The sequence below is a fragment of the Lasiodiplodia theobromae genome (assembly GCF_012971845.1).
Source record: "Lasiodiplodia theobromae strain AM2As chromosome Unknown scaffold_49, whole genome shotgun sequence".
NCBI lineage: Eukaryota > Fungi > Ascomycota > Dothideomycetes > Botryosphaeriales > Botryosphaeriaceae > Lasiodiplodia > Lasiodiplodia theobromae.
Window position 1 is genome coordinate 1 of NW_023336529.1, and position 272,693 is coordinate 272,693.

A 272,693-nucleotide genomic window follows, 5' to 3' on the forward strand; every position below is an offset into this window, starting at 1 on the left:
AAAAAGGGGGGGGGGGGGGGGAAGACGCGGTCAGCGGGCTCTTGGGAGCACGTAAGCGTGGTAGCCAACACTTGGATAATTTGAAGCCGGAATGAGCAGATATCATTAGCTCAAAACATTCCAAATCAGCAGGAATCCCACTCAGATGAAATCCAATCATCGGCCAAAATTCTTGATCTATCAGAATGATCGGCCTGTAACAGTCTTCTATGCCAACATCATCCAAGACGGATCTCTCTCCTCGTTACCAGTAACAGGTTCAAGTCGAAGACCAGGTCCCCATCCTTGTTACGCACCAGATTCTTCGTCGAATCTCCGCCGCTGCCGTGCATGAACCGGCGAGCGTTAATTCTCCCAATGCGCTCAGCCCAAGTTGGTCTTTCTTCAACCAGCATGACGAATTGCCACTCCGGCTGTTGCAAGGGGCATAGAAGAATGCCAGTGACGGATTTGCCTCGAAGCGGTGCAAAGTTCTCGCCATCAGCCATCCTGTGCGCGATAGTCAAGATTTCCGCTCTCAAAAAAGCCCTCGTGCCGTCCTTCAATTCTACCTGCGCCCAGACCGTCCCGCTCCCCCACTGAGAGCCCAACTCCTCGCCCAAGCACAGCTCCACGGCGACTGTCCACGCATCGAGATGGATAAAAGGAGAGATCAACTCGGGTTCTTCTCTCAGGTGAGGGTGTGTTGCGAGATCAGACAGAGCCAAGACCGTGCCATCTTGCAGCTCTACTGAGGCAGCAACGCCGGTGTCGAATCCCTGTTCTTCCGGGTTCCATCCTGGCGCCACAGATGCTGAATAGTACACGATTGGGCCAATCCATCCCGACCATGACCAGCTCGGAAAACGTGGCCGTCTCCGGAACCGCGGTGCGAAGGTGGACTGCGGCATCCAACAGAGTCCGTACACGAAGGCGTCCGATGGAGAAGTTTTGATAATCTTTTCGTTCCATATTAAAACGGGCAGTACTCCCCATACATGGTATGTTGGATGTGTCGCTTCCTCAAAAACTTTCAAGATGCCGGAAAATGCACTGATGACGTCGGAAGGCTCGGTGAGAGTTCTTTCCGAATACTCAAAGATGAGGTGTGTGAGATCCCATGCGCCCACTCTCGTTGTGAACGGTAGCGATCCGTCAGGCAAGTTGAGTCTTGTGCCTCCCAATTGATACTGCAGCTTCAAGTGGCGGACTTGAGTGGGCACTGTTTCGGACCCCTCGTCGGCTTGGATGCGGGAGCAGGTGAACCATGCCTCCTGGTCTGTGAATACAAGGCATCGCCGCGAGAGTAACTTCTCCTGGTATGTCCACCCTCTCGTGTTCCACGTTGTTCCGTCAAGGATTTGGAAACGATGCTGCTTTTTCTCTAAAAGCAAGTGGCGGCCTGTGTTAACATAACGTTGTGCTTGCCGAGAGATACTCCCGGCCCCAGGGATGCCGTAATCGGCATTTTCTCCAGCAGCTGCGATGATCGTAACGTCTGCGTTGTAGTATATACGGTCCATCTGCCGTATATACACAATTTTATTTGGGTCGTTTTGATCAATACATAGCTGGTCGACCCAGAGGTAGTTATAGCCGAGTTTCCGAGTAATAGTCGTTGCATCTTCGATCGTTTTAGGCAGTTTCTTCCCGGTACCGGTTACTCCTCCCCAGACGTAACTTAATGCAACGTATTTTGCTCCAGTGGGAGCAGCTTCTACTCGACGAGAGGTGCAGTTCAGGACTAGAAGCTTGTCAACAGGTGTCTCCTGACCTACTCCACAAACATTGCCATGTTCACGTATGCAATGAGTAAGGTATTCCTTGAGCACTTCGAAGTCGATGACAGCCGGTGTTTCAGGCCACCGTATCGACGAGAAGTGGGTTTCCATGGAAGGGTTCAAAAATCTGAAAGTCTCTGAACCAGTTCCACGCGGCCCTTGTAGATGCATTTTTTTAAATGATCCTGTGGCAGGGTTCACCACCCAGAAATCGCCATCGGAATAACGTGAGAGCGACGTTAGAAATGAGCAGAAACCGCAATTTGCATCCATTCGAGATATGTCGGGAACGATCTCAAGGCTGGTTTGCGTTCCGTCCCCTTGGTCGAAATGAGTGCCCAGATCAAAGGTTCTGCACCTAGGGCATATGCTGGAGTTGTTTAAATTGGGAACCACATAGGGCGCCACGAGAGCTCTCCAATCCTTCTGCTCAAGCAAGGGGAAGTAGCTCTTCGGGAAGACTGAAGAAGGATGGGAGCTGTCATCGAGGTCCGAAGCTTTGCGCGAGCCCAGGTACACTAGAGCCATTTGATCCTCAAGGCTGGAAGTCAGCCTAGCGTAAAGTGCCGTAGAAGTCAATCCTCCCTTACAGATGACAGAGTTGCAAGGTTGAGAAGCCCGTACAGAATCGGTAAGAAGGCAGCAGTCGAATCGCGATAAGAGTCTGGTGTATGAGAAGGCTGTGAAATGCACAGAAGTCAGAATCTCCGCGGTGAAAAATGGAGGGTAGGAGGGAGCTAAAGATAACGCGAAGATCAGACCTTTCAGCTTTCAGCTAAGGCAAGAGCGCCACTAATCGGGCAGTGCAAGAGACGTGACCAATCATAGACCTCTATGTAGCGCCACAGCCTTGCATGTTCCACTCCGGGGTATTTCCGCATTTTGTTACACAAGTCACCTGGCTTGTACGCACGGACGTTCTTTATCAACACCAAAGCTCCTCGATTCTTAGACTTGGTTTTACGAAGCGGAGAGGGGAAGTTTTTGAATAAAATGTACATAGAATTATAGAGAAGAGCTGACTTCATAGTATGAGGCTTTTGCAGGAGTTCAAGAGGCCCGTACTAGAATCAGTTCCATACAGGGTTTCGTACAACAATACGAATTCTCCGGTTAATCCCAGTTCTCGTAGGTTTCGTCTCTTCTTATGGTGGCACACCGGATTCGTCCATGAACCGAAAATGCGAAGCGCTATAGTTTATAGGTGAGGTAGATAAGTAGATATGCGCCTTTCAGAACATTGCTGGCCAGTAGGACAGCTATGATACGCTTTGACAGCGTTGCTTGAAAGCTTTTCGTAAAATATCTGTCATAGCCTTCACCCATTATGTAATAATATGCTAACTTCCAGCAGTATCAGGTATCATATCTTACTAAAAAGACGTAATCTGGGAGATGTGCTCGTAGCTTTCCCAGTGGACGCAGCAATGTGCCTTCATGGCCAAGAAAATGCTGATGGTTGAGAGATAGGCGTACTCGGCAAGATATTGAAGAGACATACCCACACAGATATGTTCCCCGGATGGCCATGTTGTTAGAACGTCGATGGGAGGTTCGTGTATTGTCTAGTCTCGCGGGCGAACCAGAAGTTGCCTCGGCCTTAGTTCCGTTGGGTATTCGACACCGCAAGGGGTATTCTTATGGCACAGACAAAGCCCAGGAAGAATATGACCTATACAATGTTAGAATATTATCCCAGCTTATTTCTTTAGGAAAAGAAAACTCGCGAAACGAACAGAGAAATAGCAGAACTTACCGCGGCAGCATAAAACGGCAACCCCATCCAGCCCTTCACCCACCACGACCCGGATCCGCCTCCTCCTTCTCCACCCCCCGACGACAGCCTCGTCCCCAGCCCAAACAGCGCTGCAAACGCCATCTCCCCCGTCAACACCGCGATCAGCTCCAACAACGCAATTCCCGCATAAAGCTGTCCCATCCTACTCCCAGTCCCCTCGCCTTCTCTCGTTGTCCTACTCTCCCTTTCCCCCTCACCATCACCACCATCACCCCCCGCCGCCGACCGCGGCCGCTGCGCAAAATGCGCCACCAACCCCCTCATCGTCTGCGTAATCCCATTCCCCACACTCGCCAGCACCAACCCGACCACCACCAGCGCGACCGCCATACCCTGTTCCCCTCCTCCTCTTCTTCCCCCACTCCCCCCACCACCACCAAACACACTCGCCCACCCCACCATCGCACTCCCCGCCGCCAAGCACGCCAGGCTCCCGCGCGCCACCCACGTATCCACCGCCACGGCGGGCACGCGTCGCCTAGCCGCCGCCGCGCCGGCGAGCGGCAGGACGAGGAGGACGAGCAGCGACATGAAGGCCTTGACGGAGAGGAGGTAGCCGGCCGAGGCGATGGGCCAGCGCAGCGTGCGGGAGGCATATTGCAGGTAGAGGTGGTAGGACATCAGGGCGAAGGTTTTGAGGAAGATGGTTAGGAAGCAGAGGAGGAGGGGGGTGGGGGCCGGGGCGTGCGTGGGGATGATGTGGAGGAGGGTGAGGAGGGTTGTCTTTAGCGGTTAGTCAGTGAGGGAAGGTAGGAGGAGGGGGGGCGCACCTTGGATTTGGTGGCGAGGCTGGTGGAGGTGGTGGAAGGAGTTTCGCTGATGACGCTGTCGTGGCGGTCGCGAGGGGCGGCGCGCGGAGGAGCGGTTTCGGGGAGGCAGAGGATGATGGGGAGGGAGGTGAGGAGGATGGGGGTACTGATTTTGAAGGGGAGCCAGAGGTCTCGTGAGAGGAGCCATGAGCCTCCGGCGGCGGAGACCATATCGGTTACTCTGATCAAGGCGCCAACAAGGTAGAAGGTTGAGGTCCTGGTAGATGTATATATCAGTATGAGTGCTAAGTTAATTGAAAGTAAGGAACCTAAGTTGCGAGACGTCTCTTGCAACTTCAGAGAACAGTCTTTGGTCTTGGGCGATCAAGGACGTTGTGAAAGCTTCTGAAAGGCATCGACGAATGAAACAAAATGAAAAGACTGCAGTGGTACCTGGCATATTCCGGAGCAACATCAACAATCACGGTATTCATGAGTGCTGAGATGTTACGATGGCCACCTCCCATGAGTTGGAAGATGGCTGATGCCCAAACAAGTCTGGTTGGGAAGACCTCGTGAAAGTAGCCTGTCATCGAAATCTTTCAGCAATGCCTCAGTCCTAGGGTGGAAATTCTCACAGATCAGAATGACCCAGAGGTAAGTCAGAATCTGGCCTGTCATGCCCAGCAACAGAATCGGCTTACGGCCCCACAGATCTGCAAGTCTTCCGAAAAGGACGGTACAAAAGAGACCTGCAGGCACGAGTCAGTTGTACTCCACAAACCTCGAGTCCCATATGCCCGCTGGCACAGGTACGCACAGACAAACTGCCGAAATAGGTATGAAAAAGACAGCAGCCAAGCTTTCCACAACTCAGAATACAGAACATACCAGGAATAGCAGCAAACAAGCTCTTGAGCGCACGCAGATACGCCAACTCAACCTGTATTTCGTCGCGCTTGCATAGTTCCTCGCGCACATAGTTCAGCGGTGGAGGGCCGATGACGCTCGGATCGCGCGTGCGGTAGTAGTCTCTGCAAACCGCCATCTCCAGCAATCGCACTTCGGGTGCCGCAGTCAACCCGTCTCCAAGGTCCGCGACCAGCGAGAGCGCACCACATAGCACTGCGGCGTACGGCCAGAAGCGGTGGCGGCCGTGGTGGTGGTGTCTCTTCGCAGAGACTTCGCCGGGCGGTGATGGCCCGGAGGTCCGGGGAGAAAACTGCTCTTCCTCACTCCGTTGCGACGACGCTTCAGATGGCGATTCTGAACTACTTGCGTCTGAGTAGCGATGCTCTTGCCTTCGGGCCAGCGCCTCGGCAAGAAGTGGCGTCGTCTCCCCGGCTTCGTCTTCGAGGACGGCTGCGGATGATGCGAAAGGCTTCATTTTTCCGACATGCGAACGCCGCGAGTGTGTCAGAATAATTGCATGGAGAGAGATGGCAGAGGTTTCTTATCTGCAAGGTGAGTTTTACCCCTCATTCCTGCAGCTGCTTAACTTCGATCTTCTGCTTTGGGATATCGCACGCTAAACCGTTGTAGCACTAGCAGTATGTATACTTCCGTCGAATGAAGCCTCCCGGCGGCCCCTCACCCTGACTAATAAGCTTGAAGGCCGGTTTGTGCGACCGCATCCCCCGTGTGAGCCATATTTACCAAGTAGTTCGAGCAGTGACAAATTGGTACGTACAGAACATGGTGACGATAAGTTCGATATGTGCCTCTCCCTCGTGGTGTTGCTGGACTAGAAGAAACGCCATAGCGGGGACGCGACCGTTGGAAATGACGCCCCCGCTTACCAATTTTAGTGTGCCGTTTTGTGTCTCGCTGTCTTGGAATCGCCACCAATTTGTTCCCCGCACTGAATGCACCCGCATCTATCATACTGAACCATTCCCACAATCTGGAACACCTTCTAAACATCGCGTTTTAAGGTTTGCCTGCCTCGATAAACATTAGAGTACCACCCAAGCCAAAAACAATACCAGCGACCTTCTCGTCGGGATCAGGTTTGGCGCGTTCCGCAAGATGACACATGTGATCGCTCTCGGGCGGCCCCGCTTTAGCTACTCACTAGCAACGCATGGAAGAAACCTTGCTCCAACCTCACGCATGCACCAGCCATGTCCGAGCACTCTGCTGCGACCTCAGGCAGCAAAGCAGTAGCGGCGAATAATAACCATCCACGGTGAAGGTCGTTTTTCTTTTCCCCTGTTAGTGCCTATTAACCTCCCGTGACAGCTTTAACCAGCATTGCAATAGACCAGCCCGCCATCTTCAATCCACAGATAAGGCATTGCTAGTGCGGAGACTATGTCTTCGCAATCGAATTGGCTGCTCAAAGAGGTAAGTATATTTGCAGATGAGAAAACCCAATAAGCACAGGGAAAGCGATGTGAGCTGGCGCATACCGTCGATAAGCAATGACAATCCGGTTGTAGGGTGAGGTCTTTTCTCAAGCACACTACAAGTCCCGAAGAGATTTGTGGATGCCAGACTAAATGAATCCCGTTGGGTGAAATAGATAGACAATTCAACGTGATTGGTACCACGCTCACGCCCTCCCGGAAAACAACGCAAACGCAACGACGCCCGGCTTTAGAGCTCCAAGCCATGAACCAGCCTAACGGCGAACCAACAACGTGTCAGCACGTAAGGCGTCATCCGCGCGGCAAATTTTGTACGATGGAAATCAAAGGCCGCAGTCTAGATAAGTCAGAGGGCCGTGCCTAGCTGAACACACATCACTGCTTCACCTCCTCCATCCTCTGCAATCTATCACCCCTCCAGCTAGCATTAAGAACATACTTCTTCAAATAGCCGTATCGCAACCACGATGGCTCTTATCAGGGGACCACACGAACAACAAATGGCTGTGACTAGATCATCGAACCAGCCACTCGACCCAGCCGCAGCAGCGATTGTGCAGCAAGCTTGCTCGACAAACCAAGTTTCGTCAATAAGGGCCCATTACACCTATCCCCAGGGATCAGCTGAGTATGAAATCAAATTTGTTGATTCTCATTCCAGGCCCACGCACTCGGTGAGAAGCCCGGTCAAGCTGTTTACAGTCGACGAACGTTGACAAATCGGTGTAGACCACGAAATACGAGGATGGGTGGGCATGGGAGTGGGACGGCGGGAGGAACATGTGGCGTAGGTGGAGCAAGTATCGAGGATGCTGAAAGTACAAGGACGGCTCGCGTCTCTTCCCTTGAGAATAGCCGAAGCGATGAACTATGAGATGTAGCTAGTGTCACCCAGAATGAGATATTCACACTTACTAAGCAACGAATTTCCTTCGAGTCTTGCCCAAGTCGGAGATACGCTTGCTATGACGGCAATAACCAACTCTGAAGCTGCATAAGCGCCTCAGAGGTCCACGCTTTCTCAGGCTCGTAGCATCCCACCTACCACAGCAGCGCCTATTTTTCCCGCACAGGTCGCTCGGATTTCTCATCCGCATCAGCCCCCGACCCTTTGTCCATGGCCTGTGCCGTCCGCATGATAGGCAGCCGCGCGGTCAACATCTACGTCTGGAGTAGTTGCTCAATAACGCAAAGAAGACTCTGGCTGATAGAGACTTCGATGCATCCAATTGATCGAGCAAGACAAAGTAGCTGTGCTGCTACTCCTCGCTCACGCTCACAGTCAGCCTTTTCAGGCAGCAATGCAAATCTACTTCCGTAAGCCGCCACCCAGTCAACAGTAGACCAATAGCAGGCAAGCATGTGAAACATCAGTCGTAATTTGCATGCTGAATGCTAATAACTATAGGCCAGATAACTATGACAAATGAGTCCTCTTGAACCCTCGCTTTGAATTTCATCACCATGCTGTTGCGTGGTCTCGGGTTCAAAGTGCGGCGATGAGAGTTGTGCTACCTTTGTGGTGAATGGAGTGGTTCATATCGGTAAGAATTGGTCAGGGAATGAAGGATTCTCCATCAAGATGGAGGTCCTTCCCAAGGTGCCCTCGTCCAGTCTTCAAAATCGTTGTCGTCATCCTGGTAGTCGGACCAGCCATCGTCAAACCGATCTCCGTTGAGCCAGTCTTCATCGAAGTAGTCGCGAGGAGGAGGAACGTAATTCCACTGATCCAAAGTCCGATTCTGATCGTCACTCCATGGAGCTTTTGCCCTATCTGGGCCTTTGGGCTGATAGTCTGGTTCCCGAGATGCCGCGACGCGCTTCTTGGTTTCTTCAGTGACCAGGTCTTGCCACCTGAAAGTGGTGTTGGACCAGAACCTATCCCGCAGCTCAGGGAGGTAGCAGACATCACCAGCGCAGTAAGAAATGATTTCTTTGGGGATGGGGCGCTGGTTGAAAACCTCATATGAACCACCATGTTCTGCTTTGAACAACTTCTTCCCTTTCTCCTTTGCCAACTTCCAGTTTTCTAGGTCGGGGAGCCCGTAATTTTCCTGAACACACTTGGCTAGCCCTTTCAAAAACTTCCTGGATGCCGTAGTCCTCCTCTTAGCACTCTCCATAAGTTGAACATCCTCCACTCCCCGCAACCTCACACCGAAATGCGCAAATAAGGCATCCGAATCGTTGCGAGCGTCGAAGAAGACCTTTGAGATTTTGTCGTCTTCAAGAATATCCTTCAGCGTCTTCATACGTACGCCGGCGGTGTTAAACACCAGGGCGCCCAGTGAGTGCACATCAAAGAGGTAGACGCATCTGGTCGGGGTTCCCACATCAACCATGAGGGTAAAGATGGAGATAGAGCCCTCACGGCAGAGGTTTATGCCTTCGAGATCGATGTACATGCTTGGCGAGTATGAAAACGGCTTTTCATGAACCAAGACGAGCCGGTCGACCACCTCACCGATTTGCTCCACCGTGTTGATAATCTCCGTCTCGATGCGCATCATACTCAGATACTTTCGAGGAACGGTGCGCTCTAGCAAATAAGGGCGGCGGCCGGTTTGAAGATGGATTGGTTGCGGTCAGTTGTACGGAAGTGACACCAAAGCGACCTATCGCTTGCTGTTCGTCGCACGCGTTCAGAAGTCGCCAGCGGGACCCAGGTGGCGTTTATGTGTTTTTGCAGATGCTCTTCGGCGGTGGGGATGGTGACTGTCGACGCTCTGTTGCGTGCCAATTCGATTGAAGGCCAGTAGTGGCACAAATAATGCTAATCAGACACAATGGTAGCGGGAACTAACAGCTTAAGCCCTGACCTCTAAACGCTCCATGTTATACTTATATGTCTATTGGTCTATGAAACGTGGCCTGTTTTCCACTTTGTTTGCTTTTCACGCATTTCCCCAAGCCCGCCCTGCAGATCAACACCTTCTCGCGGATAGACCCAAATGTTTCTGACTTGCACACATTTCGGTAGATGCAGAGCTATGTGTATTAAATTGGATCAGATTCACTTTAGGGAAAAGAACGCAAATCCCTATAAGTTAGATAGAATTGTAGACGTATTGCAGACCTAAAACTGTACTAGTCTTCGTTCCCTCCCCCATAACGCCTTTGAGAACTCAGGGCCCCAAAGGAATGATCTTTGAGTGCGTTACACATCATGCCTCATAATAACAGGGGACTGTTGCATTCCTGGATTATGTTGAAACGCCAAAAAAGCTCAAAATCGAACACATGCTCGTTGGAGTGTGTCTTTAAGCCGAATTTTGCTCATCATTAGCAAATTGCGGTAGTCAATTACACATTTATCCTATGTTGTGGTTTTTTTTTCCGCGACCCAACGTTTAATGATTGAGCTTGCTATCTCAAAACGGGTCTTAGTCTCAAGAAAGACTCGGAGGGTTAAAACATCTGTGTGGGTAAACGGGACGACATTCCTTGTCGTAGACGTTTTTATTTGGACTAGTTGCTCCAATGTTGCCAATCGTACACAGCGCTACCAGCGTCTGGAGTATGCGGCGGCGGGCGTCAACAGTAGTGAGTAGCCAGCGTCAGGGACGAGTTCCACCCTCAAGATGCTGACTGCCATCGCGCGGACGTCGCGGGCGTTGCGCCGCAAGGGGACCTGGGCCATATGGGCGGAAAGGGCAGCGGGGCGGGCATAATTGCCTACAAACTGTGCAGAGCGGGAGACGCGCAGGGGGCACAGGGAGTGAGGGTTGGCAACGCCAGGGTGGGGCTGCTGGTGGAATGGAGAAGTGCGGGGTCCCTGTGTCCTCGCCTTCTTGGCACACAACAGTTCTGCAGGACGAGGTTCTGGATAATTGGTAAGGGGGAGGCTGGGCCTGATTCAGGGAGTTTGAGCTGTTTTAGCGCCGGATTAGAGGACAAATCAAAAGGCAAAGGGGCTTCGGGCGGAAGAATGAGGACAATCCAGGCTTAGACGCTCCGAGCAAGATGCTCAAGATTTCATATGGCGGAGATCTGGGGCTAAGACGATTTGTTGGATAGATTACAGTGGATCGGATGCGCTATGAATGCGGGCAGAACCAGACGGGTGGGTCTTGTCGGACTGTGTCTACAGCTTGATGGTACTTAGCGAGCCGGACGACGGGCATCACCGTAAAGCCTAGCTCATCGGATATTAACGGAATATGCAGAGTGGTGGTGGGGCCGATGGCTAGCGTAAGGGTACCTCGTTTCTCTCATTTCTTTTTTTTTTTTGCTCTTTTATTGAATGAAAAAGGACACATACGGGCAGTTGAGGCTCTCATCTAGATTTAGATGTGGAATTTAGAATTATATATTCATGTCCAGACGCGGGCTCCAACTGCCCATGGCATGAGCGAAAATAAATCCAGGCTATCGTTGACTGCAATATTCCCTGTAAAGTTCCATTTGCCGACTCGGGCGGTAAGAGTTTAGGGCATACCTGCAGCATTGATACGAGATTGGCGCTGATTTGCTGAGAAAGGATGCTTAGGTGGCTGCCTGGGCTTCCTGTGGCTGATAAGGAAGATCGCGGGGCAGCGTGAACGTGAAGTGCGCCAATAATAAGGGTTGTACCGCAGCTGGATGCTGTTGGAGTCTCCGAGCCGTCCAAAAGTTACGAAACATTAAGATGCACCATCAAAATACAGCTGAAGCAACGAAAACAACGACCAGAGTTCGTGTGGCGAGGCGATACGCTGCGCAACGCCTTTCTCGCTTCCGCATATCCTGTTCACCAATAGCGATGGGCTTACCAACGGAAAAGCAGGCAGACGCTCACTCAGCCCCCAACCCCACTTTTACTGAACACGTCTCGTGGTTCATAGGTAAGGTCGTTGCAGCCTTACCCTCATTTACTTCATCTTCGTTCTCCCACTGAACTTCATTTCTTTGGTCTCTGGATTAGCGCTGCTTTGGTCTCGAAATGGCGAGCGATGGATATCGGAATTTCAGGCTCCGAGGAATACCAGAAAGCTTTCAGAATCGCAAACAGGTGTGCGAGCTTGTTAGAACTGCGCTCCGGCTCGAAGAAGACGCGGAAATCGCGGTACACTCGCTTGCAAGAAACCCTCTCGAACGTTGCAGCAGGATTGCAACCTTAACATTTGAGAACAATATACCAAATGTTCTCGAAGGACCTCAAACGGAATGGATATTTACCGTACCGGGCTCCGATGAAGACGAGGCTGAGAAGTGGGGGCCACAAAGACTCGTATTCGACACGCATTTCCGAGGTTTTACACCACTTCACCGTGCTGACGATAGCGAGTGCTCGACTGAGTAAGTTAAAACTTTGCTGTATGCGCCTTCTGTCCTACTTACTTTGCTATCAAGTCTCATAGCCATCTCCGGTCTCGCTGGCCATGCATTCGGCTCATTCAAAGCAAGGGGAAGCAGCTTCATGTGGCTTCGCGATGATTTGCCTGTTCGGCTACGACGAACAAGGATTCTGGTCTATGGTTATGACACGAAGGTTGTTGCCAGCAGCTCTTTCCAGAACTTGAATGATCTGGGAAACATGTTTCGGTACAGCGTCAAAAGATTACAGCTTGGCTCATCAGTACGCGAAGCCCTGCATGCGAATTTATTCCAAGCTTACTCATTCACAGGCGTGCTGTCAAATACGTCCTACCATCTTTCTTGGACACAGTCTTGGCGGCCTGGTTGTAAAAGAGGTCAGAGCTGATTCTTTAATGGAAGAAATATGCTGATGAAAGTTAAAATGTAGGCCATAATGAGGATGAAAGGGTCTAAGAAGGTAGAAGACAGGGAGTTTTTGGATAATATCATCGCCTTCATGTTCTTTGGGGTCCCTCACCAAGGAATGGCAACCGAGCATCTTTTTCCAATTGTCGGCGAGCAACCTAACCGAAGCTTGATCCAGTCTCTCGGGAAGCATTCTGCTATCCTCCAGCGCTATGAAGAAGAATTTTCCGAAGCCTTGGACACGAAAGAACCACGACCTGAGATTCTCTCATTCTACGAGACAGAAATGTCTCCGACGGCCAAATTTGTAAGCTTGCAACACGGATTTTTTTTTCAGCATGTACTATACAGCTAATTAGAAATAGAATGAGGAGAAACGTGTCTGGGAGTTTGATGAATCCAGACTCGCTGTACTAGTCGACAGATCGTCTGCAACAAATGGTTGTACACCTGGTTGTGCGATAGCCCGGAACCACTCAGAAATGGTCAAATTCACCAGCGAGATGGACGAGATGTATGATATCGTTCTCGCTTCGTTGCTTCCATTATTGGATGGACATAGCAGTTAGTCATCAAAATTAGAATCCTTGTTGAACATCTTTAACGGTCGATAGTTACGTCGAAGCCTTTGTCGGAAAGCCAAAAAGGTATGAATACGAGTAGCACAAGTTATGAAGCCTAACTGGAAACAGGATGTCTCAAATCTCTGTTTTTCAATGAACAGAACTTCAGGCAAGCTGAAATCCATGATGCCGATAACACCTGCGCATGGCTCCTCGATGACCCTCATTATCGGAATTGGATACGCCAGCCACGTGGACTTCTTTGGATTAAGGGAAAGCCCGGAGCGGGAAAATCTGTACTCATGAAGTACGCCTGCGAAAAATTGAGAGATCAATCCTCCGGTTCAAGAGAACTAGTGTCATCGTTCCATATCCACGGACGAGGCGTCGACCTCCAGAAGAAGATCGCTGGAGTGTATCGCGCACTTCTGCACGGCCTCATTCCACATTTCGACAATGTTCTCTCTCAAGCTACTCTCTCTTTCGTTGAAAGGGAGTCACGTTACGGGTCCTACAGTGAGGGCAGGTGGGAATGGGCGGAAAAAGAACTCGAAAATTTTCTCCTCCAAGTTCTTACGCACACATCGGCAAAGCAACGCATCGTAATCTTCATCGACGCTTTAGACGAATGTGAAAACGACGCCCCCATCAAACTATTGACTTGCCTTAAGCGATTCGGAGAAAGTATTGAGCAACAGAGCTCTTATGCCAAAATCTGCTTCTCTTCCAGACACTATCCTATACTTGGGCAGTCACACGTTCCAACCATTGTAGTCGAGAACGAAAACCGAGAGGATATCCGTCGAGTTATGGAAGAGACACTCAAAGTCATCGAGTCCGACGAGGAACGTCAGCGGGTAGTGGATGTGATACTTTCGAAAGACGACGGGGTATTCCAATGGGCTGTCCTTGTTGCTGATAAGGCTGTCAAAAAATACCTAAAAGGCTTCGGTGTGCGGGGAATCGAACGAGAAATCGAAAAACTTCCCACGGAGCTGGACAGCCTCTATGCAGGGCTATTGGACGAAGTCAGTGAAGACGAAAGTGAAAAGATCCAGACAATAAAGCTCTTTCGATGGGTCTTATTCGCTTGTCGGCCCCTTTCTGTTCTGGAACTTCGCGAGGCGCTTGCAACAGATCCACACGTCTCGTACGCCACGATATCAGAACTCCGCGAGCATGACAACTATGCAAAACCAGCTGAAAGATTCGAGAGAAGAGTCATCGACATGTCCAAAGGCCTCATTCAATTCAACACAAGAGACGTATATGAATCTATTGGACCAGATGATGAAGGTTCTGGTCGGCAGGCCGAGTTCATTCACCAGTCCGTGCCCGACTATTTACTGGAATACTTCCTCAAGCCAGTCGAATCAGCCGATGGCAATTCGCACTCTTCAGCCGGCTGTGGACACTTGGAATTAAGCCGGTCTTGTTTAAGGTACTTGACCATCCACGAGATCCGTGATGCATCTGATCTCCTACGTGACAATATCTCCGTCAGATATCCACTCGTGGCATACGCAATACGGTATTTCTTCACCCATATTCAGCGAGTTGAAGGCGAGCAAATCGATCAATCAGATCTTGTTCATCTTCTTCACTGGGATGACGAGACCACAAAAGGTATGGCTCAGCTTTGGGAAACTTTCGATCCTCAAGGAGCCTACAGCCCTGTAGACTGGCCTTTCCCAGGAGGGAATCTGGCTCACATATTGGCGGCATTGGGCTCAATAAGTGCATTTAAAACAATGCTTTGCGAAGACGATATTCAGATCGATGATAAGGATGCTTCCAACAGCACACCACTTTTGATCGCCATAAGGGAAGGCCATCACGACATAGCCCAAGAGATTTTGCATCGTTCCTCCAAATGGTTTTATCGACAGGGCAAGGCTAAGAAAACCAGAGCATTCGGTAAATCCGATGTTAACTCTTTGCCAACCTCCGCCAAAATCTATTTCGTGGATGTCAATGCAGAGAACGAGCATTTCGAAACGCCAATGACAGTGGCAGTGTCCAGCGAGAGACCAGAAGTTATATTCACATTGATTGAAGCCGGCGCCTCTCTCGAAAGCTTCGAACCAGCCTTCTCGCCACTTCTTTATAGTATCCAGACGAACAACAAAGCTTTACTCATCGAACTCATCAAAAATGGAGCCAAACTGGATGGTGCTGTATGCTACGCTGTGATGCGGATGGCTCACGGGAGTGATGAAAACTTGGAGGAGGTTATTCGAATTATGCTCGCTGCCGGAGCAAGTACTCAGTCAACCCCCGATCTGGTTTACTATGCCACTGAGGAATTTTACCACGACGACGATGAGGGCCCCGTGGAGATTTCTTCTGGGTCAGCATTACAGATAGCTGTAGACATGGAGAACTTGTCCATCCTGCAGCTTCTGCTGACTCATGGGTCAAACCCACCGGAAGACATGCGCAATGCGCTCCTGCGCGCCGTGGCGGGGCACAACTTGCCTATGGTCGAGGTTCTCTTGGTTCATGGATCATTTTCGGAGGAACAAGAGCGTGATGCCTTCGACATGGCTGTGGACTGCTCCAACCTACCTGCGGTTGAATTTCTCTTGGAGTTTAGGTCACATACCCCAGAAAAGATCTGTGGTGTTTTCAAGCGTGCCCTCGATGAGAACAATGTGGCTACAGTCTATATGCTCTTTAGATGTAGTCTACACATACCGGAGGAAGAAGTTCGTCGCGCCTTCAAACGTGTCGCGAATAGCGGACACCTGCTTATGGTTGAACCTTTCCTCGTCCACAAAGCCAAGATGGGCAGTCCGGAACCAACGATACACGCTGCCTTAATGAATGCAGTAGTATCAGGTAACGAGACTATGGCTAAAGAAATCCTATACCACACAACCGAGATGGACAGGTCGGATGTAGAAGTATATGATACGCTCGAAGCCGCGGTTAGGTCGGGCAAACTCTCCATGGTAGACTTGCTTCTAAACCACAGAGCCATCACAGCCAATCGAGAACCAAAATATCTATATGGAGCTCTCCTTGTTGTTGCGATGATGGAGGACGCGTCCGTGACCAGTTTTCTTCTACCCCACTATGGTATGGGTAGCAGTTCGGAACCAGGAAAGTGGGATTACATAGCACAAGTTGCTGTGCGATTGGACAAGCCAGAAACATTGCGAAGCACACTGACGGTTGCTATAGAGTCGGGGAAACCATATTTAGCTAACCTGCTCTTAAGATGGGGCGCTAAATTCGGTAGCCTGCAAGCTCGAGAGCTCCGGAAACATCTAGTGTTTGCTGTGGAGTTGGGGAATGTATGTATTGTTGAGTTTCTCTTACGACATGGAGTCGAAATTGACTCCATAGACGAGGAAGATTTCATTCCAACTACTCCAGGTCTCGCTTCCCTGTTACCACTTACTGTGCCAACAATCGTATCGCAATTCTATCGATGGACAAATCAGACGACGGGAGAGTTGTTGTCCGGGGCTCTTCTCTACTACGCTCTCGAAAGGCACTACTACCGGATTTTTGGACTTCTACTATCTCGAAAGGCCTCCCTGGATCCAAAGCAAGGTTTTCTATCGGATTGTACAGCGAATACACTAAACCCGATCCTCATAGAGCTTCTGACGGCAAACCATGCATCACCAAATGGGATATACGAAAACCTTCGGGGTGCACTTAAAGAATCTTCTCTGCACGGGGACACCAGCGAGGTCACGGATTTGATTCGATTGATTGCAAAAGTCCACTATGGCGAGGTCCTCACACTACCTCCTGAGTACCCAACGGAAAAGGAAATTGCCGAGGTTCTGGTTATGGCTGAAGGTGCATACTACCAGGCTTTTCTCGACGACATGATTGGAATGGCTACTAGGCGTGGCCAGATGAAACTTGTACATTTTTTGTCGGAGTATGTTTGGGTTGATTATACTCTCTAGCCGGAGAACCCGACTGGCGCTTAGTTGACAACGCCGATGTACGCTGGATTTAGCTGTACATAAGATTCTTAGACGCAATAATGTCTGGAAATTGTAAATATCAACATCTGTTAGAAACAAAAATTTTAGTGTCAAGTCTCTGTCTCTGCGAATCGTTCGAATATTTTGCGAAGCTTACCGACCTATTTATAGGACATTTCTTACTTTCCCGACTATAGTAGTATCGCAAGTTTACGTATTGTTTCTCGCTCAACTGGAACTTTTTTTTCTTCACCCTTCATTATGTTATAGTGGTGTTTTTTTTTACCTTTTAAAAGACAACTTCTCTTATAATAAGTATTGAATAAACGAGGTTTATTGTATACATATATATAAAACATAGCCTAGGAGATTCTATCTAGGTCATAGAGATTGTAGATACGATGTCTAAAGGGATCGGAATATATATTCATTTGTTTAAAAATTGTAGCATGATCCTACATACTTTCCGAGCCGTGAACGCTTATAGACCTCACCTCACAGAATCGTCGTCTTTATGCAGTTGCAAGTGTACAGGATACATGGCGGGGGTCGAACTCAGAGCGAAAAAAGTCATGCCTTTTACCTAGTCGAACAGACTTTACTTATATAGTAGTTCTGAACTACGATAGGAAGCCGCTTCGGCTGATGCCGGTGCGGCGAAGTTTTACGATCTAGCGATTCAGCGGAGGTGGGGCTTTAGGTCGATTATTAACGGAATACGACGTTGGATCAAACAAGACTAACCAGAGTGGTATAGCGTTCTAAAATGCTTTGATCGCATGTCACCGCGCACCTCAGCCTGTGCCTCCTTATCTACGCAGTCCGTTTATATAAAAGAGAGAGCTGCGGGTTCAAATGGTGAAGACCGCAGTCGCCGATTCATAATACTCAACCCCAATCCAATCCATCGATCTCGAAAGTCAAGACAAATACCAACAGTTCGTCTATCGGAGCTGAAAGTCAATATTAAGCTTTGCATAACCTTAAGTGTAGTCATGGCCCGCTTTGTCACCGTCTTCCTTGCAGCGGTTGCGTCCCTGACGCCCCTCGTCAGCGCCGGCTGCTCCATCGACATCATCAACTTCAACCAGGTCTCCGTCGGAAATGGATGCATCCCTGAGGGTGGACAGGCTGCCATCTGGGTTGAACAGAGGAAGGCAAACTACTTCGTTGACGCCTCAGACACGTGTGGCGTCAGCCTCAAAACGCAAGTTTTGCCAGCTGATTGGTCCCTTCAGTATAAGGGCAGATGCTAGTAGGGAAGCTGCGGGTATTACTTTCATAGACGGTTATCAGCCTTATAAAATTTAGAGTTCATGGATCCAAGTCTCAAACCTCTGTTGGAAGATGGGCGGGCGGGAGCGACAACGCGCCGCAATTGCCCCGGGCCTCGGGTGATCATCGTAGCAAAACCTCCGAATCATTTTGGATGCCTTTGATGTGCCCCTTTTCACTCGCTTGCTAACCGGCTCTTTCGTCATGAATGACCAAGCTTGTCTCGGAAACGGCATGGCCGTTAGGCGTACGGTGTTGACTCAGTTCAGTTGACTCGTAGGCATCGTATTTCTTCCTCTACTCGGCCCGAGTGTCCCGGACCGGAACGGCATTACTCGTCCAATAGACAGTCAATACTAAATCGCAAGCCTAGCTTTCCCGGGTATCCCGCTTCCTCCTGGACCATCCGCGGAATCAACTAAACACGATTCTAATTCCAACCAGCAGCCCAATACGAACACTACAATTAAGTAGTTTGGATGAGCTCTATCTAAGTAGACCTAGTAGCGCACATGTTCTGCATGTAGTCTGAGCCTCTAAAATTTCTGGAAACGCCACTGCCTTCTCATAACGGCAACGCTTCTGAGCGATTAATTCCTCTTGCTACGTCATCGCCGACGACGCCGCTCTTGATCTTGTGACTATGGACAAACAGCACTGGCCTGCAAACAGGGAAATTTCTTGGACTAGCTAACAGCTCAATGGCATCACCCACTTGAGCTGGAGGGAGAAGGCGGTTTTGACAGATGCGTAGGTGCCGAAAGGGAGCGGTGGCTTGAAGAGAATCCCTGTAAAAAAAACATAAAAAGAGCATATATGGGTACTTGAAGCTATTATCCGGATATAAATGCGGAATTAATAATTATATTCACGTCCGGACGATAGCTTCAACTACCCATGCATGCATGGTATGAGCGATAACTAAATTCACGCTAGCTGTCGGCTGCAATACCGCCCTGTACAGAGAGGTGCTGCAGCCCAGATCTGCCTAAGTAACATATACGGGTAGCTGAAGCTATAGTCCGCACGTAAATGTCGAATTGATAATTATACATATACGTCCGGACGATAGCTTCAGCTACCCATGACATGAGCAAAAATAAAAATAAAAAATCCACGCTAGCCACGGCTGCGAGAGAGGACTGTACAGACGGAAGAATATCAAGCGGCCATGGGTGATCGGAGTTGGGCAAGATGTGTCTAGCCTCTCACTTCCCCGCCTGCAGAGGTGGCTGCCTTGAAGGCTCAGCAAATGAACATTTATGTTACAAAGGTCTGCATGGGGGCGCAGCAAGCGAACCTAGTCTGACCGAACTCTGCCTCGGGCGCACAGCCCCCAGCGCCCCCAGAACCAGTAATAAGCTTTGCCATTGCACATATCATGCCATCACCTTTCAGTTTTCGGTCATCAGCTTTTGCGGCACGGAGAGCCATCGATACGTTTGCATGGTTTCTGTGTACTATCACGCTGAATGACGTAGCATCTGCATGATTAGCCCGAATGCCGAGGGAGCACATGTGTGGTTGGTAGCGCTTACCTTCGCATCGCCTCAGTCTAGACGGGAGCCTTGGGCTGATGTGTCGAAACGTGACTGCTGCCTCGCGTCAGCCCGCCTTACCATGTTTCTGATAAAGGCACGCTTCCCTAAACAATATTTCTACACCACATCCGCCATGGCTTTCCAACAGCAGAACGGAGTGGGGCCGCCACCTTGGCCACCACAGAAACACGCACAAGCATACCCACCAAACGCCTTCCAGAAGCAACACGGCCAAGCGTACGCTCAAGGCGTTCCTCAGAAGCCACCCGGCCAGGTGTACCCTCATGGGGCTCCCCAGAAGCTACATGGGCAGGCATATCCTCCAGTCCCTCTTCAGAAGCCACACGGTCATGCATACGCTCCAGCGGCGCCCCCGAAAGCACATGGCCAAGCGTACACCCCGGGCGCTCCTCCGAAACCACAAGGCCAGGCATACGCCCCTACCACTCTACAGAAGAAACACGGCCAAGCATTCCCCCCAGGCGCTCTTCAGAAGCAACGTGGTGTTGCGACGGCACCAAAGGGGCCAACGGCGCTTACTGTGCTGACGCAGCTTGGCGCCGCAATCCCGCAGAACTCCACATTCAACTTTCACTTTGATCCCCGCACAAATGGTCTGGTCAGGGTTGAAGTAAACCCTCCCAACCAACCGGTAAGCAAATATTCTTTAGAATCTTCACAATGACTGGCCTGTTAACAAGACAATGCAGATTCAGAACGCCAAACAGGTGTTCAAGTGGGAGAGGGACGAGAGAATGAACATGAACCGCAGGTGGAACCCGAACATGAGATGCTGGATTTACCAGGACGGCTCTTGCTTCTATCCGGCATAAATTAGTGGAGACGCAAGGACCCGCGAATTCACATCTCTTAAAAAGCACTTATGAATTATGTAGCATGTTGAAGAATGGCTAAATGTCTTCTTGTCAAGAGCAGCCTCCCCCAGACCGGGTCTCATCCCAACCTAACCTCTCAAACCGCCGGCACAACCTCACTCCCATCATACCTCCTCGCCCCCGCCAACTTCAACAACCGATCACTCAACACCGGCTTCTCCCTCGGCTCGCTCCTGTTCCTCGGATCCTCACTCCCATCCTCCAACCTTGCGATCCCCTCCCTAAACACGATATTATCATGCGGCCAATGCGTCGTGCCCGCCCACTTCCCGAAAATCTTCGCCTTCTCCGCCAACTGCTGCTCGGTCGCCCACGCCGCGGGGGCGTAACTCGCATAAACAACCGTCCTAATCCTCTCACTCCTCTCATTCGGCTCCGCACCCCAATGCACCGTCCGGCTATCCCAAACCAACAAATCGCCCGGTTCCGCCTCCACCTTCTTCGGCTCAATGCCCCTCGCCTTAAACCACTCGAGCTGGCTCTCCTCAAACATAAAAATATCCCTCTTCTCCCACCTCCCCCTCTCCGTCTGCGTATCGAAAAACTCCTCCATAAGCGCATGACTCCCGGGGAAAACAACCAACCCGCCATCATCCGGGCCCGACGGACTCAAATTCACGACCCCCTGCACGCAGCACAGTCCGCGCCTGAACGGGCTCTGATCGACGTGCGGCCACGCGCCCTTGGCCGGCTTCTCGTCGCGGCGCAGGTGCGGCGGCAGCGTGACGTTGAGCGCGTCGAAGCTGACGAGCAATTCATCCGTGCCCCACAGCTTCTCGAACGCGCCGACGACGCCCGGCTCGAGCCGCACGTCCCACATGAAGGCCTCGTGCGGGACGCCGTACGCGTTGAAGGTGTTGATCTTGGACTGCACGGGCAGGTTGGCCGCGGTCCAGGTGGAGGGGTCGGCGAGGTCGAGCGGCGTGCCGAAGGAAGTCAGCCAGGCGTGGGCGCGGGCGCGGTAGGCGTCGGCGCGGGAGGACGGGATGGCGGCCTTGATGACGGCGTAGCCGTCGCGGAGGAGGTCGTCGCGCCAGTCGTTGTAGGTGGCTGTGACGGGTCTGGTGGGAGATGCAGGTGGTTAGTGTTGGGGAGAGGGGATTGTGGGGGCGGCGGGATACGGACCTCAGAATTTTGGCCTCATTGTCGACCGTCGTGGTCTGCGTAGTCGTCGAAGACATGGTCGTGTATCAGGAAGTGGGGTACTCCGGCCAGCGGTTATGAGGAACTGGAGGGTGGAAAGTGAAGAGAAGGAGATGAGGAATTTAGCATCAGCCATTGCGAAAGTCAGAAATATAAAGAAATTACTCAAGTGGAGCACATGAGTTTCTGTCGAGCTGGGGGCGGCAGGTTGTGCATTAGAGCGACACGATGCAATGCCTGTTTGGTTGGTGGGGTTGCAACAAGCACGCAAGATAGCCCATCTCCCACCCAATCGACGTGACCGGTCGGCTTATCTCTGGCTCATCCTCGGGATGATGATGCAATTCTCCGCGTTTGCCAATGTTCTGCCGTCCACGTCGAAGGTTGAGGCGAACATGCAAGCCTATCTCCGTCATCCGACCGGTCAGGTGGTGTGCCTGGAGGCGTCGCCGGCCACCCTGGTAGATTAATCGTCCAATACCAACGGAGCTTCAAATCTTCGGATTGACCGTCTGCTGTCGGGCCTTCCGATCAAGTATCGCGTAGCGACCCGACGTTGTCGATCCCGGATCGAGGGAACACCTGCGTCAGCGAACCGCAAATCATCTGTGAGCCGTCTGTAGAGAAAGTCAAAAAGCAAACTGTTGATTGAACCTGCAACTCGTGGCTTGCGTGGCGAAGGCTTAGCAAATATTACAGCAGAACTCCGTCTGGAAAATCGCGCCCTGGGTATTCCAATGCCTCCCGGTAAAAGAACCAAAATGTGCCGCTTAAACTCCAAAAGCAATTCGTAGCCAAACAAACTGATGCCCCGTAAATACGCTTAGCAATCTGAGCTTCCCGCACTGAGAAAAGTTGCGGAATACAACCCGAAGAGTACCTTACGGAAATGCTACATGCCTTGAGACACGCCCTAACGACGTTTACCATTATCCACTGGATTGCCGCTTACGTCGACATGAAGGACATTCCTACACTGAGGACAGTACCACGCGTCGCGGCGTCGCGGTTGCTCGCGCTCTGTCAAACCAACGCAGCCGAGGTGGAACCATTCTTTCTCACACTTTGCACAAAGTCAGCCATCTAGGCCCAAAGACAAACTATCATTGTAGAGGACTTACATTCTCATAATCACAGGCAATCATGGGCCCGTAGCTGACATCCCCACAGAGGCAGTATCTCGGCTCGTTTGGGTCAATGTCTTCAATCGCCTCATACTGCATCACATCTGCCTTGTCCTCCATCTTCCTGCTCTTCTTCTTGGGTGCAGTCGACCGTCTGCCGATGACGACTTTTTTGTCCTCGGTCATGGCCCCAGGCGCCGGTCGCTTGCTGCGCCGAGATGGGAGACGCATTCCCGATCCGGGTGTTCCCGCAGACGCATTGCCAGAGCTTGGCTGGTCTGCAGCGGGGAGAATGCTGACGTTGCTTCCACGGCGCAGTTCACGCAATTCGCGAGGCTCGCGCTTGATGGGCGGTTCAGCAGAAGCGGCCTTCGTTGATGAACCGGCACGCGATCGTGGACGAGCATGATCGTCGACAGCATTGCCGGCTTCGAGAGGCGTCGAAGCTTTAGGTACCACAGAAGTGCGACGGGAGCGGGTTCCAGCGGCAGTGGAGGGAGCAGGAGGGTTGGGGGCCTCAGTCGGAGACGCAAGAGCCGGAGTCTGATGTCGAGTTGAGGGCCGGCTTGGAGCGTGAGGAGAGCTCGGCCCTTCGGGTGCAAGAGGAACTTGAGTGGTCGAGATCTGAGCGGGTGGAGAGGGCTGAGGCTTCGCAGCTGTCGGAGAGGGCGGTTCGGCACTCTCAGTCTTGGGCGGTGCCGGAGGGCCCAACTTCAGCTTCTTCGGGCCAGAGGGACGACGAGTTGCCGTGTCTGGGGGCTGAGAAGAGCCCGATTGCTGCTCGGTCTTGGAGGCGTCGGGAGTCGAGTCGCGCTTCCGCTTCTTGGCGGACTTGGACTTGTTGTCCTTGACGACGGGAATGGGGGTCGGAACAGGCCCATCAAAGACGTTTTTGATGACGGCACTTGCCTCGGCCATTCGGCGGCTGGCGTCTTCGATTTCCTGGGCGTCGCGGGCTGCTTGCTCACGTGCCGTGGCCTCCCTCTTGAGCTTTTTCATCTCATTGAGCTTCATGCCCCGGTTGATCAGATTGTTGTCTTCCTTGCCGAGGGGTTTGAAACTCGTCTCACCCGGGTCGAGGACCTCCTTGTTTGGGTCCATGGGCGACTCGTCAAGAAACGCTTCGCCTGTCTCCTCGGCCCGCTCGCGGGCCTTCTTGTAGTTCTCCCAACCCCGTCCCTTGCTGGACAATTCGCGTCGGATCATAGTGTCGCTGGGCTGCCAGATGGCATTCTTCTTCATCGTCTTGCGGAGCACAGCCATCTCGTACTCGGTGAGCTTGTGCCACGGGGCGTACTTGCTGCCGGGTTGAGCGTCGGGAGGCGGCGGCGTCAATTGAGCCAGGGCGTTGCTGGTGGAGATGCCAGCAACAGAGCTGTGGACATTTGTGCCCATGCCAGGTTGGCGCGGGGCACGTCCTGACTTGGGCGTCTTTTGCTTGGAGCCCTTGAGCTTTGGTATCTTGACGCCCGACACTGTGTCGATGTCAATATCGCCATCAATATCAGAAGCACCATCATCCCACTCAGAACTTGGTTGGGGAGAGTCAGGGTTCCGATCAAGGCCTTGGCCAGGCGCAATGCCGCGAGCAGCTTCCTGTGCGCGCTTGCGCTTCCGTTCGCGGTGCTTCTGCACGCGGGCGGTCGATGTAGGCCGGGGACGTGGAGTGGTCTCGCCGAAATGCAATGTTATGCGCGGTGTCCTGTCCAGGTCGACCTTGCGGCTGCGGGTTTGCTGTGGCGATGGAGCGGGGGCGGGTGTGGGGTCGCGCGAAGGCGGCTCGGGCAAAGCCTGTAGCTTCTTCTTGATTGTGACCAGACGGGTGGCATGGCGTTCGGTGTTCTCGTGCAGGCGGGCAGCTTCGGCATAGGCGGACTCGCGAAAGCGCTCAGCGTCGATGAGGGCTTTGGAGATGTCCTTGCGCAGCTGCTGGGGATCGGGTCGTTCGGCCTGGGGAAGCTTGGGGAGATGGCCGTAGAGGAGGGTGAGCTTGTGGACGCGGTCGGCTGCCTCGGCATACAGCTTGTCGAGCTTCGCGATCAAGGTCAGGGAGCGAGCCAGGTCGGATGGGTAGAACTCGGTGTAGTCGAGGAAGTCGGTGACGGTGGCCTGGGCGTCGGGATGGGCGTGCGCCTGGGTGGAGGGCATGTCGGGCGGCGCGTCGTCCATGGCAGACGCGTCACATGCCACGGGGCGCGGATCGGCGGGTGAAGAGCGTGCGCAGCAGATCGCGGAGGTGAGCGGAGCGCAATGAAGGGGGTGAGGAGGGGCGCAGAGGCGGGTGCAGGGCGTTTGGGGAGGTGAGGTGTTGTTGGCGAAGCTCCAGGGCGAGGAACGTCCTTCCCGATACGTTGGTGGCCCGTGCGCCGCCGCGCCGGGTATCGCGGGGCGGAAAATCAGCGCCCGAGACACGTGCCCACGCGTCGCCCGCTGATTTTCACTCAACCGCGTCTCCCCGCATCCGGTCATTTTCGGCTACTTGGTGTTTGGCCTGCTGTCCTCTCGCTTTCTCACCGCCATGATCTAGAGGTGGTTGTGTGCATCGGGGCTGCCTATCGTTTTGGTACCACCATGGCTTGAACGCCATCTGTATCTTTCCGTTTTCTCTTTACTTGATCTGGCTGCAAAAATCAATCTACGGGCCATCCTCTGGTGATTCCCCAGATCCGTTTGCACTCGCTTAGTCTTGCCGCGCTGTGGGAGGAGCGGTTCTTCTGCCATTCTCTGGCTGATCGTGATTCTTACATTCAGGTTGACGCTGCAGCTGCCCTTGTAGACCTTGAATTGATTGGTTACCAAATGTTTCCACCGCCTACTGTGAGTTGCGTCCGCCTTCCCCATCTGCCCCAGCTTTGCTGCTTCCTCGTTCGGCACCGCAGCATCAAATGCCTTCTTCGTGCGGTGAGCCCCGACACAACCTCATCGCTCAACGTCACGTCCTCCCGCTCGGTCCGTGCATCGTCAACGTCCGTTCGCAATGCATTCGTCACGCGCAGAGAGGCTGTTGGACCTGCTCAACGATGATATTCTCGCCTTGCCCATAGCTTCCTCGCCTCGCGTCGATCCTGAACCTCACCATAACGGCCAAAAAGAACTGACGCCCAGCGAGTGCGAAGGCTCACCAGAGCCCAACTCCAACGACAAGGCCCCCGTTTCCGTCGCGGAACAGAAAATCGAAGCTCTTGCAGAAGCCCTTTCTCTCCGAGACCGCTCGCCCTCGCCCGACGGCTCCACAGTCTCTCACGAGCCCGACCGCTCCGAAAGCTCCCACGAACCCGACCCTCACGAGGACTCGCCGGCTGTCGATTTGTGCCGTGGTGATCTTGCTCCCTGGGGCGAAGCCTACGTCTCCATCAAGGCCGCCAGCCAATTTCCCTACAAGTTCTTGAATCGTGCCTACTCCGACCAAGTTGCCAAGAAGTTCTTTGACCGCAATCAGTTTTGGAGCAGAGACTGGGACCTGTAAGTCACTTCGTTCGTCAATTGTGGTGTTGAAGCTTTGACCACACGCGTGTTCCTGCCGCATGTGTCTCGACTCCCCGACCTTCTGACAACTCGACCGTTCCAGAAACAAAACATCGGACACGTGCATTGCTGACCCAAACCTGCTGACAGGTACTACGTCTGGCCTCCTGCCGACCTCGCAAGCAAGCCACTCGTCCTCATAACCCTCACGCAGTTCCAGCTCCTCGTTCATGAAATCAACCAATACAAGCGCCACATCGACTTCCAGCTGACCGACCACCACCGTGACTGCGGCCTAATTCTCGATATTCCCCATCGTGCCTTTACTCCACGCTATCTCGGCTTCTCTTCATCGCGTGACGAGTACAACGACATGGAGCAGCACAGGGTGCCTCCGCCGAGCTACAAGGCTCCTGGTGAGCCTGCCCTCCCTTCTGCCGACAAGCCCACCATCGAGGCCTACAAGGCTATGATCGAAGAGACCCTTCAGCTCAACAAGGCGAAAAGCAAAGCTGCCAAGGCGAAGCGCAAGGAACAGCGCATCACTCATCAGCAGAATTGGGGTCGCCTGCTCAAGAGGACCCAACGCTACCTGGGCCTCCGCCCTGACAAGGGCGACGGCTATAGTAAGTCTCGATCATGTCTCAGCCAGATACGAATTGCTGACTTTTGTACAACCAGACCCGCTGGAGGACGCCACTCTCAACTGGGCCGACCTCCAAGCTGCCCAGGCCGCCCGCAAGCTACCTCCCGTCGACGCTGAGAAGCCGGCTCCCTTCCTCTTCGACAAGAATGTAATCTTCATCAGCGTTGACATTGAGGCCTTCGAGCTGGATACCAGCAAGATCACCGAGGTCGGAGTTGCTACCCTTGATGTGCTGGACATCATCGACGTACCTCCCGGCAAGGACGCCAAAAACTGGTTCGACAAGATACGGGCCCGCCACTTCCGTATCCACGAACACGCTCACCTGGAGAACTACCGCCACGTCGCCGGCTGCGCTGGCAGCTTCGAGTTCGGCACGAGCGAATTCGTGCGTCTCGCCGAAGCCCCGTCCATCGTCGCCTCGTGCTTCCGGCCGCCCTTCTCCGCCGAGCTGACCCCCGCCGAATCCCAGCGCCTCTGGTCCGCCAACGGCGACGAAAGCTCCTCCGCTGCCCAGCATGACGACCCCTCCGTCGTCAACGCCGACGGCAAGCGCAATCTCATCTTCGTCGGCCACGATCCCAACCAGGACGTTAAGTTCCTGCAGAAGCTAGGCTACAACCCGCTCAACCTGTCCAACCTGCTCGAAATCATCGACACCAAGCTCCTCCACCAGCACTGGAAGCGCGACCCGCAGGGCACATCCCTCGGCAAGATCCTGGCGGACCTCGACATCGTCGGCTGGAAGCTGCACAACGGCGGCAACGACGCCGTCTACACGCTGCAAGCACTCCTCGCGCTCGCCGTCCGCGAATCCACCGTCCGCGGCACCAAGGAGGTCGAGGAGCAGCGCAAGCAAGACCAGCAGAAGCGCATGGCCGACGCCATCGCCGACGCCGTCACGCGCATCACCGACGACGCCGACGGTTGGAGCAGCGCCGGCGAGGGCGACGACGGCGGGAATCCCAAACCCGTCAATGGCACCACCACCGCAGAGAACCACAACATCAATGGCAGCGGTGGCGGTGGCGGTGTTCCGTACGTCCCGCCCCCCGGCCTCGATAACCCCGCCGAGAGCGACTGCATCTTCGTCGGCAACCTGCCTTACCGCGCTACGCCCGAGGACGTCGTGGCCTTCTTCGCCAAGTACGGCACCATCACGGACGTACATCTTCCCATCAACCACGCCACCGGCCACACCAAGGGCGTCGCCTACGTCAGCTTCGGCTCTCCGGTCGAGGCGAAGAACGCGTTTGAGAAGAGTAAGGGCGCGGAGTTCTGGAGTCGTCCGATCCGCGTGGATATGGCGCCGCCGAGGGAGAAGAAGGGTGGGAGGAGTGGCGGGAGCAACACTAATGGCGGTGGTCCAAGGAGCCAGAGGTCGAGCAGGAGTGGTACGCCGGTTCCCAGGACGGGAAACGGTGCGGCGGTGAGGATCACAGATCCGGCGGCTCGTTCGGCGCTGCAGGGTAAGCGGCAGCAGAATGGTGGGATGGTTGAGGCTGAGAATGGTGACCGTGGTGCTGGTGGAGGAAGTGCTGCTGATGCGGACTTGCTCACTGGCCCGACGAAGCAGTACTCCAAGCAGGAGTTGCCGCACGATTGGTGGTGAGGGGATGCGGGCGTGGGTGATGCTTTCCCCCCTTTTTTTTTTCCTTTTGCTCTTCGGCATGACTGATACAGACATGGGTTTTCTGAAGGCGGTTCTTCTCAAGCGATGGTCGGCTTTGAGGTCTTGCTGCATGGATGGAAGTGCGGTAGTAGGCTGGGTCCGTGGACCATGCGGGTTACGAGCAGTTCGGTGCAGATAGAGTTTGCATATTTTCATCAGTTGCTACAACAGCCAGGTCTCATGCATGGATGGTTTATCATACTACTATTGATGCGCTAGAACTGAATGGGTTGAGTCCACAAAAAAGTCAGAGAAGACTGAGCATACAGAGTCTATGACCCTTGAAGTTTCCTTTTTCTTTCGTTCGTCCCGGTTGTCCTACGGGGTCAGGCAGAAGTAGGCTCGTGCTGCTGTACGGATCGGTGACGACATGGAGCCATGGCTGAGATCATTGCATTGACTAAGGAACGCAAATTTCTGGGAGGCACGTGTTACCTAGAAGCTCGGAAATAATCCAGACTTGATACCAGTGACTTGTTTCTCCAATCGCCCATCAACCCGTAGCTGAGAAGCTGACCATCGATTTTCCATCTCTAACTATCGCCAGCCACCATGCCGACCGAGACACTGGCCCGCACCTGGGATCAGCGACGCGGAACACACCAAGCGCCGCAACCAACAAGCCCGGACATTCGTGAACCAAGTTGATAATGGAGAGGAGGTTTCGTCGTCGTAATACATAAGTACGTTGTTGTCTTCCTCGAGGTGAAATTTGTTAAGACAGCAGCAAGGGAAGTGCGCAGAATACCATGGGTCATTAGACTGCTCAGTGAACAAGACGCTGTTGGCTGACAGAAACATTAAAATCAAATCCGCATCTGTCCTTTCGAGTTCGCCGATTGGCGAAAGCACCGAGTTCCGGGGGTCCAAGGTGCCATTGTCACAAGTCCCGCGAGCCGCTATCTATTCTGTTTACTCGATCGAGCTTGTAAGCAGCCTTAACTCTTATTTTCATAGGGCGCGAGTGCGATCGTACCGTTAGCCGAGCGTGACGTGTCTAGAACTCTAGATTAATAATGGATGTCGCTATCTGCCAACACATTAGAAGATTGCGGCAAGTTAACCGAACACACCGTGATGTGATAAGGGACGGTGTTGTAGGCGGTCGCGAGTTAGCGGTAACCGTCTTCGCGCTGACATGGAGAAGCTGGGATAGTGCTCGTGCGTTGTGGGGTAAGTTTTGTGCGGCATGGGTCATCAGTACAGCGGACGAGACGGTGGGCGAGGTGAGGTAGCACGGCAGTGGCGTCAGAATGGCGATCGAAGGAATTACCCGCACAGGTGACAGCCGCCGCGCCGTCACCACCCCTGTGCCTTCATCACCCATATAGTGCGCGCTCTCCAGCTGTTCGCCTGCCCACCTCCCCACCAGTACTCCGGCACGTGCATCGTGCACTGAGGTTGTCTGTAGGGGCCCGTTGCTTTCCGGGATAGGTCGCCGTTGGGCGTTTCACCGTCGTTCGTGCATGTGGCCAGGGGAAAGGGAGCAGGCCGGTCACATCCTGCACCTGTGGAGGCCGGAAGCGGCCGTCGTTCCCGGATCACCACATCTCGACGTGCGGCTAAAGTTCGTTAGCAGGCCATGATTCGTGCACCTTGTATGAGCTTCTGTCGTTGCGAGTGTGCGGAGCCAAGATTGCTCGGGATTTCAACAATCTAAGAAGCCTGGGCGGGAGGGACTTTATGGCGCTGAGTATGGCATCTGGGGGACTTACTTTTCTCGTTTTCAACTAGTCACAACCGCGAATAGCAAGTGCTTAGAAAAGCCAGCTCCGCCTCCGCAACACGGCCTGGCAGCACCGCATCGAGCAGCAGCTCCCTGGCTTCGGCCAGCGCCTCAAACTCCTCCAAAACGTATGCTTCTCACAACGAAGCATAGAGTTCTCTAGGTGCCTACCCACTAAGGGTTCGCAACGTGGGCGGTGTGGATTTCCCCTTTGATAGACTCTGGAATCTGTTTTGTTGCGCAGTGCTGCGGTATCGCCCCAGGCTGAGCCCAACAGACTCGGTGACTGTGCCGACAGCGAGAATGCTTCTGCTTCTTAAGATATATTCACTCTACTGTCGCCCTTGGCGCACCGCTACTACTTTCCCTAGCGCCACGTGCTTTGATTCGCATAGCAATTGGAGGCTCGGCTTCGCTCCGCACGAGTCATGGTTGATGTTGGTATGAGTAGTCTGCATTTCACCATGGTTGCGGGAAGATGGTGAAATAAGTGTTCTCATAGTACATCTCGAAAAGTCCCTCAAAATATCATAAAGTTTGTGCAAGCAGAACCGCTGCACAGGCCGCTTGACACGTCCCGAACGCTGTGTTACACGCGATTATCGAAGCTGGTGCTGTCGCCCCTGACGTCGCTCCCCCACGTGAACCCTGCCGCTGCGTAGCAGGCCATTACAATGGCCGAACATCCAGCTTGACAGATGCCGTACGCACATGGACCCGCGCTTGCGACGCTTTGGAATATGAGAACTCCGCAGACACTGCTGCTTCGTAGTATTCGCGTCTTGGTTTGCAGGGCAAGTTAGATCGTGTAATTAATGTTCTGTTCGTTCATTGAATGAACTCACGGTGTCTCCGATTTCCATAGTAGCTCAGCTCGAAAATTATGTCGATTTCTGTAGCGAAGTACTGATGCGTCGAATCAAAGGTCGAAGGTTTCACTGAGGGAGCGAGGGTCTTTTAAGTCTTTCATCTAGTATTCTAACATAGTCTAAAGTGACATCGTCGATCCGTGAGCAGCCAATTAGCCATAGAACCTATCGAGTGGTGATGCCGCGCGCCGCTACTCTAGAAATCTGCTAGTCTTAATGCGGCTGCTAGGGATGCGCAAAGTGCCCTTGAGACTAGCACCATCCACGAGCACGTCCGGTCCGTTCATTCCCCACGCGCAAAACCCAGTTGCCGCCGTCATCGTTTTTAATTTGAGTCATTTCCATGATGTACGGGGGGCTACCTTGCTTACGTGACACGCACCGGCAAGGTTTTCGTGCTCTACATAGCCACGTATGGTTTAAGCAATGATTGATGTGGCCACGCTAGAACCGGTGGGGCGACACAACCGCCGCGTAATCATTGAGCGTAATTAGGCTGAAAAGTGAGTTATGCCAGTATCGGGTAAAAGACACATTAATGTACGAAGGGCTTATACGTCTTCACGAAAGATATCAAAACCTAAGTAGATTAATCCCCATCTAATCCACTCTTATACAGACCGCAGTTACGTTCGAGTTCTCAGTCATGGGGCAGAGGTAGTCCGGCTATATGCCGTACTGGTTACTTGCAAGGTGGTGGTTGGAAAAATGTCTCTTTCCGAAACAGTGGTTCCTCTCTAGCAGGATGAAGCACCGACCTTGTCTTCTGGAATGGGAGCTTCCTGCGTATGCCCCTTGCTGAAATGCCCTCTTCTGCCAAACTTTGCATTACTACCTCCAGATACCTAATCCTGGAATGCATGTACACTAGTCGCACCGTGTAACCCTATGATTAGGTTGGTGAGGATGCTACACCTCATTCGATGCATCCACCACAACCTCGAATCAGCCAAGCGGAGCGGATATCAACCGTTCCATCCATCTAGCTTGAACCAATGAGCCTTTGCTATGCTGAAGATCTACACTACATTCGCCCTCGAGGCATGCATCGGGTGGCAAGCCATGCGAGGAGCTTACTGAGACTTGGTCCCTTGCACATACCGGGTCAAATACTCTACTCCTAGCCCAACTGTTAGGTTTCTCTGCTCCATGGCAACGCAAATTCAAGCCTCAACCACTCACAGCCATTATAAGGTCACGAAGGGCTGTTATTTGTCTCTTCTCTTCGATAAATCCACAAAAGATCTCTTTTTTCATCTGAACACCCAAAAATGCCGGGCTCAGCCGAATGGATGTGTGATTTGTGCGGATCTACGCTTGGCAAGAAAAGGCGCGCGGCTCACAGGAAATTATTCCACCCAAAATGCACGCTGTGTCATGAACGCTTTGAGAGACAAGAAGGATTACGACGCCACCAGACTGAAGCAGTCCATTGCTTCTGTCTAGAGTGCAACATCTTCTTTTCTAACCCCAAGGAGCACAACCTCCATGCCCGCACCGCCAAACATGGCGCCCAGTACTCCTGCTGTGACTGTGGACACGACTACCCGACCGCGGGCTATCTCAACAAGCACTGCTGTAAGTGTGACACGGTGTATGGATCTACCGAACGGCTCAAACGGCACTTCAGATCGTGCCCCTCACACAGACCACGACTGCACGCCACTCGAGTCGAACCACAGGCTAGCCTCCAGCATAAGTGCGGGAAATGTAATGACAGGTTTGCGACCAAAAAGGCTTTGAAAATGCACAAACGTACACACAAGGCTCCTAGGATCATTCCGTGCCCGACAGGGGCATTGTGCAGCAAGAAGTTCCCGACGCCATCCGCTCTACTCAACCACCTCGAAAGTGGGCGGTGCCCTTCTGGGATGACACGTGCGAGGTTGAACGGGATGGTCATTGCACATGATCATCAGGGACAGATCGTTGACCATACTGCGATTGAAAACATAGACTCAATGAGGTAAGTCCTTGAGCTCCTCTCAAGCTTTCATCGCTGACCTTGACAGCCCGGATCGGGCAGCAATCGCAGGCCCAGAACAGCTAGCAGAGACAAGACTTGAATCATGCGAAAGCGAAGATTCATTTGATCGCCCTGCCATGCTCACCCCTTCAGTAAGCGAGGCCTCTGACGACTGGATGCAAGCTCACATGGACCGCGTTCCGGAGACACGGGTAGTGAGATCTACTCAGGATATCTCAAGCATCATCAACAGCAGCAACGGAGGCAACAACAGCAACCGCGAAAGCAACAAGGTCGAATACCGCCCTCGTGCGTGCCCGCTCTGCCCCCATCGCCCTGCCTTCCGCAGCGCGGCTGCATTCCAGGCGCATGTTAACTCGGCCGCACATGCCCCGCATCTCTTCCATTGCCCGTTACTGCTCGCTCAAGAGCTGGCTTCCGACAAAAAGCCCGTCAGGATCAAGTCGTTTTCTACGCTGAGCGGCCTTGCGCAGCACTTGGAGGCCGGGGCGTGTCGTGGAGGACTTATTTCATTTCGGCAAACGATCAAGTACGTCGAATCTCAGCTATCATTGCTGGGATTTGGCCATATTAGACTGTTGGTCGACTAGATTCTTAAAGTTGGTAGCAAAATCATATTCTGGATTGGAAGGAACCAATTACAAGCGTATAAGCTGCACCATACTACTCGCGCTCATGGCTAGAGAGTCTAGCATTGAGACTATGTCTGCAGGTGCTATATAGTCAGACCTACAATGCGCATTATCACGCAGTTGAGTAGATAATGGTCGGCCAATAAGCATATCCCCGAGACGTAGTTTACAAGCGATCGCGCGTTTCAGCCGGAATAATGGCTTTAGAAACTACTACTCAATTTGTAGCCTTCGACTAAAGAAAGACGTAGGATACGAATCTGAATCTGACATACATGAGCACAGAGTTTAAAAGAAAGGACAGCATCATCTAAATATCGCGCTACTCCGGTTGAGAGGGGCTTGATTGGAAAATTACCTTTCCCGATTCAAGCTGACACTCCAGAGCCGGATGTTCTTTCCAAGTCTGCTATTTCTGTAGCAGAATAACTCTCTTCTTATCGTGGGCCTGCTGGAGCTTCCCCAGATCGAAGGTGCAGTACGTCACAGTCGCATCCTGACTGACTAAGAGCTAGCGGAAATTGGAACGGGGGACCTAAAAGGTTATTATCGCGTACAAATTCTCAATTATTCCCTACTATACAAACTAAACAAACAAAACATATACTACAGACGCCGACTAAACCCCAACTTAACACAACCCCGCCAACGCATCCGCCGTCGGCGAATCAAAAATATCTCTCAACCCCAACCGCAAACCCTTCTTCTCACACTTATCCATCAACCTAACCGCATCCATACTCTCCGCCCCCAACTCCCAAAACGACCGCATGCAGCCCACATCCTTCCTCTCCAACCCCAAACACTCCGCCATCGCCTCCCTGATCCTCACCACCCTCTCCGCCCTCTCGCTATCCTCCCCCGTTCCAAGCTGCAACCGCACCGCAATCTCCTCCTCCTCCCCCGGCGTCGGCAACCCCCCATCATCACTCTCCACATCCCCTTCGCGGCGGCCACCAGCGTGGCTCCGCCTCAACGCCTCCGTCATCGCCCTCACTCCACCACCCTGAGATGAACACGAGCCCAAAATCTCCAACGCCCCCGCAAGCGCCTCCTCCAGCCTCTCCGCGACATTCGGCTCGACGACGCCGGTGTCCCACTCCAGCTCGACGTGCAATCCAGCGTCTTCGCCGTCGTCGGTGAACTCGACCATGACGGGGAACTTCGCCACGCCGCGCGGCCGGCCACCGCCTTGCTCGACGGGGATCTCGACGACTTCTGCCGCGTTGGTTGATGAGAGGGACAAGCCCTTCCGCCGCTCGGCCGACTCGGTCGCCGTGTGGAAGGCGACGACGACGTCGACGATGGGGTTGGCGAGGCTGGGGGGTGCGGGGAGCTCGCCTCCCGCATTGCTGCACGCGTCGCTGTCTGCTTCGTCAACCTGGCGGAAAGCGGAGGCAGAAGCGTCGGCGCCAGCTTGGTTAAGCACCCGCCTCAGCACGCGATGCGGCACGAAGCGCGCAAGGGCGGCACTGCTGCGGGCGCGGACGGTGGCGAGGAAGGACGCCAGATCATCATCACCATCTTGTCCTGATCCCTCTCCCTCTGCGCCGCCAGTGACGCTCTCGTCATCGACGCCATCCCACGGCAGCGGCACGACCAGCCGATCCAAAAACAAGCCCGCCATGCGCTCCGTCCCCGCCTCCGTCCGCAGCGTCATCGGCGCGCCGAGCGCCATTACTCCGTTCCCACTACCACCATCAGCTGGGTGAAGTGATCGTAGTGCCAGGAACGTCGCGGCGAGGGCTAGCTGGTGCATGGACAAGCCGTGCTCCATGGCGCGGCGGGCGAGGCGGTGGCGCAGCGAGGGGCGCAGCGTCCAGGTTGTCAGGCCGCCGCGGAAAGTAGCGGCCGGAGCGGGCTTAGCGAAGGGGTGGTGGTTGTGCCGGGGTAGGGCGGGGCGACGGGCGGAGAGGGCGGTGTGCCAGAAGGTGGAGGTTTCGTTGTCGATGGTGGTGGTGGGGGAGGAGTCGGGGTGGGCCCAGTGGGACCAGTCGAGGTAGGAGAGGTTGGAGGACGGGGAGGGGGAGGAGGAAGAGGGGGAGGGAGAAGAGGAGGAGGAAGAGGTGATGCGGGCGTAGGCAGCAGACGTCTCCTGCAGGACTCTGTACAGCGTCGGCCCGTCGCCGACGATGTGCGACATGACGAAGACGAGGACCGTCTTCCAGGGCGTCACGGCCGCGGTGTGCAGCTGGATCAGGGCGTCGGCGAAGGGGTCGAGCGGCCGCTGGATCTTCTGGGCGAGGAAGTCGGCGACGGCGTCTTCGCTGCATGTAGCATGGCTGGCGGCGAACGAGGACGGCTCGGATAGAGAGCGCATGATGACGCCGTCGTCGAGATGGTAGCGCGAGCGCAGGACCTCGTGCGTAGCCACCGTCTCCCGGAACGCGCGGTCGAGCGCGTCCAGGTCGACGGCGCCGTAGGCCTTGCAGGCGTAGACGATGTTCCACACGGGCGAGCCGTCTGCCAGCATCTGGTTCAGCACCATCTCCTGCTCCAGATACGACGCCGGCGTCTTCTCCTCCCCCCTCGGCACCTTCGCCGTCTCAGCGAACGGCTTGCGTGCCTCGACGGCAGGCTTTTGCGCCAGATGCTCGTCCAGCGCCGCGGCGAGGTCCCGCAGCACCTGGTGCCGGATGATGGTCCGCAGCGGCACGCTCGCGCCCCACAGCTTCGACAGCTTCTGCGCCAGGCGGATCTGCAGCAGCGAGTGGCCGCCGAGGTCGAAGAAGCGGTCGAGCGCGCCGATGGGCGACTGGTTCTGGTCGCGGCCCAGCAGCTCCGCCCAGGCATCCGCCACAGCGCGCTCGGTATCCGTCTTCAGCGGCTCCAGCGCGTCGTCGCGCTGCATGTGCATGGCGGCCAGCTCCTTGCGGTTGACCTTGCCGTTCGGCGACAGCGGCAGGGCGTCCAGCGCCGTGACGTTGCTGGGCGTGCTGTACTCGGGCAAGTGATCCCGCAGCGTCTGCATCAGCGCGCGCGTATCGACCGACGCAGGCGTGACGAACGCCCGCAGCGCGCCGCCCGTGACGACGACAGCGACGTTATCGACGCCCAGTCCGGGTGCACCCAGCCTCGCCACCGTCGCCTCGATGTCGCCGAGGTCGATGCGGAAGCCGCGCAGCTTGACCTGGCTGTCGGTGCGGCCGATGATCTCGGTGTCGCCGTCCTCGTTCCAGCGGCCCATGTCGCCCGACCTGAACATCTTCCACCCGGGCCGGAACGGGTCCTGCAGGAAGCGGTACGTGGTTTCCTCGGGGTTGTTGCGGTACCCGCGCGAGACCTGCAAGCCAGACGCGACGAAGATCTCGCCCGCGACGCCCGTCGGCACGGGGCGCCCCATGGCGTCGAGGATGTAGAACGCCACGCGCGGGATTGGCTTGCCGACGGAAATCGGGCCGTCGGCGCGCAGCTGGTGCGCGTTGGTCATGAGCGTCGTTTCGGCCGGGCCGTAGCTGTTTTGCAGGATGCGGCCCGGCAGCCAGCGCCGCGCGAGGGCGACGGGGAGCGGCTCGCCCATCAAGGTGACGACTTTGAGGTTGGGGTAGTCGGCCGGGTCGAGGTTGGTGACGAGCGAGGGCGTGGCGACGATGGCGTCGACCTTGGTGAGGTGCGCGAGCGGGTCGCCCGGGTCCTTGAGGACCAGCGTTGCGCCGTAGAGGAGGCTGGAGAAGACTTCGGTGACGCAGCAGTCGAAGCCGAGTGAGAGCAGCTGCGCGTTGCGTTGGCCTGGCTTGGAGCGGAGGCGGGTGGGCGCAAAGGAGAGGACCGAGAGGATGGGCTTGTGTTCGAGTTGGACTGCCTTGGGGAAGCCCGTGGTGCCGCTGGTGAAGAGGATCACGGCGAGGTCGTGCGGTGCCGCTTGGCTCTTGGGGACGAAGGTCGAATCTGACTCCGAGGCCAGAATCGTCTCTACGTCCAGCTGCACGGCGCCTGCATGGCCAGAGTGGTTCTGTCTGATGGAAGCGCTCGGGTACAGAACGACCGGAGGGTGGCAGAGAGACAACATGTAGCTTTGTCTCTCGGCAGGGAACTTGTTGTCCACAGGGCAATACGCAGCTCCCGTCCGTACCACTGACATAATCGCCAAGAGCCAGTTGATTGAACCATCGGCAATGATGCAGACAATATCCCCAGCCTTGACGCCGTGCTGAACGAGGACCTTTGCAACCCGCCGCGTCTCCGTGTCCAGTTCGCTGTACGTAAGACTCCGATCCAAGCCTTCGACTGCAAGCTGGTCTGGGTACTGAGACAGCGAGAGCTCGAACGCCTCGGCAAGAGTCTCGGGCCCCACGTATGGCTCGTCGATGTAGTCGGAGCAGTTGAGACTGGCATGCTGTTCTTCCTTGCTGAGCATGTTCTTGGCCACTTCGCCAACAGGACCAGCCGCGCCAGACCTATCACCGAGTAACGCGAGGACGTTCTCAAAGTGGTTGATCATACGCTCGATCATGGGTGCGCCGAAGTTCGAGGGACGGAACAAGAACCTCGCATCCAGGCAACCCTCAATAGCATCTACCATGATAGTGAGCGGCGTCTCGGTAGTTTCGGCAATTGAGATATCGTATGGTGTTGCAAACCGCGCGTTCGGCCATTGGTGTCCTGGGAAGTCGTACTGGATGGCCAGTATGGTGTCGAAGTAGTCAGTGCCCTTCCTCCCCGTCGCCTCTTGCACAAGGGAGTTCGGAGTCCACTGGTAGTCGAGGAGCTGACACATGGACCTGAAGACCTGCCTGACGAACTCCGAAACAGTTGCGTCCTCCTGAAGCGCAACAGGCATCGGGAGCGAGTTAATCAGCGGGCCGACGATCTTCTCCACGCCTTCCAGCGGCAGACTTCTGCCCGAGAGCACCGTTCCCAAAACCACCTTCTGCGAGTCGCAGTACCGAGAGAGAACCACAGCCCATGCAGCGTACACGAGAGCAGCCGTCGTGACGCCGTACTCATTCGCAGCCACTTCAAGATCCGAGATCTTGACTTTCGAAAGCTTGCGGCGTCTCTCTGACAAGAACTTGGAGGTTGCGTCTTCCGGCGGAGGAACACGGAGGCGCGGGATGTCTTGAACGTCTCCAAGCTGTGCTTTCCAGAAGTCCTTGGCCGCTGAGGATTCGCGCTGGAGCAGGCGGCGCATGCACCAAGCAGCGTCGGAAAACTGGGGAGTGGGAGGAAGCTCTCTGCCGTGTAGAAGCTCCCAAAGGTCGTTGAGGATGACACTTGCCGACCAGCCATCTATGAGTGAGTGATGGACTGTCCAGATGAGACGGCATCGGACACCAGGCAAGACTATCACCCGTACGCTCGAAAGAGCCTTGAGGTCCTGCTCTTCGAACGAAGTGAAGTCTTCCGGATCAATGGCCCCTGAGACATCATACTCCCTTTTCCACTCATCTTCCGACGAGACGACGTCTTCCTGCCAGGGGATGTCAACGTCCTTCTGCAGCAACTGAAGCGGCTCAGCTGCATCCAGCTTGAAAGATGACTGCAGTATCGAATGTCTCCGGGAAAGCTGCTTCCACGCCGACCGTAGCGCGCCCAAGAAAGTCTCGTCCGCCCCATGATCGAACGACACCCCAATCTTGATGAAGTTCAGCGACGGATCGTCGACCGTCCCCCGCACCATCCGGACCTGCATATCCGTCGCCGGCGCCGCGCTTTCCTCACCCACCACCTCCGCCCACCTCCTTCTCTCTTCCTCATCACCTCCCCTCGCCTCCTCCTCCTTACCACCACCACCACCCCCCTCCACCCCCACCCTCTTCACCGCCCCCGCAATCCCCCTCACTGTGTCATGCACAAACACCCCCACAACATCAATCACAAACCCCAACCTCCTAAGCGTCGAAACCAGCATCACAGCCGCCAGCGAGTGGCCCCCCAACGCACGAAAACTCGCACCATCATCCACCCTCGCCTGCACGACCCTTAGCACCATGCAGACCGCATGCCTGACCGCCTCGAGCGCCGTCAGTTCTTTGCCCGCGTCCCGCACGCCCTGCAGAAATACTTCGGGCGTGATGAACGCCGGCAAAACCGTCGCCTCGTGCAGCGCCGCCAGCGCCTTGCGGTCGACCTTGCCGTTGCCGGTCGAGGGGAAGGCGTCCAGCCCGTGGATGTGGTCCGGGACGAGGAAGGCGGAGGTGGTGTGGTTGGACAGCATGAGCTCGCGGAGGCCCTGGGCGGCGGAGGCGGGGGTGACGAAGCCGATCAGCGTGCCGTGGTGGGAGATGGCGGCGGCGGCGAGCGCGGGCGAGGAGGACGGGGAAGAGGTGGAGGCAGCAAGCATGGCCGGCTCGACCTCGCTCTCCAGGTTCACCAGGAAGCCGCGGTTCTTGACCACCGCGTCCTTGCGCCCGCAGAACGCGAAGCCGTGCTGCGTACGCCGCGCGTAGTCCTTGGTCCGGTAGAACCGCTGGCCGTCCCTCTCGACGAACACCGCCCGCGTCAGCTCCTCATCCCCATAATACCCGACCGCCACGCCCGTCCCGCCGAGCAGCATCTCTCCCTCGGCCTCGTCGCCGACGACTTCGTTGCCCGCGTCGTCGACCAGCAGCACGCTGCAGAACGAGATGGGCGCGCCCATGACGACGGGCTTGCCGGGCGCCATCTCGGACATGAGCACCGTGCACGTCGCCTCGGTGGGGCCGTAGATGTTGATCAGGCGGCGCCTGGGCGCAGTCCAGGTGGGGACGATGAAAGGTGGCGGGTTCTCGCCGCCCATCATGATGAGCGTGGCGCGCGAGTAGTCGTGCGAGGACGGGTCCATGGCGGAGAGGATGCTGGGGGTTACGATCCAGATGTGGCAGGTGGACGCGACGGATTCGAGGGTGGATGGGCTGGCGAGGACGAGGGTCGCGCCGTTGCAGAGGGTGCTGCTGATGACGTAGGTGCAGGCTGTGGGTGGGTGGTTAGTAGGGGGGGGTTGGGGAGAGGGGGGAAGGGGGGGGAAGGGGGAAGGGGGTGGCGCACCGTCGAAGGCGAAGGAGAAGATGAGTAGGACTCTGCTGTCTACGCTGGCGTGCAGATTGAAGGGGAGCTCATTCTGCTCGGTTACGAGGGCGGATATTGATCGTTGGTTGACGATGACGCCCTTTGGCTTTCCTGTCGACCCGCTGGTGAAGATCAGGTACGCCCAGTCGTCAGGAACCTGTCCGGCTGGATCCTCGTCGTGTGGGGAGTCGGGTGGTGTTGCTGGGTTGCTTGCCACACTGCCATCGTGTGGAATGTAGATGACCTGTTTCTTTTTGGAGCCGGTGAATGCGGTTTGGTTGGTCGTGACGACAAGCTTCGCCTCGACCCGGCTCAGTGTGTTCTCAATCCGGTCGTTGCCCCAGGTATCCAGGTCGATTGGGACGTAACAAGCCCGCAGCTTGTGGATGGCCAGAATCGAAACAATGGCGCCAATGCAGCGTGTTGAGAGAACGGGAACAATGTCCCCTGGCCGAACGCCATGTTGCCGTAGTTGGAGGCTGAAGTTGTCCGAGAGTTCGTCTAGCTCTTGGTAAGTCACTTGCTTGGAAACACCACTTACGTTGCCGTCCTCAACAGCAATCGATGAAGGGTGTGCCGCGACCTGCTCGCGGAAGAGTTGAATGAGGCACTTCATTGTGACGAATGTTGAATGGCTGCAGGTAATTGGAAGGTGGGCCCAGAAAGCGGGTGGTGTGAAACCGGAGATGCGAGATTCTCACCCACATCCTTTGGACCTGATCATCACCTTATCATCACTGCATCTTCGAGGCCAAGAGAATGTCGGTGCTCGAGAACTGAGGTCCGGCGCCATATTCTCCGGCTGCCGAACAACCACCGCTCCACTTCCCCATCGGGCGTACAAAGACCGATCGTCTCGCTTGGCCTTACGGAAAAATCCGCCCCGTTAATGATCGGTCGCGCAGAATTCCAGACACCTGGATGTCTCGAATCTCGAAGTTCCCCGCCTGCCGCGTGGGTTCTCCACAAGTCTCCACGCGGAAGATATTCACGGCGAATATCCACGGATGCCTGTGCTTGGCAGCCAACCAGATGATATGAGACTCACCCTACCAATTTTTGATCGGCATCTCAAGGGTGTTGTCGGCAAGTCACCGTTTACCTTGCATTAACTACCGCGTGGGAACCCGGTAGGATGGGTAATCCCTCGTGGCCTTCTCCATCCCGTTCCCCAGTGAGTGGTTAGAAGCTCGGCGCATTCTCGGGATGGCTACAGTAATTGCAGGTAGCATGCACATCGGTGCCATCGTTGCGGCTCTGGCAGCTGCCGTGGTCCTGATCGTGAAATCACCTGCCGCTCGCAGAATTCTGGATGTCTTACTAAACGTAAGTGTATGAAACGACAAGCAGCACAATGCTTACTCACAAATCCACAGGCGATAGTGTCAAGACTCCACTTCATCCCTAGCATTGAGGATGGAAAGAACATCAGGGGCCCTGCCTACAAATTCCCAAATGGCAACACGAAGGACAAGTTTCTTCGTGGAAGGGAGAATTCGTATGCGTGGAACGAAAAGTACGGCAGCATCTACCGAATCTGGGCCGGATCAACCCCAGAAGTGTAAGTCCAGCTCCTACAATTGCTCTTCTCAACTACTAACCCAAAACAGGGTGCTCACCGACCCCAAAGACGTGCAGGCTCTATACAGCCATGCCTCCAACCACACCAAAGACAAGACCGCAAACATCGGCTGGCTCTTCAGCCAGCTCCTCGGCGAAGCCATCGGCCTCATCAACGGCAACCGCTGGACCAAGCTCCGCAAAACCCTGGACCCCATGTTCTCGCACAAGCAATCCCTGCAATACCTCGACTCCTTCAACGACTCCGCCACCACCTACTGCAAGAACCTGGACCAGTACGCCGTCGATCGCAGCAGCAGCGACAAACAGCACTTCACCGTCAACGCCTCGCACGCGCTGATGCGCTTCCCCTACTACGAGGTCGCCAAGCTCTTCTTCACCGACCTCAACCAGCACGAGGTCGACCGCCTGTGGGACCTCGGCCAGCTCTTCACCGCCGTCTTCGCCGGCGCCATCGACGGCGGCATCAACCGCTCGCCCCTCGCCAAGTGGCTGAACCTGCCGTCGTGGCAGCGCGCAAGGGACTACATCGAGCAGTGGGAGGCCTTTACGCGCGAGGCCGTCCAGCGCCGCGTCGAGGCTGGGATTCAGGACCCGCTGGTGTCGCTGTGGCAGAGCGCCGAGGCGGGCGAGATTGATAAGCAGGAGGTGCTGCATACGCTGGCCGAGTCGCTGTTTGCGAATCTGGACGTGACGACGCACGTCATTTCGTCCTGTGTCATCTTGGTAAGTACCCCCAACAGCCCAAGAGAATAACGAAACTTACATGCTCCCAGCTCGCCGACAACGCCAATGTCCAAGCAGACCTCCGCGCCGAGTTCGCCGCCCACGCCTACGACGTCAACGGCTACCTCGGCAAGCGCGACACTCTGCTGCACTACTGCCTGCTCGAGTCGCTGCGCCTGCAGCCCGTCCCGGCCTTCACCCTGCCTGACAAGCCGCCGCGCGAGCGCATCGTTGCTGGCTACCGCATTCCGAAAGATGTCAGTCAAGTCGTCCAGATGAAGATAGGAGCAGAACAAGCTCAGCTGACGAAATGCCCTGTGCCAGACCACTATCCTGATTGACTCGTACGCCATCAATATCCGCAATCCCTTCTGGGGCCCCGACAGCCGCGTGTACCGCCCGAGCCGCTTCGCGAAGATTCCACCGCAGCAGGTATGTCTCTTTGGTTTTTTGTCGTGTAGGGTTCGATCTAGTTTGCTAACACTAAGGTTTGCGGTAGCTGAGGTATAATTTGACCACGTTTGGGTACGGGTCGCGGAAGTGTCTAGGCTACAATGTCGGTGATAAGATGGTGCATGCACTAGTGTACCAGCTGTTCAGCCAATACGAAGTCTCAGTGAGGCCGAATATGAAGCAGAAGAACGACGAGCAGTTCAACAGAGACAAGAGTAACTGGCTGGCGTTGTATGATGTTGAGCTGGATATGAAGAGACGAGTTTAGTTTATGGTAGTTACGAACAACATAGTGAATAAAGAGAGTTGGCAAAACATATGCGTAAGACCATGCCACTTCTACTACTACCTCTTCAAATATGGCTGCGAAATCACCGCAAAAAGCCACTTCACGGCATCAGTTTATTGCACACCGTCTATCATGTTTAATCTTTGATGATTTAGCGGTTCACTCCACACTGAATGCATGAATGCTACCTTACCGATTTTATCACGAAATTGCTTACAGATTCCCGTTCATTCTCTTTCCCGAGTAGTAAGTGATGCTGGCCATGCATCTGCGTAACTCAATATCGAGAATAAAAGGAAGTTTGAACAATTTCGGGCAAATCAGGCATAGGCCAGCTAATCATTAGGCTTATATTGTCTCATTCAAAAGCATTCCTTAAATAGACTAAAGTGAAATAATGTATAGATAGAACATAGCGCGTGTATGGTACAGTGTGAATAGCATCTCTCTCAGCTGTCCCCTCGAGGCACAATCCATAAATTTAAACATCAGAACCGGTAAATCGAGTCTATCTAGATTTAGTTAATGATTTAAATGCTGCATTTTACACAGCCTTAGCAACATACCTTGAAAGTGCATCCCACTAGAGGTTACGGCAATTCTCCTCAGTCCATTCCATGAATCCTATCGCGGTGTCACGTCAGTTAAGTAGCCAAAACACGTCGTGACAGTTTAACCTACCTGCGCCTAAACAATGCAGCACTTGGGCTCTGCGGAGATAGTGGGGCAGTTTTCGACACCACGGTCGCCGGTGGAACAGTACTTGAGGTACGAAAACGTATAAGGAGAAGGGCAGACGCCGGCAGGGTAGCCGGGCTGCACATCGATGCACGCGTTAGGGTTGATGTTCTCCGGCATGGGAGCAGGAGCTGCCAAGGAGGCAATGGCGAAAAAGACAGTGGTAAGGACTGCGGAAGTCTTCATTTTTGTAGCGAGAGGCTGTAGTTGGAACGAGTGGGGTGCTGAGGTAAAAAGGCTGGGGGTCGATGAATGCCTTGTTGAGGGTCAGACTCCTTTAAATACATCCGTACTGCGATCAAAAGCGTGTGCGCTTCATTCCAAGGGCTCAAGCCAGCGTTTGTCAAAGCTCTAGCCAATAGGACATTACGTAGTACGAATGCTCTCGGAACCATGACTTATGTTGAATCGTGAAAGCTATGTCTTCATCACTAGTAAATGGATCCGTTCTTAAGAAACCTACGCTATACCCCGGGAGGCGACGCTCGTGCCACTGGGATGCGTGCGATGGTTGCCTTAACAAATTGTCGAAAAGAGTGTCACAGTCACACATCAATAGAAATTGCGAGAGTATCTCACAAATATTTGTACAATAGCACATTCGCTGTATTTTACTTATACACACAAATGATACATTAACTCAAACCTACAACCTTTTACTTCTACATTAAATGCTTATAGAGATCGTGCATGAGTCAGTTTCACACTCCATTCGTCACCTTCTCGTATTATTCTATGAGATGAAGCTTACTAGCCTACCTTCGGGGTTTTCGGAAAATTTACCATGACTAGATTCTGGGATGAAACGAGGCGACTGTATTACACGGGCTCACGTGAAGGCTTTTAGCAGCGACACGTAGCGTGATCCAAGTTCTTGGCCGGTCGGAATGCTACGCTGAGCTTCTGGCGGGGAGATTCCCACTGTATAAACTAAGGTGAAGGGGTGGTTGCATACATTCAAGTCTGTTGTAAGCTCGGAGCAATTTTTCTATTGAAAGCGAGTATTAGGTTCAAGAGTCACTTGTGTATGGTGCAAGCCACACCACTTACTTCAATAAAACCATTAGTATAGAATCGGAAACGGGCTCTATACTATATACCGCTAGATATGTATTACAGTTGCAGGCTTGGGAGTCGGGTTTTGACAGGAATGAATCTATGTTTGGCTACGATCTACTCATACCTCTCCATGCGTGTAGTAATCTACCTGTCGCTTACAGGTGAATGAACCTAAATTACGATCCGGCTAAAACATCAGTGGTACATCCAAGGCACAGATTGGCATTGCAGCTGGAGGCGAGCGTGAACTTTCTCTTCTTCTGCCCATGGCATGGACAACTGAATTTTCCGGACGTTAATACAGGATGAGCATATATCCATTCATTCCTGAATGATAGCCACTACTCTCAGACGTTGCTCATCGATGTAGGTAGTTGAAGCTGTCGTCCGGACAAGACTGTCGAATTAAAAATTCTACATATACAAAGATTACTGAGGGAGAGTTACTTGCTGTTCTACGGCTCTCTTATTCTTCGCGCTAGCCTTTGGCTACGATAGCTTCTCTGTAAGCGCCCTTCGCTCTCATGGGTGGGGCTGCTTCTGCAAGCTGATTCGGTGAAGAACACACTCCCGCGCTTAATTTTCGCTACCCCACTTCTCATGAGGCGCAGCATTTTCTCCATAAAGCAGCTTTCGTCGAACGATTGTATTCCATCCAAATTGACTTTCCTGCATCTGCAGACCAATTGTCCTAAAAATTCGGCCCCATTACTCTCACTTCTTCCAATTCGATATGGCTCTCGACCATGATGCTTCAGCTGCCAGCGAACCACCCAATTGTCAATACTGCAATATGATCAAGATCACGCTCACACCGGAAGATGATGACGAGAAGCCAATAACCCACGCCTCATTGTTTCACGATGAATGCGTCGATTGCCAACAGGACGTTTCTTCGAACAACGATCTTTGCCCGTTCTGCAAGCACCTACGGCCTCGGCACTTTTTCTGTTACTGGAAGGATGATAGATGCTCATATCTCTCCCTCGACATATCGCTTGAGGGCCAACAGTACCCTCCCTTAGTTGGATATGAGTCCAGTGAGAGCGCGGATGATCTTACGAGAGACTGCCGTCTGTGCCGTATGGTGCGGAATGACACCGTCATGCAGCAAAAATATCTAACATGGGTTACGGAGAAAGGAAGAAATATTCCAAAACCTGAGCTGTTCGAAATCTCGTGTGTCCTAAATGAATATTATAGCGGAGAGAGCTATTTGAGGATAATGCGTGACAGACCCCTCAAGCCTTGCGATCTGCATGCATACGCTCCCCAGGATGCACCGTCGATTCTCCCAAGGACAGTTTCATGGGACCGAATCACTGGTTGGCTGGATGACTGCGTGTCAACCCATCCGAAATGCGAGTCCTATTCAACGACCGCTCCCACTTACTTTCGGCTTATCGATATCCAAAGGAAGCGGCTCATCGTCGGCAACATGCGCTACCGCTTTGCGGCACTCAGCTATGTGTGGGGCCAAAATCCAAACCCTTCAAAGCTAAAGGCTGAGCTATCCAACATCGAGCGGCTGGGATACGACGGTGGAGTTGACACTTCCATGCTTCCAGCTACCATTGCAGATGCGATTGAGGTCTGCCGCCAACTTCACATCGACTATTTCTGGGTTGATAGGCTTTGCATTGTTCAAGACGACAACGAGAAAAAGCAGCAACAATATGACGAAATGGCCAGGATCTATGCCGCAGCTCATCTAGTCATCGTAGTCACGGAAGGCGATATGGATGCAGGAATCCCAGGCGTAAGCCCGAGGTTCCCTGGAGTCCAAAGGCAAGTTACAATAGATGGACTTGTTTTCATTAATAGGGTCCTCGAATTACACGGACTTAGCTACGAATCTGATTGGAACTTGCGCGCCTGGACATACCAAGAGTCCGTTTTTGCCAGACGAAAGCTTTACTTCACTCCAGTCCAGGCCGTCTTCATATGCGACAAGGAAACATATTATGAAGACCCCACCCAGGCAGACCACGGTCACGGTGGGGCTATGTACCGTGTCAACCGGGATGATGGCATGCGGAGCTTCGACATTTGGGCCGAACACGTCTTCAGCTACACAGGTCGTCTTCTCAGCCACTCTTCCGACATTTATAATGCATTCGCTGGAATACAGCATGCATTCATCGGAGAGAAGAATGCATTCTTTTGCGGCCTTCCAAGAGGAAACTTCAACGAGGCACTACTCTGGCGTCTCTGGAGAAGCGATGCGACAGAGAAGAGAGTGGATCGTGGCTATGTGCCATCACCCAGCTGGTCTTGGTCGTCCTGGGTAGGACCTGCACGATACACTCTGAGCGACTATTTCGTTGGTACATTGGTGGCCTGGGAGCATCAGAAAGGGTCTATATTTTGCCCCGTGCAAGACCATAAAGCTCTGGATCAGAGGCTACGTAAAGGAGCTGGTTATGAACCCACAGGTCCTTGGGAGAGTCCAGATGCAGAATCGCAGAGCACCATCTGCATGTTCCCGTCTACCAAAACTCGGCAGAGACTTTACAAGGTGAAAGATAGCAGCAATGCGTTGATTATACTTGCCATCGCCTGGAGTCACGGGTGCCTTGAGACCCCATGGCCATTTTCTGATTTCAAGGACTACACTTTCCTCGACCTAGTAACGGAGTTGGAACTTCATTGGGACAGCTATCAAGAGTTGGAACGAGAGGTTGTCCATGGCAGGCCTTGTGGTGTCTTCAGCGATCAACAAGAAAATTTCGATCTCTGGCCAGGGACGAAAGCTAAGTTAGGTCTGACTGAAAGCACGCTAAGGGGACGGGTCCAGTCTTCTTTCTTTCACTTCAAGTGCAATGACGACTGGGACATGAATGTATTCATTTTGGACGCAGACGGAAAACCTGCTGGTTCTTTATATATCAGTCTAGATGCGGCAACAGCACTGAACTTGCTTTCATCTGAACATCCAAAGGAAGAGCTTATAGCACTTTCACTTGGCTGCTTCCCGGTTCCATACTCCGTGGGAGGGGACTACCTCGAACACTACATTCAAAATGAGGATATGTGGGAAAAGGTATTGCAGTTTCTGCGCGACTCATTCGAAGATAATGAGCCATCCCTGGAAGAGGTGGCACAGGTCTGCGCCGGGCTTGGTCCAGACGGACTTGATTTTTCATTTGTTGATGCGGACGGTAGTGCAATGGCGTCTATTCCGGTCGTCTACGTTATGCTGATTCGATGGAACGGGCCTGTTGCACATCGGGTTTGCGTTGGTTGGATGCTGCTCACCAGGTGGCTAAAATCAAACCCACAGTTTAAAACCGTATATTTAGATTGATGGTTCTTTTATTTGCTTTCTTTTGTTTTACAATGTTTCTGGGTTTTGTTTTGGGCAGCATTGAAATTTATCTGACGCACTAATCCTCGCTTTGCCTTTCGGGCGGCACAAGGCAGAAGTGGCTCGGAAATCTAAGAATATGTTGAAAAGTTGCAATTCCATGGTGCCGTGCTCTTTGTACGCCTGACATGGAGAGTATGTAAGCTCCGCCCTTTCGGTTAGCTTCTAAAGATGGCATGGAAGAAAAATGATTCTGCCCTCAAAACCGGACGTTCTTCCCCAACTCTCCATCCTGTGCAAGAATGACAATAAATTCCGGCGGAGAATCGTCGCTTGACTAATTGAAGTGCGGAAGTAGTACCTCCAAAGAGGTTGCGTGGGGTTTGGTGCCACTTGGCGCCAAGTTCCTGTACTTACGCTTCGAGAACGAGGTTGGCATTACATCTCAACCTCTTCCTGTTTCTCCGCGGAGTTCTTTGAATATTCTATACAGTTCCCTCTTGCAGCCGATTGCTAGCGTAGATTTGTTTTTTGCTCATGTCATGGGTATTTGAAGCTATCGTCCGGACGGGAATGTCGAATTTTTAATTCCACATACACATCCGGATGATAGCTTCAGCTACCCACATATGTTATTTTTCTAAGGCAGAGCTGGGGCACAGTTACACTATGTTCCAAAGCTCTGCTATTCTTCGCGCTAGCCATCGGCTGCGAGAGGGGGCTGTAGTGGGTACCAAGTAGATGGTGCGACGGAGGCTCTGATGCAACGCCTTGGCGGCAGTGGTGAGAAAGTATACAGGAGTTCTCCCCGGTGCCAAGCCGGCCCACGGTCGAACGTTGCCGGCCATTGGTCATGTCATCCTTTTCAATCGAGTAATTATATTTAAGCTACTAAGTCATCCAGTCTTAGTCTCCAGATCCGGAGCGGGTCGGAGCTTGTTTATGCAGAAGATCAACGCAATGTGTGCCCGGTGCCAAGGCGGACCACGGTGAAGGATGGCCAGCTGTTCGTCAGGTTCCCCATCGCCAAGCCGCCTAAGCTCATCAGATCTGGGGTTTCTATCGAGTAATACAGCTCCACCGCAATTAACATCGCAGTGCTACTTCGTAGCTGGTAGCTTCGGAGTCCGCGGCGCGGATGGCCATCGGCGCCGACCCTTTTTGGTTTCATCTGTGCATTTTGTTTGCATACAGAGTCAGTTTGCAGCGCAATGGCTGATTTAAACCGAAGCCATCTCTCATTTGTGTTCGATATGTTTAAAATATTCTTTGGTTTTGCCTACAGATTGGGGCCTCAACAGTCTTGTGTTTGATTTGCTACAACTCGAACCAGCCATCAGCAATACAGCGCTGTGATCATGGTTGGTACCTATCGCTATGGCCTGGCTCTCTTCAGCGCCCTGAGCCTCTGCCCTCGATCTTCTGTTGGACTTCCTCCAAGCCCGCACACATATTCGTATCACAATGGCACTTCTGAAGGCTCCGCCCTGACCGTCCTTGCCTCATCTCGCGCCGTCGTCGGAGGCCACCTGACTGAGGCAACGCTGGTGGTAAACACAACCACGGGCAAGATCACATCGGTTTTCGATTCCGTTCTCTCTGCCTCGGACTTCCCACCCGGCACTTTGTTCCTCGATCATTCGCCAAAGCTTCTCCTTCCGGGCTTGGTGGATACGCATGTGCATCTCAATGAGCCTGGTCGAACAGAATGGGAGGGATTCTACACCGGTACTCGTGCTGCGGCGTCTGGCGGTGTTACCACTCTCATCGACATGCCATTGAATGCCCTTCCGCCCACGACCACCGTTGAGAATCTCGAAATCAAGACTCAAGCTGCCCAGGGTAAGTGCTGGGTGGACGTCGGTTTCCATGGAGGTATCATCCCTGGCAACGAGAACGACCTGGTGCCTTTGGTCGAGGCTGGGGTCAGAGGCTTCAAGGGATTCCTCATAGACAGCGGGGTAAGTTAAACGCTCTCTTCCTCAGCACGTCGGCCTTCCCCTATTGATGACATCTACTACCATCAACTACACGAACCCCCAAACCGAGCCCACTGACCACCACCCCCCAGATCGACGAATTCCCCGCCATCAACGCCACCGACATCGAAAAGGCCCTCCTCGCCCTCGCCGACGCCCCCACAACCGTCATGTTCCACGCCGAAATGGTTCCGCCCAACATCACGCTCGCCGGCTCCTCCGACGGCGTCCCCATCCCCGGCCCACGCACGAACTACCAATCCTACCTCTCCACGCGACCCCCCACACTCGAGACCTATGCCATCAACCAGATCCTCTCCCTCGCACACGTCGCGCCGGACCTCGACCTGCACATCGTGCACCTCTCCGCGCAAGAAGGCATCCCGCTGCTGCAAGAGGCCCGCAAGCGCGGCGTGCGCATCACGGCCGAGACGTGCTTCCACTACCTCAGCCTGGCGGCCGAGCAGGTCGGCGAGGGCGACACGCGGTACAAGTGCTCGCCGCCGACGCGCGAGCAGGCGAACCAGGACGGGCTGTGGGCCGAGCTGCTGCGGGGCCGCAGGGACGGCGTGATTCAGCAGGTCGTGTCGGACCATTCGCCGTGTACGCCGGATCTGAAGCTGTTGCCGGAGAGACATCCGGTCGAGCCGCATAGTGTGGAAGGTCAGGCGGGGGATTTTTACTCGGCTTGGGGCGGTATTAGTGGGTTGGGGCTGGGGCTGAGTGTGCTGTGGACGGAGGGGGAGAAGAGGGGGTTGGGGATTCAGGATGTGGTGAGGTTGGCGTCGACGAACACGGCGGAGATGGTGGGCTTGGACGGGAGGAAGGGTGACCTGGGGGTGGGGTATGATGCGGATGTTGTTGTGTTTGATGATGAGGCGTCGTTTGTTGTCGGGCCCAGCACCATGCAGTTCCGCCATAAAGTGTCGCCGTACGAGACTAGGAAGTTGAAGGGCGTTGTCGAGGAGACTTGGCTTAGGGGACAGAAGGTCTATGCAAGAGGCCAGGGGCTTGTGCCGGATGCCCCATCGGGAAAGCTTCTGTTGGAGCCGAGGAAGCTGAAGTAATCTATCAGTATATAAATAGTTTCTAGCTGTAAATTGAAAAGACCCGGACTTTAAACAGAGCTCAGAGAAAGTGATACTGGATATATACTAGAGTTCATATGGAAAACCCCTTCTACTTCCATCATAGCTACGAAGACATGATACGCCCACTACAAAACCTGGTACTGCGTCTCTCGGAACCGAAAGTTCATTGCAGCTTCTGTTTACGCAACGGTGCCTTGACGTACAAAGAGCTCAAAAATAAAAATAAGAACTACCGTAAGGGAAATTATGCCCATCGTACAATTAAGACGCTCGTCATACTAGGATAAAGTTTTAATTGAGAACGAACTCTTCTGCTTCCGATTCTTTCCAGCGCACGGCCTCTCCATGCATGATTCGATTAATAAAACAGTCACCAATAATGGTGGTTGTGCCATTTTTATGCTGTCGTATGATTATCGACACATTGCACTCATGGAAAATCGCAATGCGATCCCCCTTCTCGCATTAAGTCGGAGCAAGTCCGATCTCACCATTGTCCGTTACAGTGACCTTCCTTCCAATGCCACTATTGAGGTAATAAATCCAATCTCATTCTTTCAGCTTTGCTAAGCTCTATTCCGGTGTGTGGACTGGGTGCCAACCTCCTGCTTCGGAGTTGGTTAGTTCCTTCAGGAGGTCAGGAGTGGCCCAACGGCTCAGTGGCGGAATTGCTTTAGCGAGCTCACTGACAAAGCGTTCCATGTATGGAATAATTGGTTTTTTGTCTCTATCCGGCGGTATGTCGAAGTCTTTGTCGAATACTTGGTCAACCAAATCAACGATTCTCCCTCGGACGACAGGTTGTTCTTTTCGGGAAACGATAGCATTTCTGGGATTCGAGAGTATGTGCTTTCTTCCCTGGGAGGCGTCCCATGCTCTCTTGTCAAACAAAATGCCCACGAGGGAAATGCTTTCAGGATATTGATGGGCAGTGGTAGTCCAGGCTGGCACCCCGGAAGGAAGCCCGTCCGTATTGGAAAGCGAAAGCTGGCTGTTTCTTACAAGAGAGAGAAACTCTAGACAGCCCGTCTCATCTGCGATGCACTTGGTAAAATTGGTGAAGATTTCCGCATGCTTAGCGGTGTATCTTGGTGTGGAGTTGACGGGTTTCCAAAGGCCCAAAGGCCCAAAGGCCCAAGAGGGGAAATAGTTTATCGATGGGTTCTGTCGTTTCAAACCGTCCGCAAGGTTTGCGAAGCAGGCGCATCATGTCAATGTGTCCAAGAAACTTCTGTTAAACAAAAAAATCCACTCATATATCGTTAAGCAGGCTGAAGTTTCCCCGCCCGCCGGACATCGAAGTCATATCCTCCAGATTATGCTCTGTGAAGACCATGGAACTAAAAATGAATGAAACTGATTTCGATCAGAGGTACTCTTGGACTATCCAACCACGAGTAAACAAGGGCGTTCGAGCAACGCGCAAATAGCGTCGCGATAGGCGTTATTCGAAAACCTCAATTGAAGATCGGTAATGACTTTCCTCCGCTGGTCACTTTGCATAGCCCAATCTTCGTTGTTAACACAGTCAATGACTTTGAGCCCATCGATCCACGCCCCGGCTTTGGCAGTATGCTCATCCTCTGGGCCGAGCCAAATCATGGTAGCCACCGAGGACTTTAAGATATCGCCCATAATAGCGATTTGTTCTGCACGTTCCTCGAAGTTCTCTTGATTGATGCAGAGCTGATCTATCCAGAGGAGTCCAGGGGTTGACCTGGAGAAAAGATGTGGTAGCGCATCTACAAGGCTTTGTGTGAGGCTGATTGATTGATTGATTCATACTCCGTCCCAGCCGGCTCCATGGCCTGTGCTATGCGGGCTAGTCTCGTTGAGGGAGCGACCCGCGTCCTCCTGAAGCGAAAGTGTGTGTGCGCCTTCGCTTATCCTCGGGGCGTCCCCGCCGTGCCAGCTGCGGGGCCCGAGTGTTCGCTTAGGCGCTTATATAAGGGAAAGTATCTAATGAGTGGATGCCGTTTTTCTTACGCGTTGGCCACGCGCCACGATCCCGTTTGTAACCTGCCCCTGTGGCGGCTTCAGAGGGGGTTCTTCATTCCTCCATCTTCACGTCTTCCAGTTTCACCTCATCCTCCTCTTCTGAGTCCTCTTCCTCTTCTTCTTCTTCTTCTTCTTCTTCTTCTTCTTCTTCCTCTTCCTCCTCCTCGTCTTCGTCCTCATCTTCGCCGTACGCGTGTTCTCCCACTGGCACTTGGTTGTCATATGCCCTTCTAAATTGGTGTTCTGGTTCGAAGTCGTACAGTGTCCAGTGTGGTTTGCCGTGCTTTCTAAGGCATTCGTTGGTCAAAAAAGAGAATAAGCTTTGTGTGAGGCTGAGGTACTGTTGCCAAGGACAACATGGAGCTTTCCCATGCAAACATCAGGCCCCAAGTGTAGAATATCGTCTCGAATGTAGGCGCTTCGTCCAGTGAGGCATGCACTATCGTAGCGATAGATGGACGCCCGCACCCGACTTTGCCAAGCTGCTTCTGGAGGGCATCATCCCGAAAGAAGCTAGGACATATGTCCAGCAAGAGGATGTGCCTGGTGCTTTCGAGCGGCTTGTATTAGAACGGTTAGAGTTGCTGCATTGCGCGATTGTTGAGGGCTTGGTGGAAGAATGGCTGAGCCGCTTATGGTGGGGTTATGTACGGCCACACCAATGAGGGGGACGGAGTACTTATCCGTCATGCACGTGCTCGCTCGCGCCGGTCTCTTGCAGCCTAAGCAGCGTCACATCAAACACGTGGACTAGGAAAAATCAGTGTACGGCTAGATCATATACGCTCCATCGTTGACCTATGTTTTGCTCGTAAAATTGGAGGGTGGGGCCTTACGCCGCATTCTCCGTCGGGAAAGATACTGGGCGGTGGTGGCCAGAGAAAAACGCCATGTGATTTCGATTTTCTCAGCCTTGTGTTTCTGCGAGCAGATCTTTTTCAATTGCGGAAACATTTGCATTTTGCGAACGTTCTGGCCAAGACGTCGGAACCCGGCAGGGAGGAGCAGGAGAAGAATATAGCAGAGCTGTTCGGGCAGCCCGTGGCGTGTCGCGCGCGAGAGATAAGCGCCTTCTGGCTGTACGATTTGAGGGCGGGCGTTGTTACGAGAGGCAAAGGGTGGAGCGGTATAAGAAGAAAGGGGTGTCACAACAAGATATCACTAGTCAAAATCCCTGTCGAGTGCATCCGTTTATCTTGGCTGTACATTCATCTAGGCGGAGGCTCCAGCGGCCTCCTCTTTGAGGCAATATTTAAAAAGGGCTCACCTCGGGAGCCTTCATTGAATGATCTGGGAGTCAGAACATTGAATCTGGCCATGGAATTGCATCAACGCAGCGCTTTCCATTATGTATTGCTTCTTTCAGCCGTGCTTTCAGCTGAGGTGGAGCCGCTGGAACACCAGCATGAAGAGATCGGAACAGGCTGCATGCCAAGGAGTTGGGGGCGAACAATCACTTCCATTTACAGAAATGACTGGCGAACACCAAACCAATTGAGAAACATGCAGCCAGCTACACTTTTCCTGTGGCGACCTGTGACCCGCACCTCGGCTACATAAGCCATTCGGTTGCAGGAAAAAGCAATTAATGCTGAGATTTGGAATGGTAACGCGTGTTTCGTTCTGGTTTGTCGACAGATTTTTCTTCGTTTTCCACTGTGTGCATATGGAATCCACGGGGGAAAATGTGAGCCCATATAAGGCTGCCACACGTCCCAGATCCAATCCATCATGTTGAATATGGCAACCTCAAGGTTTCCGCTCCTGCGTCGCATTCAAAGGCGTATGCACATCCGAACCTTTTCTCGAAAGAAAGAGAAGCCCGCGCGAGAAAATGAGGGAAATCCTTCCTCTTCCAGCCCACCGACCGTACCTCCAGCACCTCTGAGCCCCGTTCCTCCATCCTCCAATAAACCGAGTGCAAACCAAGATAGCGACGTTCTGAACAGCACTGCCCTCGGCTCTGGCGTTCGTCAAGGCTCCGGAAATGCTGCTCATAGTAACGCTTCACCGGCATCGAACTTGACTTCGAGTCCTCCACAAAACCCAGATACCGCTCAAACCCCTCCAAAGGCAGACACAGCTGTAGACCGAGAGCCTGTTTCTGTAGAAGAGGAGAATCTGGGGCAGGAAGCTGATGCCTCAAGCCGAGAAGCCCCGTTCACCTCTGAAGACGATGAAGGTGGACTTTGGACGGATGCTCTCAATGCCTACTTGGACAACGGTGGCGACTGGCCCAAGGTAAAAGAGTTCCTGGTAAAGATTGGCCCCGACTCTAAGAATGCCACCATCATGATTTCTTCCCAACGATTCGATGAACATCGCTCCAAACACGAGGAGATCTGGGGCATTCTCAGCAAGACCATGGGCGTTACTAGGACCATCGTCAAAGTTTTTGGTGATCCAATCAAAGATGTAAGTTATTATGCACTCCACTCAGTATACTGCTAATGAGGAATAGGTATTCTCTCCGGCAAGCATCATTTTTAGCATTGTCAACGTCTTCTTCGACGCTTGCGAAAGGGTCTCAAGTGCCTACGAAATTGTACAGGAGCTTTTCGATGAGCTTGGCCATTTTTTGAACCGCCTGCAGCATTACAAGTCAGACCTGACATCCTCTCTGCGAGGAACTGTGGTGAAAATTCTACGGATCTTGTTTGAGGTCATTGGGTTTACCACGTCGGCTACACTCAATGGTCAGATGGACCGCTTGAAACGGTTCCTCAAGAATATTCCGAGTGAGGATATAACTTGGAAAGACAAAAAGGCGGAACTCGATCGATTGACAGATTGGGAGCTTAAGCAGCTTGTTGCAGAGTCCCACCAGGATGGGAAACAAACTCTGAAGAATACAAATTCTATCCTTGACTCTATTCGAAAGGCAGAAGGAAGTGAGTACTATCCACATCCTCTTGGATAACTGCGATGATGTAGCTAATTCCATCAAGGCTTCGTGGATGCAGATCGCGATGAGAAGCTCAAGCCTTCATCGACTTGCAGGTTGAAGTTCTCACAGGAAATCATAAAAAGTCTAGTCCCCCGCACGGGAAAATGGGTCCACGAGAAGCCTCCCTTCCAAGCCTGGAAAACCGGCAAACATCCGATCTTACTTATAAGTGGCCCTGCAGGTGTAGGCAAAACATATCTCTGTGGAAGAATCATCAAAGAGCTATCGACAACATCAAGCGGGAACGACCATATCCTTGTGACGTCGTACTTGGGAGGCCAGAAGCTAGACTTCAAAGAGGTGCTCCGTACATGGGCCTTTGACCTCACGCTTAAGAACAAGTCTTACCGTCAGCACGTCAATAAAATTATCGAGCAGGAGGATGACCTCTCAAAATCACGCTCCATCGAAGATCTTTGGGAAAAGCTATTCATCGAATTTCTGCCCAAAACTACGAAAGAGGAGCGAAGGAACCACACCCACATGTACCTTGTACTGGACGGTTTGGAAGCTACCAGTGCCTCTCTGAAGGAAATCGACACCTTTTTGACGCTGATGAGCAATCTTCAACACAACCCCCGGAACAACTGCAATCACAAAGACACGCCCTCAGAGACGGGGTTCCATTTTCATGTATTGATCTCAGCTCGTCTCGATCGCATCGATCCGGAAAGCTATACCAGCTTGAACCATTTCCCAGTGAAAAAAGATGACTTCAGAGACGACATCCGACAGTACATCAAAACAAAACTGGAGGCCAATACGCTTTTGGACAAAACGAAGCGCGAAGAGTACATCAAAGAATTGAATAAAAAGGCAGACACCTTTGCATACGCCATTGGAATGGATAAATGGATTAGAACTGCGAAAACGCCTGATGAAATCTCTCAACAGATGGAAAATCGACCAACGGATAGCGATGGAATGATTCATCTCACTTTGAATCAAGTCGAAAACGAAACAAACGAGGTGTGCGATGCTTTGAATACATTGCTTACATGGATCATATATTCGCGCACCGATGTCACCCTGGGAGACCTGGATGTGATTTTCAAGATCAAAAGCCGTTATGGACGAGGGATATCCAATTTGAAAAATATGGTCAAATCCCACCCTTCGCTGTTCGGAATAACAACAAGGACGCCCCAAACACCGATGATTTCCAACTCCACCAAAATCAAGGAGGCAGACGAGGCAAAAGAAGAGACGACTGCCACATATGCAGAGATCGTTTCGGAAAATCTCAAATTAGAACGGAAGAGAGTTGCCCGTTTGAACGACACATTAGTTTCCATTGCTCAACCCGCAATTGAGGAGTTTTTCAACACGAAAGGAAAAGGGAACCGAAAAGTTGGCGTGGACCCTCAAAGCGCTAATTTGGACCTTGCTCGCTTCTGCATGTCTTTTTTCTGCAACGAAAAGATATATAAATCGTGGAGATCAAGTAAGATTGCGGAATATGCCGAGAACTACTTCCACTACCATGTTAGGGATATCGACCTGAACCGAACATCCGACCATGATAAAGCGGAAATCTCGGCTCTCATCATCAAAATGTTCTTCGATCAAGACGTTTTGAGGAGATGGACTACTGGATCAGAGGCCATTCACATCTCCAGCGAGTTTCTCGATCCTGGGAATTTCACAGTTGTGATGCTGAGATGGTTGAGGACCACCTCCCTGGACGGATCCTCTATAGAGCCACTATCACAATGGTTGATGGATGTGAAGGAGTCCTCCACACCTACAATCCCTCTTCTGAGACCAATGGCCGAGCTATTCGCCTCGCGATGGCTCAATGAACTGTCGAAACCTGTCTCTCCCTACGAATTCGCCTTCCTAAAAAGCTATGTGGATATGGTAAGCACTTCCAATAGTAAAAACATCAAAAGAGAAAGTAATTTGACTCCATTCAGCTTCCGCCGAAAGCTCATTCTGCAAAGGTTGAGCCTCCATCAAATCAACATGAAACGCGAATGGCCGGTAGCTTCTTCGAGGAAAGAGATGCTACTCCAAACGATAACACCACTGTTATGAAAAGTCACCCAGAAAGTTGTTCGGAGGAGATTAACCGGATTGCATGCCATTTCCGGCTTGAACAAGACTTAACGTGGCACCTTCGCGTAGCTCAAACACTCAAGTTGAAGAACGACTTGCAGATATGCGAAGACAAGCTGATGGAGGTCTTGCAATCGTCCCCGGAGTGTAGCACTGCGAACTACGAACTAGCTGAAGTCCATCTTCGAAAGGACAACAAGTCAGCTGCGCGGGAGTGCTATCTCAAAAGCTATCATGGATTCGACGCTACCGATGATATCTCAAATCAAGTTTTAGCTGCTTTGAAAATCCTTGGCTTGCACGGGAACCGCGATGAAGCCCTGGACATATTGGAAAACGTCTGGGAGAAAGCAACTTCAATTCAGTTGACGGAAGAGGAATTACATTATGCTTACGTCAAATCACTTTTCAATGAGTTGAAGAAGAGGTCGGAGTTTGGAAAGATTTGTCAATATTTCAACAGACTCGCCACGGACACGACGCCAACCGGGGAATCAAGGCTGACCAGGTACTGTTTGAAGGAAACATCTCCTCCACTCATTGCGGTTCTCTTCCCGATACATAACGTACACAAATTCAGATCTCAGTCAGTTCAGATTATTGAGATTTTGGAAGAATGTTTGAAGGAGGCACGGCTGACTGGCCACATCCTGATCCCAATCCTCCAGGACTATCTCGCGCGGTATCTGTTCCAAACTACGTCTGAGGATGAAAGAGCCTTCGAGTTATGGACAGAAGTTCTGCAACATCCAAGTACGTCGTACAGTGAATTATCTCATCGCTGTAATGCCAACGCTACGAGGTATCTTTCATCCAGGGCCTTCACGAAAGCATTGATTGCGAAAACTCTACATCAAGGGAAAACCGCTGAGAGTCATCTTGAGGAGCTTCGAAGCCTTTATTTCAGAGGAAGTGATCCAACACAAAGCATGTGGTGGTCTGCTCACTGCACATCCCTAATGCGCTCGGCCCTGCTTCTGATGACGAACTCGGTCAAGGAGGCTCACCAAAACTTTCGACGAGATGTTAAGCTCGCGATAGATATTTTGGAGGATTGGGACGAATCTAACGACGTTAGCGGCTTCCTCATGCTGGTTGAAGTCTTCATAACGACCGGAGTTGATGACGAGGATGCAAACTCAGCAATGTCCCTCTTTCTGCAGTACCTTTTTTACGACGGCACCTGGAAGATTCCTTCCACACCTTGGATTCAATGTGATGGATGTGGAGAAGACTTTACCTGGGGATTCTTCCAAGTTTGTCGGTACTGTAAAGCGGACTTCTGTGACAAATGCCTTCAGTCGATGAAGGATGAAGAGCTTGGATTTCGATTATGTCATCCACTCCACGAGTTCTTCAAGCCGTGGGGGCCCAGTCCAGCTGAACGTCAGAAAGGATATGTTGAGGTGGATGGAAAAGAGGTCGAGTTTGTGGAGTGGGTTGACGGGCTGAAGAAAAAGTGGGAAGTCTGAGATTAGTAGTAGGCTGTGCATCATTTGCAGGCCAGAAGAAACTGGAGTCTATAATATCATCCATAGTTGGTTCCCTCGGTGGGAGTCATGGTAGGTAGTCGGGCCGTTCCTGAAGACGATCTACCTAATTAATACCCGCCCCAACCATCTTCATCCGCAGAGATTGCAAAGCTAAGGCAGTCGAAGTCGCGTTCGAGGAGTCCTTATAATAATGCCAAAGTCTCGCTCCAGGTGTGTCATCGTAGATGCATTATTTCTTAACTCGAGGGCGTCGTGGTTCGTTGATGCGGTGGTGGGATAGGTTGACTTAGTTGCCCCCAAACACTAAGTATGTACTAGCGCCTTCGCCTACCCTTGCATCGCCTCCGGCTCACGCCCTTCCGTGTACATACCGCCGCTCTCGGTCTGCTCCTTACAAATCTGTAAGCCCTGCTTCTACCTTCAACTGCCTCTGCTCGATAGCTATTTGCATTGAGATTTATCAAAACTTTCATTCGCAATAACCATACCACATTACCTCTACATCGAAAGGTACATACACCGTTATCGACCATAGGACCAGGTCCGCTGCAATCATGTCTCAATCTATATCTTTCCTTCCGCCTCCCAGATCGTTGGCTACGTCGTACGACCGTACTAAGCTGGCTGCCAACCAACCAGCTCGCGAAATCCCTAGAACATTCAAGGACGCCATGACCATTCGCGAGCGTGTCTACGTCGAGGAGCAAAAAGTGCCTCTCGAAAACGAATTCGACGACGACGATCCACGCAGCTTTCACTGGGTCGTATATGTCTCCCACGGCGCCTCGCCTGGATCCGAGGGTACCCCTGCTACCGGTTCCAAGTCCGCGCCGCCCCAAAGCGAGCACCGCCAGAGCGACCCGACCGCCAACCGCGTCGCCGTTGGCACCATTCGCCTTGTCCCACCACCCCATCCGCCGCATCCTGCGTCCGCCGACGCGCACAAGCCTGGCAGCTCTCCACCCACCGAGAATACGCATGCCATTGGACCGTACATCAAGCTCGGTCGTCTGGCCGTGCTCCCAGCGTACCGCAAGCTGAAGCTAGCTGCGCTGCTGGTGCGCACAGCGCTGGACTGGGCTGCCCAGAATGGCTACCAGGTCTTAAGTCCGCCACGCGTCAAAGAGATCGGGCTGGTCGACGTTGAGAGCCCCGCAGCTGATCTTGAGTCTTGGGATGGTCTGGCTCTCGTGCATGCCCAGAGTTGGCTTGAAGGGTTCTGGGGCAAATTTGGGTTTGTTAAAGACGAGGAGATGGGAGAATGGGATGAGGAAGGCATTGTTCATTGTGGCATGTGGTTGAAGTTGAAGCTGCATTGATGACAATGGGAACCTGCTCTGGAACGGCACGCTAGATCTTGACTCACAAATGGGGAGTTTGCTCGGGGTGCAGTCGTAGCAAGGGAGGCTGTGGGACAGGACGAGGAGTGTGAAGGAAGTGCTTTGGAACCGTGAAGGTGTGGTAGAAGGTTGAATCTAATGTGGGCTCCCAACACTGCTGATCCAGTTCCCAACGGGCTCTCTCTTCACGACAGTAGACTTCTTGCACAACACATTTCAGAGTCGGGAAACATGGTCGCTCTTGACATGGTGGAGATTAATTCTAGGGCAGGAAGCTCGGTATGTCATATTCTCAGACGACAAACTAGCTTTAACTCACAATATTGTTAAAAAGGTCCTAGCCATATTATTCATTCCGCTCAATCTATCATACGATGCGCCCTTGGAGAAAAGGCCTCATAGATGATCTCGCGAGAGTATTCACACGTCTATCCCTTTCGTGCTCAAGTATCCATTAATTCGGCAAGATACATTCGACATAGATCATTCTACGAACAGAGACACCATTCCGACACATGTATTCTTTTGAAACCGTCTTCTCCAACCCGTCAATCAAGGGCACGCAATGCCGATCTTCTTGCTCACTGAACAGCAGTCCGCGTCCTGATTTCGTGTCAGCAATCAAAGGTGATGCGAGACGGATTTCAGCCAACTTACGCATTGCTCGGGGGTGACGTTGTTCCTATCGCACATCTGCGCCTTGTATTTGTTCGAATCACACTTGGAGCGGTTGAACACAGAGTGCTGCCGGTAGCAGGCAAACACATCCTTCCAGCAGCAGTCTTGCTCAGGCGAACACTACCATATATCAGCAAACACGATCCTGCGGACGATGATGTCAAGGACTTACAGCCATGCCAGTGGCAGCGAGGGAAAAGATCAGAGCGAGGGAGATGAGCTTCATTGTGTTCAAGATTCGTGTAGGCACAGGTGCGTCTTCCTCCAGCTTACCAGCTCCTTTGTTTATATATCTCTGGGAGATGCAATAGCTCTTTCTTCGGCAGTTTCTCGTGAAGTGGTCATTCTCATGCATGACTAGTTTGGGCCGAGTCACGGCAGCCAGACGCCACATGAAACGCCGTTACTCCTTCTGTTAGTACCAGAGTCATTCTCAATCGCATGAGCGGAAAATCGCTTTCCGAGGGAACTGCTCACTCGGGGAGTGATAGTGAGGCTCTTCCGGAAGCAAGCCAGTGCATGATTCATGAAGGACCCACAACACGATCACTCGGAAAAACTACTCGTAACTCGGGTAGAACCTTCCATAACCAACTTGTGGCGAGCCACTCTTTCTTCAGTGGACCAGAATATGTTTGTGGTCTTGTGTGAAGTACTGGTTTGATTTACTTTGCTTCACCAACTACTTGGTTTGTCAACCATCGCGTTTTCTACTCTGCACCCGTTGTCTTCTCCATACTTGCCTTTTCTTTTTCTCATTAGCTTCATTTAGATCTTCTTCCATTCAGTATCTGTCGAAACAAGGCTTGTGAGAATACAGTGACTGACTCGGCATGGAACTGACTTTAGCGAGAGGGCGGCATATCACCCAGTCTGATGGCCCGCAACGCCTTGCCTCACCACACCCGCAAGGCAATTCGCAGCTGGTGTGCTGTCAGGTGGATCGATTCTACACCGTAGTCAATGACCCCTTATTCTCACTCCCACTCTCCGTCTTCCTTTCTCGGTGACGTAGGTCAGTGCTTTTGGCGTTGGTGTTATCGATGCGGAGCTTCCCCACTTTTATACCGCCGATCCCATTACTTGCGCCGGCATTGATGCAGCCCTTCCCGAGATCAATAAGCTTACTTGTGAGCGTGTGAAGTATGCCTTGCGAAGTACTGAGTCAATCACATCTCCACACATGATTAAAATGCGGTAGAGCGGCTTCTCTCAGTCGAGAACGCGAAACCGATCTCGTGTCTCTCCAGCGGCTCCGCCGTGTAGACGCTATAATGACTCAGTCGTGGGCGGACGCCGCCGGCCTGCGCATGATCCCACGTGGCAACACTATTGGCTTTCACCTGCATGTTCTTGGCAGACGGATTGTGATTTTGAGCACACAATTTTTGGGACTCACTCACTGCTCAATTTGCAGACATCAGCTCTTTGTTGACGCTTGCAATCAGAAAAATAGAATAATAGAATGACCTGCGTCCATGGAACTCTTTGTACTATTTTTACAATGCTTAACAAACCGCTGGACCCGCAGTTGACAAGTCACCGCCACATGACCGGAAGCGTTAGTCATTGACGGTTCGTTGAAACAGCGGGAGATGAGCAACGTACAGTACCTGCCCGTTGCTTGGGACGCCTTAGCTATGCAAAAGAGTACATGATTTGTGGGTATGAGGTGGAGACAAGCGGCTCAAGCTCCTCGCCACGAAGCTTGGCGCTTCTCTTACACCAGCACCGTATTGGCTACTCAGCCGAAATGGCCCGAATGGCGAACCGTGCCTTCGGATTCGTAAACTCTATCTCTCGTGACGATGACCACCATGGTGCCAAAAGAAATGATTCTCCGCAGTTATCCTCGCGAGCAAAACCATCCGAGTTACGTAGGTAGCTGAAGCTACCATCCGGGTATGGATGTATGTACATTTAATAATTCTCAATCTACGCCCAGATGATAGCTTCGTCTATCTCCGTAACAAGCTTAGGTGCTGATAGTAATTAGTTTCGATGGCTCAGATCATTCGGCACCTACCGTGACGATTATCGATTCGGATCACCGGCCCATCCCGCATTCCCGATCTGGACACTCCGCAACTCCGCATCACAGGGACAAAGCTTGTAGTGGATGATTCAAGTCTTGATTCATGTTGTGCCTAGACTATGTATTGCCGCCCACCTTCCTCCTCCGCATTACTGTGCTTGTGGGTCTTTCTTACGGGCAAGCAATTCCAATCTTCTTGCTGATGGAACAGCAATCCGCGTCCTGTCATTGGTTTAGCAGACAATAACCCTAAGATTATTGGGGCTTGCAACTTACACAGTCAACAAGGTAGACACCGTGGTTGTAGCAGAGGTCGTCCTCGTAGCTGGCCTTCTCGCATCTGGACGAAGTGGTGATGCCGTGCTGGCGGTAACAAGCCTCCTTGGTGCTCCAGCAGCAGTCTTGCTCCGACGAGCACTTCTAAACGTTAGTAGATAGCTAAGGATACTGAGGTGGGTAGCTTACAGCAAGACCCATGGCTGCCATGGAGAGCATGATCAGAGCCGAAACGAACTTCATTTTGTCTTGGAGTGGAGGATTTTGCTATTGTAGAAACTGTCTTTGAATGTGGTGGCTGCAGGTGCGCTCGCGAGGACCTTAAGAAGTACACTGCTGGCTGGGACACATTCATGACAGCAAACCTGACTAGAGGCCCAGAACCCCATGGAATAATGCTCACCGACTTAGCCGAACGTGTAAGGTGTTCAGGCTGGGATACGAGCCAGTCAGATGCTGCTTGACTCGGTACCTGCCCAACACCCATCTCGTATCCCTTTCCCCACAAAACACCACGGACATTTCGGCACCCCGGCCAAGAGAGTTTCCACCACTCCGTTTCAAACACCAGGGAAGCCGAACCCATCCGCTGGCGCCACAATGGGTCCACTGGAGCCACAATCAGGGCAACTGAAGCACAATAGGAAGTCTTGCGCGAGGACACTGTCATTGCCATGATGATCCCTTCCCTGTATTGTTGTGAACTATTGATATCCAATTTCAGTAGTCATGAGGCGGAACGGAAGTCTTGGATCCAGAACGAGACCCCGACATAGGACACGGTCATCTTTGGCTCAAGAACCTGTCCAGTGCATGTGGCTGGATTACAGTAGCTGGCATAAATAGACCCCGGAAGCTACCATTTCAAAGCCATCAACCACCGTCTCCATCTCCAACTCAACACCTCTTCATCCTTTATCAAACATCACACAAAATGAAGGTTGCCTCCGTCATTCTCGCTGTTCTCTTCGCTGTCGGCAGCAATGCCTGCGCCCTGTACCAGGATTGCAAGTGCCACGACAAGACGACTGGTGTAAGTTACACGCGCATTGTCCCACGATCTGGCAACGACTGACGTTTGCAGCAACAAAACGATGCCGCCACCAAGGCTGCCTGCAACTACTACCGTGAGACACAGTCTGACGCCTACACCTACTCCGACGAGCCGCACCACCAGGTATGTATCTCTCCTGCGTCAAAATTCCAGGGTTTCGATGCTGATCCCTTCACCAGTGCTCTTCCAACGCCGTCGGTGATGGTCTGATCGACAACTGCAAGTGGGATGATGCGTGCAAGGCTGCCGGTGGTCCCAACATGTACCAGTACTGCTGGAACAAGTTCCCCTGGTAAACGACGGCTGCTCAAGCTGTATTCGAGCATATGTAATGTAGTATTTAAATAAGAAGAGCGGACATATTCATTCGAGCCAAAGTCTTGCTGCAATCCCAATGGACCTCTGGTTCACGTGTCCGGTAGTCCCAGCAGTTTAGCATGATTGTCAGCGCTGCTGGGCAGTTCCCGATCGTACCCTCGGGCTTCTGCAACACGTCTGCGACGCTTTCTTCGAAGAAGGGCTGCTGGTGCGGCTCTGCCACACAACCGGCAATACAGATCGGCCAGACGATTTGCCGGACAGAGACGACCCCGGATGCTCTTTGGATTTGTTGCATCACTCGAGCAACGACTCTTCGCCGTTTCGATGGTTGAGGGTGCAGCACATCGACGCCGATTGTGTACAGCTGGACCAATGCAGCGCTGGCGAACACCAGCGTGACGGCCTTGTCTTCAGCTCTCTCCGAGGAAACCTGAGACGAAATACAATCTTGTCAGACCAATTCCACCAACAAAACACGATGCCAACTGACCTCTTTTGTAAGCTGTAAAGCTTCGATCCCGTTCTCCAGTTCGTCTTCAATCCATTGCGCCTTTGTAGTAAACTCCTCAACACGGAAGGTCCCTGAGGTAAGACTCTCCATTTTCCACTCCTGCAGCGTGGCCAAGTCTCCAATGGCCTTCATAGCCCAATTCTGACAGCCCATGATCTGGGCGAGGTCGATGTCATGACTACTCGACAACCAATGATCGTAAGGGAGTTGTGGCTTTTGGCACGTAGCAATACAGGACAGGATATCCATCCAAAGCAAAACAGGGGCATGGAAGGCGAGAGCAGCGTCTACGCCGTGTGACCTCTGGGACGGATTGGCTGTGAGGCGAGAGGGGTCGATGGTTTTGAGGATAGAAACTGTTGATTGTAGATGGGGCTGCCAGTTCTCCGTTCCTCCCGTGAAGACCTTCCGTTACATCATCAGCACGGCCAATAGCAGATGGATCTGTGGACACCATGCTCACCTCAAAGCTAACCAGCGCCGCCCCACACGCCACAATCTCCGCACACAATTCATCCCCACTCGGCAGCCCGTCCATCGTAGCAGCCCCAATGAAATCCTGCAGCTCCCTCAAAGTGCTATTATGGTACTCAAACGGCACATCCTCCTCCCCCTCCCCACCAACCGACACCAACCGCTGATGCAGCGCCGCCAAGCTAAGCGACGCCCGATACAACGGACCGTTCTTACTCAGCAACCACAGCAGCCACCCGCGGCTCTTCGTCCGGGCCGAATGGTACGGATACTGCATCGGGAAAACGTGGTCGAGGTAATACATCAGCAGCTCCGCCTCGTCGTACGGCAGCGCTCCGCGGGAGAACGCTGTGGCAGCAGCAGTCCGATGGCTGAGCGGCCAGTGCGAATGCGAATGCTCGCCGTGCGCCGACGACGGAAGGGAATGATACGGCGTCTCCGCCCTCCCAAGATCCGGCGTCGCGCTTTCGCTTCCTCGCTCTACCCGGCCTGGGCGCTGCTGCTGCTCGCTACCACAACTGCTCGCCGTATCGGGGCTCCCTTCAACCACCGCAGCCGGCGACGCGATAGCCAGCGGCGACGACGACAACAGCGGTCCATCCCCCCTTCTCACAACAACAGACCCGTCCGACCCAGAACTAGTAGGAAGCGGCGACTGACTTCTCGTTTTCTGAGCCGCCTGCTGCTGCTGGCTCCGCGCCAGGGCGTATAGCTGCAGCTTCCGGGAGCGCGTATGGATCTTGACGGCGGACTTGATGCGCTGGTGCACTTCTTGTTCCCTGCGCCCGCCGTCCATCCAGTCCGGCTTTTGCGGGCCGTAGCCGTGGCACTTGATGTGGCGGCTGGTGCAGGCGGCGCAGGCGGGCGCGGCCTTGTCGCAGCTGACGCGGCGTAGGCGGCAGGTCCAGCAGCCGGTGGCTTTGGTGCTGCGCATGATGGGTGGTAGGAAGTGCTACGGTGATTGGTTGAGTTGAACTTGTTCACGATTGGCCGTGAGGAGCCGACTGCGGAGAAGGTGGTGCGTGCGGCATCAGCAAAACAAGGTGCTGACAGGAACGGGAAGAAGGGTCCAACGCAGCGTGGATCTGGGGATGCAGGGACGGATGAAGCCGATTGGAGGAGGGTCTCAGGAGGCCGAAAAGGGTAGATCAAAATGGCACGAGGACAGGTGCGGTCGTCGGAGGGTTTTTAGGTCGCGGCTCGAAATTCCCGCCGAAGAAGCTTTACGCGTCGAACTGCCATTAACGGTTACGGCCCGAAAGCGCCTCGAGCTTCCTACCGAACACACCATCGCTACGAACTTCGAGTTTGTAGCTTCCTAGTACTTGTAGAGAAAAAATAGATATATAATGTAGAAATGGATGGTGTGCAGAAATCTTTACTCTCGCCAACTGTTTCTACAGTCTTTCTATCTCTTTCAGTCCGCTTACAATTTGTCCTGCAGTCACCATGGCTACTACTTCATCCATTGACATCACGAATGCTAGCATTAGCCAATTACAAGATGCCTTGAGCACCGGAGCAACAACAAGCGTTGAGCTTGTTGCACGTTTCCTCCACCGCATCGGGAAATACGACTTTCGAGGACCCTCTCTGAACTCCATCTGTGTCCTGAACCCAGACGTATTCAAAGAAGCCCAGAACTCAGATGATTACCGCGCATCAGGCCATCCTCCGCGATCACTGGAGGGCATTCCATTTACTCTCAAGGACAGCTTCTCAGTCAAGGGGCTAACCGTGGCGGCTGCATCACCCGCCTTCATTGACTTGGTAGCGTCATCCGATGCAGCAGTCGTCGAGTCACTTCGCGCGGCCGGCGCCATCCTCATCGGCAAAACCAACATGCCCCCCATGGCCGATGGAGGAAGCCAACGAGGCGCCTACGGAAGGTCGACCAGCCCCTACAACCCGGAGTACCTTCCCACCAGCTTTGCCTCCGGCTCCTCCTACGGCTCCGGCGTAGCGACCTCTTGCAGCTTCGCCCCGATCGGCCTCGGCGGCGAGACAGTTTCCTCAGGGCGCGCCCCGGCTTCACACAACGCGCTAGTCGGCTACTCGCCGTCCCGAGGCGTCATCCCGGCCCGCGGCCAGTGGCCCCTGTACCCGACCTGCGACGTCGTCGTCCCGCACGCCAAGTCGATGGAAGACCTCTTCGCCATCCTCAACGCCATCGTCAACGACGACCCCGAGCCCTCATCCGCCGGCGACTTCTGGCGGTCCCAACACCACGTCCCCATCCCGCCCAGCTCCTCCGTGCGGCCTGCGGACTACCTCACCCTCGCCGACCCCACCGCCCTGCGCGGCAAGCGCATCGCCGTGCCAAAATGCTACATCGGGCAACCAACCACCACCGGCAACACCGCGACCATCTCCCCCGCCACCCTCACCCTCTGGCACCGCGCCGCCGCCGACCTCGCCTCGCTCGGCGCCACCCTCATCTACGTCGACGCCTTCCCCCTCGCCGACAACTACGCCCGCCAACTCTTCCCCGGCCAAGCCGCCAACGTGCCCGGCGTTCCCGCGTCCTGGATCGACGTCGAGCGCTGCGAGCTGATCGCCGTCGCGTGGGACGACTTCCTGCGGCGCAACGCCGACCCCAACATCCCCAGCCTCGCCGCCGTGGATCACACGCGCATCAACCCCGGCTTCGCGCCCATGGACGACCCGTCCGCCTTCACCGAGACGCAGAACCACGTCCGGTACGCGGAGATGGTGGAGTTTGTGCGGACGCGGCGGCCGGACAGCGTGTACGACCTGCCCGGCTGCGCCGACGCGCTGCGGGCGCTGGAGGCGGCAAGGAAACGCGATTTGGAAGACTGGATGGACGCGCACGGCTTCGATGTGCTGGCTTTCCCGACGAACGGCGACGTGGGGCGCGCGGAGGCGGAGGAAGATGCCGAGGCGATGCGGGACGCGCTGCGGGAGGGCGTGAAGTATTCGAATGGCGGTCGTGCGTTGAAGCATCTCGGTGTGCCGGCGGTGACGGTGCCGATGGGCGTGCTGGCGGATAAGCAGATGCCGGTGGGGATAACGTTTGCGGGGAGGGCGTATGGGGATAACGAGTTGTTGCGGTGTGCGTATGCGTATGAGAGGGCGACGGGGAGGAGGGGGACGGGGTCGCCGCCGCTGGCGCCGGGGTTGGAGACGGATGTTGTTGTGCTGGGGGGCGCCGGGGTTGTGGGGTCGGAGAAGCCGAGGGTTGTGGTTGAGTGGAGTGATGTGACGAAGAGGTCGGATGAGGGGGGCGAGATTCGCAATGTGTCGCTTGGTGGCACGGTGCGGTGTGAAGGCTCTTCGGTGGCGATTGAGAGCATGAAGGCGTTTGTGAATGGAGAGGAGTCGGCAGCGGTCACGCTGAAGGGGGAGAGCTGGGAGTGGAATGCCCAGCTGAAGCGACCGCATGTTCGCGACAAGTATCCGACGCCTGGGAAAATTCCGAGGGATCAGTTCATGATTGTCTTCCTCGCCAGAGCTTCCAACGGCAGATCGACCGGGATTCTGTTGCTTGAAGATTAGGTTAGTCCCTCGCATTCGGTTCAGGTGGGGTAAAGATGCTTGAAATTTGACGTAATTTACACACAGTCGGCATCTGATAATTAGTGCACTATATAAAGTGTCATGTATCCTCCATCGAAAGCGGTTAGAAGCCTTGCCACTAATATTAGACACGATACATTAGTTGAAAAGGCCAACAGTTCGCCAAGAACGTATAGAAGGCAAGGTATCCCCGCCAGTTTGAGCTGTCCGGACATGGTACAGCCCCGTTCTGCATCTGATAGCTAGCGTGACATTGTTTTCACTGGGGTTGGGACGTATCAGACCACTAGAGCGACCTCAAAGTCCCTTGTGGTGATTTTCGCATTCGCTATCGGATGTAGAAGGGTGCTGTATGCATTGATTATGTAGGCACCTTGCATGGACTGATGGTGCCTAAATTCGATTTCGAGAGGTATCAAGACGGTGAGGCCCTGCCCTAAGATGGTGCAATACCCGAGTCATTGGTCGAATCGTCACCCTTGCACCAACATTGAGGGCCCGCTAAACCCAGATAGGGCCTTCTAGATGGGGAATTACTATATACGGCTCATCGTATTACACAGAACAAGAACTCGTTTCGATACACCCATGCCACCGGTCCAATGAAAAATGCTGGAGTTGCTTGCGTAACACGTGCCTAATGTTAAGCGAGACTTGGCTGCAGTGTATATTAACCAGACAAGCCCTAGTGCTTGCCCACAAATGAGAAATTTTTGTGTTCATGTAGCGTACAGGCAGCAACAAAATCCAGATAGCAAAACATTCGTCACGATTACGAGACCCACCCTCTTACATATCGGGGATCGGATCTCAGAGATCCCGTGGTCTGCGGCGCAGCACCTGGACGAAAGCGGTAAGCCGCTTACCTATTATTAGGTCGCTTTCCGCCCCCACCCGCCATCTAGCTTTCGCCATCACCACACACCTTAAAACTCCAGAAGTGTTCCTTTCTCCGGCCACAACGCATCGACCATGCCTCGGAGGAAGGAAAAGCCCACGTCCGAACTCATACTACATTCCGGACCACCCAAGGCGTCATGTTCCCGCGCAGCGCGGCCAGATTTCGCATCTCAAACAGAGCCGCCCTCGGCATTACTCTTTGTAGACGTCACGGCTCCGAAGGACAAAGCATCCAAGCGGAAGATCCGCGCGCATATCATGCACGCCACGCATGAATCCCGACGACGCCGAGGCTTAGAAGACGAGAAAAAGAGACGAGCCGAAAACATCAATGCAATGATTCAAAGTTTCCGAGCGTGCAGTCCTCTGCGATTGGCAAGCGCCGGAAACGAAGATCCATTCGATTCTCTACCCGTCAGATCCTTCTCTGGCATGAATGATCTCGTGCTAATGTGTACGTACATCTCGTGATCGTCCAAGACACCATGCCCAGACTAACCAAACGCCGCAGACTTGGAAAACTACCCTGGAGCCCCACCCCTCACCGACGGTACGCCTTCATACACATACGCCCATCTGCGACCCCTGCTAACGAGAGCCTGGTCAAAGACCGCCTCCTCCGCAGCCCCGACGCCGCCGACCGCGCCCTCGCCAAGCGCAGCAACACGCAATGGCACCTGATGATCACGGACGAGTCCAGCTTCCTCATCTTCCTCGCCGGCGTCGCCTGCCTGCGCAACACCATGAGCCCGTGCCGGCAATGGCAGACCGACTACCTCCTCCTCCAGCAAGACCTGATCCGCAGCATCCGCTCCCGCATGCCGTCGCCGTCCCCGTCCCGCGGCAGCAGCAGCACCGACGACGACGGCTCCGACGCCGCCACGGAAAAGCCGCCTATCCCTTACATCTTCGCTGTGGCAGCGCTGGGCGCCGCTGGTGTGCGTGCATCCTCCCTTCCCTTTTGCCCCTTCTCCCTTTCCCCCCCGGCTCCCCTCCCATCCCCTTCTCCCCGCCCCCCGCGTCCTCGTTAAACAAGACTGATGAGAACTTCTGCAGGCCGTCTTCTCCGACCTCCCCGCCGCCCTCCTCCACCTGCGCGGCGCGCGCGAACTCGTCCGGCTCCGCGGCGGCATCGAGTCGTTCGACGGCAACGTCCTCGCGTGGCGGGCCGTGACGTGGTGCGAGTGGCTCGTCTGCGCCGCGTGCGACTTGTATCCGACCATCACGCCACCAGTACCACCGCCTATCGACGCTACGCCGGTGTATCCGCGGGAGTTCGTGGAGGAGGTGCAGGCGGTGCAGGGGAGGACGAGGGGGAGGTTGGCGCTTTGCGGTGTGGGGAGTGGGGGGAGCAGGAGGATGAGGAGGTTGGATGGGGTGTTCGAGGCGCTGACGCTGGTGAGCAGGGCGACGACGGGGGAGAGGTGGAGGCGGGTGTTTCAGGCGGGGGGGCCGGAGAAGGATGCGGTGGCGGTGGTGTTGGATTGGGTTGGGAATGTGTTGTTGGTCGAGGTGGTGCGGTTGGTGCGGGGGGATGCGGCGGAGGATGTGGTGGTGGAGGTGGCGGGGGATGGTGAGGATGACGACGGCGAGGGTGCGGGTGAGGAGGGGCTGGATGGCGAGGACGAGGGGGAAGGGTGGGTGTACGCGGTCTTGCTGCATGCGGCTAACGCGTACCTTTGCGCCACGCTGAGCGAGATACCGGCAATTTCGGCCTTGAATCTGGTGTACCTGCGGCGACTGCGGAGCGCTCTTGAGGGTGCAATCAAAGGGTCAAATATGCAGCAATGGAGGGGAAGTAGTAGCGGGGTGGAGGCGTTGGATGCAACGACGCTGATGTGGGTGCTGGTTGTGGGGTGGTTTTTGGCCGAGAAGACCCAGGCGCCTGGGAAAGCAGAGTTTTGGTTTTGGTTTGAGGCCAGAATTTTGGACTTGTTCAGTGTAATGCGCATCGATGAGCATCAGGCAGCCGAGATGGTGGAGGATTTTCCAGCGACAGATTTATTCAGAACAAAGTGGCGTTGGTTATTTCTGCAGGAAAAATTTCGCGGGTTACATTAATACAGTCCGCTTTTAAAGCCGATGGCTAACGTAGTCTTGACCTTTTGCTCGTGTCATAGGTAGCTGAAGCTATCGTCCGGACGTGTATGTTGAGTTTTTAATTTCACACTTTCGTCCAGACGATAGCTTCAACTACCCACGTATGTCGTTTTTTCAGAATGAGCTGTGGAAAGGTTACGCCTGGAGACTTACTAATCTTCACCCTGGCTGCGGCTGCGATGCCCCCTATAAAGATTGTAAAATATTTTTCCTTGGGTAAAAAGTTCGTCTGGCAGACGGTGGTACGGGTTGATGACGACACGGGATGTGGGCATAACTACTTGACTCACGTCAGCGCAAGTTTTTCAAGAGACTTGTCGACTGTAGACCAGCAACCCATTTCTTTAACACCATGCTCAAGATAATCCTGATATCGTCAGCGTTTGACCTGCTTTTCCGAAGACGATAACCGGCAGCAACCATCTATCGAAAATGGCCTGAGGACCTGCGGCATGGTCAAAAATGATGGAGACCTGCCCCGGGATGTACTCTTCGATGAGTCTGAGGCTGACAGAGAATCCTTCGACTGACGTTGCGGTCAGCGGGATGGGCGCCGTCATGATGTCGAGGAAAAATGAGCTATTGTAGCTCAAGGGATGAGTCTTTTGGTCTGGAGGCTGCGGCGACGGCAAGGTCTGAACTGACGAGATAGCTGTTGGAATTTATGGTATGAAGTGAAGCTTTCATGAAGAGCGATGCGCACGAAATGCTTGTGTAGAGCACCTACCGGATGACAACTCTGGCATACGCTAACCGCTTTGGGAGCCACTCCAATCGCGCGGCGCGCCAGGGATCGATGACTTTCAACCGCTGCGAGTTTTGACGAACGGCCCACTTCTTAAACACCACATCGCGCGCCTTTTTTTCTTCTGCATCTCTGACTCTTTCGCCTCTTTTCTGCCCCAGCTGCAATAGCTGACGCATCCGAGTCTTTAGCTTTTCTCTTGCTCCAGCTGCAATAGCTGACACCTTCAAACCTTCTTTTTCCTCAGCCAAAGTTGAAGCTGAAGCCATCCGCCATCATGTCAACCGGGTGGGATGTTAGGCGTATATTCAACTCGAACATCAATCCGCTCGTTGCCCTTGAGGACTTCTTAATCACTGAATTTCCTGATCCGGAAGACCGCCGTGGATTCACGGATGCCGAGCTTGAAAGTGTCAGGCACGACATGAGAGTGCGGCAAAATCCTATACCGGTGGACGAATTCATCCATCAAGTGGAGTCGATGAGCTTCTTCGATAAGGCCGAGTCCGAAAAGCTGTTGGGGTGGATGTCCCGCGACTTTGTCTCATGGGTCCCCTTGGGTCGCGACTCAATTGACGGCACCGCATACCGAGTTGTCCTAGGCGTCTCCAGATTCAGCAACGTGCAGCCTTACAGCCATCGCGGTCGCGGGCCTGGTTATCTCCTGGGCACCAACTTTATCGCCCTCAATGTTCTCGGTGCGGAGACTAGCGTTCAGGAATCTTCGCGATACAACCGCCGAAAAGAGAACTACACTGACAACGATGGGTTCACCACAACTTATGACTCCGCTTCTCCCACTGACTCGGCTGCTCCCACTGCTAAAACTGCTTCCGCTGATGAGGCTTCCCCCGCTCCTTCCCCAGGTTTCGTGTTCCACCAACTTGGAAGGCTATAGTTCTTCGGTGACGATGAGATGCCGGCCATCATAAGCGAGCTAGAAGAAGACTCATGGCAGGATACCGGTTACGTCGTAGCCGCGCGCATCAGCGACAAGGATGGCCGCATGGAAGGACTCTATGTCATATTCGAATGCTTACCAGACGAAAATCCTCAGAAGGTCGCTGGGCACCGGGGAACAATGCCCCCGTCAGATATCCCGTTTTCCTACGCGTTCATTGGAGATAAACTTAGTGGGAGAAGGTTTGGTGGAAAGATCGAGTGGATGAACCCCGTTGATCGGGACATTGAGATTGTCCGAGTGGTTCGTCTGGACGATGGGAGCTTGGGGAGCGTTGCCGGCGGCACCATTGCCAAGTAGTGTGTACAGCGTGTTTTACTTCTCATATCAAATTTGATAGGTAACATAGATGGAACTTATAGCCGCTAGATGATGGCTACCAAGAACAGTTCACAGCGAACAAGAAGATCTAAATCGAGTGGCCGAGAAACTTTGGATATAGTACCCAGAAGGAGAAATCCATTGAGTTTGAAGTACGCATCTATGTGCTACTTAGTCGATCGAAACGACAACTTTGCCAAAATGCCTTTGCTCCCATATATACTGGAACGCCTCCGGAACATGATCCAGATCATACACCTGCTTATCCACAACCGGGTGAATATCTTTCGCCACAACTGCGCGGTTCATTTCCTCGAACTGCAGGCGCGAACCAACCAAAAGTCCACGGAAAGTACAGATGTTGGACAGAACATCAAGGAAGGAAGGCTGTTCCTCGCTGTCGCCGCCGATGAAGCCAACAATCGTAATAAGACCGTCAATCCGGATCGACTTAAGAGACTGCGCCATTGTCTTCAGGCCACCGACCTCAATAACGTGATCAACGCCACGATCTCCAGTGAGCTCTTTCGCAATTTCGCCCCAATTGGCTTGTTCTTTGTAGTTGATGACATAGTCGGCACCGAGCTGTTTCAATCTGTCTTCTTTCTCCTTAGTAGAGGTTGTCACTATGACCCTGGCGCCGGCGGCTTTGGCAAACTGTGACTTGTTAGCAATTTGCCTCGCTTAAGGATACCTTTAGAGCATTCGGAAACGACATTGACTAATGAGTGCTTCAGTTTGCTGATCTTATATTTATTAAAAGTCTAATTTTCACCATCAGACCTCAAAGCCATGCTGCTTCTCTCCTATCTCCTTGTATCCAAGATTTAGAAGTCCAGCAGTCTTTATGGTGGCGCAAGACTCGCACAGGCTTTTAGATACTTTGTCTAAGTGGTGCAGCTTTAATGATCCGGCTAAGGGAGTCTAATGATCTGATTTTAGTGAGCGCATGAAGCGTGTTGGATTAATCACATGCTGCCTCCTGGTGTAGACGCTCCTACAATGCAAACATACTGAATGCAGAGTACAAGAATTATCAGTTGCGAAAAACAATTGGTTTCTCCGATATCTTGAGAAGTGGCGGGATTGAACGCACGGACTCCGGCATTGATGATGTAAACCACCGCAGACTTCCGGCGGCTTCCCGACGCGTCTTAAATGATGACTTCAGCGAAGACGAAACTTCTGGCAGAAGAAGAGGGATCCTGGGACTGCTCTCATCCAGTACCTGGTTCAAGAAGATGGATTGTTGCAGTGCAAGGCTTATGGCACTGTTTCTTTCTACGCATGTTGACTGTTGCCAGCTGACGATGGCCGCGTACGTAAGGCAATGAGCTTGGACCATCGGCTGTCTGCAGATGACGCAAGCTATCAATTACTAAATCCACCTGTGGCCTGCCGACGGTAAAGCTGCTCCAAAAGTATCCGATACCATGAATCCATTTACATCTATCGGAATAAAATTTCCACCACTACTTAACTGCGCCTTTTCGCTCGGAATTTCGGCACAGACTGCACATCATAAGACATATAAACACGAACATCACTCCATTCCTCAAACATATTCTCCCATCTCCCAAGAAGCCTCGTCAACAGTTCCGAGAGATACACAAAATATTCTTCTCTTCACTATGCCTTCCGGAACATGCCTCTGCGGGGATATTGCCGTTGAGTATACCGGTATGTAGCAGCTGCATTCGACTACAGTCCAGACGAAACGCTAACAATTCTTAGGTGAGCCGGCCGTCACAGCTTTATGTCACTGTGTCGACTGCCAAAAGTGGACCGGTGCAGCTTTTACATCCAACATTGTCGTACCGCGCACAAACTTCCGAGTCCTCCGAGGAAATCCAAAAGCATTCGACGCAATCGGGGCTTCCGGAAAGATCAACAAGCATTTCTTTTGCCCACGGTGCGGCAGCAACCTCTACTGCGAGCTCGAGATTATGGAGGAGATGACGGTTGTTAAGAGCGGTATCCTCGATGGTGGCGCTTCGAATCACGAGATATCGGTGGAGTTCTACAACAGAGACCGATTGGGTTATACAGTTCCGGTGTCAAGCGCAGCGCAGAAGCCCGAATTCTCATAGATAATGGGCTAGACTTAATTATCATTGGCTTTAAGCTTTGCCCTTGAAATCGCTGTTGTGGAAATGCGCTAGTGATACTCTACGGTACGTTCTGCGGTTGGCCCGCGGTGCGCTTTCATCTTGTACGACATCACGTCAGCACCAGGCGGCAATATCGCAACAGGAAAACGCCGTAGAACAGGGCTTGATTCTACTAACTCTTCTTTGCTTCTATGGCTAAAGTTTGATATTCGAGCGCTCAGGACCACACACTCAACGACGCTGTGAATGCATTTTCAAAAAGCCCGGACCGCCTTTTCCATGGATCCAGGGAGTTGCTGATTAGTCTTCATCACTGTGGAGAGCCAGTAATCTAACGCAACGGTACTTTTATACGGTTGCCACCCGGGTACTGAATTGTTCAGCTCTAGAAAAGAGCCAGTGGTCGGACTGTTATAGTCGAGGTGCTCGAGGGTGTTTCTAGTAGTATAAAGTAGCAAGGAGGAGGCGAATCTCCATACCTTCCCGTGGGTGGCTCTAAGCTGAGAGTCGGGAATGAGTGAATGCCAATGGGGTCTTCGCTTTTGGGTCGGGGACATCGTGTTGCGTGCCGGGCCCTTGTGCTTCCGTCGACTTAATAAGACTGCGTCAACCTGAAGTGACTGCCCTTGCATTACAGACCCACCCTCGTCAAGTAGGCTAGGGCTAGCTTATGTAGCAATGCATAAGCTAACACTTCAGCTTCGTAACATCCTTGCAGGTGATACTACGTATGATATCTCTGCGTTGATTTGGTTGGTTATGATAGGTTACACCCTGACGTGGTGAAAACCGATCAAAGGATTTTCGGTGTCACTCAGCCTTGTTGCCTTGTTAAGCTCACGTTAGGCGTTCACCGCCGATATAGACCTTTCGTATTCAACGGGAGGACGCTATATTTTCAAGGCTTCTCCAGGTCTCTGAAGGCGGGCTGGAGAAGAGGCTAAATATTGTTTGTGCTAGCATCTTCATCTGTCATGTCCTCGCGTGCAATGCAGCCTCGGCAGGGCCAAACCATCTAGCCTTTGCTAAAAACTAGGAACCTGTGCGACATGACTTTATCCTGGGAGGTCGATGTTCTCGACTCCCAGGTTTCGAGATTTTGCCTCGCCGACATGGGAATGAGTCCAAAAAAGTCCTGAAGCAATGTAAATGCGCCGTCCTCACTTATACTGTCCATCGCAGTTCCATTAGGGCGATGAATAGGGGAACGCGTTCTATGGCATCCCAATAAACTCCAACCAAGCTCGATTCAGGCTACTCGACCCCATGACCGAAAATCTGGGAGGAATGGGCAGAAGTGCTTCAGGGGCTGAGGAGGCGGACCAATGAAATATCAGTCACCCGAATCCTCTCTGTCAGTATCGCGGGATCACTACGTCACGCATCCCTTTCCAGGGTTGTGTAACGGTTTCTGCCTGGTACTGACCTTCCCAGCTTCCCGCAGCTTCTTTCAGCCTCGTCAGGGGAACGTTGCAGTGAGTACTGTAAGCAAGCTATTAGAGAGACATCGAAGGGATAAATATGAAATGAAAGATAGAGTTGACAAGATTTGAGTGAATCAACGGCCTATTTGTACCAAAAAATGATTCGTGTACTCATTCGTTCCCTCTACTTTCGCATTCGCATTCAACAGGTCTCGGCCAAGAACGCCACAACATGGAGTGCAGCGAAAGGTTGCCCTCTACGTGAATATCGTGTAACACACATTTACGTCACGATTATTGGTAATCTCGCATCCGCCAATCAATTGATCGAGGAGGTAACTCACGGCGAAGGCTGCAGCCACGCATTCTGTGTGATACCGCTTATCTATTGGCTCTCAGCTTAATAGTCGCCTGCTGCCTGTATGTAACGTTGCAACATGACTGTTCTGTAGTAGAACAAGTGGCGATCTCCTTCAGCCTTGTCGCAAAAGCGTAAGCAGAATGGTCTTTTAAGTGGCGTCAGAACCCTCAGCAGAATAAGAGTGCATGTGATACATATCGCTCTCAAGTTCAGATTCGAACAGGAAAGATGCAAAGATCGAGACACGAGTTAGTAAACGACCCGCTTATGCTATATTGCCTTACAACTTACTGTGTTCCCCAACAAGCATTCCTCTACTTCCTTTGAGCAATCTTGAGCCGTCTCTCCTCGCTCAAAGCACCGCATCTGCGGATAGCAGATCCTGTTCCCGTCGGACATCTTACGAACACCTCAACAGTACAAATGATGTTGACGATGCATCTGATGACCCCACACGTTTTAATTTGTTAACTCGGTCTACCAACGAGAACGACGGAGCGCCAGAGGCCATACTTTCGTCTCCTAAGCAGACTTTCCACTTTCTGCCAAGTTGGCTTCGGCCCCAACTACCTGAAGGGTGGCGGTTTGGCGCCACTATGGGCGCAATCCTGTCTTTTTGCGCCCTTATTGGTAACGTCATCGTCATGGCCATTGTTTCGGGCTCTATCGACGACAAGGATAGTCAGGGATCAGCTTTCGCCACTATTCGTCAGGGTCGCTGCTCGGAAATGGAGCACATCCAGCTTGGGATCCATTTGATCATCAACGTCGTCAGCACACTACTGCTTGGGGCAAGCAATTATTGCATGCAGTGCCTTTCTGCTCCCACACGGAGCGAAATTGATAGGGAGCACAAGCAGAGGAGATTTCTCGACATTGGTGTTCCCAGTCTGAGGAACTTGCGCGTCATCAAGAAAGAAAGGCTTGTTTGCTGGTGCTTGCTGGGACTATCCTCCCTGCCACTTCATCTGATGTAAGTCCATCTGCTCCAATGGGCGAGCGAAGATACCCGGCGGAAGAAAGATCGAAGAAATACATTCAAATCATTCAAATCTCTCAAGACAGTGGCTAACATTTCACAGTTACAACTCGACCTTCTTCGTATCATTGACCAACAGTTCTTACGACATATACATTGCCTCTCATGATTTTCAAAACGGAAAGTGGTTCGACAATAATCTGATCTCGGATGGCAATTTCATTCATACAAGTCCAAGCGCGATCCAAGAACAGGTTCAGGGGCTCGGAATCCAAGGGAACGGGTCTGTATTTGAAAGACTTGACAATGTGGACTGCATTGAAGCCTATGCAAAAACACCATTGCCGGATAGGCGTACCCTTGTGTTGGTTTCCTCCACTTTGCCGCGCGACAATTACCAGCTTGACCAGACATACAAGTTTGACAGCAACGCCCGAGGCAACTGTAAGTACTTCCAACGGCTTCCCGATTCATGATGACCGACAAATTCTATTCACCTGCTTAGCAAACTCATCGATCTATTCTTTTACAACTTACCGCGGTCGGTTATTGCCTGATAGCCCTACGTCACGAAACAACTGGTTCAACTGGATATGCTCACAGAAAGATAATTATCCGGAAGATACCACCGATCCTATACCTCCGTTATGCAGCGATGGGTATTGGGAAACAATTAAGTCAAACGCGTCTCAGTGGACCGTAGATGGATTCAAGATCGACTACTGCATCAGCGAGAGACTCGAACACGAATGCAAGTTGAAAATGGCAGGACGTCTATTAATTGCCATCATTGTGTTCAACGCTATCGTATGTTGCCCTTAATATTCTGTATGGATTTCAATGCTAAAGGTATTCGTGGTACAGAAAGCCATCACCATCACTTTAGTTGTCTGGAGAACACATGATGAGCAGTTAATGACCATTGGCGATGCTGCAGCCTCCTTCATCCAAGAACCTGATCTGGTGACGAAAGGGTTGTGTCTGTATGCCAGGGAGGATTTCGACCGCTGGTATCTTAGCGCTCACAACCACTCTTCCGCGAGATCATTCAAGTCAGAGGCAAAGCGACGCGCGGTAGCAGCGAGTAAACGAAGATGGATATCCATTATTATTCTGTCAGTGAGCAGAATTGATGCAGATTGAAGAGAGGCTAACTAAATTTAGGGTCTCCGTCGGCTTAACCATAATCTTGGGCCTTCTGGGATACGGTATCAATGATTTGAAAGTGAAGCGTGGATTCGAGGGCTTCCGCTCCCTCTGGGAGCTTGGCCTTGGCACGGTGAATAGGTTCACGTTGATCACGGGCTGGGGCCTACCTACATCCGGTGATGGGGCGGTCACATTGGCTATCCTGGTCGCTAACATACCTCAGACGTTGTTTTCAATGTTGTATCTGCTCATAAATGGCTTATTCACGAGCCTTTCCCTCGCACGCGAGTGGTCCCGGTACGCAAATCATGGAACTTCGTTACGAGTCTCCAAAAGGCGTGGAAACCAGCGATCTACATATTTCCTCCAGGTCCCGTATCGCCTTGCCATCCCTCTTATGTCAATATCGGCGTTTCTGCACTGGATCATGTCGCAAGCCATCTTCTTCAGCCAAGTAGATGCAAGGAGCCCAATTGGAGAACCATCGATATATGCGAAACTTGACGGCCCTACGACTTGCAGTTACTCTCTCCTCGCTATTATGATCACAGCTATCGCAGTTTTCGTACTTATGGTTTTTGCGGTAGCGCTAGGCTGGCGCAGACTTCCATCGGGGATGCCGGTAGCTGGAAGCTGCAGTGCAGCCCTTTCTGCAGCATGTCACTGCCCAGAGGGAACATCCGAACTCCTACCGGTCATGTGGGGTGCGATACCGGACATGATAGAACACACCGCAGATGGGAAACAAGTGGGGCATTGCGCATTTTCCAACGATTCGGTGGAAGCACCGATTGAAGGACGTCTCTATGCGTAAAAATGACCTCAAGTACTGATCTGCGATTGAAATCAGCACTTGTAAAGTCATGGACACTATGATTAGATTCATTGCTAGAATCATTTCGATGGCACAACATGTAATCTATCTTGTTAACAGCGATGTACGAATCATCAACGCACCCGGCTATGTAACATCTAATAAAACACTCTTACTATTCAATCGCACTAGTGATTGCTATGGCTTGGAGATTGTGTTGCTTAGAATGCTCTGATTGGCTAAAGCAAGAGGACGAGTCCGCCTTGCTGGAGAGCTCCGCTCCACCGGATAGCTCCGTGTGAGCGTTCCACTTTCCCAACACGGAAACTTAAAGAACAGTGAACAACTTTAAAATGACTTGATGCAGTGCCATATGTCGACTTGTTCTCATTCCATCATATCTCTAACACTACAAAATGGCACACATCGCATCCTCCCCCAAACCCCGGGCCATTCCCACCACCGATTCCCACCCCAAACCCACCATTTCCCCCATCGCCTCCCTCATCTCCGGTAGCATCGCCGGCGGCATCGAAGCAACGCTAACCTACCCCTTCGAATACGCCAAGACCTGTCTCCAACTCCGCTCCGCCACCTCTGCGGGCCCTTCCAGCACTAACCCCTTCCACGTGCTCCTCCACACCGCCCGCACCGAAGGGATCCCAGCCATCTACGCCGGCTGCTCCACGCTCGTCCTCGGCACCGCGCTGAAGGCCGGCGTGCGCTTCACGACCTTCGACAGCGTCAAGAATAGCCTCGCCGGACCGGACGGGCGGCTCAGTCCGGCCCGCAGCATCTTTGCCGGGAGTGTTGCGGGTGCAGTGGAGTCCGTCGTCGCCGTCACGCCGACCGAGCGCATCAAGACGGCGCTGATCGACGACGCCAAGGGCGCAAGGCGCTTCCGCGGGTCGGCGCCGCGCGCGGTGGCGGTGTTAGTGAGGGAGCAGGGGTTGAGGACTATGTATCGTGGGTTGGTTAGTACCACCGCCAAGCAGTCGGCGAACTCGGCGGTACGGATGGGGTCGTACAACGCCATGAAGGAGGCGTATCGGGCCAGGTTTGGATGTCTGCCGAAGTCGACAGCGGAGACGTTTGTGTTGGGAGCGATTGCCGGGACGGTCACGGTGTATGCGACGCAGCCGTTTGATACGGTGAAGACGCGGGCGCAGAGCGCGCGGGGGGAGAGGCTGGGGCAGGCGGTGAGGGGGGTGTGGCGGGATGGCGGGGTGAGGGGGTTTTGGAAGGGGAGTACGATGAGGCTTGCGCGGCTGGTGTTTGCGGGGGGGATTGTGTTTTCTGTGTATGAGTTCGTGGCTGATTCGATTAAGGACGTGGTTTGAACAATGATATGCGGGGGTGTATGAAAGATTCCAATTGTCGGACTTATAAGTAGCAAAATATTCATGATAAACATGCGCCGAAGGAGTTACATTCTCAGTCTACATTGAGGCCAGCACTTGAACTTTGTTACAAATGCGTTGGTTCTACATGTACATGTTTTACAGACCCCAAAGAGACACGTGGACCATAATCATGAGGAATACATACAGCAAAATTGTAAGTAGTCTCGATACAATTAGCATTGAATCCGTCGACATAATACCGCATCGCTTGCTGACGGTGATGGGAATGGTAGACTGACTGGCCTGCAGCCAAGTATAGTTTGGGCGTAGAGCTGAAGCGGACGAGAACGTTGGAATATCGTAGAGTGAAAGAACGAAGGAAAGAAGTAAGTTTAAGGTCTGAGTTTAGAAAAGTAGTCATATAACAAGAAAACTGTTATCCCTTTCCGAGATATATATTAAGTGATAGCTAGAATAAACTAAAAGCATGATGTATTTCCAAGCCAAAATCTATTACACACTACCGCGTCCATCCTTTCAACTTTCCCATCTAACAGTCCGCTCCCGAGAAAGTCGGAATCTCGGGGACTCTGTTCTGAAACTGACTGATGAGAGAGGTGCCGCTTGAGCAGGTATCAGACCTGGCCCTCAGCTTACTACGGGGCAAAAGGTACTGCTTAGGGTCGCCGACGGCGAAGGCATCTGGAACGCGCGAAAAGATGACGTCAACAGGGTTGCTACCCTTTCCGGACAAATATGCCTTAAGCGCCTCCAGAATCCTATCGTACGTAGCTTCTTCCTCCGCCCAGAGCTGCGCCGAGATTCCGTTAGTACAGCTTCAGCAGCGTTTGCCAGGCGGGATACGTACCCAGAACTGAGCCCCGACGGTGCCTTCCCATCCCTCGCCGACGTTGCTTCCAGCATTGAAGAGGGAATGAAACAGCTTAGGCCGGACGTCGGGAAAGGTCGACTGATACCAGGGCCGAAGGTTGGCGAAGAATCCTTGCGCCACGACCGACGCCCGCGCAACGGGCTCCCCTGTGTCGGCATTTACACCCATCTGCTCCGTCAATATGTCGTACATCGCACCAGTCGCTTGGAGGAACCCCATCATCCTGAACCGAAGGGTCCAGCGTCCGAGCCGCGTTTCCTCTTTGGAATGGAAGACGGTGATGCCGACGTTTTGAAGGGGGGTGCCGCGCTCCTCGAGAGCGAACGGCTCTGTTTCGTTCATGGCGAGTGGCGCGGCAATGGCCGTAGTGGTAAACGCCAGAGCGGACTGCGCCGACGGGTCAGAGGTGTCAATGCTATCTGTTCGGAGGATGCCTTACCGTGAGAGCAGTGAAGAACTTCATGTTTGCTAGGCTTGTTGGAATGGCTTGTTGCAGTAATGGATGGATTGTGGTACTGAGCAAGTCTTTCTGCTGGTAACCAGCCCAGTTAAATAATCCTCAGCGACCTGATAGTTGACGTCGTGAACATGTCTTTGTTCAGAGGTCCGTGCGCGAAAATGTTCCGACGCCCGCGATTCCAACGTCCGCAAATTGGTCCCCGAATCCTTCGAATACCAAGGCGTCGACATAGGGAATTCTTGAGCTAATCTTTCTCCATAATTACATGTTCAGAAAGTCGTTCAACGTGGGGTTGATGTATAAAAAAGGAGAGGCTCTAGGGCGGAGGTTTTAGCGGTCCCTGCTCTTAGGTACTAAACCCGAAAGGGATCAGGGATATTCCACTCTGGGAAAAATGGAGCGATTAACTGACACGAGTGCTTTGGACATCAACATCGCTCTCAGGTTCACTTGGGGGCGGAAATGTAGGTGTATGCGACAATCGATTGCTAGATAAAGAAACACAGGTCGTGCGACTAGGCCACCCAAGACTAATTTCAGGGGTAGGTTGGAGCTTTCGAACATGTCTGGGGGCGAAAAAAACGGTGTTGAACACGGATATCCAACACATCGTACTGCACAGACATAGATGGCTCATACCACTACAGCCTGGATAGAATCCACCTTGAGAAGCCCTTGAAAGGCGAGTATTAAAGACAGCACATTCCATGGTTCTTCGAGCATCAACACCCTTCAGACTTCAAGTCAAAATCCCGTCCACGTTATCACAGCTTTACTCGCACTATTTTGCACCTTTTCAAACACCATGCGTTTCCAGCCTTCCCCGATCGCATCTGTTGCTTTCGCACTCGCAGCACTCGCCAGTGCCATCAACGCCCTTCCTCTCGGCGATGACGCAGCAGACCTTGGCCCGTCCGATCACAACAGCACGGCCGTCGAGAAACGCGCCAATGTTCTGCCCGAAGACTGTCAATTGGCGCAATACTTCACCGGCAACGTCGACTGCTACTTCAAGCACAACGACGGCGCCGACTGGCTCAACTACATTGTCCAAATCACCCCTACCGGCCAGGACTCTGATGGTTGGTGCAAGGGTATTACCGTACGTCCCACAGTAAAAGATACTCTAAACAGTAGAGGAGACTAACAGATCGCAGGACAACATTAAGGGAACTTGCGGGAAGGAGGTGGCCCTCAAGGGCTGCAATAAGAAGTGGGAGTGGAAGCAGATTCAAAACCCGTCAACGAACGAGGCATCCATTGCCTACGGCATCGACCTGAACTTCCATTACAAGTGGCCGTGGAACGAGGAGACCCGCGACACTACTTGTGTTAAGGAGGCTATTGAAAAGGCCACCTGCGGTGCTACTACCACTTGGACTCACGGCGGGTGCTACAGATGGGCCGACTACCACTAGTGTCAGGCATCGCGGCGCTGATGGAGTTGAAAGTTAATTGAGGTATTGAATGCGAGGGCAACATTTACTGTAGAATGTATTAGATTTAATAATACCGACTATTTGGAAAGCAGTTCGCGATTTCGAACATGTGCATACCGGTTCAAATAGTTTCTTCCATGTCAATAGAGGCAATAAACGAGCCATCGACGCTTACCTGTGCTCCTGTGCTTGCTCTGCTTTGGCTACTGGATAAGACTAGACGAATTCTTAGCCAATACTGCCTCAAATCTCGTACGGACTTCCTGGAGCTGCATCTTTGAGCTCCTATGTGATCCTTTGGTCCTTGCGGCTTTGATTCCGTGTGGACGTTCGATTCTTGGGGTCGAAAGGTCCCGTGTGTCCTGGATTTGTAATTTTCTCGTCAGCACGAGTAGTTGGTCATAGTTTTGATGCAGCCAAGCATATCTGTAAGTTGCTTGAAGCCGATGAATATTCCAGGGTCTGCGTCCGCCGCGTTGGACGCCAATTACGTCCCTGAAGAAGCTGGGAAAAGGATCACCGATAGCATTTGGTTCCGCGGGGGACCGGAGATACTAGTGACGGCCTTATGCGCATCAGCAAGCCCACGAGGTGCATAGAATGCAGGCGTTTCTCGGGGTCTTGCTGAGCTGTGATGGCGGACAGGGCCATAGTTGGGCCAGCGGCCTCTGTCGGGCTCTTTTGCGCTTTACTAGCCAGCACAGCAGGAGTTTTCGTCTCGGTAGTCTTGGTCTGCAGACGCATGGCAGCAGCGGGTATCGGTGCGAAGGATGATAGGTGGGGGTACCACGCGTTTTGCGGGGATTGCAGGAATCAGGGCAGCGGGGCGGCGGGGCCTGCAGCTGAAACCCAATGGTATCGTACAGCTCGTCGCTGATGTCGGCAAGGGGCTGCCGATTGGCAAACTATTCATGCCTGGTTAGCTGAACATGATAGCCAGCAATGGATGGAGGAGACGGCGAGGGACTTAGACGACCGGAGAAAGCCGTGTGAGTACACGCGCGTCAAGCGCCGGGTTTCCGGCAAGAATGCTGCGTAAGGGACATTCGGGTAAGTGTGTCAGAAGGTTAAGGCGCTGCCGACGTCGTCGTGCAGCGGGCCGGCCCTAGTGCATTTTGGATTGGTGGGATTACTGGGATTTAGCCGACCACATATTTTGTCAACACTGCTTCCCGCCACCTTCCCGCCTTCGCACTACCGTGTAATGGGGTTTAATGCCGTAAGTTGATGTAGGTCTGTCCATGCTCGGCATATGGAGAGTTGAGTCTACAGAATTTATGCTTACGATTGTTGACATGGTATTGAATCCGTCGGTCAAAGAAATGGTAGCCATGCCGATTCTACATCCCAGTAAGATACCGTTGGACACTATCATTAGCTTGCCAATTCAGCTCGCAGCGTCATTTCTGGCTCTCCTCTGGAACAAGTTGGGCGAGTGCTGGGGAGATTGATCGCCCACTCACGGCGTGCAGGTAACGCTGCAAGAGAGACCATAAGGAGAGCTACTTTCCGCGCCATCCGTGCCAAGAATCGCGAGCCAAGTTACGCCGGATATCACATTGGGGACATGCAAGGTATCAGGATACGGTGAAGACTCGCCATTTTGTTCATTCAGCCTTCTCATCTGCAGGTTTTCCAATCCGAAAAATGCCTCAACACTGCACACCAAACAATTGTCCCCTTCTTAGGATAGTCTGGATAGCAACATGGTGTCATTGCATTTGAAATTGCCACGACGAAGTCTTCGAGGCCAATGGCCTGCTGCCATCTGGTATTTGCTTTTCTGGCTTAAGAGCAGAAACGTAACTAAGGAGGTTAGGGATACTAGCTTTCTTAGTTCTACCTCCACTATGCGATACTAAAGCACAGCATCTATGTAGCATAACTCTTGTAAAAGAGGTCCAAAAGAATAGAGATAACTGTTCTAACCAACCTCTGGACGATACGAAAAAGGGAAAATGGGGAAAATAGTGAGAGATCCGGCTCAGGATGTGACGACTACTGAGGAATGATGTGTCACACTTGCGAGGGGTAGGGTCTTGGCGCAAGGCCTTGGATTGGTATCTAATATGATGCCGAGGAGCGAGGTCAGACCAACTCATAGATGCATAGCAAAGCGTGCATCTGCAAAAGAGTGGACAAGAGTTGTCATTTCCCTGTCAACGAGCTGAAAACCAGCTGTCAAACTATCACTGCCTGAATACGACGCGCGTTGTTGATCATCTTATTCTTTGAATCCCTTTCACACGTAAGCTACCCTCACCCAGGCCCTCTTCACAGCACGTATCTTTTTCAACTGCTGCTATATAATGGGGCATGGATGGCTGCAACTCAAGGAAGTAACAAATTCCGGCTGTTTCACACTGTTCAGCATCAGCCCGTATGATTCATGGCTTGAGACTCGGTCAGGAGCCAGTGCTAACTCTGCTTTTTACTAGCACCCGTATTACTGGCATCGTCACCTCCTACTACTCTTCTCCCTGTTTTGACTTCCGCTTCTATTCTTCCATAGCACCGCTAGGACTATCGTTCATCCACCTTCCCCTTGGTGAGCATCACTTCTTACCGCTAAGATGTTTCGTCGATTAGAATGCAGCATTACTGACTATGTGACAGGTTTTGGGCTCCAGATCAGGAGGTTATCGATCAACATGTTCTTCTCCGGGCCGGATTACCGTTTCCATGTATGTTCTAACATGACTCTCTACGACATTTGGCTAATTCTTAAAGTTCGAGATTGTTGTCGTACTGGTTATTGCGCTCATCATCTACGTCTTCATGTCTATTGCCTGGATCGTTGGACAGTCTCTTTGGCGGATCCAGGAGAAGGTCAATCGGCATGAGCTCACGATTGCGGATCGAGACTATGTTCCGCACCGCTGCAAGTGTCAACGGACTTCCTTGGCTTTTTGCTCCGACGATCCCTGTCTCCCATACGGAGAAACCAGTTTCGAGAAGTTTAGAAGGTTGTGCAAGGAGCTGGATGACAAGGACGACATGCGAAAGACCTTAGCCTCTATAAAGGAAACTTCAGAAATTCTTCGACAGGATTACAAAAAGGTGAGCGACAATGCGGACATCCTTTGAAGGCGTTTTAATAAACTGAACGATAGTGACTGAAGGAGACAGGGGAACCCGAACGGGGTAGGAGGAGCTTAGAGGGAGACGATCATGAAAGCAAAGCGGAAGAGGAGGAGAAAATGAGGCAAAATGAAGTGGAGAAGGGGAAGGAAAGGCAAAAGGAAGACAATAAGAACAACTTGACAGATAAAAATATGGGGAACAACGACGGGGCAAAGGCGGTGGAAGCATTAGGGGTAAAACAGGCTGGAGCACCAGATTCGAAACTGGTGGGCGCGTAGGAATACAACGGTTACATAGCTGCATAGGGATAAATTTTATGGACTGAGAGAAAAAGGCTCGCAAGGTTGATGAAGATAGATCAAAATCTTAGGGTACGTGACTGATTAGAATAAAGGTGCGGTTTGAAGATCGAAATGTCCAGCAGAAGCCGACGCGCTTATAGAGTACTGTCGTAAAGAATCCGTACAAACGAATCCCATGCATATAGAAAGAATTTTCATGATGTAATAGAGCGTAGTGTTTTGAAGATCGTGTGAAGATCATCAATTGCATTGCTTGAAAGAAAGTTGAGAGCTAGAGAAGCCAGACAAGGGGCAAATCAACGAGAGAGATAAACGAGAAATTAAATCATCATAGATAATAGTCGAGTGATCAACGTTTGACCGTTTTAACTGGCTCGCCTGTGTTCGGTTTGCCAGGAAAGAAAGCTTTTCCTGAGGAAAGGATTCCCTTCCGTTGCCCAATGAAATATGTCCCCCGTTTCCACCTTTCACCCCCAGGTACTGTCAGAATTCTTTCTTGCGGAGTGCGTCTGGGTGGCTTGCTAAAGTATAGAGGGTCAAGTGTGAAGACATGTAGATCGTTTAGCGCATGTCGACCAAGCAAAATTCCGTATGGGACATCATCCAAAACATAGAACTTGGAGGCTTCCACACTTTGAGGACTATGACCGTGATGACCACCCTTGTAGTTGATCTTCAAACTTCCTAGTGGATGAGTCTCTGTGTGGTCCAAATCGATTAATGTGGCATCCTCTTCTTCGTCTTTGGTTGTCGCCTTGTAGGAAAGACCAAGCTCGGAAACCCGACTCGCGGATATCAAGTTCATGCTGGAACCCGTGTCCAGAAAAGCTTCGCAATAGTAGTCGTTTCCATCTTCGTTGTCGACCCGGATGAATATGGTTTTGGCGTTTCGAGATTCCTATTCGATTCAGCCAGGAGTTCTTTGGTGACAGTTGTACTGCTAGGGTGCTTACTGCCTGCTTGTGAGATTCATCAGAACCCAGGGTCCATAATTCAAGAGTTGTGACTTGCTCCGAAAGAGTGCACAAGATCCATCTTAAAAGATCAATGAACCAGATCCAGAGCCGTGCATGAAAGCTCTGGCCAATGGCTGGACCATGTCGTTCGTCAGTGCCAGAAAGTTGATGTGGGTCCATTTCGACAAGATGGATGCTTTGTTTCGGGTGAAAACTCGAAAGGTTGCTGGTCTTGCTCTCCAATGCGATATTTGATCAAGGAAAGAGACGCTCACTTATAGTTCAATCAGGCGGCTCAGCTATTGCCAAGGCTACGTTCCCGATTTGAGCTCACCCAAGCCGGTAAACCATCCGGCTCAGCTGCAGCCAATTATACGAATAGACTCAATGTGCGGGGCTCACACAGGCTTACCGTTTTGCTGGATTCGCCACCTCACTGACCGGCCACCGGTGAGTCGATGTAGGCAGAATGCAGTTGAGCCACAGTGGCGTTCTTTCGTAAGCGCTAATTCCGCAGTGTTCTCATCTGGCTACCCGTCGCATCCGGTTGAAGAGGCTGGCTATGCAATTGTAAATTGCGGAGATTTCAGTATGATGAAAGAGCACATGTTAAGAACTACGCGGCTTTGGATTTCCAGAACGCAGAGCAAGCCTCGACATGTCACTTCCAAACACAATTTCTCGCGGCAGCGATGAGGGGGAAAGTCCACAACGACCACCTTTGAGGCATCGCGAAACCCATGACAGCACCTACTACAAGCCGTATGCCAATTATGCGTATTGGGTTGGCCGGCAACCAACATTTGCAATTTTTCGACGGTTTGCCTCTCTCAATGCCCTGAATCTGCTTGCCCTCCAGGCCGAGATATCTCACGAGGAACACAAGTTGAGGACACTCCAGCTGGAGGACGATCAGTTAGACAATCACACCAATTTTTTGCGGCTTATGGAAGCTGAGAACGGATCAAATGGGTGGAAGCAGTGGAACCAGATACAGAAACTCCGCCCAATGCTGAAGGAATACAGTAAGTGGCTCCTTATTCCTTACAGTGGGTATGGATGTTGACAGAGTGCGAAGATGCACTGTTGTTTGAGAACAAAAGGCTATTCCAGCTTGCCAAGCCCAATGCGTCTGACCGCAAAGAGCTGGTAAAAGGACTGGTCCACCGCAGCACAGGTGTTGGTTCCTTCCTTGAACATCCCGAGAACATCTTCGAGGAAATAGACGGTGAACATCAACACGAGGATCTGATCACTTTGGACCACCGGTCCGGCAATACAGACAAATTCACATACTGGGTGTTCGACAAGGCCTTTCCGTGGATTCACAAACGGCTTGAAAAGTTGTTGCCAGCCATGCCCTACTACGAGTACGAAGACTGCAAGATTGAGAGAGCATCTGGAGCTATGGTCATCGCTGGTGCTTCACTTCTACCAACTGCATCAATCTTTGCCCTCAACTACATTCCAACGACCGTATATCGTTTATTGTTTATTTCTTTCTTTTCATTCATTTTCACCGTAGCTTTGGAATTTTTCACCAGTGCGAGGAAGATCGAGATTTTCGCTGCTGCAGTGGCATTGGCTTCCGTCCAGGTTGTTTTCATCAGCGGACAGTCATGTTAACGCACGTAGGGTAGCCTCGAGCCACTAGCGTACTAGGAATTCCCGAGACGGTACGAAATTGAGTTTTGGGGGAATAGGATAGCAGCGGATCAATCTAAACGCCACACTTTGTGAACCAGAATGCTGCAGAGTCTAGACCACGTCACTAAGGTGCATAGCGCAACTCCGCGGGCATGGCAGCGAGTACTACTGGTAATTTCCATCACGAGGCAACCTTTGCAGGCAGACGCAACTGGCAAGGCTGCGCTGCTGCCTTGCAAAGCTGGAGTGTAGTGTGGGGACATGCAATGTGACGACGAGCTGTATGAAGAATGGTCTGACCTGTGCTGCATGAGTTCATTTTTAGGTGAGTGGTGCCATCGAGCTGAAGCCGACTTTTTGGGAAGAGGGGTGTTGGCCGGTTTATAGGCCGGTCGGAGCTTGGCATAGTAGACTCGCGAGGATGAGATTGGCCCCCCACATCCGATTATGCCGGCATTGGCGCATGTAAGCTGCACACCTCAGCTTTGTGCGAACTGCCTCTCGCTGGTTCCGCAGTGTTGAGCGGGCAGCACCTACTTGGCATCGAGGCTTTAGTGGCCATCCTCATGGGTCGATGCGACTCGTGTGTTCTATCCGGCTGCCGATCACAACCCCCCTCCTTTGGCTAGCCAATCATAGACTGCTGAACGTACGATCGAGACAGCAGCTGCAAGGGTGGAACAGCGGCGCCGAGCTAAACGTTGGCATCTCTTTCGATGGAGGCCAGTTCAGCGAAACCACGAGCAATTCGGCGAACCAATCTTGATATTCAATTGAAAACTTTGCGTCTAGATCGTTCCAGATATTTTAATGCTATGCACTGAGTGCGAGCCGGCGCCTCTGCACAAGAATGAGGGTAGTCTCCCCGTAACTCCCAGTCAAATTGAAGGAGATACTTTTTGACATCCTTTTCTTTCGCCTGCTTCACCACCTCATAACCCCATCATGCCTTGGAAAAGGTAGCACGGTTGATTTGTGCTCCATTCGGGAGTGCGTACCGCTAGGCCCATCTCGTGTGTTCCCTCGAGAAAACTGCCATAGTCTCTCATTGGGCGTATAGCTCTCTTGTGCGCATTATAGACTACTGACTTCTTATTGGATGAATGTGCGTTTTGGCCGCTCTGTGGTTCCTCCGTGAAAAGTCTCTCTTTTTCTTTCAGCGATTTGAATGCAGGATGGGCGTATGGGATGTACGCGGAGAGGCGCGTGTCGCGGATTTGGCGGGATACCGCTGTGCGGCGAGGCTGTGGCACGAAACTGAGGAGGTGAACGGGTGATGTATTGAGCTACCCGAGAGAAAGCACTAAATACCCCCTCGGCGCCCGTTCCTGCCAACACCGCCGCAACCTCGGGGAAACCCTTCCAATTCGGTTTGTTTGCGCCGAAGACCAATGTTTCCGCTCCTGGGTGCGTGCAGGCGAAGACCATAGAGGGTGCTCCATCTCCAGCGTTTTCATAGGCGTTCGTCGGTGGCTTCTTGAAGGGAATTTCGACGGGTGGAACCTGGAACACGCTTCGCTTATGCATCTTCACTGTGAACATAGGCATTAGCGACAAATTGAACCAATAGTCAGAAGGAGACAGCCTACATAGTGTGTCTTTGCCGGACTATCTCAGGCTGTTCCTGACATGCTGTGTCGTGCAAAGCAGTCGGTTCAGAATCTCTTGCGGGCACGCAGCCGGCACACGACCCCGGCCGTTCGCGCTGTGGTCTCTGGATCCACGAACGTTAGGTGAAGCGTCATCATCATAATTGAAAGCATCTTCCACAGTCGGTCCTGCGTTACAGTCGACGATTGCCCCCGTAGTTGTCATTGAGACACCACGCGCGACATCCTTGGGTATATGAAGCTAATATCCGGACGATTTTGTCGTATTTAAAATTTTACATTCACGTCTGGACGATGGCTTCAGATGACCCCGGCTTGGCAATTTTCCCTCGAGTTCTGGGGCAAGGTGCTGCTGGCAAGCGGCAAGTGATCATGAAGAAAATGAAGATCCTCCGCTTCTCAAACAATATCAGAAGAGAACAGTTTTGCAATAGCATCTCCGCAGGTGCTACCCGATTAGCCTCTCTCTCGCAGAGAAGGCCGATCATGAGCGTGGTCTCCAGCGCTTGCCGGCTGGTGTAGAATGGCATGACCGCATGCTCGAACGGCAAAACTTGATCAGGATTGTAAGAGGCACCTTGGTTATTGTCTCCCAAGTACCGAGTCTCCGCAGTTCCCTTCATCCATGATGGGAATTCGACAGTGAGCTTTTCCAGCAAGAATCTATGGCCGAATGCAGTGTTTCGAGATAACGTAGTATCTTCCTCATCTTCGATACTTTCCATCTCCATGTAACGGTACTGCCTGTAACTGGCATACCAGGAAAAGTCAGACCCTTTGCTTCTCTCTGGATCATTCGGCGCCCAGTAGTTGGAACTGATGTGTCGGATCTGGAACAGCCCGTGTGACCAGAGCAAGGCTTCGTCTAGGGCGCGATCCGTCTCCATAAGGATCTCGAAATCGCGTCCATTGCTCAGTGTCTTAGCAGTTTTGTTGAACGAGACGTTGTTACTATGGCCAGCAAGTTGTCCGAAGGCGCTAGGATGCGCCTCACCCTCCAACCTCAGCCTTAAGTAGGCGAAAACGTTGAAGAGAAAGACGCAGTTGTAACGACAAAGCTACATCGTTCGCCCTTTGAAATTCTCCCTTCGGCATTGAAGAAGCCGCACGGAATTTCGGTGAAGTGAATCCTATGCGCGGGACTCGCTGGAGGCTGATAGCGAGATCTATGAACAAGATCAAATTCAAAGCAGTGAATTGAGCTCCAGTGCAGCTCTTGCGGACAGGCCGTTGGGATTCGACAATAGATTTGATCAAATATCTTCTGATCTCCTTTTAATACCATTCTTTGGCTATCTCATAGCCCATCATGCCCTGGCAGACACAACAAGGCTGATTTGGGCTCCATTTTGGTAGCCGAAATCCAAGCCCGACTTGGCCTGCGCCGCCAAGGAAAGCTGATTTATCTCTCATTGAGAGAACTGCCTCTTGTCTGGCGTCTGAGATAAGCAGATTCTCATCAGCCACGTACTTTTCCCGGTTGGTGTTGAGCAAATTTTTCTTGATCTCTAGCTCCTTGTCCCTGAGGGAATAGTATGCTGCTTTGGCATACGGAATATAGGCTTTAAGCCTCGTATCTCGAAGACTCCGCGGTATGACTTCTACTTGGGGAAAGCCTTTCCAATTTGGCTCATTGGTCCCGAGAACTAGCGTTTCTCGATCGGGGTGGGTGCAGGCAAACGCCATGGTAGGGGCGCCATTCGCGACTTTTGCCAATACAAAAGGGTGTGATTGAGGAGGGTCGGGGGGTGGCGGAATTTCAAAAAGTTTCCGTTTGTGCATTTTTGCTGTAAAAGTATTAGCGAAAAGCAGCTTGAAAAGGATAAAGAGCCAAATACTGAGTGTGTCTTTACGCGACTTGCGCAGGTTCTCTTTAACGTTGTCTTGGATGCAAATGATCCTGTACAGAAGCTCTTGCGGACAAGCCGAGGCGGACAGGGAGACCAGCGATCGAGGATGCTGTCAACGCAGTGTAAGACGACTCCGCCTGGTACCAGAAGCGGCTCATCCCATGCCGAAATTGCCGCATGACGGCCGATGGAACACCGGCGGGCGTGGATGAACAAGATATAAGCAGTGAGCTCTCTCTCGGCTCCGACTGGCCGGGAGGTAGCGATGATCAGTTATCGCGAGAAGAAAAGCCGCATACAGACGCATTGGCTGACCGCGAGCGAGGTATTTGAGCTGACGGTGATGTTGGAGCGGGGCCACTGCGATGCTCGACAGTTAAATCTGAGTGAGCCGCGACGGGCTGACCGATGCGTGCCTGTCGCCTGTTCTTGTGCCTCCCGGAACGAAGGTGAAGTGGTCCGCTGGAATCATTTTCCGCGGCGCAATGCGCGATCGCTGAGCGGCAATCGGAGGGATCCTGGCGATGCATCTCGCTCTGGCGCAATATGAGACGGAAGGCGTATAGGAGGCTGTGGATGGCAATGCTTGAGTGGGAGACAGGTGCGGGGGTTAGAAGAGGCTTTGGTGAGGTGGTGAAGGCGGAGCGGCGGTAGGCGGTAGGCAACCGTGTGAGCGACCAAAACGGAAGGAACATCGGATCGGGATCTGAAAAGCCCGACCTGGCCGCCGCAGTCTATCAACCTTTCCCACCTTCTTCTACCTTTTTCTAGCCCTCATGTTTTCGCCAGTTACTGCACTGAAATGTGCAAATGATACCAAACATCTGTCAATCCGTCCTCATGATATATAATCACCCACCGACGAGACTTCCGGCATGGAGCACCCGAAATCTCTTCCAGAGAAGGGAGAAGACGCCCGTATTATAGTAATATGTGTCTCCTGTGTTATGCCGCGGCCGCGCAAGGGCCTCAAATGCTCAGGTCTTCAGCGGTTACCCTTTGCGGCTTAGCATCCCGGTCCCGAAACCTCGCCCTGGCAAAAAGCAACATGATAGCTGATGGGATACTGAGAGTACTCATTGGTGAGAAGTGCCAAAGTACTCCGCATCTTGTCGGAGAAATGCTATCATATGCGCTTATCAACCGGAAGTGGGGTCGCCCCCCCTCGCCGATCGCATAGTCTACTGCTTGTATCAACGTATGTTGGAATTATCAAAGGGCTGCGCGCGATTCAGCATCCTGAAATTAAAAGCTATTGAGAAAGTTTCAGCGCTACAGCATTTATACTTGGTATTTACGCGCTCTTCTGAAACGAGCAACCCCCGAGAAAGAATCAGGAGTATGGTTGACATTGACGTCGGTTACATGGATCAGTCAATCCCTGTTTACTTTGCTGCAAGCTGACTTCCTTTGAGATAGGTAGCAGGGAACGTTTCCCGTCCTGAGCCAAAGATGGGAGACGAGCCGTCCCCTCAGTCATGGCTCACGGTGTCTCTATAAAAGCGTCGATAGCTGCTAGTTGGGACTGTACAAGTCATTTCCTTTTTCTGACCTCAAATATCTGTACTCAAGGTGCTGCCGCTATGAAGCAAGCAGACGAATCAATAATGGAGACGCAAACCATCTCAAAACCCGGCGGTGGCCAGGATGCAGCGCTCGCTTTCGCCGCGGAATGCCCCGCGGTCCCCATGAACGAGGCCACCGACCATCGCGTCCGCCGCAAGATCGACCGCAACCTGCTACCGTGGATGTGCGGCCTCTACCTGCTGCAGTACCTCGACAAGACCACGTTGAGCTACGCGTCAAGCATGGGCATCACCGCCGACACGAACATGACCGCGTCTCAGTACTCCTGGACGGGCAGCATTTTCTACATTGGCTACCTGGCGCTGCAGTACCCGCACAATCGGCTGATGCAGCGGTTCCCCGTGGCGAGGTACGTGTCGGTGTCGGTTGTTGTGTGGGGCATCATCCTCGCCACCACGGCTGCGACGACGGACTTTGCGGGCATCATGACGGTGCGGTTCTTCTTGGGGGCGTTGGAGGGCGCTGTCACGGCTAGTAAGTGTATTTGCAGCTGGAATCGGCTTTGGTTGCTGACGTTGGCAGGCTTCGTTCTCATCACGGCAAGGTGGTACCGTGCATCGGAGCAAGCGTTCCGAACAGGGATATGGTTCTGCTTCAACGGCGTGGCACAAATTGTGGGCGGTGCTTTGGCATACGGCGTCTCACGTGGGTTTGAGGAAAATTCGCACATCCACTTCTCCTCATGGAAAGCTCTCTTCCTGATCGCCGGCATTGCTACGAGCATCTACGGGGTTGCACTGTTCTTCTTCTTACCTGAATCTCCAATCTCAGCACCATGGCTAAGCGAGGAAGAAAGGCATGTCGCCATCGAGCGGCTTCGAAGCAATCAGCAGGGAGTGGGGTCCAAGGTATTCAAGTGGTACCAATTTCGGGAAGCGTTTACCGACGTCCGCGTAAGTAGTGCCGTGATTCCGTGGCAGTACATGACCAGCTGATGCTTTCAGACGTACTTGATTTTCCTCTTCCTAGTCACCGTTGATATTCCATGTGGAGGTATCACCGTCTTCTTCACGCAGCTGATCGGTGGCATGGGCTTCGACGCCAACACGACCTTCATCATCACCATGCCGGCAGGAGTGGTGCAAGTTATTTGCAATCTCGGCTTCTCTTACTTGGCACAGCGGACCGGCTTCCGCATGCTTTCCGCCGTTGCAGCCATGTGCCTCAGCCTCTTCGGCATTGCGTTGATGGCTGGGCTTGCCAGAGACGGTCCGACGGCGAATACCATCGGCCAGATCATTGGATATTACATAACAATTGGCAACTCGGCAACTGCGACCATCTTGACGCTGAGCAATATCTCGAGCAACACGGCAGGGTACACGAAGAAGACGACTGTGAACGCCGTGGCGCTGGTAGGCTACTGTGTCGGTTAGTCTCTGGATTTCGTTTCTTCTACAAAAGAATTTACTGATTACGTGCTTCAGGCTTTTTGATTGGACCTCAGACATTTCGGGACGGGCCTTCGTATACTAATGCGAAGATCAACATCATAGCGCAGTGGTTCGCGGCGCTTTGCTTCTGCCTCGCTCTTCACATTGTGAATAAGCGAGAGAACACGAGGAGAGACAAGCTTGCCAATTTTCCCCTGGCTCAACCTAGTGGACAGGAATTTCAGGATCTGACGGACAAGGAGAATCAGTATTTCAGATACTCATTGTGAGGGGTGGATGTTAGCCAAGCTTCCCAATGCTAGCGTTCGCTCCTCATTGCGGGTCGGGCGTTAAGGCATGGACTCAAGACAATCGGTCGAAACAAGAGATTACGTTCAAGGAGAACAGGAAAGGCGATCAGGAGTGAGTGCCAATAAGGCCTAGAGGTAAGAGAGCAAAAGAAAGGTCATTTCTGCTGTGAAGAAGCTAGCTACGAAAACAGATTATCAAGCGCTACACCCCGGAAAAGCACAAGCATTTGCGAAGCAATGCAGCCTCCAAATATTCTGCCATTGCCAGCATAGTATTGGCCGCCCTCAGGATGACCCCGCCCTACCACCATAGTGGGCTTCTCACACATTATTGGCGTAACTGTTCGTAGAACGCCTAGATAATACTCCTTTACGTAGATCGTGGGTCGTCGATGGCTTCTTTTCCTATAACCCTCCCTGGAGTTATCAAGCACGGCAAACAATGCCCAAACATAGTGCCTCTTTCCTTAATGCAGTTCGATAGTCTCGATAGATCCATAGGATGAGGCGTGAATATTTGTCACCCAGCCCAGAATGCAACATGCGCCGATGAACTCATATGCGTTTTGTTCGTTGTCTTTGCTTCGGAGAAGGACAGGGATTTCGCAGCCCCGAAGTAGGTAAAGTTCATCTCCTGGCCGTGAAGCAGCAGGAACGAGGGAAGGATAGCATACGCCTTCAATGTTGAAAATCGCGAAGCGCCTACGGAACGATTTCCGCCGAAAAGTGTCGAGGAAACCCGGGACCCCGTTCTTTTGATGTTTCATACCGCTCTCCAATTCCTCTAAGATACGAGTAGGAGAAAAGCTGTCGGGAAACAATGGTAGATTGATATACTCAGCCATTGTTGTTGCCCCCACTATATCTCGAGCATTGGAGAGAAGCGTTGTGTGGTTCCTCGCTTTCCAGAACATGGAATTAAATGATCCTTCCTTCGCTGACAACTGCATGAATGCCCATATGCGGCCGAGCAGACAAGAATTGTCAATCGTGGAACAATCATCATCTTCTCCAGTCACATATCCTTGGCTGATTGTGGTTACCCTCACTGCGGGAACATGGAGTATGGTATCGTCTGATGAGAAATATGGGCTGTTGCCTTCGAACTCGCAATGCTGATACCCCAACACTGGCCAAGGCTCCATTCCGTTGTCTTTTGAAAAGTCTGGAAGCCATGAAGGAAATCCATCTGATCTCGGGGATTGACTGGCACAGGTAATGTTCAATGACCCCTCGCATAGGACGGCTGACAGGTAATATTGCAACAGCTTTGTAGAAACAGATCGAAAGCTTAACCCGTAGTTAACCTGGAGCGGTGGTATCGCGGAATGACTATTTTGGAAAAGATTTCTGTTTATGAGCCCAAGCAGGCTGAAGATTTTGTCCCTTGGATCTTTCGCTTTGAAGTGGCGAAGGGCCATGAGCATCTTTAGCATCCAGCCCGGACCTTTTTCATCTTCTGCGATGAGACGAGAAAAATGTAGCTGCTTGAACGTTTGGAAGCATATACGTGATTCATATGTGGGAGGAGACAGGACTGAGTGGTGGTCACTGAAGGAGCTTGTATCCGGCGAGCTGATGTCGGTGATGTCTATCAATCGAATTCGCTCCTCGATGAATATCGTCACGATATCATCAGCACATTCCCATGATGCTGAATCTAGCCCACACATCAAAGTGATTTTATCAGCCATGAGGACCTCTTGGACTATCCAAGCTCTGGTCCAATAATCTCTCTCCAAAAGCGCCTCCAGTGCTCTGCGCAAACGATTCTGACTCTTATCCATCAGATGTTGTCGCAAACCTTTTGAATCCATGCTTTCCTCAGGCTTCTTTTCTCTTGGAGCCTTGCCACCGTCTTTGAAAAAGCCAGTGACCCTTTGACTTGTTATAGACCAGGAATGCCGCTTGAACAGGGATCGACGAAGGCGATTCTGATCCTTTTCGGCCGGATGTTGTCGTACTTGTTTATCGAAAAACTTTCCTCCCGATTGGACCTTTTTGCCAACGGAATTGAACAGACTCATGATCCTCTCACTGTCCCTCGCAGCTGGGCCCAACCAGCTTATGACTTGGGTTGCGTCTTGGTAAATCTTCGTCATGAGAGCAACCTGATCCTTCTTCTCCTCAATGTCTTCCTGGTTGATGCATATCGCATCGATCCATAGGGTCATATCGCGGTCCACCCTTTCATTGGTCTTCTCTCTACGATGCCTTTTCTTAAAAGTCTGCCTGTAGTGATTCTCCCTGAGGTAGCGTAAAGCTGTAGCCAAATTGTGCGTAACCCTGAGCGGCTTTTCATTGACTTGGATGAGGACCTGGTCTTCGGTAGAGCCCCACGTGTAGGACAGAGCCTCGTAGGATCGTTTGGCGCTGTCCAATGGGGCGTGTGTTAAGGTACAAGTGATCGAATCGTAGAATCCCGCGGGACGCAGTTTGAGGAGACGAATTTCGTTGTCCGATCGAAGGGGCTCGTATTCGAATTTATCAGAAGGGCGTTCAGCTCGAAGATCCGAAGATACAATGTCCATGATCCGGATTCTCAAGCGAAATTTAAGGTAGACGGTTTTTAGAGGGGGGGAAGACGGGCGGTACTGGAGACCAAGGCTGTGGGAAGGGCTATGTCAGTGTTTAGTAGAGAACAGTGAGCGGAGCTTCATCTTGTGCGGTGTCTTATTGGACCCACCGAAGCTGCATCGCTTCGAGATTGCGAGCCACACAGCCCCGCAACCCCCTCCATAAACCGAAAAAATTCCCCCCACTTTCGGACGCTAACATTGACAGTGCAAAGCGATCATTGGCTTCGCGAGCTTTAGGCAACATCGCGCCAGTAAAAGCAGAAAATGCGACTTGTTTAGAAGCGGCTAGCCAATCGCTACGACTGCTTGCTCGGACGAATGGAGAAGTAGCAATCTTGGCCCCCATCAGTTCACACAGCTTGCAGAAGCGCTCGTGTGAGAACACGAATAAGCTCCCGAAAGCCTCGCCGCACAATTCTTTTCCAACCGAGATCTGCTCTTTGATCCTCTTTCTCCTTCCCACAACAATTCCATACTGACGGGCCATAAATTTATGAAAGCCTCATGTCTCACATAGATGTCACCACCAAGCAGTAACATCCACGAAATTGAGGTTTTGTAAGAGTCTAAATATGCAGTCCCGAAGAAATCGCAATGTTTATGAGACACGGGGCTTAAATTCTCCGCTATACGAAGGGGTACTGTACCCACAGTCTAGCGCGACTTTGTTTAACTACTTAAGTCACGGGTAGTAAAAGCCATTCTCCGGACGTGATTGTAAAATTAATAATGATACATTCTTGTCCGGACGATGGCTTCTACTACCTACGAAAGTCGACTCGGCATGCGTTGTTTCTCAAACGTAGATTGCTGGGGTACAGCATAGTTGACTTCCCCTATTCTAAGGCCCTGCTATTCGTCGCACTAACTATCACCTCTAATATGTGTCTGTACTCGCCATATTACTGAAGCACAGAATCCAATCGCAAACGATGAATAACATTTCAGCGCCAAGTATTCCTGCTAAAAAACAGGTTACAAATGTGATCAAACCAACTCAAACTCCATCTGCGGCCACGGCTTTTCCCATATCATATATAACAGATCTTCTCCCGAACAATTCAGCCCGACGGACTCAAAGAAAGCATCCCGCCACGTGTCCAGGCCCAACGCTGCCACCCGGCGATACCGTCCAACCTTGTCCTTCACACTTTCCAGAACTAAAATGAATCCGTAATCAACATCTGGTTTCTTCCCCGTCTCTGGCTCGCGCAATCTTGGTTCGAGAGCTTGTACGGCCATGAGGCGTTGCCCATCCCACGGTTGATGTTTTCGGGCAAACTCTAGTACCCTCCCCTGCCTATAACCTTCTTCACCATCCCATGTTCCACTTTGCTCTTGCATTCCAAGTTCTTGACGTAAAAAGCTCTCGAGGGCTGTCTGGTGCGGGTCCTGATCGCTTGTCGATGCCTGTTCGGAATACCATGAGGGCGATAGAAGTCGGCACGGTGCAGTAATTCGCAGAACTAGCGTACTCCGTGGAATGAAACGATCTTCATCGTTTATGGTGTGCGGCGCATGGATAGTCATGAGACTTTTAGCGGGGTGTTTGAACAAGACGAGATTCCGAAGGTTTTGCCGAAGTCTTTCGTAAGAACTGTGGACCGTACTAGCCCAACTCCATGATGGAGCCACTATAACCTGTGCCTCATCACTGGAATGGAAACTTGGATCGTGCTTGGAATCCAAATCACTGGCCACCACTTCCCAACACAGCCCGTTGTGAAAATCATTTTCCCAGAGGCCCGCGAAATATCGACCAGTTTCGGCTTCGCGGCTGTCGAGAAACTTGGCAATACCAGCGACGGCAGGGAGCCTATCAGATTCCTTGCTCAACAACCTCTTTTGGTAATCCTCCAAAATGTAGTACCAGAGATCTAATGTTGGCAAGTGGGCCAGATTGATATCTTGTAATCTGGTCACTGTGTTCCACCGTGACGCGAGATTTATCAGCACGCCCGACCCCCAATCTCCGCCAATGTACCGTTTCATATCTTTCTGCCTGCGAAGCTCATTATTCCACCCCATTCCATTCTCGCTTACGTTGCACGTCAAACAAGCCCAGCTCATTTGAAGTTTAGTGTAGCTGAGCCCGCGAAGAGGTGACAGTCGCTCTTGTAACGTCCAACCGCGGCGAGCCCAAAGGCTATGCCCGTAGAAGTCATCTGACACGTGGTGTGGGTGTTCGAAGCGAAGGACAATCTTGTCGCAATACTCGTTGTTGATGTGATCGTCCCCTGGTGTATTGAGTGACTGCAGCTGTGCAAAGGACACGGAGCATTCCGCGTAGATTTCGCGTTTTCCAAGGAAGCCGTCGTTGGCAGATTCGGCATTGGTAGCGAATAGTCCGAGCGTGGCATTTTTGTATATTGTGTTCATCCGTCCCGACTCAATGACCCAGTCTTCGGTTGAATCCTGAATAATGCATAATGCATCTATCCATAGATACGGAATTCCCAGGGCTCTCACAACATATACCGCATCTTGAAGAGTCTTTGGAAACGATGATAATGGTATACCTTTTTGGAAATCTGCCAACGTTTTCGTGGTCAACATGACGTTGTGAGAGTGTTTCCCGCCCCAGCAGTAACTGAGAGCAACGTATCTTCCCAGTTTGTGGTCGGATAGAACAAGCCTTGGATCATGTTGTTCATTTCCAACATATATTACTCGTGTCGGTAGCTGTGGGCAGCTTGCTGCCGATGCAATGCAGCGGGGATGGTTTTCCAGGCAGTCTCGGAGCCAGTTGCGTGCAAAGTCGAGGCACTCTGGAGACTTTGGGTCCTCATAGATCTCGCGTATCAAGATATTATTGTGCAGTGGGCTCTTCTTGTCCGGCACGGCATCTAGAAAGATTAGCCCGTGAATGAGAAAACAGGACAAGACGACCTACGCTTCTTCCAGCTAAACATTGCCTCAGCTACACGTATGTTACCCACGTCCTCGTCGTCACCCTCCATGATCCATAGCGCAATACCAGGATTTATTCTAAAGCGTGTTTGGAAGTTGAAGGGTCCAGCATGCAGGCGACGCTGGCAGATATCAGGCCGCATTTCCAGATAATACCGTGCTCTCACCGCTAAAGGCTGTTCTTTCCAGCTCGAAGCAGCGGCATGATATTTCCATTCATACCAGATTATCGAGGAGACGATAAATATCTCACAAAGTTGACAACGACCTGTAGCCGCGAAGCCACACTCCAGCAGTTCTTCCATGTCGTGATGGTGCTCGATACGAGGAAAAGGAAACTCATCGCGGTCGAATGAGGATCTCGCAGGGGGCTCCCATCTCTCCATCTTCACAAAATCCAGCCTAGAGCAATACTTGCAAACAGCCATCTTTTTTTTTTTTTTTTAGAAATCCTGCGCATTTAGCACGTGTGTGTAAATAGAAGTCTGCGATAGCGATGTCCCTACAACGAGGGAAGGTGAATCTCGAAATTTCTTCGTGTTTTGCAGGCAAGGTCCAAGACGAAAACTTTGACAGAGGGAAAACTAGAATTAGTCAAGCGTCAAGGGTATTTATTGGAGAGTTCATGACCCCACCTGACTTCCCTGTAGCAAAGATTCGTGCGAAAGGCTAGGATTGGTTGAGAACGCAAACGAATTTAGGCAGCTGCTTACTGCAACACTTGGCACACGTCATTCTGCATTACTTTTCGTCCCCAGATTGTTTTCTACAACCATAAAACTGGCTCTCCTCGTGAGTTTATTAGCTGAGCACAATCGATTAGTTCTGAGGCCTTGCTAGTATTTTTCGCGCTACTCTTCGGTTGCAATACCCCTCACTACAGCGCAGAAGTGAGTAGTATAAGAGAATGGCGAAGAGTATCTCCTCCCAAGCCTATATCAAGGCCGTCGAAAATACGCGATAGGCCCCGGATGGGGTTGTCCCGCCTCCGGCGTGGCGCTTCAGGTACTCGGATGGCTAGTTCGACAGCGGCATGCCGGATCTTTCACATGACGAGGCCTTTGTCGTCTGGATGTGGGCCGTGGCAACGCTAACGTTTCGGAAGCTGGCGATGAAGGATGCGTATGCGAGTGTAGTAGCGGTCAGGTATCAGATCGATACCGAGGATGGTAGGTTTCATCCAGGCGGTGGAGAATCCACGCATTCGCTAACGCGTGTGCAGGCTTGGATGTGGCGTCGCTCAAGGAGTCGAAATCGATGATCATTTTAAAGCCGTCCTGACTAAGTGGCGAGAGTGATAGCTTCGCGGGCGTCCTCTATCTGATTGGTATTAACTCGCTTGCTCTGGAAGTACTGCTGACTGTTTCCCTGGAGAGGTCAGCGCACTCACTTCTCAGCCATATTTTTTTCTGTCTTGAAACCTCTCAATGATACTCTACGAGGGTAGAATACAAGGATAAACCCTGAGACATACGAAAGGATGCCGATTCGTGGATGGGAGTACGCCAAGTTGGAACTGTCGAGGAGCTTTCTACCGCCAAGCCCGGTCGCCACCATTTTTCACTATCTTCTTGGCACCGACTCCATTTTCAATGTTCCCAACCTACCTGGTGCAACATGGTGGAGCTGCGGTGCAGAACAGGGCGACGTTTTGCCCCGACCAAACTCGCACGATTCGCTCCGGAGATATTCGCCGAACACCTCCACCCGGACAACACAACCGGAAAGCAGGACGGAGCATCCGAAGAAACGCTCTTTCTACCCCAGTCACCGCAACCAATGGCCGTATATTTTTCTCGCGTGCCGTGGGGACCATCTGCAACCATTCTCCAACTCGTCAACGCAGATCACACCTTCCCCACCAACCATGGAGGCGCAATTGACCCAACTTCTGGCCTCAGCCAAGCAGGCCGTCCAGGCCTTCGAGGGCCCGCTTGCCGGAGACGTTGACGCCGCTCTGAGCTTCTCCCCGGACAACGCATCCGCCCAGTCGGGTGCGCTGCGGGCCAAAATCGAGGAGAGCATCCAGACGCTCCACAGGCTCGAGCGGCTCATCACGCCCCCACAGGTCCTCTTCATGGACGCTATTTTCGGTGAGAGAGCATCCTCCGCATTTCCCCACATCATCGCTTATCTACTCACACGCCTCCAGCCGCCACAAACACCAAAGTCCTCCTCTGCGCCCACCGCTACCACCTCGCCGACATCCTCCACGAACAAGGGCCCCTCCCCATCCCCACGCTCGCCGCGGCCGCCGGCCTGCAGCCCGCCGCCGCGCAGCAGCTCATCCGCTACCTAATCGACGAGCTCGGCTTCTTCGAATACACCCCCACCCCCTCCTCCAGCTCCTCCTCCTCCACCCCGCAGCCATCCGTCCGCAACAACCGCGCCTCCCACCTCCTCCGCACCACCCACTGGACCACCTGGCACAACTGGGTCGACCAGTACGCGACAACGCACTACTCGATGCTATCCTCCCTCCCCGACGCCATCTCCGCCACCTCGACGCGCAGCGCCGCGCAGCACTTCTACGACACGGACGAGTCGACCTACGCCATCATGCACGCGCGCGGCCTGACCGCCGGCTTCCACAAAGCCATCGGCGCCTTCAGCGTGGCTGAGGCGCCGGGCCTGCTCGCGGACTACCCGTGGGGCGAGGAGTTGCTGCAGGGGCAGGCGACGCTGACGGACGTCGGCGCCGGGCAGGGGGATTTCGTGCGGGCGTATGCGAACGCGTTTCCGAAAGCGAAGGTCGTGGCGTTTGATTTGCCGGCGACGGCGGAGATCATTCGGGGGAGGTTTGAGGGGGAGGAAGGGTTCGGTGGGGGGAGGGTGCAGGTGTTGGGCGGGGACTTCTTCGCGGAGGATAACCAGCTGCCGAAGTCTGAGGTGTACTTCTTGCGGCTGGTGTTCCACAATTGGGACGACGAGAAGTGCGTGAAGATCCTCGAGAAGGTGCGCGAGGCGATGGTGCGGAGGCCCGGCGTGAGCAGGGTGTTGGTGGTGGAGATGGTGATTCGCGAGGGGAGGTTGGGCAGCTTTGCGAGGTATGGCGATATCCGCATGCTGACGATGGTCAAGAATAAGGAGCGCACGCTGGACGAGTACCGCGAGATTGCAAGGAAGGGCGGGTTTGAGATCGCCGATGTCATTACGCCGAGGGGATGTCTCTCGCAGGTGTTGGATCTGCGGCCTGTCAACTAACGTGTCGAATGTAACACTGAGGCACACGAGAAAATGGGAAAACCATCAGATAGCTACAATGATATTCTTGAGATTGTTACGATACCTGCTTTTGATTGACAGCCTGCAGCAGTCCCACGTGTGAGTGCATCGTATGGTTAGCCGGCCCATTTTCCCGTATCCCAGTACCGTGGTTGAGACTGTAGGACATTATGGAAGAAGCCGGTACCTGTGATCTGTACAGGCTTTCTGACTAGAGATACTTTCGAGAGGCGGGTACAAACGAATGGAAATGTGGGGCAGAGTAGCCACGAATCATGTTATTTGTTTCGAATCTGGACTTGAACATCATCGTAACGCATTAACGCTTCCAAATATGGAGTGAATGTACGTGTCTGCCAAGATTTAATATGCCTATTCAGGTAAAGTGTAGAGCAAGTATTACAAGTTGTTCTATCTACCAGTGCCTCATGATACGTAAAAACACGCAGTGCTAAGATCACGTCAATAATAATTCAGACCTTTTTCATCACCGCCCATCCTCCTTTCAGGACTCTTGTAGCGAGGTGCAGGCAACCTCCGAGCAGCATTGACACGCCGGCAAACACCATGAGGCCCTTGAACGAGTCGCCCTCACGATCCTTGATGGCGCCCTCGATCGGCAAGCCGGTCAAGGCGCCCAGCGCGATCGCCAGACAGAAACCTCCGAGCTTAAGTCCGATCTCATCCATACGGCCCTCGGCGAGCGAGGCCACGCAGGGCGCCCCCATGCTCACGAAGCCGCCCGAGCAGAAGCCGTAGAGCAGCGCGAAGACGATGATGCCGGCGCTCGACGGGTGGATCTCGAGCGGCAGCCAGAAGCAGAGCAGGAGGATGCCGGAGAACAGCGAGACGCAGGCCATGACGTTGAACTGGCCGATCCGATCCGAGATCCAGCCCGGTACTACGCGGCCAACCGCCGAGCCGGCGTTGGCGATGGCGAGCGTGTACAGGGACATTTGCGTGCTCATGCCTTTCTGTGCCGCCATCTCGGGGAGGTAGTTGAGCGGCGCGAAGAGCCCCTGCAGTAGCGGGTTTTTCGAGTCAGCAAAAGCAATCACTATTTGACGGTGAAGGAGAGAAAAGACCGGCAACTGTCGGCAATTGAACCAGATGCTCGGATTTGACGTCGTACTCGGGTCTTGTTCGGCACTTACCCACATGGTGAAGAAACAGCCAAGCACGAAGAAGCCCCACGGCAGTGACTTGAATGCTTTAAGCCCTGCTGATTGCTTTTTCTCAAGCTTACGCTTCGGCGGAAAGGGTGTGGAGCATAGGAAATTTGCCACGAGCAACAATACGCCCTGCAGCAACGCGGTCCAGCGGATGGCAGCAGCAAAGCCGACACTGTCGACGAGCCGTGGAATCATGAAGGGATAGATGACGCCACCGAGGCTAGAACCGCATGCAACGATACCCACAGCCAGCCCGCGTTTCGACGAAAACCATTGGGTGGCCAGGGCCATTGCCGGTAGCGAAAGGCCGGAGCTGGCCAGACCAAAGGCCACGCCCTGGGCCAGCATGACTTGCCAGTACTCTTTGCACAGGCTAAGCATGCACACGGAAAAGACTGCCATGACGGAGAAGGGGGCGATGATGGGGCGGGAACCGTAGACGTCGATCAGCTGTCCGACAAAGGGGCCGAAGAGAAAGAGCAGAAAGACCTGCAGCGTCGTGATCCATGCCAAGCTCGAAGACGATTGGTCGGCCAGCAGCGAGTCCTGGTAGTAGTATTGGAAAATTCCACACCTGTGAGGTATGGTTTCAGCGGGGGAGACGCGTACGCGTGTTTGCTCCACTTACGCATTGACGTATCCGAATGAGCAGAATTGAAGCAGAAACGAGCCGGCGACGCAAGCCCAGGCTTTGGCTCCGCCATCGGGAGGGACCAGTGCCTCAGGGTCCTTTTTCTCTGTTAGAGAAAGCGAGGCGTCCTTGCTCTCGGCATCTACCTGCGGCATTGTTGGAAAGAGTTTCCGTGTCAGTTGCGGATGCGCAGCACACGTCGACCATAATATATGTATACAACCGCCTGGAACAGACTAGTCCCGGCTGGGCATTCTTGGACAGCGTAACAAGTGCCGGCCGGCAGCGGTTCCTTCCTCCAGATTCCCCAGATCGAGCATCGTTCGGGGATTATACTCGGCGTGTATCCAAATAAGGCGCCAAGGCCGCGATATCGGGCTCAGGCTCCCGCAGGTCGCGCGGCCGAAACTAGCCGGAACCGGTCGTCAACTCCAGCACATAACGAACACTTGCTCCGGCTGCTCAGCAGCGCCATATTGCTGGAGGCCTTTGCGGCTCTTTATGCATGAACAATCGACACCATTGATTCTCTCGACACCAGGCTTTGTTCTCCGGTATGAAAATTCGAGCGATTCGGTCACGCCATGGCCTCGAGTCAGGCGAATGACTTGGGCGCAATTCGAGTCAGGACGCGAACGCGAACGCGACTCTCTCTGGCAGCAGTTCGACCCTGCTCCCTGCGACGCCGGAGCGGCAAGGCGGGACTGCCAGCCAGCTCGAAACCGTAGAAAGCTTGTCCAGATTTAAACCCGGGACGCGCGCGCTCCGCCGCTATCGATTTATCTGATCATCTTATCATTCCACTCACTCACTTTCAAAATGGACGCGGCGCAGGGCTCCTTCTTCGCCAATCATTGGCCCAATGCCGCCGCCGCCGAGCAAGCCGAGAGACCGCGGCTGAAGCTTCGCTCCGCTTGTGACTTCTGCCACGCCGCCAAGGTCAAGTGCTCGGGCGAGCCCGTGTGCGCCCGCTGCCAGAGCCAGGAGCTGCCGTGCAGCTACAGCTACGCCATGCGCGCCGGCAAGCCGCGCGGCAGCCGCAACAAGAAGACGCTGGAGAAACAAGCTCGATTGCGCCAGCAGTACGCAGCCGCCTCCCGCACCACTCCGCGCAACGACGATTGGCAGAACACGCCGTTGGACCCGGCCCTGTGGGTCGACGATGCTAGCGCGGGGATGGACATCGATTACTTTAGCGCAGACTTTACAGGCGGCGCAGACAAAGTAGGTAGGCGGAAGTGTGCTGGAAAAAGGGCAATCCTCCGGAGCTAACGGGTATCCCTCTCAGCCATCATCGCCCGGCCCGCACGCCGGCTTCGGGACGACCGCCGGCACCATCAATCCCACCGGCCCAGACGGCTTCGCGGACGTCGATCCGTTCCTGCTAGCCGACGATGTCCTCACGCCGCCGCCCGAGCCGATTCACGCCCAGATGCTCCGGGCCGACCGCGAGATTTCCGAGCCTGGATCATCCATCAGCAGCAGCAGCTTCTCGCAGAATAGCAGCGCGCAATCTTGCGATTGCTTCGACGTCCAAACCGCAAACCTCAGCGCGCTCCACTCGCTCCACCGCACGCTCCAGTCCCAGTCGTCCGCCTGCCGCCGCATCGACATCTGCGTCCAGCGCATCAACGCAGCGCTGACGTCATGCCGGGATTTCCTCCGCTGCGGCCGGTGCCCGAAAGACTCGTTCGCCGTCCTCTTGACCATTTCCGCATTCCAGCTCGTGCTGCGGCTATTCGAACATCTGGTCGCGCAACGCCAGCAACAATCGAACTCCGACTCGGCGATGGACACTGCTACTGGCGCGACCGTCAGCTCAGGGAATTCGACTGGCGTACCACCCTGCCTGATCGGCGAATACCAAGTCAGCGAGGAGGAATACACGGCTATCCGCACGGTATTGGTGCGACGAGCGTTGCAGAAGGGCGAGGAGACACTGGCGTCGCTGAAGAGCTTGGCCGAGTGTTCTTCGCCGGCAACCCCCGAGGCTGTTCAATCTCCGACGAATGCCGGCTTTGGTAGCCCGGGGAACTGCTTGTCGCCGCTGTCGCTCGTGTCGCGGCCGCCGACGGCTACGAGCGGCGAAGCGGAAGACCTGAAGGAGAAGGATAAAAGGTGCTGCGCAGACCCGGCGAGGTCGAGTCTGAGCGGCGCGGATGTGGTGTACCTCAAGCAGGTCATCTGTCGGAGCGAAGCCGTGTTGGAGTTGTTCATACGGAACGTGTCCAGGGACTTATATATTATTTAACTACTTACTAAGATCTTAGTGGCGGGCTAGTCGATGCCGAACTCCTACCGCGCAGGAGTTTCAGACGACACCTTTTCTTGACCCCGCCACAACCCTCATGATACCACTTTCACTTTCAACTTGTATTTTTACTACGAATCGAGCCAGATGGCAGCATTCGTTGCCACCTGTCACGCAAAAATCAATCTGTAGTTAGCGATGTTTCTCAGCCGAGGCAAATACCACATACCCTGAACACACTGCAACAGAGCCTTCCACTACTTTCATCTCCCCCAATCTTCCGCTTCCTCCTCCGCCTCAGCGACAAACAACGCTTCAGCCTCAAGCCTGTCATACTTCACCGTCATACACATTTCTGTCATGTCGCACAGCATTTCACCCTCTATTTTCCGCTACTTGTCAGGCGAGTCACATTGTGGTACTGATCTTGTTGCTCGACGGAGATGTTCTCGTAGCTTATCAGCCTGAGAAAGCAAGGTGCAAAGGCTGGACTCTTCTGTTGCACTTGCAGGGTGGCTTGGTCCCAATCAGCACAGCCTCGTATGCCTCACATCCGGAAACGTTTACGCTATGCCTTTCCGAATATAATTCGGTTACATTAGTTTTAGCACTGTCCCACTTTCTCAATCCAATGCTTGGTTACTAGCACGTCGGGATGGGAGCTGATGCCGAGCTGAGTCTGGACATTTAAGGTGTGTTCCACAAAAGACGAGGATGAGTTGAAGAATGTTATACTCAGCCTTGCTTGGGTACCATTGCAAGCTCGCACAAGTCTAAGGTCGCGTCAGTGCGATGTAACACCACATGCACCACGGTAGGTTATCCCTTGCCTTTCTCTAGTCCAGTCAATTTTGGGGGCTAAAACAACGGTATATATCACGTAGACATAAACATCAGCAGAGGCATTTTCTCCATCAACTGCATGCCATCGGAGGAGTCGCTGCCTTCTCCATCAGTTCTACAAGTTTGTTTCTTTCTTTATCACACAAGATGGATGTTCATCAAACAACTTCTAATTACTATGACATCTAAACCGGCACTTGGACAGACTGGTCACGTGGAAGAATCCTTGGTGGAACCTTGACAACAACAAGCACTCATGGTGGACTCTTAATCGCGTTTCTCTCCCTCTACGTCACAGTGGCTGGTACCTGCTTCTGGCGGATTGGATGCTTCGTCTTCCATTACGTCTACTCCACTGAAGCCCCGCGCGACGCATTCTACCATCAACGACAAGCAGTTTTGCGAAACGCAGCCAACGCAACGACTGGAATCACAAGCCTGTTCCAGATGTTCTTTGCTTGGCGGCGCACCCAACCTCCAAAGCAATCTTCACTACGTCTACTCCCCTTGCTGGTCTTTACTCTCGTGACTCTGGCCGTCTTCGCTGCTGCCAGTACCTTCTCGTCCCGAATATCAAACACAGGCGCCGTGCTCATTGCGGGAGACAACTGCGGCTTGCTGGGCGCCTTTGGCAGCCTCAACATGACGGACTACATGCATATATACGAGCCGTATATATCACGGCGAATGACATCCGATGCCAACTACGCGCAACAATGCTACGCCAATGTTCTCAGCACAGACGGGTGCAGGACATTCTTTCAAACAAGGCTGCCTGCACGGGTTGTTAGGAACGCAACTTGTCCATTTTCAGCAGGCATCTGTAAAAGCCAAGACTCCAACATTCTCCTGGATAGCGGTTATCTTGACAGCGATAGCAATTTCGGTTCCAATTCACCGAAGGACCACCGGTTCCAGTTCAGGATTCTCATGCAATGCGCTCCGTTGGCGATCGAGGGATACCAGAAGCAGGTACCACGGCTGGCGCCAGATCTCCACGATCCATATATGCGCTATTATTACGGAGAGAACCGGATATCCGGCTTGCTCAATTCAGACTTCACATACCAACACATGGTGCTACAAAAAGACCAGTTCGTTCTGGAGGATTCTACAAGCGCCCAGCCTGATTTCGACCTTAAGTAAGTAATCTAAAATGTAGACACCTCTGAATACCTCGTGCATGCTGACTATCCCTCAGAGCCTACCGAGCGATTTCGGTCAACGGCTCCCTCTCCGAGGAGTCCATGTTCATACCGATCAAAGAGTTGGCGCGGATCGACGCCGACGTGTACCTCGTATTCTTGTCGACCAACGCTGTGGTCTTCTCCCAACCATCGGACGACCTGTGGTACCCCGCACACGATCTCGGAGTCAATATCACCGACGCGAGCATAGAATCCATGTCCTTGTACTTCGGCGACGAGCCAGCCTCCCCTCTGGGCTGCGTGAGGCAGTATCAGTTCTGCAGCGGCGGCGCCGACGGTTCTCGTTGCACTCCGCTCTCGTCGCTCTTGGACGCGCACCGTGTCGCTTACACGCGGTGGGCGCAGGACGAACCGTACTGGGACACACTCCGTTGGATGGCCAGTGCAGTGCGGGGCACCCAAGACCCGCTGTTTGGCTCCATCGAGTCGTTGGGGTCGGCCGTGTTGGAATCCAGCTCTCGCAAGGTAGCAGGGATCATGGGTCCGCTTTCGCGCGATCAGTGGCAGCTTGACGTCGAGAAGTGGTACAATATAAGCTTGGCGAGCATTCAGCAGAATTTTGTCGAGATAGCGGCTGGGCCGTCGGACGGCCGGTTGAGAGATTGGGCCGTCAAGCCCGCTAATGATGGAGAAAAGCGGTTCTGTAACAATCAGGTTGGTCTTCGAGGGAAAAAGAGCGATGAAAGGAAAGCTAACGTGCTCGCTACTGTAGAAAGTGCGAAACACGGCATATACTAACTTTTCAGTCTTCGGCCTGGCGATGCTGCTTGGAGTCGGATTTCTCATCATCGTCATCTCATACACTCTCGAACCATTCGCGATTTGGATCCAGCACCGCCGGAACCTCGACACTTACGCTCGTCTTGAGTGGACCATGAACGACACATTGCAGCTGCAACGTTTGGCCCACGAAGAGCTTGGGTTGGGTAACTGGCACCGCTGTGACACCGATGTGCCCGTTACTGAAAGGCTGGAAAGGCTGGGGGTGATGGATCTGAGCGAGAGAACACATCCAAGACTAAAGGCACCCCCGGTGTCGTTTGAGGAAACCGTCAACGAGAGTGATGAGAATGAAGAACAAAAATGCAAGACTGAGGTTAAAGTGGGCGATTCGCAGGAGGTACCGACGGGGGGAAATTTTGTTTGAAATGTCCTCTTTAAAAAGGCCATGCTCTTTAACGCATAGGTGCAATCACCCCACGCAAATTTCAGAAGATTCTCACTGCATCTGCCTGTCTTGAAACCAACCCCCTAGAATGGCCTCTTCCAACAAGCAGTCAACATCATCCTTCAGCGTGCGCTCGTGAGTATGTCGTGCGTGAAGCTCGGTATTGTTATTGCTAGGTTGGCACAGAAACTGATAGCGGTTGAGGCGACCATGAGGGCGAGGGTGGGATCAGTGTCATTTAACAGCCCGAGCTGTGCTGTTGAGCCTACCAGCGAGGATTATGCAGTGATATAAAGACCTATGGTCCCGGATAAAGTGTAGAGATAGAAGATGATTTATTTCAAGTTAGATTTACTCAATTTTGAGTACTTTGCAATTTGCGCCTTGATGAATCGTGCGAAACGTGATGCTTTAGAGTGGCATCTGCTTCAGTCCTTTCCTCCTCCACAGCTTCCACTAATCATGCATCCAGGAAACAAATTAATTTCTCGCCTTCCCGCGAAACGGCATATTACTTCTCACGACCCGCAATCAGAAATGGTGCACACGGTTGAGGTCGGCCATCCACGCAGCAGAAAGTCTAGACCTGGAGTTCTGACCCTTTCGTTGCTGCCGAGTCATTCTAAAAGTAGTCTTGGGTGTCATGACGTACGTTCTTTTTGTACGGAATTAGAAATGTTCGAGCGTTGCGGACTTAGGGGCCTCGTTGCTGCTAAACTCCATGTCGCGAGATTTCCAATGCGCCAAGTTTGTGGCGAGACGCCGATACGAAGCGGATTTACCCGGACCAACCCGCGACGCGGAACCGTATCCCTCCGCATATGGCTCGCATATACTTTTGCCAAGCAACAGCAAAAACAGGTGATGGACGCGGGCTCGGTGCATTGCAAGAAGCCGGCACTCAAGCTGACATACTTGAAGGATCGGAGCCGGTAGATCCTTCAAAGCTATCTCTTGTATATATAGGCTAGACAGTGACTAGCTACTGAACAGTTACATCACTCCAGTTATATCCCGCTACAACCCTTCACAACATCAGCCCAAAAAAACAAAAAAAAAAAACCTCAAGACACCAACACACCTCCAATCCAACCAACCATGGCTCCCACAATGAAGGCCTGGCAATTCACCACCGCGCACCCCACCATGGCCGACGCGCTACGCCTCAACCCCGCCGCCCCAGCCCCCACCGAATCGAGTCTCTCCACCAACCAACTCCTCATCAAAGTCTCCGCCGCCGCCGTCAACCCAATCGACTACAAAGCCGCCGAGCTCGGCCTGCTCTCCCGCCTCCTCTACCTCTTCCGCCCGCACACGCCCGGCTCGGATTTCGCCGGCACCGTCGTCGCCGCGCATCCGTCCGTCGCTGCGTCCTCGCACCACCCGGAGCTCGCGAAGCCCGGCACGCCGGTCTTCGGCACCCTCGACGTGCCGCCGCCCACGCATGGGAGTCTGGGCCAGTACGTCGTCGCCAAGACGAACGAGTGCGCCGCGCTGCCTGCGTCCCCCGGCATCCCGTCCGACGACGCGGCAGCCGTGCCGATGGTCGGCCTCACGGCGCTGCAGTGCCTGACGCAGCCAGGCGGCGCCGCGATCAAGCCGGGCGCGAAGGTGCTGATCAACGGCGGCAGCGGGGGGACGGGGACGATGGGGATACAGATCGCGAAGGCGCTGGGGGCGGGGCTAGTCGTTGTGACGTGCTCGGGCGCCAACGCGGCGCTGTGTCGCAGCTTGGGCGCGGACGAGGTGTGGGATTATCGGGAGGGAGACGTGGTGGGGCGGGCGCGGAAGAGTGGGATCGTGTTCGATTTGATTGTGGATAATGTGGGGAGTGCGGAGGAGGGGGGGAGGTTGTATGAGGGGTGCGAGGCGTTTTTGAAGGAGGGGGGTGCGTACGTGCAGGTTGGCGCGCCGTTGTCGTGGAAGTGGGTGAGGATGATGGCGGGGAGGACGTTGAGGCCGGCGTGGTTGGGAGGTGGGAAGAGGAAGTTTGTGTTTTATACGATGAAGCCGGATGGGGGGCAGTTGGCGCAGTTGGCGGAGTGGATGGGGCAGGGGAAGTTGAAGCCGGTTGTGGAGGAGAAGTTTGATATGGAGCATGTGCCTGAGGCGTATAGGAAGTTGAGGCAGGGACGGACGAAGGGGAAGCTTGTTGTTCAGATTGATGAGTAAGAAAGATGCCAGGTTGAATCTGTGGCGCAGAAGCAAGGAGTTTCATAGATGTACATATATCGTGGACGGTAAGGTAATGGAAGGGGCTGATAGAGGAATTCGGAAATTTCAATTGGTTTAATGTATTTCCTGCGGCTCCGGCTTCTGGTCTCAATTTATGAACATCTGAATTTTGTTTGGGTTGATTCTAGACAATTTATTGCTCTTTCCGTGCTCTACAAAATTTATAAACAAGGTTATGGAATATTTCCTGTCAGTCCAATTTAACTTAACGTGTGAAAGCTTCTTGTGCTCCTTTCTACAATCTATATTCCTTGACAGGCCGCTCACGACGCTTTTACTTCAGTAACCCCCACTCCATGCTCGAGGTGCAGCTTCCTTCTCAATCATTTTCCTCGCCGCCGCTCTCATGCTCTAGCTCTCTGACAGTGGTGCCTCACACGCGGGGTTTGAGGGCAGTGAAGCGTTCAAAGAGGTAGAAATAGCTCCCGACGATTCCGGTGATGAAGGCTCGGGCTCGGACATGGAGTCCGCTGCGATAGTGGATGTTGGTTGCGAAGACGGAGAGCCGGAGGTGGAAGGCGCAGACGATGAAGATGGGAGGAGCCCGTGGTTACTGCTGGTGGAGGCGAGTTGGTCAACGTAGAGACGGGCGAGATTGGTGGGAGTGCAGTCTGGGAGAACCAGGCCGGCGATGCTACGGAAAACTCAGTCAACCCTTCGTTCTGTATTATTTTCCCTCCTTCTGTCTATGTGAGAGGGTGGGTTGGTGCTTGGTTGAGGCGCTTGCACTTACCCAATTGACCGATCGGTCTCCAGCATCTTTGCAACGGAGCCGGTCAGCGAGACATAAGTCTTGCTATCGAGGCCCACCTCGTACAGGTTCTCGTGTGGCCGCACATCCCGCTCAAAGACGTCAGACGCACACCGCGAGATGATAGCCGCAGTTGCACGAACCAAGACCTCATCGTTTACGCGCTCGGGCTTAATCCGCGGAGCGCGTAGCTGCTGCCTCTGGTACTTGTCGGCTTGGGGTCGGAGGCTGGATGTTTTCAGCAAACGGGCAGGAGCGGGCGTGAGGACGACGTGAGAGTTGACGCCGCCCCAGCCGGCCGCGGAGATGGACACGACATCGTTCTCCCGCAGTGGCGTCTGCTCGACGGCGAAGCGGATGGGAAGGGAGGGGTCAATCATCTGGTTGGGCTTTTCGAGCCCGGTGGTTGCGGGGATGATGCCTCGTTGCATCGATTTGCAGAGCTTGACCAGTGATACCAGGCCGGAAGCATGCTACAGACTTCAGTTGGTTTGAGATCTCGAGGAAAGGGAGGATGTGAACTTACCTGCGTGTTACCGATGTTCCCCTTCACAGATCCAACGGTCCATGGCTTGTCATCGGCGCGGCCGAGCTCTCTCAGTGCAAGCGTGAGCCCCTGCAACTCCAGCGCGTCTCCAATCGGCGTGCCACTACCGTGAAGCCTATACCAACGCCAGTCAGCCCACTAATCTCATCCTCACCCACCAAGCTCGGCACTGGAAAGAGGATACTTACTCTGAATACACCAGCCTGTCCACTGGCACCCCCACCTTCTTCCACGCTTGCTTGATGACCTCGGCCTGGCCTCTCGGACTAGGCACCTGGAAGCCAGCCTTCTCCATACCGCCGTCCGAGCCAATTCCCGTGCCCAGCACCTTGGCATACATGGGCGTGCGGTCGGACACGGCGTCAGAAAAGCGCTTGAGCACGACAGCGACGACCGCGTCAGCCGGCACGGTGCCATCGGCGCGGCTGTCGAAGGGGCGGCATTCGCCCTTGGCCGAGAAGATCTGGCCGGGTTGGGTGATGTAACCGCCACTGAAGCACTTTCGTCAGTAAAGGAAAAACAAGGGGGGGAAAGAAGCCCAGCAACACGCCGGAAGGAGGAGGGGAGAAAAGACTTACTCAAACAGCTGCACCGACACACCACCCACAACAGCAACATCGCACCTGCCCAGCGCAATCTCATCCATCGCCAGCGACAACGCCACCGTGCTACTCGCGCAGTTCGTCTGCACCGTAACATTCGGCCCCGCCAGGTTCAAATGATACGCCGTCCGCGCACTCAAACTCGGCGCCGTAAAGCCGCGATTCTCCCTCGCAAACGCATCTTTCACCACGCTCTCCGTATGCAAATGATACGCATGCTGCGCGGCCCCCACAAACACCCCTATCCGCGTCGCGTTCGTCATGACACCACGCCCCTCGCGCGTCGTCGTCGCAATGCCGGCGTCCGCCAAAGCCTCGTGCGCGACTTCCAGGAACAGCCGCTGCTGCGGGTCCATGTCCGTCGCGTCTTCGGCCGAGAGGTTGAAGAAGCGGTGGTCGAAGGCTTCGATGTCGGAGAGTGTTCCGGCTTGCGGTACCCAGATGTTGCCGGGGAGTGTTGTTTTGGTGCGGCAGGTAGCGCTCGGCGTGATGCCGTTGTAGCCGCGCAGCAGCTGCTCGTAGAAGGCGTCGGCGTCCTGTGCGCCGGGGAAGCGGCCGGAGAGGCCGATGATGGCGACGTCGGTTTGGTTGGGGTTTGTGGGCTGCGTGGTGGTGATGCTCGTGTTGCGGTTGAGTGCCGAAGCGGGGGCGGAGAGGGGGGATGGCGGAGTTAGTGGGGCTGCTGGCCGCTTTCGGGACTTTGTGAGACGGCGACGGGGCTGGGAGATGCTCTTGGAGGGGGTGACTAGTGCTGCTTGCTGCTCGATGGTCGACTGGTGGAATAGGTCGACCATGCGGAACGTCGACAGTGGGAATTGCTGCCGCAGCTTCTCGTTGAGCCGTGGAACCAGAAGACTGCCCACGATTGTCAGACGAAAATAAAAATATAGCTGCCTTCTCCCCTCGTCACTTACCTGTGACCTCCGATGTCAAAGAAATTGACATTGTTCTTTGGGGGTTTGCTGAAACCAAGCACAGTCTGCCAAATTTCCGTAACGGCGGCCTCTTCTCCTGACCCCTGCACATCGGAGTAGTAGTCATCCGAGTCTTCCTCTGACTCAAGCAAGCTGTCTTTCCTCTTCATGATTTCAGGGCCTTTGAGACTTCCGCGCAAGGCATGGACGGACTTGTGGTCAATCTTGCCGCTGGCGTTCTTGGGCAAACTCTCCACTTGGTGGAATATGCCGGGAACCATGTAAGTAGGGACCATTGACTTCAGAGCCCTCGATAGATCCTCAGTAGAGGAATTTAAAGGAGCTACGAATGCTTCCAAAGCCAGACCGTCATCTGACAGGTGCACTGACGCCTCAGTGAAGCCAGCACCGGAGCCCATGATGGCCTTCTCAATCTCTTCGGGCGCAATGCGGAACCCTATAACTATGAGCATGCTGTTTACTTAAATTACACGCAGGATACTTACCACGTAGCTTCAGCTCTCGGTCCATTCTGCCCAACAGAACAAGTGAGCCGTCTTCAAGCAATACTCCACGGTCACCAGTGCGGTACATGTGAACGCCGTTAGCGGGGTGTTGTCTAAATTTCTCAACAGTCAACTCCGGCTTGCCGCGGTATCTGTCGAAAACGTTAGCCCATTTCTGCCAAGCACTCAGTATACTTCATCTGACTGACCCTCTGACAACCTGGTCTCCGGAAAAGCAGACTTCACCCTCCTGGCCAGAGCCAAGTATACGGGTGAAGCTATCATTTGAGATGTAAATCTTCGTTCCGGGGTTCGCCTTGCCAGCGGAGATGATCTCAGGAAGGGAATCCCCCTTGTCAATCTTTTCGTAACAGACGGCGATACTGGGTTCCGTGAGTTTGTAGTCAATCTGGACGATGAATTCATGACTTACGCTCCTTCAGTTGGCCCGTACGCATTGACAAGGTCAACACGCGAGTGCCAGGTTTCGAAAAGCTTCCTCGAGCCAGCCTCTCCACCAATTGATATCTGCCTCAGACTTGCCACGTCTCGAGTAACCGGCAGGGTCTCGAGTGCAGTGGGTGTGATCTCCATGAAGGTGACTTGGTTCTGCTCAATGACGTCGGCGAGGTAGTCACCAACAAGCTGCTTCGGATGCTTGGCGAAGCACAAGCAGGAGCCGGTGCAGAGAGCCATGCTCCATTCCAGCACCGACGCATCGAATGAGAAGGAGGCGAGCTGCAACACTCGTGCTCCATAGCCGACTTTGGAGACGTCCTTAGTGGCATTGACGAAGCTGGAGAGGTTTCCGTGCTCCACCATCACGCCCTTGGGCTCCCCTATACTCAAGTCAGCTCCCAGTCGATAGCTTACGTTCTAGGGATACTTACCAGTTGATCCTGATGTGTATATGATGTAGGCTAGATCGCTATCTTGAGTGGCCCATTTTGTCTCAGCGTCAGAGGTGGAGCCATCAGATGTAGAATCGTCATCATCCGAAGTGCCATTGACAAACACCCAATTGTACGACATGTCCTCAAACTGCCCATCAACAACCAGTGTCGGTTGGCAGTTGTTCATGATCGCTTCACGGCGAGCGTCGGCCAAATCTGGATCCAAGTATACAAATGCAGCGCCTGCCTTGAGGATTGCCAGGATCCAATCAATGACATGGAGACCACGTTGGAGGTTGATGACGACAGTGTCACCAGGACAGACACCCTTACGCCGCAGCACTGTCTCAGTTAGTCATCGTAGCTCGAGTCCATCACCCAGTCAACTCACATATGGACTTCTCTTCTGAAGACTCATACAGTTCGCCGTACGTAACAGATGTCTTCAGCTCGGCTGAGAACAGTGCAATCTTATTCGGGTTCAGTTCAGCATGTGCATCAAACCAGTGATGAACATGGCGATGGGGTCGGCCCAGGCTTTCATCCGCCAGCGATCTCGGCACCGATGGATGAGCTGGTATCCAAGGAAGCGTGTCCGTAAGTTTCGTGGTGGGGGATTTGCTGAGCTCGATCAGTGACTCAAACTGGCTCCTCATGCTGCCGAGGACGGATTCTGAGAATAGAGACGGATCGTATATGACCTATTATCAATGCAACGTTAGAGATCGACTACAGCAACGTTGCTTCGCTTCACTTACTCCGAGCTTCACATCATTCTCGTACTCCAAGAAGCAGAAGAACAGATCCCATGCTCCCTCGACGGGGAACAATTGGCACTCCTGCCGTGCAAGCTTGGGCGAGTATGTCACCGCTACTTTCGGGGGCTGGTACTGGATGTTATGAGAGCGGCTGCATCTGGCCACCTCAATTGGCGGGAACAACTCTGCTCGCTTAGCCTGGCTGACATTACTGGACACGGCTTTGACCAGCGACTGCAGCGTGCTCTGCGGTGACTCGAGCAGGCATTTCCAGAGGGGGACTTGGATGGGAAGAGCGTTGGCAAACTGGCCGACGCAGCGTTGGAAGTCTTTTGGACGGCCTGCGAAGGCGACGGCAAGGACTTCGTCTTCGCCGAGAGGGGGTCTGGTTTGGTCCATGACGAGGAGTCCGACGAGCGACACTGCGATTCGGAACCACGATGTTCTATAGGACGAGCCCCATTCCTCGAGGTCCTGTAGCCTGTCGTTAGACGTGTATCTTCAGGATGTAGGAGAGCTTGCCGACCTTCTTCGAGAACGTTGACCACGATTGGATCATCCGGTACTCCTCGGAGCCAGTGGCCCTGCCACTTTGTCTTTCTGCGATGCTACCAGCCTGTCTCTGGTTCCGTACCTGGCCCATGAAGAAAGACTCGTTGGCTTTATACACCGGTGTGCGCCTCCATGCGCGCTGATCGAAAGTCAGCCAAGCAACTTGTCAGAAAAGGCAGCTACCCACCTCAAAAAGGTGCATTCTGCTGAAGTCGACAGGCAACGGCAGATTGGCATTGCGATTCTCCATCAACTCCAAGAACTCCTGAGACAAGATGCTCATCGATCCTCCATCCACCGCAATGTGGTGTCCCACAAGGAACACCCGATATGTCGATGCATCCTGTAGTACGACCCATCTTGCCGGGTATTCTTCTCGAAGATTGAATGGTTGACGAAGTATCGTCGTGACTGAGCTTTCGGTGACGGAAGACGACTCGCAGAAGACTATGCGAACTACCGGCTCGGCGGCTTGGGGGTCGTGTTCTTCAACGTGAGCCTTGCCGTCGAGCACGGATATGACAGAACGCAACACCGAATGGCGCTCTGTAAGCCTTCGGATCGCTAGAGGGTTCTCAGTAACTATTACAGGTATCGGGATAGTTGACTTACCACTGAAGACTGTTGAGGTTGAATCCCATGATCTCTCGCCGTTTGAAAGGTCCCACTCCAGTGTCAGGTTGTATTTGGTGCTCAGGGGATCTGTGACATATTCGACCCAGATGCCTTCCTGGCTACTGTTGAGTGGGTACACAGCTCGAACGCCAATCGCAGATTGACATGTAGAGCCTGCGTTGGAGCTGCCGCTGATCACGGTTGGACCGGACAGGAGTGACATGTCCTGCTTGAACAGTGCCATGGTGAAAGCAAGAAAACCAGCAAACACAATATGCTAAAGAACACGGTATGAACCTCTACATCCAATTATATGTATCCAGTCGTCAGGCCGGATCCTCAGCAGCCAGAGACAAGATTGATCAGATAATCTAATTTAATCAGATCATCGTTCCACATCACGTACTACCATAATACTTCGGCTAGACGCTACACAACAGGCAATGCCTCGTTACCACGGGATCCTAGGAAGTGCGGCAACCGCGGGTGCCGTTAGTGGAGACGGAGGCAAACGGCGAAACAGAAACTTCGCTCTAGAATTCCAACTACGGGCCAGATCAGCAATGGCGTGGTGAGCAATCGGAGCACCTATGGCGGTTTCCGCAGTCCATAACGTGGATCAAACGGGAAGTGCGATGCGCTTCGTGGGGGCTACCTGAGAGGCAAACAGTTCGTGGTTGTCGTTTTCCGCAGGGTCGCCGACTTCGAACCAGCTCACCGCTTTGAATTTGCCGACCGCGGAGACCTTCCACTTGCAATATTCCAAGAGCTCTAAAAGGTTTATGTGGTTAATACGTTTAAGAACGCCAATCAAATGCAACGGATGAACTACAAGGAATGCTCCTCATGATGCATCACTTTGCCTCTCACTCGCTCCCTGCAAAACACGATGCAGAATACTTCGTATTAGATGCGATACCGGTCCAGTCCCATGTTGTTGAAGTTGTAGCCCCTCGGACCGATACTTCTGGCGGTACGGGCCTTGCGCCAACAGGATTGTCGGGCCCCGAAATTCATCGTCAGGGAATAGACCGACGATTTATGTAAGGGTACTAAGATCATGGCAAGACTCGGCTATCCATTTGCCCAAGCTTTCCAAGCCTGGGGTGAGCCCCTTCTTGATTTCTGGCGGGGCTCCCTATTTCCTTCGGTGCCGAACGAATCGGGTAACCGAGGCCGAGCTCAGGCTGCAACCGGCAGCAAAAATCAAAATTTTCCTATTATCATTGGAGTAGGTTTGTAACTGCAGATATGTATACAAATACCCTGATGCCAGGTAATTGCTAGATAAGCACGAAGGCCAAGAGCTAGTCTGACCCCAAATTGTTTGTTAGTCTGTATACATCCACCTATGAGGCTATACTATCCGCAACCGTAATATTAAGCGTAGTCTAGCGCTTCTAACACTCCTACTAGTCGGTAGAACCCTAGCCTTAGTCACGTCAAAGTGACCCACTGCCACCCGCCCATGCGCAAAACGATTTCATACGCGGAAAAAAATACTGATACCGACGCTCGGACTTCAGAACTGCAACCCATTCTATTAGCTATTCATTACGCACGACGCACGACTGCTCGGCGAATCAGGCTGCATCCGATTTGCGCAGCTGTGTCTTCGCTTGCAATGATTCTGTGTAAAACTGCTATACGCGCTGCAATGCTATTGGACCAAGTCCCGGACCTTTACCTATTCACGCAGAGCTACTACCATCTTAACCACCGACTTCGCTCCAGGCAACATGCATCGGGATTAACGGTACACGCGTACTCCACAACTATATCGGTACCGTTGAAATCAGAGGATCGACATCAGCAGGCGAAGGTCCACCCCCAAAGCATCGCGCCGTCCCGACATCGGAAACGGGATGGTATACAGGGTCAAGCGAGTGGGATAGGAGTAGATCTTGTTGGCACGTGTGGGGACTGCCTGGCGTGATTCTTTAATTTCAGGGACTTTTGAGAGAGCAAAGTTTTTCACCCATGACAAGTTTTGCACCGCCCCAGGCCTCGCTTTTCTTGCAAGACTTCCTTCACACGACCATTTTGTCTCTAGGAGGACTTGCATAATGGCAGGAGAAACGGCTCTTCGCTGGGCCAGGCTGGCTCTCGTGTAGGTTTTCTCGACCATGTGAAATTACTTCCGCATCTGACAACAGAACTCCAGATGTCTTATTTTCTTCATTGACATTGCCAGCCTGGGCATGTGTACGATTGCTCTTCCTTCCATGAAAAGCGACCTCGGATTCGACCAGGGCTCTTTACAATGGGTTTTGACAGCTTACGCTTTGACGGTCTATCCCATACTCCATGCTACACCTCCCTGGTGGAAGCTGACTAGTTGCTGCAGTTTGGCGGATTTCTCATGGTGGGCGGTCGCCTGGGTGATGTCTTTGAGCATAAATTCATTATCCAGGTTGGCATGTCCCTATTCAACATTGCGACCCTTGTGTGTGGTGTGGTGCCAAACAAGATCGGACTCGTCGTGGGTCGCGCCTTTCAAGGTGAAAACAAGTAGTTCCTCTTGCTTTGTCGCGGTACACTAACAAAATAGCAGGCCTAGCTGCAGCTTTGACTATCCCTTCAGCTCAAGCCCTTGTTTCACTGCTGTTCGAAGACCCCAAGTCTCGTGTGCTTGCTTTCGGGGTGTGGGGAGCCACCGGATCCACTGGATTCGTGTACGTACTCGACCTGCCTCCAATTCCTTTCAGAGCAGTATTGATACTTTATTCAGTCTGGGACCGATTTTTGGTGGCTTGTTTAGTTCTCTCGCAAATTGGCGCTGGGTTCGTTCACCTTGTCTAGAATTGACAGCATATTGCTAATTCTGTAGATCTTCTGGTTCACTCTCATTGTTGAGGGCACCCTACAGGCACTCTCATTGCTACTGCTTTGGGCCTTCAAGGGACCAGCGACAAACTCGCAGGACAACGACAAATCGACTTTCAACATCCTCAGCCGCTTTGATCCCCTCGGCATCTGCCTTTCCATTCCAGGGCTCATCCTTCTGGTCTACGGGTTGACAACGGGAAACATTCACGGCTGGGATCAGGCTAGCGTCATTGCCACTATCGTCATCGCCGTATGCCTTCTTGGTGCCTTCGCGTTTGTTGAACTGAGATTCGCTGCGCACCCTCTCATCCCAATCTATCTCTGGTCGGACACAATCAAGATTTCTGGATGCGTCATTGCAGCATTCACTTATGCTGTGTGGCAGGGAGCAAACTACCTCCTCACACTTCAACTACAAGGTCAGAAACCTTTCCACTAAAACGCAAAATCCAAGGCCGTAGGAGTTTCCTTCGCTGACACACCAATTCAAACAGACTTCGGGTTCTCGGCCTTGCAAACGTCCGTCCACTTCCTTCCCCTCGGCATCACGGCATGCGTGGTAAACTTCATCATCCCCCATCTCCTATCCCCAGTCGGACCGAGACTGCTCTTGACCATTAGCTGGATCCTTGCCATTGTCGGTGTTTTCCTATTGTCTCTGATGAACTCGAACGACGACTACTGGCGCTACTGTCTACCGGGCATGATCCTCTACATCACGGGCGTAGGAACGGTGTACTACGTCGGTAACGTGGTTGTCGTGGCTTCGGCCCTCGCGAAGGACCAGGGATCGATTTCTGGTGTTTACAACGTAAGGTTCCCTTCGCCTGTTTTTGTTCAATTGTCTGACTCTCCGGCTTCTCTTCCAGATGTGCTTGAACGTTGGCGGTGCGGTTCTCGGTGTTGCTGTGCTCACCGTCATCGACAATTCTGTCACGGCGAACAATGGAGGCCAGAACGATGCCCAAGCCAGACTTGATGGCTATCGTGCTGGGTACTACGGTGCTATTTTCATGTGTGGCTTGGCAATCATTCTCTCGGTGCTGGCTATCCGGCCGAAGAAGGGCGCGGATGCTACAGCTGACGAGCAGTGTGAGGCGGAGTCAGATAGCTCCAGGGCTACACCATCAAGCAAAGAAAACGTCTGAGCATGACACTCTCGGTAGCAATAAAAGTGTGCATTGAATGAATCTTAGTACTCATTCCAATGAGTAAAAGAAGCTCTAAAAGATAAAACAGATATTCAACTTACAGCTGGACTCGAATAATACTTTTGGGTCTTGCTCGGACCTTTTCCCTTATGTGAATCCTCTGCATAGCCTTATTCATTGAGAGCCTGGCATTTCTGTATATTTACACCGTTATTGTATGTGTAATAGATGTGGCCGGCTACTTAGCCTTCTTTGCTGACCATATTTTCTTTTTTACTGGAAGTGAGACGCACTTGCAGTCTCCCACCATGTGTTTTCAATGGTTTGATGTTGCTGCCTGTCCAGGGTGGTGTCTCGCGTACCAGACATATGTTTTTCGAAGGATTTTAAAAACCACCAGCCCCCTCTCACCAACCGACTTGGCGCACAAGCAAGCCAAGCAGTACCAACATCACGCGCCGCGGCTGATGGCTGACACATGCTTACGAGCTGCTCATGTGCTCACTCTCGATTCAGCTTCAATGTTAACGATTGGTTATCAGCTATGTGTCGCAATTCCTTTGCTAAAGTAACCCGTATTTCGATCGCCCTGCTTATGCAGGCGAGGCGACCAATAGATAGTGATTGATTTTGAGCCTCATTCCTTCCTCAGAATTCAAGTCTCTTCCATAAACTCTAAGGTCGTTTCTTTAAGTTTTCATCCTACCCCGCCCCTGTATATGCTAAGTCCCATACATATCGTCCATTATACCACTTACGCCCGACATGGCTGAAACGGTTGGCCTTATTGCAAGCATAGCTACCCTAGCTGAGGTTGCACTCAAGCTCGAGCAGCTGATAAACAGGTTACGCAACGCCCCAGATGAGCTTCTGGCTCTCTCCAACGAGCTTACCGATATGAAAGTCCTATTCAAAGAGGTCGAAAGATTGGTGGAAGGTGATCCAGAATCCAAGATGAGATTCCAAGCAACGCTTGAAATCGCCAACCACAGGATACACGCGGTTGGTGCTTTCCTTGGACGACTTGACATCAGCAATGTGAATTACGTGGACCGTGTGACCTGGATGCGCTACAAATCCAAAGTTTGTCGCTTGCAGTCACAGATCCGGGATGCGCGTGTTCACTTGACTGCCTTGCTCGGAGTCGAGACCATGTATGTATTCCTCATGATGAAGTGCCTTTGAGCCTGGCTCTGACGCGAAGGTGCAACAGGTCAGCGATTCGAAGAGTTGAGACTCTTGTACAGACTGTCAAGCTTATGGTCTCTACATCGGCGCAGATGGCCCGTGATTCTGAGGGTATCATCTCCGACAACGTGCACATTCTGGACCCACTCCCCTTCGAGCTGAACCAAGACCAAGAGATAGCCGAAGCCTCTACAGGGTCTTGCAGCAGAGTCTCTTTTGAAGGCCATGTTGACCTACAAATGAAAAAGAGCTGTAGATGTACATGCCATCGTCGCTCACAGGGGTTCTCGCTACGCAATCAGTTCCTTGGCTTCCTCTTTCTCGGATACAGCAACTGCCCTTTCTTGTCCGGAGGATGTTCTGAAACACACTGTCAGACAGATTGCAGGTCTCGCGCAACACGGGTCTCACTGTCATACTTTTTCCCAGCTATTTTGTTTTCGAAAGCACTGCATGCCTCTTTCGTTTCGAGTGGATACGCGGGGCCATCGTTCTCTTTATCTGTTTGGAATGTCATCGAGGAAGACTCGCCCTGGCTCTCTTCAGCGTACAATGGGGATATCGATGGGCTTAAGAACCTGTTGCAGTCGGGTGCTGCTCGGCTCACAGATGTGAGCGAGGAAGGTCGGTCAGCGCTTACTGTAAGATCCCAAAGCCCTTATTCAAAAGCACAGTTAAAATTTTGTACCCCTTCAACTTGTCTTTCTGTATTTGAAATGGCAATGACGTCTAATTTACATGGTAGATAGCGAGTGATCGTGGCCATTTTCACGTTTGTGAGTGGCTCTTGCGAATTGGCGCAGATCCACACCACGAGGACAAATTTGGAGAGTATGATCCCACTCTCAACCCAAGAAATATTTCCAGCTCACTGAATTGAATAGCTCCCTCATAGAATATCAACGTTTCGAATATGTATGGAGGCATGTGTTCGGATATCCTCACACTCAATTCCAAGCCCTTCTCGGCATCGACTCTGATGTCCTGGATGAGGATTGGCAGCTCACCGGCATACACCGAACTGTTCTCAAACTCATTTTCACACCCCTGACAAATGTGATAGTGGAACCACACGCAGCTATCAATGCTGTAGACGCTTATGGAAGGACCGCTCTATCCTGGGCGGCGAAACTCAACGATTTCGGATCCGTCAAGACACTACTTGAGCATGGTGCTGATCCCAACGTGAGGGACCTACGCGGCCAAACCGCCCTTTACCGGACAGCGCTATTGTTCGAAGTACCCGAAATTCCGGAGATACTACTCCAGTACGGCGCAGATGCGACGATAGTGACGAAGTGGCAGAATACAATCCTTCACTCGATGCTCAACTTGGCCCGACTAAAAGATATGAGCAAAGAAGAACTTTCTTTACGCCTGCAATTCCTGCAGCGCTGTTTGGATTTGGGTCTCCCTCTGGACACTCGGAACAGGTGGGGTTACACTCCGCTGATGCTGGCAATGACTGAAAACAGTCACATTGCAGTCGCGTTTCTACTTGATCGTGGGGCGGACTACACAGTCATTGATGATGTTGGAAACGGGATATTGCATTGGGCCGCTTTGAACACTCATATTCCATCGCTCAACGTCCTGGCGACGCATGGACTTCCAGGAATCGATCTCAGTCTGAGGGACATCGATGGTGAGACAGCACTCGAATGTTTTGAGTCTGGGAAGTCAGGAAAGACAGCAGAAGAAATCAAGGCTTTCTATCGAATGTGGGGCAGCATCTCTCTAACAGCAAATGGCAATGGAGGCGATGGATCCGTCGCTCACTTGATTGAAGTATAAGGTGATGAGAGATTGTGGCGACAGCTACTCCACTGGGCTTTAGAATTGCTTACTGCAGTGCAGCTTGCAGAAGATTAAGTCTATAAGAGAGTCAAAGTACTCTCGTATTTTAAGAATTAGCTGCAGTTGACCTTTTCTTGTGATTCAGAGATGCCGACGGCGTTTATTGATGGTTAGAATTATAACGCTGAATCGATACTAACAGTTCAAATCCATTTGTGGCCAACTTTTGAGCTTGATAGTCCAGTTCATGCCAAAGAGCTCGCAGTGAGGACATACAAGACGCGCCCACAGTAGAATATTTGTAGGAGACACATCGGGAAACTTAAACTCAGAAAACGAGAGAACATGCTATTGTGCACCATGCAGTGATTCCAGACCAATCATTTGGCTTGAAGCAACAGAAATTTCAGCCTTGTGCGACGGAACTTCTTAACTCTAGGCAGCGACATATAAAACAATTATTAAATGCAGCGCGACCATGCATACGCGTACGTTAAGCCAATAGAGTGTTGTCACGTTCTCAGCCTTGCTAAGCATGTGCGCATTGCGTCATCCCATTCGTTAGTTACGACCAATGATTTCTGTTCGTCTCTTGCACCAGTTAGAAGCATCGTTTGGATTTGAACAGTGACGTGTCGGCTGTGCAAGGCTGACAAGCACTGCCCCCAACTTTCCATAAATGAAGGCCCAGCAGCTTCAAACCTTCCCAGCTGATTTCCAGGCTTACCATCTTCAGCAGTGAGAACTTTTTCCACAATCATGGTTCTCGACCCCTTTGCTGCTCTCAGCCTTGCGGGGGTTGTTGTTCAATTCGTTGATTTCTCTGCCAAACTCCTTTCCGAGACCCGGAGACTGCACAAGTGTCGCGGTTGCAAAGACGAACACGAGGAGATCGATTGCATCAATCAGGATATCTCACAAATATTCTCAGATGTTGCCACAGCAGCGAGCCGGAAAGATGAGCTTTTCAGCGATCCTGGCCTGCAGAGCTTGATAGCGCAATGCCAGGACTTATCACAACAGCTTTTGACCGCAATTGGAGGAACTGATTATCGAAAGATCCCTGGTCATAAATGGAAGAGTTTCCGTGAGGCCTTGAAACGAATCTGGAATCAGGACAAGATCAATGGATTTCGGGATCGCTTGTCCTATCTTCAGGAGCAGCTTACGGTCCACCTGCAAACTAGCCAAAGGTTCGTTCTCACCCCAGAAAACGTGTATCAACTGGATCCCATAATAGGTTGGCATGTTTCAATGAGCTGACGTCTTTCAGTAAGCTGCTACTTTCAATGAAAGAGTCAATGGGAATTCTGCAGAGCGACACAAATCAGCTCCATGATCTACACTTCGAAAATCTTCAGCTTCTCAAGTCAACAATACACTCCTTGGAACAATTCCGGTGTGAAATTTCTACTGGAAATCACATTTCTGCCACTTACAAAGCTCTGGCGGATCTAATGAATCCAGAGATGGACAGAAGAGCAAGGGTCCTGCGAAGTCTACTCTTCGACTACATGACTTCTCGCTATCTCAACATCACCGATGCACACGTTCAGACTTTCAAATGGGTATTCTTGGGCAACTGTCCTCCAGAAACCGACCCTCGCTCAAATGTTCACTTCACCGAGTGGCTGCAGTCTGGCACGGGTACCTACTGGATATCAGGAAAACCCGGATCTGGAAAATCGACTCTTATGAAGTACATTGTCGACAATCCAGAGACCACCTCAGCTCTGAAAGTTTGGAGTGATGCAAACAACTTAAATATTGCGAAGTTCTTTTTCTGGAATTCTGGCACTGCAATGGAGAAATCTTTACCAGGTCTACTACGATCTCTGGTCTTCGAGATTCTGAGCCGGCGACCCGAGTGGATACCAACTGTTTGTCCGTCGCGATGGTCTTCTGAGATAGCATGCTTAACTGGCTGGACAATGTCGGAGCTCAAGTTAATCGTGAAGCGTCTTGTCTGCCAAGAAGTCACGCCGTCTGAGAAGTTCTGTTTCTTCATCGATGGCCTTGACGAATACGATGGGGATGTGCACGATATTCTCGATTGCCTTCGCGACATTGATTGTTCCACCCACGTCAAGTTATGCCTCTCGAGCAGACCTTGGAACTGTTTTGAGGAGAGCCTCGGGAAGCGGAAAGACCAAAAGCTTTACATGGAAATTCTCACGCAGAAAGACATTACCAAGTATGCCTACGACAAAATTTCTTCGTTCATGCTTGGTTGCGACTACAATGACGCCGTCGGAATGGCAAACAAACTGTCCGAGGAGATCACCCAAAAGGCTCAAGGAGTTTTCCTCTGGGTCGCACTCGCAGTAAGTTCTCTTCGACGCGGCATCGTCAATAGCGACAGTGTGTCCACTCTCTACGCTCGGTTGCACGCATTTCCGCCTAAGCTGTTGGACTTTTTCCATCACATTATCGACCAGGTTGAGAGCGTGTACAAAGAGAAGATGTTCTGCCTATTCAAGATAGCCCTGGAGTGCGATCGGCCAATGAGTGCTTACGTGTATTCCATCCTGATGGAAGATAATCCAGAGTTTGGAATTTTAATTCCACGCAGACTCTTGACTCCTAGCGAAATTCAACAGCGGATAGTCTTCGCTGAACGCCAACTCGATGCGCACTGTAAAGGTCTTTTAGAATTCCAGCCAGCACCAGAGCCTGGTGCTGGATTCAGGAGAGCAGAATTCCCCAGATGCGACGACACAGTGGGCTTCTTCCATAGGACTGCTCGGGACTTCCTTCTGTATGAGTACAGATCATGGGAGCAGCTTCTCCCTCAATCATTCTGTCCATACCTTACAATATCGAGGGCCCTTATTGGAGAGATGAAATCTATACAGTATAAGTCTCTCGAATTTGCTATTAAGGATTCTCTCGAATTTGATAGGGAGGAAAATCTGCTGCAAATATGCGTGAAGGCAGATGAAAACAATACCCTGGATTACAGGGTCCTTGATCAGCTGGACAGCGTAAAAGGACCCCGGCGGTGCGGTGCAAACGTCGAACAGAGCAGCATTCCTTCCACCTGGATTCTAGAAGCAGCAATATGCAAAGGAATTGCGAGCTACGTAAGACGCAAGGCATCGGAGGGACTGTTCAAGACGACCTCATGCAGTCAATACTTTCTTGAAAAGGCATTCCAGAACTTAGAATGCCCAAAACGACTTGAGATCATTGAGATACTGTTGAAAGAGGGAGTCAATTTCATCGCAGCTCAATCAAACCATCAACTGAGCAGACTTATGGGCTGTGGTGCAACAGACTGGGGGAGCCCTTCACATGTTCGAATCTTGCAGGTATTCATCAGCCACGGGCTTGATGTAAATGTCAGGGACATGGGCCGGCTGGCATGGAGTCAAGGTATTCTCGAGAACCTTATCAGGCACCCACCTGAGTGTTCCCTGAGAATGCTCCGCCAGTTCCTCAAATGTGCAGCAGATCCGAATGATCAATACGACCGTCTGGTTGGTCGCTCAGTGTGGGAGGAATTTCTGGACAGAGTTTCCTCCGTCAGCCCTTCCGATGTAGCTGATGGCTACGCCGACCATGTTGAGGAATTCTTGCGACATGGTGCCGATCCGTTCGTCGGAGGGTTTGGACCTCTGCGCAATCTCTCTTTAATGGATCTTTTAGGGCAATGTTTCTCCTATAATCAATCCAGACGCTTGGGCACATTATTGAGTAGGGAAATGGAATACCAGCGTGCAAGGTGGATTCGACAACCTGGTACTCCACATTTGGTGCAAGACGATAATGTTGGTAAGTCAAGGTGTAAGAAAGATGCTCTTTCTTCGCAGAGGTATGGAGGATAATCTGAAGGAAGCCCGAAACGCAGGCGTACTCAACTTCAGCCCGGGGGCGATCGTATTGAAGCGATGAGTGGACGGTTAGTGAGAAAAATCCTGAAATTGCATTCACCTGTTATGAGACAACGTCCAAGAAAATGGAAAGAGTGGAAAATTCGAAGTTGTTGTGTATTTCGAGAGCTAGTTATAGCGTTTTCTACGGTCCGGGACGGGGACGATGAATGGCCAAAAGTTATACAGCTCTTCTACACTAGGCCGCCATAAATTATGTTCTCGAGATTTCTATCAACACATCTTCAACTTGCGTAACTATCCTTCCATTATTGGACCCTGCACGACTGGCATGAATTAGGGGACTATTGAATTCACTTCAGCTTCCATATTAACTTCCCGAATATAATAAAAATTTTATTCTTTGAAATATCTATGAAGTTTCCTCTGAAGGATTTTCGACCTTCTGATACGTTCGTCTACTCATCAGGCTCAAGCTATTACTCCTGTACTTAGCATAGAGCTTGTGCGCCGACCACGCTCCCACAGCCAAGATCAAAAGCAAGGCTAACCCTAACAACGCCAGCGGCACGACGCCCCACCCGTAGCTCTTCCACCAGCTCGTCGTCGTCGACTCCGACCTCAACAGCGGCCGTAATCCCTCAGCCGGATTGTTGTACTTGACATTCTCCCAGTCCACATCCTCCGCCGTCAGCTTCACCTCGGAATCCTGCTCTTCCTTCGACGGCTGCGGCGGCGCATCCATGACCTTGCACCGCCACTCATCGCACGACTTCTTCAAGCTGTCGCCAGGCCTGAACGTCTTGTACACCGTCGACTTCCTCAACGCATTGCCGTCCTTATCCACCGCCTCCACATAGCTCCACTCCTGATAGTACCCCCTTGCCTGAAACCTCGTCTCGAACCCGTCCTTCTCCGCACTCCCCACCAAATCCCACGGCCCGTTGGGCGCCGGGCCCGCATAAAACTTCCACATCGCCACCTCCGTCGCGCCGTTCCAGCTCACATAGAACACCGTCCCAGACGCATGCCCATCCAGCGAATACACAAACATGGTCGGCGCCTCGCGCGGGCTGGCCGTCCAGTTGAACTTCTGCGCGCGATAATGCATCATGAACGAGTTATTCCGCGATATCGCGCCCCACAGCAACAGCTCGCCGTCGGCGCTGTGCTCGGCGAAGAACGGGTACTCGCCGTAGCCGACGACGGCGTTGCCGTTGCTCAGCACCTGCAGGTTGCCCTGGGACCCCGCGGACAGCGGGTCGGACTCGTTGTGCGGCCGGACTGCCGGCGGCGCGAATTCGGAGAGCAGGGTGGCCGTCTGCGCGGTGTGGTCGACGGAGAAGACGAGGCCGCGCGAGTGGCGGGCGGTCCATTTCCACGAGTTGCTCGCGTTGTCGAAGAGCGAGATGGTGCTGTGCGTGGCGTTTGCGTGCAGCTCCCGCGCGTCGTGCTGCGAGGAGAAGTTGAAGTCCTTTTCGTATCCGAAGTCCGTGTCGCCGGCGAGTTGCCAGAGGACGCGGCCGTCGTCGCCGGAGAGCTTGAAGATGGTCGACAGGTGCCGCGAGGAGATGAGGTAGTTGCCATCCTCGTCCTTGTCGATGGCGTTGATGTGGAAGTAGTCCCACGGCGTGATGGGGTGCACGCCGCGGCCGCCGACGAGCGTGTTGCCCGGCAGGATCTTCTCGCCGTGCAGCGGGCTCGTCTCCTCGTGGTCCAGGCTACGCCACTCGAAGACGACCTCGCCCGTGTCGACGGCGACTTCCTGGAAGACGGCTTCGACGATCCAGCCGAAGCCGCCCGTGATGCCGAAGGGGCTCAGGTCGTACGGCACCGTCTGGTAGATGGTCATCAGCGCGGTGCGGCCGTCGTCGGCGAGCCGGAATTCGTGCATGTCGGATGTGCCGGAGAGGGAGCCGCTGGGCTTGACCATTTTGACTAGGTCGTAGGACGAGTCGAGCACCATGCCGACGCCTTTCGCGTAGCCGAGGCGCCCTTCGCCCTGGAAGAAGCAGAGGTGGTCTTTTGAGTTGTGCTGGCAGACGTGCGGGTTGTAGGCGTTGATGCCGCCGAAGCTTGCGGCACCGCTCCACACGAGGTTCTATGCATTGTTCAGTTGACTGATGCAAAGTTGCAGAGTAAATGGTAAACTTACCCCATCATTGTCGTAGATGTAGGGACCATGGTCTGGGCCGCCTCTCGGGCGGCGCCACGGGGCCAGGAAAAAGTAGCCTGGAGTGATGGCCTCGGGCTTGTAGACTGTGATGTCCAATTCGGGCGGAGTTATGTCAGGGCGCTATAGCCAGATCAGTTGAGGCTTTTGGGTAACGGGAAAACAAATTCGGCTTACTGAGAGAAACAAGGAAGTCGGCATCACGCTCTCATCATTAACCACCCACAAGTCAATCCCCGTGGCGACCGGAAGCCACAGCAGCACGGCCGCGGCCGGCCATAGTGTTCTGAATCCGACCATACTGCACAAAGTGAGCGAATGCAGCTGGGTCGAGTTCTCAAGAAAAATGCTTTAGCTGGGCTACTGGCCGGAGTTGGTAGGCCGAAGCCGCTGTGCAAAAGCGCAAGGCTGGCAGGGTCCGAGTGTCCCAGTAGCGCGCTTGGCGGAACAACCGGTATATTCAAAACAAGTTGATTCAACCGGTGGCGAGATGGATAAGATACGGGGGGCAACGAAACAAGTGGGTACTGAGAGTGTGCGGCATTTACGGCGCCGCAGTAGCCGCCCGCCCGCCCTACTTGCACCCCTGTTCAGTCCGGGCAAAACAATCTATATTTTTTTTTGGCAGGTGGAACTATCTAATGCAACATGGAGTATCCCATCCAAATCCCCGCAATGCAACCACCTCCAACAACAGCAGCCCGGAACATGACATTGTACATCTGCGCCCTGTTCCTTCCCTTGCATCGTTTTATGAAGCCTTTGGTATCGTTCACGTGCGGGAAAGGCACCTTGGGCACGGGGACGTCGAGGAACTTGCAGAGCGGCTCCCAGCCCTCACTGATGTGGTACTCAAGTAACCGCTCGGGGGGAACGGTGGCACGCATCTCGGCGTAGTACTCGTTGAAGACTTCCTTGCCGTGCTTCTCGAAGTCGCCCTTGAAAAAGCAGGTCCAGAATTTGTGAAGCATTGGGTAATAGTGGCTAGCGCCCCAATCCCACTTGGACAGCATGCGCAGCTCGGGATCGTTTGCACGCCAATTGGCAGTTCCGAGGGTCGATCTGTTCCCACGTGCATCAGTAGAGATGACAAAGAAGATCATGCGGGTTACTCACTGATACCAAGAATCGACATCCCGCGTGGTTAGCAAAACTTTTGCGTCCGGGTACGCCTCCATCAGCTCCTTCGAAAAGGCAACTGCCGGCCAATCGCAGATGGCCTGCCGCAAGCGAATTAGTTTTACTACTAGAATAAACGATCGTCGCTCTTCTCGTACCTGACAATGGCCCAATAGCTGGTCCCACTGCTCTTTGCCAAATTCTCCCTCTCCATCGTATTTTGCGGCCAGAGCATCGGACCACATGAGACAGTCGGACGGATTTTCGGTGCTCGCGCAGAGCATGTGGTAGCACGGGTCGAAACCCAGGATTTGCAGGGCCTCCCGCAGAGCTGTATACCGTTTGTGAGTGTCCAGCCACGAGAATGAGTTCAGAGAAGTTACGTACAAACGGTTCCTGTGCGTCCCAGACCGAGTGCCAGCACTCTCATGGGCACCACGCGCCGGCACTGGCGACGGTCGATATCCGTGTCATTGGGGGTGAAAATGTCTGTCTTCGGCTTTCGGGTGTAAGGCCTCGGGGATCGGGAATACGACATTTTGAAGAACTTTGCGTCTCAACTTACTACGTTTGTTTGCTGTATACTACGGAAGGCTATTTATGCCAATTTACGGGGCCGGCCGATTTCGCCGGATAGCTCGTGTTGGTGAAAAGCTTGGTGGGTGTGGTTATGGCAAAAACATTTCTCGTCGCCAGCAGCTTCAATGTCCGGCATGGATCTGGCGTCACGTCCGGGATGGGATCTGCATCGCCGATTTTCGGCAGGTGCAGAAATAATCTGATCCTGATTATCAGGGCAACGGAGACGGCAGGTGGGTGGGAGTTTTTGTGGCATGGTGAGTAGGGGATCGTCGCCAAGGGCATCGTAAATGATGCAGCTTGGCGGAGTGTAAATGCAGCTTGGCAGCCAATTGATTCAGCTTGGCAGGGAAGAGCGTCGTAATGCCAAGGCACTACCCTGACTTGGCCACCGGCTCCGAGTAGGCGGGCGGGAGGCACGGCATTTGCTTGGGTTTGCTGAAGACGAATTGACCGAGCTGCTTGTCTCGGGTGAGGTGGCTCGTGTGCGGACGATTCCCACTGCAGCGAAAAAACCCCCTGAAGTGGAGTTGGGGGGGTACACCGTAACAATCTGCTTATCAGCGACGGGCGAGTCAGGAAAAAGTCAATTCAGCGATAGAAACACCAGATTATCGGTTCGCGGTCGTATACAGATGTTAAGTTTGCAGTCAGAATAAGGTTTTAGACAAGGTGTGGAGTCGATGCGTTCTCCCACAAAAGGACGTGGATCTCTAGATGACGTGACGAGAGCCACGGCTGACGAACAATGAGCTTAATTGAACAGCAAAAGCCGCTGCATTATGGTGGCCTTCGGATGCCGCGGACGCCTCGTAAAGCCGATCCTATGTGGTAAGGACACACGAACGCGAATCCGCAAGCGAGAAATTTTGTGGTGTTACCATCATCCCGCCGGATAACGCTATCAGCGCCCGGACAGAAAACAGAAGACGACCTGTTCCTCGCGCCTGTCCATTGTCCATTTGCTGTCCGTCTGCTGTCCACCTGCGTCTCGTACCGGCCCGGAGAAAACCTACACCCTTCAGTCAACGTGTTCGTCGTCGTCGTCGCCGCTGCTGTCCATCCGCAGCTCGTCCGTCCACGCTCGGAGATAAAACCTCGGCCTCAATCAACGTGCTCGTCGTCGACCTGCATCTCGTCCCCAACCGGCAGATTCTTCCACACCAGCACGCACGCGCAGACGACCGGCACACTCAGCGCCGCATACGAACACAGCCGCGTCTCCGTCACGCTGTACGCCTTCACAATGGCCGCGCGCTCCGGTGTCCCATCCGCAAACTCCAACTGCTTCCGCAAACTCCCGTAGATCTCGAGGGCGAGGTGCTTGCTGGCGGCGGGCAGGTACTCGTGCAGCAGGCGCGGCATGTCGCTCGCCCACACCACACCCGCGACGGCGGTCCCAACGCTATTCCCCACGCTCGAGCACAGCAGCATCACCGCGATCGTGACCGCCACATCGTCCCTTGCCACCGCCGCATTCACCGCCGTGTTGTTCGCCGCCACCAGCATGCTGCCCGCGACCGCGACCGCGAACTGCGCCGCCACCAGCGCGCGCGTCTCCGCGCCATCCCCCCTTGCCACGACCGGAATCAAGCCCAGCAGTCCCGCAGCGCGGACGGGTTGCGCCAGCACGCCCCAGATCTTGAAGCGGCCCGTGGTGCGGATGAGCCAGGCGACGCTGACGCCGCACAGGCACGTCGTGATGCTGGCGATGTTGGCGACGTAGCCGGCGTCGCGGATGGGCAGGCGGTGGACGACCTGCAGGAAAGAGGCGAGGTACGTGTGGTACGCGCCCGTCGCGACGAGGCAGGCGAAGCAGAGCGCGCACGAGGCGGCGACGGTGCGGTTGGCGACGACGCGGTACGGGATGAGCGGGACGGCGGCGTAGCGCGTTTCCCAGAAAGCGAAGAGGAGGAGGCTGGCTTGGCCGGCGAGGGATTTGGTTACGAGGGAGGGCGAGAGAAAGGCGCTGCTGCTGCCATCGTCGGCGCTGGCGTGGTAGCGCGATTGCAGGCTGAGGGGGATGAGGACGAGGGCGAGGCCTGTGGTGAAGAGCGTGGCGCCGACGGCTGGGGGTTGGGGTTAGTGGTGGGAATGCGGAGGGATGGGGGGGAAGACGGACCGTCGAACTCCACGGCCAGTCGGCGGAGCCGATGCTTCGTGGAGACATCTTTTTGTTGAAGACGGGCCGGTCGGATAAGGCCTTCGTTATAAGCCTTGCGTTTGCTGGCGAAGAGGATAAGGGCGAGCGGGGCGCTCAAGAGTGGGGTGGTAATGGCAAAGGTAGCGTACGCCCATCTCCACGTGCTGTTCTCCTGGAACCATTGAGCAATCGCAGGCCCGGCAAATGCGGTAAGCAGATAAGGCGTCGTGGAAAAGCCAAAGGCCAGCGCACGGTTCCGCAGGCTCGACACGTCGGCCATGATTACGTATAGGATGTAGTTCGCACTGTCAGTCCCGACGGCATAAAAGACCTGTGGCTGCGTGAGAACATACACACAAACAAGGAAGACGGGGCTTACCTGAGCAATCACGTACACCGTAACATTGCTACAAAGGGCCATAAGGGCCAGTCCTACATTGCGCCTTGCTCAACATATGCAAAAGCGGGGGAGGATCGTCGAAGAAAAACACACACACCTAAAGTCGCCAAAGCCGACATCAAGACAAAACCCTCACCACGGCCCCAGAGATCGACCAGCTTTGCCGTCGGGATCCTCGCCACGCCGGCGATGAAGCTGGACGAGATGCCGACGGTGGAGACGAGGGCGTGCTCGGAGAACTCGCTCGTGGCGTACGGCAGCAGGTTCGAGCTGGCCTGCGACTCCAGTCCGGTGCCGAAGATGACGAGCAGGATGCACAGGTACAGGGCGACGACCACCTTGGGCGTCCACACGCGCCGGATCGCCTCCATGTCGCGCACTCCTTGCTCGGCCGTGACCTGCACGCCATCTTCGCGCTCGCGGTGCATGAGCAGCGCCGTTTCCTCGGTGGGGGGAAGAGGTGATGATGAAGGTGGGAGGAGGGCGGTCGATGGTGGTGGTGAGTCGTCGTCGCTGCTGCTGCTGCACGTGCGGGCGTCCTTGGTGGCAGCCATGACCACACCAGTATACCAGATACCAGTGTGCTGCTGTGGAGAGAGCAGCAGAAAACACGGCCGGGAAAAGAGAAAATTGGCAGGGCGTGTCAGATTATTGGAACCTGGGATCCGACACGAACGAGGAAACCGACCAACCACGGACGACTGCCGGCACCCCCTGTATCTGGAGATTCGTCTTACGAAAGCCCCCCTTATCTCAGCTATACTCTGGCTATATGCAGACCGCCATGTCGATCATATCTCACAGCAGAAAGTCGAGCATGCTCTCTTCGGCTCAGCCGCCACTTCGTGCTCCACCTGCAGCACTACATTCAAAACTCCACAACCCGGTTTTTCCCACCCACCACCCACCGCGCGCGCCACTTTGCTGTGCCGCTCAGGCGGAGAGCCGAGACGAGCCAGCCCGACACACCGCCCGCCGGCCGCTGGGCTACGGAAATTGCATTCCTGCGCCGAAGAAAAGCGAAGTGGATCGGTTTGCGCTGCCGGTCGGCCTGCCAAGATAAACATTTTTTCACTTCGGCCGGGCTAACCTGCTTCACCAGTGTGGCTATCTGATCCGGGCGCCGCGGACCTATCTGATCCGAGAAGATTGTCTTGGTTTTCCCACGCCGACACACACCAAAGGAACAAAAGCCTTGTGCTGAGTCGTGCGCTGTTCTCCACATCCCCCCACATGTGGCAGGTCGCCAAGGCATGTGGGCCCCTGCACGGCCCTGCGCGCCCCTGTCGTCATTCATGCACTTGCCTGCCCGCCCGCCCAGATGTTGCATGCCCGCGTGCCCCGTGTCGGGCCCGCATGACTCTCTGATCGCCTTCATGGGATTTCGCTGACCACCCTACCACCCTACCACCCTAGGTACCCTACCGCTCTGATATGCTGCCTACGATGCCATCTCGCATCCCTCTCGCCTCGCCCTGTTTTTTTGCGATGAAGAAAAAAAAATTCTTAACCGCTAAACGAGACCTCTAATCAGTAGAATCTCCGAGGGGCCTCCGGAAGGATCACCGCCGCGCCTAGGCGAGAGTGAAGGGACGAAGCATCTTGGCCTCATGGGAAATGTCGGCAAGTGCCAGTTCTCAGTGATTCGTTCGGTGGTTATTCTGTGACTTTTCTGCTCCGACTCCGAGGCTTCCTCCGCGGTAAGCGCCGTTTTCTAATTGTTGCTCGTGATGGACGGACGGGGCGGATGGAACGGTGGTGTTGCGTTGTGGCGAGGATGTACATCGGTTGTGGGTGTGTGTGTGGGTGTGGCATGCTGACTACAGTACATTGCAAGAAAAGATCTGCTTTGGCATACTGACCATTGAGAGTTCAATAATGTGACCAGGCTACAAAAAAAAACTTATGATTTTAAAAAGAAACAAAATAGAGCCCAAAAGTAAAAACAAAAAATGCTTCCGCTGCAAAGCAATAGAAGATTCGGTCTTCCCAGCTACAAAATCCTGGAGGCCACGATCTAGTCTCTTAAGGCTTAAAAAGAAAATTCATGAAGCTGCATGCAATCAATGCTCGGAGATTTATTTCTTGAGCACGCATATAAATTTCAAAGTATATTTATCCGGAGATTTTAAATGTTTTGCCTCAGAAACTTGGCTTTTTGGTGTTGCACAACCATGCCAAGCGCACGCCTCTATTATACTACAACTACATGGACAGCGACATCTCGAAATCCAGCACTGCTAAAATGACCAGCATCACATCTGACGTGCTGTCGTTATTAGGCGAGACGGAAGCACTCGGCAAGAATGCTGGGGCTGGAGAGATGTTGTAACGAAACGTTCGAATTGCGTGATTGATCCTATATGTACATAAATAAAAACGGAACAGCACCTCGCGTTCCTCACCAACACCTATATCCCCGCGGTATAAACAAAAACAAAAAAAGGGAATCCCTACTCCTACAACAACAACCCTAATTTTTTTACTCCATCCTAATCAAACAACACCCCGCTCCCCTTCCCCACCAACACACCAATCGCGCTCTCCAGTCCATCAAGCAACTCATGCGCCTCCTCCACCCACGCCTCCCTCGCCACAATCTCCATCGTCACGCTCTCACCATCCGCCGACGGGAACGCCTGCACCTTCCACTCGCGCAGCGGCTCGAGGTGGGGGTACACCGTCTCCATCCGCGCCTTGACGCCCGTAAAGGGCAGCTCCTCGACGTGGTCCACATCCAAATGAACCACACTATCAAACCAATCCATTTCGCGCGGCCAGTCCGTACACGCCGCCACGATCTCGGTCAAGCCCATGCACGCGTGCCCCGCGCTGGCAATGTGCTGCGCCTGCACGAAGTCGAGGAGGTGCTTCGGCGTCCAGCCGGGCTCGAAGACGACGCGCGTCGGGATGTACTGCCAGCACGGCCCGACGACGCGGTCGGCGTGCGGGAAGCCGTCGACGGCGCGGCCCGTCGCGACCTCGCCGAACGTGACGTCGCGGGTGCCCAGGCGGCGGGCGAGCGTCAGGGCCCAGGCGGCCGAGGGGAGGGTGGCGAGGGTGGTGGATTTGTCGCGGGTCGAGATATCCACGGTGCGCTGGAGGAAGACCGGGGTGGTCGAGGTGAGGGGCGCGGCGGGGCGCAGGATCGACATGGAGGAGCCGCGGAGCAGGTCGCGCCAGTAGGCGGTGCTGGCGGGGATGCTGGTGCGGAGGATGTGGGCGGTGAAGAGGGAGAAGGGGAGGGTGGGCTCGAGGGGCTTGTGCTCGTAGAGGGCGGAGAGTTGGCGGAGGAGGGTGGGGAGGCAGATCTCGTCGTACTGGGCGTGGGAGATGCGGAGGATGAGGCAGCTTTGGGAGGTGGTGGCGCTCTGGATGAAGAAGAACTTGACGAACGAGGAGCCGAGCGGCATGAGGGTCTGCACGTCGAGGTGGCAGAGCGACTGGGCGAAGGCCGGGAGGTTGGCGTCGGTGCGGTACTCGACGACGGGGGCCTGCAGCTGCTCCAGTACCGCGCCGTAGCAGCGGCTGTCGTGCTCGACGAAGACGGTGCGCAGGATCTCGTTGCGGGCGACTAGCTCCTGGCAGCTGGCGAAGAGGTGGTGCTTGTCGACGGCGTCGTCCAGGTACATGAGCTCGTAGCGGGCCGAGTACCGCGGCAACGTCGTCGTGCCCTTCACTGCAATCTCCTGGAGCGGGCGCGCAGGCAGGACGTCGACGATGTTCCATTCGGGGTTCTCTATCTGCGGCTTGATTGCGTTGAGGGGCGCGTCCAGCAGGGAGAAGGGGGTATACGGTTTGGGGGAGATTGAAAGAGAGCGGCCCTCATCAGGAAGTTCCTGGACGACGTCGGCCAGATCGAGGAACTGCCTGGTCTTGAAGATGTCGGCCACAGTCACGCGAAGGCCTTCCAGGCGGGCTTCCGACACCAGCTTCATGGCGGCAATCGAGTCGCCGCCGAGATCGAAGAAGTTGGCTTCGGTGTCGATTTCGGTCTCCGGGATGCCGAGGGCGCGGCTCCAGAGACTGCGGAGCTTCAGCTGCTTCTCAGTGGTAGGCTGGGCAGGCACGGCGCCCGAGTCACGGCGCGGCTGCTGCTCAAACTTCGGTGCGGGCGTGCTCTTGGGCTGCTCGGTGCAGTAAGTACCTGGCGCAGCGACGCAGTCGATGTCTCCAACAAGCACGTCGCCGTCCTCGCACAGCCTCTGGACGGCCTGCTCGAGCTGCTCCAGGGCCTTCTCGGCGCGGGCCACGCTGAGCGTCTTCTGGTCGAAACTGGCCATGACCAGGAAGCCGTTGGGGTCCAGCGAGCACACCAGCATGAGGGCGTACGAGTTGAACTTGAGGGCCTCGCGAGCAGCCTCGACGTCGTTGGCGGGCATGAAGCCCAGGGCCGGCTCATCCTCGCGGGGCGGCTGGTCAGCGGGCTCGGGCTCGGCCGTCGGGTGCATGATCAGGCCGGTCCGCAGCTCGCAGGCTTCGCGGGCGTCGCGGTGGAGGCGGCGGATGTGCTGCAGGCCAAAGTGCTCGTGCGGGATACGCTCGACCGTGTCGCGGTGGATGGTCTGAAGGTAGACCGATGCCGGGGCCCTGCCGTCGACGTGCACGCGCAGCGGGACGGTGGTGATCATGGGGCCCTCGATCTCCTCGACGCCCGTGATGTTGGCGTTGCGGCCCGTCAGCGTCTCGCCGAAGACGACGTCGTCGGTCGTGTACTGGGCGGCCACCAGAGCCCAGGCGCCGCGGATGGCCGTGGCAAGGGTCGTGTTGGTCGCACGCTTCTGGGGAAGGGTGATGTAGCGCTCCAGCAGGGCGTCGGCTGAAGTCTGGTATCCTTGGAATGGCAGAGCCGGGAACTGCGGGCCGCCGGCACCGGTAAGTTGCTGCTCCCAGTACTTGCGTGAGGTCTCACGGTCCATAGCATCCAGGTGGTGGATAAACTGGCGGAAGGGCGCAGCGCGGTTGGTTTCGAGGCGGCGGTAGGCTCTGTTGACGCGGTCGATGACCAGCGGCATGGACCAGCCGTCATAGAGAGCGTGGTGGATGGTCAGCACCACGTCGACGCTGCCAGACGTGTAGTCGGCAACCATTGCGAGCCGGACGAGGGGCGTTCCCAGGCCCATCTCATCGGCGCGGTCCTGGTCGAGGTAGCTCTCAACGCTGCCGCTGGTGCTGGTCCACGGCAAGTCACCGCGAACGACGACCTGCATCAGGCCGTGGCCTGGAAGCTGGATGATGCGGGTGCGGAGAATGTGGCATTCTTGAGCAGCTTCGTTGAAGGCGTCGCGCAGGCGATAGGCCGTGGGCAGGTCGGGCAGCTGCACCACGCGCTGGGCGACGTAGGCCGACTGCACCTTGGCCGACAGCGCCATGAGGCCCTCCTGCAGCGGGGTACAGGGATAGACATCTTCGATGCGGGTGCGCAGAATGCTGCAGCGGTCGGCGGCGTGGGCGCGGGCGTCTTCGGCATCGCAGCCCTTGGGAAGCAGCGAGAAGGGCGGCACCTGGGCGTCAGGCCTGAGGCAGCCGACGACGCGGGCCATGTCCTGCAGCCGCGGGCGCGCGAAAACATCAGCCACGCCCAGCGCCAGGCCCTCTTTGCGCGCCGCCGCCACCAGCCTCATGGCCGCCAGCGAATCGCCTCCCAGCGCGAAGAAGTTGCTCATCACGCCCACCTGCGCATCCTCGCCGAACAGGTCCGTCCACAGCCGGTGTAGACAGCACTCGGTGGGCGTCGTCGGTTCGCGCTGCTCCGTCGCCGCCGCCCGCAATTTGGCCAGCTGCGGCCGCGTCAATGCCGCTCCCAGCTCGCGCAGCCGCTTGCGGTCCACCTTCAACGACACCAGCGTCGGCAGCCGCTCTATCGGGATGTATGCTGACGGCAGCATGTAGATGGGGAGGTCGCGCGCCAGCGCCTCGTCCAGCCCGGAAATGGCCTTCGCCAGCGCCGGCGGAAACGAGTCTGGGTTGCTGCTGTTGGTCGCGACGAAGCAAACCAGACTGGGCTCGCCGCCTGACGGCCTCACCACCTCAGCCGCCACGTTGGTACCTGCCGGCATGTGCTTGCACACATGGAACTCGACCTCGCCCAACTCAACACGCTGGCCCCGGAGCTTCACCTGCGCGTCCTTGCGTCCCACGAAGACGATGTTGCCCGAGCCGTCGCCGTCGTAGCGCACCAAGTCGCCCGTCTTGTACAGCCGTCCGCGCCGGCCGCCTGCCACCAACCACGGCGGGTCCTCGATGAACACCTCGGCCGTCTTGTCGGGCTGGTTCAGGTAGCCCTTGCCGACGAGCGGGCCCTCGACGAGCAGCTCGCCCACGGCACCCACCGGCACGAGCCGGCCGTGGTCCTCGGGGTCACAGATCCAGGTGGCGCCGCCACAGCCTTTGCCGATGCTAGTCCTGCCGGGCGCCACGTCGCCGTTGACGGTGCAAGCCACGGTGCACTCGGACGGGCCGTAGCAGATGACGGGCCGCGTGCGCTGGCTCCACGATGCCGCATCGCGTGCCGACACGGCCTCGCCGCCCAGTCCGAGCACCTCCAGCCGGTCCATCACCTCCGGGTCGAGCACTCGCGCTACCGACGGCGTCATGTGCGCCATGTTGGCGTCCATGGTCTCAATGGCGCCTCCGAGATCGTTCATCCTCTGCTCTTCCGACGGCACGCAGATGACACCTCCCGTCGACAGCGTGCACAGCATGCAGTCGATGCTGACGTCGAAGGCGTACGATGCGAAGTCCAGCACGCGCGAGTGTGGCCTGTATCCGACGATGTCGCCTCGCGGCACCGCGCCGGACGAGTAGTTGGCGTGCGAGATTTCGATTCCCTTCGGTTTACCCGTCGAGCCCGACGTGAAGATGACGTACAGCGTTGCCGACGACGGCACCGCCACAGGCTCCCAGCTGGACTCCTCCTCTTTCTCCTTCAGCATCCGGGGCCCCACCGTCAACACTGTTGCGCCCTCTGGTGCGACCCGCGCGCCCAAATCGGCCTTGCTCTCCGAAGTAATGACCACGCGCGCTCCCACCTCTTCTGCGATCACTCGTAACCGCGCCTCAGGCTGGCTGGGATCAGTAAGACTGAACGCGCTTCCTGATTTCATCACGCCAATCAGCGCGACCGACATCCACACGGACTTTTCGAAGCAAAGTGGGATGATTGTGCCGACGCCGGCCCCAAGCGCCGCCAGCCGGCCGGCGAGTCGCGTCGAGAGCGCGTCCAGCTCACCGTACGTTAGTTGACCGTCCCACGACACCACGGCTGGGTTGTCGGGCTGTTTCCGCGCCTGTTCGACGAAGAGGTCGTGCATGCAGGTGTCGATGCGCGGCGCCAGTGGCGTGTTCCACTGCCACAGCTGCGCCAGCTCGCTTTCGCGTAGCCGCATCGCCTGCGCGCACATCTGCTCCTGGTCGACGAGCACCGAGTTGAGGATATCCATGTACGCGTCGACCTGTAGCATGGCCATGCGCCGTGCGATCGGCGGCCGTTGGCTGTGCCGCACCCACAGCTGCCCCTCCGACACGCGCGCCTCCATGTGGATGCTCAACTGCACAATTAAAGTCAGCTTCGGTGCTTGCAATAGTGCTGTCGCTGATCACATACGTCTGAGTCTTGTCCCTGGGAACCGGCGTTGGTGAAGAACATGGTTGTTGGGCCATCGCACCCCTCCCTCGGCTTGATGACGCTTTGGTCGCGAACACGGCCCAGCGCTTTCGACACCGGCTCGATGGTCCGCGAGACAATGTCTGCTGTGAAGCCTGATGTTGACGTCGTTGCTGTGCGCTCCTCGCTGACAATATCGTAGAATCCCGAAGTGAAGGCGCTTTCTGTCGAACTGCGGTACAACAACAACGCCCAGGCCAGCACGAGGAAGTGGGCGTGCTCCTCGACATCCTCCATCGGCACCGCCGGCTGAAACGGAATGAAGCCCGTGTCATCTTCGACGACACTGCTTCGGCCGTTGGGCATCACGCCGTTCATCTCGCCGTTCATCTTGGGGCGGTTGGAACGGACGGAAAGGTGAGTTGGATGAAGACGACGAGAGTTATTCCGAAATCCCCAAGAGATGGCGAGTCACCACCTTTGAGTAGTGCCGGCGCTTGATATATGCCGCTGCGTGCCTGCCGTCGACGGCAAAGTCCAACGACTCTCAAAATGGGCCGATCTACAGGCAACCCGGGCGGGAGCGATATCGCTTTCAGAATTTCACACTGCCGAAGGGTCCTCACTGACCGCATGCTGGACTACTCGGCGCGGTAGATAGTTTCGCGGCGCGGGTTTCAGTCACTGGCATCTTCGGCTTGGTGGCAGGGGCAGCAACCGAGCTTCATTGCCCATCGTAACGTTGCCGGGGGAGATGCCGACCAGGGCAGCGAAGTCTTCGACTCCGCCCCCTGCAAGCCTAATCGCTCCCTCGAGATAATCGCTCCGTCAGGCACTGGTCAGCAGCACCCACCCTCGCCCCTCGGATCATCAATCAATCAGTCTAGATTTCCCTGTCATCTGATAAGACAGCACGCCTTTTACCGCGGAGTCTTGGCCCCCACCTACCATGCCCGTTGTCGGCAACTCCGCCTTCTCATCATGTCATGCATTCTTCCTCTCCATCTCGGCGGATTGGTCCACATCTTCTCTCGCCACCTTTTTTCGTTATTCCTATTGTACGTCCGTACAGCCAATTGCGGAGGTCTTCCGGCTTGGACTTTTGGGCAATTACCGGCTCCCTTCGGCGCCCGCTTGTCGCTGGGGAATTTTCCGTCGGTGCTTGTCTGTATGGAAGGCCTTATTGTGTTTTGAGACATTGTCGGCCGAGTGGTCGGCTATTCGGTGATGCAAGTGGCCGGCGGTTTTCTCAAACTCGTGTTTGGTGGATGCGTCCTATTTTCCCCGGCAATGCTGAGTCATGGCTAATCCACTGCGTATAGCGTCCTCGTGTTGAGAGTCGAGAGACAGAATAGTCACATGAGCAGAGTCAACTAACGGTCGGCAGTCTACAGTTTCGTTCAGCGCCGGGTTTCACCAACGGGCGAGATGCTTCATCAAAAGGTATTGAATTGTTACATGAACATGCCATGCTGTCTAAAAAAAAATGCAATCAACTTTTTACCCGTCATCAGCAAACATGCAAGTGTGTTTTTACAAAAGGTTCATCATCATCCATCTCTCCGCATGACTCCCCATCATTTCCATATTACTGCAGCGTCTGGTGCACGACGCTCGACTTGTAGGCCTCGTTGCGCACCAGCAGCTCGTCGTGCGAGCCCGAGTCGACGCAGCGGCCGCCGTCGATGAGGAAGATCTTGTCGGCCTTGCGGATGGTGGCCAGGCGGTGGGCGATGACCATGACGGTCATGTCGCGGCTGATGCGGTTGAGCGTCGTCTGCCAGATGCGCTCGCTCTCGGCGTCGAGGGCCGACGTGGGTTCGTCGAGGAGCAGCAGTCGAGGCTTGCGGAGGAGGGCGCGGGCGATGCTGAGGCCTGTTGTTTTTGCGGTGTTAGTGGGAGGTAAGGGGGGAGAGGGGATGGAGGGGGGGAATGGGAAGGATGGAAAAAAACGTACGTTGCAGCTGCCCACCGCTAAACTGGCTCCCATTCCTGCCGCAGCGCGTGTTGTATCCTTCCGGCAAACTCATAATCGTGTCGTGGATATTAGCAGCCATACACGCGGCCTCTATATCCGCCCTCGACACGCGCACGCCCACGGGCGCACCCAGCCCGATGTTGAACGCCACCGACCCGTCGAACAGCACGCTCGCCTGCGGGACGAGCGCGATGTCATCTCTAAACGACGCATCCGTCCCGCTCGCCACGTCCTTGCCGTCCAGCTTCACCGAGCCCGACGTCGGCCGGTAGAAGCGCTCCAGCAGCGCAAAGGCCGTGCTCTTGCCCGAGCCGGACGGTCCCGTCAGCGCGACGAACTGGTTCGGCGACACGCTTATGTCCAGGCCCTTGAGGACTGGTACGTTCGGCCGCGACGGGTAGGCGAAGCGGACGTCCTCGAAGGATACGCTGACGCCCAGCCCGGCGTTGAGTGGCCGGTTCCCGCCGCCCAGCTCCTTCATCGGCATCATGCCGACGGCTGAGTCGTCGTCGTCGTCGTCGTCCTGGTCGGCGGCACTGTGATTGTTCTGGTGCCGCACATCCAGCACCTCCGCCGACGGCGCCGCCGGCGGCATATCGTCGATCAAGCCCAGGATCCTCCGCGCCGCGACGGCGGCCCGCGAGATATCCGGCGCCAGCGAGAAGAACTGGCCGCAGCTCTGGGCGCTGAACAGCAGGGCCGGCAGCACGACGAAGAACTGCGTCTGCGTGTAGTTGCCGTTGGCCGTCTGCTTGGCGCCCCACCAGTAGGCCAGGGCGTAGATGAGGTTGGTGACGCTGAACGACAGCGCCAGCCAGAAGTTGCTGGTGACGATGCCGCGCAGCGTCGCGGCGTAGGGGGCGCGCAGGGCGCGGCCGTAGACGCGCAGGGAGAGGTCTTCCAAAGCGAAGGCGGCGACGGTTTGGATGCGGTCGACGGCTTCTTTGGCGACGGCGACGGACTGGTTGAAGGCTTTGGCGTGCTTTTCGTGGAATTGCGCCAAAGCGCGCAGCCGCATGAAGCCTGCCGCGAGGAGGACGGGGACCGTGGCGAGGAGGACGATGGCGATTTTCCAGGCGACGATGTGCGCGAGGACGATGCCTAGACCGAGGGAGACGACGATGCTGTACGCGATGCCGAGGACGGACCCCGTCATGCCGCTCAGGCTGTTGGTGTCGGTGGTGAGTTGGGCCAGCAGGTTGTCGGGCGTGCGGCCGGCCGACTCGTGCCAGGAGACGTCATGGTGGAGGAGGGAGCGCAGGGTTAAGATGCGGGTTTTGAAGAGGACCTTTTCCGCGACGTAGCCGAAGGATGTCCCCCTGATGACGTTGGCGCTGAAGTTGGCGATGGCCAGCAGGAAGAATAGGCGTGAGAAGAAGACGCCCGCCCACCGCACGGCGGCTTCGCCGCGGCAGGGCGTGAGGTGTCCGATCATGTTGCCGAAGATCAGCGCTTCGCCTGAGTGCGAGCACCCGACGATGGTGGCGGCGAGGATACCGGTCAGCACGTAGGTGCGCCAGGGACGCGCCATGCTGACCACTTCGACGAAGGTGGTGAGGAAGGAGGGGGCTTTGTCGGATGATGTCTGTTGGGGAGACTTGGAGTTGTTCTGCTTCTCCTCCTGCGACTCGAGCAGCGGGAGGTCTTCATCGTCGTCGCCGTCAGAGTCGATATCGACGTCCGTCATGTCCTTCTCCGGGCCCGCCATCGCCGCCGCCGCCGACGCGGACGACGCCTCTCCGGCATCGATCAACGGCTGAGCAGCATCGCGGTCCTCCTGCGCCTCCAAATCCTGCGCCCTTACCAGCCCGGCGAACAAGCCGCCCTTGGCCAGCAGCTCGTCGTACGTCCCTTCCTCGACGACCTTGCCCTTGGCCATGGCGATGATCTTGTCCGCGTTCTTGACCGTCGCCAGCCGGTGCGCGATCATGATGATGGTGCGGCCCCGGCACACCTCCTCCAGCGCCGCCTGGATCGCCTTCTCCGACGCCGAGTCCAGCGCCGACGTCGCCTCGTCGAGGATGAGGAGCGGAGCATCTCTGACCAACGCACGCGCGATGGCCACGCGCTGCTTCTGCCCGCCGCTCAGCCGCGACCCGCCGGGACCCACCGCCGTCGCCATGCCGTGCTCGAGCGTGCCCGCGAAGTCGAGCACCCCCGCGCGCCGTGCTGCGTCGAGGACTAGTCGTACGACTGTTTTCGCGGTGGCCGACCCGCTGGCCGCTAGCTCGAGCGAGGTGCCCTGCTTGCGGACGGCGTCGGCGACCAGCCCCAGCCCGCCGTCGGCCACGCATTCCTGCAGCAGCGAATGCCCGGGGCGCGCGGAGCCGACGAGGCCGAAGGCGATGTTCTCGACGATGGAGACGTCGAAGAGCGAGGGGTTCTGCTCGACGATGGCGACGTGCGAGCGGAGCCAGCGCGCGTTGAGCGAGCTGAGCGGCGCGTCGTCGAGCGTGATGGTGCCGCTGTCGACGTCGTAGATGCGCGGGATGAGCGAGGCGAGCGTCGATTTGCCGCTGCCGCTGGAGCCGACGATGGCGGTGGTTTGGTTGGCCGCGATGGAGAGGGTGAGCGAGTCGAGGACCTTTGCGGCGGGCCGCGAGGGGTAGGTGAAGGTTACGGAGGAGAAGTCGATGGCGCCGCGGAAGGGGGCCGACGGGATCTCGCCGTGGTAGTCGGACGTGCCGTCGATGTGGCTGGCGCGGTCGATGGTTTCGAGGAGTTTGGTGGATGCGGTGGCGGCTGAGGAGAAGATGTTGAGGAAGGGGGAGACTTGGGTGAGCATGAAGGAGGCTGGGGAGATTTATTAGTTGCCATCTGGGAACTAGGATTTGGCAGAGTGCTTACCGTTGATCAGGACCAGCAGGCAGGTGTAGACGCGGCCGAAGGTGAAGCCCGTGTCGTTGACGACAGAGTCGGCGATCTGCCCGCTGCCCAGCCACACCGAAACCGAGTTCGCCGTGTGCGCGACGAAGAAGAGGAAGCCGAGCTGGATGGCGGCGGCGATGAAGCGGCGCACGGCGGCGGGCTGGGCCTTGAGGAGGTGGTCGGCGAAGATGGTTTCGAGCCGCGACTCCAGCCGGAAGGCCTGCACCACCTGGATATTGGACAAGCTCTCGGCCGCGATGGAGCTGGCCTCGGCCACGGCCGCATCGACCGTCTTGGAGTACTTTTGGGAAAAGTACTTTCCAATGTGCACCATGGCGTAGTACGCCGGCACGAGCGCGAACAGGATGACGGCGAGCCGGGAATCCACCACGAACGCGACGATGTACGCCGTGATGAAGTTGGACACGCTCGCGACGTAGATTCCCACCTTCTCCGAGACGCCCTGCTGGATCGTATGCAAATCGCCGTCCAGCCGCGCCGCAACCTCGCCGGCGGGCATGGTGTCGAAATACGCCGCTTCTTGCCGCAGCAGGGCGCGCAGGTAGCGCGTGCGCAACCGCCGCACCACGCGCTCGCCGAACAGCGTCCAGCACCCCATGTAGACGTAGATGGTGGCGAAGTTGGCGACGGCGAACAGCGCCACGATGATGACCTTGCGCCGCACCATCTCCTCCAGGTTCGCCGGCGGCTCGTCGATGCACGCCGAGGAATTCAGGTCGTCGACCAGCTTGCCGAAGTAGATGCACAGCAGCGGGAACGGCATGCCCGCCGCCACAGCCACGAGGCTGCCGACGACCAGCAGCGCCACGTCCAGTGGCTCGGGGTGCGCGTCCAGCAGCAGCGAGAAGAAGGCGGGATTGACGACCTTGGAGGCCAGCCGCCTGGCGACCGACTGCCTGGGCTGTGGGAGCTACATGGTCAGCGAAATGTTCAGATTGAGAGCTGTGGTGGGGAGAGCTTGCCGTAGAACCTGCCATGGCGCGCTGCTGTTTACCGCCAAGGCGTATTGCTCGCTCAACGGGGAGTAGAGAGATGGGAAGCTCGAAAAAGCACCGAGTTGGTGTTTTTGCTCCAATCGATAACAAACCGTAGCAATGCGGGTAAAAAGTCAACCGGGCCCCATCCCACGCCCGAGATCGCAAGACCGAGAGGTAACCATGACGCCCCGGGGCATGATGCCTGCCAGGGTCAAAATCTGATTAGATTGGCCGAGCGGTGCCCTTCCACCAACTCCACCATGCATATGCGCCCCGCATGAAAAATGCCATGGGATCCTTCGCGCCCCCGGTCCAGCCCGCACGGCCCAATCATCTCCCCCGGCAGCGCCCCCCGGCTCGGCTCGCCAAGCCACCATTGACGGATCAGATAATTTTTAACGACCTACGGCGATCGGCATGCATGCGCCCGATGATTTCTACATCGGCCTCTTTTCGCCCGCCGGTCCTTTTCTTTGCTATTGCAGTGCCGCTTCCCACTCCCTCGGTTTCCTCCCTTGCACCGCTCCCGGAGTGGCCCGCAAGCTCGGCACGGCGATGACTTGCCGCTGTGCCTTCTTGGCTGCCGCGTACTCCCTGTCTAAGTCCCGCTATCCGGAGATGCGTTTCTTTTCGCTTGCTGGGACACAAGCACGGTATTTCGGTGACGCCGCGTTGGCTGAACACGATGCGGCGCGGTGGATCTATGACCAACCGCTACTCGATCTGGCGATGCTAAATTTGGCATTCGACGACGAGCATTGCCCTGAGATTTGGTGTCGCTTTGTTCATGCTGCTATTCACTGAATTGTTTTGCACTCGTAAGTTTCGCCACCAAACAAAGCCAAGCTCCAATTACCAAATCCAGCAACAGCCCTATGTATCTACCAATCAATCTAATCTGCAGAGAAATAAAAAGCCCAATCAATCAATCAACCCAACCCAACCAAACAACCCAGCCAACCGCCGCCCCCGGGGATATATGCAACAACAACAGTATTTTGTAGAACACACCACATCTAGAGCACGCGACCCTTGTTCCTGCGCGTCTCCTTGACATTGTAGTCCTTCCAGCACATGACGAGCGGAATCGTGAGGATCAGAATCGCCATGGCGGCGATGCTCTGGTACTTCATCGCGACACCATACGCCCAGTTGATGCCGTCGCGCATCGCCGTGCCCTTTGCGTACTTGCGCTGGACCACGAGCGAGCCGTAGATCTGGGCGATGGTCTTGGCGCTCGCGTCGGGCAGCGCCTCCGCCAGCTTGTTCGGGAAGATGTTGGTCCACAGCGCTCCGGACACGCCCGACCCGATACCGGATCCGATGCTGGTGAAGAGGGACAGGAGGGCGATGCACACGGCGACGTTGGCGTGCTTGGCGGCCGTCATGACGGCCATTTGCTCCGTCACGACGAGCGTGGCCGCGCCGATGGTCATGAAGATTTGCACGCCGATGATGGATTGCACGGATTCGCCGGGCTGGCGGTACTTGATGAAGAGGCCCGAGGCGCAGACGACGAGGGGCGCGGCGACCATGGCGAGCCACTTGAAGTGGTTGGTGTAGCGGATGGCGCTGGTGGAAGAAGTCGTTAGTTGTGGTTCTGAGGGAGAGGATGATGAGGGACTTACGATCCGGTGACGAAGGCCCAGACGCAGGAGCCCAGACTGTAGATGCTGCCGACGTAGCCGGCCTGGGAGATGGTCTGGTACAAGGCCACCTGCAGGAAGGAGGAGAAGTACGAGCTCCAGCAGCTGTGTGGGAGAAGGTTAGTTTCAGCCAAAATTGCGAAAGTGGAACAGGGAGACGTACGCAGAAGCGACGAAGAGACAGCTGGAGACGAGGCAGGCGGGGAGAACGGTGCGGTCGACCAGAACCTCGAAGGGAACGAACGAGACGGGAGAGAACCACTTCTCCCAAACGGCGAAAGCAATGACGAGGACGCCACCGACGACGATCATGGCGATGATGGACGCCGACTCCCACTTCCTCTCCTGGTAAGTGGCGATGGTCAGCGGGAGAAGGATGAGAGAAAAGCCCCCGGTGACGAGCAGCATGCCAATGACTGATGTTGCGTTAGCTCATTTTTTCCCCAGGCTAAATTCAGGCTCCTTTCATACCATCGAATTCGACAAAGTAGTGCTTGGTCGACTCCCAGAGAGTGCGGCCAGAAGCCTTCCTCGGGGCAAATCCGTTCAGACGAGCCTGCTTGCGGATGTACATGAAGAGGCCTGCCATGGGGAGACAGATGGCGGGGATGACGATGGAAAAGCAACCGAATCCCCACCTCCATCCGGCACCGTAGTAGAACTTCTCGGCCGCGGCAGGGCCGGCAAAGGCGGTGGCCAGGTACGGGGTGGAGTTGACGGCCATGATCAGGCCACGGTTGCGCAGGCTGGACGTGTCGGCAACGAAAACATCGATAACGTAGCCAATGCCCGTGTAGCCGATCTTGTAGAAGACGGCGGCGGCGGCGTACGTCTGCACGTTGTCACAGACGGCCATCATGATGAGGCCGATGGTCATGATCAGCACCATCAGCAGGAATCCTTCGACGCGGCCCCAGATGTCGATGACCTTGGCGATGGGCAGACGGATGACACCGCCCACGATGGACGACACGACCGTCGTCGCCGTGAGCAGACCGTGCTTGCCGAACGCACTCGTCACGTAGGGCGTCAGGTTGATGTATGTCATGGACAGCATCGACATGGCCCAATGGTTGAGATAGATGCTTTTTTCGGCAATCAGCTGGTGCACCCGCGGTGCTGTTTGGGGGCCAACTCACAAAGCATAGGCAATGTACATGCTCTTCTTGTCCCAGTGAGAGGTGATGGCCTCCATCTCGGCAACACCGTGGAACTGGTGGCCCTCATCTTTCTCGCTGTCGTGGTCAGAAGGCACGGCGTGAGCAGTCTCGCTGGCCTCAAACTTGGGCTCGATGGTGTCCGAGTTGGCGGTACGCTGGGCCTCGGGTTCGGGCACCAGCTCGTCCGGCTCGGATCTCTTTGCGAAGGGGTTCTTGAAGGCCATGGTAGATGGAACTGATAAGATGGACGAGCGATCGACGGCACTGCTCTGGGCGGGAGGCAGTGGTTGGTGATGGCTAAATAAGGGAGTTGCAGAGTTTGAAGGCCCGACACCGCGGTAGCGACGCAGCGGACGAATTCCAGAATTGAGGGCGCGCTGGCGAATTCGGTCACGCGTGGCGGACGAGGGACAGCAGGACGGGTTCGATGGCGGCCGCGACTCGCTCTTGCAGCCGGAAGATCCCGCCGTGCATGAACAGAAGCGAAACGAAAATTTCTGTGGTTCGAGGGCGTGTCGCCTCAGGCGGCAAATGCTACGTGTAGATGTGCATGCGCATCGGGCGAGAGGTCGCACGGGGCAAGGAATCGCCGGGGTGGAGGGTATTCTCGGAGCTGACAGGGGCGGGCGCGGGCACTGAATCATCATCAGCTCCGCGCGATCAGCGCTCCAATTTTCGGCCATAACAATGCCTCAGCGCTCCAACATCTATTCCGCACCGGTTCTCTACCCGGTATCGGCCAGCCACGCCCGAGTTTCTTGAAATATTCGCGGTGCGAACTTAGTCGACCAGCACGCCCCAAAAAAATATGGCAGCCACCACTTCGCTGCTGACGCTGCTGCTGACGCTTCTCGCCTGCAGCGCCGCTGTATTGGCAGCCGAGGCCGAGACAGACCCGGTCTCTTTCTTCTATTCGGTATGCATGCGCCGCTCTCTCAGACCACACTGCGAAAACTAACTAACAACCTACACAGCGCCCAGACATCAAGCCACCGGACATTAACATCGACGTGTACGACCCCGACGCCGTGTCTGACGGTTACATCTTTGTATCACCATGGCGCCTCTCTGAAGAAGGTCCAGATCGTGGACCTTACATATACGACAATGCGGGGGACCTGGTATGGGCCGGCGCTGCTGACTTCGGCCCTGTGACTGTCCACCACCCGCATGTCTGCCAGTACAAGGGCCGCGACCACCTGTGTATGTTCTTCTGCTTCTTCCAAGGCACTACGAACCCAGGCTTCGGTCGTGGCATGGGCGCCATTCTGGATGAGTCGTATCGCGTAGTCAAGACGGTCCAGGCAACTGGATCAGTGCCTGCCTCGGACATGCACGAGTTCAACTTGGTCGATGGTGGCAGAGGAGCGATTCTCAACGTCCTGTCGCCACGCCAGTACGACTTGTCGCCGTTTGGCCAATCTTCTGGCATGGGCTGGATCATCGAGTCCATCTTCCAAGAAGTCCGCGTCGAGACTGGGGAACTGCTCTTCGAGTGGCGGAGCCTGGATCATGAAGAGACCTCGCCCAAGAACAGCCCGCTGCCTCTCAACGGCAACTTTGTCGCCGGCGATGGCAGCAATCCCGACAAGCCGTGGGACTACTTCCACACGAACTCGATCGACAAGAGCCGGGGCGGCGACTACCTGATCTCAGCCCGCCACTTCAGCACCCTCTACAAGATATCCGGCAAGACGGGCAAGGTCGTCTGGGAGCTGCGGGGCCTGGAAAACGAGCCCTACGCCAAGGACTTCAACTTCTCCAGCCAGCACGACGCGCGCTGGGTGTCGGACAACGCGACGCACAGCGTCATCACCGTCTTCGACAACGCGTGGGACGGCATGACGACCACGAACGCCTACTCGCGCGGCCTCATCATCGTGCTCGACCACGCCGCCAAAACGGCCAAGCTCTTCGGCGAGTACGTCTACGACGACGGCGAGCTCCTCGCGCACTCGCAGGGCAGCATGTCCATCATGCCCGACAACGACAACGCCTTCGTCGGCTGGGGCGCCGTCCCCTTCTTCTCCGAGTTCACCAAGGACGGCGCCCCCGTGCTGCGCGGCCAGGTCGGCCGCAACGGCTCCGAAGTCATGGTCTACCGCTCGCGCAAGCACACGTGGACGGGCGTGCCCAGCGCCGCGCCGACGCTGTGGACGTACTCCAAGGACGGTGTCAACGACACCGTCTTCTACGTCTCCTGGAACGGCGCCACCACCGTCGCCAGCTGGAAGTTCTACGCGGCGCGCGAGCCCGCCGGCCCGTGGAGCCTCGTCGGCGCCGCGAACAAGACGGGCTTCGAGACGCGGCTGCGCGCCGAGAACTACACGCAGTGGTCGTACGCTGAGGCCATCGATGCCGACGGCGTGCTGCTGCGCCGCAGTGCGATTGTCAGCACCTTCGTGCCGTCGGAGCAGCTGCGTCCGTTCTGCGGCGACCTGGCGTGCATCACGCAGAATGTGTCGAATCGCGATATCCTGCCGCTGCCGCCGGCGGTTGAGGCGCAGCATCCGGATCAGTTCGTCTTCAATGCTGGGTTTGACGGGAAGAGGCATTACCCCCCGCAGCCTGGAAGGCCGAAGATCTCTCTCACGGCGCAGGTGCTGCCGCCTGTGTTGCTAGGCTTCGCGGGTTTCTTTATTGTGTTCTTGTTTTGGTTGACGCCGAAGTTGGATGCGAAGTGCTTTGGGAGGTCGAAGGGCTACAAGAGGGTGCAGGATCAGGGAAGCGATCCGGGTACGCCGGGGTTCAGTGAGATTCAGGAGAGGAGGCAGCAGCCGGAAAGCCCGGAGATGGCTGTGTTGGATACAGATGAGGAGAGTGAGGGGGAAGAGAATGAAACCGATCGCTTGACGGGAAAGTCTGGAGAGAGTCATTGATGGAATGAAATAAAATCAAAAAAAGGTTGGGTCACGTCAAAAAACTTTTATTTAGCTTATTTTCATTGTTTTCAACTTCATTGTCACCAGGCCTAAGGCTAGAATGATTTCGCCGTGAGAGCTATCACCATGTATCACCTTAGACTTAGGAGAATTCATTGCGCAATGCCTACTGCAAATCACGTAATACTAGAAATGCCGCTAGTGCCGCCCATATAGTCCTTTTCCTTGGCTAGACCCATCACCCCCTGCAGCCCCAGACCAGTGATGATGTCTGTCTATCATCTGACCGCACGTCTCATGTCGCAATACGTGGTGAAGACCGACTACATTGGATGCAGTGAATATGTGACATGATCACTAAGAGGGTAGGTAACTCGGAGGCGGCCATACGACTCGGGGCTGAGGGGGAGGGGGTTTGGTATTACAGCCGACGGCTAGCTTTTATGCCATATGTACTTAAAGCTATCATGCGGATGTGAATGTAGAATTAATAATTGTACATTCACGCCTGGATCATAGCTTCAACTACCCATATGCGTTCCTTTTCTTTTCTCCCACTTTTATTTAAAAAGGCAAACAAAATCCGAAATTTACGCTATATTCCAGGGGCCTACTATTCTTCGCGCTAGCCATCGGCTACAGTATTCCTCTGTATATCCTTGTCAAACGACTAAGCTACCAATGAAGCTGCTAGAGTGCAGAGTGCAAGATTTCGTAATCATACAGTAAACCACCACCCTTCCAAAACTTCTCCTACTGGGGAATTTGCAGGCAACCCCAGTCCGTTCCTTTTGTGTGATACTTGGTATGAAAAGAAAAGCCATCATCACCGTTTTCCGAAAGGCTTTCCAAGTATACTTGGGAGCTGCAGAGGCTGTCCCAATCGTTGACGTTATAGCACCTAGAGGAAGAGGATGAAGGTTCCTGTCCATGATCATCCACGGAGAGGCGCGTTTGGCCAAAGTTGCTGGATGGTAAATGGTTTGCCAAAACTTTGGCCTTTGTGGTGGCTGAGCCCTTCCTAACGCTTTCTGATTTTCAACCGCTCTAGAATGCCTTTGTTACAAGATGCTCGAGCCACGTCAAATACATATTCCTGCTTCCAGTATGGGAGCCCAACTAAATCAACCAAGTCCGCTCCAGTCTCCAGAAGATATCGAACAATATCACCCCGCTTCTTAAAAGCCGCTAACCGTAGTATTCGGCCACGGCCAGGTGAGAGACCGTTTGGATCGGCTCCTGCTTTGATCAATAGCCGAAAGGCTTCCTCGCTCTTGCTGTAGCACGCAGCTTCAAATATTGTCCCATGTCTGCCGACTTCAGAATAGATATTAGCCCCTGCATTAAGAAGTAGCTCAATGCTTCGGTTGTGCCCATTCTCAATTGCAGCGTGCAGAGCAGTCCCGTGAAAGCCCCCCTCTGCATTGACATCGGCTCCATGTTCGAGCAACATCTTGGTAATAGCCTCATTTTCTCTGGTTTGAGAGCAGGACTCTTGCAGAGGACTTCCAATATTGGCATCGGCCCCTTTTTCAAGGAGGAGCTTCACCATCTCTGAATTCCCTGAAACGCATGCGGTAACTAAGGGATATCTAGACAACTCCCCTCTTTGGTTGACATCAGCGCCTCTCTCAAGGAGCATTTCCACGATGGCGCCGTGATTTTGGATGCATGCAGCATTCAAAGGACTTCCGTATACACTGCTCTCGTCGCTGTTGACATCGGCTTTGCTGTCAAGTAGAATCTGGACAATTCTCTCGTGTCCCTGGTGGCATGCAGCTACCAAGGCAGACCCGTAGCCTAGGGCTGAACCTGGCGCATATTTTATTTCCTCATGCTCGTCGACCCCGAAACGATCCAGAGTATCCTTGTAAAATGAATCTGGAAGCGCAACCGCATCAATAAATCCATCAATCCCTGCCTTCTCGTTCGCTCCGACACCGGCGCTAAGCAATTCTTCAACAATTCGGGTGAGCCCCATCGCAGAAGCAACGTACAAAGGAGGGCCTCCGTACATTATATCGTGATAATACGAAGTCCAGTGTTGTAGCTTAGAACCATTGTGAATCAGAAACTTCAGAATGGAACTGTAAGCTTCCTCTTGAACCGTCCGTTCTTGTAGACTGGCGTTAAGCGCAACTGCTTGGGATACAGGATTAGTCTTTCTTTGATGTCGATATTCCTGTTCCTGTACAAGATCCTTCCAAATATTGTCTACATGGTATAGCCAGACATCATAAATAGGACGTTTCAGGTCGGATGGGCTTGCATGTGTGAGAAATGAGTCCATATAACCCAGGCAGACTCCCACAATAGCTGCTTTTGCCGGGATTTCCCGAAACCTGTACTTCGGTGGATCTCCAGGGCCCGTGTAAAGCAAGTAGTCTCTTACGGACGAGTGCGCAATTTGAAGCCACCCCGTATCATTGTTCCTCCTGATGAACGTTGACATAAGGCTCGACAACTTATCGAAGCTGTTCATTCTCCTCGTCGGATCAATTCCACACCCTGGAGGAGCGTCCAGGTCGACACTAGTTGCGTTTAATATTGCTTCTTCATTGAAGCGTGCGGGAGAGAGTAGTATGAATTGCAAGATCCGGATAGCGTCAGATTCATGGGGTTTGGTTTCTTCGAGACTTCGGGCATAGATTTCGTCCAATCCGTTAGGTAAGCTCTCGAGAGCTCCTTTGATCTTCTGAATTGTGCCCATCTTCCCCAGCGAGTCAATGGTCAAGGAAGCCCAGCGAAACCTTAAGTTAAATTGCATTAGTTCGTATTTACAACCGCGAAGGTTTTCAAGTCTTACATAAAGCCAGATTTGTCAACCAAGCATTTTTCCATTTCGTTCATGATTGGGTGCCACTGATCCATATCTCCTTGATCTTGCAGCTCAGCTTCTAGAGAAAAGCTCATTTTGGTGTTTCTTCTCCACTCTGCAAACCCCTCATCGTTGCTGAGGCGTTTGTGGATGTATTGGCGGATGTTAGCCTTAACTTTGGCAGACTCATTCTCGATACATATCTCTCTCCTCCCTGGGCATCGAGAACCAAGAACATTCACGATATCTTGCTGGTTGCTTCGGCTTGTAATGAGGGTTCGGAGTGCGCAACCCCCGGGTCCCTCATACTGCGTTCGTGGTTTCAGCCATCGCAGAAGTTCGTCTCTGTCAGTGCCTTTTCTTGTTGATTCATCGAGAGCGTCAAGAACCACTTGGACCTCACCCTCCTCTTCTACCATCTTATCGAACATGTCTCTCAGCTTCTTTATTGTCGGAGTTGGAGAATTCCGGTCCTCGTACAACTGTCGCACCAGGGTTTTCACGTTTTCGTAGTCGGAGCGCGAGAAAAGTTGCCAGATGAGCGAACGGAGGAGAGAGTCAAGTGATTGCTTCTTCAGGTCTCGGAAATCAAAGAAGAAGTAGAGGCACAGCTTCCCCTCTGCTGAGAGCTGTTTTACCACAGTGGAGGCAAGAACAGTCTTCCCACAGCCAGACTGCCCATGCAACCAGATGTGGTGAATCCCATGAGATGACCAGTCTCTGTAGTCTTCGTGTTCGAAGAACCAGGTGCTCTCCGTTTGGTAGCGTTCTATTTCATTCTGAGCTTGGTCGAAATTGGTCTGTTGGTCAGATGGTTTCAGCCAGTCATGGATCTGTTTGTCAGATATCTTCTGAAGGTCGGTTCTCATGATTTTCACATCTGCAAATAAGTCAGAAAGGTTTCTATGAATCAATATGGTGTAAGTGTGGCTATAGTGGCAACTAACCCCGCTGAATCTGTCCAATGATCTCTCTAGCTGGCTTCGACAAAGATACCTCAGCAGTCGAGAGTACTCGGAGCAACTCTCTAGCATATGACGCCGCAGTCAATGCAGCATAGTTATGCCACATATCGTTCTTATGAGTATCCGCGTAATCACTGATTCCTCGAATTATCAAACAAGGGAAGTTGTCCATGAGCCCAGCGGCTTCCATCTCGAAGCAAAGGCAATCGCCGCCGTTGGTGTCCTGCTTCAAACTGGCTACAATTTTGTCTCTCGTCCTGGCGCTTTTGATAACCTTGTTTCCTGATGCAATCAGGCCGTAGCGAATTCGTGGAATGTTCGGTAGGCGCCGTGGATTTCTCTTGACCAACATCCTTGGATCGCAACTGGCGCAATCCTTGTGTGACGGGCGAGAGCGTTGCAGTGACCGGAAGAGTGAAGAAACAATGGACCATCGTACAGAACCCGGACCATGGTACCAGGACTGAAATAATCGATCGTTTTCAATACCTTGATAGGTATAGGTAGGCTCGTTGTCCAGATTCAAATCAGTCTCCTGAATCTTCGAGGACGCTCTTATCACTGTTCTGATCAGTGAAGATGCCGAGTCGCACGCTTTCAAGGCAGTTATGGCACTCAGAAGAGCCGCCGGCGGACTGTTCAACTGTCCTTTGCGCTCGAATCCCTCTTCCTCCTCGTCTCCAAAATCGTATTGAACTACGCCAGCAGTTGTTCCAGATCCTAGGGAGACAACAACATCCCCAAGGCGGATGTCATTGGAAGTGGGAACACCACCACCGATGCCGACCATCAGACCTAGTCGGATGGATGGAAATGTGGTGACCATTAGCCTGGCGACATCGGCAGCGGTAACGATTCCAGGTTTCCTTGCCGGAAAGGAGGCGATCACTACGTTGTGCGCCGCTTCGCTTTGCGTCGACATACTTCCCCAAACGTAGTGGTTATAATCGACGTCGGGTTTGCGGAAATCGGCAGGTGGTTCATGTTCTTCATCCAGCACAGATTTGGCTGCTTTCATCTCGTTCGGCAGTGCGGTGATGATGCCAATTGAGTAGTCGCCGCATCGCAGTTTTTTGCGAGGTCCGTTACCTGTTGTAGCAGAGATGTCGCCGTACATGGATTCGATTTGTTGAATATTGATGGTCTCATCCTCTACCGGAGGTTGAAATGTGGTGAGTTCGGTGACGTTATCACGGTTTGAGAGGAGGAAACGATGGACGACAGCTATAATCCCAATAGCGGTGAAAATAAGCTGTGCGTAGGACCAAAGGTCTGCCAGACCCATTGGAGATGGAGTAGTTATTTCAAGATTGCAACACAAAAGAATAAAAACGATGAGTTGAGACAATTTGGGTGATGTGCAATGCTGAAGGGAAGACGAAAATAAGCCAGTTGGTGCAAGGCAGCCTTTTTTCAATTGGTATGGTATCTTACAAACGGGGCAAACTGAAAGGCAAGGGCTGGATAAAACTGCACCACGCTCATATCAATGGCGGAAAATACTGGGGGCGGTCAAGGGCTGTGGTGGGGCCTAGGCTGAGGCGAGCTCTGTAACTGTGTGGCACAGTTACCCCACTGTGCCACCCCAACCAACCATGAGCGACGCCCCCACTATTCGCCTGCCAGGCTGCACCGTGGCGCAGTCTCACCGGTCAGTAATATGCACATACTATCGAAAATAGCGGGGTTGCGTCAATGTTGCAGCTTCGCTGAGCCTCAGCCATCCAAGTGACAGATCGGTGATTGGGCGAAAAGCCGGAAATTCATAATGGCTAGGCAGACACCTTTGTTTTCAGCCCTGATCACCACACTTCTACAAATCGTTTCTTTATTCACCCACTGGCACTGCGCGCAACCCCATGACCATCCTCTTCTCCTCCGAGCCGCATATAGCCGCCTTCAGAGTTCAGCCTGGTGAAGATCGATCTGTAACGGAATGAATAGATTGTTCGTTCATACTAAAATACAGGATAGAGTATGAGAGTATGAGATAAAGTGCTAAAATCACGTGATATGACTTTAGCACAGCCACCTTTAGCAGGTGTACAAAATAGGGAAATGGTGCATAGGATTGCTGTTTTATAACTTCCAAGCCTGTGACATCACTTTTCGGAACCCATTCACTGCTACCCCTTCCCTTTCTTCCACGCATTTGTCGTTCTTGAAGAGGAAGACGTTCAAGAAGTCGTTGTATTTTGACAGAAATTCTTAAGCCCCTACATTTGTTGCTACGCATGAGGCTAATGTTATAAGGAGTGTCCATCTTGACGGGCTTCTCTCGTGCATTTTTCTTCCTTCTTTTACGCGTTTGGCCTTACGATCATTCGAGACACTTGACATGTCTAACCCGTCAGGTATCTGCACTGGTATCGCCCACTCCAACCAGGTAGGTAGAGTGCTGCCTCTCCGTGAATGTCACATCATTGAAGTGGAGAATACAGTCAGCATTCAAAGGAGCCCAGTCTGAGATGGAAGATGATGCGAATATGAATCAACCACCTACCCCAGTGACCCGGCTTCTCGCGCGTTTTCGAAACGAGGATGGACGACCCAATTACCCGGAAGATCCCAAACTACTACAGTCATTACCGGCGTCTAGACTCAGCAACGCGAAAGATCCGCTTGATAGAGGCCCGTGCCGAAGGCGACCGCATTGCCTGCTTCCTATTTCGCACGACCCTTGCCAAGGCCCCTCCGTACCAAGCTCTCTCATATTGCTAGGGAAGTCTTGATGAGACTGTTCTAATCAATCTTGAGCTGGGAGAAAATACAACATTTGATACGGCCTGGTCAGATAAGGCCTCTCCCAGGGCCCTCTCTCAGCCGATCGCTATTGTCCAAGATTTCCAAATAACGACGAATCTGCACGCCGCGCTTCGGTCGTTCATCACTTCCCACGGCTCTCAATTCCTACGGGCTGATATGCTTTTCATTAACCAAGGCGATACGGAAGAGAGGAGCGACCAAGTCAGCTTCATGCGTGAAGTGTATGCATCAGCCGCCTCGGTCCGCATTTGGCTTGGACGATACCAGGACGGCATCCGCTCCTGGAGGATCCTGGCTTCACCGATCTCATGATGTTTTTCTCGTTTGTCCCGCAGATGCCCTTCGAAAAGCTCTTATGGTTTTCCGTTTTAAAGGAGTTCAGCGAAGCGATGTTTCAAACGCCATCAGATGACTATGCCCAAAAGCTGACCGCTCAAAGGCCGAGTGGTTGCAAGCCATACGCAGAGGTTAGCAAAGACAGAAACCCTATTCATTGGTCATCAACTCTTCAGGAGACGATCTACAATCTCGTTTTCTGGATGCACTATCCTCTTTTGTCAGTCTCAGACTCGGCAGTTCATGAGTATTTGCAGAGGGTCCTTCAACCATCATCCCCCGTCTGGAACTACTCGGCGGCATGTTGCTCGCACTGTCCAATTTACCCACACGTACTTTGTGGGAGGAAGAGAGTAGTCCATACTTTGAATTCCTCAACAGCACTTTCCGCATGGTTTACTGTTTCACAATCCATTTGGTTCCGGCGTATATGGGTTGTGCAAGAAATCTTGAGCAACAGACACGTTGAAGTCAATTACGAGTATAAAGCACCAAACATGTCTTTCTCTCTCTTCCCTTTCCTGAAGCTCTCATCTTTTTACCTCCAAGCTATTGTTGGAAAGTACTTATTTCATGCCCGATTCAGCGAAACGCCTATGCGATCTGGAGATGATCTTCGATTTCCATCAATTTGGCATTCCATATATGAATGGAGCTTGGGCACACCTCAACATATCCTTCGACCTTTCAATTTAGTATCCAAACAAAGTGGTAGCCGCACTGAACTCACGATAAGCCAAGTCTTATTGTCTATGAATGAGCTAGAAGCAAGCGACATCCGGGACAAGGTGAATGCCATCTCTTCAATACCAACCGACATTCCATCCTGGACGCCAGCGTTTCGGCCAAACTATACGGACTCAGTAAGATAGGCCTACACAAGGTTCATGCAATGGGTTGTCGAATCAAAAGGGTCTCTTAACGAGTTGAAGATTATTGAGCTAAACGCGCCTCACCGCCTTCACCTCGATCTTCCCAGCTGGATTCCCGACTTTTCGAGAATTCCACCAGTGAGCAGAAAGATCTCTGGACCTCAATTCTCAGCCTGTTGCACGAAACACACCCCTAGGATAAAGATTTCTAGTAATAATGTTCTTTCTGTTTGGGGGACGGTAGTTGCAATAGTCAGAGCTCCTGCATGGATGGAGCGGATTAACAAGGCATCTGCGAAGGAGTTCAATGCTGAGACTCTCGGAACATCACTTCTCAACACCCTATGGACTGTCTCCGCAATCAACCATACACTTTTCTTTCAACGGACACATAGTTCACCCGAGCACAGACAGCAACCCTTGTTGGAGTCTTTCTGCGACTCCCTGAAATTATTCATGTTCATGGGAGAAGAGACGCTCACAAAACTCCTGATTGGATTACTGCAATCCGAAAAAGCGCAGGGATCTCTGGATGACATGCCTGATCACGCAGTACGGGACCTCTGGCCGTTGCTGGAAAGGAAAGATCCAAAGTTCAGCTCGGGTCAGGATATTTCAACACCCGTTTGCATAAGAGAATTCGAAAAAGGGAGGCATATTGTCTTTTTCACCCGGAAAGGAAAACTGGGCATCTGCCACGAAAGCGTCCAGGAGGAGGACATCGTTGTCATACTAGACGGCTGCAATGTTCCATGTATTCTTCGCCGTACGCCGGATCCCGAAAATATGTCTCGATCAGAGCGGGTCACACAAGGGCCGAAGTACAAGTTTGTCGGCTTTTGCTGTCTCCCAGGCTACATGCAAGGCGAGATGTTCAACAGTCCTCACTTCCATGATCCTTTGCACGCAGATCCTCTAGATCCTGATTCTCTACGAGAAGAACTCAGATCGGAAGGTGGTTGTAGGGGGGTGTATAGGGGTCAGTGGTTCAACATCGAATGATCATGGAAGATGTTGATGAGCGAGCTTCAGGATTTGATTGGTACAGCTGCCATAGAAACTTTGTGTTGCTTTTTATGTGAACTGTGAGGGGAACGCTTTTCGTTTAAGGGGTATCTATTACTGTTTATTCATGGCAACTTCATCACGTGTTTCCTCCGCGTTTTCTCTTTTCCTCGGCAAATCCTTTATGTAAATAAGAAGCAGTTCTTCCTCTAGGAAACTAAACATGCTTACCAACAACTTCTGCTTAGATTTGCAGTAACGAAGAGGGTCTAAGTGTTGCCACATAATCAAGATGACAAAAGCGAGTTTGCCTGAACGGTGAGCGCTAGCACACATGCTAGCTAGAGAATTAAGGAGTCAGAGTTACGGTAAGGGTGACTATTGGAGAATCCATGTTTGGTGCCAGGCTGAGCTGGAGAGTAGAAGCTAGACAGCAAGGCAGGGCTGCCAACAAACGTGATTGTAGCATGTTTGCGCTACGCTTGATTGCGCTTCTAATCCAACCACATGCCTATCTCTATTAATATCTTACCCTTTACTGTAGCAACACATACAAATATATCCTTCTAATGAAATACCGTCAAAAAGTCCTTCTGACCGCAAATGGGCACAAGGCAAGGGCAGTCTTGCCTCCATTGTTGAGAGACATGGGTGCTTTCATCTTTTAACAGTATTGAGAGACGGCATGCTGTTCCCTGTATTAGTACGCCCCACATCCGGTGCAAGATCAGGTGTTATACTTGAAGCCGTAGGCACAGGTGTTATAGTTGGCTGGTATATCACAAATTTCTGTCCAAGTGACTGGACCTCTCGGCCCGTATATACATTCACTGCCACGGCCCAAGCCTAAATACCCAGCTGTCCACCGGTCCGGCCTTCTTTCTTCTTCTTCTCTACAACACCCACCTTCAAGCGACCGAACCACACTTGGCTTTCGCAACAGCCTCGCCCGCCTCCATTACTATCCTCATCGCCCTCGAGCCAGCATCCCACCTGAGCCCACCCAGAACCGCTATCCTCCTAAACAAACAACGAACCACGAAACTCAAAACAATGCGCCCGATGCTTCAGAAGTTCCTCCACCGCTGACACGCAGTGCTCGGCCTCGCGCGCCAGTCACCCGCATCCTGGCACGAGGATCGCCTCAGAGAGGAGATCCAAGAACGCGATGCCGCAGTCACCCTCGTGGAGCGGCTCAGCGAGAGCTCCGACGTCATCTTCACAATCAGCCGCGCCCAATACGATGGCTTCTCGGTCGGCGACCTGCCTCCCCTCGCCACCCTGCACAATGCGCCGGTCTACGCTTTCATGCTAGGAAAGTTCACCATGCGCTGGGCTTTCTATCGGACGGCGGCCTACCTCTGCGGCGCACCCAACTGGAAGTCCATCTGCGAGGTCGTCAACCCCGCTAAGGACAGCAAGCTGGAGCAGGTTGCGCTTCGCCACGACATCGACCCGGTCGTCTTCGTGCGTGTTGGCAACAAGTTGCGTCCGTTCTTCCCTCTTTTGCCGTAGAGGCTTGGTTCTGGCGATCATAAAGCCTGCTTGCTGAGGAGCCCAGTTTGCAGCGACAATCGGAAGATCATATGGTTGGCATGGATGGTTGATGGATGGTTGATGACCAACAGGGCTGGAGACGTTGGGAATCAGATGTGATAACAAAGAAGGAGCAAATTATTAGCGGTTCCTACAGCTAAGAGGACGGTGAAAAGACTATAGAGTATGGTTTCTGGTGTCATTCATGTCAAGATGTTGAAAGGCAAATATTGAAATTTCATTGGAAAGCTTGAAATTGAATCGTGTCTTGTTGAGAAGCCTTCCGTCGTGAACGTAGGCCGAAGAATAACTCCAAATATGTCTTTTATCTAGATCAACTGAGGTCCGTGAGAGGAACTGGCTGATAGCCTTTCGGTTCCGGGCGATAGCGCAGATATGTCCACTCCTTAGGCAAGTACCAACCGGGATAGCTGAGAAAGAAGGTCCAGTAACACACTTCAAATTCTTTTTAGAATATAGCCACCAAGTAGAGAGAGGAGACGAAACTTACAAAGCAGTGCACCTTGACTTGCAATCACGTCCAGTAATAAGCGTAGGTGAGACGGCGGACATAGCGAAAGAATACCTCCGCATGTGGACCGAAGCTGTTCAATATGTAAGATTTACATTGGCTGCAAATGTTCGTAACAAGCTATACTCACTATCAATATCACTGCAATTTGCCGAGTAGCGACGAACAGGTCCATCATGGAATAAGAGGATTCCGCTTCTGATAGTGTTGCAGCATGTTTTCGCTCGGCCGCTCGGGTAAAGGACTCGGCGTGCGCGTAATGAAGGTATGCAAAATAGACACAAAAGGGTACCTCGGGGAGGAGAGCAAAGATCCGCACCGGCGGTATGAACAATGCACAGATGCCAAAAAGATTGAAATGAAGTAGGTATGACGCAATCTTGCGTTCCTTCAGCAGAGTATAGCCATCTGGACCTGGTTGAAGGAAAGAGGACATGCGGGAAAAGGTTACGAGAACTTGTAGCATGATGAGATATGCGCCGAAGCTTACAAATAGTCAGCCATCCATCTGATGAAGCAGCACCGGGGATCCAAACTACCAGATGAAGGTATTGTCCAGGCTGACTGGTAAGGCACCCGGTGGCCCCCAATTCTTCACGATGATCTTTGGTACGAGGCAGCCGAGGGCAAGGAATGGGCCCGCGATCACCGAAGCCAAAGCGCACCATGTTCGATGCTTCAGCATCAGGATGAGCGCGACAATGGTGACGACAATGAACAGTATAAATGGCAGCAAGGAATGAAGGACCACTATTGTAAGAGAAATTAAGATCGGATTATTGTTGTTGTAAGCCATTTTGGGCGGGATGGAGTCGAAGACGAATGTGGGATGAAACTGGCGAGAGTCTAATATTTAACGGACGCAAGGAGGCAGACTTTGCAGAAATCCTGCCTTGGCATTGATCCTTCCATGATGTTGTCATACGAGCTGGCCGCAGCTGATGTCCAGCGTGGATTTTCGCTCATATCACGGGTAGCTAAAGCTATCATCTGGACGTGAGTGTGTAATGATTAGCTCTACATTTTCATCCAGACTATAGCTTTAGCTACCCACATATGTTATTTTTCTAAGAAAAGAATTGAGGCATAGTTATGCCTAGGGCTCTTCACGCTAACCCTTGGCTGCGATACCCCCCGGTACGTTTTGGCTGCAGATACGGGTGCGGTGGTGGGGGCCATGAGATGACTCATCACGCGACGCGTTCAGCCTCGTCGCGCGCTTCCAGGTCTCGACTCTAGTCAAAAAACATGGCTATTCTTTTCTTCCTATCTTCTCGGTCCCCTATTGCATCAAACATTTACTCTGTCAACTACTCGAGCCACGTGATGACAATCCTCGTTCATTACGATATCCACCTGCATCTTCGCTGCCACCTTCTCCAACTCGGCTGACGTAGTCATTGGACTATCCACGTGGGCACTTCGATTATCGATGTGGAAAAGCAGAGTCAATGGATTGGATTTCCAGAGCCCGACGCTCTCCGGATGACTTTTGACAATGGTGATGATCAGAAACACCATTGTCAGCGCGAGAACTAGCGCCGGCAGGCTGAGGAACTCCCAGTGCACACGGACAAAGATCTCCTGGACCCAGACGGTGCCGTCAACGGCCTGGCTGGGCGCGATGGCCGAGCTATTTCCGGTCTGCTCTTGCAGCAGAACCGTGTCGTTGGCGCGGAGGGCTACCGTCAGGTAGTGCGCCATGTGCTCTAGAGATTGCGTGGTGTTATCGGCCGTGTACAGCATCCGTGCTATTTCAGGCCCTTGGGTCCCTGCGCCTTGGGTAGCGTTGACGAGCTTGTCGAAGAACATCTCGTTGACCATCTCGGACGCTATCATGGTTCTGCCGGGCTGAGGCAGTGTCAACGTCCCCTTGACTCCGTGTGATGCTGCGCTGCCGTTGAGGTGGAACTGGAGGCCTGGTCCCTCCTCAAACACCGTGGCGCTTGCGTTGTCGGCGTATACGATCTCGTCGAGAACCGTTTCCGAGTAGGAGCCGCCGTCCACGCGCGCGGAGATGATGCGGACGTTGACGTATATTAGGCACCTGCGTGCTTCGAATGTGGTGTTTTGCTGGATGTAAGATAACAAGCTGGAGGCTGCCGGACGGTAGACGTTGTCCGTGGCTTTGATCCATTGAACCAGGGCCAAGCCGCCGTTTTTATCCCCAATATCCAGTGGGGCGAACTGGGTCAACGTTGGCTGTCGGAAGATGACCGGATTCCCCGATTCGATCTTCATAAGAGTGTGATTTCCTGTCCCGTCCAGGAAGTTTTCAGTGTATTTATCGTCGGGATCGGCGGCGGAAAATGCACAATTATCTACTGTAATCAGGGAGTCGTTAAGCTGGTTGGGACTGCAATTCATCTGGATGTAAGAGTCGAAGTTGACGCATTGGGTCCCCACAGCGAGGGTGGCGAATGGGTCCCACGTGCAGTTGCCAGTAGGGCAGCTGAATGGAGGATCTGGTAGTGATATTATTGGTGACGAGAGTAGGCCGCTGTACATGGAACTTCGAAGGTAGGGCGGTAAGCTGTGTCCTGAATCCCTGCCATTTCAGCCACATATCCTGGCTCCAAAGGAAATGTTCAACTTCTCACTTACTCATTGTGCTGAACTCTCCGCCACCACTTGAGCCAATATTTCCATCATAGGTGGTCGCGGTTGTTGCCATGGCTACTAAATTCGAACTTTTTACAGGTCTGGGCGCTGATTCGAGGGTACTCTGGAAGAAAGGGCCTGTCCCAATAGCGATGATGATGATGGCGGCGCCGATGCATGCGAAGTAGCTTCATTCCCAGAATATGGTTAGCACACTTTCAAAACAGATGACCAAGCACATACCGAAGCCTCAAACGGATAATCAAAAGGATGCTCCCAAGAGGCCCACGACTTGCCGAATCGTAGTAGATGACCTCGTTGAGTGGACGCGGTTCCTTGCTCAAAGCGACCCATGTTGCTTGGCTGATGGACTGCTCTACTGGAAGCATAATGAAAATTCGAAAAACAACGGAAAGCAACGATACAAGAACGTTGATGGACATGCCCGCCTTCCAAGCGGGAGTAGGTTTCCCGTCGTATCGCGAAAGAATTACGATGAGCGTTACAAAGGATGCTGCCGAAAGAATCAGCGCAAGGCTTTCGTAAAACCATGCACTGAATCCCAGAGTAGCGGCGATGGTGCGAGATCTTGTTTGGTGAGTTGTGGGTGGTGGCACGGTGGTGGCCTCTAAATGCAAACTCCTCGGCTGCCGCCTTTCTTCATTGATCTCATGTAACAATGCTGCTGCAGAATCGTTGTTGGAAAGAGGCATGCGATCAAGCTCAAATGCAGAGACACGCGAAGACGCGGATACGCCTCGGTTGCGGCCGATCATCTTCGACAAAACGTAGTTGAAAGGAAAGAGAAAAATATTGAGGCTGAGTGCTAGAGCTGTTGCCTTCCCGCACTTTATGGAGTGTCGCTGTGTACAAATGCATGCAGTCATCTCCGCAATGCATGCTTAGTTTGAAGCTGCAACGTATCAAATGCGCGACACTCCTCGGCCGGGCGTTGTTGCGACTAACCATTCGCGTGACGTGGGGGCCATTCAGCCTATGTCCAGTCACAACTGTGTTGGAGACTGCGGTGGCGTTCCTGTGTGTAACCCAGGCTGCAATCCCGGCAGTAATGCGGAAATAAGCCGGTCGAACAATCGTAATGTGATCTGTATCATGCTCGCGGGCAGCATGGTCAAAGAAAACTGAGCGGTACTGTTTTCCTTTGTTTGCTGTGTAGAATGCTCTGTAGTAAAGATGTTTGATAGAAAAACAATGATCATACTTACCTACGTTTTCCGCATGAACAACAGTGCTATATGGGGCCTTGATTGCGGCTTGATTCTCTGGTGCGCTGATGTCAAATAGCGTGGTGGAAGGTAGATAAGTACCAGCTACTCTGCAACTCTACTATCTATCCTCACATTGGCTTTCTGACTCCTTGAGAACACTCCCACAGTTCTTACTTTTACAGTTACTGTTTACGTAGCTTTTTGAGCAACACGGAAATATCGAAAATCATCAGACCCAACTGAATAATGGACCAAGACACAATCAATCAATTTGGCCGTATGCACGCCTCCACTACCAGTACCAAGCCAAAGGTCATTGGTATCTATGGAGTGCCTGGGGCAGGCAAAACCTTCTTGTTCAATCAGTTGAAGCACGAGCTTGGTGAAGCCGATTTCTACTTCTTCGAAGGATCCGAGGTCATTGCAGCTCTTGTTCCGGGAGGTCTGGTGGCCTTCAAGCAGTTGGACGACCAGGAGAAAACGAAGTGGCGCGAAGAGGCAATATACAGCATCGAAAATGTCTGTAGAGCCACCAGAAAGACTGGGATTGTTACAGGTCACTTCATGTTCTGGCGGGAAGGAGAGGAGGAGGGAGAGATGGTCTACACTCCAAGCGACTTGAAAACGTACACCCACATCGTTTACCTGGACGTTCCCGCTGACGTCGTCGAGCAACGACGTCGGGATGACACGGAACGATCGCGACCGTCTGTAACGACAGACCATCTGATGAGATGGCAGCAGGCCGAAAAGGACAGGCTACGCGTACTCTGCCGGGAGAATTCCATCTTGTTCTCGGTTCTCGGCCCGCACCGGTCATCAGTGGGTACGATCTCGGCGCTGTTGCGGGATTTTCATCGACACACGGAAGAACACAACTTATCTTGCGCCGAAGCCAAGCTGGACGAAATCATGTCGCCCCGCAAAGAGCGGCTGGAAACGGTTCTTGTCGTGGACGGCGATCGGACGTTGGCCCCGGTCGACACTGGGGCGTTGTTCTGGGCTCAACTTACAGCATCCCAGGAGCGAGCGCGCGGATCATCCCCTCTCAAATCTCTTTTCAGCAGCCCTTTGGGGCACTCATATGATGCCTTTCGACAAGCCGCCCTGCTGTGCGAAGACGCCGTCGATGATCAAGAGTACGAAGCGCTGTGCTCGGATGTCGCTTCACAAGTTACAATGTACCCGGAATTCACGACGCTTCTGCAGCTGGCGTCGCGACAAGAGCATATTGGCGTAGTCGTTGTCAGCTGTGGCCTTCGACGCGTGTGGGAGAAAGTGATGGAAAGAGAAGGGCTTTCAAGCACAGTCAAGGTTATCGCTGGCGGCCGTGTTTCAGACGGGTTCGTAGTTTCCGCAGCAGTCAAGGCTGCCACGGTGAACCATCTCCGGAAGTCCCAGAAACTGTACGTTTGGGCATTTGGAGATAGCCCACTGGACATGATGATGCTGCAGGAGGCAGATGAAGCCGTTGTCGTGGTGGGCGACAAAGAAACCAGGAGCAAGGCATGGACGAGGCGCTACCAATTTTCATCCGCAACCACGGCTTCCGGGCTCATCAGCTTTTGCTGCCCCGTAATGCACCGCCACGACTCGACATCACCACGCTTCCCCTTATCACCGAGCGTGATATCATCGAAAAAATACTCTGCAGAAGAAAGGTTCCCATAGCCAATTTCGCCACTATTGCAACGAACAAGACGTCAGCAAAATTGCTCGCAACCCCTATGCGCAATTCCGCCATTTCTGGTCCAACACTTCAGGAGGCTCATCGCCGTGCTGGAGCATACCTTGCAACCGAATTTGTTGCCAGCATCATCGGCCTGGAAGAGTATGATACTCCTCATGTCATGGGCCATCAGAGCACTGGATACCGGCTTCAACACGAAAAGCGAACCACAATTGTGGCACTCATGCGGGGAGGAGAACCTATGGCAATGGGAGTCAATGACGTCTTTCCGCTGGCTATGTTCGTCCACGCCAACGGGCCCGAGGAGGTAAACTCCCATCACGTGGAAGGGCAATCTCAAGTCCTACTGGTGGATTCAGTGATCAACACGGGCGAGTCCATTGTGAAGTTTGTTCAGGCGATCCGCCGCCTACACTCAACCATTCGCATCATCATTGTAGCTGGCGTGGTTCAGGAGCAGTTCATCGATCCAAACAGCGAATCCTACGAGATTCTCGCTGGGGATGGAAAGGTCAATCTTGTTGCCCTCCGGCATTCCAGCAACAAGTTCACAGGCAGCCGTGACACCGATACAAGCAATCGTCTTTTCAACACCACCCATCTACTTTGAATTGTTTTCGACTTCAAAAGGAGGATTTTATTGGACATGAGTTTCACACTTACATGGAGAAAGAGAAATTGGATTTGGTCATGAGGGTATCTTTTTGTTTTTCTCGCTAGCAAAATGCGACGGCATGTTGTGTATTCTTCATTTTAGATCATGGCAGTGCAATATTCACTTCCCCTTCAGGCGTCGGAGGTGAATATTTGTGGGCGTTTCTTTTACCGAAGGTTGGGTTCCGGCTGAGGACTTTGCGGCGCGTCGATTCTTTACATTTGTCATAGCCATGAGAGATATTCGAAGTGTAGCTAGTGAAAATCTTAGATGATCAACCAATGCGTGGAATCCGCCGATTTATCCCATTACGCTTGAGACTATCTCTCTATAAGTGCAGGATCTGTGAGTCACTATGAAAAACCCACCAATGGCGTGGCTTCCGGCAGACTCTGCACCGGACAAAGCACAAGACAAGAATGACAGAGTCTACGCGGGGTGTGCCCTACGTCTCGGGAGAATCAAACAACGAAACAAAGTAAGTGCGGTCAATGACAGGGGGTACAACAAGCCATTTGAGTTGATTAGCGGAAGGGATGGGACGTTGATAGTGTTGTAGTGCAGGGGGTATCTATAAGAAACGAGAAGAACTGTGCCGGATCAAGTAATGTTCGGCGACAGTCACTTGCCTTTTACAGAAACAACTCAATATTTCCTACCGGTCTTTCCCATTCCCATGGTCAATGACGTATCTCTTGGTGTCGCGAAGGCGGGCCGTAGCGAGCGAGGGCGGGTAGGTATGGAGGCAGATCCACCAATCACAGATTCACATCGCAAAACCCATCTTCTTCCGGAAACTTACCCCCTGCATGAAAGCACGCGATCCTCGCTATCCTTTCTCCCGAGATCCCCAAATAGGTGGTTTCCAATTGGAAACCTCCTTTCCCCCGAAAGAAGCATTGAAAGCATGTAAATGGGTGGGGGGAAAGGATCGTGCACCATCTGCGTATATAGGCGTGGACCTCGATTATTCTTTCTAGTCTTCCGTAGCAAGCCTTTCCATGCCCTCACCATCGTTGCTATCATTCCTCAGTGTGGACAAGATGCTTTCAGTACGATCCGCCGTGTTCGCTCTGTTGCTCCTCTGGACCTGTGCGTCAAGCGCAATTGAGCTAAAACGCCGGGCAAGCTGCACCATTTCAGCAAACGAAGATGGCTCAGACGACACTCCCGCAATCCTCGAAGCCTTTGAAGAATGCGGCACCGATGGACGCATCATCTTCCAGAATAAGACCTACCATATTGACCAGATTATGACGACCACAGGGCTGTCCAACGCGGAAATTGACATTTACGGGACACTTCTGGTACGTCACATGTAGAGTCTTTAATTCAATGGTTGCTGAACAACACAGTGGAGCGATAACACCTCTTACTGGCTTTCACACAACCAGTGGACGGGCTTCCAGAACGGGAGCGCGGCATGGTTCCTCGGCGGCACGAACGTGACGGTCAATGGATATGGATACGGCACGCTGGATGGCAATGGGCAAGCCTGGTAAGACTCCACCCCTGCTGAAGCATTTATCTGCCGCTGGGGATTGTTGACTTGAATCAGGTACGATCTAGTCAACGGCGAATCCAACTATCCCAAGCGGCCGCATGCTCTCGCAGTGTGGGAAGCTTCGAACATGACCTTCAAAGACCTACGCATGGTGCAAAGCCAGATGTGGACGATGGCCATAATGTGGTCCAGCAACGTGCTTTTCGACGGCGTCTACATCAACAGCACCTCGGGCAGCAGCGCGCCGGCCCGCAACACCGACGGCGCGGATACAATCAACTCGGATGGCATCACGTTCCGCAACATGTACATCCGCAATGGCGACGACGCCATTGCCCTGAAGGCCAACTCGACGAACATCTTGATTGAAGACTCGACCTTCGACAATTCGCTAGGCATTGCCTTTGGCAGCCTAGGCCAGTACGACGGCGTGTGGGAGCGTGTTGAGAACGTCACTGCCCGGAGAAACACCTTCTTGGGAACGCGGTATGGATCTTACGTGAAAACGTGGACAGGGGACCAAGTGGACTACCCTCCCAATGGAGGCGGAGGGGGGATCGGATGTAAGTCCTGTGATAAAATGCCGTTGAGAAAAAGCAGCTGACAAATGTGGGTCAGACCTCAAGAATGCAAGTGAGTACAAACAATCCAAATTGACATTTTATGAGACTAAATTCTGGCACAGCACTGGAGGATTTCACATTTTCCGAGCTAGAACGCTACCCATTCTACATCACGCAGTGCACAACCTTCAGCGGTACCACCGGGGATTGTGACAGCAGCCTGTTTGAGATTTCGAACATGACGCTGAGGGACTGGACTGGAGACGCCAACACTAGCTACAAAGCCTGGCTGGATTGCAGTGAGGCTTCGGGCGGTTGCACGGACATTACAATGTCCGGTGTCGATCTCATAAACACGGAGACTGGGGAGGACGTGACAAAGGTCCGGTGTGACCACGTGTCTGGTACCAACGGCTTTGATTGCGATTGAAACGAGCAGTGTGGAGATAATCACCGTCAAAGCTTTCGGCCTGGTAAACAAAGAGAAACTATACCTTCATTCCGAAGTTGCTTGGCCAAAGCCCGAAGGAGTCGTGATAAGATAGTCTTTCGTAGCGGAATTCGTGTCGATAAATCTAAAAGGCAATGCAGCCACTGCAATACCGGAGTTCTGTGTACCCGCAAACATCAATTGGCCAGTTGGCTTTAGTGGGCCTGCTCTACTTGGGCAATGCGCCGTCAGAATTTATGCAACGGTTCTCATTCGTCATCGGACTTGTAGCCGTTCTGTACCACTATAGACTGTAGTAAGGATTAGCCTAAGGCCCACATTCCGAAGAAAATCCAGGCCGAAGCTGTGTTTTGTTGGCTCGGGTTCATGTTCGGCTCCACACGTACGCGTCAGCCGACGCGGGGAAGTTCCCTACCCCAGATTTTCCCCAGATCTTCCCGCTTCCATTAACCTTTTCGAGCGGACCCTCATGAACGCAGCATGTCACTATACTTTGTTCGACCCAAGACCAGCATGCAGTCACGGGGCACTTCGCAGGATCAGGAATTTCGGTGACGATTCGCTCATTTCCTCATTTCGTGCCAAGCTTGCGGCACAGGCTTTTTTCTCCGGCATTCGGCTTCGTAGTGGACAACGGACAGCGAGAACAACAATTCAAGAGTGGAGTAAAGAGCGTATAAAGTATCTTCAGGTCTTAGAGGTGATCCCATACAGTCCAGGAACTTCAGCGCCGGAAGAGCCTCTTGCAACAGTTTGCCAATTTGCCACCGAGCTTAGCCATCTCTCAGCATGCTTAGCACAGCTCACCTCCTCTCTTTTTCTGGTGCAGCATTGGCTGCTGTTTCGGTTACCGATCCAAGCAACTTTGCCGACTTGGCCGCCGATGCGTCCGACAACTCCATCAAGGCCGTTTACGACATCGAACCCATCCTCTACCAGACCAACGACATCGTGGGCCCGTACTACTACTCGGACGGCAATGTCACCAGTGCGGACCACACCAGCTTCACAGTCGACGCAAACGACACCAGCGTCATCGTCGTGACGGACGGCGCCCAGCTCAACTTGTCCTATGTGGATGTGATCAAGCACGGCTACAGCTCCAACTTGTACCAAGCCAGCTTCTACGGCTTGAACGCAGCCATCAATGTTGCCAACGCGTCTTCGGCCTCCATCACCCACTCCAACATCACTGTCCACAATGGTGCCGCAAACGTCTTTGCCTTCGGCGACAACACCATCGTCTACGTTTCCGACACCGATCTGTACAGCTCTGGTCCGGTTTCTCATGGCCTCTACGCTGCAGGAAACGCCACGATTGTTGGAAAGAACCTTCGTCACTACTCTGGCGGCAACCGCTGTTCGTCTTTTTCGGGCGACACCCCGGCCGGCGTGGTGAATGTGTCCGACTCGGTAGCTCACACTGCTGGCATTGGATCTGCGCTGTTCTACGCACTCGGTACTGTCAAGGGTGAAAATGTTGCCGGCCTCGCCGAGAAGGCACCTGCACTCTTTTCGGATGGGCCGCAGATTGCTGAGTTTGACCACGTGGATTTCACGGCTGGATTGCTTGCCGGAACAGTCATGGTATGTCTGTTTCTTTGTCCCTTTTGGCTTTTGCCATCATCTTTCTCAACTTTTTCTCTGTGCTGACAAGAAACCCAGTTCTCCTCCTCGGAACGGCAATCTGGAGCGCACATCTCCTTCGCTTCCTCCAAATTGACCGTGACTGCTGCAGACGGCCCCGCCCTCTGGTTCGGAAACGTCATCGCCACCGCCTCCATCTACAGCACCAACTTTACGACTGCTTCCGGTCTGCTACTCGTCGCCAACAGCTCGCAAGTCACCCAAGAGTTCTCCTACTTCGCCGGCGCTGAAGAAAACTCTGCCATCCTCCCCGCGCAGGTAGACGTCACGATCGAGGAAAGCGAGCTCGTCGGCGACGTTGTCGTGTACAACGGCAGCTCTGTGACGTGGTCCCTGGCGGAGCACTCGACCTGGACAGGCAAGGTCGTGTTGGGAGAGGGAGGCGACGTGGACGGCACCGTGAGCGTGGCGCTGGATGGAACGAGCAAGTGGGTTGTCACGGGTGATACGGTGCTCGGGAATTTTACGAATGAGGATACGAGTCTGGCGAATGTGGAGAGTGCGGGGTTCACGGTGACGTATGATAGCGGCGAGGAGGGGAATGCGTGGTTGAATGGTGCCACGTTTGATTTGTCGGGTGGAGGATCGCTCACACCTGCATGAGCAGTAAAGAATATGTATCAGAGCACGGTCGCTCGAGTTAGAAAGCTTTCAAAAGCTTGGCTGTCATCCTTGGACCAATCAAAAGACATCCGCTGACTTGAGTATTAATTGAATTGTAACTTTCGCCGAAGCAATTCCATGATGCTCGTGAACGACTTGCGGGATTTTCGCGGGATGCACTGGCTTGACGTATTGTCACTACTTGAAAGCCCTCATGCTGATATAGGCCACGCATAGTCTCACCTCAGCAGGGCTCGATTAGGGCTTCTAGGCTATGATCAGCCAATCTTTATACAGTGTGGATTTCCTAATCGCCCAATTGGTTACCAATCGTAGATGCATCGTTGATGCCCCTCCAAACCCTTCACCAGGTAAAACACGGATCATTATCAGTGCTCCCCGGCTGCAAGTAAGCCCAGCGTGACTCGCTGGTCCTGAAGGAGGTAAAGCGAGGCCAAGCACTGCACCCACCAGTCAAGTCGCGCACCTCTTACGCGTTTGCGTGCGGCCACTACCGACTTGTGTTTATTAGTTATGGACCATGTATGTGATAGGTGGCAACGCAGCAGCCGTTCCAGCTCTGTGCCGGACCATCCTAGTCAAAACTAACTTACCAGATTGTACGCGAACGTATTAGAAGTATCCTGTGCAGCACAGGTATCGGCCGATCTCTTGCATTGCCCAATGGGAAAACGTGGACCATAACGACAGCTTGCAGGAGGCGCTGAGTGCATTTTACTGTGAAGACAGTTTGCAAACAGGCCTGACATCATATGATGCTAAGAAATGCAAAGTTGCACACCATAGTCTTCTCTGCTTGTGCTCTCGCGCTTCCCACCACTAATTTGGATTGATGACGTTAGTCTGGCCACTTCACGTGAGACGCCATCCAGACTTTCAGCTAGCAATATCCCCCAGTCCTGCTCTATAAAAGCCCATCTCATTTCCCAAGATCCTCCAAGTCAACGACAAACAAAAGCCGACTTCAAAGCATCCCTTCAAGCCTCAAATTTCCAAACAGCGCTCGGGACACCGAAATCCAATCGAGAACAGCCTACTCGAAGGTATCTCACGATACGTTGACATGTGGTTGTGTTCTTTGAGAACTAAAAATTCACTTGCAGCTTGAAAGTCAGCGCATGCAATATGACATCGTCAAAAGCGTCTGCCGCATCCTTTTCCCAAAACCCCCAACCACCCTTCTGCAAGCGCTGCCAAGAACTTAAGCTTAAGGAAGTACTCTGTCCAGGAGTCGGAAATGTGGATATTCTGACTTTTGAACACGGGGAAAACATCGTTCAAGATCAGGCTTGCTGTTTTTGTCAGGCCCTGGACTTTATTTACCCCTCTCTTAATAAACGTCCACATACAGAGCGATCCTGCAGGCTAGTACTTGTGCGGGAGAAGCGAACCCATGGACAAATTTACCTCCGCTTCTTACCTATTATTTCCGACGAAACCCCCTATTTCATGCTCTGGAATAGAACAGAAGGATATTTTGGCGGTAGCGTTGAATGGACCGGCTATCTTGCAGAACGCCAGATTCTCGAAGAGGATTGTGAAAGTCTCTCTTCTGATTGCATCAGACCGTTTGTTGATGCCGGCATGCTCCGGACATGGATCGAGGATTGCGAGGCTAATCACAAGGGCGATTGCTCAGCTAAGCCTAAAAGGGTTGAAGGAGTGAAACTGATTGATTGCACGTCTCGCAAGATTATCAATCAACTAGACGAAGAAGTGGAATATGTGGCTCTCTCCTACGTCTGGGGGTTATTAACCTTCAACCTAAGTGTCGTATGGAGCGACGACCCAATGCCCTTACCGAAGGACCTCCCGACCACCATTACGGACGCGCTGCTGGTTACTGAAAGATTAGGCATTCAGTACCTCTGGGTTGATCGCTTTTGCATCGAGCAGGACCCACCAGGCAGTCGGAAAGCTATCAAGGACCATCAACTCACGAACATGCACAACATATACGGAGGAGCATACGTCACTATCATAGCGGCTGCTGGTGACGGGCCTCAATACGGATTACCTGGGATCAGCGCAAAATTGCGACACCCTTTTCGTGTGCCAATCGGCAGCCGTACACTTGAAGCTACACTTGCACATCCAAGGGCTCTTATTGGTGCATCCAAATGGTCTACCAGGGCTTGGACGTACCAGGAAGGGCTGCTATCAAGGCGACGTCTCGTCTTCACCGACCAACAAGTGTATTTCCAATGCAGCCAGATGGCAGCATTTGAAGCTTTTGAGCTGGCTGGAGTTAAAAGAACCCGGTTGGATCCCTTTCAAGCTTCACCAGTTTCACCATACTTTCATTTCAACATGGGAACAGGGACCAGAGTCAGTGTTTGGGACAGGATCATCTATTATTGCCGCCTGGATCTGACGAAGTCTGAAGATATCCTCAACGGATTGTTGGGAATATTACAAAAATACCAGAACCTTGGCGACAACAACATCTCACTGAAGCGGAGGGAAATAGAACTGATGCGCCACATTGCGGGTCTCCCACTAGAAAGAGAATCTACCACGCTGAATCCGTGGATAACTACCATCAGCCACAGTTTAAGTTGGATCTCTGTCCGGCCAGGAAACCGGCGCAGTGGATTCCCTAGTTGGTCTTGGACAGGATGGGCCGACACAGGCGTTGTTGACCCTCACCGAGCTTTTGGTCGGACTCGGATGGCGTGGCACAGCCCCAATCATTGGATTACGGTAGAAATGGACGACGGTATGACATTTGAAGGACCCGAACTTGAGCGCAAGTTGGATACGAAACACGATTTCTCCAAGGCCAAGATCTTGCGTATCAAAGCACCCTCTCTAAAAGCCGAACTTAACCCCGGACCTATAAAATTCCATCGATACTACTCTTTGGGAAACTGGGAAAGGAACGGGTACCACAACACTGGAGAGATTGGTGTGAGCTATGAGGGGGCTCAAGGAATATACCCGTTGAGCCTAACGGACTTCTCTATCTTGTCGGATCGTCGAACCATGACTGGCATCGTCCTCGACGTGGATCTGGATACCTTGCCACTAGAATACTACAGCAACGACAGAGAGAGAGCAGCCACGGTTCTCCTCGTTGTTTGGAATGAGAATTTCTTTGAGCGCGTTGGAGTGTCTTACATTGATCTCATAGATTTCAAACTTGCTGGTCAGACTATGGGTTATTTTTCTATTGGGTAGCTGTGACGATGCACCTCTTCTACTTAGCTTTGATACGTTTAGCAGGTCGGAGTATTTAGGGCTTACTTTCGAACACATAGGAAATTTTAAAGGGGTCTTAGCAGAGTAGGGTAGAAGGGGCTTAATTTATCTACTTTTCTCCTCCATTCTCTCTATAAATCCTAGAGTTACTTATGTAGCGGAAGGGACGTTTTAGAAGCCTAGATTAGACTTTATAAACTATAAAATACCGGTAGATAAAGGAGGTAGAAGCGGACACGCGACCGTAGCCTATCTCTACAACTATCGATTCGGTGCGCATGAATGGTATAACCAACCCTAAGCCGGGAAGTATTCATTTATAACTATAGAGGGCGTTAAAGAGGAATGAAGCTATTCAAAAAGCTAAGTGCTCTGTAGTTACAAGGAGCCTGATTAATACGGTTAGAGTATTCGTTCTTCGGGGCGGAGGAAGGCGAAAGGCCTCCAGCGCGACACGCATCTAATCACCACTTTAAATGGCAACTTTGCACTTAAACTAATGCGTTATACAATACCAGCCTTGTTATGCTTCACCATGGCAGAAGAGCAGTAGTCGAGCTTTAAAGGACACAGCAAGTTGGCTATTATTTTTACATAATCGAAGGATATCCGCTAAATAGTATATCAGTCGAGATGCAACCCATCGTTGAGCAATACTACGACACTTATAAAGGGTTTGCTAACTCTCTGCGAGCTGGACTAATTTAACGTATTCTCATTAGTCGCAAGTCCTCACTCCCGAGGCTGCAGGTCACACATGACCTTACCTCAGCAGGATTCCGCCCCCAACGCGACAAGCATCTAAGCCCCACTTGAAGTGGCAACTTGTCACTCAGCTTCATCCTCATACTGCAACAGTCTGGTTCTCACTCCACCATGGCGGAAGTTATTGGAGTGGTGAGCGGCGCCATCACACTGGCCGAAACAGCTGGCAAGCTGGGTCAGTTGATCAAGCGGTTGCGGGACGCCCCCGACGAACTACTGGCGCTGTCCAACGAGGTGAATGACTTCAGCCTTCTTGTTACTCAACTGAGAAACCGAGGAACCGTACATCCGGATATGCGCCCGCATCTCGAAATGAAGCTCCGTGATGCTGATAGCAAAATCGCAGCCATCAAAACATTCCTCCAGAAGGTTGACCTCATTGATGGGAACGCTCTCGACCGGCTTGTATGGGTTCATTACAGAAGCAAAATTCGGTCCTGCCAGGCAGAGTTGCGGGAGATCAGGTTGCAAGCAATTGCTCTGATGGCCACCAGCAATTCGTAACTACCACACATGCACTTCATACAATTTGTGCCCTCTCGCTGACATGTTGAAGGGTTGACCTGCAAAAGGTCGGACTGCTCCTTGAGCAATTCAATGTGACCCTGAACCAACAATCTCAGCACTCTCTACAAAATCTACAACCCATAAAAAACGATGGTAGCTCGGCGTCCGTAAATAAAGAAGTTGAAGAAAACGCGGTAGCTCAGACCCATCCTGACTGTTCGCTCACATCGCCATCTCCACTGGCAGTTGTCTCTGTCCGACAACAAAGCTTAGGAAAGAAATCGTCCGATTGCAGGTGCTCGTGCCATTCACGCCTACAAATGCAGTCAGTGTCGACTCGCCTTTTCGGAGCTCTTCTTGTCGGGTATAGTGGGGCTCCCAAGTCGACTAGACAATGCTCGGTTTTGAAATGCAAAGAAACTTGCAGTCCCAATCCCTCTAGCGTGAGGGCTACATACTACTTTCCGGCATGGTTTCTGGGAAAGGCAATCACCCTGGCCTACACATCCTCCACAATGACAGAACCCTCATTCTCATTGTCGGTCCGGAATGTAGTGCCTTGGGACTCTCCGTGGTTCACTGCGGCTTGGAAAGGTGATACAGAAGCTATGAAGACTCTGTTAAAAACAGGGCAAGCAAGGCTCAATGATGTTGACGGAAATTTCGGACTGGCAGCTCTCACAGTAAGGCTGTCAGGTTTCCTTTATTAGTTTTCACTGACTGAATTACTATCGAAGCTTGCTATAATGCATCATCACCAGGAAGCGACCAAGTTCCTACTTGATCAAGGCGCAGATCCAACCGTGGAAGATCGTCGCGGAAGGCGAGTAACTTCAACGCACCAGACAATGTGGCTGCTGACCTTGGTAGATCGGCAGCCTCGGCGGTCGCAGAGGAGAGTCTCCTTGGCCAACTCCCTGATACAGTCTCTGAGTCTTGTAAATCATATATCGGAACCGGGCGGAACTTTCTGGCAGAGGAACTGGAACTGCCACTGTTACACAGAATAGTACTTGGGACAAGCAACGAAAGCCTAGCTGAGGCAATCATAAACTCGGCATGCAACATAAACGAAACGGATTCGCTAGGACGGACTGCTTTATGGTGGGCAACAATCAAGGGAAGTCTTGATTCGACGAAGACTTTACTACACAGTGGCGCTGATGCCAATATTGTTGCCACCAACAGCATTTCTCCACTGGAAAATGCCACGAGGTCACGGAATGCGGAGATTGTCAAGTCACTGCTACGTCATGGGGCGGATCCACACAGAAGTACATCCTTCGGCTGGACGGCCCTGCATTTTTCTTCACGCTTCTCCGATGTGGAAACAGTACGGGTGCTACTTAGATGTGGCTCGATGATCGATCATGCTGACTTTGTCGGCGATACCCCCGTTCTACATGCAGCGAGGAAGAATAACCATGGTGTTCTCTCTGAGCTTCTCCTTTCTGGAGCAAATACGGCGGTCAAAACAGCCTCAGGGCTCTCCATGTTTCATGTTGTGGCCGGGTGGGGAGACCCCAAAACAATCAACATAGTGATGGAAGCAGTTGCAACGAAAATAGACCCGCGAACGTTGTCGAAAAATGGAGAGACAGCATTAGACATATTCGAGCGGTACAAGACTATGCATGATGCTCAGAGAGAAAGAAACGAGACGTTTTATCGATGGTGGGGAAAACTCACGACCGGGGTCGGGCTGGACAATGGAAACGGGGCGGGGCTTTCTGAAGATGAAGACGATGAAGAAGAATTTTTTGATGCGCTAAGCTGTTGAGTGTTAGGAAGATTCCCGTCCGTAGTTTTTATTCACTTTGCAAAGCTAGAACCCCTGAAAATAGCGCCCTTTGATAGTAAGGAAGAGATAACTATTTCACTCGACGCGTGTAGTCCTTGTGGGTGGCACAACAATTTTACACGTGGTCAGACTTTGGGAATGCCCTCGACTATTATTACCAGCTTAACTGTTCTCGCGAACCACCCACTAAAACGATCCTTTGAAGTACTCTTAGCTCACCTTTTTGAGACAATAGTGACTCTGCTTATAGTGTTATCATGAATCACGCTAGGGATGTCAAATAGTCCCCCCGTCCCCGCACTAACCAAGTATGATGATATTTAGCGGCCCAACAACAATTAGTGACCCAAACAATCGGTGAGTCCAACAAGGGAGTACGGGGGTCAAGTTGTTCTTTTTCCGAGAATACTTCGCAGGTACAGTACCTGACGTCTCCCTGCGGCTGTCAAAGTACGTACTTTGTCGTAAAGCCAAGCTTTATGCGAGTCCCCTAAACGCCGCTTATGTCGCCTGTCTCACGCAAAAGAAAGGCAGAATCTGCCAAAGAAGAGCAGCCTGGGCCGGACAGCAGCTCTGTGGCCCCTCCGCAGCCACGCATCCTTCAACTCGCGCAATCAGCAAGGCGACGAGCCGTCACTCGCCAATATCACGATGTAAAGGCCTCATGGGATAGAAAGCGCGAGGCCAGATTCGGCGTTTCTACAGATGAGCTGCAACAGCGGCTCGAGCTCGCCCTCAACTTCTGGCGAGGAGCTGGCTGTGAGCTCTGCGCCGCGTATCGCGACTATGCCGCCGCCGACACCCACGATATGGAGGAATGTCGGAACTGGGAGGAAGCTCCGGAAGCGCAGCGCATTCTGCGGCTGTTGGAGGAGGCGAGCGTGCGAGCAAGCGCCGACGAGGACGAAAGCAGCGACGAGGACGGAAGCACCGACGAGGACGGAAGCACCGACGAGGACGGAAGCACCGATGAGTACGGCAGTAGCGACGAGGACGAAAGCACCGATGATTGTGGAAGCACCGACGAGGACGAAAGTACCGATGGGGACGAAAACGCCACAACTAGCTCGCCATGCAAAGTCTGCACCTTTTTGAGCAAGCGCTGCCCAAACGCTTCGCCCCGAGTGACTGCTCCAGACGGAACGGTGGAAGAGTGCGAAAATATGGAGGTGGTGTGGCGAGCCGTTGCTGCGCTGCTCAGCTTTGAAGACAGCTTGCTGGCTGACAAAGTTGAGTGGGTAAAGACTGATGACCCGGCTGCGATACTGGCGTGGATGGCGGAGAAGGAATTCTCAGACTGGCCCTCCTCTCTTATTTCTGCAATCGCTAGGGACCTCGACGAACTCTACGGCTCGTACGAATGTCTGCTTGCTGATCACGAGTATCGAGTTGACCTCCTCCCACGCGGAAAGATGCAGGATACAGTCGTAGCGCTGGCAACGCGTTGTAGTGACGAGCCTGTCGGACCAGTGATCGATTGCATGGATGCCGATGTCCTGGCCATGGAGCAGCGACTAGTTCGACTTGAGGAACTGAGCGAGGAAATCGCGGGTACCCGACAGCGACTACGGGACAGCAGGTGTACTGAACCGCACCTACGAAAACTCCGGGACGACAGTGCCACAGAGCAAGAAAACAGGAAGTACGCGCTATTTCCAGAGTGGCATCGCTTGGCGAGCTACATAGAAACTACCCGCGACATGAAGCCGCTTTGTCTGCGCTTGAGAAGTATCGAACCGCGGCTGCTGCACTTCAGAGACGCCTGTATGGTCTGCAGGGCCATGGGAAAGCCGTCAGACCACAGCATCCGCGTGTGCACCAACGAGATGGCGCAGAGGGCGCGTACGGACTTGATTCATATTGAGAGGGCTGTCAACTTCGACCTTTTCCATGGATGTCATCGCTGCGGCATGCCAAAGCTGATATGCAGTCGCTGGGCAAAGCAGAAGGGAGAGGTGAGGTTCCGCCTCATGCCGGTTCCTGGGAGATGCAGTTATGAAGGGGTTGCGCTCGAGGTCATTTACGGCATCAAACATAGCTACAAGGCAATTTGGGACGCTTGCATTAGACGCCTGGAACATAAACGTGTTCGTCAGGACAACCAAGATTGGATATGCAAGTACTTATGCAGCCAAAAGGAGAGCGAGCAGCCATGGTACAGCCAGCAGAAATGGGAATATCGGTGCCCTACCAGCAATCTGCTCTGGGAATTTGAGTGGATAACTCAGTTGATGTAAGGCGAGTCATTTCTCGCTGACAGTCATTCGAGTTCACTTCCGAGGCGCCCGCTACAGCGTAGGTGAAACTACTAATAGGAGAAATATCTTGGTCGTAGCGGCCTTAGGTATCTCGATATGGTGTGAAACACCTCTGGAACAGGACTTGGTATCAGCTGCGCTATCGTTCTCCGAGCTCAACTCCTCTTTCGCTTTACAACGTGTCTTATCGGTGGTGGAGAAAGATTACGACTGGGACCGGGTTAATAGAGAGACTTCTTGTGGATTTATCTGAAGTTGGAGATGAGCGGGAAGAGGTTTTTGATGCCCTCGGCTGTCGAGTGTCACAAGGGCTGTCGCCATCGATGGTACTCGGCCATTGTTGCAGGCTTGCAACCCTCCGAGGCACTCGCACACCACCATTTTTCAGGCAGTAGCAACTAATACGTGTCTTCAAGACCTCCAAATGATCCCATGCCGTCGGAGGAAATTTTACAAGATCGAGGGCGTTGCTATGACACGCTCGGCGGGTTTTTGAGTCACCCACCGGGAAGGATTCGCGCCACAGACCGTTACGTCCGGGATCGCCCATCGAGCTGAGCATTCTACCAATCAAATACCCGCCGCAACGTGCAGATGCTGCAAACGTCACACCATATTTCTGTTTCTGCAGTATTTTGTTTGTGACTACAAATATTAAGGCGGTGTTCCTTACTTGGTCTTCGTATTCAGCAGCTCAGTTATTTCCGCCCCACTGATTCTCAACTTTATTCCCCTTGGGCATAGACTGCGCTTATACAGCGTTCCAAACCCGCAAGCCCCTGCCGGAATACTCAAATGATGGAAAATATGGACGGCGAAAAGGCGCCCGTTAAGGACGCCAGCACAGCACCCACCACCGTGCAAGACCAAACCCACAAGCTCCGCGACCCGCCCAACGCCCTCCGCGGATGGCGACTGCACGTATCAATGCTCGGGTCCGCCCCCTTCTCCTCCCCCCATCCACCCTCCCTCGCTGATCTCTCCCCCAACACACAGCCTCTGCCTCGGCCTCTTCTGCTCCGCCCTCGAAACCACCATCATCGCCACCAGCCTCACCGCCATCTCGACGCACTTCTCCGACGCCGCGCGCTCCACCTGGATCGTCACAACCTACCTCGTCACGTACTCGGGCTTCCTCCTCGTCTTCTCCAAGCTCTCCGACATCTTCACCCCGCGCAACACGCTGCTCGCCGGCCTGGCCTTCTTCGCCCTCTTCTCGGGCCTGTGCGCCGCCGCGCGCACCATGGACCAGCTCATCGTCTTCCGCGCGCTGCAGGGCGTTGGCGGCTCCGTCATCTTCAGCCTCGCGTTCGTGACCGTCATGGCGGTTTGTCCGATGCGCTGGATGGGGTTCTACTCGGGGGTGTCGGGGATGACGTTTGCGGTCGCGAATGTGGTGGGACCGCTGCTGGGGGGCAGGTTGGGAGATGAGGGGGCGTGGAAGTGGATTTTCTTGCTGAATGTGCCGGTGGCGGTGGTGGCGGCGGCGTTGGTGGGCGGAGCGCTGCCCGGGCCGCGGACGCCGATCGTGCTGGCGGATTTGGTGAGGGTGGATTATGTGGGTGCGGTGTTGTCGGTTGGTGGGGCGGTGATGCTGGTTTATGGGCTGGAGACGGGGGGGTCGACGTATGCGTGGGATAGTGGTGTTATCGTTGGGGTGTTGGTGGCTGCGGGTGTGACGATTCTGCTGTTCTTTGGGTGGGAGTGGAAGTTGGGTGGGCGCGAGGGGAAGACGAGGATTGAGCCGCTGTTTCCGTTCAGGTTGCTGCGCAATCCGGTGATTGTGTTGATTTTTCTGTGGGTGTTGCTCCCTTGGGCTTGTCTCCGGCCGCTGACCGATTTGTTTCATAGGTCCGCATTCTTCCTCGGCGCCGTCTTCTACACCGTCATTATTAACCTGCCGCGCCGCTCACAGCTACTGTACAGTCTCTCGGCAACGGCTGCAGGCGTGAAGCTGCTCGCTTTGCTGCTTGTTTCGTCATTTTGCTCCGCAATAGCCGGACTGATCTACAGCAAGAGCACTCGCCTCGTGCTTCCAATCCTCGCGACCACGAATGCATTGCAGGTCCTTGGTGGAGGGCTCCTATGCACTCTGGGCTTCAGCAGCGACGCGGGTTTCGATTCAAGAGTATACGGATACGAAGTCCTGATTGGAATTGGCTTCGGGTTTGGTATCCCGACGCTCATGGTCGCGTCCAGGGTTCAACTGGAAGATGAGGTGAAAGATGGCGCCGTCACCATGGGGGCGTTGAACATGACGCGTACAATGGGAGGCCCGGTTGCGCTGGCAGTGACCTCCGCAATTGCGAACGAGGAGCTACCGCGGAGGCTAAGGCAAATACTCCCGGCTGATGTGGTGCAGGCGTTGCTGAAACAGCCGAGTCAGGCTTTAGCAACGCTGGAAAAGGACCAGGCAATGATGGTTCGAGCGGAGTATTCCCAGGTTTACAGGATGGAGTTTGCGGCCGTGGCTGGCTTTGCTGGGCTGTCATTTATTTGCGCTGTGTTGGCGCTCATTTTTGGAAAGAGGAGACGGGCGTCTGGCAAGCATGGCATGGGAGCAACAGCTGATGAAATGGTCGAATAGAGGAAGATACGTGTGGAATTTGGCCGGCTGACGGCTTTTTTTTTTGCCGCCTTAATGATCTATTGTATTGTAATATTCTTACTATTTGAATAAAATATCAGAAAATCCTTTGATAGATAAAGTCAACAGACTGCGCGGGAAGTGGTAAATTGCGCCAGCATAATCCTTTTCCTCAAGAAACAACGGCCATCAAGCGCATGCAGAGACACCGCGCCCTTTGAGGACACGCACGAAAGTGAACGTGTGTTTGCACCGTATATTGTCGCTGCTGCGTGTTAAATTGTGGACGGGTTGTGGCGCACGAAGAAATGCCGGGGAGGATTGGCGTGGGGGCCGGCCGGCGGGAAAGGTCGGCGTCAGCGGCGGGAGCTGACACCTCCGCTCAGGCAACACTCTCAGAGCTACCTCAAACCTCTACCTCAAACACCCCTGACTCATGCCAGCTCAATACTAAATTCAGCTTCAGAATATCCCAGATCCATCGTTGCATCACGGCACTATCCAACAGACGCGTCTACCCTTATTTCACCCGGCCGCCGACGCGCCCCTTACTACTGCTTTGCGTGATGTCTTCATCCAGAGGTCCATCTCGTCACGTGGCTTCCTCTACGGTGCGCCAAGCCTGTGACCGGTGCCATGGCAAGAAGTTGCGCTGCACGGGAGGGCGCAGTCCTTGTGATCGATGCTTGCGCGACAGTACAGCTTGCGTCTTCAGCCCTGCCGGAAAATCAGGCCGGCCAACCAAAGCAACCAAACAACAACCCGCCGAGGCTTTGCAACAAACATCCGACGGCTCCAAATCTACTACCGAAACCTCCGCAGCTTCGCACGGCAGTGTAAATGGCCTCCCAAACAATTTGTTCGATGATCTTGAGACAATTGACATCTCGATTCATCCGCAGAGTCAGTGACAACTCCAATATTAACTCTCTTCCGCACTCTGACATTATCGTTAGTTGAAGCATCCCTAAATGACCCAACTCACGTTCCCGACTTTGATTTCAGCGCTTTTTTCCTATTGACAGATGGCCCTACCGACTCGACAAACCTGGACGAACCCACCAACCCAACAGAGCCAGCTCCTCGAGAACATGTCGTATACGAGATGCTCGAGCATCTGACACGCCTGCAATCCCGCCTTTTAAACCACCGAGCGTCCCTCGCCGAAGCCACCACCGCCCTTCAATCCGGCAAAACCCTCACGGTCCCCTTCTCCGAGATCCTCGAGCCCTTCTTCTCCGACACGCACCAAGTCGCCGACATCGCCGTTTACCTCAACACCCAAGGCTCGCGCTTCCGTCACCGCGAGAAGCTGCTCAAGACCCTCTCGGTCGACACGTCGTGCCTGCTGCTGTGCGCGCCCGTCATGCTGATGCTGGACCTGTACAAGCAGCTGCTCTCCCTCGTCGACGCCGCGCTGGCCGAGGGCAAGCCGCGGAGCCTCTTCACCGCCGCAGAGAACCCGGCCTGCTCGTGCTGCTCCGCCATCAGCCGCATCACCTGGACCGACCTCGCGCCGCCGAACCTCGTCTTCTCCGCGGGCGCCTACCCCCCCGAGTCCTCCGCCGCCGGCCCTTCCACCAACACCACCAACACTACCGCCGCCTCTTCCGCCTCCGCCTCTTCCGCCTCCGCCTCCGCCTCCTCCACATCCACAACAACCGCACCTGCCCCCGCACCATCACCCACCCCCATCCTCGACGCCTTCGCCAAGCTCCCCGAGCGCATCGGCGGCTTCGCCATGTCGAATTCGTCGTCCAGCAGCCTCTCCCCCGGCTTGCGCCTGTGGAGCCTGGTCGGCACGCTGGAGTTCGAGGTGGCGCGGCTGAGCCAGGCGGTGCGGCTGGTCGAGGAGAAGTTCCCGCTCCTCACTATCCGGGGTATCTTGAAGCACACGATTGCGAGTATGCGCGAGGAGATGGATGCGGTGCTGAAGATTGTGGGGGAGGTGAGGGGGCGGTGTGTTGTTCTTTGAGGGGGGATGGGAGAAAGGGAATGGGGTGGCTGAGGCATTGCAGTATGAATATCCTGGTAGATTATTCAGAAAGCGTAGAGGAGAGAAGAGTATACCATGTTTTAAGAGGAGGGTTGGATGTGAGTTGAGTTTCTATGTTGTTCAAACAGCCGGTCAATGGTTTTCTTCGGTTTTCCCGATCTCAAAGAAAATAGAGGAGAGGAGATATCGAACCGCGAGGCAATACCAGTAGCGTGCAAGGCTACAACTTCTGGCACGCATCAGCCTCGGACTTCACCGCCCCCGCAAAATCCTCCAAGAACCTCCACAGCCCGACACCCTTCCAACCCTTCTCCTTCCACGCATTCGCCGTCTTCGGATAGAAATCCACAATGTCCTTCAACTTCGCATCATGCGCGATAATCACAAACACATCGTCATCCCCATCAAACTCTCCCAGCTGCTCCGCCGACTTCTGCGCCGTCTCCAGGTCGTGGTCCGGCACGCCCGTCGGTGCCAATTTGTAGAATGGCGTCGTTCGGCCTTCCGTTTGCTGCGGGTGTATCTTCGCTTCGATCAGTGCGCCAGGGCAGAAGGTTCCGAGCTGGAAGGGCGGGCTGGAGAAGGGTGACGGGGCAACCTGTTCGGGGAGAGGGAGGAATGGAGAAGGTCGAAACTCTCCGCCGTGGTGGGCTATGTCGCCGCCGGTGAGGATGAAGCTGTTGGGAGTCGTGCGCGCGAGCCCGCAGATGTGGCCGATGGCGTGCTGAGCGTGTTAGTTTTTGAAACCTGAAAACTAAAGTTAAATTCTTACGCCAGGTGTATCGAGGAGGTAGAAACTGCCGTCGCCGAAGAAGTCAACGGCGTTGAAGGGGCCGAGTTGAAGGCGGTTGGGGTGGGTTGAGAAGTCAATTTCTTGAACCTCTCGGCCTCTAGTAGAATGGTCTTAGTTTGCGTGTGAGGGTGCGCCGTCGTGGGCTTCAGGCATACTGGTAGTCTGATTCAAGAAGCAAGCTGTTGGGGTTCACAGGATACCCTGGAGTGAGCTTTTCCAGAAAGCCCGCGCCGACTACAATTTTAGTCGAGCTGGGGAAGCGAGACATGTTCCCGATGTGGTCACAGTGCCAGTGGCTACGATTTGATTAGCTTATTCCGTCAGCAAGATGTCCTTTTTCAATTACCTCCAGATCACAGACTTGATCTCTGATCCTTTGATTCCGTTCTCCTCCAGGACGTCGATCACATCTTTATCCACCTCAACCAGCGCACCGCTGTCTACGTCCTTTGCTTGGTTTACGATCGGCGGTGCGAGATTTTCCCAGTCTTTGCGCATGGACAGGTCGAAGAGGAATTTCCCTTGAGCATGTTCAATCAGGAAGGAATACGCAGGGGCATCCAAATGAGTATGGCCTTCAATTGCCGGCTGCACGAATCCAGACACAGGCAGGCGGATCCTGGCTCCAGGATTGATGATGCTGACCTGGACGGTCGCATCGGAAGCTGGGATCCTCAGATTGGGCGTTGCAGCCATGATGTGGAAATGTTAGTCCGTCGCTGAGGTGTAATTTTTTGTGAGTAAAAAAAAAGAATAAAACACTAGGCGGGGGCTGCTATTAAGAATTACTTGAGTGCAGTCTGTGCTTATCAGGTCTGACCTGAAGGAAGCGGGGCACAAACCAAAACCAACCGCGAACGCGTGTGTGGCCCCACTTTCGTGTTACAAACTTCAGGTCATCAACAAAAGCTTTGTGGGTATCGCGGTAATGGAGCCTATCCGTCTTCCGGATTTGTAAGCAGTCGTCTCACCGGACGACCCTCGGGAATTCTATGTCATCACTGATGGTCGACATACAACCACCCAATGGTGTCATGCATGTGTAATCTGACATGAGATGCCTTGCCCTTCTCACACCGCCCGGCGGGCCTGGCAATGCTGAAGCCTTTGCGGTGTCTCACTCGACACATCGACGGGCAGATGTTCTGGTATCGCCTTAGTGTGATATTAATTAGGAAAATGCTGAACCGAAAAAGCGAGAATAGGCAAATTCCGAGACAATCTACTATCAGTCAAAGATTCATACTTACTTCCCCTCCAGGTCGCTGTAGAAGTCCCATCGATGTAACTCGCTGGGGTCATTGAATCTGACCTTCAGATCCATCCCAGCAATCTTGTCCATGTCAGCAGGCTCGATAAGAAAGTCAGACTCCAGATTCTGTTTGATCTGCCATTCAATAACGCTCTTCGGGATAACCGAGCGACCGCAGTTGACACCCCACGCCAGTGCCATCTGCACAGGGCTCTTCTGGTATTTTGCACCAAGCTCTTGCAGTACCGGATGGTCGATTATTCGCTGCATGTGTGACTCCGTCTTGCTCCATGATATCTCCCTGTAGAAGGAATTCATGTTCCCCAGCGGACTGAATTGAGTCACATGGATGCCTTTCGACCGAAGCCAGGCGTTGAAGTCTTTTGACTGCAGATACGGGTGTACCTCCATTTGGTGAACGGCTGGGACCTGCGTTGGCAGTCAGCAGTGCCAGACACAGTAACGGTTGGACCCGCACTCACAACGCTCCCTTCTCGGATCAACGTCTCAATCTCCCCTTTGCTAAAATTTGACACTCCAATAGCCTTCACCTTCCCCGTTCCGAGGAGCTTCTCCATCGCCTTCCATGTATCCACATACGTCGTTTCTCCCAGCAGCATCTCCCCCGTCTCCTTGTCCATTGGAAAGCGGTCCTCTCCACGAGCGAAGGTGGACGGATAATGCATCATGAACAAATCGACGTATGGCGTGTCTAGGTCTTTGAGTGAAGCGTCGAGCGCGCTTTCCACGTCATCTGGATGATGGGAGTTGCACCAGAGTTTCGTCGTCAGGAAGATCTCCTCTCGAAGCACTTGGCTCCGCTTGATGCCTTTTCCCACTTGGATCTCGGTGTCATACCTGAAGAAGTGTTAGACTCGGACTTATTGCTTTCGCAAATGAGGCTCACACTCTGGCAGTATCAATATGGCGATACCCCGTCTTCAGAGCAGTACAGACAGCTGCTTCTTGCGCATCGGCATCTTGGAATGTGCCGAAGCCGATCGCCGGGATCTTGGCGCCAGTGTTCAAGGTGTGGGTCCTCACTGTAGCCGTGGCAAGACCGCGGTGCGCTTGGAGGAGACTGTGTTTCGTGGGGAGGGCGTTTCGGTAATTACTGGAAAGTCTGACGAAGCGAGCCAGGCGGTGGGACGTCGGGAGGCAGAGTAGCATTGTGGTAGGTTACACGAAGTATCGAATGGCTTTACCATTTCCGCAATTCGTCTTCTTGGTGGGAACTCAAGATCCCATATATCAACATTGTCACATGTCCTGCAACACCACTGTTGGAAGAGAGCCTCGTATCGGGCACGATTTGGTGCGTGAAGTACATGATGAATAATCATGGGTAAGTCTTCTATTGGTGCGCAGCACTGTCTGGCCCCTCGTTTCGAGGGCGTGCGGGGAAGATGGAGGTACCCCGCTCAACTGAAGGGTGTGCAGTGTCAAATGTGCCGGCTGAGAGACAATAACTCGCCGAGAGTGCCTGTATTTATCGCTCTTCCGCCAGGAAACAATGCGATGTTCAAAAGCGGGGCTTTATTAGGTGCATACTTTAAGCTCGACTTCACACATCACAAGATATAAACAGCATTATAGCCTTAGTCACGGGATATGACCTCAACAACCCGGCTCATCTGCAACAGGGTATATAGGCTTACCAATCTATCCGGACCTTGAAAAAGCCGCACACGTCCTGACCAGTAAAATTAGAGACATAACGACCAAGGAGCATTAAGTGTGGAGGGCGGTGCTGTTCGATGTGGCGGCTAAGCAACATAAGCTGAGAACGACAGGGTAATGTGCATTGCGCAAGCGCCGAAGTTGGCTTGGCAAGCGCCATTGTAGCACAACACCGTCTTGGGGGCTGAGATGAAAGGATATTATGGGGGCGACTTAAGCCACATAAAGCGGGAATACAGCCCCCTCTCGCAGCCGATGGCTAGCGCGAAGAATAGCAGGGCTCCCCAACTCTACCTTAGAAGAATAACATACGTGGTTAGTTGAAGCTATCGTCCGGACGAGAATATCGAATTTTTAATTTTACATTCACGTCCGGACGATAGCTTCAACTACCCATGACATGAACAAAAAACAAATCCACGCTAGCCATCGGCTGCAAGAGGAGACTGTAGATGAGAGAAGCCTTGCTTTAAATTGAATGGCGAGTCCTTTCGGGCCCCGGTTCTCGTGACTTGTGCACGGCAAGACCGTGGCTAAATGGTCTGAGAGCGTGAAAACATTCAGGTACAGTGCGCAGCTGAAAGAGACTGAGCAACGGAGACATGAGAGGGGCATTGAAATCTGTAGGACCACGCAAGGAGGCTGTCGCACTTGGGCACGCTTGATTGGCCATGGGTGGTAAACCTTTCCTGTTCAAGGGAGATCGTGGCTCGGCTCTGCTAAACCCGGCGGCAGTGTGGCTGTGAAAGTGGCTAAGACTCGAACGGGAGAAATCGATACATGCATGATACTAAGCCCCCATGTTGTACAACCAAAGGCGTATTTGCCGGCTTAGACCTGCATTTTGAACTTGGAGCGAGGCTACGCATTATGATACAACCTTTGCTGAGTTAAAAATACGAATCAAGTCCTGAAAATATGCCGCGGGAAATAGGGTTCTAAAATTAGTACGGAAGGAGTCAAATCCCATATTCAAATATTAAAAGTAGACTCCCAGTCTTGATGAAGGTTTGCTGTATCAAAGCCTCCCGGAGATACACTCCTGGCCACCATGAACAATACGGGTACGCTGGCACTTGCTGATACCGAGGTCCACGTTGGCATCTGGACGAACTGGTCTTACGGCACTATACTTGGGAAAACCCTCACACTGACTAGGAGCAACGGTAACTTCCTCATCGCCGCCCTAGCGCTTTTTGTTACAATAACAGGCACGAGCTTTTGGAGAATCTTCTGCTTTGCCCTCCACCATAGCTTCTCCTCAGAGGCGCCCCAAGACGGGCTATATCACCAGCGTCAAGCAATCCTCAGGACGTCAGGAACGGGAGTGGCGGGGGTATGGAGCCTCAGTCAAGTAGCATGGGCATGGAGGAACAACGCCCCACATGTGGCCCGTAGAATGCTTCCGGTCATCGCAACCTCACTCTGCATTATCAGTGCTTTTGCAGCAGCCAGTATCTTCTCGTCTTGGATATCTACAGCAATGGGGAACGAAGTCCTTCTATCTGGCGACAATTGCGGTTGGCCTTCCTGGCCAAAGCAGTCTATATATGAACAGGCGACCCTTCTCAACTCCTACTCCTCGCAGGTGGTATCTTCGTCGGCTGACTATGTTCAGAGATGCTACGCCCGAGGAGCACAACGCCAGGATTGCCCTTCGTTTGTCCGAGTCGGTTTATCAGGGAGTTCGGAAAATAACTATACGTGCCCCTTCGACGACCAGGTTTGCCAATTCCGCTTTGGAAATGTAAGACTGGATTCGGGGTTCTTGGACAGCCACCACGATTTAGGTATCAATGCTCCGAGGGAAGAGAGATTCTCCTATCGTCGAATCACGGAGTGTGCACCATTGAAGACGAAGGGGTACACGGAGCAGCTGCAAGGAAAAGACCGTCCGGCTATGGCCTACCTTTACGGACGTGGATTAGGTGCGCATGGCCGTGAAGACCTGCCACTGACGATGCTCTATCCGGTAGAGAAGCCACAGGAACACGATGGTTTCTTAGGAGACTATACCATGACGTAAGCAATCTCACACAATAATTGCTTCCAGAAATCGAATGACTGAAAGTTTTACATAGATCCTTCAATACATTGGCTGGTCGTATCGAAGACTTCTACCCCATTGTTCACCTTAACCGCAGTGAAGCCGACGTCTCTCTGTACTTCGTGTCTGCAAATGACATTGTGTATCCAAATCAAGTCGACGACCCGCTATATTCTGCTCACTTCCAGTGGGGGACGTACTACGGTGAGGATTCCAATATGACCCTGTACTGCCGCGACGCGCCCGCCACCGTCTTGGCCTGCGCGCACCAACATCAACTATGCTACGCAGGTGCAAATTCTTCTTCCTTGTCTTCCCCCTCCGAAAGCTGCCAGCCCTTGTCGGGTATAATGCAAATGGTAGACACCTTCAACGCCAGTCCGAACATTACATCCAACTCGGCGCAGGCTGCGGCCATGTTCATGTCAGCCATGTGGTTCGGCTTTTCTGCACAGCATATTGTGCGGACTCTGGGCATTTCTGCCCTCACGGCACGGCAGTCGTTGCATTCCGGCACGCAAGCTCCTCTTCCACCCAACCAGTGGCAACACGAGGTCCAGCATTGGCATGACACTTCGCTGGCCGTGTTGCAGCGGCAGGTAATCGAGCTAGCCAACGGCCCATTTGATCAAAACATCGTTCCACTCCTTGAGCGGCCGCAACTGGATGTCGAAAAGAGAGTATGTCGAAGCCAGGTTCGTACTACAGTGTCCCAAGATAGACAGCGTCGAGGGAGCTAACAAAACACCTTTTCTTTGTTTAGAAAGTAGTAAACACCAATTACAGCTCGTTCAGTGTCCTGGGACTTTCCATTCTCCTCGGTATCGGCGGCTTCATCAATCTCGTTGGGTATAACTTGGATTGGATTGTCGAGGCCATACAGAAGCGCTATAATCTAGACATCTATAGCCGGCTAGAGTGGACTACTAACGACACTCTGCAGCTCCAGAGGCTCGCCCATGAGGAGCTGGGCGTGGGTACTTGGTCTGGGAAAGAGAGCTCTTATCCAATTACAATGAAGGGGGAGCGCCTTGCAGTCTTAGAAGTCACGGGCCCCGGTGCCCCAAAGCTTTCAAGACCTCCGAGGACGTATGAGGATGCTCTGAATGGTTCCGATCACCCGGGCGATGAGTGTGACAGTGGCCGGGATAAGCAGAGTACTTCAAGTGGAGGGTCTGAGTCTGCGGGACAATAGAACACGCAGTCATTTGGCGGTAAAGGTTTACACATAAACAGCTTGCATACGGACTTCTTTACTTATTTTCACTCGATGTTTGACTGGTAGGTTGGTCACTTGGGTCATAAATGATGGGATTTGTGTTAATGATCTGCACAGTCTTAGTGATGTTATGGGCTCAATAGCACAAAAAGCATCAATCAAGATGCGGACCTTTCTACGAAGAAGCTGGCTCATCCCCCGGAAAAGTTATTTCCGGATGTTCCGGAAGATCGTCTCTACTTTTGGAACTGTCTCAAGGTCGGATCATCTACAAATGCTAGTCTCGATTTTTGGAAGCTGCGCCTTGACTGGGAAACGTGTTACACAGTCAAACGGATGAACATGTGCGAATTCCTTCTCCCCAGAATCTTTTGGCATGGCTGTACTCATACTTGCATTACCTAAAATCTACCCAGGAGATGTGGCTGGCGAAGCATTCTGGGTCGTTTTGCGGTTACCGAGATGTCCTCTTCAGATCTAGCACCTTTGTGTCGATGACTGTAGCAGGTCCTGGTCGCCGGGCCTTGCTTGCGAAACTTACGCTAAAGAAAAAATTCCTGTCGTCTGATGGTTCGACGGAAACGTTCCGCTGCCACCGTTGCATGTCTACAAACCTTGCTTGTCCTGGAGGAGTAAAGTATCTACGCAGGAGGTCCGAGGAGGTTGGGCTCCGTGCACGTTTACGACTAGTACTGGTGGGTTGACGAGAAGCGCAGGGTGCGTTCGGATTCAGTGCGGGTATGACAAGTGACGTACATCAAGGCGCCATTCCAAACCTTCGGAATGTCTGCCGACCCTGAGATGCAACCCCGTACGTCAAGAAGGGGGGTTTCGACGCCCTCCTCTCTCGATATATTTATATCCCAATGAATGTACGATCAAAATATCTTCCCAACCGGGCGCATTTTGCTTTCTTCTACATTTGTTTCAGTATGGGAAGTGTCAAGTCCGACATCGAGAAGGTTTCCGATATTGCGACCATCGCTAATTCGGAATCAATCTGCAAGGGGGAAATCGAGGATGAACTTGATGTACCGAGAAGCCGAAAGATCCTATGGAAGACTGATCTTGTCATTATGCCGCTTGTGACATTCGGGATGACTCTGGCCTTTCTTGACGAAGTTTGTTCATCCACTAAAATGTTCATCAATCTTCAATGCTGACGACCAGCTACAGAACGTAATGCCCTACGCAGCAGTCTACGGATTAGTCGACGATACCCACCTACACAAACAACTGTACAGTTGGCTCGGGAGCACGTTTTACTTTGGATACCTTTTCATGGAATTTCCGAATCTGTGGATAATCTCCAAGTTCCCGGTCGGGAAATACATGGGAGCCTGCTTTTGTGCCATGGGCATTTGCGTCTGTCTGCTGACTGCATGCAACAACTTCGCAGGTCTCGCCACCCTCCGCTTTCTCCAGGGCGCATTCGAGGCCGCCATGCTTCCCTGCCTTCTTTTCATCAACTCCATGTGGTACCGTCGCGAGGAACAACCCCTGCGGACAGCGCTATGGGCGAACACTTTTGCTGGAACTTTCACAGGGATCCTAAGCTATGCTATCGGTAATATCGGTGGTCCACTGGCAACATGGAGAGTAAGATTCGGCCAGAATACATTCACCAGAGGATTGTCCCATGCTCACATTGCTGTAGTACATTTTTATCATTTACGGCTCAACCACACTCACCATGGGTGTACTCATCTTCCTAGCATTACCGGACTCTCCCTCAACAGCATGGTTTCTGACCAAGGAGGAGAGACCTATCGCAATCCGTAGAGTTGCGATGAACCAAACTGGAGATGCATCTGAGAGCGTGAGTCATGTCAACGGGCAGATGGTACTGTACTAATTACGAGCGCAAAGCGAATCGAATGGGGACAAATCCTCGAAGCCCTGAGAGATCCGAAATACTGGTGCATCGCGACATTCTTTGTAGCGCAGGCTATCACGAATGCCGGTATCACACAATTCAATCCGCTGATCATCTCAGGGTATGGCTTTTCTCGACCGAAGACGGTCTTGATGGCTACTCCCCAAGCAGCAATTGCCATGGTAGCGCAGGCTACTTTGACGGCCATCACCTTCTGGGTGCCCCACCTCAGATGTATCCTCTGGGTCTTCTCCAGCTGCGTTGCAATGGCTGGCGCATCTATGGTCAAGTGTTTGGATCCAGCAGTCCATCGCGATGCCTCTCTTGCTGGAGTCTACCTGCTGGGCTTTTGGAACGTCCCTTGGGTCATGGTCCTGAGCCTTCAATCCTCGAACGTGGCAGGGCTGACAAAGAAGAGTTTCGTTTCAGTGTCTGCCGCAATTTTCTATGGTATGCCAACTGTGCCCAATGGACCTGTTTGCTTTCGCTGATGCTCCACAGCTGTTGGAAATATCATAGGGCCGCATTTCTTTTTGGAAGGCCAGGCACCTCATTACAGTCTAGGAGTTGGTGCCATGCTATGCTGCTTCGGAGTCATGGTAGCCACGGGCTGTTTGTACTACGGGTTGTGCTTTTCGGAAAACAAGCGGCGGGACCGCGAGTATGGAAGAGCTGATCCCTCCACTGATCAGATGTCAGAAAGATCAGAGGCTATGTGTAACGGACTTACCGACGTAAAGAACCGTCAATTTCGTTATGCGTTCTAGCGACTGCAGTACTGCTACGAACAATGCAACTCTATCAGTTTTTCTTTCCACATGATCGTTGATTAACAATGGCACATGTCTTATGTTCGGATGCGATATAGTTAAAGAAATCACTTTTAGCAATGCCAGTCTTTAGGAGCCGCTTCAGGGCTAATACATATGATTCACGAGGCTGAAAATAAAAAGCTAAACTGGCGACAGGTTCGGCGATCGCTACACCACGGATGTCGACTCACGCGAAGTGCAGCCTGCAAACAGCATTCCAGCGGCCAGCCCCTCATTCAAGAAACACAATATTCCTTTTTCAGTTCAAACAGGGCAAAGTTCATAGGAGAATCAACCAAGGCCTATACCCCGTTAGTACTATAGATAAGAATCAAGGCTACGAAAACGTACAGCCCGAGCAATAATTCTCTTTGACGCTGCTTGTCGCCCCATATGTCAACTTTCGTTTGTTCACACACCCTACAGTAGTACATTCATCTAGAGTACAGTAAGTAAGCCGGCGTATCATACTAGGCCGTGGACTTACGGTCACTGCAGAACTCATGTGTGTCACCCGGCCTCTGCCGGTTACATCCGTCCCACTGGCATTGATCTGCACCAACGTTGGCGTTGAGATAGAAATACAGGAGTCTCGTAATATATACGCTCCCCACGATAGGGTGCCGATCCCCTGACAGAATGGTCACACTCTTGCCACGTGCATTGGCAGGTCGCTGGTTTTGTCAGTATTGCAGCTTGTTTCCATGTCAGCATGAACCCAGTAGGCAACACTCACACACAATGGATCGGAATAGATGCTTTCCACGAGTAGTATCACACCGAGGAAGAGCGGAAAATTGTTGGGGAAGAATTCCTATAAGAGCAATCAGTTGAATGGCGAAGCAGTAAAGCTTTGTAGGCAGAGGGCGGATCAGAGAATGAAAGTCGGTTTCCCTCTCCGCATCAGCAGAGCCGCGATCAACCACTTAATCAATCAAACTCTCACCACATGATGTCAAAGTCTCTCCACTTACCCTATACTTTCTACAGCCCCCTCTCGCAGCCGATGGCTAGCGCGAATAGTAGGGCTCCCCAGCTCTGCCTTAGAAAGATAACATATGTGGGTAGGTGAAGCTATCGTCCGGACGAGAATGCCGAATTTTTAATTCTACATACACGTCCGGACGATAGCTTCGACTACCCATGACATGAGCCAAAAAAAAAAAAAAAATCTACGCTAGCCATTAGCTGCAAGAGGGGACTGTACGAGGAGGATGGTTAGCCAGCCTTGCCAGTAATGAGAATATGCAGTAAGATGCGAAAGCGGACTCGTAATACTGCATAATCACAATCTTACTGGCTGCACGCCTTTTCGTTGCTGTGAGTCAAAGACTTCAAGGTAGAAGTGTCTATGGATGACGGGATATCACTACATGCAGACGACCGAGCTGTTGGTCCCGGCGTAGATCATTAACGCCGTGGCGGAAAGCTCCGTATAGACAGATGATGTCGGTGGCCATTTGGGGCGCTGGAACGACATCGGTCCGCCCCCTCTCGGCACCTTTTTCTACCTGCTATTTCAGCCTCGCTGAACGTCTCCCCGTTTCCCAAGTTCGGACCATGCGAAGCTAAAGCAATAGAGCCTTATGCTGCTGACGTCCAGCCCAGAAGCATTTGCAAGCTGTGACATTTTGCGTTTGATCGCGTGCGAGGGTGGTATAGATACTGGATCAACGAGATTCGTCATTGGCCTTGGGCAGAAGCTTGGGCCAGGATGTTGGAGAACTACGGAAATGATTCTCTGCGAAGACAGAACATCGACTGCTGCTAAACCTCGACAACGATTTCCCACGACGCTCGATCCCACCATTTACTTCATCGTATCTTGAAATATCGAAACCAAGGCTTGATAGTATTCTCCCGGTAGAAAAGATATCCATCCATAATTCCATGAACGTAGGACTCGCCCAACAGAATGAAATGATCGTCGACCTTTCTCAGGATCAAAGGGACTTGACAGCCTTTAAGAAGGACCACACAGTCGCCAGGCGACGTCTCAGCGGGGGCCAACCCCATCAGACCGCTAAGAGTCACAAAGAATCTTCTCATTCGGATCGCGTTCTCAAGAGATCGGCAGAGTAGAGCATGGTTGTTGACTGCCGCACTCTGCCGGTTCTGTCCTTCTTTTCGACACATAATGCAGGTAACCTTTGCAGCCAAGTTTTCTTCCACATAGTCCCATTTAGGGATACGTGAATCACAGAAAGCATGGGCAAAGCTGTTATAGGAGCCATATTCGTTTGGAATCAGTTGGTACGCACTTCCATCGCGCTGTCTTGAGCGTTCGATGACTGTGTCGAGTCGTAGCCTGTCTGAAAGGTAGTGGATAGAGTCTGCCAATACGGTACGGGCGAAGGCCTCGCCGATGCTGGCATCTGTCGGGAAGTACGTGTAGCCATTCCAGTAGTGGGGTTGCTTTTCCGATGTGGCCTGGGCTAGTCGTTTTTCTCGAGGTTCATCTATGGAAGTCCGTAATACTCGAAGGGAGTAGGGCGCTTCTGGGTCATCTTGGGGCCAGACTTGGCTGGCACATGTCGTCCGTCGCTGCCAATGATCCAAGACACATGCAACGGACAGCTCGCAGACTTCTTCGTGGTGACTCTCTGATTCAGTCTCCCCAGCTCGCTGGGAGCTACAGGCCGCTCTGGAGCAGTCTCCGCTGTCGCCGAACTTGCGGAACACAACCTGCTCCCAGTCCGAGAGAACTTTCATGTAGTCAAGATTCTCCAACGGTGGAGCAACTGTTCCTACATTCTCAACGACGCCGACAATCCAGCCCTCGGCTTGTAGTGTCAAGTCGTCGGTGACACATGCTGTGGATGTGGATGTGCCAGTGGCCGCAAAAATGCTGCTCTCCCGGTCCAGGTCGGTCAGGTACTGAGGCCTTGATCTTTCAGCGAAGCATGTGCTATCCAGGACCCAAGACGGGACTCTAAGGTCTTTATGGTAGCCAGCAGCGCTGAGTACATTGAGGTGGGATGTTGTGAGAATGCAATGCTTCGCGAAGTCGATGTAGACTTCCTCTTCAGTTTTGGAATAGTTGGGTTCGAACTGGCGGTAGTCTGAAATAAGGCCAAGAAAGGCATAGATATAATCTCTCGCGTCGGTAGCTGAATGTTCACGCCAAGCTTTGATGAGGGAAAGGAGTGGAATCTTCTTCCGGCCGAGCCTCTTTTCCCGGAAGGAGGAAAATGTCAGATGATGTCTCATAAGGTAAAGGGGATCTTCCGGCTTTGTAAAGTCAGGCCCGGCCCATTTGAGGTGTCTGATGCACCTGTCCAGGTCGTCCCAGCTGATGGAGTATCCGCCACAGACAAATGTTGCCTCAGTGGCAAGGACAAGCTCTTGCAGAGTCCAGACGCGCTTCCACCATGCCCGCTCCATTATGTCGCGACCATATCGAGGCGTACGGAGAGCCAAGTGGTGATAACAATATCCCGGATCCTCTGATCCCCCATCGCTATGCAGGACTCTGTGCTTTTCGTCGTCATCCGGAACTGGTTCTCTCGAAATGCCACGTAGCGGGAAGGTTGGGTTAAAGCTTTTGACGACTCTTGCAAACCTGTTCAATCCTTGGATCCCCGGGCCTGTGATACTCGTAGACTCCCCTAACCAAATTATGACCATGCGAGCTTTCTGGAAGATGTCGCCCATGATAGCAACTTGGGCTGATCTCTCATAAACATCCTGCTGATTGATGCAGATTGCATCAACCCATAATGTTCGTTCAAGATCAGGAAATCTCAGCCGCTTGATTGCCGCATGGAGATTTTCGGTGATGGGATATGGCTTGTCATTGACAGTAATAGTCACCTTCGGACCGTCCGGATCTCCCCATACGTACGATAGGGCTTCGTATTCCAAGTTGTGCCTTAGAAAAACGGTTTCCAGCTTGCAGACAATTGGCGAGAGGTCCGTTCCAGGTTGGACCTTCACAAGCCGAATTTCTATGCTTCCACCCCCAAGATCTCTGTAGATTGTGTCCATAGCTATCCTGGTCCAACGATCCGTAGCTCCTTTGAGTTTCCTGGTGTTTCTCGTTTTTCCTTCCTACTAGTATACTACCTTCGTGGTTTAAAAAGCTGGATATAGGTGCGAACGTTCTTTCCACCTGGATAATGTAGTCATTAGTAGTGAACGCTAGTAGCTTAGATGTAACGTACTTTCGACATCGGATTTTAAGCTCTGCTGCCTCCATCCCCCAACTAAGTGTAAGGGAGAACACACGGCCGAGTCGTAGTATACATTAGGCCATGAAATTGGGAGACGGTCAGGCGTATCCGGCTGAATGGATATGAGCTGCGGGATTTATTTCACTAAATTACGAAAGACATACACGCATAGCCGAGTTCTATCGCGTGATGAACACGCAAGCATCCATGTACGATGAGCAGTCTAGAATTCAGCAAGGCTACCTGAGTTCAATCGGGAATGAATCTATGAACCCCGTGTGGATAGACCATGCATGCGCTGAGCAGACCCCTGCCGCACACTGCATGCGCCACGCGGACCTCCGCCTCACACTTCATGCAATCAGCTGAAAATGGAAGCCGGTGGTGTACAGATAACCCAATGCGTATATCAGCGTCAGCTGAGTGGGGGTCAGTGCGGGGTAAATACTGACACTGAAACAGGCCACAACAAGACGCACGTGTTGTTCGCGCCCGTCAGCACTAGAGGAAGTTTGGGGATGTCGTGTAACGAGAAAGGCTTAATGAATTCTTCGAAGAGAGCGCTGTGCCCCGTGTCGACAGGCGCAAAATGGATCGCAAAGAACTGCCTGAAGACATCGACCCATTGCTCAGGAACTTCTTTTTGATGAGCGGAGGTCCAGACCATGACCCAGCATACATCGCCACAGCAATTCAAGAAACCGACGGGACTTCATCTTCCGTGACAAACGAGGACTGGTCACTTGCAAGAAACATACGGCGGGCCAGAAAATCAGCGTTCTACGGAGGAACAAGCAAAACAAAGCAGCTTTTCCTAATGACTAGTGAAGACTGCTATTGCCAACAAAGGTGGTCTGAGTTCAGTGGTTATAAGGCCGAAGAGGAGGCATTGTTAAGAAAGAGTCACCATTACGCCATCGTCCACCGTCAGAAGCGATTAAACGGTAGCAGCACCTGGGAGACACAGTCAATTTGTGTGCAGAGTCCGCGACTCAAAGCGGAACTGCGAAAGCTACTCGCTGGCTACCCGAATCTCCAATTGAACGCGGATGAACTAGTTTTCTACCCTCCTTTTCACCCATTGATCCACAGATGGCCACAAATTCTCACTGCAGCCAAGGATGAAAGGAGCTCAGTCAAGAAGGCGGAAATGGAACTACTCATTGAAGCTTTCAAACCCACTCTGTCTGGCACCATGGGCAAGTTGAAGACGTACGACCAAACTGGAACTGTCGCCTGGGTTGACTTGTGGTTGATTTTTGTCCCCGGAGCATTAGTTTACTCCAAATTCAATGGTGTTGAGAGGCTTTACCGCCTGCAGGACATTTTTGACCCCACCAAGGGTGCCAAAAACAGCGATAGACCCCGATTCTGGGTCCTTTTCATGCGATCGACGGACTGGAATGGAGAGAACTTCGGCTACAAAGAATCCACCTGGCGAATCTACCACTACTCTGGATTGATGCCTATCACCGAGTTGCGTCATTGTCCTCTGAAATTCTTACCCGACAGGGGGGAAATTAAGCACAGGCTTCTAGTGCGTGGCCGAAAATTCGAGCAGATGAGAGGATACCACTTCAAGTTCTACAAGGGTCAACGACATCTACTCGATTGGGATAGAATGATCCAGGAGGCCCCCAAAGAAATCAGCAAACCAGTATGTCATTTTCCATGTTTCACCTTCGATTGATTGTCGCTTACTCTGCTGTACAAGACATCTGATCGTGTCATCATCGATGCCTTGGCATATCACAAATTTGCCTATGGAACAAACTCGTTTCTACACCCGCTCAACTCTGCCAATAAGGAACCTACGGCGACCGAAGCGAAACCGTCTCTCGGCCTCACACCAGAGGGTGAGCCTCGTGTAGAACGCATCCAGTCTCTCTCTGATGATCAATGCCTCATTGCCGTTACTCGAGTCAAGGGTTACGACCTTAAAGACAATCAATGGTGTAAGTTCTTAGTGGCTTTTGAACAAAACCCTGCTGATATAGTCTAAGGTGAGTTTAACATAGATGGCATTCAAGACTTCGAATGGAATGATGGTGCCTTTAGCCGTTTGGTTATGCCAGATTGCGAGAAGAAGATCCTAAGAGCTTTCGCTATGCGAACGCATCTTCAGACGGCAGGGTTTGATGACTTCATCACTAAAAAGGGTACGCTGAACCGATTTGCAAATTTGATTTGGCTCTGCGTAAGAAAGTACTCATAGATGCATTAGGCAAAGGTGTGATCATATTATTGTGTGGTCCGCCAGGAGTTGGCAAGACACTCGCTGCTGAATCGCGTAAGCTTTGAATCGTGGCAAAGTGTTTGAGAAATGCTGAAATCCTGCAGTTGCAGATCTTTCTCATGTTCCATTGTACTCTGTCAGTGCAAGCAATATGGGAAAAGATATATCTGAAAAGGAGAAACTGCTCAAAGAGGCCTTGCAAAGCTGCCAGATGTGGAATGCTGCGTGTCTTATTGACGAGGCCGATGTTTTCCTTCAAGCACGATCTGCATCCAATTTGGCCCAAAACGAGATGGTTTCTAGTGAGTAATTAGGATATATGGGGTGGTGACAGTGTAATAAGCTGACCTGGTTGTAGTTTTCCTTCGACGTTTGGAATACTACCAAGGCATCCTCTTCTTGACCAGCAACCGATACGATGACATCGATCCCGCCTTTCGATCACGCATCGACTTCATCCTACCCTTCAAAGACCTTGACGCTCACTCCGCGCGATCAATTTGGAAAGCATTCCTTAAGGACATGTCCAGAGGGCAGATTGACGTTAGTGACGACGAGTTGTCGGAGTTGGCAACATGGAGGCTGAATGGCCGTGAGATCAAGAACATGGTGAAGACAGGGAAGGTACTCGCCGCATCAGAAGGCGAGAATCTGAACATGGGACATCTGAGAGTTCTCTATGAGATCCGGGAAAGAATGAAGCCAGGTAGACCTCCGATGAAGCCGATTAAGCCGAGCCGCCTCAGATCATCGGCTTGCAACGGGTCGGATTGACGGCTTGCCTATCCAATAGAATACCGCTGATAAGAGGGAACTGCGGACAACTTCCTTTCTCTGCTATGGAAGTGTTTCTTTTCACGATGCTTCGGCTTTATTATTTCGGTTTAGAGTTTATCTAATCTTTGTTTTGCTCTTACAATATTGTATCTTGAATACTATTACGATTTCCTGATCGTTCCTCTAGTTTTTATCTTGCAATTCATTAAACCGGTCTGATTTTCCGTCGAGGCTGTCGGCGCTAATCTGCCGCTTTACCATAACATCTGTTCCAATGGGAGATAACGGAGAGTATTCTGGGCTACGTGGCTCCTAAGATGAATTTCTGCACCTGTTCCGTCCATCGATAGCCCGAAACTCATTAGCATTAGAACTCGAGCTGCATTGTCTGGAATCAGCAGGATGCTCTCGGGGTTGAGGTCGCCGTGGATGAGGCCACAGTTGTGAAGAGTATCGAGTCCGAAAGCAACGCCGAGGAGTATTCTCACTCCGTCAATCACACTGAGTTGTCGAATGCCTGAACGAATGTTGCATAATCCGTGCAGGCTAATTCCATGACAGGAATCAACTGTCTGTGGAAATCTCCAACTTCATATGACCAAGCGTAGAGTTTAATTACGTTGGGGTGGTTCTCGCATAACACATAAAATTCAACACGTATCACCCGTGCCTGACAACTACATTTACTTGACCCGAATACATAGAACCAGGATCCAGACGGCTATTCTCTACTAAGAAAGGCCATTGAGAAATTCCAAAGCGCGCTCAACGCTAATCTGTCCATCTTGGGAGCGTGTGTGTACCAACGCGAACTCAGCCTCGGATGTTGAGAAACCCTGTTCAACGACCCTAGCAACAGCCTTTTCTGCCAACGGAACTGTGAAATCAACATCAGCACGCGAAGCAGTACTGTTTCTACCCTGTGGATAGTAAGATGCCTTGCCCTCGCCGCTATAGCTTCCATCGGCCGCTCCTACACCTGGCACTCTGGTGTCACTTGCTGACCCGTTTGCCAGGCTCATTCGCCAGAAGAAGAGAACGCGTGTCTGAAGCAGCCTCTCTTTAAGGCGTCGGATGCGTGATATGAGCTTCCACTTTTGGAACGCAAGTATTGCCGGTGAGGCATTGGCGGTCTCGCCGATTGGCTCAGTTGTCATCAGACGAGAGAGAGGGGTGTATCTGGATAATCGTCGTCGGTATAAGGCAAGAAGCCATACCGTACAAGCCAAATTGACCAGAAGAATTGTGATATGGGCGGATCGGGAAGAAGGAAGGTTCATGGAGGCGGTGCGTATCGTGCGGGGAGTGAACTGGACCGTGTATGCTAAGTGCTCTCTGTCCGGCCCAAGCCAGATTATCTTCTGGCCTTTAGGCAACTCGGCAAACGTGGCGTCGAGAAAATCTCGTAGCATGTAGGTTCGACCTTTCTCAATCAATTTGAAAATGGCTGACACAGCCGAGGCGGTGAAAGGAGCTGCTTGAGACATGGGAGTGCTGCTATCTGGCCTACAAGCAACAAGCACGGGGAAGGTCCATTCCGCTTCGTCCAAGCCCTTAGTTGCATCGGCTTCCATCTTGAATATCGGCTCTGCAGCGGCTGTTGGATCGGCCCAGGGGTTGCCGGAATCGAAGTGAACAACTATGTTGGCGCCTTTGCCTTCTACCTCTCTGCAGATGAATTTGAAAAGGATTTCTGCGAGCGACCTGCGTGTGTTTGAAGTTTGCATCACTTCGACCGCAGCTTCAGGTGGGCCCATGATAAATATCCCTAGCATACTCTCGGGTCCGTGATGGGACAAGACATCTTGAATGGCTTCCTCGACTGCTTCAAGTCGAAGGATCCCTGTATCCTTGTCGACAACCCTCAAAATTGGCCGGTAGTCCGCGAACCTTTGCGCGAACATTATTGCGAGTTCATTCATGCGTTCCACTGATTCCTTTTGTGACGGGTGACCAGCTGTTGCGTCAATGATAATCATGTTGGCCATTTGGAGTCCACCCCTCGTACGTTTCATCTTGCGGTGACGATGAAGCGCAATGATTGCTTTTATGGCTTCTTGAAATCTGGTCCTGGGAGTTGGCTGACCGTTGAGATTGCTCGAAAGCTTCTGATCAGCCCCAGCAGGAACCAATCCTGGCGGTGCGGCCTCCGCAAGTCCACTTCTTGCTTGGGCAAATTTGTCTGTCACAGTATCCCAAATAACTCCTTCAGTGTCAGGGACTTCAGGCTGCTCCAACTCCAAGCTCTCCCATCCTGGCATTACGTGTTCAGTACCCTTGCCTGGTGGAGGTGCCTCGTCCAACTGGGATGCTTGGCTGTCTGTGTCCCAAGTACTTCGTATTTGCGGATCGTCGACGTCCAGATCATCTATGTCAGACTCTTGAGCATTGTCTTGAGCCACATTTGAGCCTTGGTTGAGGTCTTCATCGCTGTTGGAGTAATCTGCCCTCGGCACAGCGAACAAGGAGATTTGTTCCAAATGCCGCGCGACGTGACTCTTGAGACTTTTGGTCTTTCTGAAACACAGGTTGCACGTCATTTCGGAAGCTCTCAGAGGCCTCTTAAACATGCCAAAAAGCGACGCTGGAAGTTTTGCAGCCATGTCAGCACCATGATGCATCCGGATATGCTCTTCAAAATCGGGCTGGTGTGTGTATGAGGGGTGGCCAGCAGTGTTGCAGAAGAGTTCCACCCGGTGATTCTCGGTTTCATGTTCATACCATGCCTCCCGACTTTCGAAGAAATGGTCCGAAAGGTTGCAGTGCAGGAAGGTGCAGACGTATGGTTGGAGATCTGCTATAACGTGTTTTCTACAAAACAAGGTTAGCAACTGCTTTCTAGAACATTGCACTGGGCAGTTCCACTGTATACACAGTTTAAGCTCACCTCCATGTACGCTCTGACGAGATCACTTGCACTAAGTGGCAATATGGGCACTGAAAACACTCTTTTGAGGCTCCAAATGGATCCTTTGGTCTTGGCGGCACATTCAGCCGAAGCTGACGTGTATGTTCGCTTGCTTGAATTGAAGTCTCCGTCACTGATTGGCCGATGGGTGCTACGGAAAGATGTTCTAGATGATCTAGATGTAGCCGTGGTCCAGTTTTGATGTTCAGCGTCGTGGCTTTGGAGGTTGTCATAATGCGGCTTCTATCATGACGGCTTTCCTCTCCAGTCGAAGACCGCATGGCGCTGCCAGTATCATCCCCATTTCCAATAGCCCGTTGGGGGCCGCCATGTTCCTCATTTGCATGGTGATGATGGAAAGGGGAGCTTCCCTCTGTGCAATCTGTGCGAAGGTGCTGCCAGTGCCGTTTGCGATAGAGGAGAAGCTGCCGACGCTGGGTGATCATGCTCCCCAGACGCGTCGCTAATTGCTCCTCCAGACCTTGGAATTTGTCTTTGATATACATGGCGTCGAACGGCTGAAAGCATGATGTTTCATCTGTGGCTCGGTCATTCAGCCTATCCACCGGAGCTGGCCTGCGGATTGGTAATTTGAAGAGACTCGCAACCGTCAACTTGATTGATTCCAAAGTTTGAGGGAGTTCTTGCAAGCCTTCACTGGATGTAGAATCGGCGAGTAGCTCTGTGTCCTCTTCACTAGTAGCCGGTTGGCTCGATTGGTACCGCTGAGGAGGTGGATGGAACGATGCGTCTGATTCAGAGTCAGACGAGATTTCCCAAGAAGAGTCGTCCGCTTCGGGGGAGGGAATTATTGCCCCGTTAGGTGAGAAATCAGCGTTGTCTAGCCTCCTGTCCGACGGAAATGCCTCGAAAGGAGTCCTCTCTCCATTCAGGAGTTGAGCTGCTTTGTTAAGATGACGGCAAAGGATGACGAGAAGCCGGGTCACTTGTTCTTTGTAGAATGATGCCTCTCTGAGTCTGTAGTCCAAGGATAGTGTATATGTGTGGCCAGAATGAGCAGCACCGACGTTGCCTGCCCACAGCTTGTATCTGTCGAACTGATCTGGCAATTCGGAAGGTTCGCCGCCGTCTGAGATAGCACAGGCTCTCTGGAATGCCTCGTAGCAAGCTACGTGATGCTCTGCGAGCGACATGGCTCTCCGTAGAGGGGAAAATATGCTTGAGGCTCCGTTGTTGCTCTGCTGTTCAGGCTCTTATCGCGAGATATCGGCTGTCGTAATTAAGGCCCCACTCTGCTTAATGCCAAGACAAGGCGACAGGTGGCATCGAAGCGGGGTAGCCGTGCCAACAAACAACAACTTGAAATGTCTGGCCTGGAGATTGTCGGGGTTGTCCTGGGGAGCATTCCCTTGGCTACCGCCGCACTTGGCCAATATGCTGACGGCGTAAGTAACGCAGGATCTCATTGACTGCCACCGTGGCTGACCTCATCGGCTGCAGGTGTCGACAATCAAAGCGATGGTCAAATACGAGAACGTGTTCCTCGACCTTCAAGTGCAGCTCATGGTCAGCATGTCACTTTTCAGGCAGACGTGCGAACTGCTCCTAAGGGGGCTAGCACTTCCAGACGCGCAGTTTCGAGACTTGGTCGAACACAACATAGGCTGGGAAAGCAGTGACCTGGCTGAGGCCTTGCGTCGGCGCCTTGGGAACGAGGATTTTGGCACGTTCCACAAGGCTTTGCAACGTGTGCAGAAGAGACTCGCTCTGATGGCTAGAAAGCTGAGGCTGCAGGATGATCTGACGGTGAGCAGAGCGGTGTGGGTATCGGATGCATGCTGACGGGCGCATCCACAGCCACCATTCATGCAAGACAATGTTGCTGACGAGGAGCGTCGAAAAGAGTTCTTCGCGTCCTGGCGCTACCGAATTGCCGGTGGATTCAATGCCGCAAAGCACCAGCGGAATTGCGCCGAAATCTACAGCGACGTCCGCCAGCTTCACGACTTGATACACGGCGCCCTCAGCCTGGAGAGCGACCGACATGGTCGTTTCCCGCTCTCTCAGTGGTGCGCCACCCGCGGCCACGCCCACCGCATCCATCGGACTTTGCACACACAGTGGCATCATCCCTGTCCATCACATACCCATCGTGCCAAACTCCGGCTGAATACTCCTGGAAGTACCGATACCAATCAGAAGCTCAACCTCTCCTTCTCGCTCGATCATGGCAGATCGCAGAACTTGAGAGATTTATGCTGGCGAGATGTAACCGTTGTCTGGGCGCCAGCCCTACCCCCATCGTAAGCGCGTCCCTTTCGCTTCCCTTTGCATGACCTGTCATCTGTCCACTCCGAATTGCTACATCTCTTTCTACATCTCGCCAAGGCCGTGCATTACGTGTTTAGTCTGATCGTAAGACACACAGGATGGATACCTTTCCACCATCGCCTCCGCTCGGCAAAGCGAAGAGGAAACCGCAATTTGCCGCCCCAGATATCCTTGTTGCGCAAAAGAGCGAATTGCAGCACCACGCCTGCAGTCACACCCGTGAGATTGACGATTTGTGTGGCTCCCTCTCTCAGCACCAGCCAACAGAGTGTCTTGGATTCCTCAGAATCCAGGACTGGTGCTATCATATACACGACACGCAGTCCCCCGTAGCCAAGACTCTTCTCCCACTTCAAGAAGTGTTCCGCCGAAAGAACAGAGCCAGCTTGAGTACAAAGGAGAGGTGAGTTGATCGGATTGCACCATATGGATGTTGCTTACATATTGAGAATACAGGTATACACTTGCCTTGACGCTTGCCTCGGCGGTATTACAGCTTCACGACACTCCCTGGCTCGGCAGAAATTGGAATCTTGGAGACATATACTTTCATAGCGAGGAAACGTCCGCAATCTACGTAACAGAGGTATTTGACTCTGAAGTCCGCACTCGAGACGACTACGCGGTGAAGAATATTCCTCTGGTCAAAAATGAAACTCTATACGCTCTCGGAATCGCCCTATTAGAACTTGCGTACAGCGCAACGCTTTCGTCATTACAGACTCCAGAGGATGTGGAGAAAGGCGATTTCTGGACGAAATACCTTATTGCCGAGCGGTTGACCAGAGAGATTCAAACAAATGAGACGCCTAGGTATGCAAATGCTGTTGCTAAATGCCTACACCCCAATTCGGACACGTACGACTATGAGCTTTCCAATGACGGCTTTCGGAAACGTTTCTTCAACGATGTTATTCAACCACTACAGAAGGACTACGAACTACTCTTTCCGCCCAAATCCCAATGACTATACGCACTGGCTCAGCTTTGGGCAGCTGTATGGAACGAAAAAGCTCATGTTACGCTATACACGAAACGCCACTCCCGGCTGCAAGCAATCCCGGGGCTTTATCAAGTCTCGCAGCCGACTCAGCGCTTGCTTCAGCTAGGTGCTCAGCCTCGTTCCCACTCTTATTCTCAAACTGCATCTCAAATTTAGTCTTCTTCGCCGACATCTTCTCATTCTCCTGTTAGCTTCGCCTCTCACACGTGTGGGTAGTGGTACTCTTTCCTCGCCATACTCTTTATATACTCGCTTCAGTAGCTACGACATGTAGTCGATCCAAACCCTATCCTCATGTATCCCCACAGATGTGCCAGTACTCTCAAGGCGCCCCAGGCACCGCAAGCGGCAACAGCGACGCCGTCGCCTCCGCCTCACCTTGCGCCAGCACACCATCCTCACCCCCGGTCCCGCCACCCCTAATCGTCCCATCCTCCCGCAGATACCTCCCATGAAACCACCCCATCCCACGGCACTTCAGCCCGCTCGGCCCGCCCGCGCTCGCGATCGCGCGCTCCACGCACCCGGCCTTGATCCAGGTGGGCAGCTCGAACGTCGCCCACTGCGTGCCCTTCGACCACGTGCCCCAGTGCCAGAACATCAGCGCCCCGCACCCCTTCTCCTCGTTCTTCAGTGATTTGCCGTTGCTGCCTGTCGTCCATCCATCGATGGGTGTCACTTGGATCGCGTACGCGAGTGAGGCGTCGTCCCATAGGTAGCAGTTGGCCTTGTTTGCGATTGCGGCGGCGGCGCTGGCGCTGGCTGCGGCGGCGGAGGCGGAGGCGGCTGATGCGGAGGCGGCGGAAGCAGAGACAGCAGAAGCAGAGGCGGCTGAAGCAGATGCGGCAGATGCTGATGCGGCAGATGCTGAAGCGGCGGATGCTGAGGCTGCGGATGCTGAGGCGCCAGACGCTGAGGCACTGGCGCTGGCGGCACTACTGTCTAGAATTGACGGAGCTGATGTTATGGTCGCCGAACCGGATGCAGCAGTGGATGGCGCTGACGTGATTATGCATTCCTGGCGCTTCTGGATGTTCGCGGTCGTCTCTGGGAACTGAAGATAGGAATCTGTGGGAAAGGACAAAGTGGCGGGTGCATACTTCGCTTCGAGGTTTGAACTGCAAGAGTTGGCATGCCGGAAGGCTTCTCGAGGGGGGTTGTTCCGCAACTGACATGGCCGTATAGTAAATGTTAGGCTCGCCGTTTTCATCAGTAGTTGATGCGAATTTCACAAGTATTGCTGGATGGAAGCAACATTGGCGCTAAGTAGGGTTGTCATGAATTCTTTGTAGCGCTGCGGAGAGGACACTTCTGAATACATTTCGTTCTCCTGTGACAGCATAGAGCCCACAAGTATACCAATTTACTACGGGTATTGTGGCTCTTGGGACACATCCGGTGCACCGGCTTCGGAGATGACACCTGGAGCCTCTACCCTGGATCCAACACCAGGTTCCTCCTCCCTGAGCGGTGGCGCTATTGCTGGAATTGCTATAGGGGAAGGGTCGCGGGCCTTGCCCTTTGTACCATGGGTGTAATTGTTTTCCTGAAGCACAAAAAGCAGGCAGAGCGAGAGGGCCCTAAGATAGAAGTCTAAACGCATTAACTTACTCTTCTATTGCGGAAGAGATTTTCCACGTAGAACTACCGTGAGCCGTAGTCCGTGAGCCGTACTTAGCCCTACTTTTAACAATTATGTCCGGCTACACGTGAGTGCTTCACAAGGATCCTTTGAACACTTTCGACAATGCTAAGGATTACCTAATTAACCCCTCGGTCATTCGTCCTTCCCTAACCGGTTACGTGGCTATTTCCGTTCCAAGACCTCCTCCAAAAATTTCCTCGTCTCCTCTCCAATAAGATGAGGATTATCTTCCTGCAAATAGTGTGTTCCAGGCCCGATGTTAACAGACCTCAAATTTCCCAAGTCCCTTTCAACCTCTCTGACCTGTTCCAGGGGCACCCCAGCTCCCGGCTCCCCCCAAAACAGCAACTTTGGAACATCACTTTCCCTTAACCACGCCCAATACGCCTTTACTAACTCAGCCACATCTTCTGGCTGCCCATCAACCGGAATCTCGTTTGGGAACCGATACATCGGCTCGCGATCTTCTTTCTTCAGAAACGGCCGGCGATAGTGCTGCATCTCGGCTTCGGTCAATCCCCTCGCGGTGCCAAACTGGCCCAGCACACCCTCGATGAACATGTTCTCCTCGATGATCAGTTGGCGTCCGACGCCCTCGGTGCGGAACTTCTCGAAGGTCTCTCGAAGCTCGGGCAAGAGATCTTCCCGTCGCGCTTCGTACACGTATTCCATGAATGCCACGCCCTCGACACGCGTGGGATTCTTGCGGCCCCAGTCGAGGCCGATTGCGGACCCCCAGTCGTGAAGCACGAAGAAGAGCTTGTCGGTTTCCTTCTTTGGAACCACGGCGTCCATGAAAGCGGCGAAATACCGAATGTGATCGCGGACGTAGTATGCATTTGACGGCATCTTCCCCGAATCACCAAAGCCAACGAGATCGGGAACGATGCAGCGGGCTATAGGAGAGACGTGTGGGACGATGTTGCGGTAGATGTAAGAGGACGTGGGGTTGCCATGGAGGAAGATGACGGTGGGTGCAGTATTGGTCGGTAGGCCCGTATCGACGTAGGCCATTGTGGTATCCAGCACTGGAACATGTTGTTTGGTAAAGGGGAAGTCGGCTGAGATCTCTGCCATTTTCAACGAGACGAGACGAGACTACAAGCCTTAGTAGTGCTAGAACAGTACGATAGAACAGAACTTACTCGACAGATATGAAGATGCTTTATCAGTAAGAGTAGAGGCCTAGGCTTGGCTTAAACAATTAGCAAAAGGCTCTCCAAATAATAAGAGTCTTATGTATCTGCGCGCCAGCAAAACCAGTAGAATTCTCCAGAAATCTTTTATAATCCGATTAGAAATTATATTTGATCATTCAAACATCCTCGGCTACAATTAATAATATACCCGTGGAAGAGGCTTCCCGGATCTTAGGTACGCACTCAGGGTTTCGTCGTAGTAGCTCCAGCGACACTCCGCAGGCAACGCTAGCCTCGGTAAAAACATGGCGCGTTGCTAATTTGAGTTGCACTAGGCGATGACGCAAGTCCGGCTAGCAATCATACCGTAGACCCGAGGACTAGTTTCCTTCGGCCTCGAGCGAAGCCGACGGCATTTTGGATCACGCCAGACCCCACCCCAAATGGATGGAGAGACATACGGCACTACTATTTTCTATTGACATTACAAAGGCCATTATTTCAGATCACGGAAAGATAGCAAAGTTGTAAATGATAATGTGATTCAGGAGGTTAGGAGTTGTTATCTTAAGACAAGATATTTGCGACCGTCCTTTGTCGTATCTTTAGAAACCAATCGAATAGCACTGATAAGTCTGTAGGCTCATTTCCAGAAACACATGCAAGAAAACAGTCAAATCATAACAAATCACCTCGATGTTCGCGTCTTCGAATAGACCGAAACGTGATTTGATGTGGGCCGAGAAGAGGGATTTTGCTCACTAATCACGGCAGCGAAATACGACTCAGAGTCAATTACGAGTTCACGGAGAGATTTTCACCCGAGGATGGAGTAACAATCCCTCCGGTAAGTTTGCATTCATGCCAGCAGCTTCAGCGCAAGAGCGAGCGCGGGCCCTTGCCCTCACAACACGCGCCAAGGGTCGCTGCCTCCGAACGTCCCCAGCTCCACCAGCTCTCCCACGCTTCTTCCTCAACACACTAAGCCGACGACACCTTCTCTCCCCAGCACGGCCGCCCGCCTGAGATATTTAATTGTATGCCGAACGCCTAGTGGAGCCGATGTCCCTCATTGCTTTACCGCTACGCAAATTTGAAACCTCTGGATACAGTTTGAAATGCATCCTGAAACTGCTGTCCGGAAATCGTGTTGCCCAGGATTGTCACATGCTGCCTTTTTCCATGTTAGTGGAGTCTTCAGTGTGCTCCCTGGCTCTGACACGTGTTTCGATTGTATGCTTTGGGCTTGCAGCTCTGAAGAGGACACAGTCGGGATGGATCGAGGCTGTGTAGGTGGGAGCACTAACCGAGGTATTGGCTGAAGCTGCAGCAGCGTGTTTAACTGCTGTTACAGCCATTCACCTATCACATGCTGACAAAAAGGTACAACGCAGGGGCTTACTCACACCTAGGATTAAGCGCCCAATCATTACTCGTAAGCCTAGCTACTCGTAAGCCTGAGAGACACAGACCTTTGCAACAATGCTATTATTTGCCAACCCAGCCGTTACCTTCAGCGGGGTGTAGTCGCCCCGCAGTTCGGACAGAAATGTGCTCTCACAGTGTGACAATGAAGCTGCGCGAAGACGTTGCTTGGTTGGGTGGCTGTCGTCCACACGAGCTTGGAGGCTGATCAAACTGCCACAGCCTCGTGCGAACAGATAAGCATCTTTGTTTTCCTTGGATGCCTCCGTGGTGCCACGTCCAGGAGACAGTGTAAATGCAGCAGCGTTCGCCGTTTCCTCCAAGGTATTTTGACTGGTGGAAAACGTAGAGCTTTGCTTTCAATTCACCACTGATGGCGTTGCGTTATATAGGACACATGTCTTGGGTGACGACCAATGCTAACTTGATTCCAGGCAGAGTCTCTCGACTAATCCCTCGCAAATTCCGTCCGAAACGAGTGAAAGAAATCGCGGGCCCGGTCGGCCTGCTCGCTGCATATTCTGCCATCTTGCGGGGCGCTTCTAAGGTGTACTCAGTCGACCGCGTACCTATACGCCTCGAACGCGCTACTTCGATAGGCGCTATCCCGATCAACTTCTACGAAGCCGACCCGGTCGAGCAGATTCTCGCATACGAGCTACAGGGCGTTATTCGATCCGTCGACTGCGTGGGCTACGAGGCGGTCAACGCCCAGGGGAACATCGAGCAGGACATTGTGGTGCGGAACATGATCGCGGTGACGGCTCCGCAGGGTGTCATGGGGCAGGTCGGGCTCTGGTTCGAGACGAACGGCACTGAAGCTCAGCCCATGAACAATAGCATCAGCCTCCCTCTCTCCGACTTCTTCATGAAGAACCTGGGCTTCCGGGCCGGTGTTGTCGATCCGAAGCCATTAGCCAGACAGCTTGTGGACCTCATCTCCAGCAGCCGGGCGAGCCCTCACTTTATCACCACGTCCGAAATCTCTATTGAGGAGGCGCCTGAATACTACGCTAGGTTTGACCAGCAAGAGGAAATCAAAGTTTGGATCCGCTCCCCTTAGCAACACCAAGTCAAGGACACGGATCGCCGAAAGGTGCGCTCGTGACAACGATCCAACAAATAGCTTCGAGCAGAGCGCAGAGGAGCCTTGTCAATACATCCTTTTGCGCGCTGAATAATTCGACGAATATTAAACAATTATTGACCGCACTCTTATCTCTTCAAGAGTTTCCTGAATCAGAACGGTAAAGCCTTTTGCATCCATCGTGGTAAGCGTTGGCCGCTGAAGCCGTATTTTTGGCAGCGCCATGCTCATCACCGCGAACGCGTACTTGAATCGTGACTGCCCTGGAGCTGAGTCAACCACGATGGCCCGCACCGGCAACGGCTTACCCGTCACCAGTCAGTACTGCTCTGCCAGAAGCGCGAGATGCTCGCATCTTTCATTCGATAGAGCGTGCACCAAGACTCTATTGCCGCTCTCTGGCGCATGCTAGCAATTGGCTCCAACAACCGTAGCACGGTCCCTTTGCCTCGCGCCTGGTTGTTTGAGAATAGGACGTTGGTTGCGGCTGCAAGCAGCAGGATCGGCTTCGCCGGGTTCATGGTGCGGTGGTAGACAGGATTGCTTAAAATTGAAATGAGCTGACCTCAGGACGTGTATTTTCCATTTGAAAGGGGAGACTGTATTTCGCATTGAATGTGTTACGATGAGAGGATTATCTATGGTTTTCGCCCCCAACCTAATCACGTGGTCGTTCGTGATAGGCTCGACTTAAAAGCAGGTAATAGTTGTGCTTATCCGACGTCATTACGCATGCCAGGCTTACCCCCCGGCATTATATAGCAGTCACCTCGTCGTGGTTTACATATTTCCTTTGGTCCGCAACTCGACCCTATTTTCCAAGCTGCACAGTCTATTGCATCACAAGAACTGCTTCCATGGATCACATACCATACACGGGCAGCACCAGAATCGGCGTTCAGTACCTTGAAGGTGACGACTTCGATGGCGGCGATTTTTTCGGATATCCAAACCGGTGGAATTCTCGCTTCAGCCCACGCATGGAGCCGGGATCGACAGTTACCCTGATTTTGCCAGGCCGGCATAACTTTCTCTCACCCGATCCGGTTACCCTCGCCCGTTGCCTACAACAGTGGCTCTTCGTTGGGCTATATACGACGGTCCTAAAAATCGCTGGGATCGAGTTTGTGGTTGAGGATTTCATAGATCGCACTGGGCGTCCAGCCGACGATCCCCGACTGTGCACGAAGGCGCTGCCCAAGTACTTCCAGGGTTTCAGGCGCGCAGTCGTTGATGAGCTCACTACTGCGGAGCAAGACTCCCTCGAGAATCAACTGTCCTCAATCTTTGATCACGTCACAGAGAGCTTCTCACTGCACTGCCACCACCTTTACAGTCAACCTAGAGATGATCCGCAAATTGCCGACGATATACGATATGTCGCATTTCCGGTCACATTGTCTATCGAGCACTGTTTCTCTGCACTCCTAACGGTCTGTCGCGATATCTTCCGACGTCTGCCGGGCCGTGAGCCTCCTAAGTTTGGAGCCATGCGCTGTGATACGACCGATATCGACAACGAGTTCAACAAATCCATGATTGAAGTCGGGTGGTGTCCGTCAGTTGTTAGCAAGATGGTGACTTGGAGCAACCACGGCGATCTTCGCTACGCTGTCTACACTCACTGGCGAGAAATCATACTCAGAGACGATCGAGAGGCTCGGATTGAACGCTTCATGCAGCTTTTTGGAATGACGTCAAAGCCCACCAACCACTCTCTCTGTACCGAGAAAGTATGCAACTTGTTACAAGTTGACCAGAACAGCTATGAAATTCGACATCTTGACTGCGAGTGTTACTGTTCGAATGTATACCCGTCGCCTGGAGCCGTCGAGTTGATATTGCAAAGCGGCAGAATTCCAGTTTGTCGTTTGGTTCCGAGAGATGCTGAGCACGGTCTAGAGGCCTGGGACTTGGAGGTCAAACAGGCCTCACCTGATCGCCGTTATACTGCAATTTCACACGTAAGTGCTGATTATAGTTTATGTCCTGAAACGCAATTATACTGCGCTTTCTAAGTTTTTTTACTTATGGGTATACAGGTTTGGTCACAAGGATTGGGCAATCCTAATGAAAACACGCTCCCCGAGTGCCAACTCAAGAGAATCCAACAACTCGTCAACATGGCCAGCAAACACGTTGTGACAGATTCATGGGATGAAAGCAATCCTCCCATAACTACAAAAGGTTCTCAAGACAACCGGTGGTTTTGGATGGATACGCTTTGCGTGCCTGTGCAGCCAGACGCGAAAGAACTGCGGAAGCATGCAATCAGGCGTATGCGTCAAACCTACCAGGACGCACAGCTTTCCCTGGTCATTGACACGACGCTTATGAGAACTCCTATCGCGGAGGTGTGCCTCAATCCAATGGACCCCGGTGCCTTTTTGGTGTTTGCGCAAATACTATCATCTCCTTGGAGCGGCCGGCTCTGGACGTTACAAGAAAGTCTGTTGGCGAAACGGGTTTACATCATCTTCGGAGGCGATGGATCGTATCTGAGTATGCTCGATCTGGACGATGTCTTTCGTCTTCTTCAATGCACGGCGGCCAAACAAGTATCCGAGAGAGGAAGCATGGTTAGCAACCAGGCCTGCTACTTCATGGAAACCTTGCGGAGGCCGGATGAAACTGCCACGATGAAACTTGAATCAATCTTCGGAGCACTAGCCCATCGGTCAACAAGCCGCAGATCCGATGAGACACTGTGCATTGCAAGCTTGCTGGATCTGGACCCTGGGCCCATGCTTGAGGTTGGCGGTGTCGGCAGCGGGATGAGCGAAGATACTCTTGCCGACGCCCGCATGGTACAGCTTCTGCGTTGCATGCGCGAGATTCCGTCAAACATTCTATTCTCGCCTACACCGCGGCTATCAATTTCTAACTTCACATGGGCTCCGCGGTCATTCCTGGGGTCTTGCTTTTCTACGCACCGGATGGCGCAGGGAGTGCTGACACCCGCTGGACTAGAGCTGACGCTGGACGGCATCATTATCCCTGACGAGCAAGAGATGGTACTCACCGATGAAACAACGCTGAGCGCTGGAGATCGATTGGTGCAAGCGGCTGCGCCCATCAACGGTCTTTTGATTGTCAAAGAGGTCGGAAGTTTGGGTGCATTAGAGTCTGTGCAACCTTCCCTGCGCCGCAGTGGCGGGAATGCTCTGATACTTGGAGTCGAGGACCGTGCTGATATGTCCTCGGCCGCTGCTTTTGTCACTTTGTCGGTCGACGCTCCTTCCGAGCCGCGGCTCTGTGTTGACTTCGGGAGAGTCTCACGAGTGGTAGATGAACGCTGGTCGGAGAGGAGGGCAGCAGGAACATTTGACTTCGTTCGCTTCATGGAACAGAGTAGTGGTCCTATACCAGTTGGTTTTTTGATTAAGGGAATACAGTGGTGTATTCGGTAAGGCGTGTGGAGTTGTATATCGTTCTGCTCATACTCATTCAGAAGTTTAATTAATGTCCGAGTATATTCCACAGACTCAAAGCTGCCTAGGACTAAAGCGCTGCACGCATGTGAATGTATTAAGCTAAAAAAAAAGGTGCTCATTCAAAGGCTTGAAAGAATTAATAAATTACTCATGCTGTGCTGACTTGAACCCCAATGTCCGTACCTTTCGAAACCGGATAATGAGCTCTGCCAGTTTCCCTTTGTCACTCTCGGTCAGTTGAGGAGTGGCTGTGGGGTTTCCTGCCAGCACAAGCCCCTCATACTCATATCCGATATCAACGTCAGCGTCAAGTTTGAAAAGGTCACTCTTCTCGCGAAAGAAATACGGCACCCCGTCCTGTACTACCAAGTCGTACACCTCTCGAAAGTCTTTAGAGAAACCTGTGAGAACTCTTCCATCTGCCAAAACAGCAACGCTGGAATGCCATGGAGTGCCTCTTGATTTTCCGTCCTGTGGAAGCAGTGGAATAGACACCTTACTCTTCCCTGTCGACGGATGAATAGACAGTCGTATTGCCTGTTCATACTTCCTGCTGATCAAGGCTTCATATGCCTAAGTAATTTAAGTATACGTTCGGTGAAAACAGGGGCTTGCAACGTACGATTAATCGTCGGATCATATCCTTGGCTACGTCTTGAGCAGCCGCAGTGTATGCGTCCGTGTGCTCCACATTCTTCCCACCAAACTGGACGCCCCATTTCAGATCTTCCTCTGCCAACCGGACATATCCCTGGTACGTAAGGCGTGTGTCTTCGTTCTTCAATACTTCCTGGTCAACGTCAAAGTTAACATCAAGGAAATCTGCTTCCAAGCGGGCGCGCCACGAGGGAACAGAGGAAAGGTAGTCGTCGGTGGAGAGTTCATCGCTGTTTCCATCTTGGAGCAAATCCGGCAACCGCAGAAAGTGGATACTCCCGAAGCCCTTTTTGTCCGCCAGAGCTCGAAGTTGCAGCCCATATGCGTAGTATTCCGCATCCGGAATTCCAAGGAGATCTTTTAAATGTACGTTTCTTAGCAGAGAGTGACATTTAAGGGCGTCTCTTGGTGCAGGCTTACCATTGTACACGGGGCCATCCGCAATCAGATGCAGTAATGCGCCGTGTACGTAAACCTTCCGAATTTCTTCACAGACATGGTTGAGGCGCGCCAGGCCGAGTTCCTCGCCGAGATCTGGGTGTCGGCCGATGACCTTGTCCAGGTTCCTATTCTTCCAGGGAAATGCCGGGAGGACTAAGATGATTGGCTTTGCCTGGGAAATGAAGGAGCGAAGTTTCTCTCGTGTAGAGCTACCAAAAACTGCTGGCTCACGAGATGGATCATCAGTTACATGGTGAGAAAAGCGCCGCAGGATGTCAATGACGTCTGGAACAATGTCCCGAGCAGGCTCTTCAAATGTCATTGTGGGTGGTGATAGAAAGTTGGAGCAGAGGGAATCTCAGCGTATTCACAAATTGATTTCTGTTGACGATTATATATATCTACCGGCATGCTCTGCATCAAAATCCTTCCAGCTCCACCCGGTTGTGCAGCAGTGTCAGAGCCACTAGCCGTTTCCGGTCCTCGTCGCCGAGCTCACACTTGGCATTTTTCGCACCATCGGAGTTCCGGATTACGAGGACCCCACCATAATGATGGTCCATCTCGACATTCGCATCCCAGTCAAACAGTGGCGTCCTCTCCCTGAAACAATAGGGCCGTCCGTGTTTAAACACCAAATCATGCGAGTCTCGCAAGTCCGACACGTGAGCAGTCTTGAATGCACCACACGTAGAAATGGCAATCGCACAGTTCCATGGAGACATTGAAAACCCCTTCGTTTGCGGAATCAAAGGGACGGAGAGCTTGGTTGCGCCAGAAGAAGGGTGTATCGAGAGGCGGACGTAATCAGGATAAACTCTACGAATTAATTTTGCGTATGCCTGAATATGAATTAGCGATTCCTTGGTTTCAATAAATATCAATTCAACTCACAACACCCCCGGCAATCATTTCCTTTCCAATGACCTTTACGAGTGCTTTGAACTTCTTGCGGCTTGGAAGAGAGGCCACGACAGGACTGTAAGCCAAGTCTTTGGTCAAAAACTTGGAGTAACCCAGGTAGGTGCGCATGTAATCCTCATCAGTCTTCAGAAACGCGTCGGCATCGAAACTTGGGTCGCCGTAGGTCGAGGCGAGCTGTCTTCGAGCGGGTTCACAGAGCTCCAAGTACTTTTCCTTCGATATCTCCGGCTCGGTGTAGAGTCCGAGCAGATTCATCAATCGAGAGAACTTGATGCATGAATACCCACGCTCTCTTGCAAGTGCTCGAATTGCGGATCCGTAGTTCCAGGCATCTTCGTCAGGTATACCGAGAATATCTGCAATGTTGAGTGTTGCTCTGCCAGAATGATCGGATCAGATGCATACCATTGTAACAAAGGCCATCGGTGGCGATGACAATGAATGCTCCAGGAGCATGGACTTGTTGTACACTTCGACAGAGGTCGTTGATTCTTGCCAAAGCCAGCTCTTCCCCAAGATCTGGCTCCGTCCCGAGGACCTTGTCCACTCTGTTGATGCTTTTCCAGGGAAAGGAGGGCAGCACCATCGGAATTATCCTTCCTGCTGAGACATGTGTTTCGATGATGGGACCGAATGTCGCTCTCCCCAGCCAACCGTGATGCTCTGGCATCGAATGGCTTTTCTCATGCATTCCATAACTTTCGAGTACCTCAAGCACACGACGGGTGGTATCGGAGAGGGAAGGATGATAGCCGCTGTCGGATCGGCTTCTTTGAGTCCCGGAGAAGTCCATGGGATTGTGTTGGTATGAACTTCGACTGGTTCCTGATTCCATTCGTGTTTCTTTATATCTTTATCACGCCCACAGTGTAGAAAGCACCGGGGTCGCTCGAGCAAAGAACCAGTCCAAGAACATCTCCGAATCGTCGATTCATTCAAATTCCCGATACGTCCATAATGGAAGGTTATCCCGTGGCAATGACAGTAAAACGAGAATGTAATCGGAGAGCTCCGTAACGCGAACCCACGCATATGCTAGAGCAGCTGCGGTAAAGCAGCGTAAAACACCCTTCTCCACGGCGTTCGTCGGCATTCTTCCACCGAACCCGATGGCCCACTTAAAAGGTTGGCCACGACGTGTTCCTTCGACTATTTCCTCTCCCGACCTACCATGTCAATGCTTATATTAGCCGGTTCGCCGATGCGTTACGCCGGTATAGCAGGGGATCTTCGCGGGAGACCGGGAACAATAGACATTTTAAGAAGGTCGCCACAAAATGTACGCTAATCTACACAAGAAAATCCACAAGAAATGCTGAGACGGCGATGGTGTGATTTATGGCCCGTATTGTGGTTGCAGGGATGTTGAATAAGTTGTCGCTTACGAGAAACAAGTACGGCGCATGCCTACACATCAACCCAGGTCTAGCTGCTTTCCTCCAGTCTTTACACGTTGACCGCAGACCCGGTCGATTCCAGCTTTTGCGCAAATCTTTTATGTGCTCTTGAACATGGAAACAAAGGCCCCCATTCATGAAGCAGACGCGGAGAAAGCCTCGGCCGGAAGGCTACCGTCAGAAGGTGTTCCCGCCCAGACTTCTGATACCGTCCAGGTTCCAGATGGCGGACTGCAGGCATGGTCACAGGTGATCGCTGCGCATTTGGTCGTCCTGAACTGCTGGGGCTACATTTCCTCGTAAGATCAAGTGTCAATTGAAGTGATACAGCCAAGACGTACTAAGCCACCGGGTCTTGCAGGTTCGGCTTCTTCCAGCGTTACTACGTTGACGAGCTCGGAATCCACTCTGAGCAAACTTCCTGGATCGGCTCTTTCCAAATGTTCCTTGTTTTCTTGATCGGAGCCGTGTCTGGACGCGCCCTCGATGCCGGCTATTTCAAAGCCATCCTAGTTCTAGGGTGTTCTCTGCAGGTCCTCGGAGCCACGTTGACTTCATTCGCCACCCACTTTTGGCAGATATTCCTTGCACAAGGCCTGTGTAGCGGGCTAGGCCACGGAATTCTGTTCTCGCCAGTCATATCGCTACTCTCAACGTATTTCAGTCGGCGACGGGTGATGGCCGTCTCCTTAGCCGCCTGCGGAGCAGCTACGGGCGGGATGATCTTCCCAGCTATCGCCTATTCATGCTTACAGTCGATAGGCTTCCCGTGGACAGTCAGAGTCATGGCATTGGTCATGCTAATCAACAGCATCTATATCGTGCTAGTGACACGGACCAGGATTCCACCCCGAAAGCTGGGGCCGCTCATTGAGATTCGCGCTTTCAAGGAGCTTCCATTCACGCTCTTTACTGTTGGTTGTTTCATCGAGCTCTGGGGCCTATACTTTGCCTACTTCTTTGTCAGTCTCACCCGCATCCGTTCGTCATGACCACCATATTCACTGCAACAGATTAATACCTACTCACGGGAGTACTTCGACTATACACAGCGAGAGTCACTGGTTCTACTACTTGTAATGAACGGCATTGGGGTCATTGGACGTGTGGCGCCCGCGATCCTTGCCGATCGCTACTTCGGCCCTCTGCTTGTATTCATACCTCTTGTCGCCCTTTCTGGTGTCATGCTCCTGTGCTGGATCGGCGTCAGCTCACGAGCCGGGTTGATAATTTGGGCTGCGTTCTACGGTTTCTTTGCAAATGCTGTCCAAAGCCAATTTCCAGCTTCTGCTGGATTATTTGCCCTGCAAGACTTGAGTAAAGCGGGAAGCAGGGTTGGCCTCATCTTCACGGTCTCTAGTATTCCGTGCTTGACTGGTCCGCCTATTGCGGCTCGTCTAATAGCTATGGGGCATGGCAGTTATCTCTACGCACAGATCTTTGGAGGAGTTGTCATGCTTGTTGGTTCTTTTATTCTTGCAGTTTCAGCGTACTTGTTCAGAAGCACCAGTAGTAGTAAACCTAAATAGAGTCCAGCTAATGTAAGAGCATCCCAAAAAAAATAAAAAACACGAATTAATTCCTAAATTACTAGCTATCTTAGACTCGAAACGCCTTTAACATGCATGACTTCACGGATGCTCCTACGAATAAAAGAGAACATTTCCTTCAAACAGCCTCCGTGCCGTCCTAAGCACGACAGCCGACTTGATCTCGGTGCCTCGTGCGCCGGAAACATGTTCAACTTCGACGGCGAGGAGACCACGTGCGTGCCCAATCCGAACGGTTTTCTTCTCCACCTTGGGCATGTCATTGGAAATATGAGGGCCGGGTGATGGTGTCCTTTCAGGAGTGGGCAGTGCGGCGGCAGACATGACTCGGTTGGGAACAGTCCCGCTGGTAACTGCAGCAGCGCCTAGGCAGACTGCTCCAGTCAGTTGGAGACTTGGGTGCAGTTTGCCCATGCTGAATGCAGCAACGTGTAGGTCGGCCGTTGTGGACTCATCCCGGGAATTCCACAATGGTACTGCCGAGACGATGGCGACCTTCGGTGTACCTTGAGTCACTGCTGCAGCCTTTGTGTCGGCAGATAGACCCATCATTACTGCACCCACCCGTCGAATGTTCTCGATGACGCGCAGAAATTCCACAGAATGCGGATCCTGTGACATGAATTTCTGGGGCAGTGTTGAAGCGTCGATGAAAATAAATGGGTTGGCGGCGTCCACCAGACTTGCCATCACGGACAGGTCTTGACCTTCAAGGTGAATGACGTCGGTTGGGTTGCCGGTGGGGAGGAAAGATCCGGTCATGCTTCCAGAGGGCTTCAGAAAGGCGACACGCACCATGCTGCCTGTACCCTTGACACCGTCCATTTTGAAATCGCCATCCTCTTTGTATTGACCAAGTTCGTCAACGTCCACAGTGGTCACCAAAATACGGGAAGTATTTGTGTTGAGAATCCGGATATCGACCTGCTCAGATATCAATATTGTTAAAGCTTTAGATGAAATGAAGTTCAAAACACTTACCTTCTTTTTGCCTCGCTCTACTCTTACCATACCCTCGTCGAGAGCAAACGGTCCAACCCCGGCTGCCATGTTCCCGCAGTTTCCGCTAAAGTCGACAGTTGTTTTTCCAACCCCCACCTGTCCAAAAGTATACTCGACGTCGATTCCTGGCACAGTCGATTTTGCAACCACAGCCACCTTCGATGTTGTGGACGTGGCGCCTCCTATGCCATCGATCTGCCTTGGGTCACCGGCTGCTGAGCCCATTGCCGCAAGTAACGGCACGGTCCAATCTTCCATGCGGGGTGGTAGATATTCGTGTCGGACGAAAAGACCTTTCGACGTTCCTGCCCTCATCAGAACGGCCGGAAGCCGCTGACGCCTTCGCTCTCTGTGCATCATCGCGGGTGCTATATCCATGCCTCGTTGCACCAAAGTTTGCATGGAGCGCTGATGGATTGTTGATAATAAGATTCGCTTCAGGAAAATTGGGATAGAACGAGTAATAACGCTGCGTGGCGGCCACGGTAGAATAGTATTCTGAGCAAGCATGTTTACAAGTTGAGAACGAATTTATTCAGCTGGCAGATTATATAGTATGTACAAGGGTCCATCTTCGCCAGAGTGTTTCTCTTTGTTGGCGAGTCTCCACAGCATAGTAGCATCCCGCGGGAAAGACGGGAGCACTTCCGCACCCAAGCTCTCCCGCGGGAAGCTACATTGTGGGGTAACTCGGCAAAGAAAATATTGCTACCCGTGGCAAGGCTGGCCCCATCAAAGAGACGGAAGGTGCTCGAGACACACATAGCATTGCAGGAGCCCAATAATGCATGAAACACTTCGCATAAACAGAAACCTTTCAAGAAGGCCAGCACGATTGCCCAGGTGGCAGCCATCCTTTATTCTGACATGCTATTGTCTCGTGTCCGATCTATATCTGCTGCCTTTCTATTCCGGGAAAAAGAAGTTATTAAGCGCGGAGCGTTTACTAGCAGAGAAGAGCCTAAGGAGTAGAACTCCACCACATCCCTACAATCCCTACCCCCCGCCCTCCTAAACTACCTACTTTCTCTCCTATTTTGACACACATGCAAATGTATTACTAGAGATTCACTTTGAATAGTCTGTAGCCTGCATATCGCTTAGGGCGATGGGTCAGGGTAAATAAATGCAACTCAACTCAACTCAACTCAACAGCATACTCTACACTCGGTAGATTAGAAACTTTGTATGTACATTGATCATCTCCTATCAACAAAAACAACAGCACTACCTAAGGAAACCCATCCTCAATTTGGCAATTGATGCACGAGGCGCTGCAGTCAATTGTCTGCTCCCCCTTGGTGCACGCGTGCAGAGCCTGCGTCATGTCGTAATCGGTGCAGCCGATCGACGTAAAGAAGGTCATGTGGCCTCGGTTGTTTCCGTCGCGAGAGCACTCCCACGAGGTGACGACGCCGCACCTGCCCCGGATGTTGTCGAGACAGCCGCCGCCGCACTGTTTGTTGTAGTACGAGTCGTTGTCGAGGTAGATGGACCACTTAATGTCCGAGGCGCTTAACAAGCTCTTGCATTTGTTTTCGCGGCGGACAAGATGGTTGGGGCTGGACATCGGGCCGGCCATGGCGCCAAGGGTGCCGATGGCGAGGATGAGGAGTGCTGAAGCGTGCATGGCTGCGGATAACTAGAGTTGAAGTTGTGAGAATGGCTCGTGGCAAAAGCGGTGGGAATGCTCACGTTGCTGTAGCTGAGTGCTTAAATCTTTTGTTGGAGTTTAGTGGTGAGTTGATGAGTGGTTGCAAGGCACGAGGCTTTATATATACTTGATGAAAATAATTAAGTCAATTTACGTCGCATAGGTCGTGGCCCCCAAAGTGGGCCTCGATAAGTTGCGAGAGGATTGAGCATTGACCAAGGAACATACGACCACGCCAGCCGTTTAAGGTAATCCTAATCCCTTTTTGGTAAGTCTTCATCCGTGCATCCGGACGCTTACGCATACACCAACATCCTCTCCTGTACTATGTAGTTGCCAGAGCTGTTTCCCACCAATGGCCTCAAACATCACCGACTGTTGGAGGAAAATGAGGGGCCCCAGTTGGTCCAGTCTCTGCGCTGCAGTGGGGCGCGTGGCTCAAAGCCGGTTTCAAAATTGACGCGGACCGTGATGGTTGCCCCTGATTCACGTCAGACGCTTGGTCTGATCGAACTGCTACCCATTGCCTCGCCTCGACTACGATTACTTCCTCGCTCACAACCGCTGTAAAATCGCGGAATATAAACGGCTTATCGTAGCTGTCGCATTCCAGGTGAATTCTAATGTAAGCGTTATAGTGCGGCTTCCCCTCGTCGCACTATAGTAAATATGTATTTTAGGTGCTGATATCGGTAAGGCACGTGGGGGCTTACTTTGGCTTGGCGTCGACGGAAAGTCAGACATCCGCTTCTTGTACGAGTCGTTCTCATGCGCTGAGATCTCGAAGGATTTAAACGGTCTATAGGATTGTTTGATGGTATAGCCGGAGGATTGTTGTGCTGGGCTGGCTTTGGGTAAGATACGCTCAAGCCGTGAGGCAGGAACACCACTCGGCCCGAATTGCAAGAGTGCCGTTTATAGAGAGGGGGAAAGGGGTTAAGCAATTCGGCATTTTCTAGCACAAATCGTTGATACCACACGGTAACGTAGCACACAATCGGAAAATGGGGGGGGACATGAGTAGCACACGCAAGTCGCCGAGGTCCAACCCCCAACGCTTACACATCATGTACAGCATGCAATTTTCACTGTATAGATACTTTCGTATTGTTGCGGCTTTACTTTACCGTCAACGAATCGGTATTTTCGGAGCTATCGGCTCACCGCGTCTTTACCGAGTGCCTTGGAATTCGAAGGAGAAATTCCTGCCGTCTTAGGTAGCAAAGGGGATCCACAAGTACCTACGCTTTCAAGTATGATTGACGGACGGCAAACCGGTAATATCTCGCAAAGGTCTTAAAGGAAGCAGTGGTGGGTGGGGCGGCAGAACGCGTATTCATAGGGAGATCAGTGCCTCGGTATTATTAGAAAAACTCTTCATCATGAAGCAGAGCAAAGGGATGGCCGTCTACGTAGCAGTAATTTGGGGTCTGGATAGGCGGTATCCTATTGCGGATTGTGGAGGTACCCGTTTTGGTGCGTGGGAAAAACGTTGCCCTAAGGCACCTCGGTGTTAGCGCGGTCATTTCGTCCACAGTGTGATCCGTGAGCCGACCTTGGCGAGCACAGGAAGCAAAGCGAGGTTCTAATAGGCTGTGAGCAGGTGCAAAGAGTTGGACAAGCATCCAGTTACTCAACAAGGGCTTCTACAGCGTTGGAGAATTTCTCCACATGCAGTTCGGGTAGATACTTACACGGTAGAGATCTAAGCGAGTAAATGAGGCTTAGCAGTAAGGTTCTCGGGCTTTCAGTCGTAGATCAACAGGCCCACTTGTAATTGGCCCCCATACCCCGAATCCTTCAACGGCCCAAGCTTTATAGCCCCCGCGGTCCGAGTTTACTAACAGCCTAAGCTTCAAAGAGACTCCACTTGTAGAAAATAGAAGAATACTTTATATCGTAGATTTAGTCTTTTGTAGTAGTAGATATCTTATATAAATAAAAGTCTACTATGTTTTCTAAAGTATAGGCCTTTATAAAATCGGTTTATAAATAGCCGTTCGGAATAAAGCCGTTCGCGATATCTATTTCTACTAATAATTTAAATTAAGAATCGCCGAGTAGTAGTAGAGAAAATACTAAAAGAGTTAAACTTTTTTAAATCTAATTTTATACTATATAAATAATATATATTTTAATAAAATTTATATAAAAAAATAGCGCTTCTTTAGCTTTATCTTTTTATATTGTTACGAAATCAGGATGCGGGTCAAGCGGCGCAGCAGAACTTATGGGCGGACCGGATCATCTCATACCGAAACCCCGGACGCACCTAACCCATTTGGGTGGCCAACAGCCTGACCCTACGAAGCAGATCTCCCTTGGCCACTGGCCACCCTACTGTCCACACCAACACCACAGTCTGGCCAACCAGCGGCCAATCATAGTATATAGAACACACTTACTTATAGTAGATAGGACCTTCGTGGTCAATTCTAATCATTGCCTTACACCCCTCTTGTTACCTTTCCTGCCTAACTACGGCTGCTATCCTCTACGCCTAGTGTTTAGTAACATCCTAGATAGCGGTAGTGAACCTTTAACGCTACGTACCTTCCCGACGCTTCTGCCTTAAAACCCCTTCCGAAGTCCCAGCGTAACACTTTGACCACCACCCTATAGGTACTAAAGGTAAGTAAAAAACTCATCGAACTAACTATAACAACCTAGACCGAAATCCGCGCCTCGCTCCCCAACACGGAAGAGTAACTACACAACATTTACCTAGTAATTCCTAGAGAACCCGACACGGAAACCCGCATGCTTATATCAGAAGCCTACGCCGCCGGAATCGCTTTCTTAACCCGCGACGTCAGCAGGCCCCGTCTGCCCCCCGACGCTTCCGAAGACTGCTTCTTAGTCCTACTGAACTACTTTATTAGAGGATAGGCCTTCTCGGTTAATCGCACCACAAGATCGCGGGGGCAACCTCCCGCCGCGGAAGCTACTCCCATACTAACTACTCCAATATAGGTGTAGAACCTAAAGTTCAAGGTCAAAGAACCGGACACATTTGACGGAACCAGGGGGAAGTTAGACGAATTCCTACGATAACTATAAACCTACTTCCACCTGTTCGGAACGGCTTTTCAAGATGAATCTTAAAAAATCTTCTTTGCCGGGTTATACCTCCGTAGCAATGCTGCCCGTTGGTTCGAACCCTACCAAGAAGACTTTAGTAAACTAGACCAGCACGAGGAAACTACAGAGCTGTTCTATAACTTCGACAACTTTACCAAGGCACTCCAAGAAACCTTCGAAGACAAGGACCAATATTAAGATACAGCCCACCGAATCCAGACCCTCAAACAAACCGGCTCCGCCGCAACCTACACCACCTAGTTCCGACTCTATGCCTCCCGACTCTAATAGCCCGATAACGTCCTTAAAATATTATATTACGAGGGACTAAAGGACTATATTAAAGACGAGTTCGCCAGAACTAAGCTACCTAATTCATACTAGAAGGTGGTCCGCATCGCCATCTAACTCGACACTCGGCTATACGACCGTCGTAGGGAAGCGACCCGGTCGAACCGCCCCGCAGCCAACTCCAGCCAACCCAGGAACACAACGAGCCCCGGCGAACCTATAGACCTCGATAGCGTCAGACGCAACGGGCCACTATCCTAAGAAGAAAAAGACCGACGCCGTAAGGAAGACCTATACCTCCGCTACGGCAAGAAGGAACACTATACCCGCTAATGCAAGGGCGGCAATAAGACAACACGCTAAACCTCAGCCACACAAGTAACGGAAGTAGAGGACTCCCACGATAAGCAGCATTAGACCGATTGTACCAACGACGAATGCGAAAGCCACCGTGAACTAAAGAAGACCTATAGTATTACGGGATACCTGCAGAAGGACAGAAGTTGGGAACACGGCGCCAAGCGAATCCCCGCGCCGAGGATCGGTGACCACGCTTATTACTCAGCACCACCACTGACGGTCATGACGCCAAGACTACACCCTTATAAATATGACCGCCCGTCATGACCTACCTCCACACAACGGTCAGAAATTACGGTTATTAGGCAAATGTTTCCTTGTATATATAGCGCACTTATTTACAGTAGATAGGACCTTCGTGGTCAATTCCAATCATTGCCTTGCACCCCTCTTGTTACCTTCCCTGCCTGACTACGGCTGCTATCCTCTAAACACAGTGTCCAGTAACAACCTAGATAGCGGTAGTAAACCCTTGACGCTGCGAACCTCCCCGACGTTCTTGCTTTACCCCCCTTTCCGAGTCCTAGCGTAATATATAGATACTAGCCGGAGGCAAAAAACTAAAAAAGCCTCCAACCTAGGGGCGGGTAGAGGCGTAGCCCCCGGCGCCCCTTTAAGTAACCGCAATAACGACCGGTAACACTAAAGAAAAACTCTCTTATATACACACCACGGACGACGACGAACCCCTAGCGAAGTATACCGAACACCTTATTATTAACATGCTCGCTAATAGACGCCGAGCCCGCGTCCTAATCGACTTAGCTGACGGAGGCAATTACATCAATCCCCGCTTCGTGGAAAAACACAACATTAAGTTCCGAGAAAAGAAATACCCTTACGAACTCATTACCGTGGATGGTTTACCCAGCACATATGGAGGAGGGTTAATACTTATAGAAACCCAAGGACTCGTACTGGCTAGAGGAAAACACCGAGAAAGAATATGCTTAGACATTATAAAAACCCCCGGGTATAACATTATCCTGGGACGTCCCTAGCTCCGGAAATGAAAACTATATATCGACTAGAAATCCGGAGAAGTAAAGTTTAGGTCTAGAGAAAAGAACGAGGCGCGGTAGCTGTTTAGCATTACAGCGGCGTTAGTACAACCCCAAGTAACCCAGAGCGAGCTAATATAAATCAGCAAGATCTCCAAGAAAGCCCTCAGAAAAGAAGTTAAGAACGGCACCCCCACCGGAATCTTCTAGGTGCGCGCCACCCCCTAGAAAATTAAGATCGAGACTCAACAACCTCCAGAGGTCCGGCAAGCCTGTAGAATTACTTACCTCCCTAGGAAACGAACTACCAGTCCCCAGAAACCCCGAGACTCCCGAGGGCGTATAAAATACGACCTTCGGCAAATCAGCGCCACCAACATCGAGAACCCCCTAGATCAAGTACCCCTACGATACCGCGAGTTCGACCTCTTTAAGAAAAAAATAAGCGAAGACGCCCTGCCCGAATACTAACTATAGAATTACGAGATACCCCTAATACTAGGAACTACGTCTAAGTTCGGGCCCTTATACTCTATGTCTAAAAAAGAACTTTAGGTACTTAAGAAATACATCGAAACCTATCTAAGAAAAGGCTATATACGACCATCCTAATCCTCGGCGGCCTCCCCTGTCCTATTCGTACCAAAACCAGGCGGAAAATTGCGGCTGTGTATAGACTACCGAGCTCTAAACGACATAACTATTAAGAACCGATACCCCCTGCCCCGTATCGACGAACTACGCGACCGACTACGAAAAGCTAAATACTTCACCAAGCTAAATCTTAGAGACGGCTATTACCTAATTCGAATTAAAAAGGGGAAAGAATAGAAAACGGCGTGGCGGAGCCGATTCGGACTATTTAAGTACTTAGTTATACTCTTCGAACTTACCAACGCCCCTACCACCTTTTAAGCCATAATCAACGACACCCTCCGAGAATACCTAGACGTCTTCTATACGGCCTACCTCGACGACATCCTCATCTACTCTAAAACCCTAGAAGAATACTAGAAACACGTAGAGAAAGTGCTTAGAAAGCTATAGAAGAGAAAGCTACAAGTTAAGCCCGAAAAATGCGCGTTCTACGTCTAGAAAGTAGAGTTCCTAGAATTTATCATCCGACCCGGCGAAGTTATAATAGACTCTAAGAAAGTAGAATCCATCCTCAGTTAGCCCGTACCCAAGAACCTCCGAGAAGTATAATTCTTCTTAGGTTTCGCCAACTTCTATCGCCGATTTATTAAAGACTACGCCAAGCTAGCTAAACCCCTAACCCGCCTTACCCGAAAGGACATCCGCTTTAATTAGCAAAAAACACAATAGAAAGCCTTCGAACTACTCAAAAGGGCGTTCACGGAAGCACCAGTCCTCGCCCTCTTCGACCCGGACAAGCCCATCTACCTAGAAACAGACGTATTAGACTACGCCATCGGGGCCTATCTTAGCCAGCCGGACGACCAAGGACGGCTACACCCCGTAGCCTTCTACTCCAGAAAAATGTCTCCGGCAGAACTCAACTACGACATCTACAATAAGGAGCTCCTCGCTATTGTTATCGCCTTTAAAGAATGGAGACACTACCTCGAAGGGACGAATTTCGAAATAACGGTATACTCGGACCACCAAAACCTAGGCGCCTTCATAACCACCAAGATCCTTAATCGAAGACAGGTCAGATAGGCGGAACAACTCGCCTCCTTCAACTTTAAAATCGTCCACCGAAAAGAAACCGAGAACGGAAAAGCCGACGCCCTCAGCCGGCGATGCGACTACACCCTTAACCGACTAGAACTATCCCCGGCGCTTCTAAAATAAAATAAGGAAGAAAACATTAAACTTAACCGACCCCAATTAGAACTTACGATAATCCGCCTCCTGGCCCCAGTTACCCGAAGCTAAGCGAGGAACCTCCAATCCCAGAAAGAACCTTTCAGGCTCCGGAGGCCCCCAGGAACTACGAACCCCCAGGAACTAGTTCCTAGAAGCACAACACTCCCAGGACCCAGTTCCTCAGAGGCGCCGAGCGCCCAGAAGTCGGCCTCTCCTAGAAATACAAACCTAGAAAGACAACCCTACCAGAAAGAACCTCCGGAGGCAAACACCTTAGGAACACAACTAACCCGGGAAGAAAACCCTAGAAACCAAGTCCTAGAAAACCACAGCTCTTAGAAAGCCCCCTCCGAAAACCCAGGCATATAAGAAAGTAAGAACCCTCAAGAAAACAACCCCTCACTTTTAACATGGGAAGAGCACATTCGAGTAGCCTACGAAAACGACACCATAGCGCAACAACTATTAGAATAAATTCACGACTACCCGGAAGAAGACCCCGACCTTATGCTAAGCCCGAAAGGGACCATCCTCTTTAAAAGACTAGTCTACGTCCCTTAACGACTCCGACGACAACTTATTAAGAAAACCCACGCTACCCCAGCACACGGCTATAGAGGCACCAACCCCACAATAGAAAGAATTAAAAGAGTATTCTATATACCGCACCTTAGAAAGCGAGTGCGACAGCACCTCGCAGACTGCGAAGATTACGCCCGAAACAAAGTAGCACGACACGCCCCCTACGGAAAGCTACAGCCAATCACACCTCCCGACCGACCATAGAAATCCATCTCTTTGGACTTCATCACCAAGCTACCGAAATCTAAAGAGCCACTCACCAGAGTACGCTACGACGCAATCCTAGTCATCACCGATAGACTATCTAAATAGAGGTATTTCATCCCCTATAAGAAAGCCTTAGAAGTCCCCGAGCTAGTCTACATCTTCCTAAGGTACATCTTTATAAACTACGGAATACTAGAAATAATCATCTCCGACCGCGACACCCGCTTCCGCGCTCGATTCTAGCAAACCTTAATAAACAAATTAGAAACGACGCATAAGCTGTCCACCGCCTTCCACCCCCAAACAGACGGTCAGACGGAACGACTCAACTAAACCTTAGAGGAATACCTGCGAAGCTACGTAAACTACCAGCAAAACAACTAGGTAGAACTTCTGCCCCTAGTACAGTTCGCTTGCAACAGCACACTAGCAGAAACCACCTAAGAAACGCCGTTCTACGTTAACTTTAGATTCGAGCCCCGTGCCTACGGAGAACCGATTCCACAAGAAAACATCGCATAAAAAGAAATACTCCAGGCGGAACAGCTAAAAGGACTACACTAAAGCCTGGCCCGAGATATAGAATTTATCAACCACCGCATAGCCATATACTACAACCGCAGACGCTAGGAGCCGCCGCCCTTAGAGGAGGGAGATAAAGTCTAGCTTCTTACCAGAAACCTTAAAACCAAACGACTAAGCCCCAAATTAGATTACAAAAAAATCGGTCCCTTCGAAATTAAACAAAAACTTTCTTCTATTACCTACAAACTTAAATTGCCTAAAAACATACGCCGAAGCCCCGTCTTCTATATAGCACTCCTTAAACCAGCACTACAAAACGCCTAAATACTAGAATACCTCGAGGAAGAAATCCAGCCCGAAGACGCATAAGAATAGAACGTCGAAAAAATCCTAGACAGCAAATAGGACCCCGATGGTCAGCTTAAGTACCTCGTTAAATAAGAAAACTACGACGACTTAGAAAACACCTAGAAGCCCTTACCGAACCTTAACTGCCCAGAACTTCTCGAGGACTTTTACCGGTAAAACCCGGACCGTCCAGGCCTAGAGCATCCTCCCATAACGTAAAACCCGAAGGAGGAGTCAGAGACACCTAAAACCGATCAACAGGAGCCTGTTAAGGAATTACGCCATCAGCGGCTACCACGTCACCGCCAGACCCGCCAAGTAAGTGCGGCACAGCCCCCTCGTCCAAAGCCTCGGGAACGTCACGAGGAGAACGACCCTCTCGAGCAGCAGCCTCCCGTTCTACCTGCTCCTTCTGCTCCAACTGCCGCATCTTACGGGAGAACAGGTCCACATCACGCTGCTCCACGGACCGAAGTAATAAACGCAACCAACGCTCCTTCTACTAACGAACCCGTAACCGCTTCGCCACGCGACTAGCGTGCTGGGCTACCACTAACGCCGCCTAAGCCGCCGCGTTAGCGGCAGCTACAGCAGCATCAGCGGCCTCCTTATCCTAATCAATCTCTATAGCCACCTCTTCAAGCTAACGCTCCAACTTCTTACGAGCCCGATCCAAGCGCCGAACTAGTAATAAACCGTCAGCCATCACCAAAGAAAAAAGGGAGCCCCCACTTACACTCGGCATCAACCAAAGAAGCCATCGCCTCACACGATGCAAGACCTCCCCTAGCATATCTAGAACAAGCCGGATGGAAGAAAGCAGCGTGACAAACTAAATCTAAACGAACGTAGCGGGCACAGAAGGAAGCCGCGGGGACCCTACGACAACGGACCACGATACGCTGGGCCAAAGCAATACAACGCTGGGTGCGAGCCGAAACCATAATAAGGAATTAGTATTCCTAACACCAAACCTGGGAAGATGCACCTACTTATAAGGAAGCTTTCGGGCCGAAAGCTGCCTAGAGGGGGGATAGTGTTACGGAATCAGGATGCGGGTCAAGCGGCGCAGTAGAACTCATAGGCGGACCGGATTATCTCATACCGAAACCCCGGACGCACCTAACCCATTTGGGTAGCCAACAGCCTGACCCCACGAAGCAGATCTCCCTTAGCCACTGGCCACCCCACTGTCCACACCAACACCACAGTCTAGCCAACCAGCGGCCAATCATAGTATATAGAACACACTCACTTACAGTAGATAGAACCTTCGTGGTCAATTCTAATCATTGCCTTGCACCCCTCTTATTACCTTCCCTGCCTAACTACGGCTACTATCCTCTACGCCCAGTGTTTAGTGACATTCTAGATAGCGGTAGTAAACCTTTAACGCTACGTACCTTCCCGACGCTCCTGCCTTAAAACCCCTTCCGAAGTCCCAGCGTAACATATATAGATTTTATTAAAATTAATAGAGAGGATAATTAAAAATATATAGTATTTATAATTATCTTTTAAACGGCCGTCTATAAATTAATTTTATAATATTTAAGTACGACTAAATTAACTAAATTAATTATACTAGATTAGCGTTATTAGTTATATAGATAATAAGTTATATAAGATTCTAACTTTTTTACTACTATTAAGCGTATTATAATATTAATACGTTAGTACTACTATTTAATTAATCTTTTTTTACTATTATACTAGTAAGTAAACAAGATAAGACGAGATTAAAAGCGGTTTTAGCGAGCTTATAAAAAGCTAATTACTAGTAAAAGAGTAGTATAATAGTATAGCGGGCTAAATAGATAAATTCTCTTACTACGTAGCGCGGGCGGTAGGCGATAAGAGCGAATATTTAGATCGGCGGTAGAATCCGAGTAACCCGAGTTTATAGCGACCCGGGTGGCGGAGCCGGATTTTCGCGGGCACCCGGCACCCGGATAGTCGACGCATAGTAGTAGAGGCTTAAGATCCTAGCTAGCAGCTTAATAACGCGCCGGAACGAGGGCACGTCGCACACCGAGGCCGTTATTATACTTATTATTCTCGGTATCGGTTAGAATACCGTTCTGTCCAGCCTACTCCTCTCGTTATAGGTCGTAGTACCGCTCATACAGACCGGCATTACAGCGCGGAGTAGGCACAGCAAGGCAACGCACGGCGGACTTAATACCACGCTAGAAAGTACGAGCTTTCTTTAAGAAGCGAGTTCGTAAAGAGGTATATTATAGATATCGCGTAGTTAGCTTAGTCATTAGCAGAGAGTAAAGACTCGCCGCCAGGCGACCCTCCCTCTCGGGCAATACCAACAATCCACACGTGGTCCTGACATATTACAACAAGTGTAGACAAAAAGTTCATTTTTAAGTGGCTATTACACAGGAATAGAAAGAAAGCGAGTGAAATCTGTGTACTGTTACGACACGCCTCTACTTGTAGAGTTGCTGGGACGCGATTAACCACCAGGCTGCATGGCCGTGCGGCAACCGACTGAAACCCACACTGCCGGCACCGACATAACATAAGCCTTTTGTTCAGTGTCTTTCCCCTCCAATGAATGTAATAATATACGTCGTGGATGAGAAAGACGTATGTGTTTAGTACCACTAGGGCTTGTAGCAGCGGCACTGCTTGTTCTTTCTCGCATCGGGATCGCAGCAGATGCGCTCATTCGGTTTGCAGAGATCATTGTCCGGATCGCCTAATGCATCAAGTATTAGAATACAGTACTAAGCCGCAGTTTCTAAGTCTGGGAAGCGGCAGTGGGAAAGGAGTCTCGCGTCTTAGTTTCCTTGCTTATGTACTCACCAAGCGTACTTTGCAAGCTGGGCTGTGGCGAGCGGACGACTTCGGCACTCTCATCATCAAGGCAGAGACATTCACTGTTCTTCCTTGCATGAAGAGGGCAGCAGATAGACGTTCCTACAGGGCAATAATCGTCGTGGGGACCACCTAAACAACAGCACAAGGCAGCTGCGTTAGATATGACGTACCTTTCGCTGTTTGAACTAGTTTTTCAACTCACCCGGCTTGTGAGCCTCGTCACCTTCAGAGACCACGTCGCCACTGGGCTTCATATCGGAGAGCCTGCTGGGGCAGCCACCCTGACAGCAGTACTTCTTGTAACCTGTGACGCAGCAGGCACCATCCCCGCATGAGTCCGTGCGGCATTCTTCGTAATTCGATGGGCAGCTTCCGGCGCAAAAGGGGGACGTGCCGCTCCAGTAGCAGTGTCCAGTCGCGTGTGTTTCAGTCTTCGAGACTTCATCGACAGTTATGTGGAAGTCTGTAATGAAAGGTAAGTAGATAAAGCCACAATTTCCTCTCTTGATCGGAATATATCTAGAGAAAGTCTTTACCGATTGCAGTCGCCATTGAGGCTGTGACCAGGCCGAGGATGACAGCTCCGGGAAAGTACATCTTCGGTAGATTGCAAGAAGGATATGTTTTCAAGTTGATGTGCGAAGTGAAACTGAGGGCTGGATGCTGTTGTAGTCTGTTTTTGTCTTGGGATACTGTGCTTTTATAATTGAAATGGAATACCAACGCTTTGGTGGGAATTAACAGACCAGGTAACGATGACACTTGTTGAGCATGCCAATTGCACCTGTTTTCAGCGCTTTCTAGTATCTGGATACTAAAATGGAAACCTCCGATGTCTTCCATTGTCATGGTAGAAATTTCACCCAAGGAAAGACCAGTAAGAAGATTTTTTCAACTGAGGCGGCGATGCATACGGCTATATCGCGATCACATGCTGTAAAAGTATGTGCATCCTTCCTTCAATCACCGACATATATCATTCGTTGTACTACCTCCGCAATGCTCGGTTATTTATTGATCCTCATTGCGTCGGGAAATTTCCTAATTCAGTGCGTATTCAAGGGCAGGAGTAACGAGGGATGGCGCAGGGCACGGAAGAAGAAATGTCCCGACTCTACCCACATTCTTTTAACCGACCCGCGGGATAATAGCTGGTACCTAGATTCCAGTGTGGGCCGTGAAAGAAGGAGTAGCCGCACTTGGTGAAGGTGTTTGATTTGTCGGATTCGGTGGATCTAAAGCATTGTAAGTGGACGGAGAATCTTTTGCCAAGCAGTAGGCCACTTTTTTTCCTTCGCCGTCGGTACCGCCATCGCGCAACGCACCGCTATCTCGCAACACCGCGCCCTCCATAGCCTGCTTCTACTCGCCTGTACGTTTCGTTCAACTGCTTATCTTCTTTTTGCCTCTAGGCTTTTTTCTTTGCATTCCGTCCCTCCTTGAACGCCTGCGATCCGACGTCCTCTGCCTTCCGACAACCGCTGATTTCTACCGCTCCATCCACACCTGGTTCCGTGCCTACTCTTCTTGTCGCTTTACAAAACTTCAATAAGAGGCGGGTTTTGTTACCAGCTGGTGGACATGGTTTGAAATCCTGATGGAGTAGTGGAAACCGGCCTTGTCGTGTATGCTGCCTGGCCCCGGTTTGCCATCCTTGTGGATTCATAAGGACTTCTTCGGGAGGGGTAAGTTAGAATGCCGGCTTGTATACGATACGGCTGGGATTCTGGTATCCACGGTCTTATTGTACATGTTGCCTAGCCCCGGGCTTGCCATCCTTGTAGCTTCATAAGGCCTCCTTCAGGAGGGATAAGTCCAGGCCGCCGGCTCACGCGGTAAGGCTGGTTTCTAGTATCCTTCGGCTCGCAGAGTGCCGTCGGTTTAGAGTGCGTGTTCATTACTGCGGGTCAGGGCTGCCCGCGTTAACAAAAGCCCGGGTGGGTGGAAATACCGCTTTTAGCGGGGCTGCGCCGCCCTTTTGTAATACTTTTAACAACCGCCTGCAGCCTCTCTATCTAGTGTAAGCGCCGCCGCAAAGAGGGCCGCTAGCGGGGACGGGCCGGCACCGAGCCTAAGTATCCGCACCTACGTCTCGAACACCACAGAATTCCATACCGACTCCGACTCCGACTTCGGATCCGAGCCCCCCAACTACGTATTGCCTGGGTCGAAGGAGCAACGGCAACGTAAAAGCGATAGCAGCGATTTCAACAAGATGATCGTCTCCCTGCGGGGCATGGTCGCCATCGAGCTGGCGACGCAGCTACCAGACATGATCTGGAACCTACTATCCGGAATGTTGCCCGAAATGCTCCGCATCCACCTCTCGGACACGCTCTACGGACAGGACTCCTAAAGCGAAGACTCGTATCAGGACGAGCAAGACAATCGCCCCTCGTCGCCTCTCATCACCAACTACGTCCAGCCACTGGTCCTGGCTCACCTGCCCGGCCTCGTCAAGAAGTACATGAACGAGCAAGTCGACACAAACGACATCATTGGCATCGTAGAGAACAACGTCATCGAGGAATGCGACTATTGCCTAACATCGATCAGAGAGGCCAGAGACGAATGCCTCAAGGAGATCGCGGCAGCCGGGACGGACGCGTGCGACCGGCTGCGGGACGTATACTGCGACGGCGACGATATCCGCGGCTTGATGCCCGAGGAGAGTCTGGGCATGGGTGCGGAGCGGACTCCCCCGCTCGGGCCCGGGCTGCCCCAAGGATCCAGCAGCCCGGGTAGCTCGTTCAGATTCAGACGGCGTAGACTGGGAAGACGGCAGGTGGACGGAGTCGAGCCCGTGCTGGTGGAGCAAACGCAGCCAGACGGGAACCATGGCCAGCAGGATCCCGGCGCCCAGCTGGTGTGCGAGGCGATGACTACGAAGAACGACGATATGACCGATGAAGACGACACGATTAACGAAGAAGACGACACGGCTGATGAAGAAGACGATATGCATGATGGTGAGGACGGCATGACTGACGAAGAAGACGACGCCACGGCTGGACACGGTGACCTCGGTCCGACTACGCTCGGAGATTATGAGCCAGGACGGCAAGACGAGCGAAATCGGTTGCACGAGCTGGTTCAAAATGGCAGCATCAACGCCGCTGGCAGAACGGGACATGACACTGCTGCACCTGCACCACCGGTTTCGACATTATCCATGCACCCAGAGATGATTGACCAGGGAGACGGCGATATTGACGTGGATGATGAAGTAGAAACTGTATCGATGCACCTACAGACGACTAACCTAGGAGATGACGACATGTGTGATCAAACAGAAACTGGTTGCAGTCCGACCCAGGAGGATAGCGGCATGAGTGCTCGTGTGGAGGCTTATCGCAGACAACTTTACGTTTCGGCTTCGACAGTCGAGGCTAGCACTGCTCGGTTGAGAAGTCCCGAAGTCTGGCAACAAGAATCCTTTCTATCAAGGCTGGACGTGCAGACTGGCGGAAACGTCCGATCAGCCGCCTCTGCGCAAGCGAATGAGGGCAGCTGCAGCGGCACCCAGTTTCAGTATGCGCAAGTTGTCGATAGCCGTTTCTCCGTGCCTTCGGATCGGTCTTCTCAGGCCCAGCCGGACACGGAGTTGAGGAGAAGAGAGGATCCTTGACGCAGTAAACTCATGGGAACACGAAAAATCTTGTAGGTATGAGTGTAGGTTGCGCGACCTGAAGCTCTGCGGTGGTGGCCCGCCAGCGTCGGCCACAGCATTTCTAACTAATCACTTCCCCTATCAGTACGACTATTCTACTAACAACGGTCGTGAGGCTGCAGCTATGCATGGCGACAGGGCCGTTCCAAGCACCTGGTCAGCGGGCCAGAGGGCTGAGTCCGTCGACACGGTATTGCGAGAGGCAGCGAGGACGAGAGGTCTTAAGAAGAGCGCGGGGTATCCCCATCACCCCACCACTAGCCTATTTCCTTCCTTCTTTCGCTCTGTGATCCACATACTTTCTCGTCCGCTTCAGCCCCAAGCCCAAACCATACTTGGCTGCAGGCCAGTCAATCTACCGTTCCCATCACAGTCAGCACACGATGCCGCCAACAGCTCACCCGTTATCATGTCGATGCTGACTGTATCGAGACTGCTGTTCTAAGTGCTGCTAGTCCTTGTATCTGCGACAGCTAGTCGGAATTATTCTACATTAGAAATGTACATCTCATATTTCAAAGTCACGTGACTAATCCAACCAGCTCCTACGGCGCAGGAGCAGGCAACCGGCTGTTTGTACAGGCAAAATCCTTTTTTTTCTACACTTAGAATATTCCCAGTCTCATAACAGAGGCTTTAGTCGTAAACCTTGCTTCACGCTTCAGTAGCACCTGTCAATTCATTCTGTCGGAGTAAAAACAGCACGACGCCGTACTGATTTCAGTACTTGGTAAATGGCCTTATATTGGCTGACACATTCCCTACTCACAAGTTATGACATCAACCTCCTCTTATCGCCGCAGCGGTCTGCTCACTGTTCTTACCCACAAGTGAATTTGTCTTTCTCACAATCGTTTCAAACCTTTCAACCTCGGCTCATGCATTCTGAGCACCCCTGCGTGAAGGTTCAGACTGGCATACGTCTCGCCATCCCTGGCTATTCGAGTCCGCATTTGCTTCTCTATATCCCTGATGAGAGACAGTTGTCGGACTTTCTGCTGCTCCAGGCTTTCCTCATCGGAGGTCACCTCTGACTCTGTGCCGTTGTCTTCCGAGCTCTGGTCAGAATTCTGGTCTGTATCCATGCCGCGCTCTCTCCGACGGCGCCTCCTCAGGTTTTTCCCATGTTGCAAGATCGCATACTTTCCCATCTCTCTGTTCAATTGCATGCTGCATTCCAGCACATCCCAAGACTTGACAGGCTTTCTTTGCGTTCTAGGGTCCTCTATGATGTTTTTCACATCATAAATCACGATCGGCCCCTTCTCAGCCGCAACAGCGGCACCGTCAGGCACGCTATTAAATTTGGCCCTAATATCCAACAGCTCTTCATACACATCCGCCTCCGGTAAGTCTAGGAGATCCTGTTCCGGTTCGACTTCGTACGGCATATGATCCAGAAATCCACGCCGCAGCCCCCACCCGCTAGGAGGATGCAGGAAAAGGCTGCGACAAGTACCCGTAGCCTGCCAATTGCGTGTAGTACCTATCAAGCCCCTCGTGGTAGCTCGGCCACCTGATTACTTCTTTAGTCTCTTGCGATTTCCGCATGAAGGCTTGATTCTGTGGATACGGTAACATCCAATGGCTCTTGAAGAATAACTCTCTCGGGGCCTTTTTTCACTCGCGGCCCTGCTGCTTTCCTCGGGTCAGTGTGATGATATCAAAACTCTTTTGATAGAGCATCCGGCCTGTTGCAAAAGTACTCCCGCCACGAATTCAAGGATTTTCTCCTCCAGCATCCAGCGTCACCGGCCGACCACAACGTCGTCGATGTCTTTGGGACCCTTCTCACCAAGGAGGAAAAGCTTAGTGTCCTCAAGAACGATGCCACCATCTATTTACTTAACAAACGTGAAGAGAAGCTATTAGGACTTTTCAGGGACGACAAGCTGGACGTTGGCTCTCAGTGGGAGGACTGATTGGGAAAGATCTGGAGCGCAGCAAAAGGCCGGGATGGAGATGCTACGGGCGGATTGGAAAGTTTTTTGTTTTTTGATTTCGGCGTTGGTTTATAAGAAGCGGACACCCGCCTCAGGGAAGGAATCACCAGCGATACATAGCTTTGGGCTACCATTCTCTACGACATACTTCTTTAGCTACCTAGTAACATCCGAAACCTGCTTCCGTTTAAAAGAGGAAGGGGAGGGGGGAATGGTGTTGCGGTCCTGCCCAGATCGCTCTGGGAAGGAGTCTTACACTTCAGATGGTCCTTCCAGATCGATGGAGTCAATCTAGACACCACAAATACTTGATTATTCCTGAATCCATTGTGTCCGTGCCACATTGTCTATCACGAGCATTTTAAAGGCCAAGTCGTTGGCCTCTCAGCAAATCAATCCCGGGGGGCCAGTTTTCATATCATGAAACAAAATTTTACAATATTAATTCTTCATCTACTGTACCTGCTTCTCGATCGGATAGTCGGGCCCCATTTGAACAGAACCCAAGGGATTGGAAGCAATGCCAGAGATATAAAACCAAGTAGACTAGTCGCCCAACTCGTTCCAAGTCTATCATACACTGAACCGATGTTAGAAATGGCTACTAAAAGAGCTAGTCAATGGCACCTACTCTGGATTGTGAACAGAGGAAAGGCTGCAGACATCGTATATCTTAAAATGCCATTCGCGGCCATTGCGCTTGCTCCAAATAGAGATCCATATGTCTGGATCATATATTGTGTCGTTCCAATCTGTGCTATCGGTTAGAACTGATACGAACTGACTGATCAAGAAAGCTTACAAATATACTGATATTCCCCCAGGCAAACGGTATCGTGGCTAGCACACAGCTGACCCAGTGAATGTCTCTGTTCGCAGTCCAAGCAAACCAGAATAGCCCTATCGGTACGCCAAAGCTTCCAATCATGGATATATAAAGACGGACCTCGGGTGCAGGTATCCTCAGTAAGACCTCTGTGGTCCGTTTATACTCTGGTTGAAAGAGGAGATGATCGCACAGAACTGCGGTTGCGCCACCGAGGAGAATACCCAAGGCTATAGCCAAAAATGGCAGGCCCGTTTCTGCGGTGGTGAACCTTAATTTGTCGTTAGTGTGGTCTACGATTCCAGAGAAAGTTAAAATCTTACCCATAAATACCCCCAAACACAATCGGAAATGCTTCGAAAAACGAAAATAGGACAGCAAATACGAAGGCAACGTAAAGACTGACCCAGGCGACTACAGGTTCCACCATAAGCATATGAATTGGCCTTAATAGAGTCACCGTAAGCAAAAACTTTAGCGCCGCTAGCCCTTTAGGTACCTTTTCGGGTAGTGAAGACCCTCGTTGTTTAGCCCTTTTCGTTAGTATCGCCTTCTTGTATGTTTCGGGAATGAAAAGGACTGGGATGTAGACAAAAGCAAAACCGAACAAAATCGCCCACTGCGACCAACGCCAGCTCCTGTACTGTGCGATAAACCCACCCAAGAAAGGCCTGAGACGTTAGCGCTGGACGAGATGTTCTGGTGATCATGCTTACCCCAGGGATGGGCCAGCGAAGGGCCATATTAGCAATGAGGCCATTGAATAGGTGGAAAGGCGCTGAGGAAACATATCTGGACTACTCCCTACTCCAACGGCTAGGACTGGTGCAGCAAAGCACCCGGCGAAGAAACGGCATACAAGAAAAGCGGGAAAGTTATGTGAGAAGCCCGCACCTAGGGTGAATAGGGCGGACACGGGAAGAGAAGTCCTATACACGAGATTGCGCCCGTGAGTCTCGCTAATCGGAGCTGCGATCATAGGGCCGAAGGCCAAACCAACGGTGTACAGAGAGACACCCAGGACGGCGACGGTGGTTGAAACGCCGAATGCCTCGACTACCTCAGAGATGGATAGACTGTAAATCGAAATCCCTATGCTCCTACCCTATGTCAGTTTTTGGAAGTATAAATCATCATGAAGCTGAACACTGACACTGCGAAACCAACTAATCCAATGACTAACGTCACCAGGCCGCGTTTGGTGTAACTCCAGTTATGGGGATTTTCTGGGTCGTCAGGGCCATCCCACTCGGATGGATCCATAATTGAAACAGCAGGGAGAGCCTGGAAACTGGAGTTGCTGGCTGCCATTGTGGAAGGTTTTGGCAAAAGGAGACAGAAGGACTCGTTCGCACTTAAGTAGAAGCCCCCAATGACATCTGTTTCACTAACTTCCTGATTCATGCTATAGTAACAGAATGCCACTCCACAGTCTCGTGTCAAGTGGACGGGTAGAAGCCGTACTAGCACCTTGTGACGTACTCCAAACCGTAGGGTTGGTCATCACTATCTATGAACTGTTCCGAATTGAGAAATTCGCCGAGCGAAGCCCAACAAGGACCACCAGTTCCGTCAAACTTTTTCCAAAAACGGAACCAAGGGAATGCTAGCACTTCCAAGAGGTAAAGTGCGATGACCGTATCTTGAGGTTATTGCGTTAGAAATTATCCATTAAGTGTGGTCGAGCCCTTTAGTGTTCATGAAATCCATGGTGCGCCTTATCGTGAGACACTTTCTTATATCGAAAGTCGAACTCCTCCACACCTACCAGTCTAGAATCAAGATCCCCTTAGTATCTCAGGCAATCTGACGGCTACCTGCCGCAAACAGCATTTCGCTCGTGGTGCTAGTCTAGAATGGCTATCTCTCGCAAACCTGATATTTGGCTATTTAACACCGAACACATTTGCCGTCGCCCAGCTGACTCCAACGACGGGATCACACAATCGCTTCCAAAGTTTGTACTACGTCACCGCTATCTCCACTACCGATGTCCCGTGCCGAACAAACTGGGAGCAGGGACGTAAGTCTAGCTATGATTAGCATTTCGCTTTCCATGAGCTTACTCAAATAGGTGGAACCCATCATACCGCTCGACTCGAATGGGCAAGAGTTTGCCGAGCAAATCTCCCTGGAACGTGTCGGCGAAAATGAATTCAAGTCTGCCAACCTACCGTGCCCTGGGGGGCGCAGGGTTATTCAAGGCAAATCATACGTCACTACATTCGGTGGCCATGTGTACGCACAGTCTGCTTGGGCGGCAGCCCAGACAGTGCCAGGAGGCTTTGTCATCCATGTAAGTGGCCGTCACGTCTTTCCAAAAGGTTCACCAACCCTAGCTAAATGGAAGTCTCGCTAATCTTTGGAATAGAATGTCGCCGGGTTCTTTACCTCTGTAGCCCTCTCCAGTCATCTGTTCCATTTTGCTGTCAGCACTGTGTCAGACAGCAGAAGCTATAGCACCCGAACGGTCATGGTGACCCAGCCAACAAGCCCACTGTCTAGTGTCTGCTTCACCGCGACAGTTTCGTTCAAGAAGCCGGAGCCAGATTCTTCCGCCGCACTGTCCTACCAGGATACGTCTGTGCAGACACCTTCTACTCGGTTTTCGACCATCCTTGGAGGTCGGCATCCGTGCGATTTACCAGAGAAACGATACAACGACATGGTGCAAGTCTTAGCCGATAGATCGCCAGAACCACACCGCTCGTGCAGCTTTCGTGGTATCCAATGGGTTCAACTTCCCTACGCCCAGAAGGAAATTACCCGCTCGCCGGACCCGGGCCATGCTGACATAAGACCTGCTCGGCGCCGCAGTGCAAACATGTACACCGTACAAGGCCCTTTAGCCAAATTCGACGTCAACCTCCATATATGTGTGCACCTTTTAGCTAGCGATCGTGAGATTATCTTCCTGGTAGCGCGACATCTCGGCGTGCGTAGCTTTATCAGCGCAGTGTCAAGTCTGGGGCACACCGTCGTCATGCACGAACTTGGAGAAGATGTCACGTTCTTTCGCAAGAGGGGGGCAGAGCAGAAGTGGTTCTGTCAAGAAGTGTGGACAGATAGGTGGTCGGATGGTCGTGTTGTTATTCACGGAAAAATCTGTGATATTGACACGGGAAAGCATATAGCAACCACGACGCAGGACGCAATCTTGAAAGTAGATCTCGGGGGCGACGAAGAAGTGATCGGAGCTTTCAAGGAACAACTTCGGAAAGGGGCAGCCGTCGGAACGGTTATGGCAAGAATTTAGCAACTTTACCAGTTGTGGAGATTAACCGAGAGCGGCAGAGTGGTCGAGGCGATTCCTCTTTAGGTAAATGACCGGGTTCTAATTCAAAGACACTTCACCAAATTTTTGTGAGAGTAACTGATGGAATTCGCACTTGATCGGTCGAATATTAGATGAATTGAGTGTCTTTCTTGTTATTTCAATCTACTTGGTGTTGAACTCAATGTAGTCTCAAAATGAGTGACTAAGCTAATAAACTTCTCTAATGACAAACAACGGAGGTGATTGAGCTCATATTCAATCAGACATTTATTAATCAGGAGAAACAACGCTAATCCAATCTCTTTTACAAAGGACCTCGCCTAATCTCCAAGACATAGTCGTGCCTGGGCGGTTGTTAATTGGAAATTTATTGCTTGGTAATGTGTCTGATGCTAGCGCTTCTGGAAAGCTTCTTCAACCTGCTCAAACCTCGCATTGTCGATCGCATCGCAAAAGGAATTATACATCGCGTAGCCCAGATGCGGAATACCCTCGACCCCCCGGCGCAGTCCCCACGAAGGCAATACAGCCCACATTCTCGGGCTCCGACGACGCAATCAATTTGTTATAAGGACATAAACCTAGAATTTCACACGACATTCAAGCCACAATTTTACCACTCTGCTGCCCCTGTAGCTGCGCAAGCGCCTCTTTGATACTCATATACGGCTTCACCGAAAGAATCGCATCACTCGCACTCCTCGACGCGATCTTAGCTTGCGAAGCGCGTGAACTCCTCTGGATCTCGGATGCGCGTGGCCGGCGGACGCTGTCCCAGGTGCATAGGAGACCCGGGATGCCGTCACGGTCAGTCACATCCGCAAGGAGCACATCGAGACCTTCGACGTCTTCAAGAGCCTGATTGGCGCCCTGGCCTTGGTACGGCACCATGGTGTGGGCGGCGTCACCTATCAGCATGGTTCGACCCTTGACGTACGTGGGCAGCGGTTCCTGGTCGCGGACCTGGAATAGCTCTACTTGGGGGGTGCATCTAATTTTGCATACGGTACCGTTAGCTCATCGCGCGAAAGAAATAAGTGCAGACATTTGTCTGGGTAGTGCTCGTTTACTCGCCTGAAGACCCGCTTGAGCCACTCTGGGAACCCCTGGATTCCCTCCAACAGTTCATCCGCGCTGCCCTTAGCGTTCCACGAGTACTCGAGTTGAGATGGATTCCTAAGGCTTGTGTCTGGGACCGCGCAGGCAAAGTTCATCTGCCTGTGCCCACGGCAAGGGTACATGACGACGTTGCGGTTGCCCTCATCGCCAGCGGCGACAATCGCTACGAAGGTGCCCTCGTCGTAGTTGTACATAGCCGGCATCTGATCGTCATGCCCGATGGCGTCCTTGACAACGTCCATAGGGAGGATGAACCGATATACGGAGAGACCGCAAGGGACGGGGGTGACTGCGGGGGTGCCATTTGGGTTCGGCCTTGTGATGCTGTTTCTTGGCATCAATAGTTACTTGACAGACTGTTATGACAAGTACAGCGCCAGCGCGCTGGCGGCGAACGCAATGCTGCGTAGCCTGTTTGGGGCGGGGTTCGCGGTGTTTGCGAGGGACATGTACGAGAAGTTGGGGACGGCAGCGGCGACAAGTGTGCTTGGTGGTGTGGCCGCTGGAATGGCAGTGCTACCGTGGGTCTTTTGGAGGTGGGGGCCGAACTTGAGGGAGAAGAGTCGGTTTCATATTGAGGCGGTAAAGGTATAAGGATGTACTAATACTATTTTATTAGTGAAAACCAAGGTAGACCTGAGTCCGACCACATACTCCCACGGCCTGGCAATCCCCTCACGCCGATATTATCTAGCTGACCGTAACGCACTGAAGTGGCCCCTCACAGCCACACTGATTAGTTGCTGGTGGCTACAGCTATTTTTGTGGATTTGTGTTGTTAAACGAGACGAATGGCCGCTGCTGGAAACCCATATCCTCTGCTTCATGACTAAGCTACTGTACACGTGATATCTGTAACAAGGATTCGATGCTACCTCCGGCCCCCAAGCGTCGATAACAGGAAGACGACAACCTTGGCGTCACGTGTATCCCACTCTTATTATAAGTTTTCTTCGTGCGCCGAGGCTTTCCGACCCACTTCCCCTCATCGTGCCGTACATACCCGCACTGCGAAGACTGCGCAGTGACAAAAGCCACTTCGAAGCAATCTCATCATCTTGCGGCGAGAGATGAGCCCCCACCCCATCTTACCCCCCGACAATGCACAGGCGCCGGAGCTTTGGGAAGGGTTGGACCGGCCCTTGTATTGCTTTGGAGAGAAGCAAATATACCCGGATGAATGCCGGTACTGCGCAGACCTGCAAAGCCAGGGAAGGATTTCGAGTTTCGGACCCAAAAACCCAGGGTCACTGAAAGAGCTTTGCTACCTCGTGTTCCACACCATTCCTTCGAATTCGTCTCATGATTTCGACCTTTTCCGCGAGGAAATCGATTCTGATGGTCTATGCTCATTCTGCGACCATTTGCGTCTAAAGGCTTGGAATTGGGATAGAATCTCCGACATGGCGGTCGAACTGGATCCTCTTCCTGAAATTGAAGCCAGACAGTCAATGTGTGGATTCTGTTCTCTCGTTGCGAAGATTACGGCCCGTGTGGGACGTTCTGAGGTCGTGGCTCGTCAGAGAGATTCTGAAGGCGATTTCAAAGTTCGCCTGCAAACAAGCCGACACGGTATATTTGGCTCCCAAGGATATGGTCCATTTACCTTGCAAATTCGAAAAGGTCAATATAAACGACTCCAGACCATTGAAATAGGCAGGAAAAGGCTGGCTTCTGATCAAACGCAAAGTCTTCTAAAGGCCGAGTCGTTCGTCCCTGAGATTATCCGCTGGGAAAGAATTCGAGCTCCATTACTGGAAGCAGCCGTCGCACCCGAGCTATTAGACCCACCCCCGACTGGATTCCGACTCATCGACGTGGAAAATGGCTGCGTTGTCAAAGCACCAAAGACCTTTGAGTACGTTGCTTTGAGCTATATTTGGGGAGATGCGACATTGAACAGCCAATTCTTACACCTCTCGTTGAGCAACTCCCAAAGCTTGGAAGAACAGTACAGTCTCCAGGGCCCAGCAATTCCCGCTACCATCCAAGATGCTATGATCGCGTGTCGCGGGCTCGGGAAGCGATATTTATGGGTCGATCGGTTGTGCATTCCTCAAGATGAACACAACAATCCGACCAAGAAAATCCAGATCAACGCCATGGACCGCATATACAGTCATGCCGTTGTTACCTTGGTAGCGCTGGAAGGCGATTCCGACTCTGGATTACCAGGAGTTTCCAAGCTGAGATGCAAGCCTCGATACAAAACACAGTTCTCGGGCCGCGAATTCTGGGAAACCAACACAAATACGTGGCAGTTTGAAGATGAAGTCTATTTGTCCAAGTGGAGCAGTCGCGGATGGACGTTTCAAGAACAGGCCTGTTCTTCAAACCTCCTCTTTTTTACAGATGACGGGCTCGTGGGGGAATATTCTCGAACGCGCATGTTTTTCGAGAGCGAACCCCCAGCAGAGATGCCGATGGCCGATTATTCATCCAGGCTTGGGAAAACTGATGACAAATACGAGTTTTGTCAATTTGGTGTTCAGGAAGTATCAAGGAGAGAGTTCGGTAAAGACTCCGATGTTCTCAATGCCATCACCGGCGTCCTAAATGCACATGGAGAACACCGGTTCGGCCTTCCATTGAAAGGTTTTAATGATTCTCTGACCTGGACGGCCATTTGGCCACTTGAACGCAGAGAATCCACGAATGAGGACAGTTTTCCAACTTGGTCTTGGGCCTCAGTTCGCGGCAAGATTGTTCCGGACGGCTCGGAAGTAGTAAAGATGCCTCTAGCGACATTTGGATTTCTGAAAGAAGACCAGTCAAACACACCACGTCTCGATCCCTGTTGGCCGAGGAATATTGAATTGGACAGCTCTGGAAAAGACATCCTAGCAGCCGTGATTGCATGGCAGACAGGATGTCTCAAAACCCCTTTGCCTGAGCTTTTACTACCTACCGAAGGGCGACGATTATTTGGAGCCTTTGTACAAGAGGTTGAACGAAGCTATCCAACCTTTGTAGGCCTCTGGAAAGCAATGCACGGCATCGAACAAAAGGATTTACCCTTGGAAAACTTCCGCGACGAGTTCTCCACTACTCAGATTGAGATGGCCATGAAACCTGGACGCGTACTGGCATTGGCACAAGTGACGACATCATCTGTTCTGTTCAAGTCCGTATACGATCCCAAATCTCCAGGTCTCCCATTTGGAAGAATCGAGATCTGCTATGGGGAATCTCATGTCGGTCGTGTCAACTTAGACACGGTACAGGATGTAGCGCGTCTAGTCCTGGTAGACGACACAATGCTGGGAAAGGGACGTTGGCCGGCCATATCGAGTGAGCAACATGTGCGGTCGAACACAGATCCATATGATATCAACTTTCTCGCCTTGTCAATTTCTGCAGGGTGGGGTCCTCCAGAAGAAACGCCCACCGCTGTCACTGAAAGATTCACATTCGAGGATGGCTGTCGCCCGGCCACGAATTTGTGCATTACGACCTTGGCAATCGAGAAGAACGCGGGGGTTTCACGTCGAATAGGAGTTGCTTATTTTCGGCTGGACAGTTGGTTGAAACTACCACGCGAATTCAACGCTGTGGTGCTGGAGTAGTGGACAATTGAACGACGCTGCGAGCTCTAATCCATCCTGACGACCAATCACTCTGAATGGACTGCCTTGCCCACCGAGGACCAGCTCGGATTACGGTTCCGCATGCTCTATATGACGCTTTGGCCACGGGTCCACGGCGGACGCGGGAGCTGGCAGCGCGCCCGCGATGCGCACCAAACGCGGACCTGCACCGGCTTGCGGTTTCCATAGCCGCAGCTGCAGCTCTTCTTGATGCGCGCGCAGCTGAGGCAGGCTTAAAAAACAGTTAAGGAATTCTTTAAGCCAACAGGTAGGCAAAATTACACAGATATTTTAAAACAACAAGCTTTACGGTTTTGATAATTGTGCGCAGTTACTCAAGAAAATATGTAAATACATTCTCTAGGTGGGCTTCGCTGTTGCAACCCCAAATCGCTGACCGATGACAACCCATTGAGCAATAACAAACAATGCATTGATTGCAAGATCATCTTGTTCTTGAAACGCCTTGTCCCATTTGGTCTTCACTATGCTCCATTCCACGAAGCCCAGCCTCTCCACGTTCTCACTCGTGATGAGACGACTTAGAAGCTTGTGCACAGGGCCGCCTACTGTGAAAGCCCTTGGAGATGTGTAAGGCTGTATATATGTTAATAACATGTACGGTCGCTCTTAGAAGATGAGATGAACAGGCTTAAGATAAGTTTATATCTACTTACATGCTTTGTTCTTTTGTACACCTCCTCTGTGATGAACGGCTTCATTGCCTCTCTAAGGACCCATTTTTCGGTGAAGCTCTTCGAGTCGCTATTCCATTTGATTTTCAGACTTGGAGGTAATCCGTTCACGTATTCCGTTAGATGGTGATCCAGGAAAGGCGTCCGCGCCTCAAGGCTGTGTGCCATCTCAGTCCGATCGCCAAGATTTGTCAGCAGCATGCCAGGCAGGATGCTTTGCTGGTAGAGATATAACGCAGAGTGAAGAGGATGCCACTTGTTCTCAATCTTATCCCTGGTACAGCCATCAAGACTATTCGCAAGGTTTTCCAGGTGACTGCAGTCTCCATAGCAACGCGTCCACGGTGAAAACACGTCCAAGCCGAGGCCGCTGAGTGATTTGGAGGATGGGATTTGCTCGAGACAATGGGCACCGCGAGAAGGAATGCTCCTGCTTTCATCCAGGCCGACAACAGCGGAATGGCTCGCATTACGCCGAGTAGCTTCTGCATAGCGATATTTCTCGTCGTCGGGATTAGCATCGGATCGCCAAGCCGGATCTGGTTCGCGAATTGCATCCAAAGTTAAAGGCATGTATCCAGCAAAATGCTCATCTGAGCCCTCGCCAGTCAGAACAACTTTAGTTCCATGTTCGCGTGCAACTTTCGAAAGAAGGTATTTGCCGATATAGGCCAGACCCATGTGGCGCTGCTCGCAGTGATACGTAGCGTCCTCGAAATGAGTCGCAAAGTCGTCTTCGCCAACATGCTTTTTGATGCATTTTATCCCGAGCCAATTGGAGGTTCTTTGTGCGATATCTATGAATGGATGTTGTGAGTATCGAAAAAAATATAGATTCTTGAGGGGATACCTACCGGACTCATCGAATCCGCTATGCTCATCAAAAGCAATGCTGAAGCATGAAATACCATCCGTTTCGTTGTCGTTGCCCAGTTGCACACCCCTCTCCCTAACGAGATGCGTCACCATGCCTGCAACCGCCGATGAGTCAATGCCGCCACTTAGATAAATGCCCACCGGAACGTCGGCACGTAGCCGGATGCGCACAGCTTCTAAGAGTCGCTCTCGCACTCCCTCCACGATTTCTTCGATTCCACGGATTTCGGGAACAAGTTTGTTAGGATACTCAGCCTCCCAGTATTGCCGAATCTCCACGTGTCGAGTGCTGCGGACAAGCATGTAGTGACCGGGTCTAATGGCCGAAACTCCCTTGAAATGTGTTCGGTCGCCGCCGAGGTATCCACCTTCCATAAGGCTTCTCACGTCCCATTCCGGCTGCCACCCTAGTGGCAAGAACGCTTTTGCTTCGGCGGCAATCAGGATCCGGCCAACACCATCGAGAGAACGACTACGCGTCCAGAAGAGCGGCTTGATGCCATACCTGTCACGTGTAGCGATGAAGAGCTGATTGCGCCCATCGTATAAACAGAGCGCGAACTCGCCTCGAAGGTGCGAAAGAAATGAAAGTCCGTAGCAACGATAGAGCGCAATGACGATCTCACAGTCGCTGTGACCCACAAACTGATAGGATGTCTTTCTGGCCAAATCCGTACGAATGGCATCGTAGTCGTAAAGCTCGCCATTTACGACCGCGTGAATGTCATTGTCATGGTCATGGAAGGGCTGGTTGCCAGTCTGGGCGAGGTCGTTTATAGCGAGGCGAACGTGACCGAGTGCTTTGGTGAGTTAGTTGGTCTCTCCGCTTTTGCGCCTTGATAGAGTGTGAAATACTGACCGATGCGTTTATCCGGGCTAATCCATTGGCCACGGGCGTCTGGACCACGGTGCTTGATTCTGTCGAGACTGGAATCGAGATTCAGTTGTAGTTGCTGAAGATTTACCTGTGATGGATCATCATGGTGGATTACGCAGGTTATTCCGCACATCCTGTAGGGCCAGAACAGATTGATTCAGACACTCTTGTGGCGGTTGACTTGTATTCCTGTGTACTCGAATTCATTGTTTATATAGATTGGACAGGCTCGCACTCACGGCGTATGAAAAGCCGAATCTCCGACAGTTTACGTGAGCCACGATGGGGTAAGGAGTTTAAAAGTGCCCGTACGATGCCGGAGAACGAATCAGTACTATCGAGAAAACTATAATGCGACATTGACTAAACTCAAATGTGATCCGCACGATCCGACCCCGCTGAACGCTATATACTTCTTATTCATATTCGGAAATAATTCCACGGACTGATGACCATCTCAGTTTACGGTTCCGCATGCTCAACATGACGCTTCTCAGCACCCAGCTTCGCTGCAGTCACGGTCGTCGACACCATCTCCCTTTCATCATCGGGAACCAGGTGATCTCCAAAAGCCTCTGCAACCTCCTCAAGCGTTCTGTACCGAGTCTCTGCGAAGTTGAACCAAGCCACAACTAGAAAGAATGATGTGCATCCCACGAACACGTAGTAGTAATTCTCATGGATGGACGATAGCGCGCTCGGACCGGCCTGAGTGACTGCAATGTTGACGATGAAATGAGAAGCACAAGCCATTCCCATGACCTTGGCCCTGAGAGCTACGGGAAGCACCTCGGCACCGTAAAGCCATGTCGTGCTGTTGAGGAAGCCGTAGTACGCAACGACGAACAGGTATATGCCCAGAATGGCGAATCCTTTCCCGACGCGGTTGTCGGTGCCCTGGAATTGCCGCTGCATAACGGCCGTGTATATCTCAATGACGACGATGCTGGCGAGTCCAATCAGCAAGAGCTTCCGGCGCCCCAGCTGGTCCATCAGGTACTTGAGGGTGATGCAGTTACAGAAGAACGCAACCGTCCCGTAGACTCCGGTCAGGGCGAGGACGGCCTTGGGCCCGACACCAAGTGACTTGTAGAGCGTGGTCTGATAATACTGAATCACGTTCACGCCCGTCAGGCTCGTCATGGTTTGCACGGCAATGGACACCAGCACGCGCCGGCGAGCCAGTCGCACGGCTTCTGCAAACGATCCCACCTCGCGCTCCATCTCGAAGTGGATTTGCGCTCGCATCAGCTCGAACTCGGCTTCCAGCTCTTGCGCCGTGCAGCCCCGCCGCGTCTCGGCCAGCGCATCGCGGGCCTGTCCGTCCTTGCCCGCCCGCACCAGCTGCCGCGGCGACTCTGGCATGAAGGTCGCCAGGCCGATGAACATGATGACGCCCCAGGGGATCTGTGTGGCGAGCGGCAGCCGCCACTGGACGGCGCCGTAGGGCGCATATGAGCAGGCAAAGCCGACCCAGTTGGCCAGCATGGCGCCGAAGGAGATGCCCGCGCCTGCGATGCCGCCGATCAGGCCACGATCCTCCGGGCGGCTGATCTCGGACAGGTACATAGGGACGGTGCCTACCATTCCGCCAACGGCGATGCCGGCGATGGTGCGCCCGGCAAGAAACATGCCCATGTTGATCGCGGCTGTCTGCAGGGTGACGCCGATGGTGACGATGACGCACATCAGCTCCATGAAGCGGATGCGGCCGAGCTTGTCGCTGAAGGCGGTTTGGATGATGGAGCCGATCGTCTCGCCCGCGATCTGGGCCGAGTCTTGTGAGTACGGGATGTCAGGTGCGTGCTGGTTGAGCTTACATAAAGCGCGACGACTGCTCCGGTTATTGCATCTGAGGGATGTTGCATGTACTCGATCCAGCTGTCATGAGCGATGGTTGTGGTGACGATTCCCGTGTCGAAGCCAAACAGTAACGTCCCCATCGCTGCCATAAGTGCAATGCCAAACGTATACCAGTCAACCATTGTTGGGTGTTCGCAGAATTACGACAGTCTATATTCCGGGCCGCGGTTTAGTGGAAAGATGATGTAAAATGCTATGAAGAGCTCCGAAAGGCATTGAATCGCCGAGGCAAGTGCAACATTAAATTCAGAACAGTCACCATGCGGGTATACTATTAGCGGCAATCCGAACTGGTCTCACTGAGTGGTCTTCCCCGCTTACCCCGCACACGCTCCACTTTGTCACTCATCGTCGGGGTGAATTCTCCCATACCGCCCCAGCAAAAACAAAATAAATGAGATTTAGTAATTGGTGGAATATGCACTGGATCAGTCGAAAGATTGATGGATGGGATTATTAATAATACTGTTAAGGCACTCCACTCTTTCGGGTCAGAAAGGCCAGTAAACCAACCGAGGAACGCCTCTATGATTTGGTTTGTCTGTGGTAGTACGTGGAGACAGTCTGCTTTATTTCATTCTATGGAACTAAAAACACACGACGCCGTACTGATTCTAGTACGTGCTAATAGCCATTAATATTCTGACATTCAAGTGTGTATGGTGTCATAGAGTAGCGGTTCCCACCAGAATTGCCGTTAAACTTGCAAGCTTTGGAAAAGCAATCTTCAATGTAATACATTGAATTCAATCTATTTACATGAACAATCTAATTGCCAGAGCCATGACCGTGTTTCCATCTTATACAAACGCAATTAGTCGCTCTTAACGTAAACGCAGTCAATCGTCTGCTCTTTCTTGGTGCAGGCGTTCAGTGCCTGCGTTATAGCCCAGCGTGAGCAACCCGCTGGAGTCATGAAAGACATGTGCGCCTGGCCGTTGGCGTCGCGATCGCATCCCCAGCCGGTAACGATTGATCCGCAGCGACCGCGAATATTGTCGAGGCAACCGCCGCCGCATTGCTTGTTGTAGTAGGCGTCGTTGTCGAGATAGACATTCCATTGCTTGGCCATGATCTCATAGTTCGAGGTGGTGCAGGAGTTGCCTCGGCGGGAGAGCTTCGTGTCGCTTTGGACATTGGGGGTGATTGGGCTGGCAATGGCGCCGGCGGCGAGGACGAGGGCAGTGATGATTGAGGCGTGCATGGTTGTAGATGACTGATGAATCGTGAGAATTGCTTGAAACGAAGAGTTTCGGGATACTTACTGTCTTATGCAGAGACGAAATGTCTGAGGGTTGAAATCGAGTGTTTGAAGCGAATGTGGGAGCTGAGTAGAGGGATGGTGACTTCAGAGAGCGTGGTAGAATACCTTTCATTTATACTAGATATCTGCACTTCCGACAGACCAAATCTGCGGTGCAAAGCATTCTCCTGTTCCTCACGAGGGGAGCATCGATGAAGCTTGGGCTGTTGGTGAACTCGGGACATGGGGGCCATAAAGCTTGGGCCGTTGAAGGATTCGGAGCATGGGCCTATCGAACTGCCGGCCTGAAAAACACGGGAATCCTACTGCAGAGCCTCATTTAGTCGTTGAGATCTCTACTGTGTAAGCATCTAATTGAACTACATGTACAGGAATTCTCCAGTGATGTGGTAGTCCTTGTCGAGTATCGGGTTGCTTTTACAATTCTTTTACACTTGCTTACTTTCTAATATGACTTCTTTCTACTTCCTGTGCTCGCCAAGGTCGGCTCACGGATCACATTGTGAACGCCATGACGGACCACATTGTGAACGCAATGAAGGATTACATTGTAAACGCAATGTCTCCACCCATGCCGAGGTGTCCTGGGGTAATTTTTCTCCTAAACGTCAGAACGGGTACCTCCGTATCAAGTCACCGCCCATCCAGACCCCAAAGCACTGCTACGTGGACGGCCATTCCTTTACTCTGCTTTATGGAGAGCTTCCATAATAATGCCGGGGACACTGATCTCCCTATGAATACGCATTCTGCCGCCCCACCAACTGCTTCCTTCAAGACCTTTGAGATATATCACCGGTTTGCCTTTCGTCAATCATCCTTAAAAGCGTAAGTACGTGTTCATCTCAGTTTCCATCCAAGGCGGGAGGATTTTCTGCTTCGGAAGCCAAGGCACTTGGCAAAGACGCGGTGAGCTGATGACTCCGAAAGCACCAATTCATTGACAGCAAGGTAAAGCCGCGACAATACGAAAGTCCCTGCGCATTGGCGGTTTCCCAGCTTACGGTAGACATATCCTGGTTGTGACAACCGCAGCGGCTATGATAATTTCAGTGTAATTGCATGCCGTATATAATGTGTAAGCATTGAGGGTCGGACCTCGGCGATTTGTACGGTCTACCCTTTTTTTTTACGTGTATTTGGAAACGTTACCGTGTCGCATCAGCGATTTCTACCCGGAAAGCCAAACGGCTTAACTCCCTTTCTCCCCATCTTTGCGACCGGGACTTTACTGTAATTCGAGCCGAGTCGTGCTCCTGCCTCACGGTTTGAGCGTATTTTGCCCCGAGCCAGCCCAGCACAAGAATCCTCCGGAAACCGTTTGAATCCTTCAATATCTCGGCACATGGGAAAGACTCGTGCAAGAAGTGGATGTTTGACTTGCCGTCGACGTCGTGTTAAAGTAAGCCCCCACGCCTTGCCAATATCAGAACCTAAAATACTTATTTACTACAGTGCGATGAGGGAAAGCCACACGGCAACGCTTGCATCAGACTTCAGCTAGAATGCGGTGGCTACGATAAGCCATTTGCATTCCGCGATTCTACGGCGGATGTCAGCAAGAGTAATCGCAGTCGAAGCCAGGAAATGGGCAGCAGTTCGATCAGGCCAACCCTCTGACGTGAATCAGGGGCAACCATCACGGCCCCCGCTAATTTTGAAACCGGCTTTGAGCCACGAGCCCCACTGCAGCGCCGATACTGGATCAACTGGGGCCCCTCATTCTCCTCCAACAGTCGGTGACGTTTGCGATTCGGCGAACGAATACGCATCTCACTGGGAGACCAAAATCCTGCCACAGTTGCCGAGAGCATTTCAACATGTTAAGCATCGCTACCAAATCTATAAAGCATCCCGGACTGCTGCTGTTGTGCTTGCATCAGCCGACCTTTCTGATACACTGCGCAGCTCCCACCTGGCTCTCTCTCTCGAACATCGAAAGCGGAACCATGGGTATTACGAGGCCACGTTGCGCATCCTTGCGGACAAAGCATGGGAAGAGTCCGGTATGCGCATGGCCGCGTTGCTCCTGCTCGCTGTCTACGAGCTCACCTGCGCAACAGTCCGCGGATGCACCGTTCACCTGCGGGAAGCGGATAAGATTGTCGCTGCATGGTGTACGAACCGTCCGGCCCACTGCGATGAGAGCTGGTGCAAGCTCATCTGTGCATGGCCTGTCGTGTGGGCATAGGTATCGGTAGACAGCTCTCCTTGGGAATCGCCTCCAAGCTTCGCAACTGCATTTCATGGAACGGTGCTTCAAAAAAAAAATCCGTAGAATTGTAGAGACTTCAGCTTCAATAGGGGACATGATGATGAGCTATCATGCTTGCTGGTAGGGGGATGAATTTCAGTGATTTAAACACCCCACAGAACCGCCCAGACACGGTTTACCGTCACCATCGACTTGCCAGAATGCCGGCAGAGCAGTTTCGCACTCATGCGCGCCATTACCACGTCGGAATCGATTCAAGAGCGCCGCACCGCTATCGTACCGTGTCTCAGTAGTAGTGAAAAGTCAGAGGTTCCACGTGGTCCTATCGATTGGATGTTGCAGTCAAGCTGTGCAACTTCGTCAACCAGACTGTACCATCCCTGTACTTATCGATTTGGCATTTGGCACATAACATGATTAACAGAGGACGTGGATTCGATACAGCTACCGCTGAAGAGAAAGGAGGCCGGTACCCAGCGAAGACCGGGGATCTGGAGGGGATGCAAGGACCAAACTGCAGAAACGCCTCAACGAGCAAGAACTTCTCGCAGGTGATGTAGGTTGATAATTCTAGCTCTATATAAGTGTAGTTCTATCGAAGAAACCTAAGAATCATAGATGATGAACGAGTTTAGTAGGTGAATCCGTTGGTGAAGTTGAACAAGTTGTTCGGGTCCCAAGCGTCCTTGATGGATTCAAGTTTGGGAAGCTTCTCCGCAGTATACCACGCATCCCGGCCTTCGTCTCCACGAGCATAGTTCACGTAGACCTCGAGGCCTTTATCGCCATTCAGTTTCGACAGTTCTGCACGCCTCTGGTTGGCAAACTCAGTAATAGCAGCGGCCTGAGACTCTGTTGAAAAGCCGCCAAAGCTCAACAAACTATATTCCCGTTAGCATTCAGTTGAGCGATGAGACGTAAATGAAGAGTACTTACAGATAGGCCATGGTGTCTCTATACGGATAGGCAGTCGCGTCGTCCGGCGTTTCCAGGGTAGCCGCAGTTGGGAACATCTCGGTGGCCATGAATGCATTTATCATTCCGGTGGTGGCATAAAAGTCGATGTATGCATCAAGAGTCGCCTGGTATGTGGCAATGTCATAATCGTAAAGGTTCATGCCGTAGACCGCTTGGTTCTGGCCGGCGATGCAGCCAAGTGCGTCGGCGCCGAACCTGCTCTCGTGGATGAGGCGGTTCCATGGAATCATGCTGACGTTCGACTGCAAGGCATTCGCATTGATTAGTGGCTCAATGATTTTCCTGCCTTCTTCTTCCGGACCACCGTAGATAGCGTTGACCAGTATCACAGTCTGAAAAGAGATGTCAGCAACCCATACAGCATGGCAAGGACCGTTCAGCTGACCGTGTTATAGGTGGTGGAATACTGGATGACGCTCATAAGGGCCAGAGCGTCCGGCTGGTTTCCTGCGAAGTCCTTGATAATTTGGAAAATGGTGGCGTTTTCGCTCGCAGCAAAGAGAAAGTCGGCGTTCAAGGCGGTCCCGCCGTTGGTTTGGTCATGCAGCGTGTAGGTGGCGGATGTTATGATGCCAAAGTTCTGACCGGCGCCTCTGAGGCCCCAGAACAGATCAGTGTTCTCAGTCGCAGATGCATTGACGATTTCGCCTGTCCCCGTCACGATGGTGACTGAGTCAAGCGCGTCAATGATCAGACCATGAAGGCCTTGGTATGGTCCAATGCCGCCGCCCAAGGTGGCGCCAACCATGCCAACACATGAGCATGATCCAGTCTCTGGAGAGGGTGTTAGTGTGTGCTCAACAGTAGGATATTCAGGAGGGGTGCCAGACGAATTTCCTTTCCGGCCGCATAAACCGGGTCCAGAATGTCACGGAATCTGACTCCGCCGCCGATGGTCATCTTGCTTGCCGAATCGTCTACGGAGACAGTGTTGAAACCACTGAGGTCAATGTCGAGGCCGTTTTGCAAAGCGCTGGTTGTCGTTGAGTAGCCGTGACCGCCGCCGGTGCCCAGGAAAGGGATGCTGTTGTTTGAAGCATAATTGACCTGCAAGACTACCATCAGCGTTTTCTTAACTCCAGCAACGGAAAATCTGCAGAAGGCATACGATGATGGAAACATCTTCCGTTGTGGCAGGTTTCACGCCCACGGAGTAGGTCGGCGGGTCATACGCGTTCCACCTCTCCGTAAGGTCGGTGGGGTTGACAACGACTTCAGAGCCGGAGGAAAGATGCTCTGTAAGATACGTCTGGATGGTAGCCGGGTCAACGGCCAAAGCCAGGTTGACCACGGAGAACAGAGACAGGATGTGCGTGGAAATCATAGTCACGAATGATGAGTTTGTGAGCAATGTGCAGAAATCTCTGTGTGGAAGAGCGGCTTTTAAGCAAACGTGAGGTTGCTGTCGTAGGCTGTAGACCAATTAGGACTATCTCAGCATACCAGCACGGTTTGTGTCCAGACCCAAGCCATGCAGGGCCTGGTGCCTGCATTTCCGCCCCCGGCCCGCTGCACGATTTTCTGCAGCCAGGGTGGTGCCTGCATGTCCGCCCCGGTACCGCTGAGATTGCCGCCCTCCGATCAATGCCGGTAGTCAGCGCTGGGTCGGGCTAATATTGCTCGGGGTGGAAGCGAAGCCTCGCCGAAACATACACACCGTAAGCCAGAATAAAATCATCTGATAAACCAACAGTCTCCCCACCAGCTGAGATCCTACGCAAGCCACTCAGCCTCGGAACACGATGGAGAAAATTGACGTGCATCATCACATGCTCCCTGCTGAATACGTGAAGAGTAGGCAACCTCCCGCAGACTGCTCATTTCAAAGGCTGATATCAACAATAGAATGGAATGAATCGGGCGCCGTCCCCAAGGGCTTGACAGTTCCGTCATGGAGTATTGAGATGGATCTGGAGTTCATGGACCGCAATGGAATTCGCGCCTCCATCCTGTCTCTCAGCGCGCCCGGCTTAGCGTTTGTTGGATCCCTCGATGAATCCTTGAAGCTCTGCCGATGGGTCAACGAATACGCGGCTGAGATCAAGACCGCAAATCCTACTCGCTTCGGGTTTTTCGCTACTTTGCCACCGCTTGACCAGCTCGGGGCTTGCATTGAGGAAGTGCGCTATGCCTTTGACGTTCTCAAAGCCGACGGAGTCACGCTCCTTACCAGCTACAACGACAAGTACTTGGGCCATCCGGACTTCCGGCCTCTCTGGGAGGAGCTGGAGCGCCGCCACGCCGTAGTATTTGTGCACCCAACCAACGCCAAAACTTGGGGCGCATCATCCAGTACCGCGGTCCCCCGTCCGATTTTGGACTTTCCACACGAGACGACGCGAACGGCAGTCAGCCTCATCACGTCCAACACGGTCCGCGACTTTCCGAACTGCAAGATCATCCTCTCGCACGGCGGCGGCACGCTCCCGTACATGGCCACGAGGGTCGCAAACCAGACTGCCGATGTGGGCTTGATTGAGAAATCAGCCGACCAGTTCCTTCAGGATGCCAAATGCTTCTACTACGACCTGGCCTTGACCGCCTACGATGGTCCCATCAGCCTCCTGAGGGAATTTGCTGAGAAGGATCATATCCTATACGGGAGCGACTTTCCTTTTGCTCGAGAGAAGACCATTGCACCCCAGATTGCAAACATTCAATCTGCTCCAATTGACGATGAAACACGCCTGTCGATCAACTCTGGCGCGGCTGGAAAGCTGTTCCCTCGTTTCTGCATGTAGTTTCCCGTAGAGCCACAATCCATCGTGTGTCTTAGAATATTGCGCTCGTGGTACTACCGCAAATTTTCAAATACCAGGGTACAATCCATCTTTCGTAAAACATCGTGCAAGCACCCCATGCGGAAGTGATGCTCCGAAGGCAGAAGAGTTTCCAGGGAAAGAATAAAAATAGAGAAGCACGAGAACGCCTCGTCATTGCTCGCTTGCGGCTGTCTGGGAATATGCTATTCTCCACTAGAGGAACCGTGTCCAACATCAAGCAAGTACGAAGCCTCGCCATGCTGTAAATCCTACCAGTGATCCCGCAACCTAAAATTGGTCAGGTCCTTGGTGATTCACTCCTTCATCCGCCGCACCACCGACACGCCGGCTGGTCCGGAGTGGATTGTAACAACACGGCGCAGGACTTTCAGATTCGCAAGGCTGACTGCAACAGATAGCATTCTCGGGTTTCCCTCAAAATAACTATAGCTAACGCGATGGCTTGGGCTGCATGCTGTGTCGTGGCGCTGCCCAGGCAGATGGCTTAGCACCCAATGGAGGAGTCGAACTCCAGAAATAGCGTCAGCGTAGGCTCGGCTATGCCGGTCAGTCTATTGGTTATGAATCCTCAGTTCTCGGAGAATCTTCTGGTCAGGAATCCCGGGCGTACGAGGGCTGCTGCGATAGTGGCGCCGGTGTTCAACGCGGGAGTGGCTGAGGTGGGGATCTCTGATGGCGTCATGGCTTTCAGCCTCGTGGTGGCAACACCCCTACACAAGTGCCAATCAATGGTGGTGATGCGGCCCGGTCCATTTCGGGCAATTTTGGCCGAGGTGCACCCCAATCGCCGTGCGCGCATGCATCTTAACTCCAGACGCAGCGGCTGTTATTCCCGGAGATAATGGTATCGCCGATGTAAATATTGCGGAACGAGGAGCCATTGTTCCTCCAGTCCAATTGCACTGCAGCTATGGGTTTTGCCACCGCCCTCCTCTACTCTCAATTTTTCGTTAAACCGCCGTCTCCTTCCTCTGACTTCACCGGCCAGACCGTTATCGTCACTGGCGCCACATCCGGTCTCGGATTTGAGGCCGTGAAGCATCTGCTGCGCCTCGGAGCCTCCCAGGTCATTCTTGCCGTGCGAAATGTCTCCAAGG

The 272,693-nt window shown here is 52.6% G+C and overlaps 69 protein-coding genes across 69 annotated transcripts in view; 36 read left to right on the forward strand and 33 right to left on the reverse strand.

Moving 5' to 3' along the window:
- Nucleotides 1-3,360: 3,360 nt before the first annotated feature.
- Nucleotides 3,361-5,694, reverse strand: LTHEOB_11441 (MFS transporter; the record flags this gene model as incomplete). Its single annotated transcript, XM_035508198.1, has 6 exons — nt 3,361-3,432; nt 3,517-4,281; nt 4,329-4,584; nt 4,761-4,893; nt 4,946-5,059; nt 5,199-5,694. The coding sequence occupies 6 exons, from the start codon at nt 5,692-5,694 to the stop codon at nt 3,361-3,363; spliced, it is 1,836 nt and encodes a 611-aa protein (XP_035366370.1).
- Nucleotides 5,695-8,253: 2,559 nt separating this feature from the next.
- On the reverse strand, nt 8,254-9,186 carry LTHEOB_11442 (uncharacterized protein; the record flags this gene model as incomplete). The annotated part of the gene is made up of 1 exon (XM_035508199.1): nt 8,254-9,186. The coding sequence occupies one exon, from the start codon at nt 9,184-9,186 to the stop codon at nt 8,254-8,256; it is 933 nt and encodes a 310-aa protein (XP_035366371.1).
- A 10,655-nt stretch (nt 9,187-19,841) lies between these two features.
- LTHEOB_11443 (DNA helicase ino80) lies at nt 19,842-20,541 on the forward strand (the record flags this gene model as incomplete). Its single annotated transcript, XM_035508200.1, has 2 exons — nt 19,842-20,360; nt 20,419-20,541. 2 exons carry the CDS (start codon nt 19,842-19,844, stop codon nt 20,539-20,541), a joined length of 642 nt encoding a protein of 213 aa, XP_035366372.1.
- A 139-nt stretch (nt 20,542-20,680) lies between these two features.
- Nucleotides 20,681-21,785, reverse strand: LTHEOB_11444 (Phytanoyl- dioxygenase; the record flags this gene model as incomplete). Its single annotated transcript, XM_035508201.1, has 2 exons — nt 20,681-21,665; nt 21,730-21,785. The coding sequence occupies 2 exons, from the start codon at nt 21,783-21,785 to the stop codon at nt 20,681-20,683; spliced, it is 1,041 nt and encodes a 346-aa protein (XP_035366373.1).
- An 875-nt stretch (nt 21,786-22,660) lies between these two features.
- LTHEOB_11445 (Zinc finger PHD-type protein) lies at nt 22,661-25,040 on the reverse strand (the record flags this gene model as incomplete). Its single annotated transcript, XM_035508202.1, has 2 exons — nt 22,661-22,810; nt 22,869-25,040. 2 exons carry the CDS (start codon nt 25,038-25,040, stop codon nt 22,661-22,663), a joined length of 2,322 nt encoding a protein of 773 aa, XP_035366374.1.
- Nucleotides 25,041-25,848: 808 nt separating this feature from the next.
- Nucleotides 25,849-28,594, forward strand: LTHEOB_11446 (Qde-2-interacting protein; the record flags this gene model as incomplete). Its single annotated transcript, XM_035508203.1, has 3 exons — nt 25,849-26,333; nt 26,487-26,962; nt 27,018-28,594. The coding sequence occupies 3 exons, from the start codon at nt 25,849-25,851 to the stop codon at nt 28,592-28,594; spliced, it is 2,538 nt and encodes an 845-aa protein (XP_035366375.1).
- A 5,905-nt stretch (nt 28,595-34,499) lies between these two features.
- Nucleotides 34,500-41,471, reverse strand: LTHEOB_11447 (AMP-dependent synthetase/ligase; the record flags this gene model as incomplete). The annotated part of the gene is made up of 2 exons (XM_035508204.1): nt 34,500-40,759; nt 40,835-41,471. 2 exons carry the CDS (start codon nt 41,469-41,471, stop codon nt 34,500-34,502), a joined length of 6,897 nt encoding a protein of 2,298 aa, XP_035366376.1.
- A 614-nt stretch (nt 41,472-42,085) lies between these two features.
- Nucleotides 42,086-43,883, forward strand: LTHEOB_11448 (Cytochrome p450 monooxygenase; the record flags this gene model as incomplete). The annotated part of the gene is made up of 6 exons (XM_035508205.1): nt 42,086-42,181; nt 42,232-42,416; nt 42,466-43,162; nt 43,213-43,419; nt 43,487-43,594; nt 43,662-43,883. The coding sequence occupies 6 exons, from the start codon at nt 42,086-42,088 to the stop codon at nt 43,881-43,883; spliced, it is 1,515 nt and encodes a 504-aa protein (XP_035366377.1).
- A 708-nt stretch (nt 43,884-44,591) lies between these two features.
- Nucleotides 44,592-44,828, reverse strand: LTHEOB_11449 (uncharacterized protein; the record flags this gene model as incomplete). The annotated part of the gene is made up of 1 exon (XM_035508206.1): nt 44,592-44,828. The coding sequence occupies one exon, from the start codon at nt 44,826-44,828 to the stop codon at nt 44,592-44,594; it is 237 nt and encodes a 78-aa protein (XP_035366378.1).
- Nucleotides 44,829-50,366: 5,538 nt separating this feature from the next.
- On the forward strand, nt 50,367-52,054 carry LTHEOB_11450 (Amidohydrolase 1; the record flags this gene model as incomplete). Its single annotated transcript, XM_035508208.1, has 2 exons — nt 50,367-50,969; nt 51,080-52,054. 2 exons carry the CDS (start codon nt 50,367-50,369, stop codon nt 52,052-52,054), a joined length of 1,578 nt encoding a protein of 525 aa, XP_035366379.1.
- Nucleotides 52,055-55,861: 3,807 nt separating this feature from the next.
- Nucleotides 55,862-60,553, forward strand: LTHEOB_11451 (NACHT and TPR domain-containing protein; the record flags this gene model as incomplete). Its single annotated transcript, XM_035508209.1, has 6 exons — nt 55,862-56,491; nt 56,538-56,967; nt 57,025-58,883; nt 59,165-59,589; nt 59,662-59,834; nt 60,123-60,553. 6 exons carry the CDS (start codon nt 55,862-55,864, stop codon nt 60,551-60,553), a joined length of 3,948 nt encoding a protein of 1,315 aa, XP_035366380.1.
- A 575-nt stretch (nt 60,554-61,128) lies between these two features.
- Nucleotides 61,129-61,893, forward strand: LTHEOB_11452 (Acyl-n-acyltransferase; the record flags this gene model as incomplete). The annotated part of the gene is made up of 1 exon (XM_035508210.1): nt 61,129-61,893. One exon carries the CDS (start codon nt 61,129-61,131, stop codon nt 61,891-61,893), a length of 765 nt encoding a protein of 254 aa, XP_035366381.1.
- Nucleotides 61,894-62,466: 573 nt separating this feature from the next.
- On the reverse strand, nt 62,467-62,818 carry LTHEOB_11453 (Cytochrome P450; the record flags this gene model as incomplete). Its single annotated transcript, XM_035508211.1, has 3 exons — nt 62,467-62,517; nt 62,572-62,712; nt 62,765-62,818. 3 exons carry the CDS (start codon nt 62,816-62,818, stop codon nt 62,467-62,469), a joined length of 246 nt encoding a protein of 81 aa, XP_035366382.1.
- A 1,980-nt stretch (nt 62,819-64,798) lies between these two features.
- LTHEOB_11454 (Cytochrome P450) lies at nt 64,799-65,146 on the reverse strand (the record flags this gene model as incomplete). The annotated part of the gene is made up of 3 exons (XM_035508212.1): nt 64,799-64,849; nt 64,904-65,044; nt 65,093-65,146. 3 exons carry the CDS (start codon nt 65,144-65,146, stop codon nt 64,799-64,801), a joined length of 246 nt encoding a protein of 81 aa, XP_035366383.1.
- A 691-nt stretch (nt 65,147-65,837) lies between these two features.
- Nucleotides 65,838-66,253, forward strand: LTHEOB_11455 (Translocation protein sec63; the record flags this gene model as incomplete). Its single annotated transcript, XM_035508213.1, has 3 exons — nt 65,838-65,936; nt 65,988-66,080; nt 66,137-66,253. 3 exons carry the CDS (start codon nt 65,838-65,840, stop codon nt 66,251-66,253), a joined length of 309 nt encoding a protein of 102 aa, XP_035366384.1.
- A 44-nt stretch (nt 66,254-66,297) lies between these two features.
- Nucleotides 66,298-68,197, reverse strand: LTHEOB_11456 (uncharacterized protein; the record flags this gene model as incomplete). The annotated part of the gene is made up of 3 exons (XM_035508214.1): nt 66,298-66,708; nt 66,769-67,194; nt 67,253-68,197. The coding sequence occupies 3 exons, from the start codon at nt 68,195-68,197 to the stop codon at nt 66,298-66,300; spliced, it is 1,782 nt and encodes a 593-aa protein (XP_035366385.1).
- A 515-nt stretch (nt 68,198-68,712) lies between these two features.
- Nucleotides 68,713-70,779, forward strand: LTHEOB_11457 (Amidase; the record flags this gene model as incomplete). The annotated part of the gene is made up of 1 exon (XM_035508215.1): nt 68,713-70,779. One exon carries the CDS (start codon nt 68,713-68,715, stop codon nt 70,777-70,779), a length of 2,067 nt encoding a protein of 688 aa, XP_035366386.1.
- A 1,353-nt stretch (nt 70,780-72,132) lies between these two features.
- On the forward strand, nt 72,133-75,443 carry LTHEOB_11458 (uncharacterized protein; the record flags this gene model as incomplete). The annotated part of the gene is made up of 5 exons (XM_035508216.1): nt 72,133-72,154; nt 72,212-72,250; nt 72,310-72,638; nt 72,757-73,641; nt 74,793-75,443. 5 exons carry the CDS (start codon nt 72,133-72,135, stop codon nt 75,441-75,443), a joined length of 1,926 nt encoding a protein of 641 aa, XP_035366387.1.
- Nucleotides 75,444-75,998: 555 nt separating this feature from the next.
- Nucleotides 75,999-76,545, reverse strand: LTHEOB_11459 (alcohol dehydrogenase; the record flags this gene model as incomplete). Its single annotated transcript, XM_035508217.1, has 2 exons — nt 75,999-76,484; nt 76,522-76,545. The coding sequence occupies 2 exons, from the start codon at nt 76,543-76,545 to the stop codon at nt 75,999-76,001; spliced, it is 510 nt and encodes a 169-aa protein (XP_035366388.1).
- Nucleotides 76,546-77,458: 913 nt separating this feature from the next.
- Nucleotides 77,459-77,917, forward strand: LTHEOB_11460 (uncharacterized protein; the record flags this gene model as incomplete). The annotated part of the gene is made up of 2 exons (XM_035508219.1): nt 77,459-77,507; nt 77,562-77,917. The coding sequence occupies 2 exons, from the start codon at nt 77,459-77,461 to the stop codon at nt 77,915-77,917; spliced, it is 405 nt and encodes a 134-aa protein (XP_035366389.1).
- A 5,164-nt stretch (nt 77,918-83,081) lies between these two features.
- Nucleotides 83,082-84,005, forward strand: LTHEOB_11461 (Mitochondrial carrier protein; the record flags this gene model as incomplete). The annotated part of the gene is made up of 1 exon (XM_035508220.1): nt 83,082-84,005. The coding sequence occupies one exon, from the start codon at nt 83,082-83,084 to the stop codon at nt 84,003-84,005; it is 924 nt and encodes a 307-aa protein (XP_035366390.1).
- Nucleotides 84,006-84,558: 553 nt separating this feature from the next.
- On the reverse strand, nt 84,559-85,363 carry LTHEOB_11462 (uncharacterized protein; the record flags this gene model as incomplete). Its single annotated transcript, XM_035508221.1, has 3 exons — nt 84,559-84,819; nt 84,877-85,287; nt 85,340-85,363. The coding sequence occupies 3 exons, from the start codon at nt 85,361-85,363 to the stop codon at nt 84,559-84,561; spliced, it is 696 nt and encodes a 231-aa protein (XP_035366391.1).
- Nucleotides 85,364-86,165: 802 nt separating this feature from the next.
- LTHEOB_11463 (uncharacterized protein) lies at nt 86,166-86,778 on the forward strand (the record flags this gene model as incomplete). Its single annotated transcript, XM_035508222.1, has 2 exons — nt 86,166-86,462; nt 86,518-86,778. 2 exons carry the CDS (start codon nt 86,166-86,168, stop codon nt 86,776-86,778), a joined length of 558 nt encoding a protein of 185 aa, XP_035366392.1.
- A 5,309-nt stretch (nt 86,779-92,087) lies between these two features.
- LTHEOB_11464 (uncharacterized protein) lies at nt 92,088-92,767 on the forward strand (the record flags this gene model as incomplete). The annotated part of the gene is made up of 2 exons (XM_035508223.1): nt 92,088-92,166; nt 92,220-92,767. The coding sequence occupies 2 exons, from the start codon at nt 92,088-92,090 to the stop codon at nt 92,765-92,767; spliced, it is 627 nt and encodes a 208-aa protein (XP_035366393.1).
- A 5,088-nt stretch (nt 92,768-97,855) lies between these two features.
- On the forward strand, nt 97,856-99,498 carry LTHEOB_11465 (MFS general substrate transporter; the record flags this gene model as incomplete). The annotated part of the gene is made up of 4 exons (XM_035508224.1): nt 97,856-98,309; nt 98,358-98,728; nt 98,780-99,206; nt 99,263-99,498. 4 exons carry the CDS (start codon nt 97,856-97,858, stop codon nt 99,496-99,498), a joined length of 1,488 nt encoding a protein of 495 aa, XP_035366394.1.
- A 7,377-nt stretch (nt 99,499-106,875) lies between these two features.
- LTHEOB_11466 (O-methyltransferase) lies at nt 106,876-108,212 on the forward strand (the record flags this gene model as incomplete). Its single annotated transcript, XM_035508225.1, has 2 exons — nt 106,876-107,101; nt 107,161-108,212. The coding sequence occupies 2 exons, from the start codon at nt 106,876-106,878 to the stop codon at nt 108,210-108,212; spliced, it is 1,278 nt and encodes a 425-aa protein (XP_035366395.1).
- A 494-nt stretch (nt 108,213-108,706) lies between these two features.
- LTHEOB_11467 (MFS transporter) lies at nt 108,707-110,191 on the reverse strand (the record flags this gene model as incomplete). The annotated part of the gene is made up of 3 exons (XM_035508226.1): nt 108,707-109,252; nt 109,388-109,979; nt 110,034-110,191. 3 exons carry the CDS (start codon nt 110,189-110,191, stop codon nt 108,707-108,709), a joined length of 1,296 nt encoding a protein of 431 aa, XP_035366396.1.
- Nucleotides 110,192-110,855: 664 nt separating this feature from the next.
- Nucleotides 110,856-112,287, forward strand: LTHEOB_11468 (C6 transcription factor; the record flags this gene model as incomplete). The annotated part of the gene is made up of 2 exons (XM_035508227.1): nt 110,856-111,260; nt 111,325-112,287. 2 exons carry the CDS (start codon nt 110,856-110,858, stop codon nt 112,285-112,287), a joined length of 1,368 nt encoding a protein of 455 aa, XP_035366397.1.
- A 1,917-nt stretch (nt 112,288-114,204) lies between these two features.
- On the forward strand, nt 114,205-115,485 carry LTHEOB_11469 (Cytochrome p450 protein; the record flags this gene model as incomplete). The annotated part of the gene is made up of 3 exons (XM_035508228.1): nt 114,205-114,272; nt 114,332-114,992; nt 115,051-115,485. 3 exons carry the CDS (start codon nt 114,205-114,207, stop codon nt 115,483-115,485), a joined length of 1,164 nt encoding a protein of 387 aa, XP_035366398.1.
- Nucleotides 115,486-116,604: 1,119 nt separating this feature from the next.
- LTHEOB_11470 (alcohol dehydrogenase) lies at nt 116,605-117,678 on the forward strand (the record flags this gene model as incomplete). Its single annotated transcript, XM_035508230.1, has 1 exon — nt 116,605-117,678. One exon carries the CDS (start codon nt 116,605-116,607, stop codon nt 117,676-117,678), a length of 1,074 nt encoding a protein of 357 aa, XP_035366399.1.
- A 414-nt stretch (nt 117,679-118,092) lies between these two features.
- LTHEOB_11471 (uncharacterized protein) lies at nt 118,093-124,123 on the reverse strand (the record flags this gene model as incomplete). Its single annotated transcript, XM_035508231.1, has 15 exons — nt 118,093-118,375; nt 118,475-118,965; nt 119,019-119,154; nt 119,228-119,530; nt 119,618-120,496; nt 120,556-121,012; nt 121,062-121,213; nt 121,271-121,444; nt 121,495-121,900; nt 121,952-122,296; nt 122,346-122,655; nt 122,713-123,186; nt 123,239-123,403; nt 123,452-123,828; nt 123,877-124,123. The coding sequence occupies 15 exons, from the start codon at nt 124,121-124,123 to the stop codon at nt 118,093-118,095; spliced, it is 5,199 nt and encodes a 1,732-aa protein (XP_035366400.1).
- A 1,822-nt stretch (nt 124,124-125,945) lies between these two features.
- On the forward strand, nt 125,946-127,856 carry LTHEOB_11472 (uncharacterized protein; the record flags this gene model as incomplete). The annotated part of the gene is made up of 8 exons (XM_035508232.1): nt 125,946-125,989; nt 126,044-126,170; nt 126,227-126,380; nt 126,434-126,554; nt 126,611-126,662; nt 126,710-127,127; nt 127,203-127,519; nt 127,578-127,856. The coding sequence occupies 8 exons, from the start codon at nt 125,946-125,948 to the stop codon at nt 127,854-127,856; spliced, it is 1,512 nt and encodes a 503-aa protein (XP_035366401.1).
- Nucleotides 127,857-131,603: 3,747 nt separating this feature from the next.
- LTHEOB_11473 (uncharacterized protein) lies at nt 131,604-133,431 on the forward strand (the record flags this gene model as incomplete). The annotated part of the gene is made up of 3 exons (XM_035508233.1): nt 131,604-132,037; nt 132,118-133,168; nt 133,417-133,431. The coding sequence occupies 3 exons, from the start codon at nt 131,604-131,606 to the stop codon at nt 133,429-133,431; spliced, it is 1,500 nt and encodes a 499-aa protein (XP_035366402.1).
- A 1,658-nt stretch (nt 133,432-135,089) lies between these two features.
- On the reverse strand, nt 135,090-138,507 carry LTHEOB_11474 (Arylsulfotransferase; the record flags this gene model as incomplete). Its single annotated transcript, XM_035508234.1, has 7 exons — nt 135,090-136,778; nt 136,833-136,973; nt 137,028-137,151; nt 137,571-137,912; nt 137,967-138,070; nt 138,128-138,300; nt 138,357-138,507. The coding sequence occupies 7 exons, from the start codon at nt 138,505-138,507 to the stop codon at nt 135,090-135,092; spliced, it is 2,724 nt and encodes a 907-aa protein (XP_035366403.1).
- A 1,145-nt stretch (nt 138,508-139,652) lies between these two features.
- On the reverse strand, nt 139,653-141,645 carry LTHEOB_11475 (Siderophore iron transporter mirb protein; the record flags this gene model as incomplete). The annotated part of the gene is made up of 4 exons (XM_035508235.1): nt 139,653-140,617; nt 140,671-141,022; nt 141,071-141,098; nt 141,209-141,645. The coding sequence occupies 4 exons, from the start codon at nt 141,643-141,645 to the stop codon at nt 139,653-139,655; spliced, it is 1,782 nt and encodes a 593-aa protein (XP_035366404.1).
- A 1,938-nt stretch (nt 141,646-143,583) lies between these two features.
- Nucleotides 143,584-149,087, reverse strand: LTHEOB_11476 (D-alanine-poly ligase subunit 1 protein; the record flags this gene model as incomplete). Its single annotated transcript, XM_035508236.1, has 2 exons — nt 143,584-148,641; nt 148,698-149,087. 2 exons carry the CDS (start codon nt 149,085-149,087, stop codon nt 143,584-143,586), a joined length of 5,448 nt encoding a protein of 1,815 aa, XP_035366405.1.
- A 1,198-nt stretch (nt 149,088-150,285) lies between these two features.
- LTHEOB_11477 (ABC multidrug transporter protein) lies at nt 150,286-154,918 on the reverse strand (the record flags this gene model as incomplete). The annotated part of the gene is made up of 6 exons (XM_035508237.1): nt 150,286-150,572; nt 150,655-152,133; nt 152,173-152,431; nt 152,480-153,468; nt 153,523-154,465; nt 154,865-154,918. 6 exons carry the CDS (start codon nt 154,916-154,918, stop codon nt 150,286-150,288), a joined length of 4,011 nt encoding a protein of 1,336 aa, XP_035366406.1.
- Nucleotides 154,919-155,557: 639 nt separating this feature from the next.
- LTHEOB_11478 (ABC multidrug transporter protein) lies at nt 155,558-157,571 on the reverse strand (the record flags this gene model as incomplete). Its single annotated transcript, XM_035508238.1, has 5 exons — nt 155,558-156,113; nt 156,170-156,292; nt 156,351-156,603; nt 156,659-157,272; nt 157,327-157,571. The coding sequence occupies 5 exons, from the start codon at nt 157,569-157,571 to the stop codon at nt 155,558-155,560; spliced, it is 1,791 nt and encodes a 596-aa protein (XP_035366407.1).
- Nucleotides 157,572-158,155: 584 nt separating this feature from the next.
- On the forward strand, nt 158,156-160,226 carry LTHEOB_11479 (Arylsulfotransferase; the record flags this gene model as incomplete). The annotated part of the gene is made up of 2 exons (XM_035508239.1): nt 158,156-158,263; nt 158,322-160,226. The coding sequence occupies 2 exons, from the start codon at nt 158,156-158,158 to the stop codon at nt 160,224-160,226; spliced, it is 2,013 nt and encodes a 670-aa protein (XP_035366408.1).
- Nucleotides 160,227-163,285: 3,059 nt separating this feature from the next.
- On the reverse strand, nt 163,286-165,297 carry LTHEOB_11480 (Ankyrin repeat protein; the record flags this gene model as incomplete). The annotated part of the gene is made up of 3 exons (XM_035508241.1): nt 163,286-163,298; nt 163,357-163,927; nt 164,502-165,297. 3 exons carry the CDS (start codon nt 165,295-165,297, stop codon nt 163,286-163,288), a joined length of 1,380 nt encoding a protein of 459 aa, XP_035366409.1.
- Nucleotides 165,298-169,638: 4,341 nt separating this feature from the next.
- LTHEOB_11481 (uncharacterized protein) lies at nt 169,639-170,506 on the forward strand (the record flags this gene model as incomplete). Its single annotated transcript, XM_035508242.1, has 2 exons — nt 169,639-169,642; nt 170,088-170,506. The coding sequence occupies 2 exons, from the start codon at nt 169,639-169,641 to the stop codon at nt 170,504-170,506; spliced, it is 423 nt and encodes a 140-aa protein (XP_035366410.1).
- A 1,843-nt stretch (nt 170,507-172,349) lies between these two features.
- On the reverse strand, nt 172,350-173,567 carry LTHEOB_11482 (uncharacterized protein; the record flags this gene model as incomplete). Its single annotated transcript, XM_035508243.1, has 1 exon — nt 172,350-173,567. One exon carries the CDS (start codon nt 173,565-173,567, stop codon nt 172,350-172,352), a length of 1,218 nt encoding a protein of 405 aa, XP_035366411.1.
- A 1,601-nt stretch (nt 173,568-175,168) lies between these two features.
- On the forward strand, nt 175,169-177,189 carry LTHEOB_11483 (Uracil phosphoribosyltransferase protein; the record flags this gene model as incomplete). Its single annotated transcript, XM_035508244.1, has 2 exons — nt 175,169-176,295; nt 176,382-177,189. The coding sequence occupies 2 exons, from the start codon at nt 175,169-175,171 to the stop codon at nt 177,187-177,189; spliced, it is 1,935 nt and encodes a 644-aa protein (XP_035366412.1).
- Nucleotides 177,190-178,235: 1,046 nt separating this feature from the next.
- Nucleotides 178,236-179,731, forward strand: LTHEOB_11484 (Glycoside hydrolase family 28; the record flags this gene model as incomplete). Its single annotated transcript, XM_035508245.1, has 6 exons — nt 178,236-178,326; nt 178,378-178,541; nt 178,590-178,732; nt 178,793-179,301; nt 179,357-179,371; nt 179,424-179,731. The coding sequence occupies 6 exons, from the start codon at nt 178,236-178,238 to the stop codon at nt 179,729-179,731; spliced, it is 1,230 nt and encodes a 409-aa protein (XP_035366413.1).
- An 810-nt stretch (nt 179,732-180,541) lies between these two features.
- LTHEOB_11485 (uncharacterized protein) lies at nt 180,542-182,002 on the forward strand (the record flags this gene model as incomplete). Its single annotated transcript, XM_035508246.1, has 2 exons — nt 180,542-181,339; nt 181,418-182,002. 2 exons carry the CDS (start codon nt 180,542-180,544, stop codon nt 182,000-182,002), a joined length of 1,383 nt encoding a protein of 460 aa, XP_035366414.1.
- A 6,798-nt stretch (nt 182,003-188,800) lies between these two features.
- Nucleotides 188,801-190,534, forward strand: LTHEOB_11486 (Gpi anchored cell wall protein; the record flags this gene model as incomplete). The annotated part of the gene is made up of 1 exon (XM_035508247.1): nt 188,801-190,534. The coding sequence occupies one exon, from the start codon at nt 188,801-188,803 to the stop codon at nt 190,532-190,534; it is 1,734 nt and encodes a 577-aa protein (XP_035366415.1).
- Nucleotides 190,535-191,350: 816 nt separating this feature from the next.
- Nucleotides 191,351-193,142, forward strand: LTHEOB_11487 (Haloalkane dehalogenase; the record flags this gene model as incomplete). The annotated part of the gene is made up of 3 exons (XM_035508248.1): nt 191,351-191,490; nt 191,552-192,352; nt 192,407-193,142. 3 exons carry the CDS (start codon nt 191,351-191,353, stop codon nt 193,140-193,142), a joined length of 1,677 nt encoding a protein of 558 aa, XP_035366416.1.
- Nucleotides 193,143-194,247: 1,105 nt separating this feature from the next.
- On the forward strand, nt 194,248-195,117 carry LTHEOB_11488 (Peroxisomal membrane anchor protein (Pex14); the record flags this gene model as incomplete). The annotated part of the gene is made up of 1 exon (XM_035508249.1): nt 194,248-195,117. The coding sequence occupies one exon, from the start codon at nt 194,248-194,250 to the stop codon at nt 195,115-195,117; it is 870 nt and encodes a 289-aa protein (XP_035366417.1).
- A 241-nt stretch (nt 195,118-195,358) lies between these two features.
- Nucleotides 195,359-196,627, reverse strand: LTHEOB_11489 (Metallo-beta-lactamase superfamily protein; the record flags this gene model as incomplete). Its single annotated transcript, XM_035508250.1, has 4 exons — nt 195,359-195,862; nt 195,911-196,028; nt 196,087-196,227; nt 196,278-196,627. The coding sequence occupies 4 exons, from the start codon at nt 196,625-196,627 to the stop codon at nt 195,359-195,361; spliced, it is 1,113 nt and encodes a 370-aa protein (XP_035366418.1).
- A 550-nt stretch (nt 196,628-197,177) lies between these two features.
- On the reverse strand, nt 197,178-198,353 carry LTHEOB_11490 (Aldehyde reductase; the record flags this gene model as incomplete). Its single annotated transcript, XM_035508252.1, has 3 exons — nt 197,178-197,612; nt 197,666-198,041; nt 198,091-198,353. 3 exons carry the CDS (start codon nt 198,351-198,353, stop codon nt 197,178-197,180), a joined length of 1,074 nt encoding a protein of 357 aa, XP_035366419.1.
- Nucleotides 198,354-200,763: 2,410 nt separating this feature from the next.
- Nucleotides 200,764-202,105, forward strand: LTHEOB_11491 (Cytochrome p450 protein; the record flags this gene model as incomplete). Its single annotated transcript, XM_035508253.1, has 3 exons — nt 200,764-200,885; nt 200,945-201,590; nt 201,674-202,105. The coding sequence occupies 3 exons, from the start codon at nt 200,764-200,766 to the stop codon at nt 202,103-202,105; spliced, it is 1,200 nt and encodes a 399-aa protein (XP_035366420.1).
- A 956-nt stretch (nt 202,106-203,061) lies between these two features.
- Nucleotides 203,062-204,726, forward strand: LTHEOB_11492 (Sucrose/H+ symporter, plant; the record flags this gene model as incomplete). Its single annotated transcript, XM_035508254.1, has 5 exons — nt 203,062-203,250; nt 203,306-203,728; nt 203,787-203,948; nt 203,999-204,455; nt 204,698-204,726. The coding sequence occupies 5 exons, from the start codon at nt 203,062-203,064 to the stop codon at nt 204,724-204,726; spliced, it is 1,260 nt and encodes a 419-aa protein (XP_035366421.1).
- Nucleotides 204,727-207,276: 2,550 nt separating this feature from the next.
- On the reverse strand, nt 207,277-208,804 carry LTHEOB_11493 (Heterokaryon incompatibility protein; the record flags this gene model as incomplete). The annotated part of the gene is made up of 3 exons (XM_035508255.1): nt 207,277-207,341; nt 207,454-208,379; nt 208,431-208,804. 3 exons carry the CDS (start codon nt 208,802-208,804, stop codon nt 207,277-207,279), a joined length of 1,365 nt encoding a protein of 454 aa, XP_035366422.1.
- Nucleotides 208,805-210,184: 1,380 nt separating this feature from the next.
- On the forward strand, nt 210,185-211,999 carry LTHEOB_11494 (AAA family ATPase; the record flags this gene model as incomplete). Its single annotated transcript, XM_035508256.1, has 6 exons — nt 210,185-210,646; nt 210,704-210,944; nt 210,993-211,148; nt 211,250-211,279; nt 211,330-211,527; nt 211,584-211,999. The coding sequence occupies 6 exons, from the start codon at nt 210,185-210,187 to the stop codon at nt 211,997-211,999; spliced, it is 1,503 nt and encodes a 500-aa protein (XP_035366423.1).
- Nucleotides 212,000-216,235: 4,236 nt separating this feature from the next.
- On the forward strand, nt 216,236-218,169 carry LTHEOB_11495 (uncharacterized protein; the record flags this gene model as incomplete). Its single annotated transcript, XM_035508257.1, has 5 exons — nt 216,236-216,316; nt 216,372-216,677; nt 216,729-216,940; nt 217,300-217,605; nt 217,659-218,169. 5 exons carry the CDS (start codon nt 216,236-216,238, stop codon nt 218,167-218,169), a joined length of 1,416 nt encoding a protein of 471 aa, XP_035366424.1.
- Nucleotides 218,170-218,527: 358 nt separating this feature from the next.
- Nucleotides 218,528-219,339, reverse strand: LTHEOB_11496 (uncharacterized protein; the record flags this gene model as incomplete). Its single annotated transcript, XM_035508258.1, has 2 exons — nt 218,528-219,252; nt 219,306-219,339. The coding sequence occupies 2 exons, from the start codon at nt 219,337-219,339 to the stop codon at nt 218,528-218,530; spliced, it is 759 nt and encodes a 252-aa protein (XP_035366425.1).
- Nucleotides 219,340-220,012: 673 nt separating this feature from the next.
- LTHEOB_11497 (Twin-arginine translocation pathway signal) lies at nt 220,013-220,927 on the reverse strand (the record flags this gene model as incomplete). Its single annotated transcript, XM_035508259.1, has 1 exon — nt 220,013-220,927. The coding sequence occupies one exon, from the start codon at nt 220,925-220,927 to the stop codon at nt 220,013-220,015; it is 915 nt and encodes a 304-aa protein (XP_035366426.1).
- Nucleotides 220,928-222,709: 1,782 nt separating this feature from the next.
- LTHEOB_11498 (alcohol dehydrogenase) lies at nt 222,710-223,477 on the forward strand (the record flags this gene model as incomplete). The annotated part of the gene is made up of 2 exons (XM_035508260.1): nt 222,710-222,738; nt 222,853-223,477. The coding sequence occupies 2 exons, from the start codon at nt 222,710-222,712 to the stop codon at nt 223,475-223,477; spliced, it is 654 nt and encodes a 217-aa protein (XP_035366427.1).
- Nucleotides 223,478-227,297: 3,820 nt separating this feature from the next.
- Nucleotides 227,298-228,355, reverse strand: LTHEOB_11499 (Pyoverdine dityrosine biosynthesis; the record flags this gene model as incomplete). The annotated part of the gene is made up of 3 exons (XM_035508261.1): nt 227,298-227,354; nt 227,558-227,949; nt 228,013-228,355. 3 exons carry the CDS (start codon nt 228,353-228,355, stop codon nt 227,298-227,300), a joined length of 792 nt encoding a protein of 263 aa, XP_035366428.1.
- A 563-nt stretch (nt 228,356-228,918) lies between these two features.
- On the reverse strand, nt 228,919-229,543 carry LTHEOB_11500 (Pyoverdine biosynthesis; the record flags this gene model as incomplete). The annotated part of the gene is made up of 2 exons (XM_035508264.1): nt 228,919-229,313; nt 229,363-229,543. 2 exons carry the CDS (start codon nt 229,541-229,543, stop codon nt 228,919-228,921), a joined length of 576 nt encoding a protein of 191 aa, XP_035366429.1.
- A 2,454-nt stretch (nt 229,544-231,997) lies between these two features.
- LTHEOB_11501 (Methylitaconate delta2-delta3-isomerase) lies at nt 231,998-233,164 on the reverse strand (the record flags this gene model as incomplete). Its single annotated transcript, XM_035508265.1, has 2 exons — nt 231,998-232,828; nt 232,886-233,164. The coding sequence occupies 2 exons, from the start codon at nt 233,162-233,164 to the stop codon at nt 231,998-232,000; spliced, it is 1,110 nt and encodes a 369-aa protein (XP_035366430.1).
- Nucleotides 233,165-234,137: 973 nt separating this feature from the next.
- On the reverse strand, nt 234,138-234,536 carry LTHEOB_11502 (uncharacterized protein; the record flags this gene model as incomplete). Its single annotated transcript, XM_035508266.1, has 1 exon — nt 234,138-234,536. The coding sequence occupies one exon, from the start codon at nt 234,534-234,536 to the stop codon at nt 234,138-234,140; it is 399 nt and encodes a 132-aa protein (XP_035366431.1).
- A 13,302-nt stretch (nt 234,537-247,838) lies between these two features.
- Nucleotides 247,839-249,251, forward strand: LTHEOB_11503 (uncharacterized protein; the record flags this gene model as incomplete). Its single annotated transcript, XM_035508267.1, has 2 exons — nt 247,839-247,921; nt 247,982-249,251. 2 exons carry the CDS (start codon nt 247,839-247,841, stop codon nt 249,249-249,251), a joined length of 1,353 nt encoding a protein of 450 aa, XP_035366432.1.
- A 6,688-nt stretch (nt 249,252-255,939) lies between these two features.
- Nucleotides 255,940-256,907, reverse strand: LTHEOB_11504 (Monooxygenase FAD-binding protein; the record flags this gene model as incomplete). The annotated part of the gene is made up of 3 exons (XM_035508268.1): nt 255,940-256,302; nt 256,350-256,782; nt 256,831-256,907. The coding sequence occupies 3 exons, from the start codon at nt 256,905-256,907 to the stop codon at nt 255,940-255,942; spliced, it is 873 nt and encodes a 290-aa protein (XP_035366433.1).
- A 3,498-nt stretch (nt 256,908-260,405) lies between these two features.
- LTHEOB_11505 (Asparagine synthase) lies at nt 260,406-264,478 on the reverse strand (the record flags this gene model as incomplete). Its single annotated transcript, XM_035508269.1, has 6 exons — nt 260,406-260,642; nt 260,723-261,537; nt 261,595-262,416; nt 262,476-262,543; nt 262,960-264,260; nt 264,314-264,478. 6 exons carry the CDS (start codon nt 264,476-264,478, stop codon nt 260,406-260,408), a joined length of 3,408 nt encoding a protein of 1,135 aa, XP_035366434.1.
- A 692-nt stretch (nt 264,479-265,170) lies between these two features.
- On the reverse strand, nt 265,171-265,560 carry LTHEOB_11506 (uncharacterized protein; the record flags this gene model as incomplete). The annotated part of the gene is made up of 1 exon (XM_035508270.1): nt 265,171-265,560. The coding sequence occupies one exon, from the start codon at nt 265,558-265,560 to the stop codon at nt 265,171-265,173; it is 390 nt and encodes a 129-aa protein (XP_035366435.1).
- Nucleotides 265,561-268,466: 2,906 nt separating this feature from the next.
- Nucleotides 268,467-270,137, reverse strand: LTHEOB_11507 (FAD binding domain containing protein; the record flags this gene model as incomplete). Its single annotated transcript, XM_035508271.1, has 5 exons — nt 268,467-268,716; nt 268,772-269,145; nt 269,199-269,587; nt 269,644-269,860; nt 269,922-270,137. 5 exons carry the CDS (start codon nt 270,135-270,137, stop codon nt 268,467-268,469), a joined length of 1,446 nt encoding a protein of 481 aa, XP_035366436.1.
- A 418-nt stretch (nt 270,138-270,555) lies between these two features.
- Nucleotides 270,556-271,554, forward strand: LTHEOB_11508 (Amidohydrolase; the record flags this gene model as incomplete). Its single annotated transcript, XM_035508272.1, has 2 exons — nt 270,556-270,607; nt 270,659-271,554. The coding sequence occupies 2 exons, from the start codon at nt 270,556-270,558 to the stop codon at nt 271,552-271,554; spliced, it is 948 nt and encodes a 315-aa protein (XP_035366437.1).
- A 952-nt stretch (nt 271,555-272,506) lies between these two features.
- Nucleotides 272,507-272,693, forward strand: part of LTHEOB_11509 (Short-chain dehydrogenase/reductase SDR) — a gene marked incomplete at both ends in the record, with an annotated part of 1,081 nt that continues 894 nt past the window's right edge. The window contains one exon of the mRNA XM_035508273.1: nt 272,507-272,693. This exon is cut by the window's right edge and continues 397 nt beyond it. Coding sequence (XP_035366438.1) covers nt 272,507-272,693 — 187 coding nt within the window.